At 40.6% G+C, this 288,358-nt stretch overlaps 1 protein-coding gene across 6 annotated transcripts; it reads right to left on the reverse strand.

Moving 5' to 3' along the window:
* Positions 1 to 19,317: 19,317 nt before the first annotated feature.
* ERCC6L2 (ERCC excision repair 6 like 2) lies at positions 19,318 to 229,373 on the reverse strand. 6 transcript variants are annotated; one of them, XM_036904383.2, is made up of 19 exons: positions 201,258 to 201,637; positions 198,153 to 198,577; positions 179,397 to 179,516; positions 158,144 to 158,337; positions 155,192 to 155,353; positions 154,588 to 154,795; positions 137,771 to 137,911; positions 136,622 to 136,735; positions 135,609 to 135,728; positions 131,666 to 131,737; positions 130,942 to 131,087; positions 123,644 to 123,739; positions 111,497 to 111,596; positions 104,043 to 104,195; positions 99,883 to 99,963; positions 97,305 to 98,460; positions 92,655 to 92,809; positions 64,743 to 64,924; positions 19,318 to 21,080 (listed from the first exon to the last, which is right to left on the reverse strand). In XM_036904383.2, exons 1-19 carry the CDS (start codon positions 201,301 to 201,303, stop codon positions 20,984 to 20,986), a joined length of 3,768 nt encoding a protein of 1,255 aa, XP_036760278.2. In that variant the 5' UTR covers positions 201,304 to 201,637; the 3' UTR covers positions 19,318 to 20,983. The 6 variants fall into 6 exon arrangements, with proteins under 6 accessions (XP_036760278.2, XP_036760280.2, XP_036760275.2 ...); XM_036904385.2 differs by having other exon boundaries at positions 19,318 to 21,117; XM_036904380.2 differs by lacking the exons at positions 19,318 to 21,080; positions 201,258 to 201,637 and adding exons at positions 58,523 to 60,005; positions 229,304 to 229,373.
* Between the last annotated feature and the right edge of the window lie 58,985 nt (positions 229,374 to 288,358).

Below are 288,358 nucleotides of genomic sequence, written 5' to 3' on the forward strand. Positions count from 1 at the left end.
CATTGGTTGTAACAGTGTTTATAGGATGAAAAGAGTGGCACGTGTTTCCATCATGAGCTTTGTTCCACAGGGGGAGACATTCCCATGCCTTGATCCTGAAGGCAGAATTAGGATAAAGGTGAAACCCAGTAATGAACCTAAACAGATGTCATCAAAACAAAGGTGCCTTGGAGCAAGGGATTTTAGTTTCTATGCCGAACAATGCCTTGGATAGAGTTAGCACAAAAGGCGTGGGCATAGGGGGCTCCCCAGGCAGCATCCTGTAAGCTAAGATGTTTTGCTAATAACCTGTGGCAACTTGAGCTTCAGTGGAGGCAGCTTTCCTAGCCACGAGAGGAGAAATGCCATGCCTTAGAAACCTAAGGGACCATTGAAACGCTGCTAGAGGCAAGATTCGATCTTTGGCAACACTGGCTGGATGCAGAGGTTTGTAAAACCCCAAGCACCAGAGGTAGCTTTACCTTCATGCATCATGAACGTGCTGGAGAGTGGACCAAGAGCAATTTAGAGGTAGGAGAGAGAGGAGGACAGAAAAGTCTTCAGAACATTCCCCTTTTGAGAAAATGCATGTTCACCTGGTGCCCAAAGCTTGGCTTCTAAATACCATTCCCTGCCGAGGGAAGCCCAGAAATGGCGGATTCCAGGACTGAGGTAGGAAAGGTAGGAGACAAGTCTGCAGTAGATTTCTGTGCTAATGAGTGATGATGGGAACATGTAAAAAAAAAACCTTGCTAAGAGTAGGGAGCAGAAAGACAGAAAAGAAAAAAAAAAGAGACAGAGAAGTCTGCTTAGAAGGGCCCCCATGGGCCAATACAAGTATGCTATGAACACCAAAATAAGCAGTGATTGTAACTGATTCTAACTTCTTAAATAAAATGTAAACTTTGAATCCATATTGGTATGAATAAACAAATGTGGAGAAGGGAATGTGCCTTCCTACAGTCTGATGCCAACTAATAAATGTATAATTAGTTAGACATAGAATCTATAATCAGTTAGATGTAGAAAAAAACCCTTTGCAACCATCGATGAAATAATTAATTTAGGCAAGAATCATCATTAGATGCCGAAATTAGTGGGAGAAAGTGTGATGGCAAGTGAAATTTCTAGAGTCTTGAAGTATCTCCTTGCATGTGGCTTGTTCATCTCAAAAGGAAAATGAGTAACTTGATAGTGGAGAACTTGGGGACCATCTCTCTAACTAAGGACTCATGTTAACAAAATGACAAATGGGACAGGGTGATGCCACGCGCCTCCTGATATAATGTGGAAGGACACACCCGCATTCTTGTTACTCCTGCTGTATTAGTTTCCTGTGGTAGCTGTAAAAGGTTACTACAAACCTGGTAAAACAGAAATGTATCCTCTCACAGTTCTGGAGGCCAGCAGCATAAAATCGGTGTCAGTGAGCCAAGATTAACCGATCAGCAGGCCCTGCCCGCTCCAGAGGCGCTAGGGCACACCCTGATCCCTGCCTCCCCTGTATCTGGTAGCCGCCAGCGTTCCTTGGCTTATGGCCACATCACTCAATTTCTGTCCCTGTCATCACATCGCCTCCTCTCCTGGCATGTGAATTCTCCCTCCGACTTCCTCTTAGGAGGATTCGCGTGGCTGCACTGGGGTCCAGCTAGACAGTCCAGGTAATCACCCATCTACGATGCTTAACATCATCACATCTGCAAAGATTCCTTTGCCTTTAAAGGGAACATTTTCGGGTCCCAGGGATTAAGGCCTGATGTCTTTGGGGGTCATCACTCAACACCTGCTGAAAATACAAGCCATGTCTCTTCACCAGGACACATCTGACCAACACTGAAGGCATTCTACGGAATGGCCTGCGCTCTTCAGGAAGGTGGGTGTTAGGAAAGACAGAGTGAAGACCAGTGGGAGACTGAAAGTGACTAAGGAGGCGTGGCAGATGGAAGCCCTGTGAGAGCCTGGTCAGGGCCTGAAGGGCGTGGTGGGGGCGTCACCGAGGATATTCTCTGAGCAGCTGGTGAAACCTGATGCTATATTAAATAATGGTAATGTATCAGGGCTAAATTCCTGGATTTTATGGTATATAAGAGAATGTTCCTGTTCTCAGGAAATGCATGATACGGCATTTAAGGGTACAGACACTTCATCACTTAAGGTTAAAAGGGTATCTCCAGTCAGTTCTGGAAAAATTGATTATCTATCATCTATCTATCTATCTATCTATCTATCCTCTATCTGTCTATCTATCTATCTATCTATCTATCTATCTATCTATCTATCTATCTATCTATCTATCATCTATATCTATATCTATCTATCCATCCATCCGTCTACCTACTTACCTACCTATAGATAGAGAGGAAAAATGTGGCAAAATGCTGACAATTGGTGAATCTGATGGTTATATGGGAGTTATTGTTCTATTCCTGCAAATTTTCTCTAGGTTTCCTGTATGGCTTAATTTAAGAAGAGTGTATGTGCTCTATTATTGTTCATCAACCTGGGTGCAATGCTCATGTCATTGGAAAATTCGGACCTAGCAAATTAGCTCAGCTGGGGTGCAGGAGCGTAGCTTCACAAACAGCAGGGCCTATTTAAAATTTTTTTTGTAATGTGTTGCTGTGAAAGGGCCAGTCTGCTCAAGGCAGCCTGTAGGTGGAGGCTTTTTTTTTTTTTTAATTTTAATCTTTAAAAATTTTTGGAACCCTTTACTGAGGTACATTCACATATTCACAATTCACGCAATTCAAATGTACAATCGAATGGTTTTTTAGCAGAGCTGCACAGCCATCACCACAATTAATTTTGGTGACATTACTGCTTTCATTACCAGAAAAGAAAGCCCTTACATCTCATCCATCACCTTCCCATTCTGCCCCGCCTCCAGTCCACATTGCGTCTCTCCAGATAGGCCAGTTCTGTGCCCACGGGGCCTTTCGTGCTGGCTTCTTTCACTCGGCATGCTGTTGGCAGGGCTCATCCACACTGCAGCATGTCAGTACGTCCCTCCTATTATACAAATGGCCAAATGGCCAGGTTATTTCTTCACAGCAGGCTTAGGGCCCCTTAGCTCAAAAGCCTGCTGGTGCCTCACTCAAAATTTTACACATTCAGTTGCTTTAAAAATAGCCCAAACAAGAAGATTTCTAGCCAATTAGGACCTGAGTGTTTTGCATACCCTGGGAGTACACCTAGCACCTGCTGGCCATTGATAAGATAAGGGTTAAGGCTGCAATGTGCTGTGACCCTTCAGAGCTCTCTGACCTGAAGATGCTGCACTGAGCTGCGCAGGACCACCACCAAGACACATTCACCCCTTCCCGGGCCTCCTCCCCTGTGATCTGCCTCTGCCCTCCTTCCTCTCAGTAAGGTGGCCCCCTCGCCAGAGCCTCTGCATGACCTCCTGCTGTGAGGGCTTCCCCTGGCACACAGTGTCCCAGGGGCCCAGGAAAGCCTCTCATGCCCATCTCTTCTCCCTGGGTCACTCCCTGAATCTCTCATAACCCCCAGAATTCCTTTTATTGCTGAGTAACCAGACACACCACATTTTGTTTATCCATTCATCCCCTGATAGTCATTTGACTTATCTTGGCTATTATTTTTGCTGCAAGTTTTGTTTGAACATTTGTTCCATCTCTCTTGGGTACACCCCAAGGTGTACAAGGGCTGGCCATATGGCAACTCTATGTTTAACCCCTTGAGGAGCTGCCAGACTGTTTTCCACAGTGGCTGCACCAGTTTACATTCCCATCAGCAGTGTAGGAGGGTTTCCATTTCTCCACATCCTCACCAGCAGTTGTTATGATCTGACCTTCTGGTTCTAGGCATCCTGATGGGTATGAAGTGCTGTTTCTTTGTGGTTTTGATTTTGAGCATCTTTCACATGCTGCTGGCCATCTGTGTGTTCTCCTTGGAGGACTGCCTCTGCAGACCCTTGGCTCACTGGGTTATTTGGAGATTATTGAGTTGTAAGAGATCTTTACACATTCTAGATGAGTTCCTTATCAGATACACGATTTTCAAAAATCTTTTCCCATTCTGTGCGTTGTCCTTTTACTTTCTTAATGGTGTCTTTGGAAGCACAAACGTTTATAATTTTGATGATGTCCAGTTTATGTGTTTTTTCTTTTGTTGCTTATACTTTTGGTGTTATATCTAAGATAGAATCATTGTCAAGCCCAATATCATGAAGATTTACTCCTGTGTTTTCTTCTAGGAGTTTTAAAGTTTTGGCTCTTACATTAAAGTCTTTGATCCATTTTGAGTTTTTTTTTTTAATATATAGTGCAGATTCCTTTGCATGTGGCTATTCACTTGCCTCAGCACCATTTGTTAAAAAGCCAGTTTCCCCATTGAATTGTTTTGGCACCTTGTCCAAATCAACTGGGCACAGACACACATGGGTTTGTTTCTGGACTCTGCAATTCTGTTCCATTGACCTATAAGTTTATCCTTATGGGAGGACCACAGTGTCTTGATGCTTGGGAGTGGGGCCCAATAATGACATGCTCAGGTCCTGTCTCCTGCTCCTGAGGGTGTGGCACCTTTGAAGGGTGCTGCTGCCCTGGGCATTAGGACCCAGCTGTGTCTCTGTTCATATCCTTTGTTTCTCCTCCTTTGTAGCCTTCCTGTGGTCTATCTTGGCCATTCTACCACTCAGGAGTACTCGTCTTAGACCAGGGGCCGTGGCTCATGGTGACTTGAGGCAATAAGAGACCTGGTTGGGGGCAATGATCCGACTCAGTCTCTAGGAGAGGGCTTCCTCCATGCTCCCTGACCCCCACTGACACACGTCTTTGGGAGTCAACCATACTTCACTTTTCTAGTTTGGTTTGAGACTACAAATGTTGAACCCAAGATATGAAACAGCTAATGAGGCATGGAAAAGATTTTCCAGAAGTAGGGAAATAATCCCTGGAAGGAGAGGAACATGGGCCCAATTCCTTGATATCTGGGCCTTTAGCTATCAAATGTCCTCCAGCCTTCCATCTCCCTGAGTCAAAAAAAGATGCTGAGATGTGAATCCATTCCTCACCAGCAGTACCATGGCTTTAAAAACCCTCCTCAACCTGAAACATTTCCAAAAAGGGAGATTTTATAGACTTGCTAGGAACATAATAGGATGTGGAACTGGAGAGGCAGCTGGAAAGAGGCAGAGATCATTGTTTTAGGAAAGAAACATGGAGTAGAAGGGACCTCCCAAATGACTGTGTTTCATGCAGAAGGGGGACTAGTGGAGAGCTCAGATCAGACAGACCAGGGGGTCCCTTCAGGTGCTTTGCTGAGAACTGAGGTCTTATCCTATCTGGGCATGTCCTCAGCAGGAGCATCACCAGCAATGTGTGAGACAGACAAGTGTCAGTTAATGTTTGTCCCCTGGAGCCCACTGGCCTGGAAAGGGTTGCATGGACACCTAGGAGGGCCTCTTGGTTTCCTGGAAGAGAAAACAGCCTCACCATTTTGTGCACAGGAAGTGAAACATAAAGAAGGCAGAGAACACAGCCAGATTTAGGTTGTACAATCAGAACTCCAGAGTCTATGCCTACTGATAGCCGCCGGTCCGTGGAACCCAAGGATGTGGGAGGAGAGATGTAGAAGTCGTGGAGGGCAGGCTTGCCTTAGGACAGCTGGCTGTTGCCTATCTGGGGAGCTCACCTTGGGTCCCTGAGTCTTCTCTGTTCCAATGTGTGGGTGGGTCTTTTCTTCTTGCCTATTATAATGCAGATTTTTAATAAACAGCAGATAGCCAAGGGTGGACTAAGGGCTCTAAGAGGCACCCTGTTGTGCAAGGTGAAGAGAACATAGTATGACGATGCCCTAGAGCTGCCCTGTGGGAGCTCTGGGGCTGTGGTCTGTTTCCAAGGTGTTATAAGCAGAGGTTATTTTTCATACCTTAACAAACTTTCTTACACGATAAGTACATATTTAAAAAATGCAAATAGCAAAAGGATATTAATAATTGCCTGGAACACCACCTGATAAGAACTGGTAATATTTTCACTTCTACTCTTCATGACTTAAAAACACTCTGAGATCCATACACATATATTTGATCTCTTCCAAAATCGAGTCTCTCTGTACAATGGTCATAGGAGGAATATCTTCCCATTAAAGGTCTTTCACAACCACATTTTGTGACTGCTCAGTATTCCATCCCACGGTGCACAGTATGTTAGCATGACAATCACAATCAGAGCGACACATTTTCCGCCTCTCTTGAGCACAGCCAGCGTGGGGCTCTGTGATGGGCATTCCTTCCACATCATCTAACCTGTCCTACGGGAACAGGGGCCTATAAAACGGAGGACCAGGAAAACCAGTTGACCCTGTGCCAGGCAAACAGAATTCTATTTACCAATTCCTTCTGTCTGATGGTGCCTTTATGCTTCAGTGAAATTGACAGCTTCCCTGAAGGAGACACTACATTCCCTAAGTGACTAATGCAGTTAAGGTGGTCTGTAAGACAGACAATCTGTGTAATTGTCATAATAACAAGTCTTATTATAAATAAAGTTCTAGACTTTGGGTCTGCAGTGGGACCCTATAGAAGTTTTAGGATTACACAAAGCAATAGCTTGGCTCACTTTAGCCATGAATTTTAATTAATCAAATCAAACATTCCCACAGAAATTTGGAAACATCTCTGTCTTGATGCCACCCACACGGCAGCCCGGCTCAAAGGCGTGTGAGTGGCAACGTGGGGCTGCTTCTAACCAGTGGAAACAAAGGTGATGAGACGCTATCTCCACGATTGCATCCCATGTGATTCTGCCTTCCATGCTAACAGCCCCTCCCCGGCAGGCCTTGGTGGTGCACAGCCCATGCTGTGGGTGATCGTTTAAGAGGTCCATGAACCAAGGGGCTGTGCTGGTCCTTGGCCGGCGGTCAGCAGAGAGCTGAGGCTCTAACCCCAACAGTACTCAGGCATGGCCGCCCACCAGCACCCCTATGGGCTTGGGAGTCTCCCCCAGCAGTCCCTGGAGGAAACCCTGGCCCTGGCTGGCACCTCAACTGCAATCTCATAAGACCCTGCACAGATGGCTCAGCTGAGCTCTGCCTGGCTCCTGAGATAATAAACGTGCTATGTTTTAAGTTATTAAGTTTGTGGTAATTTGTTAAGCAAAAAAATATATTTAATATACTTACTAATATAGCTACTATGTAATGAAGTCACTAAACCAATTCATGTGTTGGTTTCCTATTTCTAAAACTGGAATTGAGGTAATAATCCCACACTTCTTCTTTGCAGGGCTAAAAGGAGAATAAAATGCACTCACTGTGATATGCTCGAAGGGCAACTGGTCACACATAAACGCTGGCTAGTATTTGAGAGTTGACTCTGTAGCCCCTCCAGGGATACACTTCCCTCCCTGCCCATAAGATGTGGTTGGCCCCCCTTCCTCTCTTCCTGAGCCCTGGGGCACCCCAACTTTTGCTCCTCATTTGTCTCTTTGGCAAGTCTGGGATTCAAAAACAGGCTGAATTGAATCAAGCCCCTTCTACCCCCTGTCATCCTCTTCCCTATGGCCACCTCTGAATTCCTTAAAAATCAGCTGGATACACAGCTTGGCTAAGGAGCAGAGCAGAGGTCTGAGTGTCTGGTGGTATTTATTATAACACATCCCTCTAGAGGCCAGCAGAGCATCAGAGAAAACTGCAGCGTGCATAAAGCTGGAGAGGAGCATTTTCGCCTGTATCTCTCAAAACATAAGATTTTGGCTTGTGAAGCTCCACTTATTGGTTTTGCCCAGGTATGGGGTCCTTCTGTCTTCCTAGGGTCTGACACACTTTAGATTTCAAGGGTCCTTTCCTGTCAATCGTCATGTCCCATGCCTTCTCCTCCACAAACTACAAACTTTCAGAGCAATCCTTCTGTCGAGGCCTCTGAGTTCTTTTCTCATCTTGTACTGACCCACGTTCCTTTTTACCCACAGCATCTGACACACAAAATGATGTCTCCTTTCCCACCCAGCAAGCCCTTTCCCCTCCAATTCGCTTCTACCCCTGTGTTCCTACCTACCTTGGATTGGTGGCATGGCTTTTCCCATTGTCCCAAAGTCAACCCCATAAAACAGGCACATGTCGGTTGGCCTATGTACATATGCCAGGTAGAGGCTTACTGGGCGAGTCATTACATGCACAGTCTTTTCTCCCAGTATAACCTGCCCCACACGCTGTGGGTGAGAGAGCAGACCAAGTGAGGAGAGCCGTTCGCCGTGGGTTGGCCTCCAGCTAGGCGTTGCCCAGGAGTGGAAGCCAGGCGTCCTGACCCGGAGCAGATCCTGAGACCACAGGACTGGGTCCAGCTGCTCTTATCATTTAAACGAAAGACACATGTACATAGACTTAAAAAAAGTAAAGTCCAGAGAAATGTACCGTGAAATTCCTGGTGCCCCTCCCTAAAAGAGGCCATTAACGTCTGGGCATGTGCAGTAAAATGTAAACTCCTAAACTAGGAAAGGTTATGTGCTTTGTATTCACAAAAGGGGATCTCTCTATACTCCCAGCAGTGGCCCTTGCTGATTTCACTCCCTCAGGCGAGACATCATTAAACTAGCGCATGACCTTGCCAGTTCAGGCTTCCATGCGCTGGGCGGCGGTCCACCCTGAGTTTATAGTTCATGTGTTCAGTCAGCCGCCTATGGATGGGTGTGTCAAGGGTCTGCAGTTTCTCACAGGGCAGCTTCGGGGGCAGAAGCCTTCTGACAGCACTGTGGGGCTCCGATTCTGAGCTGGGCACTTTGCACATTTCCCTATCACAGGGCCAGGTATTAGCAGCTTGGGGGATGGAAGCTCCAGGGCTAAGGTGCCCGCCTGTGCCAGGACTATCTCATCCTAGGGGCAGAGCTGGGGCTGCTGATCAGGTAACTCATAGGCTGGAACTCCTCCCAGCAACTCTGGTAATTTTTTCCAGCTCTCCTTTCAGCATAAACTGCCTGAGGTCAACAAGTATTTATTAAGCACCTGCTCTTTCCAGAACACACCTTTTTGCTGTATCTTGTAGGTTTCCAAAGGGGAGGCACAGTTGTCTTAAGTGGTTGTCAGGGTCTCAAATCACCCCCCTGGAGCCACAGAATCAAACAGCCCGCCTTGTTGTGCCCTCCTGGGAAGGTGGTCACAGGACATCCCCCTGACATACAGGACAACTGGCTTGAGGAGAGGGCTGGTAGTGAAGCAGGTCCTTCCTGCCTTCCCCCAGCTCCTGCCAAGGCTACCAGTGTGGGGGCTCCCCAGGCTGCACTCTAAGCCCCTGATCTGACTGTGTTGAAGCCTGGGATGCCCTGGGGTTCAGGGCCACATGGGGCTTGGAGGGGTGGGGCCTTAGAGGTCCCTGAGGGGCAGGGTGAGGACAGATAGCAGCTTCTCCAGGGCTGGGGATGGAGGAAGGAGGTGAATGCAGCAGGAAGGTGTCAGACCCCTGCACCCTGTCCTGATGGCCCACCCCACCAGTCCCACGAGAAATGGGCTCTGTGAGGTGGACTGAGAGCAAATAGCACATGCTCATGTCTCCTGCTACCATCCAGCCCCTGGGCAGCTGGCATGGCCTGGAACCTCCCTGCACATTCCCCGGGAGGCACTAAGTCCAGGCTCTCTCTAAGCCGGCCCTCCTCTAAACCCCAGGACAGCCTGCAAGTCACCTAGAAGTACTGCATTGTACAGATAGGATGATGGAAGCAAAGGTAGGCAACTATGTGCCAGAACACAGAGCACTTAAAAACTGGGCAAACCGTGTGAGCCTGATGTGGGGAGGAAACCTGGGTGGCAGCGGGGGGGTGGATGGGAGGTGGCTCTGGCTGGAGCATGGGGAAGTAGTTGCATTTAAAAGCCCTTTGGGCCTTGTCTTCCTTGAATGGGGCTATTTATCGGTGAATCCATAATGTTGGAACAGACTGGGCCCCTTGGCAAGTCCCTTGGCAGGCGTTCCCTAATGGAACATCCAGAGAGAAAAAGTCCCCTGTCCTCCCCCGCGTCCCCCGTAACCTCCGGCCCCACCCGCGGGGATCTTGTTTGCTCTGGCAGACAGGGAACCCATTCAGAGACCCTGGGTGGTACAGGCTGAGTCTGGCCCAGGAGCCTGGCTGGCCGTGTCTGGCTGGGGGGCCTGGGGGGCCCCTGGAAGCTGCCTTTGAGGGGTTGGGGGCAGGGCGCTGACTTTACTCTGGCCGCTGAGAATGACTGACTTCACAGTGCCGACTTGCTCCATAAACCAGAAAGCCACTTCCAGCCGGTGGTCTGAGGCCTGGAGGGCGGGGGTCTGGTGCCATCCTGCCGCGGGCGGACCAGCCACAGAGAAGGCAACTGGACGCCTCAGCAGCCTGGGCGGGTGCCGGCCCTGTGCACAGGCGGAGTGTTTGCGGTACCTGCTCCCGGCCCAGGACACCCACTGCTCCCAGCTTAGCACCTTAGTCTGCCATCAGAGGCTTCGTTTTATACAGGGAGGCTGCCTAGATCTCTTCATATTTTCCAAGGATGGGAAGCACATCCTTACCTGGGGCCCAGACCACATCTGCTCGGGACCTGGCTGTGAGTGGGCTCCACAGCAGGCTGCCTCCCAAGGTGCCTCCGGGGCCCCAGGCCTGGAGGTCAGACTGGCCCTCATTTCCAGCTCCTGTGGGGCAGCCACGAGAGGGCAGGGAACCGAGCTGCCCAGGGCGGCCCCTCAGAGGAAAAGCAGGCCCAGCCTCTCCCTGGGGCCCCCTGCCCCTGCGGGACAGCTGCTCACAACTAGCTGAGGGTTATTATGTTGAGATATTAAAACCTGCCGAGACTCTGGCTTGCCTGCTGTTGCCGATAGCAACGGTCTACCCGCGGGGCCCTTCCAGCCTCTGCGGTGCTGGAAAGCGGATAAGGGACTCGCTTGGTGACGTGCAGGTTGACCAGAGCCAGGAATGAAGCATGGGTTTCATGAAATGAGGAATAGCCTCAGACCACACACAGAGACATCTCTGAGCTCAGCGCTGCCTGCCTGCCCGCCCGCCTCCCTCCCTCCCACACACACACACACACACACACACACACACACACACACACACGCCAGATCTGACAGGAAAGCCCATTAGGGGCGCCCACAGCCAAAGGCCCTCCGCAGCTTCCAGGGCTTAGGTGGCCTTTTGTTAGCAACAAGCTGACAAAATGGGTTCCTGCAGAGCGTGCACCCCACCCAAAGAGAGCTCACCCAAACGCAGGGCACATAAACACAGCTGTTGGAGAAGAATGCGCAGCCGGGTGGAATTGTTGAAACCACCTTTGTGTGGGGAGGCAAGAAACACACACGGGTTTTCCCAAGAACAGGCCAGTTCTGCAGCAACGTGCCCGGACACAGTGAGTCCAGGACGCCCGTGGGCCCCTCTCCCCGGAGTGGTCACAGGGACCAGGCGCCTCACTGCAGGCGGGTGTCCTAACCGCATAAGTCATCTTTGGACATGGGAGCAGGCTGCACAGAGATGGGAGGGGTCAGGGACGCTTCGTGTAGGAGCTGTCGGGGCAAAATCATTTATCTACTCCTTGACTGCAGACTGCAGACAGAGTGAACTGACCCTGACCAGGGGCCCTGTTTGAAGTTCGGAAGAGCTTAGGTTTTGTTTCTCCCTTTTGAACTTTCAAGCATAGGCTCCAGTGTACCCAGAGCAAAGGAGGAAGTTTATTCAAGAAGTATTTATGGGGTGTCCCAGGTACAGTGATGCAGAGTGTGTATGGGGTGGGATGGGCTGAAGGGGCCTGGCTCCCGGTCCCCAGGCTCCTGTCTTGGTGGGATGCTGGAGGGCAGCTCTTCACCACTGGGATGTGCACCCCAAAGCCCTGCCCCGGGCAGGCATTGACATCACATCTCACATGGTAAGGTTTGCAACGATTTTTCATGGTTCTTGTTTTCCGTCACTCACACTCCTGTGCTGTGGAGTGCCTGTCCTTTGCTGTCACCCTCCAAGGCCATCCCCACTTGCCTATCACCAGGGTGCTTCGAGGACAGCAACCCGGAAAGAAGACTCGTGTGGCTTTCTTATACTCATGCTGCTCGAAATGAGAAGGCTTTGCCAAGAAGACATACAAGACTGGGAGCCAGGGGTGCTGGTTTGGTGAGGAACCCATACCACTCCAGGATGCCTCAATGGGGCACCCATGTTCTTAACCTCAAGCAGTGCAGGTAGTCAGGAGGATGAGTTCTCGCTCCTGAGCTTCCTCGGGGTTTTTCTGAACCTTCCTTGCAGTCTATGACTGTGCTGGGGAGGCTGTTGGCCCTGGCTTCCCCAAGCCAGAGCAGGAACCACGAACACGGAGCGGGCCAGCTCTGAGGTTCCTGGAGAAGCGGCGCCCACGCATCCAGGAAGGTGTCCTGCCTCCATTCCCTTCCTGGTCAATGGAGCCAGCTGCCACCTCTGCTGACGGGCTCACCTCCATGATAAACTCACTCTTATTCTCACCCAAGTGCTGCTGTTTAATTCCTTGGCCCTCTCCTTGGGAATTCATGTCCTCACTCCCTTGCAAAACCCATGTCCAACCCTCCACCTCCCTGGTGTCTCTGCTTCTGCAGTTTTCCGCCTCCTCCTGCCGCCACCTCAACGTACCAGGTGAACAAAATCCTGGGCCAAAGCATCCGCACCTAGATAAACCTTCCTCCACAGGCCTCCTAGGAGAGGCAGAAAGACACAGCTTCTCCAAGCAGTGAAACAGCATGACTTGGATCTTGTAGGATAGATCTCACTGATCTAAGGATACAGTGAGACCCCCCTTTTCTCTAAGTCAACAAATATTTATCAATGTCTATTATGTTCCAGGCCCAGAAAAGCTGCCAGTTCCCTGGTATTTGGTAAATATTCTGGAACACAGTAACAGAAAAATGAGTAGCTTTTTTGGACATCATAAACAGGTGTGACACAGACTATAGTGCTCAAGGACACCTGATAGCTGTGCTCCCCTCTTCCTCCTGTGCACACCCCTGGGACCCATCCCCAGTCCCCCCAGCAGTCAGATGGAACCTTTTCCCCCCATCTGTTGGATGGTTGGAGATACTCCAGGAACCAAGAGGAAAGCGAGTCAGAAGAGGGAAGAAGTCTGGGTCTCTGAGGAGCTGTGTGGAATAAAGTTACCCCTTCCCTCTCCTACACTGGACTGAGATGTAATCAACAGAGAACTTCCCTTGTGCTATCGCTGATACCTGGGGACTGTTACTGCAGTCACTTTACCCTGACTAATGGCACGCTGGAGGATCTGGGATTTTAACACCAATTCAGGCCCCAAGGGGAACTGACAAGGTGTGCTGGTTTCTCTACGAAGCTGTTTTCAGTCTCTAGTTGAAAGAAATTACTTCACCTTCCTGTCTGTGTGCAAACCTGGGATCAGCTCCCGCCTTCAGCATGTGCTGGCTCTTCAAATTTCAGTAGTGACCGGACTTCTATAAGCCTCCTTCTCTTAGCCTGGACTTCTCTGAGCCCCTTTTGGAGACTGGAGACTTGGGAGTTCAGGAGGTACACATACATGAGATTTCTGTGCTCTGTGTGCATGCCGAGATTTGGGGGCTGTGTGTCCAGCTGCCTCCTTATTGTTTCCTTTGTGATCCCACTCTTCTGGCCTTCAAATTACTCTGTCTTAGCCCCAAAGTGATCTCCTTTAAAAACGGACCTGATCAGTTGCCTTGGTTAAAAAACAGTAACAAGGACAGCATGGTAGTCATGCTATTACTAATAATGACAGCTGTCACTTACCAAGCACCTGCTGTGTTCCTAGTGACAGCTATGAGCAACTTCAGTCCTTACCCCTGGGCCTGTGCTGGCACCTCCAAGCCCAGCACCTTCTGACCTAGTCTCCCTGACCCTTCCGGTGGGTCATGCTCTGCCAGGTTTTCTCCATCTGGGCCCTGCACAACTCACTCTCAGGGCAGTGTGCCCCTCATTTCAGGCTATGAGCTCAGAAAGGAGGTATAGGTGGGGCCAGGGCTTCACCAGCTCCCAAATGGCTTTGCAGGACAGGTGCTCGGCAGAGCACTTTGGATACACCTCCTGCTTAGTTGTATAAAATCTCCTTTTGCAGAAGGGAAATCCTGACCGGCTCTTAGGATGGCTTCTTAGGGGGCCCCAGACCTCTGCACGCCATCATGAGTTTCACTGCTTGTGTTCATTTTCTATGGCTGCTGTAACAAATACCCACAAACTAGGTGGCTGGAAACAACACAAACATGCTTACAGTTCTGTAGGTTCAGATTCTCACGGGACTCAAGTCAAGCTACCGACAGGGCTGCATTTCTTTCTGGAGGCTCCAGGGGAGAGAATCCATTCCCTCGCCTCCCCAGCTTCTAGAGGCTGACCTCGTTCCCTGGCTCAAGGCCCTTCCTCTGTCTTTGCAGCTGCAACCGTGGAGCAAGTCCCTCTCGCATCACATCACCCCAACTTCCTCTTTGGCCTCCTTCTTCCATGTGTGATGACGTTGGACTTGTGATTACATGGGACCCACCTGGATAGCCCAAGATTATCTCCCCATTTTAAGCCCTGTGTGTGAGCGACCTTAATTCTGTCTGCTACCTGAATTCCCTTTGCCATGCAAAGTTCTAGGAGTTAGGAGGTGGCCATCACACTTAACACACTGGTTTGCAGCAAAATTAGAAAAATGACAGTGTAATGATTTTCCCACGAAACTGTTTTGTTTTAAAATTATAATTCTGAATGGCTTATTCTGTAAATAAACCTTTCCACATGGGGGGTGTGGTGGGGGAGTGTTAAATAGTATGAAATTTCCTTTTGAGAAAAAAATGAGAAGTTGACAAACTGAAATTTGACGTTGCAACCTGTGGGAAACAAGGCTTTGGGCCAAATATTCCAATGGGCACTCTCTCCCCAGAGCGCCACCTGCAGGGCAGCCAGAGGCTGACAGCCTCAGGGTGCTTCAGAGGGACTGAGGGGTCCTGAGGGGCTGTAGCCCTCTGAGAATCATGGAGATGACAGGTGCTTATCATCCCGTTCAGATCGGTTCCCTGATCAGTACCCACGCTAGGGTGAGGTGACCCATGCTGTGAGTGACCAGTGAATAGCTATGGGAGGCAAACTGATGTGACATGTGCCACCATCCTTAGCTGACAGGTGGGCAAAGGGGATGTGTATATACATGCTCTCATCTGAGACTGATGGAGTCCCATGGATGGAAATAGAGGCCTGTGTGGTCTTTGACAAGTCACTCAACCTCTCTAAGCCTGTTTCCCCAGCAAAAGAAAGAGCACACTTTCCTCCAGGGCTTTGTGAGGCTACATGAGATCCTACTTGAGAAAAACTTTGTGCAGTCCACACATACACCATATTTTAAATAAACAAATGCCAGTTTTTACTTTACCTTATGGGGAGTACTCATCACACTTTTGAGGGATAAAAACTATTGTAAAACCTTTAATTCAATCTGCTCCATGGGTTTTGCTTTTGGTGTTGTTTTTAGAGAAACAAGTTAAACCAGAAGCAACTTTAAAATAGCTTCTAAGCCTGCATTTTAATTTTGAGACATTGATAGACAAATTCACTCAAGAGATGGAATAAAATCCAGCCACTGACAAGCAGATGAATTTAGTTCAAATGCTGTGTGTTTGTAACACTGTGGAAATGGTCTACTAGTTCCACAGGTAAGGATTTACCTAATGGGAGGGACTTTTAACATATTAACAATTAATTTAAGAGATTAGGAAGAGAGAAAGAAAGAAAAGAGAGAGAAAAGAAAGTTTTGGTTTTGGTTGATTGGCTTTTTTATATATATAGTAAAATTAATAGCGAGCTATTAATGGATATATAAAGAACATATAAAGGAGAAAATAACACTCTTCTTCCTACTACCCAGAAATAAACACTGCTAATAGTTGTTGTATTTCCTTCCATTATTTCATTTCTAACTTTATTCTAGCAAGAATAAAGCAACTTTCATGCTGTACTGTCAGCTCACAGAATCTTACCAGTGTGGACAACTGACTTCAGCTGAACAAATGAAGACCTTTTAGGGTTTCCTAATCATTAATATATATATATATTTACCCTCCAATATTTTTAGATGTCCAGTGATATCTGCTTTGATTCCACCCATATTTTCCATTTTATCTTTTCCCTAGAAATTCCTGGAATCTTCTGGTTCTCTCTGCAGCACTGGTCCAGAGGAACACAGCTTTCAGAACCACACTGGGATTCATCCGTGGCCACAGATGTGGAGGAGCCCAAGGATGATGAAGGCAGGGAGAGAAGGGGACACATGAGGCCTGCTCCACTTCTCCCTGTGCCTAGGTGTTTATTTTATGCATAGTGGCTGGGTCATGGCCCTCCGTCCTTCCATTCAGCCTCCTGATCTTCTGGGGCTGGCACACTGAGTGACTTCACCAAACTCCTGAGCTTTCGCACAGGAGTTCCAGTTAGCCATGGGGAAACATCTGTGACAGGCTTGGGAGATGAGAGTGAGGAAGGTCAGCGTCTATGGGTTCTGGGCAAGTCTGTGGATAGCAGGGGGTCCTCGGAGGGATGGTGGTGAGCAGGTGTGACTTCTGGAGCCCGCAGCTGTGATAGCTGGTTCCTGATCACAAAGAGGCAGCAGCCCCTTGGTGGCCTGGTTCTACAGGGTGACTTTGGGAATCATCCCTGAAGGCTCAGCTGGAGGTGGTTTTCTTCAGCACCCCCCAAATTCTATAAGCCATTCTGCTTAATTAAGCCCAACTCACTGACACTAGCTGCAGTGATTCTATGCTCTGCACTGAGCCCCACTCATACTGCTATTCTGTGAGTCCACCCAAAAACAGAGGGATGTTACGTTAATCCTCTCAACAGCCGTATGAGCTAAAGTACTATTGTCACTCTTAGCATACAAAAGAGGAAACTGAGTCACAGTGGGTTCAATAGTTTTCCTGAGGTCTCTCAGACAGACAGAGGCAAAACCAAGCTTCTTCCCTGTGCCGTCAGGCCCGCCGTCGTCATGCCCCCATGCTCCCCTGCTCATGGTGCCTGTAGTCCAAGTGGAGTCCCAGTTTCATTTCTTTTGCATGGAATAAAACCCAAAACCATAAAGTACAAAGTTACAAGGTGGGCTGTTTATTGACTCTTTGGTTTCATTCATCTTAATTTGAGGGTTTATAAAGCAGACCTGAGAGATTTTCAGACTAGAGCTCCAACACAGGACCAGAGATCTCACTCGTATTATGTGTTTGCACGTGGAGTGCTCACTCCCTCTCCCGCCCCCGACACCATCCCTCAGCAGAACGGTGTTCCACAAGAAGTCTGCGGAGCTCTTAGAAACTGAATTCTTATGTCCCGCATTTGAAGCCAGGAATATTATCCACACAGTGTGACCGCAAAAGGCGTTTCCAATGTGCTCCTAAAGAGGGCGGGAGCGTGAATCACCTGCTATACAGGCCTTGCTTTCTTGGTAGAGGAAATCAGTGCAGAAAACTGCCTTTCTCCTCCCTCTTTGCCAGGGACAGTCTTTCAGTGTTTGAAGAGTTGCTTGGTTTGGAATTGCAGCAGACACTCAGAAGTCTGCAAAATTTCATTTCTTTTCTGCATGGAATACAACTCAGTGCGCGGATGCCTTCCACAGAGCAGTCACAGCCCTGTTAATAACTCAATCCTCAGAGCCCACTTACAGGAGAGCCTTGGACTGGCAGGATCCGGACCTCAAGTTCATGACTCCACTTTATGTATCTGAGGTCTTTCCCTGACCCCTGTCCTGCTCCATCCAGGCCAAAAAGAGCCACCACCAACTAGAAGGTATTTAAAAAGGCCAAAACCACACACAAAAGAGTGCGGCCCTGGTGTAGCACACTCATCTGCTAAGCATGAAATCTTTCCTGAGTGAGTCCTTCACAAATGAGGTCAGAGCTGAAAGCTGACACTACCTGAGCCAGGAAGGGGCTGGTGGCACCATTAAAATACTCCTGCCAGCGGTTACCTCAGACAATGTAAATACAAAACTGGTGCTTGTGTTTATTTAAAGTTATTGGCATTGGGCTCATTCCTGGTAGACAAAGATTATCTTGTTTACAGCAGCATCCAGATGATGGACAAGACTCAGTGTAATGTAAATCGAACTATGCAGAGGGGGCACCCGTTCGTGTAAACAACTTCCTTCAAGCAAAACAAATCTGCCAAGACTCAAGCTGGAACTCATTTATTACACAGCTTCAAGTTGAGTGGCTGCAACATTAAACAACTGCAAAAGCAGGGGGATCCGAGCAGACATCCAAGGCCGGCAGGAGCCTATCCTTCCCTCATGTTTTTGGTGAGATGTGTCTCTAGCTTTGTCAAGTGTGCAGGGTTCTGCAAACGCTGTCACCTGTGTCGCTTTTGAGACGGTGCGGCTGGAGGCCAGGCATGCATCTCCAGTGCAGGGAGGAGCAAGGCGGCCCTGCACAGTTGCCCTTGTACCCTCATGCATTTGGCCTGTCAGATAAACCCAGCCTTGGGGACCTGAATTTAACGATACAGGCACAGATGTTAGGACTCTAGGCTAAATGCACAGAGTGTGAGTGGGGGCCAAACTTAGCTGTAGAAGGCAGACTTGCGTGGGATTGTGGGCCTGGCCTCGCTGACCTTACTCACAGGAGGAACTGCAGGGCTTCCTGGGAGAGAGGCACCGATGTGAAGAGATCCAGCCAATAAGCCAGCCCCAGAGGAGAGCAACCCCAGGGGACTCCAGGTTCTGCCTGGGGACGTAGTGACCCCAGGGGGTGTGAAGACTTGGGAAGGAAGAAGAGAATGGCGGAGGTCACACCCAGGAGCCACTGAGGAGAAAGAAGCCACTGGCTGGGGGTAGGGCGCCAGGTTCTGCCCCAGAGGCGTGAGCAGCAGCCGCAGGCTGGGAAGGAGTCCAGGGCCCCGCACAGAGAGGGCCACCCAGAGCCTGGTTCCCTCTCTGGGCTCCCCTCCCTTCGCTGCGTGCCTCTCCTCTAGATTAGGCCCTCGTCTGTGGCTCAGTGAGAGGGTAGGAGTGGGCACCAAGCCTCCTGGCTGCCCTCCTCACAGCCCACGTGGGAGTGGCCTTTGGCCTGCTCTCTAAGACTATGCACAGGCTGTTCTGCCTCCATCCTAGGGAAGAGCCTCCCTGAAACCTTGAGTCACCCAGAGACACCCCATCTGCCCTGGCGTCTGCCGGCTGGAGCCAGCACCACACATGGGTTGGGGCCCCTGGCGTCTGACAGCAGGTCTTCCTTGCAGCCCAAGCCCCACCTCTGTCCTGGCCGTGTTGCTGTCCACAAGCCTCGTGCAGGGACCGGCCTCCCCTTGACCCGGTACTCCCATACCGACCCTCAAACAAGACGCACTCTCTGCCCTGCCCCCCTGGCCTCACCCCCCAGTCCCTCTGAGCTCTCTGGTCTCAGGGAGACCTCCTGGCTACAGCTTCTCCATTTCCTTCTCATCGGTCTCATGGCCCCACTTCGGTCTCTTCACGTGTCACCCACCCTCCCCACTGCCTGCCCTCCTGACCTCTGACAGGGCCTACCTGACAAACCTTGACTCGGGGTGGGGCCCACTGTCCACCTTCTCAGCTCTCACATTAGGGCAGGATATTTGTTTCCTGTTGCTCATAACAAATTACCACAGCTTAAAACAACTAACACTTACTACCTCACAGTTTCTATGGGCTGACCTGGGGGCTGTGGCTCAGGGCCTCTCATGAAGGGCCACGACAGTGCTGGCTAAGATGGCGTCATCTGAAGGCCTGACTGGGGCAGAGTGTCTGCTCCCAGGATGGCCCATGCCCAGCTGCTGGCAGGGAGCCTTGGCTGCTTGAGCATCCTGATGGCGTGGTAGCTGGATTCCCCCACAACAAGTGACCCAGAGGGAGCCACATGGTCTTCTGGGACTGTCACACAGTTAGGGGAATTAAACCCCCACCTTTGGAAGTGAAGAGTGCCAAAGAATCTGTGGGCTTATTTAAAACTTAAAAAAAACAGTTCACCTCCTTCCTTACCTCTCAGGACAGCAATCGCTCTCCTTTCCGGCCTCCCAGAGGGTAGCTCGGGAAGGGTGGCTCTGACCGTCAGCCTCTCCACCTGGGCAGCCTGGCCCAGGCAGGGCTCCTTGAGGCCTGGTCCCCAGACAGGCCGGTGTGGGAAGTGTTGGGTTGGTCAGCCACGAGGTAAGTGCAGACATTGAGAGCGAGTATCCTAAAGCATTATTTAGTGACACTTTGATGAAGTGATTTAAGCTGTTATGGGGCCCAGTAGATAATTTTATACATACTGAACCTAATAATAAAGCAGGTGGGCTTCACCTCACACCTGTTAGGATGGCTACTACCAAAAAAACCAGAAGATCACAAGTGCTGACTAGGATGTGGAGACACCGGACTAAGGGAGCCTCCCACACTGTCGGTGGGAAGCTGGATGGTTCAGCCTGTGGAAAACCGTATTTTGGCTCCTCAAAAAATTAGAAATAAAATTACCATGTGATCTAGCGATTCTAGTTCCAGGGATATCCTTCAAAGAATTGAACCTGGGGACTTGAAGAGGTTATTTGTACACCGTATTCATAGCAGCATTTTTCACAATAGACAAAAGGTGGAAGCAGCCCAAGCGTTCCTTGTAGGATGAAAGGATAAACAAATGTGGAATATTATTCAGCCCTAAAGAGGAATCTCTGACATGTGAGAGCATGGATGACATCTGAGGACATTATGCGAAGTGAAACAAGCCAGACACAAAAGGACAAATCCTGTATCATGCCACTTACACATGGTTCTTGAGTCAAGCTTGTGGGGGCAGGAAGGAGCATGGTGGGCACAGAGTACGGAGCCGTTGTTTGATGGGTGGTTTCCATTTTACAGGATGGGAGATGGATGCACAGCCATGTGACTACTTAGCGCTACTGAACCATATACTTGAAAATTTACCATCTCAGATTTGTAAATTTTATACATTTTTTTTAATCTAAAAAAATTAAGGCTTACATTTTGTGTATCTTTTTAAAGTATCATTTTTCTGGTAATATGTTTTATAAAAATACCTGTACAAGAAGGGCTGGAAACGAACTGGGTCCTTGACTGCACACTACAGATGCTTCTAGCGGCCGAGCCCCAGGTCAGGTGTGCCCGCTCCCATGCGTCTGCCGGGGTCACTCTCCTCCTGTCCGGGCCGCCTCTCAACCTTGGCCCCAGAGCTTTCGAAAGAGCACGTCTGAAGTCATGTCTGATGTCCTGGGCAAAGTTGTTCAGTGGTTTTTTCATTTGTTTCAAGAAAGACCAGAAACTTCTTGGCTGGGCACACAGGGCCCCCTGGGCTCCCAGACCCTGCCCAGCCTCATCCTGCAGATGGCCCTGCCCCTCTGAGCATCCCAGAGCCTCTGTCACAGGCAGTCCTTCAGATGGTAACACCTTTGCCCAAGTCCCATCCCCCTAACTCTTGCTCGTCTGTCAAAGTCTGCCTTTTTCAGGAAGCCTCCTCTGAAGGTCTAGGCACACTGTTCCCACACTGTATGTGAACCATGGGAAAATGAGCCTCCTTGGCAGTGATGGAAATTTAAGATGTTGTGAAATAAGAGTCAGGTGCTTTGAAGGACCATGGGAGGGAAGCTTGAGGCAAGTGGGCTACTTGGCTCTCTCCAAACAAGCCTGGAAGGTTCTCTGGCCACCTGCCATATGTTTTTGTGTCTCCCGCCATCTCCTCCAGACACTTCAGCTAGAGCACCCAAGGGTCTTTCCAAGCCTGCAGGCACCAGGCAGCTGGGTGGTATCAACAACAGGCCCGAGGCAGTGAAACCAGTATGAAGGGGTCTGAAAATATGCTTCCCGCTTGGCTATGTGGATAACCTGCCCTTCGGCAGCTGCTTCCCCGGCCCATCCTGCCCAGGCCTTGGCCTCCCTGCCCCATCCTGAAGGGAAATGCACGTTTCCTGCCTTGCTGGCCGAGATCCTGCTCTGGGTGGCTGGATTTGAACTGCATGCCCAAGTCCTCGGGTACATTTTTGTAATCTGCCCAAATGATAATTCCAGCAGGAAGGGGCAGCTTTTATTCTGTGCTGTCTACAAGAAGGGCCAGTGTCGTTCTGAGGCCAGCCTTCCTTCCCAGCTTCCTGGTGTGTTGTTTCCAATAGCAAAAAACCTTTGTTACACATAGACCCAGACCCAGTGTAGGAATTAGGGATTATTTATGGTTTCCTGCAATCCTCCTAAGTATAATAAATTACATTCAAACTGGAAACTGCATCTGGGACCAAATTCTCCTTGAAATAGTTTCTTGTGGTTCATATTAATGACTGGTGACTGATGGGTTTACACAAACAAAATGAATATGATAATTTGGGGGATAGCAAATTAATTACTTTTATAGGATTTAGATGCTTTCCAAGCAAGCTTTGATTTGCATACAGGTTACTAAATGTGTGAACCTTGAGGCCTGGTTCTTAGATTAAACAGGAGGCTGGACCTTTTCCTCTGCAGGCTTCCTGCTTAAACTGGGAAATATAAAATGTTTGATAAGTAGAGAGATTCTTTGTTGACATTCTTAAGCCAGCTGGCAGCCTTGAGAATTTGAGATTTGACCAACATACAAGGGAATGGCCCTTTCACAGGCTGTCAAGTGCCTGGTGGAGTTTGTGGAGGACAATGGCACTGTAGAGGTGCCCAGTGATGGATCTTGGCTACACAGAAGCTCTCTCCTACTCTGCCAGCCCCAGGCCCTTGGTGAGATCTCTGCTGGTTTTAAATTGCTGCAAGGAATGAGAGGGCCCTGGAGCCTGCATAGTGCTAGAGCATGACATTGCTGACAGATAAAAAGGCCCCCAACCCCAGAATCGCTATCAAAGCTGAAGGGTTGCATTTGTATAAATATCCAAACAAACCCACCAGGGAGATACATGGTGAGAAGCGAACTCTAGGGATCCGAGGCAAAGATAAGTAAGTCACATCCCGGCCGGGGTTCACAGGAGCTGTCACCTGCGCAGACCCTGTGAGGAGAGAGAAGCCTGCAGAAAGGAGCCTGAGCAGGGTGCTAAGTGCAGCTTCCACTGTAGCAAAGCAGCCCTGCTGGCCCTGGAGATGCACCTGCTGTCCCCTAAAGGTTCCAGTGGGAGACATGGGACTTCTTGGATCTGAGGTCCCTGGTCCTTCCTTGAGGAGGTACTTGTAGTGCTGGCCCGGGGCTTGGGGCGTGTGTGGAAGGTTCCCAGTGCAGGACACGCAGGCCCAGGCTGGGAGCTTTGGGGAAGGTGAACGGGAGGCTGCCACCCCCTGCCTGCCCCCAAGTATAGATGTGGCTCAGCTGCAGGCCTCCAGATGGACTTGGGCCTCCTTGGTTACCCGTGGCACTCCCCTGACACATTGGGGGCCTGTGATTTAGTTTTTCTATCCTTATTTGAATCCAGTCTTGTGCCCCTTCTGGGGTGGCCTGGATGATGGGCTCCCAGACACGGGCTGCCATGACCAAGAAAGGTTTGTGTTGTTGCTAAACTAACCTGGGCAGTGGTTCCCCAGGGACGGGAAACACAGAGGCCTGGGGATCTGCTCGCTTACTTTTTATTTGCAAACAGTTCCGTAAACACAGATGCAAGCTGGTTGCTGCCCTGAGGGCTCTAGCACGTGGTCAGCCCAACCCTGGGTCCTGGTGCTGTGGCACCTCAGCGTTACAGCCTTTGGAAGACAACCTGATTGGAACAGGCTGTGGACTCTGCTGACGCTGGGGAATTCTTTCCTCTTGGGTTCTAACCCTCCTTTGCTTGTTGAGAAAGGGAGAGAACTGGTTCTGGATGGGCCTCTGCTGGAGATGCATCACTGCAGGTACTTGGATGCTCCAGGCCCCCGCACAGACCCTGGAGCCCTCTGTGCACAGTAGCAGGCCGCACCTCTGCTCAGGTGTCACCTCTTCAGGGTGACCCTCCCTGACCATCTTCCTAAGCCCCTTCCTCAAACAGACAGCAGAACAGCATGAACCAGGCTGTCCCGGCCTGTCTCGCTCTCACCACTTCACTGTCTGGAAACACTCATTTCTTGCTCATCTCTGCCCACCCGACACGCACTCCATGAGAGCAGGGACCTTGTCGGCACGGTCCCTGCTCTACCCTTGCCATCTAAAACTGCCTGAAATATGAGGGTGCTTTAAAAAACTGGGGAAGGAATGGATGTGCTTTAACATATACCTGGGATTTATTTTTATTCAGTTGGTAAGATACACAGAAATGACTGTCATGAAGGCAGACTGTGTCTCGAGTCCCCAGAAACAGGAAGCCTGGCAGCCCCCGGCACAGGGCTACAGGGAAGCCCCGGGGTTTGCTGGGGGCAGGTGGAGGCACCAGCAGGAGCCTCTGCTGCGGTTTCCATGGGCATGCGCAGGGCAGGGTGAGCTGCTGCGCAGGCTGCGGGCGGGCTGGAGTGAATGCTTTCTTCAGCTTGGGGGCCATAGGAGTGGGTGGTCCCTACTGGCCAGTACCGTTGACTAGGCAGAGGGACTCTGCCTCTTGGGACACACAGGCCAGAGAGAGGCTTTGCGGGTGGGCTCCGGGTGGGCTGGTTTGCGTATGAAGGGTGCCCAGCAAGCCGTTGGCTCTCTGTAGGAATTAGCTAACTCCGGGAGGGGCGGTGCCTCCCTGGGTCCCCCAGGCCCCTGGATATCAAGGTCCCATAAAATATAGGCATAGAAAACTGAAGACAGGATGAATACAGAATGACTCTGACACCCATAGGGGGTAAGAGCTGGGGGTGCTTAGACAAACGTGAGAACCAACTGTGCCTGGACTGAGCCAAGGCAAGTTGGGGCTTCATTCCATTTCTGTTTGTCCTGAAGTCAACACACTCCCTGTGGGTGATTTTGCCAAAGGAACCCTCAGTGGAGTGTGATCTTTTCTAACAACAACCTCCCAAACTTCTTATTGGAGTATAACATACACACAGAGCATTAATCTATCATCTTGGTACAGAAACTGAACAGATCCAGGAAACCAGCGCCCAGATCAAGAAAACGGCATGACCAGGAGGCCACGGCGCTCCGACGTCCCTTCCGTGTCCATGGGAACCACCGTCCTGATGTCTAACAGCATTAATTTGCTGTTTTATACCTTCATATAAATGCATTCATATTGTGTCTAGCCGTTTTTTTCTAATTCTATTCATGCAATCCATCCATATTACTACATATGGCTGGAGACAGCTGATTCTCACTGCGGTCCAGGATCCCAGTGTGCAGATACACCACAGTTTACTTACCCGTTCAAACGGTAAGGAGCCCTGGGAGATGTCCGGTTCAGGACTATGACCTGCCACGGACATTTTGCCCACTGGTGTGGAGTCAGTCTTGTAGTTGCAAGGAACAGAACTTACCTAGGCCAACCTGATTCGAAGGGTGGGTTTACTGGAACCATTCTGAGTAGCTCACAAAACCGAAAAGGGCAAGAGCCTGACTTTGGAAAGGACGTGAACGAGAGCTCCCCCTACCGGGGTTCCTGGTGACAGATTTGCTGGCTGATCTCATTAGCTGGCCTGCAGCAAGGCATCCTATCTGTGTTGTGTGGAACACCAGCGGCCCACAGGAATTTTATAGTGTGGCACGGAAGAAAGAGACCCCGTGGCTAACTCAGCTGGGAAAGCTGGTTCAAAACACTTAGACATCTCGGGACCTTTAACATGAGAGCATATTTTAACCTTCTGAGAGGGCAGTATTTCCCAAACTTGACTTTTCATGGAGCGCTGACTTCTATCTTAAGGGGCACTAATGTTCCAAGGAACACAGCTTTGGGAAATGCTGATCCAGAACAGAGCACGAATGAAGGGGAGTAGCAGAAAATACACTCTGGGCTGTTTTTAATGTAAAGATAGGGATTTGGGATGTTTTTTCTAGAAAATCAGGAACCATGAAAATAGGTGGTCAGCAAATAACAATCTGGCAAGCGTTACAAAAATAACATACTTTTAGAAAAAATAATAACATACTTTTGTGTGAGCTTACAGACTCTTTCTTCTCTTCAGGTAGGAGTCAGCCCAGCTTACAGAGCTCATCACTGATGCAGTGTTCTCTGACAATGCTGAGGTGCCGAGGGGCAGAGGAAGACTCTGATACAGGCTGGTGTGCAAAACTGAATCAAGCTGCCCACTAACTCTGCAAAGCTCCCAATTTAAGACTTGGTGCTAGATTGCCATTCTAACTAAAGTCATGGCTGTGAGTGAGAGAATGCAGAGTACAGGCTAAGGAATAGGCTTGGACAATACCAACATACAAAGTTCCACAGAGATGAAGGTAAATGTGCAAAGGAGTCTCAGAAGGAACAGCCATTGATGTTTGAGAAAAACCGGAAAAAACTGAGAAACAGAAGCCCAGGGAGGATGGTGTCTCAGAGTAAGGGGCGGGGCAATGGGTTTTGATGCTTCAGAGAAGTCAGGGGACCAGGGCTGGAAGACACCACTAGATCTGCTGCCAGGTGGCCAAGGCAGCATGGAGCACAGGGCTCAGATCTCCCTGCTAGACAGAACGTGCCCCCAGGAGTTACTGATAGCCCTGAGCTGGGGTGCAGTGGGGGGGGTGAGGGGTGCCTTCAGGGTCCACTCTGCCTTTGAGCAAGGCCACTTCCTCCAGGCCACTCTCAGCAAGTGAGGAGCAGAGTGGTAGCTAAGGGCTCAGGTTCCTGGCAGACGTGGGTAACCTGCTTGGCAGCTCCATACAGACTGCCCCAGATGGCTTGGGGCCTCTCTCCTTCCCAGGTCAGGAAAGCTCCCTCTGCCCTCCCCTCCTTTCCATTTCCCCTCTCATGGGGGTTAACCCCGAATGAAGCTCTGGTGCCTCTAACTCCACCTGAGAGCCTGCATCCAGAAGGACCCATACTTAGACGGTGGCCATGGCGATTTCAGTGAGACGTGGGCCTTAGGTGCATGCAGAGAGAGTAGGAATGGATAAAACGGAGCTAGAGCGTATGAACAGCTCCTTTGAGAAGGCTCAGATGGCCTCAGTGCTCTGGCCATTCGAGGACAGAGACTTCCTGTACGCGTCCTGCAGTGCTCAGAAACAGGTGCGCACCATAGGAAAGAAAATCAAAGTAATAATGGCCCTTCATTTTCTCTGGCCGTTCCATCTTTTTTCAAGACTTCTTTGTTTTTTTCAATGTCTTCACGCCCAGGAACACCCAGAGGAGAACTGGGTGACAGGCACTGCCTCCTCCTGGGTCAGCCTTCAGTCCCCCACTTTCTTAATCATGTTTACCAGGTAACACAAAAGCTGTCTGAAAGCCCTTGAGGATATGAAAGAGTTCCTGAACCAGCACCTTGCAGAAAAGGATCAACTTCGAATGCTTTCTCTGACAAACATTAATTAAAGGAAATTCTGGGATGCACTTCAGATAGTAGGAAAAAGGTCCCTGATGGACAGTCTGAGCAGCAGTAAGAATGGATGAACAAAGTGAAAATATGGACATAAATGTAAACAGAATTATTTGTATAAAACAACAATAATGTCCTGTGGGTTTTTTAAAAGAGATAAAATGTAACAAAAAGAGCACATAAGTTGGGGGAGAAGCTTGGAGTTCAAATGTTCTAAGGATGGTTCTTGGCTTGGTTAGGAGGGAGAAAAATACTGATTGTGCCGAGGTTAGATCTGTTCAGTATGCACGCTAAGATGCTAGGGAAACAGACAAGGGAAGTAGATTTTCAGCTTTTACGCAAGGAGAAAGAAAGAAATGATGAAAAATGCTCCACTGTTTCTGAGACTTAGGGAGGTATCTTTTCTGGATGTGCCCCTGGCCTAGAGATCCTGGGCCTGAGGTGTGGCCAAGGGGCAGGTACTGGAGGGGTTGTGGAGTTATATGGACAGAGCTGGGATGTCCATGCCAGGGCAAATGAGGCCCCTCCTAGGAGGACGGAGCCACCGGCAGGGGGAGGAGGGCAGGCTGTCAGGCCTCCATACATACACAATCTCACTCGGGGTCCCACTACAGGGAAAGAAGGTGATGGGAAGGAAGGAAGGAAGTGGGGAGGGAGGGCAGGCAGGCAGGCCCCCTCTAGAAGTGCCAGCCCTGAACAGCCCTGGCCACCCACCCTGCCGTGGAACAGGACTGCAGGGCCCGCCATTGGTTAAGAGCCGGGAAGGCAGGAGGAGGGTGTAGGTGTGTGGCATCTGGGAACTCCCAGGCAGGCCTGCCTCTGCCTCCCAGGTGTCGGGGCATGAAATCCAGGCTCCTCGGCTTCAGGTTAGACTGACTCCGGGCACAACTTGCCCTTCAGGGCCCAGTGGGATCAGGCTGAACCTGTCTACCGGATGCAGCCTGAAGCCTCGCCCTTGCTTGGGTCCCCTCTTCCTTCTCAGTTCCCCTCCTCCCGCACCCTCTGCCCTGGTGACGCTTGTTTAGCAATCACAGGCAGAGGGTTCCTTGGCCCCCAACTGCTTGCAGGGTGCTGGACCACTCATGAGCAGAAGTGTGGTGTGAGGGGGAGTGTGAGTGTGTTTACGTGGGGTATGTGTGTGTGGTTTCTGTGGTGTGGGGGTGTAGGAGGATGTGTGGCGTGACCCCCAGCAGAGGCTGTACTAAGTCTGGGGTGTGAAGCAGGAAAGCCAAGTGAGGGGCAACGTCAGCAGGTCCCACAGCCTCCTGCCTTCACCCCGTGGGTCCCGCTCGACCCTCTCTTCCCCCTGCCCTGAGCCTGCTGCGGAGCCCCCAGCCCAGCCTCCTGACTCTGCTGTGGTCACTGTGGGATGCAGCCCCTGTCCCACCTGGCGCTGCCAGCAGGGGGCGCCCCGGAGCACCCACTCCCTTCTGGTCCCTCAGCTTTGCCCACATCCCCGGGGGCCCCAAGAGCAGCGTTCTGGTCTGCTCCCTGACTCCTGGGGCCAGCCTCACACCTCTCTCAGGGAGGTCAGCACCAGCTGGGGGCCCACCTCAGAGACATGAGTCCGGCCCTGGGGTGCCCACCTCCAAGCTTCTGAGACCTGGGTGTTTGAAATCCTGCTGCCTTCCCTTTGTTCCTTGGGAATGATAGCTGATTGCTTCAGTTAATGTACCGGCGTCCCTTTCCGCTTTTCAGCCCTCCAACACCCGTCCAGCCCAGTTTAGTTCTCTGTTAAAATAAGGGGTGTGTATGCCCCCCTGGCTGAACTATCAGAACTCGTCCTCTCTCCCCAGTTCTCTCAGCACCGACTCACAGCCTTGTTCACACTTCCCATGAAAATTAAGAGATAAATCCAAGTGGTCAGTTTTAAAAGTCAACTCAGTCAAGATTACTGGTGAAATGTCAATGCCAACAAGATGAGAAAGGTCAATAATGAGGAAAGTTGTGTATAGACAGAAGTCAAATCATCTTGAGAAGATTTTGATTGGCAAATTTTGACTTGGGGAATTGTGGAAATCTAGGCAGAGGAGTAACAGGGCCAGATGGATGGTGGCTTCTGATGCATCTGGCTGCTCAGTGTCCATTCATGCTACTCCTGGCCAGGGCCTTGCACCTACCCCTATACCAATTTCAGTGCAAGAGACCTGGTGGGGTGGGGCTCCTCTTCCCAGATGGGGAAGGGGGAGGTAAGGTGTGCCTCGTCTGGATCATTCCTACAGGACCCGGAGTTGAGAGTCATGAGCTGGAGTTCCTGCTGCCCTTGTACCACTGTGTGCAGCTGAAGAGCGAAGCTGGAAGAGGGCATCTCAGTGGCATGACAGAGACCCGGGGCCTGGGGGATGTCCACTGAGCTCCTCCACCAAGTCACCCCTGAAACCAGCCTTACACCAATCATTTTCCTTTTTCCTCGAGCTAGCTTGTGTCATTGGCATCAGGAGTTCTACCAAATACAACATATTCCTCTAGGAGACTTGGGAAGTAAAAGACTTGGAGCTACTGCAATGGTTGAGGCATTAGGACGGTGGTACAGAATTGGAAGGGACGAGGTGGAGTCAAGAAATATTTCAGAGGTAGAAACTGGAAGACCTGGTTACTGTGTAAAAGTGAGAAAAGAAATGGAAGCATCCAATGGAAAAGATGGTGCTCACAGCAAAGGAAGCCATCAAGAAAACGGAAAGGCAACCCTCCTGAATGGGAGAATAACTTTACAAGTGATATATATGATAAGGGCTAATATCCAAAGTATACAAAGAGGTCATACAACTCAACACCAACAAACAATCCAATTAAAAAATGGGCAGAGGACCTGAATAGAAATTTTTTTTCCAAAGAAACATATAGGTGCCAATAGGCACATGAAAAGATGCTCCACATCACTAATCATCAGGGAAATGCACATCAAAACCACAATGAGTTATCACTTCGCACCAGTCAGAGTGCCCACTATCCAAAAGACAAGGACTAACAAGTGTTGGTGAGGATATGGAGAGAAGGGAACCGCGTGCACTGTCAGTGGGAATGTCAACTGGTGCAGCCACTGTGGAAAGCAGTATGAAGGTTCCTTAAAAAACTAAAAATAGAAATACCATTCCACTTAGTAATTCTACTTCTGGGTATTTACCTGAAGAAAACAAAATCACTAACTTGAAGTGTTTATGTCTACTGCAGCATTACTTACAATAGCCAAAATATGGAAGCAACCTAAGTGTCCATTGATAGATGACTGGATAAAGATGTGGTGCATATACACTATGGAAGATTACTCAGCCATAAAAAAGAAGGAAATCCTGCCATTTGTGACACATGGATGGCCCTACAAGATATATTCAGACCGAGAAAGACAAATACCATGATTTCACTTATATGTGGAATCTAAAAAAAATAAGAGAACAAACAAAACAAAAATAGACTCATAAACACAAACAACAAACTGGTAGTTGCCACAGGGAGGAAGGTGGGGGATGGGGGAAACCAGTGAGGGGATAAAGAGTTACAAACTTCCAATCATAAAATAAGTAAGTCATGGGGATGAAAAGTACAACAGTAAAAAACACTGTAATAACTTGCAGTGATGACAGATGGTCACTTTGCATTTATGTGGTGAGCATCTCATAGTGTATATAATTGTCAAATCACTATGTTGTACAACTGAAACCAATGTATCATTGTGCAGGAATTATAGTTCAGTAAAAAATAAAAACAATTAAAAAAAAGAAGAAGATGGTGCTCAGATTTGGCTAGAAAGGTCAATGACTGATATTAAGAGTTAAATCCAGGAGGAGGATGAGTGGAGACCAGAAGCGGAGAATTCCATCTAGGACATGAGTGTGAGGTGCCCAGAGATCCCCCAAGGCAGCATGGCCACAGCAAAGCCATTGGGTGCGAGCCTGAAGCTCAGAGGAGAGGCCAGAGGTGGCACTGAAGGTTTGCAAACCGTCTCCCTGCCCCCCAGAAGATTAGCTAGAAGCATGAAAATGAATGGGGATTGTGTGGGACTAACCCTAGGAGGCACAGAACAAGCTGAGTTGTGGGAGCCCGCCAAGGAGGCCAAGAGGAGACTGACCAAGAGGGACAAGGGCAGCCAGGAGCCCGGCTTTCAAGTAAGGGAGCAGGACATTCAGGAGGGAGGTAGTGACTTGCCGCATGGTGGCATTGACCAGCTGTCTCATCTAGGAAAGCAAAACGAATTCTTTCCTGAATATGCTAGGACTGATCAGGACGATTTAAAAAAATCTATGTCCCTGACTTCCCTTCATCCACTCTGCTTAGAGGTTCTCCTCTTCCTGGTCACCAGCACCTCCACAAAGGATGGGAGTAAAAATACCAAGGCCCAGACTCTGACCAGGGAAAGGAAAGCTTTGGGGTTTGCATGTTGTACGTGGCTCTGCCTCTGCCTATGATGGGACTAGATGGTGCCAGGCACAGGAGCTGAATCCCTGTGACTGGAGCAAGAGTTAGTGGCCCTTATAGGTGGTTGCTTTAGCTTACTTCTGGAAAGCAACTAGTGTTTGAGAAAACAGATGTAAAGTTACTAAGGACACCTGAGATTTAGACTGTTTCTGAAGAAAACAATGATAGTGAACCACCCCTTACCAGAAAAGTAGAAAAATTCATCCCAAGAAAGCCACCCTTGCTTGGCTATGCCCTCTGTTGCTCCTCCATCTGACTGGCATCCTGTGCTGTGAGCAGGCAAGCCTGCTGCAGCCATGGGTTCCAGTGCCCCTGCAAACCCCCCATCTGGACTGCTTTGTCTTACAAATCTCATATATTTCATACACTCCTGTATTTCTTGTTCTGCACCTAGAGGAGACTGGGAGAAGCTTCTAGTCCCTCTCTAAGGTGGATGTCACCTCATTCTGCACCAGACCCATTTGAGTATAGAGCAAGTGCCGTGGACATGACACAAGCTCCCTGTTGAGATTCTCAGCTACAAATTCTGGAACTGTGCTGATTTTTTTCAAGGCATTAGTTAGCATACGTTTTAGGCGTCAACATAGAACACATTAAAAACACAGTTAAAAGAAAGGAAGCACATGAGAGGATTAAAGATGGTGGTGTGAGAGGAGAGACATTCAGAGTTGCCGGGGACAAATGCTACCCCATTGCCCCCACGCTGTCAGAGAATTGAATTTATGAACAATGCATGGCCAGAGTGAGATGCCAAGCAGCCCAAGACCCCTGAGTAGATTTTAGTTGGGATTTCTGAGGTCAGAGAAAGGCCAAGAATGCCATTCCTACTTTAGGAAAAAGCCCATAAGCCAAGGGATGTGGCCTCGTGTTTGTGACGAGCAAAACGTGTGCAGAACAAAAGACAGCTGCAATCAAGGTTAGCTTGGGGTTTTTCCCTATAAAAACAGATCTAAAGAGAAGATTAAAGATGGTGGCATGAGAGGAGAGACAGGCGCTTCCTCCTAAAACTGGATACAATTAGAAAATATAGTTGGTGCAACTAATCCTGAGAGAGCAACAGGAAAGAGGATGGCGTCAGACTGCACACACCTGGAGAAAAGAGCAGACCTCAGCGAACGGGGTCACATACCAGAGCTGTGGCTCCATGGGACCCGAGCCCCTGCCCCACCCCAGCTCACCGGCGGAAGGAAGAGAAACGGAGCAGGGAGGGAGTGGAAGGCCTGGGACTGCTGAATACCTACCTCCGGAGATCTGCTCTGGGAGCACAAACCTATATTTCATGGTGCTTTCATCATACTCTTGTGATTACGGGGTTGGAAAGCTGGGACAGGCAGAGTTCCTGTGGAGACTGGGATTCCGGTCGCTTGTAGAAAGCAGGGATCCACATCCGGTTGCTCTGGGACAAAAGCTTATACCTGTGTGCTCGGCCCACTGGTTCAGGCAGTGGGGACAGGCACAGCAGCCGGGAAGCGGGGAACAGCTCTTTCCTCCCCCCAGGCACCAGTACCATAGCCCTGCGTCCCGACATTGCTTCAGGGGCTGAGCAGCTCCAGTGTAGAGCTTCTGGACACTAGAAGGCGCCATATACAAATATGAAATGCCAAAAAAACAACCTGGTCCAGAGTAAAATTAATATAACTCCGGAGAAAGATTTAAATGACATAGACCTTGTGACTCTTCCTGAATGGGAGTTCAAAATAAAAAATCTAATGGAGGTAGGGAAAGATATCTAAGAACTCAGGAATTAATTCAGGTAGGAGATCCAATCATTGTAGAGCACGATGGAGGGTATTAAAAGCAGGTTGGATACAGTGAAGGAGATGATCAATGAAATAGAAACTAGAGAAGAGGAATACAAAGAAGCTGAGGCACAGAGAGAAAAAAGGATCTCTAAGAAGGAAAGATTACTGACAGAACTGTGTGACCAATCCAAACGGAACAATATTCGCATTATAGGGATACCAGAAGAAGAAGACGAGAGAGAAAGGGATAGAAAGTGTCTTTGAGGAGGTAGTTGCTGAAAACTTTCCCAATCTGGGGAAGGAGATAGTCTCTCAGGCCATGGAGATCCACAGATCTCCCAACACAAGGGACCCAAGGAAGACAACACCAAGACACATAGTAATTAAAATGGAAAAGATCAAGGATAAGGACAGACTGTTAAAAGCAGCCAGAGACAGAAATAAGATCACATACAAAGGAAAGCCCATCAGGCTAACATCAGACTTCTCAGCAGAAACCTTACAGGCCAGAAGGGAGTGGCATGATGTATTTAATGCCATGAAGCAGAAGGGCCTGGAACCACAACTACTTTATCCGGCAAGATTATCATTTAAATTTGAAGGAGGGATTAAACAATTTCCAGATAAGCAAAAGCTGAGAGAATTTACCTCCCACAAACCATTTCTACAGTCTATTTTGGAGGGACTGCTATAGATGGAAGTGTTCCTAAGGTTTAATAGCTGTCACCAGAGGTAATAAAACCACAGTAAAGAAAGTAGAACAGCTAATTACTAAGCAAATGAAAAATTAAATTAACTATCCCCAAAGTCAATCAAGGGATAGACAAAGAATACAGAATATGATACCTAATATACAAAGAATAGAGGAGGAAGAAAAAGGAGGAGAAAAAGAAAAGAACCTTTAGAGTGTGTTTGTAACAGCATATTAAGTGAGTTAAATTAGACTCTTAGATAGTAAGGAAATTAACCATGAACCTTTGGTAACCACGAATCTAAAGCCTGCAATGTCAATAAGAACATACCTACTGATAATCACCCTAAATGTAAATGGACTGAATACACCAATCAAGACATAGAGTCACTGAATGGATTAAAAAACGAGACCCACCTATATGCTGCCTGTAAGAGACTCACTTTAAACCCAAAGACATACACAGACGAAAAGTGAAGGGATGGACAAAGATATTTCATGCAACTAACAGAGAGAAAAAAGCAGGGGTTGCAGTACTTGTATCAGACAAAATAGACTTCAAAACACAGAAAGTAACAAGAGACAATGAAGGACCTTACATAATGATAAAGGGGTCAATCCAACAAGAAGATATAACCATTGTAAATATCTATGCTCCCAAGACAGGGGCACCCACATATGTGAAACAAACACTAACAGAATTAAAAGGGGAACTAGAAAGCAATGCATTCATTCTAGGAGACTTCAACACTCCACTCACTCTGAAGGACAGATCAACCAGACAGAAGATAAGTAAGGAGACAGAGGCACTGAACAACACAATAGAACAGATGGACCTAACAGACATCTGCAGAACTCTACATGCAAAGCAACAGAACGCACATTCTTCTCAAGTGCTTATGGAACATTTTCAAGAAAAGATCATATATTAGGCCACAAAAAGAGCCTCAGTAAATTAAAAAAGATTGAAATTGTACCAACCAGGTTCTCAGATGACAAACATATGAAACTAGAAATAAATTATGCAAAGGAAATGAAAAATCCCACAAACACATGGAGGCTTCACAACATGCTCCTAAATAACCAATGGATCAATGAATAAATAAAAACAGAGATCAAGCAATATATAGAGACAAATGACAACAATAATTCAACAATGCAAAATCTGTGGGACGCAGCCAAGGCTGTGCTAAGAGGAAAATATATTGCAATACAGGCCTACCTCAAGAAAGAAGAACAATCCCATAAAAGCAGTCTAAACTCACAATTAATGAAACTAGAAAAAGAAGAACTAATAAGACCCAAAGTCAGTAGAAGGAGGGACATAATAAAGATTAGAGCAGAAATAAATAAAATTGAGAAGAAAAAAACAATAGAAAGAAGCAATGAAAGCAAGAGCTGGTTCTTCGAGAAAATAAACAAAATAGATAAACCCCTAGCCAGACTTATCAAGAAAAAAAAGAGTCTATACACATAAACAGAATCAGAAATGAGAAAGGAAAAATCACTACAGACACCACAGAAATACAATTATTAGAGAATACTATGAAAAATTATATGCTAAAAAACTGGATAACCTAGAAGAAATGGACAAGTTTCTAGAAAAATACAACCTTCCAAGGCTGACCAAGGAATAACAGAAAATGTGAACAGACCAATTACCAGCAACGAAATTGAACCGGTAATCAAAAACCTACCTAAGAATAAAACCTCCTGGACCAGATGGCTTCACCGCTGAATTTTATCAAACATTTAGTGAAGACCTAATACCCATTCTCCTTAAAGTTTTCCAAAAAACAGAAGAGGAGGGAATACTTCCAAACTCATTCTATGAGGCTAGCATCACTCTAATACCAAAACCAGGCAAAGACACCACAAAAAAAGAAAATTACAGACAGATATCCCTAATGAACATAGATGCAAAAATACTCAACAAAATATTAGCAAACCAGATTCAAAAATACATCAAAAAGATCATCCATGATGATCAAGTAGGATTTATGCCAGGGATGCAAGGATGGTACGTTTGAAAATCCATCAACATCACCCACCACATCAACAAAAAGGACAAAAATCACATAATCATCTCCATAGATGCTGAAAGAGCATTTGATAAAATTCAACATCCGTTCATGATAAAAACTCTCAACAAAATGGATATAGAGGGCAAGTACCTTAACATAATAAAGGCCATATTTGACAAACGCACAGCCAACATTATACTTAATGGTGAGAAGCTGAAAGCTTTTCCTTTAAGATCAGGAGCAAGACAAGGATGCCCACTCTCCCCACTTCTATTCAAAATAGTACTGGAGGTCCTAGCCATGGCAATCAGACAACCCAAAGAAATAATAGGCATCCAGATTGGCAAGAAAGAAGTTAAACTGTCCTTGTTTGCAGAGGACATGATATTGTACATAAAAAATCCTAAAGAATCCACTCCAAAACTACTAGATCTAATATCTGAATTCAGGAAAGTTGCAGAATACAAAATTAATACACATAAATCTGTGGCATTCCTATACACTAACAATGAACTAGCAGAGAAAGAAATCAGGAAAACAATTCCATTCACAATTACTTCAAAAAGAATAAAATACCTAGAAATAAACCTAACCAAGGAAGTGAAAGACCTATACTCTGAAAACTACAAGAAACTCATAAGAGAAATTACAGAAGATATCAATAAATGGAAACATCCCGTGCTCATGGATAGGAATAATTAATATTGTCAAAATGGCCATCCTGCCTAAAGCAATCTATAGATTCAATGCAATGCTTATCAAAATACCAACAGCATTCTTCAACAAACTAGAGAAAATCGTCCTAAAATTCATATGGAACCACAAAAGACCTTGAATAGCCAAAGCAATCCTGAGAAGGAAGAATAAAGCAGGGGGAATTACACTCCCCAACTTCAAGCTCTACTACAAAGCCACAGTAATCAAGACAATTTGGTACTGGCACAAGAACAGACCCATGGAACAGACTAGACAGCCCTGATATAAACCCAACCATATATGGTCAATTAATATGTGATAAAGGAGCCATGGACATACAATGGGGAAACGACAGCCTCTTCAACAGCTGGTGTTGGCAAAACTGGACAGCTACATGCAAGAGAATGAAACTGGATTATTGTTTAACCCCATGAACAAAAGTAAACTCGAGGAAGGGGCGGAAGATGGCAGCGTGAGTAGAGCAGCGGAACTCTCCTCCCAAAACCACATATATGTACGAAAATATAACAAAGACAACCCTTCCTAGAATAAAGACAAGAGGACACAGGACAATATCCAGACCACATCTGCACCTGAGAGAACCCAGCGCCTCATGAAGGGGGTAAGATACAAGCCCCGGCCCGGCGGGAGCCGAGCGCCCATCCCCCCAACTCCCAGCGGGAGAAGAATAGGCAGAGCGGGAGGGAGACGGAGCCCAGGACTGCCGAACACCCAGCCCTAGCCATCCGGGCCAGAGTGCACACACAGTACGTGCCCAGGGGGTCCTGGATACTAGGAAAACAGGGCAGCAAGAACACTGAGCGGGCACTGGAGGCCGGCGCCGGAGGACATAAGAAAAGCGCACGATGAATTTTTTTTTTTTTTTGCTGTTTTGTTTTGGCGGGCGCTTTTTGGAAGTCTTAAAGGGATAGGGACCCCAATACTAGAAAAACAGGGCAGCAAGACTGGTGAGCAGATGCCTGAGGCTGGCGCCGGAGAATAAAGAAAAATGAGCGGCCACTTTTTTTTTTTTTTAATTAAAAAAATTTTTTTTTAATTAAAAAAATTTTTTTTTTTTTTTGGTGGTCGTTGTTTTGTTTTGGCGGGTGCTTTTTGGAAGTCTTAAAGGGGCAGGGCGGGACACTTAATCCAGAGGTAGGGAATCCGGGGCTCTCTGGGCACACTAACCGCTGGGCTGCAGGGAGCAGGGAGGCCCCTTATGGAGATAAATAGCCTCCCAGCCGCTCCCGCTCCAACGCGACTCCACCACTTTGGAGTAGCTGCCTGAGCCAGGCCACGCCCACAGCAACAGCGGAGATAAATTCCATAGCAGCCGGGCAGGAAGCAGAAACCCTGTCTGCGCGCAGCTGCCCAGCACAAGCCACTAGAGGTCGCTGTTCTCCCAGGAGAGGAGGGCCACAAACCAACAAGAAGGGAAGTTCTTCCAGCCGTCACTTGTCCCAGCTCTGCAAACTATTCCTATCACCATGAAAAGGCAAAGCTACAGGCAGACAAAGATCACAGAGACAAGACCAGAGAAGGAGACAGACCTAACCAGTCTTCCTGAAAAAGAATTCAAAATAAGAATCATAAACATGCTGACAGAGATGCAGAGAAATATGCAAGAGAAATGGGATGAAGTCCAGAGGAAGATCACAGATGAAAGAAAGGAGATCACAGAAATGAAACAAACTCTGGAAGGGTTTATAAGCAGAATGGATAGGATGCAAGAGGCCATTGATGGAATTGAAACCAGAGAAGAGGAACGCATAGAAGCTGACATAGAGAGAGATCAAAGGATCTCCAGGAATGAAACAATATTAAGAGAACTGTGTGACCAATCCAAAAGGAACAATATCTGTATTATAGGGGTTCCAGAAGAAGAAGAGAGAGGAAAAGAGATGGAAAGTATCTCAGAAGAAATAATTGCTGAAAACTTCCCCAAACTGGGGGAGGAAATAATCGAACAGACCACGGAAATACACAGAACCCCCAACAGAAGGGATCCAAGGAGGACAACACCAAGACACATAATAATTAAAATGGCAAAGATCACGGACAAGGAAAGAGTGTTAAAGGCAGCTAGAGAGAAAAAGGTCACCTATAAAGGAAAACCCATCAGGCTAACATCAGATTTCTCGACAGAAACCCTACAGGCCAGAAGAGAATGGCATGATATATTTAATACAATGAAACAGAAGGGCCTTGAACCAAGGATACCGTATCCAGCACGACTATCATTCAAATATGACGGTGGGATTAAACAATTCCCAGACAAACAAAAGCTGAGGGAATTTGCTTTCCACAAACCACCTCTACAGAACATCTTACAGGGACTGCTCTAGATGGGAGCACTCCTAGAAAGAGCACAGCACAAAACACACAACATATGAAGAATTGAGGAGGAGGAATAAGAAGGGAGAGAAGAAAAGAATCTCCAGACAGTGTATATAACAGCTCAATAAGCAAGCTAAGTTAGGCAGTAAGATACTAAAGAGGCTAACCTTGAACCTTTCGTAACCACGAATTTAAAGCCTGCAATGGCAATAATTACATATCTTTCAAAAGTTACCCTAAATGTTAATGGGCTGAATGCACCAATCAAAAGACACAGAGTAATAGAATGGATAAAAAAGCAAGACCCATCTATATGCTGCTTACAAGAAACTCACCTCAAACCCAAAGACATGTACAGACTAAAAGTCAAGGGATGGAAAAACATATTTCAAGCAAACAACAGCGAGAAGAAAGCAGGGGTTGCAGTACTAATATCAGACAAAATAGACTTCAAAACAAAGAAAGTAACAAGAGATAAAGAAGGACACTACATAATGATAAAGGGCTCAGTCCAACAACAGGATATAAACATTCTAAATATATACACACCCAACACAGGAGCACCAGCATATGTGAAACAAATACTAACAGAACTAAAGGGGGGAAATAGACTGCAATGCATTCACTCTAGGAGACTTCAACACACCACTCACCCCAAAGGATAGATCCACTGGGCAGAAAATAAGTAAGGACACGGAAGCACTGAACAACACAGTAGAGCAGATGGACCTAATAGACATCTATAGAACACTACATCCAAAAGTAACAGGATATACATTCTTCTCAAGTGCACATGGAATATTCTGCAGAATAGACCATATACTAGGCCACAAAAAGAGCCATAGAAAATACCAAAAGATTGAAATCCTACCAACCAACTTTTCAGACCACAAAGGCATAAAACTAGAAATAAACTGTACAAAGAAAGCAAAGAGGCTCACAAACACATGGAGGCTTAACAACACGCTCCTAAATAATCAATGGATCAATGACCAAATCAAAACGGAGATCCAGTAATATATGGAAACAAATGACAACCACAACACTAAGCCCCAACTTCTGTGGGACGCAGCAAAAGCAGTCTTAAGAGGAAAGTATATAGCCATCCAAGCATATTTAAAAAAGGAAGAGCAATCCCAAATGAATGGTCTAATGTCACAATTATCGAAATTGGAAAAAGAAGAACAGATGAGGCCTAAGGTCAGCAGAAGGAGGGACATAATAAAGATCAGAGAAGAAATAAATAAAATTGAGAAGAATGAAACAATAGCAAAAATCAATGAAACCAAGAGCTAGTTCTTTGAGAAAATAAACAAAATAGATAAGCCTCTAGTCAGACTTATTAAGAAGAAAAGAGAGTCAACACAAATCAACAGTATCAGAAACGAGAAAGGAAAAATCACGACGGACCCCACGGAAATGCAAAGAATTACTGGAGAATACTATGAAAACCTATATGCTAACAAGCTGGGAAACCTAGGAGAAATGGACAACTTCCTAGAAAAATACAACCTTCCAAGACTGACCCAGAAAGAAACAGAAAATCTAAACAGACCAATTACCAGCAACAAAATTGAAGTGGTAATCAAAAAACTACCAAAGAACAAAACCCCCAGGCCAGATGGATTTACCTCGGAATTTTATCAGACATACAGGGAAGACATAATACCCATTCTCCTTAAAGTTTTCCAAAAATAGAGGAGGAGGGGATACTCCCAAACTCATTCTATGAAGCTAACATCACCCTAATACCAAAACCAGGCAAAGACCCCACCAAAAAAGAAAACTACAGACCAATATCCCTGATGAACGTAGATGCAAAAATACTCAACAAAATATTAGCAAACCGAATTCAAAAATACATCAAAAGGATCATACACCATGACCAAGTGGGATTCATCCCAGGGATGCAAGGATGGTACAACATTCGAAAGTCCATCGACATCATCCACCACATCAACAAAAAGAAAGACAAAAACCACATGATCATCTTCATAGATGCTGAAAAAGCATTTGACAAAGTTCAACATCCATTCATGATAAAAACTCTCAGCAAAATGGGAATAGAGGACAACATAATAAAGGCCATCTATGATAAACCCACAGTCAACATTATATTGAACAGCGAGAAGCTGAAAGCATTTCCTCTGAGATCGGGAACTAGACAGGGATGCCCACTCTCTCCACTGTTATTTAACATAGTACTGGAGGTCCTAGCCACGGCAATCAGACAAGACAAAGAAATACAAGGAATCCAGATTGGTAAAGAAGAAGTTAAACTGTCACTATTTGCAGATGACATGATACTGTACATAAAAAACCCTAAAGACTCCACCCCAAAACTACTAGAACTGATATCGGAATACAGCAAAGCTGCAGGATACAAAATCAACACACAGAAATCTGTGGCTTTCCTATACACTAACAATGAACCAACAGAAAGAGAAATCAGGAAAACAACTCCATTCACAATTGCATAAAAAAAAAAATACCTAGGAATAAACCTAACCAAAGAAGTGAAAGACTTATACTCTGAAAACTACAAGTCATTCTTAAGAGAAATTAAAGGGGACACTAACAGATGGAAACTCATCCCATGCTCGTGGCTAGGAAGAATTAATATCATCAAAATGGCCATCCTGCCCAAAGCAATATACAGATTTGATGCAATCCCTATGAAACTACCAGCAACATTCTTCAATGAACTGGAACAAATAATTCAAAAATTCATATGGAAACACCAAAACCCCGAATAGCCAAAGCAATCCTGAGAAAGAAGAATAAAGTAGGGGGGATCTCACTCCCCAACTTCAAGCTCTACTATAAAGCCATAGTAATCAAGACAATTTCGTACTGGCACAAGAGCAGAGCCACAGACCAATGGAACAGACTAGACAATCCAGACATTAACCCAGACATATATGGTCAATTAATATTTGATAAAGGAGCCATGGACATACAATGGCGAAATGACTGTCTCTTCAACAGATGGTGCTGGCAAAACTGGACAGCTACATGTAGGAGAATGAAACTGGACCATTGTCTAACCCCATATACAAAAGTAAACTCAAAATGGCTCAAAGACCTGAATGTAAGTCATGAAACCATTAAACTCTTGGAAGAAAACATAGGCACAAACCTCTTAGACATAAACATGAGTGACCTCTTCTTGAACATATCTCCCCGGGCAAGGAAAACAACAGCAAAAATGAGTAAGTGGGACTATATTAAGCTGAAAAGCTTCTGTACGGCAAAAGACACCATCAATAGAACAAAAAGGAACCCTACAGTATGGGAGAATATATTTGAAAATGACACATCCGATAAAGGCTCGACGTCCAGAATATATAAAGAGCTCACACACCTCAACAAACAAAAAACAAATAACCCAATTAAAAAATGGGCAGAGGAACTGAACAGACAGTTCTCCAAAAAAGAAATACAGATGGCCAACAGACACATGAAAAGATGCTCCACATTGCTAATTATCAGAGAAATGCAAATTAAAACTACAATGAGGTATCACCTCACACCAGTAAGGAGGGCTGCCATCCAAAAGACAAACAACAACAAATGTTGGTGAGGCTGTGGAGAAAGGGGAACCCTCCTACACTGCTGGTGGGAATGTAAGTTAGTTCAACCATTGTGGAAAGCAGTATGGAGGTACATCAAAATGCTCAAAACAGACCTACCATTTGACCCAGGAATTGCACTCCTAGGAATTTACCCTAAGAATGCAGCAATCAAGTATGAGAAAGATCAGTGCACCCCTATGTTTATCGCAGCACTATTTACAATAGCCAAGAATTGGAAGCGACCTAAATGTCCATCAATAGATGAATGGATAAAGAAGATGTGGTACATATACACAATGGAATACTACTCAGCCATAAGAAAAGGGCAAATCCAACCATTTGGAGCAACATGGATGGAGCTGGAGGGTATTATGCTCAGTGAAACAAGCCAAGTGGAGAAAGAGAATACCAAATGATTTCACTTATCTGTGGAATATAAGAACAAAGGAAAAACTGAAGGAAAAAAACAGCAGCAGAACCACAGAACTCAAGAATGGACTAACAGGTACCAAAGGGAAAGGGACTGGGGAGGATGGGTGGGTAGGGAGGGATAAGGGGGGGGAGAAGTAGGGGGGTATTAAGATTAGCATGCACGGGGGTGTAGGAGAAAAGAGAGGGCTGTACATCACAGAAAAGGTAAGTAGTGATTCTACAACATTTTGCTATGATGATGGACAGTGACTGTAAAGGGGTTTATAGGGGAGACATGGTATAGGGGAGAGCCTAGTAACCATAATATTTATCATGTAAGTGTAGATTAGTGATACCAGAAACAAAGAAAAACAAAAACAAACAAAAAAAGGGCAGTTCCTGTGTGGTAAGCTTCAATGAGTTCTACACAAGGGTATAAAGGGCATATAAAAGTGTAGGCAAAGGGTCTGTTTGTGTTTATACAGAGGATCAAAGCCTAATTGGGCTACCCTGAAAATGAACTAAGATACGATATGAAAAAGAACTTCCAACATCAGCACTCTCTGGAAGACTCATGCCAGAAGATGATCATCAAAAAACCCCAACAAAGATCCACGCACTGCTACAGCTATAGATGCACTCATCCCACCAGCTCCTGGACTTGCCACGGGAATGAAGGAGATATCTAAGCTGGCCTGTGCATACAGTAAAACAACAAATTTGACTGGATCTATACTGTTGGAACTCAACCAAGAATTAGGAGAAGTGCAAATTGTAGCACTCCAAAATCTTACAACTACAGACTATTTACTGTTAAAAGAACATAAGGGATGTGAACATTCCCCAGGAATGGGTTATTTTAATTTGTCTGATTTCTCTCAGACTGTTCAAGTTCAGTTGGACAATATCCACCATATGATAGATAAGTTTTCACAAATGCCTAAGGTGCCTAACTGGTTTTCTTGGTTTCACTGGAGATGGCTGGTAATTACATACTGGTAACTGTATGTAACTATACTCCTATTATGTTAATGTGTGTGCACAATTTAAGTAGTAGCTTAAAACCTATACATGCTGAAGTTACTCTACAAGAAGATATGTCAAAGAAATAATCAATCTTCCCATGTTTTCTTCCGCCTGCTACTTCTATAGCTTTTCTTCTTCCTTCCTAATTACAACCCTTAAATAGAATTCGTGCCTCATATCAAATTTACCGAGTATCATAATTCTTCCAAGTGGTAAAGATACCTCCAGACAAATGCTGGGCATAGAAGCTACAGGGAATAAATATGCAAAGAAATAAAAAGCTAACCATTTCAAACAATAAGGCTTCTCTCTCACTTACCAATTTTACATTTCCCTGTATGGCCCCGGAAGATGACTGGTTAGCCAGAGTCGGGTAAGATTCCTCAAGGGAGGAACAACCTAAGACAGGCACAGTCGCAGGGGGGTCATCAGGTGAGAAATTGGGGATCAACAGAGGTGAGGCTTAGAACCTCACCCCCCCTGTTCTGAGAGAAATCTTCTGCATACGTGGATGTTTTATTGCCCTTGTCTAGCTTGGATTAACACATAGTCTACAGGCACACACCTGATTATCTACATTTGCTCCCTTACAACACTAAACTATGTTTTCTACCTTTATCTTGTATCTATCTACCACTTCAGCATTTTATTAAAAATAATAATAATAAAGAGAGAAATGTGGTATCCACATATAAATCAAGTATAAAAATCAAATGAGTATTCATATTTGAACTGACTGGTTATAGTTCATAATGCATGAGCAAAACTGAAAGTTTCTGTGATGACTGCCCTTGTACTGTTCACTATGTAACTTATTCACTATGTAAGAATTTGTTCTCCATGTAAGAACTTGTTCGTTATGCTTCAGAAGATTGGAGACTGATGAAAATTAGGCTTGGGGTGTATTAATGATTGTGCATTGAGCATTGACTCCCCTATACAGAATTTTATTGTTGTTAACAACCATTTGATCAATAAATATGAGAGATGCCCTCACAAAAAAAAAAAAGTACACACTTCCAATGGTAAAATAAATAAGTAACCGGGATGTAATGTATAGCATAAGGAATATAGTCAAGATATTGTAACAGCTTGGTATGGTGATAGCTGGTACCTAGAATTATCATGTATATAAATGTTGAATCACTATGTTGTACACCTGAAACTAATGTAATGTAATACTGCGTGTCAACTACCGTTCAATAAAAAATAATTATCTACAAAAAAAAAAAAAAAGTAAACTCGAAATGGAGAAATGGATTAAGGACTTGAATGTAAGTCATGAAACCATAAAACTCCTAGAAAATAACATAGGCAAACATCTGAATATAAGCATGAGCAACTTCTTCCTGAACCCATCCCTTCAAGAAAGGGAAACAAAAGCAAAAATGAACTCATGGGACTACATCAAACTAAAAAGTTTTTGTATGGCAAAGGACATCATCAAGAAAACAAAAAGGCATCCTACAGTATGGGAGAATATATTTGTAAATGATATATCTGACAAGGGGTTAACATCCAAAATATATAAAGAACTTACACACCTCAACACCCAAAAAGCAAATAACCCGATTAACAAATGGGCAGAGGATATGAAGAGACAGTTCTCCAACGAAGAAATTCAGATGGCCAACAGACACATGAAAAGATGCTCCATATCACTAATCATCAGGGAAATGCAAATTAAAACCACAATGAGATATCAACTCACACAAGTGAAGATGGCCAGTATCGAAAAGACTAAGAACAACAAATGCTGGTGAGCATTCAGAGAAAGGGGAACCCTCCTACACTGCTGGTGGGAATGTAAGCTAGTGCAACCATTGTGGAAAGCAATATGGAGGTTCCTCAAAAAACTGAAAATAGAAATACCATTTGACCCAGGAATCCCACTTTTTGGAATATACCCAAAGAATACAACTTCTCAGATTCAAAAAGACATATGCACCCCTATGTTTATCGCAGCACTTTTTACAATAGCCAAGATATGGAAACAACCTAAGTGTCCATCAGTAGATGAATGGATAAAGATGTGGTACGTATATACAGTGGAATACTATTCAGCTGTAAGAAAGAAACAAATCCTACCATTTGCAACAACATGGATGGAGCTGGAGGACATTATGCTCAGTGAAATAAGCCAGGCGGAGAAAGACAAATGCCAAATGATTTCCCTCATTTGTGGAGTATAACAATAAAGCAAAACTGAAGGAACAACATGGTAGCCGACTCAGAGACTCCAAGAATGAACTAGTGATTACCAAAGGGGAGGGGAGTGGGAGGGCGGGTGGGGAGGGAGGGAGAAGGGGACTGAGGGGTATTATGTTTAGGACACATGGTGTAGGGGGTCACGGGGAGAACAGTGTAGCACAGAGAAGGCACATAGTGGATCTCTGGCAACTTGCTGCACTGATGGACAGTGACTGCACTGGGGTATGGGGTGGGGACTAGATAATATGGGTAAATGTAGTAACCACATTGCTTTTTCATGTGAAACCTTCATTAAGAGTGTATATCAATCATACCTTAATAAAAATTTTTTTTTAAAAAGTAAGGAAGCATATATATAAATGTGCGGACTATTTCAGAAAAAGACCTAGGAAGCTGTTAACAGTGATGGCAAAGCTTGCTCCCTGTGTGAAGAGACTGTGTCCTTTTGTACTCTCGAATTTATATTATAGATCCATGCAGAAAAATTAGAGTTGTATAAAAAAAGCAATATCTATTTATTCCAGGAATAAATAAGAACCTCGTATTATATAATGGGTAAGTTCACAGAAATAAAAAACAGGACTCATTAGAGCAAAGGCTAATCAAATGGCCCCCGTTTACCGTTTCTGGGGAATCTCTGGTGTCTTATCTAGGTCGTTGGGGGAGGGTGGGGAGGAAACACCCTAATTCCTAGGCAGGAAATGGGGGCCCGGAACCCTTGTGACGTCATTTGTAGGTCAGGGAAATGGGACCACCTCTGACTCATGATTTCTGAGCCACTATTTAATGACAGAAATCCCACTGCCCCCCAGGACAGAGGCAGCCCAGACTTGGCCTCATTCACACTCAGAAGAAGTGGCCAGTGGCCAGAGGCCAGTGCCTGACAGGAGCTGGGGATGGGAGGGCACTGGGGGGTGTGGATGGCTTAAAGGGAGCCTGCTTTCGTTCGATGGAGAGTAAGGACAATGTCACAATTCTGCCTTGTGGCAGGAGACCTGTGTTATCTCCAGCATGCTGCCCAGCAAGAAGAGCACTAGGAGGAGCGGAGTGGAGGCTGTCCAAGCCCAGAAAGGCAGGCTTCTAATCCATTAAGGCCGGCACGTCAACGGCCTCTGGGACGCTCCAGGTCAAACCCCCCGACATCCACCTGCCCCATCCACTTAGTACTGCTGTTAGCAGATGCTGGCTGCCTCGGCTCCCAGGACACAGCCGGTGCTCTGGGTCATTCCATCCCCCTTAGGAAGGTCAAGGCTTTCGGAGAAGTGGGCTAAAATGACTAACAGACCCTGGGACAGATTGCCGGGCTCCAGACTGCCTCTGCGCTCGCAAGCTGTGTGACCCTCTGTGTGTCATTTCTTCTGTAAAACACAGATAACAGTAATAATACCTACCTATAAGGGTTGTTGGGCAGTTAAATGAGAAAATCCACTCGAAGTATTTAACAATGGCACACTAAGTGCTCAATGCATGTGAAGCCTCAGAGCCTTTTTTCCCGCAGCCCAATCCCCCTCAGCCTGCTTAACAGGGGAAATGGAAGTTCACGGCCAGCGAGGACCCCGTGTGCTTCACCAGGCTCCTGCGGCTTCGGTGTGGGAAGCCGCGGGAGAGAGCAGCGGAAGACTCGGATGCAGGGTGCAGTCTGCAGGCGTCCAGGCGGGCCCGGGGCGGTGGGGTTCGGGAAGTACAGGCGAGGGCGCGCCCCCGGCTCCGGCTTTGGGCCCGAGTTAGGTGGACGGTGAGCAGGCGGCTGCCGGGTCGCCCCGGGCGGGGTCGGGGTCGGGGTCGGGGCGGGACCCGGGGGCCGGGCCTGGGTAGAAGCGGCGGGCGCGCGGCGGGGGCCTGTTCCCGGCGCGCCGGGCCGGAGTGCAGGTGCCGCCCGGAGGTGCCCAGCCGGGCCGCCGCGGCCTCGGGCGCGCGGAGCCCCGTCCAAGCTCCCCTTCCGCCAGCCGCCTTCTTGCTTCCCAGGACCTCGGGAGACGCCCGGGAGCAAGTTGAAGCTGGTGTTCCAGCCGGCCGCCTGCCAGACCGCAGAAACCGCCGCCGTTCACACCCGGCGGCCGCGCGCCATCCGCGGCCAGGACCCCGGGCCTCGCCCTTCGCGGCCCGTGAACTCTGACCCCACGGGTCCGACGCCGGCTGTGCGGCGCCCGCGGGGGAAGTCGCGTCCCGCCGGCCCTGGGTCCCCTCAGGTGCCGGCCACCGCCCTCCCAGCCTCCCCCGGATTGTTCCCCGCGAGCTTCCTAATCCCGTCTGGGCCCTAGACCGCGGGGTCGGGGGCCATCACGCGCTGCGCGGCTCTAGGGAGGCAGGACCGCACCAACGGCTGTCCCTGCGCCCTTCGTCCTCGCGCGGGGGGTCTCGGCCCCGGCCGGCGGATAGGCTGCCGACCCGCCTGGCTCCCTGCGCACGGAGGGCCTTGGGGCTTCCCTGCGGTTTGGGCCAATGGCACCAGACGCACCCTGGGGACGCAGGGCCCTGGAATTGGCGTTCCTGTTTCCCATCAGTACGGACGGAGCTTAACTTAGCTAGCTTTCTAACCCTTCTCTCCAAAGGGAAATAAAGACCTGACTCAGGGATTTTCCCCCCTGCTCGGGTCTTGGGGCGTCGCGCCGGGCTTTCGAGCGTCGAGCCTCAGCGGCGGCGGGTGACCTTCGGAAAACCCCAAACGAGCTTTTATTTAAGTGACGATCTGTGCACACAGGTGCTAACACCGGCGGGGCGGCCCGGGATGGCGGGTGCAGGGCCGAGCAGCGCAGCGCACGTCCCGGAGGCTGACACCATCGCACAGTCACAGGCGCGGGAGGTGAGCCCGGGCACGCAAGGCCCCTGGTAGGTACCCCACGGGCCTCTCTCTCCCTCTGACCCGCTGTCTCCCGTCCCCTTTGTATATTTTGGAGGCTAGGTTGTCAGAAACATTTTTAATTAGGCCAAAACAAAACGCGAATTTTTGTGCTAGGCCCACACGCCTGCTCATCCAGGACTCGTCAGGCCAACGGAGACTGCAGGAAGCGAGGTTCCAGCCTTCCCACTCTTTCAGGCCACCAACCCATCCCTGGAACTGGGGGCTGGCCTTTGTGGATGGCTCCAGCCCAAGCGTGTTCCTGCTTTTTGAAAGGAAGGGAGCGACACACAGCAGCAATTCACCGGAGAATTCCGCTTTATTAGGGAAAGGTGCTGGGTTATATAGGAAGGGGCATGAGCTGATTGAGGTGTCACTTCTACGGGGCTGGTGGCTATTGGCTAGGTGCTAGGATTAGGGGGGCGAGGGGTGATTGGGCTTCATGTGGCGCCAGCGGGAACCGAGGACCCAGAAGAGAAGCAGGAAGTTCGCCATCTTATGGGTGGGGGCCCTTCATTCCCCCCTTTCTCCTCTATGGGGTTGTGGACGTTGCTTTCTCTCTGACTGCTTCCTGCTGAACGGGGGCGGAGAAGGGAGTGAGGGCTTGAGGACTGGGAGGAAAGGGTTGATAGGACTCCCCACAGTAAGGACGAGTAGATGTGGACTTCTTCAGGTTGGAAATCAATGAAGGTTCCCTGTAACCATAGGTCGAGGACTTGATGATTCTAGTGGTGCCAAGAGGATAGGGGTGCCAGAAGCCAGGCGTCTGCGGCCATTGTTTCCAGGAACAGTTTCCAGCAGAGAGAGGGGTCCATCTCAGCGTGTGGTGAGGAGGTTATGTGAGGGTGAGGGATCTTCTGTGGCTAAAAGCTGGTAGTTCCTGAGTAAAAGCTGGTTGAAAGTTTGATTAGAGATTTTACTGACTTGGGATTTGACAAACTTTACAAGGTAAGAAGAGACAGGCGAGGAGAATGATTATTATAGGGCCTGCAATGGGCCAAAGCCAAGTAAGGAAGGGGTTTGTTAGTATTGAAGAGAATGGGTTGGAGGAGTAATACTGTGGGTACCGGGAGTTACCCATGTAGTGAATGGCGCAAGACCAGTAGGGACATCCCCGTAGGTGTCTGGCCATCGCCTGCAACAGGCTTGTTTTCGGTCATAGAGGAAGCAGAGGTAGGGAGAATAAAGGTAGCTGCTAGTGAACACTTCGGTGGAGGGAGGAAAGTGGCGGTATAAAGGCTCGGAGCAGCCTTTCAGAGGGCAGTCTGATGTGGCAATGAGGGCAGTAATTTTTGTTTGATGCTGTGTGTAAGTCTGTCTGACTTTGAATCGCCATACAAAGGAGGCTGGGGTGGTGGGAAAGACAATAGGAATGAGGAAAAAAAGCAAGAGAGCGAGGGAGCAGTAAAGGAGGAAAAAGTCATGATTCGGGTATGGATGGCAAAGGGGGTGAATGGGATTTTGGAGGAGAGAGGACAGTAAGGTCAGGAGTCTGGAGGGAGAGTCTGTAAACTTTTGTAGGTTAAGAGATCCTTTAGGTGATGTGGGGACAGAATGGTAAGGGGCGCCCCGAATGTCAGTTTATGAGCTTCCTTCTGCAAGAGCTGTCCAGCGGCTAATGCCCATAGGCAGGGGGCCCATCCCCAAACTGTGGAGTCTAATTGCTTGGAAAGATAAGCTACTGGGGCAAAGGATGGGCCATAATGTTGGCCTAGGACTCCTAGAGCTTGACTGGACCTCTCATGAATGTATAATGAGAAGGGCTTCGACAAATCAGGAAGATGGAGAGCTGGGGCTTCCACAAGGGCTCGACGGAGCTTAATGAAGGAGTGTTGGGGTGAGGAGGATAATGGTTCTTCAGGGGGGCCCTTGCTGAGGTCATATAGGGGTCTTGCCAACAGGGAGAAGTTAGGGATCCACGCTCTAAAATACCCAGCCAGGCCTAGAAAGGAAAGGATTTCTGTCTTGGTTTTGGGAACGGGCAGGTCAGAGAGGAGCCGTTTTCTGTAAAAAATCTTGGGAGGAGGGGTCCAGAGGGATAGAAAAAAAAAATGCGTCCTTGAGATCTAGGACTGAGAAGTGGGAGGCCGAGGCAGGGATCCGCGATAAAAGGGTGTATGGATTTGGGACTAAGGGATGAATAGGGACGATGGGCATGTTGACGAGGCGAAGGTCTTGGACAAGGCGGAAAGATCCGATGGTTTTTTTTCACAGCTAATATGGGGGTATTAAACGGGGAGTGAGTGGGTCCGAGGTAATTTTTGTTTAAAAGATCTTGAATGATGGGTTGGAGGCCTATGAGGGCTGAAGTGGTTAGGGGGTATTGGGCCTGACAGATATACTGAGAGGGGTCACATAATTTGATAGAGGCAGGAGGACATAGAGCCACGGAGGGGCTTGTAATGTCCCAAACTTTGGGATTTACAGGGTGTATGAGGGCGGAACTGGAGCTTTCATTGGGTAGAGGGGGGTCGTCGGCTATGAGAGCCATCAGAAAGGGAGTACTGGGGGCTGTGGGAGTGGATATAGTTATGGAAACATGGAGGAGAGAAAGGATGTCCCGTCCTAGTAAGGGGATGGGACACTGGGGCATAACCAGGAAGGAGTGGGAGAAAGGTATGGGATTGTCTTGGATTGTGCATAAAAGGGGGGGGTTTAATGGGAAAATCTGTTTACCTCCTACCCCGACTATAGGAGTAATGGCAGGCATGGTAGGGCCCCGGTATTCTCGCAAGACTGAGAAGGTGGCTCCTGTATCTAGGAGGAAGGAGATGGGGCGACCGTCTACTATTAAAGTAACCCTGGGCTCCTGTTTGGTGATGGAAATGGTCGGGCGAGAAGCCCCCGGGCCCCGTCAATCCTCTTCTGCCAGCCCCACTATGGCGGGCTTAGGATGGGGGTTGTTCGTCCAGCCTCCCCTTCAGGTGGCTGGGCAATCAGACCCCCAGTGGCCCTTTTTGTGGCATCTGGGGCATGGGGTGGTAGGAGATCTGGGGGAGGGGCACGTCCTTGACCAATGTCCCTCTTTTCCACACTTGAAACAAGCTCCTGGTGGGGGGGCTTGTTTGTAGAGAGGCGCCTAGGTTGTGGTTTTATCAGCTGGGCCAACATTTGGAAATTGGCCTGATCAGCCTTTTGTTTATGGCGTTCTTTCTCCTCCTCCCGGTTATGGAAGACTTTAAAGGCCACTGTTAGGATCTCAGTCTGTGGGGTAGCGGGGCCCTGTTCTAACTTTTTGAATTTAGCTTTAATGTCGGGGTAGCTTTGAGCCAGGAAGTATGTCATAAGGACATGTCTTCCGTCAGGCGTTTCTGGGTCCAGGCTGGTATACTGTAATAGGGCTTGAGTGAGTCTGGCTAAGAACTCAGAGGGAGTTTCCTCACTCCTTTGAATTATGTCTTGGAGCTTTTGAAAATTGACTACTTTACGAGCTGCCTTTTTCAGACCTGCTATTAAGCAGCAGGCGAAGATATCTGGAGAGCGGAGACGCACGGCGGTGGGGGACTGAAGGGTTCTGGCTCAGTCTGTGGGGGAGAAACAGGTGATGGGGGCAAAGACAGAGGAGGCTCCTGGGACTTAGAGGGGGGCTGAAAGGCTCAGGCTTGATCTGCAGGGGGGTGAGGTGGGGGAGGAGATGGTGGTGGAAGGGGGAGGGGCTGTTGTAGGAGAGGAGGGGGAAGGGAGTGAACGGGAGGCTTCTGCGGGGGAGACGACTTGCAGGCTAGGAGAACTTGGGGGTAGGCGGGGGGAGGAGGAGGCAGAAAGCTTCGGTATAGGGAATCTCCTTCCATTTTTTCAGGCACTGGCAGTAGTTAAAGAGATCGCGAGTGATGTTAGGATCAAGAGATCCCCCTGCGGGCCATTGGTTGTTATTGTCTAGGGGGTGTGTCGGCCAATCTTGGGAGCAGTATTTACGGAGAAGTTTTGGTTTTATATCAGGCGTCAGGGAGAGGGTGGCTAGATGCTTGAGCAGGCATTCAAGAGGTGAGCTTCCAGGGAGGGATGAGGAGGCTCCCATGGCTAAAGGACAGAGAAGGAGACAAACAGGGGAAGACGAACGGAGACCCTCGGACTGGGAGCAGACCGCAAGGAGACAAAGGGCGTCCCCGATGGTCCTTGGTGGTCTGCGGAAACTCGTATACGAGTCGGTTTCTTAGGAAGTGTGGGTCGTCACCCAGACTTCTCTAAGAAGGCAGAGTGCCGGAGTCACGAGGAACCTAGTACTAGGAATTTTTGGCGGAAGGAACAGAAGGAGGAGGAGGGGGAAGGGAGCGTTCTCATCCGCAAAGGAGTCACCTCGTTTATGGCTGTTGGAGGAGGGGCCTGAGGGTCCGCCGCAGCTGTGAAGGCCTGAGGCGGGGAGAGTTCCCTCCTCGTCCCCGAGCGTCAGGGCCTTGCCGGACGATCACGGTCAATGGCGCTGCGATAGCTCAGGGACGAGTGGTCCATCCTGGGGAAACTTACCCAAAGGCCAAAGAGGAGTGGTGAGTGTGAGGAGCCAGCGCCGGAAAAAGAGGACGAAGGCAAGCTGCTGCTGGTGTGGGGGGAAGACGGGGCCCAGTTGGGGTGTCCCGTCTCCCAGGTTTTGGCACCAATGAAAGGAAGGGAGCGACACACAGCAGCAATTCACCGGAGAATTCCGCTTTATTGGGGAAAGGTGCTGGGTTATATAGGAAGGGGCATGAGCTGATTGTGGTGTTACTTCTACGGGGCTGGTGGCTATTGGCTAGGTGCTGGGATTAGGGGGGCGAGGGGTGATTGGGCTTCAGGTGGCGCCGGCGGGAACCAAGGACCCAGAAGAGAAGCAGGAAGTTCGCCATCTTATGGGTGGGGGCCCTTCACTTTTGCTCTCCAGAAGCCCTTTGTTTCCACTGCTGAGCACCCACCCTTCGCCCCGGGTTCCTTGGTGGGTCCTGCCCCTACTCATACGCGCCCCTAGGGGACCGTCTAGGCTTCACAAGCCCAATCCCCTGGCCCTGCTGTGGCTGAAGGCACCTTAGGGCAGCGGGAGCTGTTGTGCCTCAGAGCAACTCGGCAGCTCTGGCCACTTCAGGATATAAAGGGCGTCTCTGTAAGGGCTCCTGCCTGGCTGCGGTGGCCTCTTGCGCAGCTCGTGAATTGCTCTCTGGCTTCTGGGGTGTCCCAGGCATGACATGCAGAGGCCTCCCACCTTGCTCAGCTTGCTAACGTTGCTGAGGGTATTTCCCCCCATGGTAGGAGCAGGGTGAGGTATCAAATGTAACAAGGTAACTGGTGGAGCTGAGGGGTGGAGGTAGGACGGGGTGCCTGGGGAGAGCGGTAAAGCTATCAGGTCACAGCGCAGGGCTCCCTGAGAAGGGGCAGCAGGAGGCTTGGGCTGGGGTGACTCGGGCAGGCACTGACCAGGTGGCACTCGCGGCTTTGCCAGGCAGGCAGCGCTGAAGGGAAGCCAACTGAGGGCACTAGCAATGGGGGAGATGCCAGTGAGTACTTGTGGGTAAGGGGACAGACAGAGCCAACTGGAAGCACAGTGAGGGTGCTGGGTGTGGGGAAGGGGAGGGGAGTTAAGTGGGCGGACTGGTCACGTGAGATCCAAGTTCTCACGGAGCCCAGGCTGACATTTATGCTGTGAAAAGTTGAAGGTTTTTTGTTCCTATGAAGGCTTTTAAAATAGTTTTAGGAAACAAAACATGTATGAATTAACTATTATGAGCTTTCTTTTGATGTCTATTTTCAGTCCAGAAGCATGTCTCACTTTACAAAAAGTAAAATCCCAAGTTAGAAGGCATAGGGGGTGGTGGGGTACAACACTAATTCATGTTAGTTTGACAAGATGACTCACTGGAGTTTCCTTAGAGACAGGAGACATTCAGAGGTGCATAGTTCAGATAAACTAAAACAATATAGAGCAAGTTTCAGTTACCTCTTTCAGTGAGACAGAGGGGATCCACTTAGCTAACTAAAAGGACATCTGTAGAAAGATGCATTCCTGATTTTTAACTATGAGGGAGAGTAGTATAAAAACGAGAATGTCAACTTGGCATTTTCCAAGTCAGTGGCAAAAAGACATCACACGTATGATTAAGACTGGAAATTAGGGGATCATTTAGGGGACAAATACAACCACAATTTGTTGACCTGCAGTAAATGAAGTACCTATTGACTGAATGTAATCAGAGAAACAATACTGCATGTGGGTGTTTTTATGGGAGCATTATAACTTGGGGGCCTACAAAATGGCAGAGTGGCTCGAGTTTGGGCTTGGCCACATGTCCACTGGCTCTACATGGGTGGGGGGGGTCTATGGAAACAGAACCACAGGCAGCTGAGTCCTGCCCAGCAAGAAAGTTTCAGACAGCATTAGCGCATCAGAATTACAGTGAAACGAAAAATAAAAATTTGCTAACCTCAGGTCCCCTGAACATGAATCCCCTAGGGAGGGACCTGGGCACGTGTGTGTCCAAAAGCCTCTGCAGGTGGTTGTGATTGGCCATGGGGGGCTGGGCCCCACAAAGCTTGGGCTCCAAAGGGAGGGTCCATCTGCGTCTCACCCTGGCATCAAGAGCGGAGAGTAAACACTGAAAGGGCTGTTTTTATACGTAAAAACTCTGCAAAACCTCACGAGGCAAGACAGCCTTCCCATGGTTACCCTTTACCAGAGAGAAAGTGCAGGTTCTCCCACCTGCCCCTGAGGTCAGTGCACAGGGCTGTCACCCAGAGCAAAGGCAGTCGCTGGTCCCAAGGTGTGTTCCTGAGCTCACGAGCCTTCTCCTTAGGGCCTCCCAGAAGCACTGGGTGGAGGATGCTCTGCAAAAGCAGGTGGGGACTGAACTGGGAGATGAGAGCACGTCAGTGATGATTAATGGGAACTAGGAGAGCTGCCTAAACGGCTCTGCACTCTGGGCTCTGTGGAGGTGAAGACACCTTACTGGATCTTAAAGCTTCTCTGACCCACTGTTAACTGGATTTAAGACATAGCAACCATGAAGCTCTACTTCCTCGGATGTAAAAAATGATCTTTGAGGCAGGCTGTGGACCCACTTTTTTTGGATTTTACAGACCAGTAAATGTCAAATAAAACTTTTGGGAGTTGACATATGATTATCAACTTTTATATCAAGGACAATGAAAAGGATTAAAACTATGATATACTATCATCATCATAAAAAAGAGGACTATTTTAATACCACAAAGGGAGGATAACTTCAGAATTTAAAAAACACATATTCAACTTTAAAAAACATCCCTAAACTGTCCTTGGCTTTCTCATTTTCTGTGGACTGATGAAAAGTTTATCACTAACTCATCTGTGCAAACTAAGGCTCCTTTGCTTTGAACACTTAGGGGCAGCCACCTACTTAGATACTGTTAATTTACTTGAGGAAGTGGCTTTAAGAGGACCCTGAGGATCTCAAGTGCCCATCTCTCAGGATCTTGCCTCAGTTTCCAGTTTCAATAACTGTCTTGAGTGTGAACAACCAGAAACTCCATTGCTTTAAAGAGAAGTAAAAAAGACAGATTGTGGTAAATAGTATCAGGGAAACTTGAAGCTGGAAGCTTTCTTAGTAATGATCTCATCCCTGTGGTTTTCAAGCTAGAGCTCCATAGAGCCACAGCGGTGGTGTGTGAATCAACAGATCTCCGTTTCAGTTGTTGAAAATAATTGTGTTTCCAATTAAGACAGTTCAATTGCTTAAAAAAAGGGTGAACACCACTGATACAGCTCATCACAAATTTAAAGGGGAAACTGAGGCTGAGAAAAGCCCCCTGGGACTTGCTGGGGTCCCTATTTAATGGGCAGAATGCGGCACACCCCCAGGGGGGTGGAGTAGGGTTATTACTGTCACTCCTTCATTGTGTCTGTCCCCAGATTCATCAAGGTTGAACCAAACATTCCCACTGCTCCACTGCAGGGAAGCGAACACTTTCTCTTTAGGAATGTTCTGACTGGCTCCTTTCCATCTTAGACCCTGTCCTCTACTTGGCACACTACTTCTGCATGATATTAATGACAAATGTTGCACTGACAATGGTTCAAAACTAATTTTTAAACTTCAGATCCATATTTTTAATCCTATTTTGACTATCTCTGTTTAAAATCTCCTTAATAGTATTTGAGGAGTATAGAACTAATATTTGTATGAATATCATTTTATGATTCTACAGTCATGTCTATGTAAAAATGTAGAAAGGTATTTTATTTAATGAAAGATACACTTTTACTAAAATGACTGAACTCTACTGTCTGGTCTATAAACTGCGATGAAGAGGCATCTACTTGCTATCCGAGCTCCTTGCACAGCTGACCACACAGCAGGCTACCAACGTGTGTATGTATGTCAAGCCTGCGCAGACTGCATCACACGGTGACTGTAGCGAAGATCTCAGTGGTGAAACACAGCATTTTCTAGGTCTGGACACAACTCAGCTCCAAGTAGCAAAAAAAAAAAGAATAACTATGAAAATTGTGATTTTCAAACTGTGGTTTCTAATCATTAATGGGTCATGAAATCAATTTAGTGGGTTATGAGAGCATGAAAACACACACACAAAAGCCGAAAGAGTAACAGAAGATGAAATGTCAAGGCATGTTGCATGCTGTATGGGTACTGTTTCATAAACATGTTATTTCAATCATATGTATGTATTAACACCTATGCGCTGGGCCATGATACCAAATGTACCTCACAGGCCTCAACATCGCTCTAGAGAGAAACGTACTTGGCCCTCCAGCCCCGGAGGAGAGCCCTGGGGGCAGGCTGCCACGGCTGCGTGCTCTCAAGGCCCTCTCCCCCGGGCACCGTTCCCTGGCTTACTGCTCTTTTCTGGACACACCTTCAGCTGTAGTGAGCTCAACTGAGGGAAGCTGCCATGGTGCCTCTGACTGTGGGGTGCATACAGGCCTCAGGTCCCTGCCCCCATGCTAGGCATGATACCAGGGGCTTTCAGATGCGATTCTTACCAGCTACGGCTTCCTGACTCTTCCTGGTGGTCATGCTCACCTGCACATCCCGAGCTCCTGGCACAGAACACACAGGGGCTGAGGGGATGCTTCCAAAGGAATGAATTCAACAGTGAACACACTCCATTGGTTATAAACCATATACATTAAATCCAATAAAATGTAACAGTTCCAAATAAAATGTCTACTCATTTCTTCACAGTACAAAATTACTATACAAAGCTTTATTTATATTGATTAAATTGTAATAGTTGTATAAAAAATTGAGGCATTGGTGTCCTGTGGTTAATGATAGTAACTATATTCCTTCAACATCCTATCATATAAAGTCATACAACACTGACCTTTTGATTCTGAGCAGTATGAACTTACTATTTTAACAAACACATACATTTAGTGCTAGTTATTATTTCCACTTAAAATAATTTAATAGTGCATGATACTGAGGGAAGAAGAAAATAGTTAACAATTTTCCAAGTGCTAGTAAGAAACATATCAATGTGCCCCTGATCTGGGGGCAAGGTTAATGTGCCTGTGTAATGGGATCTGGGGGACTGAACCCCAGAATTAACTGAATTCATTTATTTTGAATTGAAAAGACACTCATCATCTTCCATATTAGAATACAGCTGCATGCCAGGGCACAAGACTTACCTAAGGCCACACAAAGACATAGTAAGAGAGAAGCCCCGGTCTCCAACAAACCTATAATCTTTTCTACTTCCTAACAGGTTTATACTATAATAAATCACATCTTTTAAAAGATCAAATCAGTTATCAATGAAAACAAATACATGATAATGTTTTAGACATTAAAAAAAACCCCTAGGGTAAGAGTTTAATAAAAATGTATATTGACAACTGTTCAAAGAAATCTAAGTAGTGTGGAAATCACCAACTTGTTATTTATGTTTTACTCCTGGATATTAGTTGTGCTTTCACCTGTATTACTGGAGTTAAATTTCTTCCACAAAAATTTCTCATTTGATTTCCAAAGAGAGGTTTCTAGGTCCTCTTTCTTTTTGGATGATGCAGCAAAGGGCACTTTTTCACACAGAGTCTCGATTGCGGCCAAGTCAGTGAGCTTCCTAAGACGGTCGTCATTCTGCTCATCCAAGATGTCCCAGAAATCTCTCGGTCTCCGTTTTGCCTTTTCCACGGGTCCTGAGAAAACTTTCCTTGGCAGGAGTGCAGGACTGTTGCCCTGACTTTTAAAGAGGTCGTCGAGAATAGAGGTGTCACCAAGTAACCCTACCACAGAAGTGCTTTCTAACACCACATTTTCTATCTTTCTGTTCTCCACACTGTAAAGGGGTTCTGTTGAAACGCCCATTCCTGTGAGGTCCCGTTGGTCGGTCTCTGTATATTCTAGGCCTTCTAACACATATGACTCAGACGTACTTTTGAGGGAACAGGGTGCTACAGTCTCTCTGGCTGTTTGGCTGTTTTTCCCATTGTCATTCTCTAGGGTAGAGTTTATAGGTAATTTCTTAGTTTTGGCATCATTGGAAAGCACCTCCTCTGTACAAGAACCACGATTTTGAAACTTAATTGATTTTTCTTTATATATTTTTGGGCTGCAAATTTGAGAAATGTTTTTGGTAGAATCTTTAAATGACAAAGCTTCAGAATCTGACAGCCTTTCTTTTATAAGAGATTCTCTTTTTTTAGACTTTTTCCTGACTGTCTTTCCCTTGTCACAGGCAGATTTAATGAGTTCTGGAGCAGAATCCACAAAAAATTCTTTTACCTCTGGATACTGAGAAGCATAAAAGTCTCTTAGCATTTTCTGTCGTTCTTCTGATGCGGCATTAGCTATATGTTTAGCAAATTCCTTTATAGGAGACAACTTAAAATAAGAAGCCATTTCTTCAAATTGTTTTCTGAAGATTTAATGAACAAAACCACTGGTTATTTTTATTACATTTTATTCTTAAGAACTTGTCATCAGTGATATGAAATGCAGAGACAAAGCAATGTCATCTTTTCATTTAGTGTATATTAGCTTAGTTCTATAATGAAAATGAATTTTATGCTAGCTGAGTGTGACCTCTTTTCTTATGCTACTGAAAAAAATATTTTAGACCATGGAATTACCAGTTTTTTAGGTTATACAGATTTATACTATTGGGCATTTCCTGGCACCTGTGGGATCCCAGGATGCTCTCCACCAGTCAGCCAATTCATGACTGACATGAGAATCATGACTTACATAATCTATATTTGAAAATCTATATGGCATTCAAGTACCATGAAATAAAACTGCCCCAAAATGATCTTAATAGCAAAGAGAAAATTCTGAAAAATTAAGGAGAAACTTCCAAGGAAGTGGCTGAAGATCATGAGGAGTCCATCAGCCAACTTCAGAAATTTGAAATTTATCCTGCACCTGCCAGATAACATTTAAGGGTAAATAATGATCTATTTGTAATGACTGTAAGTAAGAGCTTTAAAGCCATGATTATTTTGCCTCCAGAGCAGGAGCAAGAAGTCAGTGTATCGCCTTTGACCTTCAGCAGTGATCCGCACAGCATGCTTATGATTCTCTGGGGCTTCAGATGGCTGCCCTGGCGTCTAGGCCCCAGCACACCGGCCCTGTAACCGTTCCAAGTCCAGATATTACCTAATGCTGATCAACAGCTCCTCTCACTGCCAGGAGAATATTTAATAACACAGATAGAAGCTTCCAAATTTCTGTCCTGAAAACAGCCAATGTTCTTGTTGGAAAGCAACAGGCATGTTCTTAAAAGGTTCCAGTTTTCACTCTACATGAAGCAATGAGGTGTTATTATTTTGTTTATTAATCATCTCCAAATCCATTTTCATGGCCTTTTCAGTAAATATTTGTGCTGTGAAGATTACATTACTGGCAAGGTTACAGGCTGCGGTCTTTTACTTATCCAGGACTAGTGGTGTCACAGCGGCTGTCCGAGTCCTGCCACCTCGGTGGTGCTGAGCTTACCCACGGCCCTGTGGCCTGTGCCCTCTGGGAGGAGCTGCTTCCAACAGACTTTATCTATGTTACACACGTTCATTCGACCGTGCGGCTGCCCTTGATGGGCTGAGTTACGATTATGATTCATTTCATTTTTTGCCTTTTATATTGCTTTAAAGGAATTTTCTTTGGACACCTAAAGAACTGCAAGGTACAACCAGTGGACAAAAACCACCTGGTGTGGAAACTAGCAAACTGGAGTAGATACTCATAACCTCTCAGAGGAGGACAAGAAAGGGAAACCGAAGTTGGGTACCACCCGGCAAGCGCGTCAGGTGTCACAGGTATAGCTCATTTCCCTGCCCTGTACCCGAGGGACTGGGGGAGAAGGGGTGGGACAGCTAAGCCGGCTTCCCCACCTATGCTTCCCGAGGTGAGGAGGCCGAGGGCTTCACTCAGGGCCTGCAGGCTGCAGCCTGGCACAGATTCCCCATCCCATAATGCAGGGCGGTTAGCAGAGACGGGGGGTCAGCAGTCCCCCACTGCTCCCTAGGTCAGATGCTGGCATTCCAGTAGCAGACCCCCTTTACCTGCTCACCTACGCAAGACATTTGTTCCCTAGGCTAGGCAGAGAAAGGAGGAAGACTGGCAAAATGAATCATTGTTTATACTTGCATTCTTATGGAAAGGGTCCAGAGGCATAAAGACACTGTGCTCCTCAAAGATGGGTAAGATGTATATGGTCAGCCTCCTGGCAAAATGACTGCCCACAGTCAGTTGCCCAATTTGCCCCAAATTGCTATGACTCTGTGAGAACATGTGTTGCCCCAGCAGTGTGGGGTGCTCACCTCTGGGCACTGGCTCACCTTTCTGAGCCACGCCTCACCTGGGCACCTGAGATGCTGAGGGACCAGCCCTGCTTGGGCAGCTAAGGGGCCAGTTGCTGGGAGCTGCCAAACTCCGGAGGGAAGAGACAGGAACGCACAGCCCCCACTTCCCAGGCTCTGTCCGCAGTGGGCGGGCGTCAGGACCCATCCAGCCCCGCCTCCCATCCCTGCTGCCCCAGGCACTAGGCCCTGGTTACCTGTATCCACCTGCCTCTCACCCCCTCCTAGTTTCTACGTCCCTGAGCTAATCTAATCCCCTGTCCTTCCGGCCCACTCCTTGGGGCTCCTGGAGCCAGGCTGTGATCTACCAGCGCCCGTGTCCCCTCTGTGCCCTCATGCTGCTGCCTCCTCCCGTGCAGACCTGGCAGGTCCCGGCTCTTCTACCTCACACCCCGAAACCTCAGGGTTCATGCTTCACACCGCTGCACCCGAACCAGTGTTCTTTTAAAAATGCCTCCCCTCTTTGAGGTCTGTGCTCGCCGGCTAAGCCACTCTCTCCCCTACACTGTTAACTGACTCTTGGTTGCTTCCCACTAGTGACAGGACACTCCCCATCCTGGGTCAATGTCGCTTCCTTTCCCACTGCCATCACTCTTGAAAACATGTGGCTGTCCCACCCAACTCCTGGCCCACCCATTTCTTCACCTCCCCTCCAAAGACTCAATTCCCAGGGCATGAACGCCGCTGTCAGTGCCTTACTAGCACAGACTCCAGATCCCTGAATTCAGTCCTTATGCTCCAGTTCAACTGCTCAGTCACTCCCATGACAGCACAGCCTAGAATATACTATTGGCTTCCCCAAGTCCGCCTGCCCTTCGGCCCTGTCTTGACTGCCAGCCTCCCCTGGGCCGGCCTTGGTTCAGCTTTACAGCCGCTCCTTCCCACATACCCTTCAGCCTCCTTGCTCCCTCCCTTCTAACCCCTGGGAGAACCCGGCCGCCTCCCTCTCCTGTGTGCACGCGGTGACGGAGGCCGAGTGGGGTCTGCAGAACCGCAGACAGTCCTGGAATCACTCTCAAACGGCGACTTATTTAGCATCACCCAGGAATGCTGGTCCCACCGAGTTTGCTTTCCGATTTATAAATGATTTATTTGAAAGCTTCTCTGTCCCCAAATTTCTCCTTCTGAACTGACTTTATTCCCAATTAACTGAGGACATATCACCATACCTGTGCCTGTCCTCATCCCTTCCTTTGAATTCCTCTCAACGGCTGGACCTTCTCAAGGTCTGGATCTCACCCTGTCCTGCCCCCAGAATGTCGTCCTTTCTGCTGTCCTCCCTCTGGAACCATCTTCTTTTCCTTCAACACACACACACACACGAAGTCTATCATCTTCGGGTGTAAGGCACCTGCCCTTGGCACACAATGCCCTCCAGCCCCTGCTGCTTCTCCTGCTGGGACCTGAGGTGCTGCCCACTCACTCCGCCCACCCGCCCTGGCGCCCCCCGTGGCTCGGACCGCCCAAGGCCAGCTCGCTGCTGGCGGCTCCACGGTTCTCGGCAGCAGCTCGTCCCCTGTGAGACTCTCACTTCTGGACTTCAGGACCTTGCGCGGTGCCGTGGACCCAGCGGGTGGGCCGCTGATGCCTCCGGGCTCAGCCCTGGGGCCTCCCCTCCCCTCGGGGCCTCCCCTCCCCTCTCTGTGCTGTGCTAGGCTGTTCATGTGCCCATGGCTCTAAACACCATTCACAGTCTCGATGCCGATGACTTCCAAATTTAGGTCTCCAGGCCCCCATCCCGGACCAGCTCGGTCTTTGCCTATTGTATATTTCTGTAGAACCTCAAATTGATATGAGCCATGGAGAACTCTTACCTTTTTTTATTCCGAACTCCTCTCTTGCTTTTTTCCATTTAGTAATTCAATCTGTTGCTCACGTCAGAAAGTTGGAAATAATCCCGTCTTCTCTCTTTCCCAACAATTAATCCAACACCAAACTGAACTCTTCCCTGTGGCTGTCTCCAGGGCAACCACTCTATTGCAAACCCTGTCACCGGGACCTTACGGTACCCCCTACCCACTGGGCCCTACTGCACACCGGAGCCGGACAGTCCTCTAGAAACATGCATAAGAGCACATCATGCTTCAGCAGCTTTCCACTGCACCTGGAACAAAATCCGAACCCTTTCCAGAACCTCAACGCTTTGCTGCAGCCCATTTCCATCCCTGCCTTCACTTCAAGCCACACTCTGCTTGGCTTTGCATGCCCTAGCGCACCAGTCTTTTCTCAGCTGCCCCAAACACTCCACACCTCTTCCTGCCTCGGGGACGTTCTTACGCCAGCCCTTTGCTTGCTTCTCCTTCAGGCCCTACTTATATGTCACCTGTGCAGCAAGGTCTTCCCCGACTGCCCAGAGAGGCAGCTGTGGCCCTCCAGGTCCCATCATTATTCAGGAAGGCCTGTCCACTTCTTTTTTATAACACATCACTTCATAATTTTTTTTTTTTAACTTATGAAAATCCCACTGCACTGTAAGCCCTATGTCTGCCTTGTTTTACTGCATATCTGGCACACAGCACAGTGCCTGGGAACATGTTAGGAGATCAATAAATATTCAGTGCATGGATGAATGTAATGCACTTAAGTATTTATCTGTATAAATGATTTCATTTTTATCAGTTTAGGAATTAGACTTCTAAAGACATCTAAAAACATTAGCAATTTGCTTTCTAAAGTATGCAACTTTAAGCTTGCTGAAATACTCAGATACCAGATACATTAAAAATACAAATCTACATTTTACTAAGTAGCTATACTTCTTTTGACATAACTATTACAGTGTTGTTACGACCACATACCTGCGGACCCCCTTTGGTGTCTCTCCAATTATGAAGGTGATCTGGCCTCTGCGGTAGACTTTTTTCTTCTTCTGGCTCACGGGGTGTGAAACATAAAGGGGAAATGAAAGGCTTCCTTCATGTGGCTGTTGGCTTTTCTCTGTTTGGGTCAATGTATCTGCCTCCATTTTTTCTTTACATATCTGAAAAAAGGGAAGGAAGTAAAAGCTAAGTCTGAAAAAATAGTCATTTTTGGTCAAATGAAGAGACAGTCTTATTTTTTCCTGATACTCTTTATGATCACATGTAGAGCATATTCTTCACTGATATTACTGTCAGAGAATGTTAACCTAGGTCTTTAAAAAGAAATGTCTTTCTGAAAAATACCAAAGCAATGGCAATACTATGTTCCCACTATATCATCTCTGGTTTAAGCTATTTGTTAAATATATATATTTCTTAAAGATACAATAAAGATAATGGCAGTAATATGATACCTCTACAGCCAAGACTGTGGGCATACTGACACACATGCTAACATCCACTATTCTAAGTAAGGATAAAAATTAATTATTATATAAAGGATGGCATAAAAATGGGATATTGAAACTTTAAATTCAGGAATTTTTCTCAACATTGTTGAGCAGATTTTCAGTTATTTAATTTTATACAAGTAGTCAAACTTCTAACAAATAATCTTTATGTGATAATTAAGAAACTGTCTTTCTAAATCCTACTTTTCGATCTCTACTCAGTTGCAAGAATAATCAGTGATTTTAAGATGTGAACTATAGTTGGTTGAAATTATAGATAAAATCCTATTTGTTTTACAGACTACGGGTTGCTTGCTTAACATAAAATGTTAAAAACAGTGAATCAAGAAAAAATAATTTTAAACTACATTGTTCCAATTTCCCTGACAGGATGGTATGGTGAATATGTGTAAAGTCCCCATCCCACTCCAAAAAGAGAAATAACTGGATACAATTTGACAGTAACAGCAAAAAAATTATATTGGAGCTTAAATGTGAGAAAGGAAAATCTCCAGGTGCCAAGAATAAAGCAGCAACATAGTGGTGAGTGGCGGCTGAAGGTCAGCAGTCCCCATGGATGCGGTCCTGAGTCACAGTCTGCAGAGCCTCACGTGTAGATGGGAGATGGAAATGGGTGCATTCCCTGCACTAAAAATAAACAAATAAGCAAACACTGTGGGGATTTAAAGCACATCTGATTTTCAAATTAAAGCTAGGAAAGCCCAAACTGGGACACAGGGTAGAAACAGGCTGTTTTCTTAGTCTAGGAAGAAAGAATTCCTGGTGAAACCATGGACTGCCCAGCCTGGGCCTTTTGTAGAATCTGATTTTGTAGCACCTGGGTGGTATGGAAAGGCTGAGCTAAAAACCAACATAAACAACGAGCCCAGAACCACTGAAAACCATAGAAGGGTGGGTACAGAAACATATCATAGGAAGACTTCCATAATCCATAGAATGCTTGTGATTCCCATGGGGGGAGAAAGGAATTTAGGCAAAATTTATAAAGAACATATAAAACCCATGAAAGTGGGCAGATGCAACAAGTGCAGGAATCCATATCTGAGGAATTATAGAAAATAAGGTAATTTGAAAGAGAGACTCTAAATCATTAGCATATCTAAGAAATGGGTATTACATAGGCAGATATGAGAAAGAACCAAATACAAACTCTGAAAAGGAAATATAGTTTTAAAATAAAGAATAGAGATAGAAACAAACTGAAAATATGGCTTAAGTAGCAGACGAAGCAGCCCTACAATGATAATTGATAAACTGGTAGAATAAAATTACCCAGAATGCAGTGCAAAGATTTTTAAAAAAGAAAGAAAATAAGAAAGAGAAATTAAGGGAAGACATACCAAAATTTCTAAAATACTAGAGAGAACAGAGGAAATGGAACAGATAATGCCAAAGAGATAACTCCAGAGAATGGAAAAAGGCATGAATCCTCAAACTAAAAAAGGGGGGAGAAACTCTAGTGGGAAAATGAAAATAAGACTGTACCTTGTTATACAGATAGACTATCTTCAAAACTACCAGAGAGAAAAGGCAAGATATCCCTCACAATAATGACAAACTAAAGGCCGACTTCTCATTAACACCACTACCACCAGAAGATAATGAGATAATAGCTTCAACATGGAGAAAAAATGACTGTCAGCTTAGAATTCTATACCCAGTTAAATTGTCATCTAAGACATTTTCAGTCATAGCAAGACTAAGTTTACCAGACACAGATTCTTGCTGATGACAGTTATTTTCTTTTAGAGGAGTTTGATGGATTGATGAATGTGGGTAGGGATGACTTTTCATTCTACAAATACTTACTAGGTGCCTATTACAGTTCTGCCACCTTACCATGCAGCTGAAAACAGAGATACCTACTGTACTAAGTGCTTCCACCCTTAGGGGGCTTAAAAATGACAGACCCATGTTTTCAAAAGATAGCACACTTAGTTTTCTTTTTAAAAATAAGCCATTTATCTCTTCAGCTTATATTCAGATTCATTTTATTGAAATAAACTTAAGACAAAACATAAGATGTAACTGTATATTCCTGAGTAGCAAGCCATTTCCAATGAAAATAAATTGACTTCTTCAAAATCTACTGAGACTCAGACAAATACAAGATGTTGACAGTACTTTGCTTAAAGACATGATTTCTTGAATCTTAAAATATTACTAATAGAGGAAAATGCTGATCTTTAAATAAATTTGAAAGGGATCTCATGTATTTATTTTACATCACAAGAAGACAAGATGAACGTTGAAACTTCCTAAGAAGAAGGCTTATCATCTTAGTTGATCCCCAAGAAATAACTACCCATTATTGTAAGAAGAGATGGGGATGTTTACATGAGAGTAAAGAGAGTAAACAGAAAGAGAAGGAACTGGGCCAACCAAGAACACTCCCTCCTCGCACACTCAGTTTCTAAAGCCAGGCAATGGCAATTTTCAATTATTTACATGATCACTCTGGGTCTTTCTGACTCAGGAAGCATTACAAAGCTCCAGCTTTTCAAACCACAGCTTATTAGACACGTGCATCTTTAACTTCTGCCAAATATTCTACATTTTAAAACCTGATTATTTTAGATAATGGTAAAGGAAAATCACTTTTTTCTCACATAAGCTCAAAGTCCTATCCTTTATTAAAAAAATCAATCAAGGTTCAGATTTTCATTTAATAGGGTATTTTAATACTTTACTGAAATAAAGAAGCTGTGAAACAAAGTTTTATTAATTTAAGAAACATTTTGGTTCTCTTGTTATTAAAGCTGGTTTCACTACTTACCAGTAAAAGAGTCCTTTTCAATAACTGATACAAGGAAAATAGTGTCATAGTGCAATTGCAATTGGCAGTTATAATTTATTATAAATCAAAGTATAAGGTCTGTGGTCAAGATGAAAAGATTCCAGATTACGTGAACTGGACTTGAGCTCATTCATTAACACATCACACCTGTGAAGTCATATGACACTGAGGTAATTCCATTTGAAGCTACAGTAATGGAGGCTAAGTAAGTAATGAAAAATTAGTAAAATGAGGTGGACTAGGAATTTAAAAGATAATACTGTCCCTTGTTAACATTAGGAGATAGGGTGAGATTGTTTGCTCAAGAAAGCAAAACAAATCTATATCTTTTTCTCCAGAAGGAATGGCCCACAACTGGAATGCTATGTGGCATTTCATAGGAAATTTTGGATCATGATATGAAGAAAGCAGAAATAGAAGTTTCTGCAAAAGCCCCTAATTGTTCTTAACTTTCTCTTAAAAAGTTTCTTCAAAATAATCCATCAAGATTTGCCTTGAGGAAGAACCTCTATGGTCTGTGTTTCCGATAAAGTTTTCCTTCATCTTAAGAGTTATGATTCCAATAGTATGGAAGGAACTGTGAAGACAAGAACTTTGTACAGTATTTACACAGTATAAATATTTATGCTATTAAGTACTTTAGGAAACTTGATACTGTTAGAATATAATTTATGACTTGTTCATGATTATTTCCATAAATTAATGGGTATTATTAGGTATTTCTACTACAGTATTTGTATGAAAAAAATCAAATTCAACTTATGGAATCTGTATTAGAAATAAAACAATAAATGTGAGGAATACAGTAATCATTTCTGCACAATGTAAACATACAGTTAAAAATCCATTGGATGATTAGATTGAATGGAAATGGGGGTTACTTAAGAAGCTGGATTTATCAGACGGTACTGAAGTAATAATTCTCATCTATGAGGAGTACTATGTCCTTCTCTTTTGGACATATGCATACTGTGTGGAGTAGTCTGTTGAGAAATGGAAAGTAAGAGAAAACTGTTCTCCTTTAGATCACAGTTAAACTGTTCTAAAAAGGTAAAAGGCAGGCTATGGCTGATTATGTTAGTCCTAATCTGATGTATATAATTAAGAATTTAAACATGATATGCTATCTTTATGAAATTCATTATTTCTTAAAAATAAAATTCAAAACATAAAAAATTGTTTAAATTCAACTTAAACATTAAATATGTATTATTTCTATAAGTGGTAATTATCTTAATATATTTTGGCCAAACCTATCCACAACTAAATGTTTAACTTGGAAATGACTCACTTAAAAAACTTCGTGAATATCAGCCTTGATTTAATTTTGATAAGGTTATAAAATCATCAGTGATTTTTGCTAATGTATCTGTAAAATGTGTTTGAAAGTATATCATAAATATTACTATTTAAATATGTATAATGTACAAATTCTACAAAATAAAAGCTCTAAAGGTATATATACATTGGGGTTATAATAAATAAGAGGGCACTTTTGCAGGGAAAAATTTCTTCTTCTAAGAGTAGTCAAAATGAATCTACACTAGACCAAATCAACTATATATATAATCCTGTACAAGTTATTTCTTTCTGTGAAGTTTTAGGTTTACATTGGTTCTACCAGGAAAGTCTCTTATCTTTAGGCCAATAGTATGAAATATTCAAATAAACTTTGATAATAGATATTCTTTCTTTTTCCTTTGAACCAAAAGAATATTGTCTGTACTTGGAGGCATTAGATTTAAACCAACTTACATTATTTTAATTGAACTAATAGTTATTTTTTGAAAGGCATTACTGAGAAAAAGAGGTAAGGTATATACAGATTTTCAATATGAAAGAGCAAGAAAAATTAAAATTGACTCTCACAAAGTTTATAGACAGCAATCTTTGATGTTAGTGTACTGAGAAAAGGACTGTGCCCCCCACCTCACAGCCATATGATTACATTAGCATTTTTCTATTTACTCTGCCACATATGAAATCTATGTTTATATTAGAAAACTTCACTGAAATAGAACAGAGCATATTTAAGGTGGAAAAACCCCTCTATTAATAGCCTCTGATGTAAAGAACAATTTCAGAGGTAAATCACTGAAGAACTGTAGAGGGCAGCTAGGCAGTTTTAGCCAAGGAGATGAGAAAAGTTGATAGGGATCAATCTTTCCCATACCCCACCTGTAACAATTGAGGCAAGAGACATTACAGTCCAGGAGAGGGAGTTTCAAAATAACCTCTAATTCCCATTTTGGGAGAGCAAATACAATCATAATCTCTGCCATCCTCCTAAACCTCCTCAGGGCTCATTCCTGGAGACACAGCGGTGGGTGGTGCAGATCACGCCGATTTCCTCTCCACTGCTCGTCTGCACCCTCTCAGCTCCACGTGCAGGAAGCCTGGAGAGGTCGCGGCACAGTGAAACGGAGCAGCCTGATTCGATGGGCAGCCGCCCCACAGCAGGCTGCCTGAGGTCACTGGAGTGTTTAGGAAACATTTTAGAATGTGCCTGTCTGCTAAGCTGGTTTTTCTAGAAAATACAGGGCAAACACCAGCACACAGAGAGTGGTATTTATGGCCACATTTACTGTTTGATTGGTCACTGAGAAAACTGGACACAAGGAGATATGCAAAGGCCCTGGCAGACCCCGATGGCTCTAACCTATTAAGAAGCCTGAATGGAAAGGTGATCAATTTGGATTCTAAGATCACTATAGCATCTGCCTGGTTCTCTTCAGTTCCACTTGCTCCTGAGAATAGCACAGAGCTTCTCAAGTCACTCCGCGTCACCACTATACACACAGGCAGCTGTGTGGCCACAGGCCCTCCCCTTGGCCTGATTGCACCAACTTTGCCATAAAGACTAGAAGATCACGTGCTCTTTCATTCTTTTTCATTAAACCTTAAATAGTGAAGTCTGAGAGGCGGCAATCCTTTTGTTTACACATCTGTTCAAACAAAAGATTAAACAAGAAATCTTTCTTTGGGGAAGGGCCAAACCCTGTAAACACACGAAAAGTCATAAAACTCTCTTGCCTTTGCAAGGCAGGCAATCAGCAATATTATATAAACATGCAGCACCTGTAAATAAACTCATTCAAATGGCATCTGAGAGTCTAAAAGGGCAAAAACTTTCAGGGATCTCTGTACAAGTGTGAGAGCCTCAAAGTAATCATCAAGATTTCTGCCTGGAAGCAAGAAATATGGTAAATGCAGTCTTCCCGCACTCAAGGAAAACCTATGGCAGCAACGAGCTGCTCCTGACTCACTCTCAGGAGAGGGCCAGCTGCCTAGAGGTCCCACCACAAATATATACTAAAGTCACATTTTCTGCATATGCTTAAAAATGACATTCAAATCTGAAGAAAAAAACACTTAGATTCAAATCCCAAACCTCTTCTGGGTGGAAAGACATTAAAGTTTGTGATTATGATTCTACTTTCCTCCTAAAAGTTACAATCCGGATACATACACACACACACACAAATGGATTATATATAAGATAAATTGCATATGTAAGTATATATATATATATATATATTTTTTTTTTTTAATAGTAGTTTGCTTTCTGAGTGAGCCACAAAAGGACAACTTTGTTCTGGCTGCCCAGAGCCTAGCTTCCTTTTTTACCCACAAAAGTCCATTTTGCACTGTCCACGACACCCATCTACCTGGTGGAGGGAACGAGGTGAAAGCCTTGGCACTGCAGGTGGACACTGGGCTGGGCGCCCACTACTGGTGGAAATAGGAACGGGCTCTGCGAACCCTTCAGCCACAACAACCAACCTGTAGTGCGGGCGGGTGAGACACTGTCGGTTACCTTCTCGAAGCCTGCAGACAGCACAGGCTGTTTTTGCTAACACCCCAGTCCAGTCCTCTAGGCGAGGGTGGGCGGGGAGCAAATGCCCCTTAACACGCCTTGGGACAGAGGCTAGAGCAGGATCTGGCTTTTTTGGGGCAGAAGTCTGAGCACTGGACTGGGCACCACAGGCCCAGGGTCTAGACATTGGCCATTTACTGTGTAAACGGGGATATTTTGTGTATTTTGAGCCATATTATCCTGGTGGATGAGGGATGTGGGGATCAAGATCTAGGGGATAGGAATTTAGAACTGGTACTCCCATCAGTCTCTTACACATTTAAAATTCACAGTTCTACCAGGCTTTACAGGATCTCTAGTAAGTAGTAATGACTAGGTCCTTAGCATCTTACAGCCCTGAGTCAAATCTTTGTACATATTATTTGTATTGTAAAATTTTCTCTAAAATCTAGTTGCAGGTCCTACACTAAATGATACCTGTCATGTGAAAGGCTAACGGAAGGTAACAGATCTTACCCTTATGTCTTCCTCGGCAGACACTGGCCCCTGCCTGTCTATCCAGGGCTGGTGCTTCACATGGAGCTCAGGCTCCTCACTCCCTCCTCCAGGCCTCCAGCTGGAGCAGGTGCAGGTTTCTGAGTGTGGGCTGATTCAGTCACAAGGCCAGCACTGTCTCTCCAGCATCCAAGGAAGGATATTTCAAGCACTGTACTACAATCAGCACTGAGAGCGCGCAACTCGTTAGGAGGCTGGATGTCGGTTATTATTATAATAAAGTACTCAGCCTTTGAATGATCCACCTTTACAGCACACTAGAGTGGATTCCCTATAACCACACCATTTTCACTCTCTCCTACTGATATGCTTTCCTGAGTCACGCAGGGCAGGAAAGCTTTCACACAGAGGAACACCCATTGGAAGTATGTCTGCTAGCACAGAATTAAATGATCACTCTCTTCATGTGGTCTACGATGGTAGTTCTGAAACTTTTTGGTCTTAGGACCACTTTGCACTAAAAATTACCAGGGACCCCAAAGAGCTTCTGGCTACGTGGGATGTATCTATTGAAAATTTAAAGTATTTATTAATTCTTTAAAAATAACAATAAGCCAATTACATGTTAGCCTACATAACATTAAACAAACAAACAAAACCCTTATTTTCCAAAGCAAACAACAAAAAAAATTAGAAGAGTGGCCATGTCCTACATTTTTTGCAAAAGTGATCTTTAATATCTGGCCTAATAAATGACAGCTGGATTCTCATATCTGCCTCTGCCTTCAATCTGTTGCAACAACATTGTTTTAGTTGGAGCACATGAAGAAAATCAGCCTCATACAGATACATAGTTAGAAAGGGAGGAGTATTTCAATAGCCCTTTCAGGTAATTATAGATATTAATTATAGATATTCTTTTTTCATACTATATCAAAACTCAAGGTTAGTTTCATGTAAAATCTGAAACTGTATCAGTGAATTTTCATATTGTTAAAATTAAAATTCAATGGCATATCTTGTTTGGCTGAGGTTTTCCCCATTCATAATTCTGTAATATTATTCACTATTTATGTGGAAAATATTGAGTTATGCAGATCTTCAAAATGTTGACACATTCAGTTTTACAACACTGGAAAATCCTATTTGTATTATTGCCACCTACTACATCAGGAAAATCTTTATGTGTTGGGAAGATGTCATAGTCATTCATGGTGGCAGATACAAGTTTTTCAATATTTTAATTTTCACTTGAAAGCCTGAATTCTATCACTGGCCACAAGTATGAGCCCTTATTTTCCTTGAAGCGACTTACTCACTAAGTTCATTTTAAGGAAGTATCTCCCAAACACACAAGTCTGAATACCCACAGTCTGCCTGCCAGTCATTCTTTAAATACAAACGATGTTCACTAAAAACAGTGGCTCACACGGATTGCAGCTCAGTTGTACCGAGTGCTGATGTATCTGCTTTATCAAACAGAATGTGAAAAAAAATGAGGACTCCGGGGTCAAGATTTAATAAAATTAGTAATTTTTATTGGTCCATCAAGGATATTAAGAGAAGCTAGTTTTCTTTTCTTGCAGGAGGCAGTGTAGAACCCAGTGCCTGCTAGGGTGGTCATGGCAGGGCAGAAGCACAGCTTCCCCTGCGGCTTCTATACCTTCTGGGCAAAAGTCAGCAAGTGAAAAGGTCACTTACTATTATTCTGAGAAGTCCTGCCCTTTCAGGCCCCTGAAAGATTCTCAGATATCCTGGGATATCCGAAACCTCAGATATCCAGAGACATCCACCTCTGGAGAACTGCTCACTCGCAGTCAGCTGGCCTGCCTGCACTCAGCACACACCTCTGCTAGCACCTCCACACTGGAGAACCTGACCAGGAGGATCGCAAGTGGGCTTTGGTTTCACCCAGCTTTAGGCCCAGGCACGTGACAAGGCTCCCTCCCTACAATGTGAAAACAGAAAATCTTTCTGTTTGGAATAATGATTTTGTCTAGCAGCTCAGGCCTGGCTCTGGCCCTTTGTCACCACGGGATGGTTAGACATTTTGCACATGTTGAAAGTCATTGTCAGAGTGAAAACTCTTAACATCTAAGTCTGTTCAGCTCTGTTTAACATTTATTGATTATTTCTCTAAATATAAGGCCTTTCTGATCTGTTCCCAACACCCTCTGCAGCTTTATTCTCCCAGTTGTCCAATATTAGGCCAGTCTTCTCACTACTGCCAAACACGTCATGGAGCCAAATTTCCTCCCTTGCCTTCTCCCCGACATAGTCCTGCCCAAGTTGGACAGTCCAGCTTCACAAGACTTTCCTTGCATACTTTTGCATTTGTTATTTGACAGCTCATCTGACAGCTCTGTTACAGAAACGGAATCTCCCTTGATTTAAGATGGTCCGCGATCCCACACAGCCCACCAGAGCAAGCAGCCCGAGGGTGGCACGGAGGCCCAAGTCCTACTCTCCCCTGTTACTCCAGCCCTCACTCTGAGGGTGCACCCAACCGAGGGGCTCTCTGAAGAGGCAGGGCCCCTGTTCTGTCAGCAGCTACTAGACTGTTAGCTCTTCCCTACTTCATGGGATCAGATACGCCTCTAACACACACAGCAGACACCTACTATTTTTTGTACTGAGTCCTGAGTCAGGTACCCCTCAGGCTCTCAAAAAATGGGTGCTGGAATAAAAATTTACACAAATATAACAAATTATAAAATTACAAATTTATAAAAATATAACAAATTTACATAAATACACAAATATAAGAAAGTGTAATTTTTGGAAGACATTTACCAAATAATTTTTATGAACAAAGTGAAAAGTTCTTTTCATTATTTCACCTGGTTATAGTCACAAGATAGCCTTAAATACTCAATAAAAGTAGGATACGGTTTTCTAATTCCATTTTGTAGCAAGTAATGCTAAGCAGTCATGAAAACTGTTTACAGACAAACTGAAATTTGATTCTGATAGTAATTTGGCTATAAGATGACTGACACCTTTAACATAAAGGATCAACTTACCAACAATCTTGTCGTAAAGGCTGGAAGAGCTGAGTCTGGTCATGTCAAAGATACAATTTTTATCAGGAAACTGGCAAAAACATCACAAATTCTCTTTTAGATCATTGACCACTGTTTAGACATACCCTGCTGGGAGCCTGGCCACCATACAGGACTCTAGTAGATAGGAGGAATTCTTCACATTTTTACCTACAGAATCTCTTTGAGAAGAGATTCTCAAATGAGGAAATGAGTTCTGGGGCGAATTGGTCATCCTGCACCATGAGGTGAAAGAAAGGCTCTGGGACTGAAGCAACCTTGCAGGGATGAGGGGCACAGGAGAGAGCCTGCACCCTTATGGAGTTACTGGGCTTTAGCCTAGACCTGGAGATGCTAGTTCAGAGGCTCACTGAGAGCTGCTTTTAGGGGACTACTCAATTCCTTGCACCTGAAAGCATCCAGGAGCCATATGACCAGTGCCATGTAACACAATGTGGTCAGTGCTGTAGCGATCATGCTCATGTGCGTGCACACAAGCAAACAGGAAGGTGAAGAAGACATTGACACTGCTCCGGAGAAGCCTCAGGGGAAAGCTGTCACTGATGAAGCAAAGGGTAGGAGTTCAACCGGCAGACCCGGTGAGTCAGGATTTTACACAGGAGCGCAGGCCTGGAGGGTAAAAGTCCATGGCATGCATGGAGGCCGGGTCCTGAGCTGGAGGCTGACAAGGAGGAGCCTGCTCACCTTTTAAGTCTCAGGGTCCAGCAGGGCGTCTGGCACGTAGTGAGGGCCGCTAAGCCTGAATGAGGGCCAGGATGAGACTGGGAATGCAGGCTAGGGTCACATGGACAGAGTCCTTGTGTGCCAGGAAAAGAACAGAGTAAGGCCTTTGACAGGACCTTGGAAGAAAATTAGTCCCCAAAGGACAGTTTGGGGTGATTATCGCTAGACGAGGGGAGCCCAGGGTCATGCCTGAGAAGGGTCACCTTCCTGATTCCACTGTCCATGTTCTCCCTTCTCGAGTGGGTTTCCCACCATCACTATGGCCAACAGATGAAAACAACGAGAAGGTAATGAAGGAAGATTGCTGCTGCTGCCAGCACATGTACCCCAACTGTGGGGCTAAGAGTCGAGGGGCCTTTACTCAGAGGCAGAATGGCTGTGCCTGCCTGCCTCATGCAGTGCTTCCATGCAGGAATTACCAATAAAGGTATTTGCTGAACTTCCACTGTGCTGCTGCTCATGGGAGTTTATGGAAGTGTATGCCATGGTCCTCATCCTTAAACAGTTGGGAACGTCCCTGAGGAGAGTACAGATAGTCAGGAACACTAACACGTTGTCTGCCATGCTACAAGGACTTGCACAAAGAGTGGGTGAGCCAGGAGCCTGGAACAGGGTGACCTCTGAAGACTGAGGCAGTATGGAGGAAGTGGGACTTGAACCGGGCCCACCTGGAGTCAGCAGCAGGCGGAGGAGGATGCGGTTAGAGGTGCACACTGAGTACGCGTATCGAAGACCATGAATGCCAGGCTAACCTGAGAACAATGCTCATTTAGGTAAGAAGGGATGGTTTCCCTGTCTGATTAAACATATTCAGCAATAGCTCTGAACAATGTCAAGTCATCTCCAGAGGATTTCCAGGAAAAGTATGAAAGTTGTTCATTGAAAAGTTAATTTAAACCACTTAAAAATTCTCAGAACATAGTGATGGGGTTCATTGTGTCCTGAAAACAACTGAAAATCTGTATTTATTCAAAGAGGATCAAGACACTATTTTAGGTCTCTGGGATTATCAGAAGTGAATTAGAGATATATCCTGTTATTTGGAAGTCCAGCGTTTATTGGAAAAGCAGAGAAAGATGTGTACTTACATAACCATAATAAAAATGTGGAAGTCCTATTTTAGAGTAATGGGCCGCATACAGTACTACTGCATGAAACACCAGGAGCGAGGGGGAAGGACAGCCCACGTCCAGCTGAGGGGAGAACTCGGGCAGGCTCTGAGTAAGGGGGGATGCATCTGGGGGTAGATACTGAGGTAGATTAGAGATCTGGGGGGCTAGAAAAGTCATGCCTCCCTGGGAGGTGATTTCTGATAGAGAAAAAGCATTAAGAGAAAAAAGTAAAAATTCATGCCTTTGCCAAAATACCTTCAAGCAGACACTGCCAACAGTCTTATTGTATTTCTGGAGTCCAAACAGTCAGGAGTTTTAGTATCTAAAAAGTATATTTTTTAAAGGGAAGGATGCATTCGGTCCACCTGAAGTTTTTGTTTAATTGCTAAAGTGAAGGTGATTCTTCACAGGCAAGTTATCTTGGACAATTAGACTGATTTGTCATACTGGAAAAGTGATATGGAATTGAAAAAAAGAGTAAAATCTTCAAAACAAAATAGAAACCAAAGAATTGAGGGAAAAGCCCAAGAGAAGACAGAGGGATTGAAAGGCTACAGGGACTTAAGCTGACTGCCCCTGTTGAGCCTGAGGAAAGCCATTCACTCTCTTATTTTTAAAAATCAGTAAAATGATATGTTTGCATTAGACTCCAAGAACACTTCAGTTACTGAAATACTGACTCCTAGCCTTATAGTTTTGCTTTATTTGCCCTATAAAAATTCAGAATTCATAATAGTAGAGGTAGGATTCTCAGATGACAAGGTAGTAGGTGTTTCCATTAAGCGGCCATGTCCAATTGACACTGATGTCAGGGTTTTTGTTCACTGAGCCGGGGAATGAACTTCCCAAACACTCAATGTAGGAGAGCAGGGGAGAGGCTTTTATTTAGAAATAAAGTGAGAGGACAGAGCTCCTGGCTTACGCCAGGAGGAGACAAGAGAGTCCGTGGTTGTGCCATTGTCTAGGGGTTTTATGTGTGGTTGAGGATTTTCAGGAATGGGAGTAAAGGGCTAGGGGTGCAGACTTGTAAGACCACCTGCCCTGCCCCCAAAGGTAGGCTGGTTGTTTTCTGTTTGCTAGAGTGTATTCAGAATCTTACTTCTTGACTTCTAGGGCTTGTTTATAGCTGGGATTGCTTACCAAATTAGTCTTTTGCCTAGGTTGCAGATTTCCTGATTAGGATTAGAGAAGGGAAAACAGCACATAGTAGGTACAGTTAAAAATAAGCTGGGCCTTTTGCAGGCTAAGGCAAATTTTACAATGTCATGATCTAATTGATACAGTAAAGTGACAGGTTATGCTGAGATACCCTTCTTTATTTGCGGAACACTCAAACATTCCAGGCCAAGTTGCTGCTGGCCTTTTGAGCTTTAATTTATCTAACTAAATATGTCTATATTCCTAGTCTGGTATCTTTACCCTAGAGAATTAGTGAGACTCTGACTTTGCATAATGCTTAACACAGAGTTTAGATAGGGACTACTTTGCACATTGTTAACTTCGTTTTGAGTGTAATTATCTTGTTTTGCTTTTTTTCCCTCAGAGGCCCTCATCTCACTCTGCCTAAACCCATGGTCCCTGTCTCAATACTACGATTTTCATAGGCGGATAAAAATATAATTTGAAAAGAACTGTTACGTGCTTAATATGCTTTAAGTCATCAGGTGGAGTCAATCTGAGTTCAATGAGGCCTTATAGCTCTAAGCTTTTATATTGTTAACGAGAAGGCATTATTTGAAGAAATAGAATTTTTTTAACTATTTGTTTTCTAACTATTCTAAACAGAGAAATTATTCATAGAAGCCATATCTATATTCTGTGCAACTGGAACAATGAGCAGTTAGAAGAAGAGGTAGGATCAAACTATTTCCTAACAAGAGAAGGTTATTTTTCTCAATCCAGTCCATTATCAAATTAGTTTGTAATTCCTTTCAAAACAATTTTTTTGTATAGTATTTTTCATGACAAATCAGCCATAGTTCAAGGTGGATCCTTCATCCATAAAATTAGAGGCATAGACAGTTTCTTTTATGATACTCTAATATATTCTATTATTGGTACTATTAACAAAAATAATCATAGGTCATCACAGAGACTACACAGTAAGTCTCACTCATTACCCCTACTGATAAGCAATAATCCTAATTACAACAGCAAAAATTTACATATTTTGAGTAATTTTAATGCCTTTCTTGCAAGGAGGTGCTGCATGTGCTTTGCGCACGTCAGTCATCTGTCACATTGTTCATTAACCCTGGTAACATCACCTTGAGGAAGGATGCCGCCACTTCTCGGAGGCACCTGCTAAGGGGAACAGGCAGGAATGTTCATAGTGAACATCAGCTTCTCCTGCCTCCGATGAGCTAACAGGTATTCTTCACCACTGGCATACTCCCTTCCTGACTCAAACCTAGTTTTAAGGATAGAAACACAAAAGCCTTTCTCATGCCAACACTAGTCACATAATTTCATATATATACAATTTAAAAAATCTTGATCTCTACTAAAATTACTTGAAAGAATAACTTTCTGATACTAACACCATAAAATTAACATCAACTACTGAAAGAAAAATGATTAAGTCCATTAAAAATTCCACCCAGTAAGAGTTAATTCTGTTCCATGCTGAAACCACAAACCTTTCTTACTGGACTACTTCATAAACCAGTCATTTGTGAACAATTACTTTAAACCATCATGCTATTCATTCACTACCCTGAAAAACAGGATAATGGAATGCTGTATCTCCCCAAAGTCTGCTCTTTGTAAACAGCCCATCCCTCCTTACTGACTCCAAAAGCTGTATAAACATACTGCAGCCAAATCCACCATAGCTCATAGAAATCTTTTCTCCAAGTAATCTACAAAATGCCAATCTAATACAAATACAAGAAAGAGAAGTCCTTACTAACACAACATTTTGTATGTACAGTATTCTGTGCAATGCTTAAACCTGCACGAGTTATAGAAAAGGCACTCTCCCCACGCCACCCCACCCCCGGCTGTCAGCAGGCTCAGCTCTCATTTACACCACACTGCAGCAACATAAAGGAGGGTTTACTATTAATCCAGGTTTTACTACAAAGCCACCCGTTATTGCTCTGTCAAACACTGGCAGGAGTGCCAAGTGTCTGTCATCTAACTCAGGGGATTAAGTCTTCTTTTATAGTCTGATACTTGTACCAATTTATAAAAATACAGATATAGTTTCTTGGAACTGGTCACAGTCTATATCTTGGCCTGGATTCAGGCAGCAGAGGTCGACTATGACAGCTGGCAGGAAACAGGGGGGAGCACATCCTCCCCCTTTCAGTGACCAGTCACAGTTGCCATGGCGATTAATCCTGAATTGAATGCTGTCTTTGTACGTTTCTTTTCAGAAAACTTTAAGTAAACTTAAGTTGAAAACACGCAGTTGATTGAAGGAACGCGGTGCCACATCACAGACAGGTATAACTGAGTCTGTGTCGTTATCTCCATGTATTAAAGAACAAATTAACTCGGATAAAGGTCCTGTCGGTTCCTTCAAATGCTTAAAATGTTTCTTTTCGGTCTGAGCTTAAACCTAAATAACACAGGTTCTCCTTTTGTTATCAGAATTCTCATCTTTTAGAATAAGCTATCTTTGGAAATGGTTCTGAAATATCTAAGTACAATTTAAGGCGGAATGAGTTCTTATTTCATACGTAGTCTGTGTTACTAAATAGCAAAGGTATAATCAGAAATTTAGGAGAGATGGGTTTAATTCACGTTCCCTAAGTAGGAATAATTTACAACAGTATGAACTGTAAGAAACCAAAGGAAATGGAAAGGATACTACATTTTAGACCTTTTCTGAATATGTTTGAATTTGAAAGCAGGTTCTGAGTTTTTATCATTTCGGTTATCAATAATTACATCGAAAGGACTGAGAAACTGGGAAAGACCATAGGATTTTATCTAGGATTGTGGTCTACAGTACTTCTTCCTAAGTTTTTCTTTAGTATATTTCTGTGCCATGTAATTAAAGGCTCTCACTTGGACTTAACTTTAATATTCCTCAGAAATTGAAATACTTGTATATTGTGGCCACTATTAATCATGTGCTGCCTTCACACAATAAACAGGATTTTTTTCTTTGGATGTGAAGAAACACATCTGCATCTGGCTGTGGACACACACACATGACCACATGCATACATGTATACACACACACGCACACACACATGGTGACCACACACACATGCATACAAGTATACACACACTCACAAATGGTGACCACACACACACATGTACACACGGTGACACCACACACACATGGTGACCACATGCATGCATGTATACACACACACGCGCACGCGCGCACACACACACACACACACACACACAGTCTTTTCAAATACGAGTAAAGGTCTCAAATAAAGCTTGGGTGACAGACATGAGGCGCTCAGAAGAACTCTCAGCAATCAAAAGGATCCTGGTGTGAGCCCCAGAAAAACAGTCCTGTCCCGGAGGTGGCAGCCGGGCACTTCAGGGCCGCTTGCGGGTACTCCCCACTGCGGTGTCTCTGTGGCCTCCACCTTGCTTCACTCCTCTTCACCTCAGTTTATTCTCTTTTCTCCCCGTAAGTATTTTTATAGTTTTTTCAAAACCTGTGAATTCACAATGGCCGCCCCGTTGCAAGACCTCTCAGTGAGTGGCCTACTTCTCTCTAACCAAAGAAGATGGTGTGTTTCAGTGACTTACTCATTGAGGGTGCAGAAGTAACATGGACAAGTGAGGAAATCAGTGGTTGTGAACACTGTCTGCTCTCAGAGGTTCTGTGAATGGCTTTGAAATGTCACCAATACCTCATCTAAGTGAAATAATATTTTTTTAAAAAGTTTCTTCAGAATCCTTAAGTTTTAGTAAAGAGAAACAACACTACCATTGTTCCATCTCCCTGACATTATTGAGGTAGCAGTTAGTTTCTGTAAGAATTATAATGATGAGAACCAAGAATATTATGTATAGAGATAATGCAAAACAACCAGTCTGATAGCAGAGTGACATTCTCACTCACTAGAACGTCTGTCGGCAGAAATGGAGAGGCCTTGAATTAGAAGTAGTCACTTCAGTTGATGAACTTCAACAGAAAATAAAGCCTCAGCTTTAAAAAGAAAAGTTACTAATACCTTTAATTCTAATAAGGAATATCTAAAATAAGCTAACATAAATTGTAAAGTACTGAGTGGCTTTCTATTTTTATAAACAAAACTTAATAGTCAACGTATAAAATTTTGAAAAATATTCTACCATGTACATTCTTTTTTTTTTAAAAGGAGTTCAAAGTACCAGATCTGCTGGTATCACCCATTCTTTTATTTATAGTTAAACATGGTTGCATGCTATTTATGGATTACTTGTCCTTGTTGATCCCCATCCTTCAGGGGAGTGAGACTGACATCAATCTTATCCAATGGTAGTAATATTGATAGTTATTTATACTGAGCTTGTTTCAGAGCTGTTCAGAGCATTTCATGGGTATTACCTCACTTGGCCTTCAAGTAAGATGTGTAACTATTTGTCTTTTAAACACAAGGATGTAAGATGTGTAACTATTTGTCTTTTAAACACAAGAACACTGAGACACAGAGAAGTTGAGGAACTTTCTCATGGTCACACAGGAAGTATGAAGTAGAGCTGGAATTCAAACTCTGACACTGAGTAGGGTCTACGGCAAAGGCTAGTTACAACCATCAAAATACCTCTGCCTCAGGAAGATTACAGAGTTTAATAAATTGGAGATGAAACTCATTATATGACCTGTTTATTTCTAATTAAAGTAAAAGAAGAAAAGCATGAGGTATATCTTAGGGGTCAAAAATTCAGTAGTTTTAGTTTTTGACATTGGTGAAAAACTGAGAACACCAGAAGTATACATGGTTGCCATCTATTTGGGACTCCAATTTCCATCTGACGAGTGAGACTCTTTTTTTTAAATGGTAAGTTTATGGTACTGCCTGAGAGTAATTTCTGTGTATAGGTAACACACTATAATCGCCAAGACACTGGAGTACAACTGTATTATTTACCTGATGTATTAAATGGTATAGGTCAAAGCTAAGGGACGGGGATCCTGTTCTTTTGGATTTTACCGTACCAAATATTGCTTTAAAGAAATGAGTGTTTATACAGACAGTTCTTGGCCTGCCAACACTGGTGGCATGGGATTGGACCTCCTGCTGCGTGGTTTTAGTAATAATAATATTCCCTGAATATTTTACACCCACCCAGGATTTAGTCATTAAACAACAAGCTTCTTCATCTTCTCTGAAAAAGGCCTTCTAAGTTGGTCTGTGTGTGATGGGGGAGATGTGTGGCCTCAAAGGGCACATTAGAAACTCCAGCGGGTGCATATTCCAATTTGTTTCCTGGTAAGAAATGTCCCTCACTCTGAAAATCACTGTGAAGAGACAGGTTTCTAAAGAGATTGTCTGTTCGCCTCAGGAATGGAGGGGCTTAACAATGTTGAAAACTACTGGTATTGCTAATGTAAGGATAAAGGAATTACCTTCCCCCCACCCCCTTTGCCAATTACAGGCAAAGTATATTTCTAGCATCTTCATTTTTACAACTTTCCTTAAGGAGGTTCCAACGGGACTTTTTACTGCTTCTGTATCTAGGTTGCTTCTAAAGTCCATAAGGAATTTATATGGCTGTAAATTTCTTTGCGAAATATTTAAATAAGCAAATTACCAATATCCAGTTAACTTATTTCATAAATATCTGCTACAGGAGTTTGCCAAATTATCTCACCTTTACACATTAAAATTTGTCTGTCTGGAAAAGGGCATGGTTAAACAAAAAGGGAATGGTTAAAAAAACCCTAATAGAATGAGCGGTCTGTTTAAAAGATTCTACGATGCTCTTCATTCTAACACAGCAAATTTCTGGCAAACCCAGCTTATTTCTGCTTACCTTTTTCAGATAGCTCCTTCAAGGCAGTCAAACTATAGAAATGCTGTCTACAGTGTTAACTGAAATATGGTATGTTCTAGATCGAATGAAAATACCAAACAGCAGTGCACTTAGGTCATGAAAGGATGCCTTCGTGACTTACGTTTTGGCATTGGGCTTTTCGGTTACAGCAAAAAATAATAAAAGCACAGACTTTCAGAAGTCCCTGATTACATTTACTCTACGGATAGTCTAAGATGCCTGACTGTTCACTAGATCATTCAATTGTCCCCATTTAAAGACCCAGGGACAGATTTCCCTCATGTTAAGTGCTAGGAAAAGCTTTGCTCTCCTTAGAAGAGATGGTCTTTTTTTTTTTTTTTTCCTGAAGGACAACCATTTAGCTCAGTGTTCCTTAGCAAGGTGTCCAGGCATTTTAGGGAGAACAGTTCTTGGCATGTGGAACGTTCCCCTCAACGATAGCCACTTAGTACCCCTGGCCTCCCCACATTACTGCCAGTTAGGCACTCATTCATTCTGACCACCTTTATTGCCCACACACATTTCCAAATGTACTAATTGAGAAAATACTGTTTGCTTCTCTTGTTTTGCCCATCAGTAAACTCAAATTTATCTTTAAAAAAAAAAATCTGAGTAAGAACATTATGTCCTATATATCTGCATTCCTTCTCCCAGTCTTGAACTTCAGTTTATTTTATATTTTCCTTGGTCCTGAATTTCACTATGTATTCTGATTTTACTGTTAAGACAACACAATTCCTTTGTCCCACCAGATGAGGTAGAAATAAATGAAGGCAGCCTGACAGCTGAGGCCCTTCTCCACTGCCTTCTTAGAGGTGGTACTAACTTGAAACAAAATATCCTTGTGATACAGGGTGTGCATTTTTAACTCCTACATACAAAGTAGTAGAAAAACCATTCCTCCATACTCTCATCACTTAGCTCTTAGGAAATAGTAAAGAACAATAAGCTCAAGAGAAGAAAATATTTTAAAAAGCTTCTGATGAAAGTGACTGTGTGAATAAAACACCATACGTATATAAAGACTTAAAAGCAATTTTAAGTGAGAAGAGCCCACAGGAAATACTTATTACTTGTTTTAACATTATAAAAACCCTTTTGCTATACATATAAATTCCATATGAAGCCAGTTTCTGTGTGTGTCTTCATTTCGGATGAGAGATTTTGGAGATCTCATTGTACACAACCCTTTTTCCTCATGGGTGTTAGTGGTCGGTGGTCTGCTTTGGCCACAGGATTCTCTCAGTTCCTCGTTTTTGCGAACTTTTACTGAGAGAAACTACTAAGTGACTCAAATTATTAGGCATTCAGATGTAGATCTGTCTTTTCATATATAAGTCTTGACTGACTAGAGCGCCTTGCACGGTGGTGGTTTTATGCTTCTGTGCATGGCTCTACAGACTTAAGGAGGGTGTACGGACAGGGGAGCCTACTGCGTGACTTCCGTGACACAGGGATGGAAAGGGAGGATAACACTGCCCTACGATCCTCTTGATAAGGAGAATATTCAACACAGTGTCAAGATCAGCAGACCACTTTTTTCTCACTCCTCTGTGCTCATCTTTCACCCTGCTTGCTGCACAGGCCGAAATGCCACTTATCAAAAAAAGTATACATCGTTTCCCTTGCCTGTGCTTGGGGCTCAGACCTTGGGAGATTACTCCCCTCCGAGTCCGCAGGTGTGAAATAAAACTCAACCTTCCAAGACCTCTGAGTGCTGCTTGGTTCTTCCGTCAGTGATCCAGTCCAGGTTTTCTGTAACATTTGGTTTCCTGACTGGGAAACCCAACTGCACTGGCCCATTGTTACCACTAATTTGGGGCAATGGCGGGGCATTGATGGAAGGGAAGATCACAACACACCCTGCCTGACCTTTCGGCAGTCTCCCGCCTGGTCACCCTGGGCCGGCCCCGCTCTGCTGTTCCTGCCGGACTCAAGGAGGCTTAGCAGGTGAGGGCCTGGTTCCGATGTTGAATCCGGTAAGGCCCTGGGGCCCCTGACCCAGCCAATTTCCACCCATTGGGGAGGAAGGGGAGCCTGATCACCTCCCAGAGACTTCTTAGAAGTCTCACAGGTAGACATACCTTGCGGAGGAATGTTTAAACTCTGGTCTGAGTGTGTGAGTGAGTGTGCAGGGCAGCTGAAGCCATTCAGTCTGCACTGAATCTGTGATTCTACCGCCTGTGCTATGGAATCTGAGTGGGCCCTTCACCGTATTTGCGGTTGGCCGCCACGACATAACAGTGGCTCAGGACTTATATGGGTGGACCTTAGTCAAGGCTGACCAAATTCTCCGTGAGGAGAGTGAATGGACAGGCATCTGACTGGTCTCTTCTCTGAAGGGGGCACCCCTCCCTTGTCTGTCGTCATGGCACCATAACATGGACACGTCATGGGGTCAGGGCACAGCAAATCCACAGTTCTCGACACCATGATAAAAAATTTCAGGAAGGGATTTGCAGGAGACTACGGAGGTAAAATTAACTCCCAACAGGTTGAAGATCCTGTGTGAATCTGAATGGCCCACCTTCAGTGTAGGGTGGTCTCTAAAAGGGAACCTAGATGTCCCAACAGTCTGCTGAGTCTGGCGGGTCATCACTGGAGATCCAAGTCATCCTGATCAGTACCCACACATTGACTCCTGGTTAGGAATCACCCAGACCTCTCCCCCTTGGGTGCAATTCGCTTACAACAGGCAGGGACAAGGTAGGGTTTTGGTCACCTCAACAAAGCAGCCCACAAAGAATCAACAGAAGCCTGAGCCTCTGGGAATTTTACCAGTGATCCAGAGGAAGAGCCAATACTGTCCCCACCCTATGCGCCCTCAAGGTCGTCAGCACCCAGCCCCCTGGTCTTGGACACCCCACCATGTCAGCCTCTCTGCCACCTCCAGAACCAGCAGACCCACTCTCCCCTGGACCAGCAGCCAGACTGCACCCTCGGCTGGGAGCAGACATCCTTCAGATGCCAGTGCAGGAGATGCAGGAGCCTGAGAGGCGTGATGAGGACGGGACCATCCAGCCCGGCCAGTCCATGCTTTACTATAACCCCTTCACCATGACTGACCTCCTCCACTGGAAACACAACACCCTGTCATTCTCGGGGAAGCCACAAGCCCTGGTTAATCTCATGGAATCCCTCTTCCAAACCTACTGGCCAACCTGGGAAGACTGCCAACAGCTTCTCCACACCCTGTTCAACATGGAAGAGAGGAGGCAGATTATAAGAGGGTCTCACCAACACCCAGAAAACACGCACCAGCTGGGGTCCTTGATCGGGGTGCATGGGCTGAAATCGCTGTCCCCGAGAAGAGCCCCGAGTGGGACTTCACCACCCCTGAGGGACAGCACCATATCCGCCAATATCAAGACACCCTCCTCCAGGGGATCAAAGCCGGGTCCAAGGAGCCTATGAACGTGACCAAAGTATCTTCAGTCACTCAACAACCAGGAGAGTCTCCCAGGGACTATTATGAAAGACTGTGTGAAGCTTATTGCATCTACACCCCCTTCAGTCCTGAGTCACCAGGGAGTCAACAAATGGTCAACACTTCATTCATGGCCCAAGCCACCCCAGACATCAGACAAAAGCTCCAAAACTTAAAGGCTTTGCTGGGATGAATATCACTCAGCTGACTAAAATTGCTAAAAAGTATCTAAACAGAGAAGTTCAGGCTGACAGAAGGGCTGAAAGAAGAATGAAGAAAAAAACCAGCCTCCTGGCAGCTGCCCTAAAAGAAAGAAATGACCAAAAGGCAGAGAAAAGCCGACTGCCAGAGGGGTGAAGCCCAGGACCCCCCTAGCCAGGGACCAGGGTGCTCACTCTGAAGAGAAGGGGCACTGGAAGAATGAATGTCCTAACCAAGGTGAAGCCCTGAAGCCCAGTCGCTGCCAGGAGGAGCCCCCCAGGGACAGGCTCACTGGCCTGGCAGGGACAGACTCAGACTGACAAGGACTGGGCTCTCTCACGCTCAGCCCCCATGAGCCCATGGTCAGAATGAAAGTGGGGGCCAAAACATGACTTTTGTGGTTGACGCAGGGGCAGAAGACTCTGTGGTCACCCTCCCTGTAGCCCCCTTCAGTAAATAGACTACAACTATCCTCAGAGCCCTTGGGACAAAGGCAGTCCAGCAACACTTCTGCCAAGCCCACAAATGTGAACTTGGAGGCCACAAGGCCTGACATGAGTTTCTCTACCTGGCCGAGTGCCCCGTTCCCCTCCACAGCCAAGATGTACTCTTGAAGCTCGGAGCCCAAATAACTTTTGAACCAACTGGATGCACCAGCTTCAAACTTAACCCAGGCTAAGAAGAGCCACGGTCCCTCGTACTGGCAATAACCACACCCAGGGAAGAGGAGTGGAGGCTGTTCTGTGCCCAGACCCTCTCAAGTAGCCCACCTGAATTCAGAGCTGCCTTCCGCTTGGTATGGGCTGAAGACAACCCACCTGGACTTGCTCATAACTGAGCTCCTGTCATTGTAAAAATGGCTCCAGGAGCCCAGCCACAGAGACAGCGGCAGTACCCCCTCTCACAAGTGGCGAGAGCAGGCATTCAGGAACACCTGATTAGAGTCAGAGAGGCAGGCATTCTAACCGGGTGTCAGTCGCCCTGGAACACCCTGCTTTTACTAGTCAAAAAGCCAGGAGGAGGGTACCGGCCTGTTCAAGACCTGTAAGCCATTAACAAAGTGACTGTTTCTTCACACCCGGTGGTCCCAAACCCATACACCCTCCTCAGCCAGATCCCGGGGTCTGCCAAATGGTTCACTTGCCTAGACTTAAAGGAAGCCTTTTTCTGCCTCCAGCTGGTCCCCCAGAGCCAGCTCGTTTGCCTTTGAATGGACTGAACTGGATATGGAGCAGCAGATGCAGTTAACATGGACACGGCTTCCACAAGGGTTCAAGAACTCAACTACTCTCTTTGGAGAGGCATTAGCCACAGACCTCACAAGCTTTCCGAGGGAAGCCACGCACCCTCCTCCAGTACATATATGACCTCCTCCGTGCCAGTAACACCCGAAAGAACTGTGCAGAAGGCACAAAGGCCCTCCTGCAATTCCTGTCAGACTCAGGATACCGAGTCTCATGGAAAAAGGCACAAATCTGCCAGCAGTGAGTCTTGTACTTGGGCTTCCTCCTCACCTAGGGAAGAGGGTTCTAGGGATGGAGAAGAAAGGCATAAGAGAATTCCTGGGGGCTGCACAATTCTGCTGAATCTGGATTCCCAGATTTTCAGCAATTGCAAAACCCCTCTACAGCCTCCTAGGGGGGCCAGATTGAGACTCCTTTCTGGACAGAAAAGGCAAAAGCCACCTTCCTGAAAATAAGGCCTGCTTTAGGACAGGCCCTGCCAGATATTTAAAAAAGCCCTTCAATCTCTTCATATATAAAAAGGAAAAAGTGGCCCTCAGGGTTCTCACACAGACTGTTGGGCCCTGGCAGCAGCCAGTCACACACCTGTCAAAGAAACTGGACCTGGATGCAGCAGGATGGTGGCCCTGCCTCAGAGCGCTGGCAGCTGCAGTTCTATTCATTAAAAAAGCAAATAAACTTACCCTGGGACAAGAACTAAATGTCAAGGTCCCCTGTGCTGTTGTGTCCCTAATGAACACACAGGGACACTGCTTCCTCTACAACTCTCGGCTGGCACAATATCAAGGGCCCCTCTGTGAAAACGCGTGGGTCACGTTTAAAACAGTACGGACACTAAATCCAGCAACTTTCCTCCCCACCAAAGAGGAGAAACCAGATCATAACTGCTCCGAAGTAACTGACAAAGTCTACACAAGTCATCCGGATTTGCAGGATCAAGCAATACAAAATCCAGAACTCACACTATTCAGTGATGGCAGCAGTTACCTACAAGAAGGTATCCGGAGAGCAGGTTATGTAGTAACTACTGCCACTGAGGTCTTAAAAGCAAAAGCCCCCGCCAGCTAGATGATCAGCACAACGGGCTGAACTGCATGCCTTAATTCAAGCCCCCACCATCAGCAAAAGCAAGAGAGCCAACATCTACACCAACTCCCGATATGCCTTTGCTACTGTACACATTCATGGGGCAATCTGCAAGGAAAGAGGTCTCACTGCAGCAAGAAAAGGAGCCAAAAACAAGGAAAAAAAAATATTAAAACTCCTCAAGGCTGTCTGCCTCCCAAAAAAAGTAGCAATTCTGTATTGCAAACAACCCTATAACACAGAAATATTGGCTGGCAAATAAAGCAGCAGCCAGGAAAGAAACAGGTAAAGCTCCTTCCCTCCCCATGGCCCTAATGCCCCCAGTGGAGGCCTCTCCACCCAAGTGCACTGGAAATAAAGGACTGGGCTGTGGCTGAAGGAGCCACCCTAACCGAGAAAGGGTGGCGGATGCTGCCTGACAGATGCATCTTTGTCCCAACTGCATCCAGAAGGCATTTAGTCAGCAAATACCATCAGCTCACCCACCTTAAAAAACTGCACTGAAAGCCCTTCTCAAAAAAACAATACTACATCAGCCAGTTGCCACATTATGCCAAGCAATAAGTGAGCAGTGCATGACTTGCGTCAAAAATAACGCTCAATCTGCACCGCGACCCCTGCCAGGTGTCCAAAAGGCAGGAGCTTCCCCTTTTAAAGACCTTAAGATAAACTTCACAGATGTCCAGCCAAGCAGAGGACTCAGATACCTCCTAGTGATAGTGTGTACATACTCTGGGTGGGTCGAAGCCTTCCCAACCAGGACAAAACAAAGCTAACAGCCAAAGCCCTCCTGAGAGAAATTGTGCCTCGGTTTGGCCTACCATCTACAATTCACAGACAATGAACCTGCATTTGTAGTAGATGCAGTACAGATTTTAACTAAATCTCTCAACATTACCTGTAAACTCCACACTGCATACAGGCCACAGAGTTCAGGGAAAGTACAGTGAATGAATCACACCTCAAGGGAACCCTAGCTAAGTCCTGCCAAGAAACTGGCCTCCCGTGGCTGGACCTACTGCCCCTGGCCCTCCTGTGTGCTCGCTGCACACCCGGAACTCAAGGTTTTTCCCCTTTTAAATTAGTGTATGGACACCACTGCATCCCCTGCCCCTCATCACACACCTGGGTCTAGGAAGCCTTCCAGGGAACCTACACCAAATAGGAGATAAGGGAGTGGAGGAACAGCTCCAAGCCTTAGGAGCCACCCCAAATAAGCTACAGCAATACACCATAAAAAAAGCCCCAATCTCCTTAAGGACCTCAGTATGTTCCTTCTAGGCTGGGGACTCAGTCTGGGTCAAAGATTAGAAAAGGGACTCCCTCAAACCTCAGTGGACTGGCCCCCACATTGTTGTTCTAACCACTCCTACTGCCCTCAAAGTTGCAGGCATCACTCCATGGGTCCATCTTTCCAGAGTAAAAAAAGCCCATCATCTGGACAAAGAAACACACCAGTAGAAGGCCCAGCCAGAGCCCCAGAATCCTCTCCGCCTCCACTTCCGCCTCTGCCGATTACCCTCTGACTAATGAACACCTGTGCGCTGTGGATCCTGGTCTTCGCAGGAGTGGAATCTCTCATCCTAGGCATTAGATTCTCTGCTGCTGTCCCCTCTGACTAGACTGTTCCTCAAAAGTTGCCCTTTCTATGGTCTATTGAGTAATTGTAGGTTGTTTTGCTGTGCTTACCTGTCTCTCCGAGCTGAACTCAAGCCTCAGCCTGCAGTTCCAAAATACCTCTATCAAGTTAACTGTACAAAAGTTATAAAGTGCATAGTCATCACCCAAGAAAGCTGCCTTCAGTGGCCCTCCACCCTTACCACCTGTCCTCTCACACTCAAATAAGCCAGCCTGAGTGTAATGCTCAGCTGCATAAGAATAAATTAGGACTGAGAAAGGCTGGGTATTTTTTATTAAGTGCAGGCTTATCAAAAGTCAGAAGGACTTATTTCAACTTGTACACACAAGGCCCATACAGACAAATGCATAAAAACATCATCATCTGTGTTCTTCACAAAGTACTCAGGGCTTGGACAAAAAGTCACACACACATACAAAAAAATCCTAGCTCAAAGTGGTTAAAAGTATGAACACAAGCCACTATGACCCTATCATAAACAAAATGATGCCCCCTAGAACGAAGTGTTTAAAGGGACATCAGAGGGGGAGTGATAAGGAAAATATTCAGCACAGCTGTCAAGGTCAGCAGACCGCTTTCTTCTCACTCCCCCGGGCTCCTCTTTCACCCTGCTTGCTGTGCGTACTGAAATGCCACATATCAAAAAAATTATAAATGGCTCCCCTTGCTTGTGCTCGGGGCTCAGACCTTGGGAGATTACTCCCGTCTGAGCCCAGGGTGTGAAATAAAACTCAACTCTCCAAGACCTCCGAGTGCTGCTTGGTTCTTCTGTCAGTGATCCAGCCCAGGTTTTCAGTTTTTCCGTAACACTCTTACCTTAGAAGTGCAAACAGCAATGTTAGCAGGAAGCTGGGAAAACTGCTTCAGTTCAAATACATCATGTTCTGCCCATCGGCTCATGTGATTTTCAGCTTTGCTCGATCCAATCACATTCTGGTTTGAGTGAATGTAAGCCACCTCCTGAACGCCATCTAGGAGGTAAGTGAGGGGTCCGAGTGATTCTCATGATGAAGCAATTGGCCCATGTGTACTCTATCAGCAATGCACTAAAAAACTGGTCATGCTCATTTTATTTTTAATCAGCAAGAAAAATTTCAGTTTATATGTTCACATCCTAATGTTCTTTTAAAAAAAAACACAGAAGAGAAAACATTCAAATATGTTGGTCTAGGTTGCAAATGACTTTTCCCCCCTGTCAATACGAGCACTTCTGGGATTAGGTAACAATCCTCAGATTTAAACTGAAGGATTTGGACAAGAGAAAAGTCATAGTGGAGGGTTGCCTCTGAATTTGTTGTCTCTGTTGATTGAAAAAAAATTGTTTGCTAATTTAGCCCTCTCTGTTCCTTGAAGCCTGTGGTGATGACAGTGATGGGCGGGAGCGTGGAGGTCATGACCGGGGGGTTTTGTTTGTTGGCTTTGTTCGTTTTTACTGTTTGTATTTTGTCTTTTTTGTACATATGCCCATAGAATGTCAAGATTGGGAGCTTTTTAGAATATGAAAAAAATTAACTTACAGCTTTTATCTGAAAGAAGTTTAAAAAATGGCTATGTTTTTTATTGCTTTGCTTCTAGGCACCTATAATTTACTTTTAAATTGTGGTCATAAAAGAGAAGGCTGGAGCTGAGGTCTGAACAGTTCCCTTAAACAGCTCAGGCAGTGAACCTCAGTTAACAGCCTCCAACACTTGAGCAGTTTCAGTCCTGAACGTCTCTCAACAGAACTGCCAATCACGAGAGAGTAAGACGTTGTTAGATAAGATGACCAACAAGGCAACTAAGATAATATTCTCCTTAGACTTCAAAACACCAAGGAGGGTGTATGGCAACAGCTTAATACCTTCAGAAGATTTCTCTGGTGAAAAATTTACTTGTTTTTCTTCATTTTGATGACACATTTTATGCATTATTCAGCATAGTATTGTTACACACTAACTACTGACACCTTTTGAGGAGTAAAAAATAAAAACAAACCAACCCAAAATTTAGCTGATCTTTAAAGAACAGCTTATGCAATAGGTTCCTCATGCCTAAAACTAACTGTAGCACATGGGCCAGCATCCAGTTCTTAGTTACAAGATCACCAAAACATGCATCATCACAAACATTTTTCACTGAAGTATAGTTGATACACATAATCAGCTCTTAAAAGAGACTACTAATGGCCACAAAAGAAAGCTTGACTTTAGGTAAATTAAACACAGTGATTAAAACTTCAAAACATGCTCGCTTTTATATCAGCTTCTGTTATGTAGGTTTTTGGGAATGAGTCAGATGCTTTCAAAGAAATGCTAAGTATTAAAATCACTAAACAGATTCTTGGCAGATGGTGGTGGCACGGGAAGCAGCTTTTCGGTCTCTCTGAATGGCTACGTGGGAACAGACAGCAACTAGACAGAAAGACCAGAGCTCTGGGCAACACAACAAAACAAGATGACAAGATACCCCATGAGCTCCAGCCCCAGCCCTAGCCACTATACAGAAAAACAGACATGGATATCTGTGAAATTAGATTTCCCAAATTCTGTCTCATTTAAAATTTAAGGGAAAATAACTTCTGTAAATGAGGAGAGTCAAATCTCATAAAAATTATTGTAAGAGGAAAAAGAACAAGCAGAATAATATACCTACAATAAAAATAAAAACATGCCAGAAAGATATGCACACACAACAGGTTAAAATTGTAGCAGATTTCAAAATGAGGTTAAAAACCTTTAAGAAAATGATAAAATACAGGACAAAACAACATAAATCAGAATTACAATAACTTGGAAATGAGTGTCAGGACTCACAAAAGACTTAGAAATTAAAAAAAAATTATCTCATAAATGAGGACTAAATTAGAAAAAGTAATAAACACAATAGATAATGCCTTAAGAGAAATAGAAGGAAAAATTTTACAAGTGAAAAGAAAAAAGAAATATAAAGGGATTCGAGAGGATGTGACAAATACCAAAGACAGGCAAAAATCAAACATTTGAGTAACAGAAGTGCCTAAAGAAAGCCAAATCAAATATGAAAAATACTAGTATAGGAAAGCTTTCCTGAAATAAAAACTGTGTTGAAACTATACTACGAGAATAGTGACCAAGAATAACCAACACTGCTGTGGATTGAATGCTTGTGTCTCCCCAAAACTCATATGTGGAAGTCCCAGTGTGACGGTACGTGGAGGGTGGGGCTCTGGGAGGTAATTAGGTCAAGCGGGTGGAGCCCTAACGAATGGGATTAGTGCCCTAATCAGAGACACAAGGGAGATGATTTCTCTCTCTACCATGTGAGGACACAGCAAGACAACGACCCCCTGCAAACTGGGAAGAGTGCCTCCGTGAGAACCGACCCATGCTGGAACCTCATCTTGGACTTCTCCCCTCCAGAAGAACTGTGAGAAGTAAATTTTGTTTTAGCTACTCAGCAGCCTGATCTAAGGCAAAGGAAAAGCTAGTAAAATTACTGGAAAATGATGAAGAGAAAAAAACCTTTTGGATATTTAGAAAAACAAACAAATGCATGGCACACTTCATGCCAGAAGAAAATGAAGGCACATATTTAAAATGCTAAGAAAAAGTGTGAGCCAAGGATTTTATATCCAGCAAAAATGACCAGTAAGTATAAAGGACACAAACTATTATCAGTAAGAATCTCAGGGACTATTATTCTCAGGAGCACTTCCTGAGGGATCTACTAGAAAATAATCTTTAGACAACAAAATGACAGGAGAGACAGAGGGACTTACAGGCAACACTGAATTTATGGTTATGAAGTCTGAGAGGGGGGATATACAATGCAATGCGTATATGCTTTGACATTGTAGACACAGTACAGCCACCTTTAGAATGGGGAGAAACGGGAGAGCATATGCAACCGTACTCCAAAACCCTTAATGTTTTCAGGAATCCTAGTGTGGTAGTACTGGCATCTTTATTCCTTGACTTTTGTGTAATATGGTATAAAACAAGTGAGTAATTATGGGATATTATAATTAAATAATTTCCTATATGCTTAAGAGCCAGGATTACTAGGTGGAGGAAATGGTATACAAATGTGACAGAGAAGAGGTCAAGCAAAAGCTTGAGGATCTCAAATTAAGTATTAATGTAAGTGTGGAAGTATCAATATAAATTCATGAAATATTTTATCATCATATACAAATTGCATATATGTATATAAATGCATATACATATATATGCATGTTAAATACATACATATATACATATAATATACATATGTATATGTAAATACATGTATATACATATATACATACACATATACACATATATACACATAAATAATCTGTCCAAGGAAAAGGTCCAGAAATAAGATAGTAGCAGCAATGATCATTCTTAGCTTTGATCATTTTTAGATGAAGTTGTCTTAAAACACACTTTCATAATGAAAAGAAACCCAAGATTTCTTGGAGAGATGACAGATTCTGGGCCTGGGGCAAAAAAATGTATGAGATGACACTGGAACCTTGTAATACTAGATAGCAATCAGACGTCACGTCAAAAGGTCTCAGGAACAAAGATTTCCACTGCCTAAAGATGGGATAACTGAGCCTCAACAATATTAACTGCAATAGATTAAGACCCGTTAAATGGGTTTGAATCAATTACTTCATACTGATTTTAAAAAAAGAATGGATCATCCTCTGAGGATGATAGGGAATCTATTTACTAAAAACTGATGAAGAAAGGAATTAAGTATTTTTCCTGCCTTCTCCATATGAACTGAATCACTGGGGAAGTAATAGTAGATGAGTAGAGGTATCTCTTTATAGAAGCATTTTAACTAACAAATGGAAAAGAAAGAAGTGGAAAATATCATTTTGCTACTCTGAATGAATAAACAGGTATAGGTAGTAAGCATCAATGGCTGCCAGGATCATCTGTGCCTCCCAGAGTCTTAACAGACACTAACTTTTGTCTTGTCAGGGAAACTGAACCCAAGTTTGATACAGTCTCAGGAGCCAATTGCTCATGTCCAGAAAGCATAGAGGACAGAGGAGTATGTTCAACTGCATCAAGAGTACATGTAATCAGCAAAATGCAAATTGAGGAAAACTCAGAGATGGCCCAGGTTCTTCAACAGATAAATCATGAGAAAATGAAAGGGATGGGAGAGGAATCCTATAGATTAAAAGAGACTATACAAACATTTTCCGGAAGTGGGTAAGACTAAACTATCAGGCCTAGGGATACACATTTGTGTATTCCATAAAAATGCCAAAAATACTACAAAAGTTACAACAATTAGTATTTATGGGGCACTGCGGGGGGGAGGTCTTGGGGTAGGGGACAAAGTTATCTTGGCTGAGGAGATCCTTCCTTTATCCTGCCACCTACTTCCTCAATCTAACATCCTGATTGTAGAACTATTTTACAAGCTAATTGAAGAATCTCTTATAGAACTATTTGCACAAAACAAATCCATAAAGAAAAGTTTTCAGAATGTATCGATAGTTACCTAAGAATTTATCCATTGATTCATACATCTGTTCTTGATTGACAACTCTCTCATTTGAAAACTTCATTAGTTTTCTTGGTCTGAAAGTGCTATTTTTCTTATGGCTAGGCAATTTTGAGGAGAAACTTACTCTATCTTTTATAGTTTTTGGTCTATGGTTCTGTTTAGAGAAACTGATGTGGCTAACAGATAAATCATCATCTGAGGATGAAAAATTATCAACAGTCTGAGAGTTACAATTTTCATCTGTTGTACATAGTTGGTTTGCTTTCTTCAGTGTTTTAGGAAAAGTGGAAAGTCCCATTTTACTTTCTATTTTTCTTTTAAACCTCAAAGAACTAGTAGCCCTTTGCTTTCTTACTCTTGACTCAGAGGGAATTTCAATGTCATCAGACTCATCACTAATATCACTACTGCCATTTCTTTTCACAGATTTCAGGGCCATGTTCTCAGAATGTAATTGATTTGAAAGTAGTCCATTTCGTTGGACATCAGGCTTTCTATCATCACCAGTATTTCTTATTTTCACATAGTTTTCTGTTACAGGATCTTCAGATCTATCCATGGATGGCTTACACTGCACACCGTTCACAGAGAATCCCTGTGTTGTATACTGTGTGGGAAAGATGATATCACTGTCTTCTGATTCTGTGACATCTCCTAAACTGCAGCGGTGATCAGCTGCATTTTTAAAATTTTTCTTGCCATCAGATTCAGAAGAAATACTCTGGTCTAAAATCTCACTTTTATTAAAATCATATTTTTCACTTGGATTTAGGATGTTAGCTAATTTCTGGTATTCTTTAGTACCAAGGGAGTCGTGGCTTTTCTGACAACGAGCATCTTTGGCTTCTGTTGAAAGGCATGTGGGCTGTTCATCAGAACTTTCATCAGAGGCAGTATTTCCATCACTGGCCTCAACGGCTTCACACTTTGTCTCACACAACTTGGAGAAACCGCACTGGAGTAAGGAAAGCTGTCCAGGAGAGCCCGCTGCTCGACGTGCGCCAGGTGCTTCCTTCTTCACAGCCTTGACCCCCGAGTCGCCCAGCAGTTCCTCATCGCTGAAGTCACTGCAGGGATCACGCCTGTCTTCGGCCAGGAGCTCCGGGGGCTGCTCTGGACCTCCGTGTCCCCGACGCTCAGGTTCCCTCAGCTGTCCAGGAGCAATGACAGAAAATGTTACAACAACATCACAGTGAGATGTCAAATCATCACACTGGAAGGGAACTGAATTTGGACACAAGTGTGTCACTTGATACTTTCTGGAAGTACAGTTAATAAACAAACGTAAAAGATTTAACATTACAGCTTGGTACACTATTTGCTCTTTTCAAGTTGAATACTTTCCAAAACAAATACGTTTAAGCGAGAATACCACATGATCAAATTATTTATAAGGAAAATACAGAGCAGAGTGGTCAGCCTCTCAGATGCAGGAACCAATTCCTGGACTCAGAAGAGAAAAGTACACAACTTGCTTTCTGTAGTCCAGCAGATTCTTGAAATACGCCTTAAGAAATGTGTAGGAGTTAACAAAGAATTCACAACTTGACAATATAATTGATTAAAAATAAGATCTAATAGGATCATGACCACAATACATACAGAAAATATGGAAGATGTTTTGAAGTAAAATTTGCTACAAATATAAATTCAGTATTTATTTTCTCACATCAATCAAAGCTAAATACATCCTCCAGTTTCTTAAAACTAAGGCTTCATTAGTAAAAGATTTAGAGAATGTAATTATCCAGTAATACTTTTGTCAACATTTGATACTCATGTATTTCTACAGAGAAAAATATTCACCCCATATTTCAAATCACTGGGTACAAATTTATAGTTAAATTGCTAAAAATGAACAAGAAAAACAGGCAACAATAACAAAAAACTTTCAACACATATTCTTTACTTTTAAAAAGGCCTTAGGATGACAATACAGATTTTGTAGTATGTGACATGACAAGCTACTAAAAGGATCCCAAGATCAAGTACTCAAATAAAATTATCTGCTTGAGTCAGGGTGATTTTGATGTTTGGATTTAGTAATCATAAACACACAGATTACTATTTTTCCATTTAATTTATTGTTTAGTAAAAATTATTTATTTAGGTTGGATCGGTCCCCTATATAAGGACCAATATTTTTTTAATGCAGTAGAAATTTTTTTAATATATAGGTGTTGGGGGCAAGGTGACACTTATAAATTGGATGTCACACTCAGTGAGACACCATTTATCATGTACTTGCACTGAACATGGTATGATCTCTAGTAATTGCATGTGAGTTCACATATCAGATCCCATTTAATTTTGGATGGACAGTTTGTTATAGCCGAAATAACGTTTTGGATGTAAATGCCTGATGACTGCTCCTGAATTTGTCACGACATGAAATGTTAAATTAGCCTAAATTATTAATTTCACTGACAGTCTTCTAACTTTGTGTCCTTGGATTTTTTTAGAAGATATTTTTCTTTACTCATTGAAAAATGAGAGAGAAAGGAAAAGAAACTTAAGATGGTCATGGCACGTGTTGTCCGAGTTCCGCGCTACAGACGCAGGAGCTGCTCACCGTTCCCGGGCTGCGCACTGGAGGCTCCTCTTTCAGCCATGTTGTGGCCGTCAGGACCCCCACTTCCACTTGGCCTTCCCTCTAGAGAATGCAAGTAACAGTAAAATACCGGGTAGAAACCAGATAAACGGAAGCAGTGTAATTAAAAGCTGGGGTTGGGCAAGGAGAACTGAGTGCAGCTTGCTTAGTTCTCCTATTTTTCAATTTGCTATAAGGACTCACATGCAGTTTACAGAACATTAAAATTCTCCTAAGTCGCAGGTAGTGGAGAGGCACAGCGGGAGCAGCAGGGCCTGGTACACACACTCACTTCCTGCCTCAAAGCTGACTTTGCCGGAGTGAAGACTAGTACTACTTTGCAGCCAGTTCCACAGAAACGTCTCATGAGGCTGGGGGGAGACTGAGAAATGCCATGGATTTGCTCAATAATGATCCATAAGTACTATAGGTAAAGATACCTATAGTAACCATGTCTATGCAATATTTATAGGAAGGGACATAATATCAACATTTCAAACACCACAGATAATGTGGAGTGTTGGGAACTGCACAATCTAGTCTATATTGCTAGTGTATTTATTATTCATATTCATTTAAACACTTTCACTGATTCCTTCAGCATAGTAGGCATCAAAATGAAAAAGTCCATCTAATATGAAACTAAAAAACTCTTTAATTATATAACAGGCTTGCTACATCTTTTGGGAAACTATTCAAGTTCTTAAAACTTATGGTATACCATTTAGCAGAGGTATTAATGGCCTAGATTCTAGAATATTAAATTCTCCTTTAAAAGGAAACCAGCTTATTTCTCTTTTTAAGGCTTTCTTTGTTACCAGGACAGGCACAGTGGTACTGCCAGGCCAGTTACCAATGCCCGATTCAGGAGGACATGGACACACCAGTGGTCCCAGCCGCTTGGTATCTGGGCAACAACTGGGCGTCTCCTCCGCAGAACCAGAGAATAATTAAGAGCTCCTGAGCTGCCATGAGGTCCCTTCTCCGGGGGCCTGGGGACGACCATGGGCCGGGGTGGGCAGCCTCCTTCCCCGGTCCTGCCTGTATCTCCTCATTGGAAGCCCAGGGGCTGTGACAGATGTAACCGACAGCGCCAGCAGCCGTCAAGCTGCCAGGACCCCGCTGACGGGGGATGGCTACTCTGGTCTGAGCACCCTGGAGTCAGGCTCGTCTCAGACCCCGTACTGGACCCATCAGCAGCTGGTTGCTGCCCCTGCGTCCTCCCCCTTCTCCATTGCCACTCCGGTCCGGACCACCATACCCAGCTGGACTGCCACAGTGTCCTCCCCGGTGCCCTGCCTCTGCTCAGAACTACAGTCTAAGTCCCTGGGTTCAGTCCGGGGAACACAGAGCAGACCGCGTCTCTGTTCGCTCAGAAGCCTCTGGGCTCTAAGTTGAGAACAGCAGTAAGAGTCCGAGGCGCACGGCCAGCCTGCTTGACCCGAGCGCTCCGCGCAGAGCCCTTTTGGCGGCGGCAGCCCTCAAACCCGTGCCCGCCTCCAGGGAGAACCCCGTGTGCCAGAACGGGGGGCATTTCACAGCATGCCATACTGTAAGTTGTGTCTCAAAGTCACAGCCACAGTTCCGCATGACGGGGCTTCCTGTCATCTCTCTGTCACCACCTTTTGCTCTCTTGATCTTCACTCCAGCCATTCTGGCCTCCCTGCCATTTCAAAATTGTGCTGGGCAGACTCCTCTGTGGAAGAAAATCTCCCCCTCGTCTCTCCAAAGAACCAAGGCCACCTCACAGCGAGCGCTTCCCCGGCCACTTCACCTACGACTACAATGCTGACAGCCTCCCTACATCTCCTTTCTGCGCTGTTCTATACTGAGATATAATTCACACAAACACTGTGTACATGCAGGGTGTGCGCTGCTGATCTGACACACTTGTATACTGCAATATGTAACCACCTGAGCTTTAGGGGACACCTCTGTCACATAATAATCACTTCGTTTTTGTGGTGAGATCATGTTAGATCTACTCCCTCAGCAATTTTATATATATATATAATATAGTTTATAATATAGTACTGTCGCCTATAATCACTACACTGTGCATTAGACCTCCAGAACTTATCTTTTACCTTCTCCATTTCTATCCTTAGAACCTATCATCGTCATATACTATATGCTTCACTTATTTTTTATTACTTGTCTCCCCCAAACAGACTATAAATTTTTTGTTGGGTAGGATTTTTATTCATTTCTCTATGCCCAGCTCTGTGATGTACAGGACCTGATATTTAGCATATATTCAGAAAGTATTTGTGAAGTCAACTCTCAGTATCTATCTCTAAAGGGAAACCATGATATAGACAACAGAAAGTCAATGCAAAATACAACTAAATTGCCCCAAGTCATCAGATTAAAAGTGTTCTATAAATTCAAATTTCTACATCTTAAAACATTTTAAAAGGGGTTTTCTACAACCTTTAAAAACTAAAAATATAGCACAGGGAATAAAATACTTATTTTATAATATGTGCTTCCATTATACAGCACTTGGAACAATCATATTTTAAAACATCACCTGGCCAAAAACAGCATGCATTTAATGAGGCCTGAATAAAGTTGGATCCTCTTGGTAACAAATGAGCAATTTTAATTCAAAATTTCATCACTGAATGCTGATAGTATGCCTGGCAAGAACTTAAGCACATTTTACTGCAAACAAAATATAAGATGTGGAGGGTCCCAACACTAATAAACAACCCTGGAGGAAAAACAAGATACACTTAGGACAATGAGAGAGCAAGAGAACTTACCGTATGATTTAACATACTGCTTACTTCACACTTTAACAGCGGAATAGGTGGCTGCTCTGACAAACTAGAGCACTGAACTATTTAATATATGGCAGAAAACAGGACAAGTCATACAGTGCTAATACGTTTTGTGGATAATGATCTCAGATTAGAAACGTGAGTACAGGCTGGAGGTGGGGTGGTACTCTGAGATGGAGGCAGGATCTGAGGGGGGCCTGGAAGGCAAAAAATGCTGCTAATTACAGAAGAGGAACTGGGGGAAGGAAGTGTGTGAAAGCAGCAGCATATTCAATAGAAAAGATAGAGAAAGGGGACCTTTAAATGGGCCCCTCAATTTAGAATCAAATAGTTACTGTAACAGAGAAACTCAGCTGTGAACATAAGACATTGTATAATAGTCGTAATATTCATAGGACACAAATAATATATACCTTCTTCTTCCCCATCCAGCAGTGATCACTTTGAAGTGCCACAAATCTTGCTTAACATGCTCACTGATGGTAATGCTCATTATGTAAGTGTTCCCTTCCGCCTCCCATCACGATGGTGTAAGTTAGGACAGGGACCAATTGTTCCTTGAGCTGTTTTTAGGGTACTTACTAAATAAATGACCTACATGAAAGTTTTACTGAAAAGTCCTGGAAGTTAAGAGAAATATCCTTAAGTTTCCTAGGACTCAGTTCCCTCATTTTTATGATAAGGAGGTTAATAAGGACAACAGTCCAGGACTTCATGATGCTCATGTCAACATCAACTAGAAAATAGGTTAATAGCCTTTGTATTCTGGTGTATTAAAGAATTTAAAATATTTTTTCAAAGGATATAAATATCTTGTTTGAAGAATAAGAAACATCTGTATGCTGAGGATGAACACAAGTGGGAGAGTTTGAAATATTGGTGTGGAATTTTTATTGGGAACAGAAAACAAAAATCTCCATGAAACATGAGAGTGCATCTCAGGGAGTATTTGGTAACTTTTAATCAAAACACATTTATAATTTTTGTTTATTTAGGAAAGTCTCTTTTTAGTTCTTGATTTCAACAGCTGTTATAAAAAATAATACATTTTTCTCTGCCAGTCTGAAAATGGCCTTGGAGGTCACACTATCTAGTATATGTACATATCTAGTATATGTAGACATCTAGTGTGTGTACATTAGTTATAACTATATATGAGAAAAATCTTAGTTTAAAGGTACAATAATACAATAATGCATTTCTTATTTCTCTAAAAGTAGAAATTCTCAATACATGGCATTTTTTATAACAAAAACCAAACATTTCTCTGAAAAGGCACCAGCAATTATATTTCAAGTTTCCTAAGGGAGAAAAATGTGTTTAAAATATTGAAAAGGTCAGAGAAAAATTTCACACCTCCAGGATGTCCCTGGTAAGACAAGAGCCTTGGGACCGTAGTCTGAAGAGGTTACAGACCCCGAAGAGCTCTCCTCGATGCTGTTTTGATCCTTGAACCGCTTCAAAATATCGCTTGGCATTTTCGCTTCCAACTACCACACAGTGAAGTTGCTAAAACAGAAAAAACAAGATATTTTTGAGGTGTTTGCTCCAACAATATGTCAGAATTTCCTGGCATTCCCCATATATACACAGCTTTAGCTGGAGCAGGCAGAATCTCCTTAGGGAGGAAATTTTATTTTCATTTCCCTGGCAGATGTTGCCATTATGGTGAAACGATAATAATCTGGCCAGTGTTACTGAAGAGGAGAGCTGACATTCCCTATTTAATCTGTTTTCTACCAACTGAGTCAAGATTATATCTCCATGAAACACCCACCTGATATAATATGTCTAATAATAAAGGCATACATTTGAGTATGCTTTTCTCCTTCCTAGACTATTATTACAATAGCAACTACTAAAACTGACAAAAATAACCACCATATAACCAAAATTAGATTATGATCTAAAATAATTGTATGCTAAACTTGTGGGTGTCAAAAACTCAATCACTGTTTAGAAACATTACATCTTTGAAACAATTTTGAATGCAGAAAGAACACTGACATGGAACCTGTGAGGCCATATACCACTTTAGTATCAACATTAATGTGTTTTTATTTACTGGAAATTTTACTAAATGTTATGTAAATACAATCTGATCAACCCCATGTATACTTTAAAATTTCTTGGCAGAAACAAAACAAATGCACAGAAGGGAAAATAACTTCAGCCTAATGTTGATGGAAGGATTAGTAATAAGTAATACTCTTGTGATTATCATCAGAGTTGATTTGCACTGTAATACATCACTCGAGGCAATGAAAAGAATTCTTAATAATAGCTGCTATTTATTGAACACTTACTACATGTGTACCATTTTTACATTCTTGCATTTAATTCCTACAACCCTAAAAGATATCATCTCCCTTTTGGAAGGAACTTAAGTTTAGAGAAATTGCTCATTAGATGCCCAGCTTGGAAGTTATTTCTAGAATTATTCTTGGGTTTGGCTGAATGCAAAATTTACACTGTAACATCTCTCATGTCCAGAACATCCCTCTCAAAACAAGACCCTTGGGGCCTCAGTTTGAAGAAGTTGTGGATCAACATACTGACCTGATCAAGTCTGATAGCAGTGTCCCAAAAACATGAGCTATAGTCCTGGAAATATGGAACCACAATAGCAATTAATGTACCTGATGGCCCAGGTACCTGGTGGCTCTGCCCTTGCTGGCGCCGCCTTCAGCACTGTGCCGTCAGACCCCAGGGACTAGACAAAGCGACCAAGTGATGGGTGGGCATTCATCTGAATCTCTGTAAGTTTCCTACCACAGCTTTACCACAAAACTAAAAGGCACCTCATTTTGTATTTATAATCTTTCCCAAAATGGCTTCAGTAAAAGTGAAGGCCATATGCATCCACCTGTAAGCTAACTATAGAAAAACATTAGAATTCAAAAGGGTAGAGAAAAAAATCAGGAATTAGGAAATGCAGCTTAAGAAAAACTCATACAAGGCTACGAATGCTTGCATTTCTTCTCAACAACTTACAAGATAGGCAAGATGTAAAAAAGTAAAAAGAAAAGCAGGAATGGTCACACGTTAAGGATCTCATGAGCACTTCCTCTGCCTTCAAGGCTGGTAGTGTGGCACCTTTGTATCATTCTCCTGACCTGCTTCTGCCCTAGGAATCTCTTCCTCTTTCTCTGAGCCTCCTGCCCATCCCCTTCCTTTATAAACATCATTGTGATTACTCGGGGCCCACCCAGATAATCCAGGAGACATTGCCAGGAAAATGGGTGAAATCTGGATGGGTTCTGGGATCACAAAGTATATTAATGTTTGTTTCTTGATTTGGAGTCTGGAGGGAAAAAAGAAGTTTCAGAACAAACGTAAAATGGAGTGTTTTATAATGCATAAGACTATTTTTATGTGTACATGTAAAAAACAGTGTCCTTGTTTTGGGGAAATATACACTAGAGGACTTAGAGGTGATAAATCTGTAACTTTCTCTCAAATAGTTCAGAAAAGGAATAAATAAAGATCATGTCTGAGAGAAAGATACAGCAGATGTGGTGAAATGTGAACAGCTGGGGAATCTGGGTGAGTTAATTGGGAGTTCTTCATGCTGTTTCTTGCAACTCTTCTGTAAAACTGATTTTTAAATGAATTATATTTTTACAAATTTAATTTACATTTAAATTCTCTCTATATAATTTCACATACATATTAAAGATGAATTTCTGAATGCCAAACTTTAGATTACATGCAATGCTCCAAATATTTAAGGAGTCAGTTGCCATATAAGTCATGGTTTTATTTTTAAATAAAAAGTATAAACTATCTGAATGTACTACCACCAAATGCCAACAAAAACGTCAAAGTGAAAGTCCCTGTTGAACAGTACAGATCACCATCAGTATAACCCACACTGTAATGTTTAGGTGTATCCTTCTAGATTTTTCTCAATGTACTTAGAGCTATTTACATATACATAAATAGTTTTATATATAAATACAGTCGATATACTTGTTCTGCAAGTTTTTTGCCCCACTTAAAAATGTCTTAGAGATCTTGCCACATCAGTACATTTGCTCTATAATCTTTTTTTTTTTTTGCTGCTGCAGAGTATCCTATAATATGCATTTATCAGAATTTATGCTATCATTCCATTACTACTGGACTTTTAGGCTGTTTCTTTTTTCACTTTTTCAACAAATATGAACAGTACTGCATGTGAGTCCTTGCCATCCTTCACTATGTGTATGTGAGAGAGGAGGAAGGTGCTGTGTTTTAAAATGCTGTTAAATTAGCTCTAAAATAAGTGTACCGAGTGTATTTTGTATTCTAAAAAATAGTATATGAGTACCTCTTTACAAATATCACCCCAACAAGAAATGGCACCAATCTCCCCACCTTCCTAAAAAAAGACCCCTCAAAACAAGTCTTTTGTAGAATTTGCAGAACATGTTATTTTGTATTTCTGAAGTATGAATGTGATTATCTTTTCACATACGTGTTAACCATTTGTACTTTTTCCCTCAGTAAATGCCTAATCATAGTCTTTTTGTTGGTTTGTGGGAGTTCCTTATATACTGTACATGCTAATCCTTTATTATATTTATGGCAAATATTTCCTTCTAGTCTTCCTTTTAATTTAGCTTGTAGTTCTTTTGTCATACAGAAGTTTCATAGAAAAATATAGTCAATTATATGACATTTGCCTTAGAAGATGTATTAGTTTCTTAAATATGCTGTAATAAAGTACCACAAACTTGGTGGCTTAAAACAGAAACTTATTTTCTCACACTTCTGGAGACTAAAAATCTGAGATCAAGGTGTTAGCAGGGCCATGCTGGCTATGGTCCTGTGAAGATTTTAAGGGAAGGTCCTTTCTAGTGTCCAATGGTTGCTGGCAATCCTTGGTATTCTTTGGTTTGCAGCTGAATTCCAGTAACATGGTGATTCCCCTTTGGTCCATATCCACAGGATGTCAGGCATTGGGTCAGGGCCCACCCTCATCCAATATGACCTCACCTTGGCTACATCTGCAAAGACCCTACTTCCAAATAAGAGCCCATTCATAGGAACCAGGGACGCGGACTTCAACACATTGAAAAAAAAGTTTTCTTGGCTGGTGGGAGGAGCACAATTCAACTTTTAACAGAGGCTTTGTCAAAGATTTTACATTTATGTTCATGAGAGATTTTGATTTGTAATTTTCTGTTCTTGTAATACATTTGTTAAGTCTTGGAATCAGGACTTTCCCATCTTTCTAAAGTAAGTTGGAAGTGTTTCCTCCTCTTTTCAAAAAGATTATTAAATGTTTGACAGAATCCACTGCTGAAGTGATATAGACTAGGATTTTTGTGAGAAAGTTTTGCATTAAAAATTCACATATTTCCTTGCTAATACAATGCTATCATTTTCCCTCATTTGAATTAACTACTGCTAAGTGTCCTTCGGTAAATATACTAGTGAATATATCTTATTCACGAGTAAGAAATTAGATGTCTATCTAATTCTCATATTATGGTAGGTAATGTTTTTTTCTCTCTAGAAAACCTATCTCTAAACATTTTATGGATTTTTCACTTTATCCTTGGTGTTTCAAAACTATAGAAAGACAGTGTAAGTGTGGCTCTACTTTTATTTACCCTGTTTAACACTCAGTGGGTCCACATAATCTGGACTCTTTTTCATTTTCTTTCATGTTTATTCCTTTATTTGGGGTTTCTTCCCTTCTTTCCCTTCTGTTTCCTTTTTCAGCTACAAGGCTGATATTAGAACTTCTAGATTTAGCCTTCATTTCCCCTAACTTTTCTGACATGTGTTCTTGTTTTGTGATCTAGAAGAATTGCTTGGCTCTTTTAGATGAAAACTTAGCTCTTTGCTACTTAAATGTGAGCCACTTAGGGAAGATTCAGCTGTACAATTTGGTAGGCACAAATAAAGATAAGATGGCAAATGTTTCTATTGTTTCTAGAACCCTACAACTTCACTTACCTTTTGAAAAATATTGTTTATTTCCTTAAAAATCTCTTCTACTCTTTTCTATTCTGTTTTCTCTTGCTAATTCTGTGGTGTTTTTTTTTTTGAGAGCCTGTATTAGTTCTTATGGCTCTTGTTAACAAATTATCATAAACTTGATGCCTCAAAACAACAGGAATTTTGAAATAAGTATCCCTGTGCTGAAATCAAGGTTTGGCAGAGCAGTGCTCTCTCCAGAGGCTCAAAGGGAGAACCTAGTCCTTGCTTCTTTCCGCTGCTAGTGGCTGCTGGCATTCCATTGCTTTAACCACACCACTCTGATCTCTCTGCTTCTCTGGCTTTACTGTCTTCTTATCTGTGTCAGAGTTCCCTGCTTCTTTCTTACAAGGACACTTCTCATTTAGGGCCCACCTGGATAATCCAGATTAATTGCCCCATCTCAAAACACTTAATCTAGTATTACCCACAAAAACCCTTTTTTTCCCCCCACAAAAAGTAACATTTACAGGTTCCAGAGATTAGGACCTAATATCTTCAAGGACCATTTTCATAGTGTTTATTTTCCTAAACTGTTCAATAATTATTTTTCATTGGGTATGCATCTGTCTTCAAATACCTTACATGCTGATTTCAACATACTGCATTGATTATTCAAAGTGAGGGGGAGGTGTAATTATTTAATCTTCTGGGCAATGGGAAGGGCTTTCTTCTCAATTTTACAAAACTCTGGAGCTCTGTCTTGCTTCTTTTCTTCTAGTATTTCTACTTATTGTTTCTACTTGTGGGCAGACACTTCTGTTGGATGTAATTTGGTAGAACTGGGGTAAAACTGTAATGGTTAAACCACCTTGTTAAGATCATCAATGATGCCCTAAAGAGGGAGCACGACACTCCCCTGAGGCGCCCTTCTTTTTCAGTATCTGCTGCCTCTAAGCTGAGAATATCCAGTAGTTGTATGTACCTTTTCTATTCCTGACTGAGTTTAGCTTGGTTCCTTCAATCTGATTCCAAATGCCTTTTGTTTTTCAGGGTTCCATTCATCTTCAGGGCCACAGAGAGAACTCTTCTTGTTTTCCAACATTTTCATAGGGTTTTTTTTTTAAACATCATTTTTTGGATTTTTTTCCCTAAGAGATCTGAAGAACACTTGGGAGCTACAGTGTATATGATGAACACTCTGAACTCGGTTCAAACTACAATCACTCTCTAAATCACACTTAGTGCATTTTTCTCACATGACTGCCATCTTATCTTTATTTGTGCCTACCAAGTTGTATGGCTGAATCTTCTCTAAGTGGCTCACATTTAAAAATATTTTAATAAGAAACTAGATTGTGTAATTTTCTGAAAATTTAATTACCCTCAATTTCTGAAGCCTTTTTATTATACATTATATAACGTGCATTTTATTTCATTGAGTCAGATGAACAAAAGGGACATGTATATAGTGATGGGATTGAGAAAAATTACTGCATGATTGAGAGGAAAGACTCTTACTTATAACAAGTCTATGACAGTATTCTAAAGAACTGCTCCTAAGATGAAAAAAAAACTTCCTGCTTTTTTCCAACTTTGGTTAAATTCTGTAAAAAGTAATTTTCAAGTAGTGTGCTATATACCAAAGAATGCAAAGATGAAAGGTTTCTTACAAAGCTAAATGCTTTAAGAAAAAACAATAACTGCTGTTGCAATTCTATTTTTAGAATTAAGAAAAAAGCATAAGTTTAAGACCAGATCATTCTTAGGTTAACTACCACCACATGCGGCAGATGTTTGCTCTTAAATAGATGCCAACTAAATATATAGGGAGTAATTAAAATTTAACATTTATAATTAAACTTGAACCTTATTCCAGATCTTCTCAAGTGAGTAGTTATAAATTAAACTTGGTTTATTTAGAGGCATAAATGGACTAGCATTTGATACCCTAGGAGTATTAAAGAGTTAATGTAATGTTAGATGAACACTAAAACCACAGCACTGTAGTCAGGGCTGTTGAGTTCTATCTATAAGGTCATTACTGGAGTGTCCATGGGTCCCAGTTTCATTATGTACAACATGAAACAGGTGCACTAGATATCTCTAAGGCACTTCTATATTTTTCATGTCACAGCACATATAGAAAATGCTAACATATGAACATGTACCTGGAGACTTAAGGCTGGAAGCTGGCTTAGATAACCCTGCTGCCCAGATAGCTGTGGGATCAATGTCTCAGAGCCACTGCACCCCAACTGTGGCATACAGTAATGTCTTGGCCCACAGCTTGGGGAGCTGTAACTATGCCACTCAAATTGTGGTCTGCAGACTAGTAGTGCTGGCACTCCTGGAAGCTTGTCAAAAATGCAGAATCTTGCACTCCACCCAAACCTACTAAATCAGAATCTATATTTTAAAGATCCCTAGGTGATTCAAATGCACATTAAAGTTTAAGAAGTACTGGTCTAAGAAACTTTCAGCTCTAAAATTCAATGAACCTAAGAATTAATGTTTTATAGAAGTATATTCTAGAGTGTATTTCATAATTTTATTATATTTCATATTATAAATAGTTAGAATAAAATTAAAAATATACTTTTATACAAGTTTGTTCCTAATCCTTGAAAACAAATGTTTACTTTCTTTTAATTAAAGTATAGTTAACATACAATATTATATTCATTTCAAGTGTATGACATGGTGATTCAACATTAATAGACATTACAAGTGGTCACCACAATAAATGTAGCTATGTCGTGATCATACACAGCTGTCAAGTGTTATTAGCTGTATTTCCTATGCTGTATGTTGCATCCTTTTTTTAATAACTGAAAGTTTGTACCTTTTAATCCCCTTAAATGTTTACTTCTTCATAAAACAGAGGGAAATATATTTACCTGCTTGTACACCTGTCGTAAGTACATGATCTCCTCCACAGTTCCCAAGGATATCAGCCTAAGCACTTTGACATCCCTGCATTGCCCAATTCTATAGGCTCTGCAAAAAGACAAAAAGCAAGAGCAACAGAAATCAAGTGAAACAATTTTGGTTCAGGAGGTGGCTTCTGGACATAACAGGCTAATTTGCTTTGCTTTGTACACAGCACAGTATTATGTGTATCATAATTGGGGTGATCTTATTAACACCATGTATTATAAGCTGCATATAACTATCAAGCAAATAGTAATGGATAATTTAAATCTCTATAATTTAAATCCATATCTGACTTGCTTGAATGCCCATAGAGTCTAACAAGATGTCTTATAAACACTAAATGATCAACAAGTATTTTTTTTTATGTAACACTGAAAAGCAAATGAAATTTCTCCATTAATTAAAATATCTCCCAAAACTGGGTCTAATAACCATATGAAGTTATAGATTTCTGACTATTATTTCAGTTTCTTCTACGATTATCTGAGTATATTTTTATACTTTATCTTTAGACAATCTTAATCACTTACAATCTTCTAGAAAAAGGCCTTTTTTCATGTAGATTTCCAAATGTATTTGTATAAACCTGAACATAAAAATGTTACATATTATAATAAAAAGGTAGTGGTTATATGGCCTTTCCACTTCCTAAGCTTTTCTGTGTATCTGCCTTTTTAATTCAGATTAGACTTCTCAAAAGTCTGTCTGTTTTACTCTTTTCAATGATTTAAAATTGTTTTTGTTTTTAATAACTTACACAATTTCTTGTACTTTCCCTATATTTACTTTGTTGCTCTTTTTCTAGTTTTCTAAACGATACCCTTTTTTTCACTTACTTTCAGTCTTTCCTTTCTGAGAAATAAATGCAAAACTCTAACATCAGAACTTAAATACTGATTCACAGTGATTTCATTTTTTTAAACAGTTTTCTTTCTGTCGAATTTAATCAATTCTTCTCTCTTGACTTCCTCTTTATTGTGGTAAAATATACATAAATATAAAACTTAATCATTTTTACCATTTTTAAAGGTACAGCTCAGTAACTGTAAATACACTCACACTGTTCTAACACCATACCATTGAACCATCATGACTATCCATTTACATGCTTTCCATCTTTCCCAACTGAAACACTTAGTGTGAAACAGTAACTCCCATTCCCAGCCACAGCCCCTGGCGACCACCATCCTACTTCCTGCCTCTGAACCTGACAGGCCTAGGTACAGCATATTAGTGAGATCATATAGTATTTGTCCTTTTGTGCTGAAAACACACATCCTTTCCTTATTGCTGTTCTTAGAGGAAAAACTTCCAATTTTTTACAATTGAGTATGATGTCATCTGTGGGTTTTTCATGAACAGCCTTTACTATGTTGAGGTAGTCACCTTCTATCCATAGTTTGTTGGTTTTTTCAGGAAAGAGTGTTGAATTTTGTCAAATGCCTTTTCTGCATCAATTGAGATGTGATTCATTTTCCTTCTTTCTGTTTATGTGATGTATTACATAGACTAATTTTAGAGTGTTGAACCATCCTAACATTCCAGTAATAAATCCAAGTTGGTCATTATATATCATTCTTTTAATATGTTGCTTAGTTAAGTTTGCTCATATTTTACTGAAGATTTTTACATTGATATTCATAAGGGATATTGACCTCTAGTTTCTTTTCTTATAGGATCTTTGCCTGGTTTTGGTGTCAAAGTCAGTCTGGCCTCAGAGAATGAGTTAGGAAGCATCCCTCCTCTTCAACATTTTGGAAGAGTTTGAGAAGAACTGGTGTTAATTCTTTGCATGTATTATAGATTTCACCAGTGAAGCCATCTGGTCTTGGATTTTTATTGAGAGGTTTTCAATTACTGATTCAATTTCCTTAGTTATTGTACAGCTATTAAGACATTCTATTTCTTCATAATCCAATCTTGGTAGGTTATGTTTCCAGGTGTTCATTTTATTTAGGCTTTCAAACTTGTTGGCATACAGTTGTTCACAGTGCTCTCTTAATCCTTTACTTCTGTTTCTGCCAAAAACATCTTTGGAATTTCAATAGGGATTACACTGAATTTATAGAGAGCTTTGAACAATATCAACATTTTAACAATACTAAATTCTCTGATTCATTAACTTAGGATGTTCTTCCATTTATATGCATCTTCTTTAATTTCTTTCAGCAATATATATACATATATATTTTTTTTTTTTTGGGGGGGGTATCATTAATCCACAATTACATGAGGAATATTATGTTTACTAGACTCCCCCCATCAGCAAGTACCCCCCACAAACCCCATTTCAGTCACAGTCCATCAGCATAGTAAGATGCTGTAGAATCACTACTTGTGTTCTCTGTGTTGCACAGCCCTCCCTGTGCCCCCCCACATTATAAGTGCTAATCGTAATGCCCCCTTTCTTTTATCGCCCCACTTATCCCTCCCTTCCTACCCATTCTCCCCAGTCCCTTTCCCTTTGGTAACTGTTAGTCCATTCTTGGGTTCTGTGATTCTACTGCTGTTTTGTTCCTTCAGTTTTTTCTTTGTTCTTATACTCCACATATGAGTGAAATCATTTGGTACTTGTCTTTCGCCACCTGGCTTATTTCACTGAGCATAATACCCTCTAGCTCCATCCAAGTTGTTGCAAATGGTAGGATTTGTTTTCTTCTTATGGCTGAATAATATTCCATTCTGTATATGTACCACCTCTTCTTTATCCATTCATCTACTGATGGACACTTAGGTGGCTTCCATTTCTTGACTATTGTAAATAGTATGTGATAAACATAGTGCATATGTCTTTTTCAAACTGGGCTGCTGCATTCTTAGGGTAAATTCCTAGAAGTGGAATTCCTGGGTCAAATGGTATTTCTATTTTGAGCTTTTTGAGGAACCTCCATACTACTTTCCACTATGGTTGAACTAGTTTACATTCCTACCAGCAGTATAGGAGGGTTCCCCTTTCTCTACAACCTCGCCAACATTTGTTGTTGTTTGTCTTTTGGATGGTGGTGATCCTTACTGGTGTGAGGTGATATCTCACTGTGGTTTTAATTTGCATTTCTCTGATAACTAGCAATGTGGAGCATCTTTTCATGTGTCTGTTGGCAATCTGAATTTCTTCTTTGGAGAACTGTCTGTTCGGCTCCTCTGACCATTATTTGCTTTTTGTTTGTTGAGGTGTGTGAGCTCTTTATATATTTTGGATGTCAAGCCTTTATAGGATCTGTCATTTATAAATATATTCTCCCATACTGTAGGATGCCTTTTTGTTTTACTGATGGTGTCCTTTGCTGTACAGAAGCTTTTCAGCTTGATATAGTCCCACTTGCTCATTTTTGCTTTTGTTTCCCTTGCCCGAGGACATACGTTCATGAAGAAGTCACTCATGTTTATGTCCAAGAGATTTTTGCCTATGTTTTTTTCTAAGAGTTTTATGGTTTCATGACTTACATTCAGGTCTTTGATCCATTTTGAATTTACTTTTGTGTATGGGGTTAGACAATGATCTAGTTTCATTCTCTTACATGTAGCTGTCCAGTTTTGCCAACACCAGCTGTTGAAGAGGCTGTCATTTCCCCATTGTATGTCCATGGCTCCTTTATTGTATATTAATTGACCATATATGTTTGGGTTAATATCTGGACTCTCTATTCTGTTCCACTGTTCTGTGGGTCTGTTCTTGTGCCAGTACCAAGTATTCTTGATTACTGTGGCTTTGTAGTAGAGCTTGAAGTTGGGAAGTGAGATGCCCCCTGCTTTATTCTTCCTTCTCAGGATTGCTTTGGCTATTCGGGGTCTTTTGCGGTTCCATATGAATTTTGAAACTATTTGTTCCAGTTCATTGAAGAATGCTGTTGGTATTTTGATAGGCATTGCATTGAATCTGTAGATTGCTTTAGGCAGGATGGCCATTTTGACAATATTAATTCTTCCTAGCCAAGACATGGAATGAGTTTCCATTTGTTAGTGTCCTCTTTAATTTCTCTTACGAGTGTCTTGTAGTTTTCAGGGTATAGGTCTTAAACTTCTTTGGTTAGGTTTATTCCTAGGTATTTTATTCTTTTTGATGCAATTGTGAATGGAATTATTTTCCTGATTTCTCTTTCTGTTAGTTCATTATTAGTGTATAGGAAAGCAACCGATTTCTGTGTATTAATTTTGTATCCTGCAACTTTCTTTCAGCAATATTTTTTAGTTTGCAGTGTATAAGCTTTTTGCTTCCTTGTTTTATTCATAAGTTTTTTATGCTATTGTTAAACAGAATTATTTTTAAAATTTTCCTTTCAGACTGTTTATTGCTAGTATATGGAAATGAAATTGATTTTTGCATGTGGACTTTGTATCCTACAACTTTTCTGAATCAGTTTATTAGCTTGAACGGTTTTTATGTGTGGAATCTTTAGGGTTTTCTACATATAAGATCATGCCATCTGTGAACAAAGACAGTTTTACTTCTTCCTCTCCAATCTGGATGCCTTTTATTTCTTTTTCTTACCTAACTGTTCTGGCTAGGACTTCCAGTACTATTCTGAACACAGGTGGTGAAAGTAGGCATCTTTGTTTTGTTCCTGATCCTAAAGGAAAGCATTCAGTCTTTCAACATTGATTATGATGTTATCTGCAGGTTTTTCACAAATGCATTTTATTATGTTGAGGTACTTTCCTTCTATCCCTAGTCTGCTATCATGAAAGGGGATTGAATTTTGTCAAATGCTTTTCCTGCATCATTTGCCATCCTTGCATTCCAGGATAAATCCCACTTGTACACGGTATATAAACCATAATATGCTGTTGAATTTGGTTTGCTAATATTTTGCTGAGGATTTCTGCAAAAATATTCATTAGGAATTTTGGTTAGCAGTTCCTTTTCTTACAGTGTCTTTGCTTGGCTTTGGTATCAGGGCACTGCTGGCCTTACAGAATGAGTTAGGTAGTGCTCCTACATCTTTAATTTTTTGGATGAGTTTGAAAAGGATTGGTATTAGTTCTTCTTTAAATGTTTGGTAGAACTCACCAATGAATTCATCTGGTTCTGGTATTTTATTTGTGGCATTTTTTATTACTTCTTTCTAGTTATAGGTCTATTCATATTTTCTATTTCTTTATGAACCAGTCTTGGTAAGCTATATATTTCTCAGAATTTATGCATTTCACTTAGTTATCCAATTTGTTCATGCATACTTGTTTATAGTACTGTATTATAATCCTTTCTATTTCTGTAAAACCAGTAGTAATGTCCCTCTTTTCCTTCTAATTGTAGTTATTTCAGTCTCCTTTTTTTCTTAGTTAATCTAGCTAAAGATTTGTCAAGTTTGTTGATCTATGTGAAAAAATAACTCTTGGTTTCATTCATCTTTTTCCTGTTGTTTTTTCTTTAGCCTGTATTTCATTTATCTATGCTCTAATCTTTTATTTCCTTCCTTTTGCTAGCTTTGAGTTTAGTTCTTCTTTTTCTAGTTCCTTAAGATATAAGGTTAGATTGATTTGAGACCCTTCTTTTTTAATGTACGCATTTACAGCTATAAATTTCTCTTTTAGCACTGCTTTCACTACATTGCATAAGTTATGGTATGGTGTGTCTTCATTTTCATTTTCTCCTTGTGATTTCTTTTTTTGACCCATTGGTTGCTTAAGAGTGTGTTGTTTAATTTCAACATATCTGTGAGTTTTCCTATTTCTTCTGCTGTTGATTTCTAGTTTCTCTCTATTGTGACTGGAGAAGAAATTATACAATTTCAATCTTTTAGAATTTATTAACATGTTCTGTGGCCTAACATATGGTCTACCATGGAGAAGTTCTATGTGCACTTGAAAAAAAAATGTGTATTTTGCTGTTGCTAGAAAGGAGTTCTGTATATGACTGTTAGGTCCAATCTGTTTATAACATTGTTCAAGTCCTCTTTACTGATCTTCTGACTGGATGGTCTATCCATTATTGAACATGGGGCATTAAAGCCTCTACTACTATTGTACAGCTGTCTATTACTCTTTTCAATTATGTCAATACTCACTTTATATATTTTGGAGCTCAGAGGTTTGGTGCATTATAATTGTTAAAGCTTCTTGGCAAATTTATTTTTTTAACATTGTATAATATCCTTCTTCATCTCTTGTAACGGTTTTCAACTTAAAGTCTATTTTTTCTTAAATTAGTATAACCATTCCTGCTTTCTTTTAGTTACTATTTGTACAGAATATCTTTTTCCTTCCTTTCTCTTTTAACCTCTGCGTGTTCTCAGATTTAATGTAAGTGTTTTACAGGCAGCATATAGTTGGGATACTGTTTCTTATTTTTTAATCCATACTGCCAATCTATGTCTTTTGATTGGGGAGTTTAATCCAAATAAAATGGAATTTGCCATTTTGTTTTCTGTATGTCTCATAACTATTTTGTCCCTCATTTCCTCAATTACTGCCTCCCTTTGCATTATGTAATTTTTAAAAGACACATTTTGATTCCTTTCTCATTTCCTTTTGTATGCAGTCTATACGTATTTTCTTTGTGGTTACCATGAAGATTAAATATAATGCCCAAAAGTTATAACAATCTATCTTAAATTGATACCAACTTAATTTCAATTGCACTAAAAAAACCTACTTTACAGCTTTCCCCCACTTTCATACTACTGATGTCAGAAATTATATTATGTCATGTATCCTTTAACACAGATTTATAATTTGTCTTTTAAATCATGTAGAAAATAAAAGGTAGAATTATAAACCAAAATTACAATAATACTGGTTTTTTTGTATTTGTCCATGCACTTGCCTGTACTCAAGAAGTTTATATTTTCATATGGCTTTCAGTTACTGTTAAGAGTTCTTTCATTTGAACTTGTAAGTCTCTCTTTAGCATTTCTTGTAGGGCATGTCTACTGGTAATAACTTCTGCAGCTTGTGATTCTGGGGATGTCTTAATTCCTCTCTTATTTTTGAAGGACAGTTTTGCCTGATACAGAATTCTCATTTGATGGTTTTTTATTTTGGTGCTTTAAATATATCATCCCACTGCCTTCTGGCCTGTAAGGTTTCTGCTGAGAAACCCACTGATAATTTTACTGGAGATCCCCTATATATTACAAGTCAATTTTTTCTTGCTACTTTAAAGATTCCCTTGTCTTTGACTTTTGACAGTTTGATAATATGTCTTGGTGTGGGTCTCTTTGGGTGTATCCTATCTAGAGTTTGTTGAACTTCTTTTGTTTACCCATGTCATTCCTCAAATTTGCGATCTTATTATTTCAGTCATTACTCAAAGAACTTTCGTCCTTTTCTCTCTCCTTTTGGAATACCTATAATGCACCTATTTGTTGAGTCCTGTTGGTTTCTTAGGCTATGTTTATTTTTCTTCACCATTTTTCTTTTTGGTCTTCAGATCTGCCTTCAAGTCAGTTGGCTCTTTTCTTCTGTCTGTTCTGTTGAACACCTGTGGTGCTTTTTCAATTCAGTTATTGTATTTTTCAAGTCCAGAGTTCCTGTTTTTTTAAAATAATTTCTACCTCTTTGTTGATATTCTCATTTTGTTCTTACATTGGGTTTCTGATTTCCTTTAGTTCTTTGTTTATGTTTCATTTAGCTCTTAGAGTTAGAAGAGTTGTTTTGAAGTCTTTGTTTAGTAAGTCCTATGCCTATATTTCTTTAGGCACAGTTTCTAGAGATTTATTTTGTTCCTTGAAGTGGGCTATTTTCTTTGGATGCTTTATTTTTCTTGTTGGAAACTGGCCATTTGATAAGAGAGCCACTTCTCCCAGTCTTTGCAGACTGGTATGGAAATTATTCACTAATTAGCCAGGTGTCTCTTGAGCCTTGGGAGCAGCTTAAGCTTAAAATCTTCTTAGGTCATTTCTGGTTATGTGTCGTGTGTGTGTGTGTGTGTGTGTGTGTGTGTGTGTGTAAGATTTCCCCTGCATATACAAATACTTTAAGATGTCTTAAATTCCCAAAGAATCTTACCTCAGGTTCTCAGGGCCTTAATATTATATTGTATTCCTCTACTCATAATCTCATATCCCATGTGTCTGCAGGTGCATGGTCCCACTGTAACTTTCATGCACCATGAAGCTTTCCCACTGCCTTCCATAGCTTTTGCCAGTCTTGAGATCTGAGCTATGCCATCCTCACCTATATTGAGTCAGGTGAAACAGAAACCAGTCCCTCTGCCAGCCCACAGTTAAGAAAGGTGCAAAAGTTCTACACTGCTCCTTCCAGACTGCAGGAGGAAATGGAATTGGGTGCTTCCTCCTGGCTGTGCTGCACTAGAGGGTGAGGAAAGGATGAGTAGAAAGGCTACAAAATTTCCTGCCATTTTGAATATAGCTTCTTCTTGATTGGGAATTCACTTGGTTACTGTAGATGTGACTGGTGTACAGAACTCCTGAAAGTTATTAACCAGTCTAATTGTTCTTTTAATTCTTCTATGGGGAAACAAACCTAGGGGTTCCTAGTCCATCATCTTGCTGACCTTACTCTTTGATTTCCTTTTTAACATAAGTTAAAAATATTATATAGTGTCCATATGGCTAGGTTTTTATCAGTTACACATTTATTGCTATTTTCTAGGATTTTTTTGGATTGGAGCCATGGAATCTAGTCTTCGTGATTTCTATTAAAACATATAGTCATTTAAAAATATGGTCTACAAACATTTGAAAGATTGGGTATTCCCAGTTGTTACCTGGTTTTACATATTTATTCAATTAAGCTAGGTAACTTATTCAAATAATTTATGTACTTCCTCTTTGCCTACTTAATCTATTAATTTTTTTGAGAGAGATATAATAAGTTTTCCATCATTACTGTGGATCTGTCCACCTCCCATCATATTATAAGAGTTCTGGTTTTGTTATATAGTGACTATTACACTTTCCTCATGGCTTGTATCCCAATTTTGCTTTCCTTAATGGTTTTGCCTTGAATTATATTAATATTTTGATTGTTATTAATATTGCCACTCTTCTTTTGCTTTTTAAAATTATATATATTTATATATATATATAATAGAATAATCCTCAATCTCATTTTTCCTTTTTACCTTCTTTTTTTTAAAAGGGAATTTTAACTCACTCATATTTTTATTTTGCCTTATTTCTGACAGTTTATGTTATCTTTTGTATTTTCCATTATTCTTTCTTCCATCTCTTCCTATATACTCATATTTCCTATCATTTACTAAAATAATTATATTTTCTCAGTGCACTTTTAAAATTTCTTTTGGAAGTTCTGTTTGGATGTTTTATATCTGATTTCTCAAAGTAGACTTAAAGATCAATTTTGTCGTAATTGCCTTGGGTGGTTTTTCAAAAATTGTGGTAAAATATACATAAGAATTACCATTTAACCATTTTTAAATGTATAGTTCAGTTGCATTAAGAAACTTCACAATGTTTTGCAACCATGACCTTCATCTCTATAACTTTGTCCTCATAACAAACTAAAGCTCTGTACCCATTAAACAGTGACTCCCCATTCCCCACCTCTTCCTGGCCCCTTGTAAACCACCATTGTACTTTCTATCTCTATGAATTTGGCTATTCCAGATACCTCATATAAGTGGAATCATAAAATCTCTGTCTTTTTTAATCTTATTTCAATTAGCACAATGTCTTAAAGGTTCATCCATGATGTAGCACATATCAGAATTTCATTTCTTATTTTTTGTATCTATGAGATGATGGATGTTAACTAGACTTACTATGATGATCATTTCCTAATAGAAGTAATTCAAGTTTATACATTGCTATATGCCCATTACAGCTCAATAAAACTGAAAGAAAAAAACAATTTAATTCCTTTTTAAGGTTGAGTACTTTGAACACAGGTGTGCAAATCTCTCTGAGTTTCCGCTTTCAATTCTTTGGTGTATACCCAGAAGTGGGATTGTTGGAGGATATCGCAATTTTACGGTTAATTTTCTGAAAACCACCATATTGTTTTCCACAGCAGCTACACCATTTTATAATTTCCACCAGCAATGCACAAGAGTTCCAGTTTTTCCATATGCTCACCATGACTTCTGTTTTCTATTTTTTAATAGTAGTCACCCTAATGGGTGTGAAGTGATATTTCTTTTTAGTTTTGCTTTGCATTTCCCTAATGATTAGTCATGTTGAGCATCTTTTCAAGTGCTTAATGGCCATTTTCTATCTTTTTGGAATAAATGTCCATTCAAGTCCTTTCTCCATTTTTGAGCTGGGTTGTTATTTTTTGGTTGTTGAATTTTAGGATTTTTTTAAAAATATATTCTAGATATTAATTCCTTACCACAAATGTGATTTGCAAATATTTTCTCCTATGCTGTAGGCTGTCTTTCAACCTGCTGATATTGTCCTTTCATGTACAACCTGAGGAGTTTTTAAAATGTGGACTGTAGAACCCCACCCTGGACCTGCAGAGCTGAGATACCTGGAGGGTGGAGCTTGAGTCTCGGTGTTTTCAGAGTGAGCCAAGAATCACTATGCCCTGCTCTTTTTGTTGGTGCTCTTAAATTTTTTACTAGCATATAAACATGTTTTTGGCATACATTTTGAAAACTGAAATATTCTAATACAATTCCTCCCCACCCTTGTTGTTTTATTGAAATTACATAGTTTTAGTTTTATTATTTTCTTATATCATCTCTCATTCTTTATAACTACATTAAATCTCTCTCAAACTATCAACACTTATGTAGACTTTTTAAATAGCAGAGCTTTTTCTGATGATCACTGCTCTATGTATGTCTTCCTATGTGTAGAATATTTCATGTTGGATTATATTCTTGGGTAATGTTTTCAGACCCTGAGTAATACATTGCTCAGTTCTTAGATGACAAAAGTTGCTTTGTCTCCACATATTCATGTTTTATCCACTGATTACAGCTTCAAGTCAAAATAATTTTCTTCTAGATACAGTCATATGAATTGTCACTTTGACAACTCTATTGTCTTCTAGAATCCTATAATTCAGAAGAAAAGTCTGTTCTTCAAAGTCTGACCTGCAGAAATGAATGTGATTCTCATTTCTTTGCTGTAATCTGTTTTGCTCTTTTTGTCTTTGTTTTATAAATAATTTTCTTTCCCTCTTACTCACTCTGGCATCTTTTCACCTTTTTCTTTCTCTTTGGAACTTAGAAATATCAAATACGTATGTTTTCTCTCCCCTCAACCATTATTTCTGTCCTAAAATAGTCATTCCTTTTATTTCCATATACATTTCCACTTTTAATCCTCTCTATTTTATTATTCAGACCTACTGAATTATTTTGGTAGTAGTTTTAATTTCTAAGAATTTCTGAGTTTTCTCTGCACTTTTTTTCATGGTATCCTATCTTATTTTATTTCTTTCAGGGTCTGTTTTTCACCTTTCTTTCACACTGCTAGTTTTATTAAAATATCTCTTAATTCTTAATTTTCCATTCAAAAGAGGAACTGGGTGGATTGTATAGGAAAGCTGGCCTGGGTTTCCATGCAGGTACACAGGTCTAATAATTGTTTCCCCATTTTTGTGCTTGGGGAGACTACTTTAGATTTAGCCATACTTTATGCTCCAGTCCTAATGCCCTATAGAAACTTTTTAGCAGTCAGATTCCCCACTTATAAAATTTATGAAATGATACTTTAAGCTTTGATCAAGGAGCACCCATTAAGGGGAAATGGAAGAGGAACGTGTTTTAGTGTTAAAATATTAATTAATTTTCCAGCAGGATGCACTCTGCTTTGCTCCCACATATCCTGTGGTTGCTGACCCCATGCTTGGAGTTTTCCTTTGCTCTTCTGCTAAGTTTGGATTGTGGCTTTTCTCTGCTGGTTTCTTGATCATACAGACTCTCTTTGCCTTCTGTCTTCTAGGAGTTTCTCAAAATTTCTGATCTACTAATAATGACCTTTTCTAATTTTCAGCAGTATTATGGGTTTATTCTTTCTTCCTAAATCAATTCTGCTATAAGAATGGAATTTTGAGATGGATGGAAAATAAAGGCTATGACTGTTTTACCATTTAGATTTGTTAGTTCAAGGTTATCTTAATTAGAAGTTTTTCCCCTATTTTCTAATCACAATCATATCATAAGCAACCTAAAGTGTTCAGGAGCATTTTTAGATTAAAAGTATTTGCAGATCACTTTAAAGTTTGTATTATACCTGTCAATGGCTTGAAGATCATTGGCCGGATTCCAAGTAGGGTCAAATAATACAACAACATTGGCACCAACAAAATTGAGGCCTAGTCCACCAGCCCTAAAGGAACAGAAAAGAGCACATTAAAACAACAAACATAAATTTTGCTCTGTAACTCAATTTGACACAACTGAGCCCATAAACAAATCAATTCAACATAATATTACATTAACATCATAAAAGGTGATTAAAATAAAATATGCCACAAATGAAAGAGTTATGGAATACTGTTTTTCTATCACTCTATCCCTAAAAATATGACCATTAGAGCCCATTTAAATAGATTGTGTTGGTTTTTACATTTTTTGGATACTCAAATACTTTAAGATTTTCCTAACATAATTTTTAAAAAACTGTATATTCCAGCTAAATAAAGTAATAGACACATTTTAAAAAAATCAGTCCAGGAGTAGAAAAGCTTTTCCTTATCCCTCCAAGTGCCAATAAAACCCTGGACATCACATATAAAATAAACATAAGACTCTGAAAGGCAGAGAATGCCAATTGGCTAGGGACTACCACCTTAAGGAATGATAAGGCAGTGAGTTCTCTGGCTTTCTTTTTGCCTAATATATCCCACACTGGGTCTGGAGAAGCCAGAGAACTGGAAATGCCAACAGCCACAGGCAAAAAAGCCCCAAGAAAAGTCATCTTCCTTTAGCCAGAGAACCAGGAAAGGTTTAGCGTCTTAAACAGAAAAACGTTAGATAATAACCAACATACACTTGCAAATACCATGGAAAAAATCTGTGGCCCCATCCCTTACCTGGTCAACAAAGGCTGAATGAGGAAAATAGATTTCTGCTTTTGCCTGACTATAATGCAGTGCTTTTCAATACAACCCGGGTGGGGTCAGAGAAAACTGATTGAGGAGCTGGGACTTTCATTTCTGCCCAGCTATAACCAAGTCCCCTCTGTACAGTGTGTGGAGGCCATGCAGAAACAGTGATGAAGCACCTCATTCTCAGGTATCAACAGAGACCAAGTAAGAAATGTAGATTTCCACCTCTGCATGACTGGCACGATAAAACATATTTAAAAATACAGAGAGAATCATAATATAATATCCAAATGTCTAGCACACAGTAAAAATTACTAGTCATACCACCATCTAGAAAAATCTCAACCTGACTGAGAAAACCATGAGACAGTAACACTGCAATGAGTCAGATGCTGGAATCACCTGACAGGAATTTTAATGCAGCCATAATAAAAATGCTCCAAAAAAGCAATTACAAATACTCTTGAAACAACTAAAAAAAGAAAGTCTTAGCAAAGAGGATATAAAGAAGAACCAAATGAAATTTTTAGAACTGAAAAATAACTTGAGTTACAAAACTCGTTGGATGGACTCAGTAGTACAGTAGAGATGACAGAGGACAGAATGAGTAAACATAAGAACAGGTGGATATTTTTTAGTCTATCTAAAGAACACAAAGAGACTGTACTGAAAAAGAAATGAACAGCGTCTTAGAGACCTGAGGGACAATAACAAAAGAGCTAATACTCATATAATTATAGTCTCAGGAGAAAACAGAGGGTGAAACTGTAAAAGTATTTCAAGAAACATGGCTGAAAACTTCCCAAATCTGGGAAGACATACACTGACAGAATCAAAAAGTTGTGTGATCTCCAAAAAGGATAAACTCAAAAGAAATCCATGCCTAGGCGCATCATAAATAAACTTCTGAAAACAGAAGACAAAGTCTTGAAAGCAGGCAGACAAAAATGACATACTGCTTTTAATGGAACACCAATTTAAATGACAGTGGATTTCTCATCAGAAACCATGGAGGCCAGAAGGAAGTAGTATATTTTTAAAGTGTTGAACTGTTGATCTAGAATTCTATATCCAGCAAAAGTAGCCTTCAGGAATGAAAAGGAAATCATGACATTCTCAGATTAAGGAAAACTAAGGGAACTTGCCACTGACAGATGTAAAGGGAAAATTAACAACTAAAAAGCCAACCAATATCAAGTCTTGTCAAATTTACCTCAAAGATGTTTTTCTCATGTGACCCTCCCCCATTCCTACTTCCACTGCCCTACTCCAAGCCCTTATTATATCACTCCCATATGTGTTACTCCACTGGCTTCCTGTATCCCTTACCTCAGATCTTAAATCCATTTTCATATTATAAAAAATTATTTTAAGCACAGAATATAAAAAACTACATAATCCATTCCTCTGTTTACAATCTCACAATCCTTACCCATCAGAGACCAACCCTCCAGGCCTCAATAATGAGGCCTACCACCTCTGCAGCTATATTCTTGACCTTTATCATATAGAACTACCAATATACTTAAAGATGCCTTCATACACTGTTGGCAGTTTTCTTTGCTCACTTATTTGCCTAATTTCTACTTATCCTTTAAGCATCACTCATGAAACATGGACTAAATATCCCTCCCCTTTGCTTCCTTCTATTTTGCATTTACTATACTATTTTGAAACCATCCTTTTACATATTTTGTAACAACTCTTCCCTCCATCCTACTTTTTTAGTTATAAACTTTAAAAGCTGGGGCTTAATCTTTTACATCTTTTCTTTTCTAGGATCTATCACAGAATGTTCAATATCTCTTTAAGTTAACTAGTGATTCCTCCTAGTCATATATCCAGCTTTTCCCTCCATGTATGTTAAGTTCTAGCCATGTAAATTCTCCACTCATTTTTGTACCTATGCTGTACTCTCTCCTTAAAAACCCCTTTACATAAACTTGCTTTTCCTTTTTCTTCTTATATCCATAAAGGGTCAGTTTAAACATCACAAGCCTTCTATCTTTCTTGATATCTATTCTCTAAATGCTCATGGAACTTTAAGTATAACTGCAGTAAAGCATTTATTGTATTATAAACCCCACAATGGCAAAAAAAAAAATTCTTGTTCTTTTTATCTCACATTAAGGGTCAATGAAAACAACTGAGTTGAATAAAATAGTGTGAGATTGGTTAGACAACATAATAAAATAAATCAGTACAGGCAGATTTTAACAATAGGTATATGATTCTAATGGCTTATTTGAAGAGTGGTTTAGAATCTCTCTTGGGGCATATAACAAAAGAAATACCCTCATCTTTCTGGGTAAATTAAGACAGTTTGCTGGACTAAGGGTAAGATAAATACAAAATGGTTTTTCTTACGGGCCTTTCAGACTATGATTCATGGTACTAGAATATTTAGAGGTGCCTATATCATCTGGAAAAATTGACTTTTGAAGTACAGTACCCTAAATCCTTAGCTTAATATTATCAGAGAATAATTACAAAAACACTACAGTTCAAAAAAGGTATCCTACAGTATGGGAGAACATATTCATAAATGACAGATCCGATAAAGGATTGACATCCAAAATACATAAAGAGCTCACACGCCTCAACAAACAAAAAGCAAATAATCCAATTAAAAAATGGGCAGAGGAGCTGAACAGACAGTTCTCTAAAGAAGAAACCTAGATGACCAACAGCCACATGAAAAGATGCTCCACATCGCTAATCATCAGAGAAATGCAAATTAAACCCACAATGAGGTATCACCTCACACCAGTAAGGATCGCCATCATCGAAAAGACAGACAACAACAAATGCTGGCAAGGTTGTGGAGAAAGGGGAACCCTCCTACACTGCTGGTGGGAATGTAAACTAGTTCAGCCATTGTGGAAAGCAGTATGGAGGTTCTTCAGAATGCTCAAAATAGAAATACCATTTGAACCAGGAATTCCACTTCTAGGAATTTACCCTAAGAATGCAGCACTCCAATTTGAAAAAGACAGATGCACCCCTATGTTTATCGCTGCACTGTTTACAATAGCCAAGATATGGAAGCAACCTAAATGTCCATCAGTAGATGAATGGATAAAGAAGAGGTGGTACATATATACAATGGAATATTACGCAGCCATAAGAAAAAAATAGATCCTACCATTCGCAACAACATGGATGGAGCTAGAGGGTATTATGCTCAGTGAAATAAGCCAGGCGGAGAAGGACAAGTACCAAATGATTTCACTCATATGTGGAGTATAAGAACAAAGGAAAACTGAAGGAACAAAACAGCAGCAGAATCACAGAACCTAAGAATGGACTAATAGTTACCAAAGGGAAAGGGACTGGGGACGATGGGTGGGAAGGGAGGGATAAGGGCGGGGAAAAAGAAAGAGGGCATTATGATTAGCATGTATAGTGCGTTGGGGACACGGGGAGGGCTGTACAACACAGAGAAGACAAGTAGTGATTTTACAGCATCTTACTACGCAGATGGACAGTGACTGTGAAGGGGTATATGGGGGGGACTTGGTGAAGGGGGGAACCTAGTAAACATAATGTTCTTTCTGTAATTGTAGATTAATGATACCAAAAAGAAAAAAAGCATTACAGTTCAAGTTACACATTTTGCTTAGAAAGTTGTTTCTAAGTCAATCAGTGTGTGATTCTGAGTGTCATGAAGAATGAAGTTGTGTCTAATAATCATGCTATAGGTCATCTTTTTGCCACTTAGATAGAAAGCCAAAAGTTTTATCTTCATTTTAACTTGATCTGTGAACAGGTGAATGACCTGTGAATATTCAGTGAACAGAAGTTACCCAAAGAAATATATTTTGGGCATTTTTTTATTAACATGAAATTAGTTAATGGCTTTGTTAGATATATTTTTCTATCAACCAAACATATTAGAATACTGCTAATTCCTTTTGGAATGAAGTTATTTCTAAAGATATTTTTTCTAAAGTATTCTTTTAGCAAAACTGAATGTATATGATGTTTATCTACTGAGTTAACAATATGAAATTCCTGTATAGCTTATTATATTTTACCTCATGGTAACTGTTATTTTCCCATGTTTTGAATTTCCTATATTTAATAATTATTATATGATATAATGATTTTTGTATTTTTTAAAAGGAAGGCAAAATCAGAATCCAAGGATAAGATGATTTTGTTTTCTTCAACACATTCCAATAAAGTTCCAAAGCCTTTCTCTGAGACTTTATCTTGCCGAGTTTCCCTTTTCAAATGCCTAGACTATCACATAACTCAACTCACATTTAGATAATGCTTTACACCAGCTGCTAATCATTCAGGGAGAGAAGAAGTTAATATTCTACTGTTTCTATCAAAATAGAAATTAACATTTATTGAGCACCTACTTAAATTATTTCCATATATCCTAATCTTTCATTCCCAAGACAGCTCTATGAGCTATCACCTTCATTTTACAAATGAGGAAATTGATAATCTGAAAAAGATGATTCTCTGTTTGATGATAATGTAACTCAGAATCCTAAACATTCAAACCTGTTACCCTGTTCTCATATGGCTAAAACAAAAGCTTACAACTTAAGCAATAAAATAAAATATAGCCCTTTTCAAACTGAGGACTGGTATTTGAGACAGACCCAAAATGAGCATACAGCCTTTTCATTCCTATGTCCTCCACATTTCATTCTTGTGTCAAATAAATACAGCAAAAGTATACTTTAACCATATCTTAATGTTCCAAAAAAGATGCCTTCAAAAAACTGTTTATTGTTATGTGTTAACTGCTATAAAGAGTCAAATGAAGTATTCATTTAAAGAATGCTTCTAAGGAAACTTAATAAATGTCCATGGATAGAAAGGCTCAATATCATAAAAATTCCAACTTTTCTCAATGTCATTTATAAATTCAATGAGTTCAATAAAAATTTCAACCCAAGAAAAAATTCCAGCTAACCCTTCTTTAATTAACTGAATAAGATGATTATGGAAATCTAAACTTTAAGGTGTTAATGTGCCAGAAGAAAGATAATTCAGAGACCAAAAGAGCTTAGAAAGCAAGAATAATTTTAGACTAAAAATTATTTCAAGTAAAATAATAAGAGTGGAAAATGACATTTTTCACAAGATAGAACAAAAGGATAAAAAGGCAAAATATGAAAAAAAGTTCAGAGATTTAAAGAATCAATATAGGAACTCTAAAATCTGACAACCCAGCATGCAAGAGAGACATACTGGAGAAAATGGAAGGGAAGCCCTTGTCAAAGAAATAACCAAAGAGGATTTTATAGAGTTGAAGAAGACTGCAAGCATTGAGACTGCCCAGCACAATAAATGAATAAATATCCACATCAAGACTCAAGTATCACTGCAAAACTTCAGCATACCGCAGATGAAGAGATCCTCTTGTGAATTCCCAAAGAGGAATGAAAATCAGATAGGCATTAGACATCTATTCAGCAATATCAAATTCCAGAAAACAATGCTTTGATACCATCAAAGATATGAGGAGATTACTTCCAATCTAGAATTCTATAGTTAGCCAAAGTAGCAACTGAGTGAGAGGGCAAACAGAACACATTTTCTGATATTCAAAGAAACTTTCTGCATGTCCTGGCTTACAAAGTTACCTGAAGATATTCTCCAGTAAAACAAGAGGAAAACCAAGAAAAAAGATGACATGAAATCCGGGAAAAATGGATGTCAGAGAAGTGAAAGAAGACTTAAAGATAGCAGTTCTCTATCAGGTCTAGACAACAGCCAGTCCAGATTGAAAAGAGTACAGAAGCCTTTAGAAGGAGGTTCTTCAGGATACAGAGGGTTTAATGGAGGAGAAAGTGTAAGCATGAATTAGTAATATATTGAAAATTATTATTATAAAAGACAAAAAAAACCTGAGTAAGAAGTCATGATTGACTTAAATCTTTCTTAAAGTATGCACATGCTTTAAAAGGTTTAATGAGAGATTCATAAATAGGTGTTAGAACTGATGTAACTTTTGTAAAACCTATAAATATGGAGCTGCTCAGGTTGAGACCAGGCAGAGATGGAGGAGGTAAATGCCTGGCCCACCAGGCACAGGGGGCTCCCTAGGGCTCCTTGAGCAAAGTCTGAAAACCATTGCTACAATGATTCTCAGTTATTCAATTAATAACCTGATTATTCAATTAAGTCTAATCATTCTGACCACAAGACCTGAGTCAAAACACTACCACAGAAAATTCCTAGGAGGAAACGTCCATTTTTGGATTGTTATCTTTATAAACCCATTAATATAAGGAGAATTCAGAGATAATAGAATTAAGAGGAAAGGTTAGGTAAAACTCAAGATACTGTTATTTCAGTCATAATTAATTAATTCTTCCTGATTCTCCTTAAAGCCAAATAAAACAAAGCAATATAAGCATAACCACTGAAAATTAATCCCGTAATAGTTTAAAAATTAGCCCAAATCTTGAAAGCAGTTAGATAAAAATCAAGTTATCACATTTTATTTTCTTACATTGTGGAGACAAGGCAAATGTTAACATCTTGCGTTCTGTTGAACTCTTTCACGATCCTGAGCCTTTCCTCTGACTTTGTACTTCCATCGAGCCGCCGGTAATCAAGCCCAGATGCCATACAATACTGCTGCAACACATCGAGCACCTGGAGGAGAGGCACAGAGGGCGCAGGGGCAACGTCACTGTTCTCGTACAGATAGAGAGGCGGCATTTATTGAGTGTTAGGTACTTCTGCTCACAGCCTTTCTTTTAATTACAAGAGCAACAGGTATTTCTCTGACTTTCAACCCATTAATGTATTTCTTCCCACTATCCTGCAACTGACTTTAACATTCAGTAAACTTTGTTTTTAAAAAACTGAATTTTAGGATCCTTTATTTTTACTAAACCCGAACAAAAATTATTGGCAAATCATTCATAAATATATTTTATTATTTGTCCTGTTTTCCATATTTTAAAATCTCTTAAATGCCTAGAGAACACTTTAATTAAAAACAAACATCAACAGAGATTTAAAAATCTATTCTTTGAGTTTAATATTAACAGTTACCCTGATATAACTGAGATTTAAGCATCTGTTTTAAAAGCTGCTTACCTCACTACCATTTCCTACACAGCATGTTTAAGACAAAAAAATGTGGCTGGAGGCTGTCATGTGTCTTAGGCTTTATACCTCAGGAGTCAGGGCTGGGCCATCAAGAACACACTTCACGTGAGACTCACCTTGGTGGAAAAGGAGAAAAGAAGAACTTTATCTTTGTTTTTCCTGCAATGATTTAAAAGCTGCTGAAGGACCTGGAAATGAACCACAGAATATCAGTGAACCAGTTCCAACTAAAAGTATACTTTGTACATAATAAACATCACTGGAGAATTTCTTAAAAATTATTTTTATACAATATAACCTTAGTTGTCTATCCTAATTCCTTTCATTTTGCCAAGTTAGAGAAGTAAAGTATTAGATGTTACATGAAATGTTACTCATCATCATATTGTCAAAAATGAGGTAAAGTTCCCAAAGACTTTTATTTCATCTCATCTGGTTTTAATAAAAAGGAAGCATTTATATTATGGGATATATTTAAATAGATTAATTTAATTTCCCAAATACACTTTCTTTATACCTACAATATGTTCAGAAGCTAAATTACAGAGCACCATTCCTTTTAGGAAGTGCTTGAATTTTCTCTAGGTAAATGTAATGAAATGTGTTTTGATACATAGATGTTCTAAAAGTCTTTATATTTATCTGCTGAAGATAGTCAGACATACACTTCTCATTTTCTCTCCTCTATTCCTCGATTTACAGTAAGCCCTGACTTTCAGATTTGATTTTGACCTCAAAATGACAAAAATTTGCCTACACACACAGTACTTTTGTGGGAAACAAATAATCCAAAGCCTGAGTATAATAGTAATACTATTATTCTTAAAATAGCATTTTCATGTCTGGCAATGACAGCTCCAGAACATTGGAAAGCAATCTACAAAGGAAAGAAAGGAATTCTCTTTAGTAAGCCTGAGGTTTTTCTGAACTATGCAATAAACAAGCAATTTTATTTACTCCATGACAAGCATTAAAACTTTAAAGTTAAAAAAATTATTCTCAGTATAACACTCTTAATAGTTGAGCAAGGAAAGATATTGTACTAACTCTGACCCCTACCCACCAAACCCTCAAAAAAAGCTATGAAGCTAAAAAAAAATCTATTCAGATAACAAATCAGATGGTGACTACAAATGTCACAGATCCGGTAAACATTATTTTAATACTTGAATAACATAAACTGAGATTTGCATTAACTTACTTCTTTGTAAAATAATGGATTCTGTATAAAGTGTGTGCACTTAAATTTTACACAAGACATTAACTTTTTAAAATTTAGGTACTTTATTTTTTAGAGCAATTTTAGATTTTCAGAGGAACTGAGTAGAATATACAGGGAACTCTCTCCCTCTCTGCCCTCCCATCGTCACTCCTCCCCTGCACACAAATTTCCCTTATTATTAACATCCTGCTTTAGGGTGGTGCATTTGTAACAGCTGACAAACGAATACTTACAAATTATTATTAACAGAAGTCCACAGTTTACACAGGAGTTCACTCATTGTATTGTACAATTCTATGGGTTTTGACATATAATGACATGTATCCACCATTACAGTATTATACAGGATAGTTTCACTGCCCTAAAAATTCCTGGAGCTCCATCTATTCATCCATGCCTGCAAACCCCTGGCAACCACTGATCATTTTACTTTCTCTGTAGTTTTGTCTTCTCTATAATGTCATATAGTCAGAATCATACAATGTTTAGCCTCCTCAGACTGGCTTCTTTCACTCAGCAATATGCATTTAAGGTGCCCCCATGCCTTTTTGTAGTTTGAAAGCTCATTCTTTCTACTGTTGAATAACTTCCATTGTCTGGATACATCACAGTTTATTCACCTACCAAAGGACATCTTGGTTGCTTCCAAATTTTGGCAATTATGAATAAAATGTTATAAATATCTGTGTGCAGGTGCTTGTGTAGATGCAAGCTTTTAGCTCATTTAGGTAAACATCAATGAGAACAATTGTTGGATCCCATGGTAAGAGTGTGTTTAACTTAGACATTGCCACACATAAATGGAAAGATACTGCACACTCACAGATTGGAATAATTAATATTATTAAAATGTCTATACTGCTCCCAATCCCTACCAAAATTACAACAGCATTTGTTACAGAAAACAACAAATAATCATAAAATTTGTATGGGACCACAAAAGACTCAAAAAGCCAGAGCAATCTTGAGAAAAAAGAACAGAGCTGGGGGCATACTTACTCGTTTTGAACTGTATTACAAAGCTATGGGAATCAAAACAGTATGGCACTGGCATAAATAAAGACACAGAGATTAGTGGAACAAAAATAGAGAGCCAGAAATAAACCCACACATATATGGTCAAATAATTATAACAAAGGAACCAAGAATATATAATGGGGAAGGACAGTCTCTTCAATAAGTGATGTTAGGAAAACTGGACAATCACATGCAAAATAATGAAACCAATCTCAAAAGGATATGTGCACTTCCCATGTTCACTGCAGCTTTCTTTACGACAGCTGAGATGTGTAAACAACATGTAAGTGCCTCTCAACATGTCAACAGATAAAGAGAATGTGGTGTGAGTGTGTGTGTATACATGTGTGTATGTAAAGCTTATTATTCCTTTTTTAATTGAAAAAGAAAATCCTGTCATTTGTGACAACAGAGCTAGGTCTTAAGGATGTTACACTAAATGAAGTAAGTCAGAGAAAGACAAACACTGCATGATTGCACTTAGACGTGGAACCTAAAAAAAAAGAAACTCACAGGTACAGAGAACTGGTTGGTGGTTGCCAGAGCAAGGAGTGGGAGGCAGGCAAAAATGGGTGAAGGTAGTCAAAAGGTACAAATTTCCAGTTACTAGATAAGTAAGTCCTGGGGATGTAATGAGCAGCCTGGTGACTATAGTTAACAATATTGTATTGTATATTTTAAAGTTGTTAAGAGACTAGATCTTAAAAGTTTCTATCATAAGAAAACAATTGAACTATGTGAGGTGACAGATGCTTTCCAAACTCACTGTGGTGATCGTTTCACAGTATACACACATATCAAATCCTTATATACACATATATGAAAACCTGAAACTAATATGTTATATGTGAGCTATATCTCAATAAAAACACACACACAAGTTTTTCAGGTAATCTTCCTAGCTTTTATTTTATTTCTTTGAACTTAGAGGACAAATCAAATCAAACTATGGTGAGCTTATGTTGATTAACTGCTAAGAACATTTCCAGGTTTTTAAGAAAAAAACAAAAACAAAAACAACTGATTACTTTGAATTACTTCCTTTTTGTTTCTTTTTTTGCCAAAAGAAGTAACTTTTTTCCTTAATTAAAACATAAAGTTGGGAATTGTTCTATAAAAATCATTGAATCCATAAATAAAGATTCTTAATCACTGTTAAGGGGTTAAACGACAAATTCTGTGGCAAAGAGGCCGAAAGCTATCAGTGTTTCATCCAGGGGTCACCAAATGCCCAGAGGCCTGGGTCATGTTTGGAGCACCTAGCCTCACTTTCACAGCCCTCCTTGCCAGCACCTATAGGTCAGTTTCCCTGTCTCAGATGAGATTAAGCAATTCACAGTCCAGGTCAGCAAGTAAAAACAAGAGACAGAAAACTCAGTCTAGACATAAGAGGCACTGTCCACCTTGAACTCCTTAAGAAGTTCCTTTCTGTAATTCCAAGCTGCAGCCTGTCCTCACCCTTCTACCTGGCAGTAGCATTTATACGTCTGCTGATGATCTCCTTAAACGTTTGCAGGCAAGCTATTACATATGTGGTAACAGCATACATTTGTTATTAGGGCGTATTAAGATGGCATGTATCTAGTGCACCAATAAGGAAACGCTGAGGAACGTTTGCTTTAATGACTGCTAATTGAGAACCTGCTGTCGCAGCACACACAGTTAGCTACTAAATGCTAGTACAATTCTGCCAGCTGTTCGTGCTGCCATCTCTTCCGAATGATCAGGCATCTGTTCTGGTTAGCTGGTGCCCCATCCTACCTGATAAATATTTTGTGTATCATCCTTGTGTGTATGCAACCTGAAAGAAGAGCACTTACTTTCATTTTTCCACTGTATTTGGGGTCAGAAAGTGTTTCAAAGGTTGCATCTTTACTTTTCTGCACAAAATCTGGGAATCTGGAAAATACCTGATCACATATCCTTTTAATAATTGTTTCCTTAAGGGAAAAAGGTAGAAGAAAAGAAATTTCAACTTAACACATTTAAACATCTATGAATTGAGATTGTTTATGAAAAAATTCTTTTTAGAAGGAATGCTACTACTTTGAGGATTTTACCTCCGCTATGCCAGACTAATAATCAGATTAATAATACAGAAGACCTTAAAATGACATTCATATATGGCTTTGATGAGTTCTACAGTAATGATATGGCTACAAATTTTATCATTATGTCTTTAAAAACTTCCAAAACAAGGAAATGAATGCTTCCCAAAGAGCAAATAGTACAATTGAAGAACAATATTAAATTCTTATTAGATTTAAAAATTACATTTAAATAGTATCAGATTATTACACAAAAATATAGAATAAAAAAGCTTTAAAGACGTTCTTTTTTATGTATGTTGTGCTCCAGAATAAAACACAATTGAAATGACCAAAATAAATGATCAAGTTATGCCTCAACTTTGAAATTACAGATTTTTGTCATTTTGGGAAACACTCCTAATATTTAATATACAGATTATTATAAATCCTTATTTTAATCCAGCAGATTAGATAAATGCAATCAGACACATTAGTAGACATGAAATTGACTTGTCAAATATCTCACTTAGTAATTACATCAAAAGATGTTAGGAAAATAAATACTTGAACATTATCTGAGGCATAAAGAAGTTATTTTAATTTAAGCTTAAGTTTCTCATTTTGACTAAAAAAATTAAGTGCATATACTTCTTTGACACCTCAATTAAAAAACAAGCCAGTCAGTTTCCTCTTAAATCTCATGCAAAGATACCATAAGGATATTTGGCTAAGACATTTTATGCCAAATATAAAATACTTATACCAAATAGCACCGCAAAGCAATTCAAACAGCCAGCACAGACCTGCTGTTTGGACGAGCCGGCAGCCTGCAGCAGAGCAACGTGGTTCGCTACCTTCTGAAGGACGGCAAGGTAACTGAAATACAGGGTTTTCACTGTTTCACCATGGGAATTAGTCTGTAACCAGAAAAACACTGAAAATAAAACAAGTAAGGGACAAAAATGGCTATGTAACTACTTACATCACAAAATATATCACTGACAATAATATTTATTATCTGGTTACTATTGGCACGATACATTCTGAGAAAATGATGGTCAACTGTTACCCAAAATATCCATGAATCACTAACATGGAATTATAGTTTTGGTGAATCAAAATAGTGATGTTTTTAATAAAAGAGGGAGAAAGTCCTCATCCAGAAAGTATGTATCCTCATGATAACACAAAGACAGAAAATGCTGCTGAAAGGGATTCCTGGTAATAAAACTCTACAGTATGGTGTCATGTCATAAGGACCCCCATAACTCTCTCCTTTCATTTACATGCCGAGATTTCCCAGGAAACTGTACTATTATAAAAAAGTGAAGTAATTAAAAAACAGAAAAATAAATGAGAGCTGGAATAAATATCAACCTAGAGAAATATTTACTTAGGATCCCTCTATGAATGTAGATATGTGACTTACAACTTGATAGTAAAATAGAGAGGTAGGAGAAGGAAATATAGCTAGAAGTTAAATAAAAAGCTACAAATTAATATCTGCTTCTAGATAAAAATTAAGTACTTACTTTATTGTACTGATACACACTTTCTGTTAATACTGTCTCACATCAGAATAATATTTAAAGCCTGCTATCAAACAGTAAGTAAGTTTACCATTAGTGGAAAATTAGAAACTTCCTGAAAATGAAATGAAATTTCTAGATGAAAGTAGGATACTTCCCAGTTAAAACTGAAAGGGAGATATCAAACTGAAGCTACTTTCAAAAACTAGTTTTTTGAAAAGATATTTCAATATTATATTTTGCTGTGATTACTATCTGATAATGAAAATTATTTCTTAAAATTACTCCTTTTTATAAAAAGGCTTCCAAAGTTAAAGAACTGTTGAAGGAAAAGTTATTGCATCCAGTACTTACTCTGAAACTAGAATAGAGTACTAAGTAACCAGAGGCAGGATAGTAAAGACGTCATACTGGGAAGCTTACCTTATAACAACAATTTCTCCTTTTCTGGCCACTGCTGCATGTACAAGGCTGAGAAGACTGAAGGATTAAAGTCATGTCTTCTGTTTCTAATACTGTTTGATAGACAGCTTTTTGAAAGTCCGTCAGAGAACAATACACCATCTGCCAAGATAAAACAGGAGATAATTATCAGTATCTTTTCTATAGCAATAATAGCCACAGTGTACTTCAGATTTAACAGATTGTTAACAGTGAAAACTGCTCATAAACTAATTTATATTTTGTCTAGATACATCATTATGACAGTTTCTTCCAATTCTCCTATATTTTGTGTCACCACCCTCCCCCTAAACTATATAAACTATAATTTTATCTTCAAATAAATCTGTTTTTTAATTAAAAGGAATTAAAATAAATATGAAAAACAAGTTATGTGACTTCTTTATACATTCTTCAATATATTGCAGATCTTTCCAACATTTCATATTAGCCCATCATACAAATAAGTGATTAAAATTTAGGTCAAATAAACATCTAGATAAGGAAAAGAAAAGAGTATTTTAGAATAGTATGAGTAATATTTACTGCATTACTTGAAAACTTAGAAAATGAAAAACTTCATATTACTAAAAACAAAAAGTATTTGTATTTAATATCTTGCAATGAATTCCTAAGATTAGTAAAGATAAGAAGTACACATAAAGAAAATATAAGTTGCTGTTTGTGCCCAAATTCAAAAAAAGAAGAAAATATGATAAGATAATGTCACTAAGTTATGGAGGACACAATTTACCTTATATTTTTGGTAGCACTGGGAACTGGTAAAATTCTTCCACACAGAGCTGAATGAAATTAGGGTAATAAAGCTAAATATATCCCTACTGGGGCTTTAAGGAATGTGAATAAGAGGGAAAAGTCATGTATGTGTAAACATTTATATGCGTATATAACGACAACAGAATATTATTGCCAAAAAATGACAAACATGCCCATGTGACCCTAGGGAAGTTTATACGAAATGATCATTTTAAAACATATACACATAAAACATAAGCTATGTTTTGACTCTACCTCGAATACAAAGGTACATATAAGAATACTAAGGGAATACAGAAAATGAGGTCAATGATTAAGGTACGGAGGGAATTTTGAGTAATTATTTTTTCCACACTTTACTGAGATTTAACTAACATATAACATGTGTAAGTTTATGATGTACAACATGAAGACTTGATTTAAGTACATATTGCAAAATGATTACCAAAACAAGGTCAGTTAACACATGTATTACTTCATAATTTCATATGATTATATTTTTTGTGGTGAGAACATTAAGATCTATTACTTTGGCAATTGCCAAGTGTGCAATGCAGTATTGTTCACTATAGTCATCATGCTGTGCACTAGATCCCCAGAACTTACTCATCCTATAACTGGAAATTTGTACCAGCTGACCAACATCTCCTTGTGTCCCCACCTCTAAGACCCTGGAAACTGACATTCTACTCTCTGAGGGTAGCTTTTTGTTATACATCTATTCCACATGTAAGTTAGATCATACAGTATTTGTCCTCTGACTTCTCTTAGCATAATGCCCTCAAGGTCCATCCACACTGTCACAGATGACAGATTTCTTTCTTTTTCATGGCCAAGTGATATACCAATATAATATATCTGCCACACTGTTTTTATCCATTCATCTGTCAACAGACTTAGGTTGCTTTCATGTCTGGCTATTGTGAACAATACTGCAGTGTGCATGGGAGTACAGCTATCTCTCAGAGTAATTTCACTTCCTTTGGATGTATACCCAGAAATGGGATTCCTGGATCACATGGTAGTTCTATGGTTGATTTTCTGAGGAAACTTCATACTGTTTTCTATCATGGCTGTACCAATTTACATTCCTACTAATAGTGCATCCTGCGTCTTCTCCACATCCCCACCAACACTTGTTATTTCTTGTCTTTTTTGATAATAGCCATTTTAGCAGGTGTGAAGTGTGAGGTGGTATCTCGCTGTATTTTTTATTTACATTTCCCTGATGATCAGTAAGGTTGAGAATGTTTTCACGTGCCTGTTGGCCATCTGTATGTATTCTTTGGAAAAATGTCTATTCAGATGCTCTGCCCATTTCTTTTTTATTAAGGTATCATTGATATACACTCTTATGAAGGTTTCACATGAAAAACACTGAGGTTACTACAGTCACCTATATTATCAAGTCCCCTCCAGAATCCATTGCAGTCATTGTCCATCAGCATGGTAAGATGTCACAGAGTCACTACTTGTCTTCTCTGTGATACATTGTCTTTCCCATGAACCCAACACACCATGCGGGCCAATTATAATACCCCTCAAGCCCGTTCTCCCTTTCTCCCTACCCACCCTCCCTCAACCCTCCAATTTGGTAACCACTAGTCCCTTCTTGGAGTTGGTGAGTCTGCTGCTGTTTTGTTCCTTCAGTTTTGCTTTGTTGTTATACTCTACAAATGATTTGGTACATGTCTTTCTCTGCCTGGCTTATTTTACTGAGCATAATACCCTCTAGCTCCATCCATGTTGTTGCAAATGGTAGGATTTGTTTTCTTCTCATGGCTGAATAATATTCCATTGTGTATATGTACCACCTCTTCTTTACCCATTCATCTATTGATGGACACTTAGGTGGCTTCCATATTTTTGCTATTGTAAATAGCGCTGCAATAAACAGGGTTGTATATGTCTTTTTGAATCTGAGATCTTGCTTTCCTTGGGTAAATTCCTAGGAGTGGAATTCCCCGGTTAAATGGTATTCCTATTTTTACTTTTTTGAGGAAACTCCATATTGCTTTCCACAATGGTTGAACTAGTTTACATTCCCACCAGCAGTGTAGGAGGGTTCCTTTTTCTCTGCATCCTCGCCAGCATTTGTTGTTCCTTATCTTTTCCATGTTGGCCATCCTAACTGGTGTGAGGTGATAGCTCACCTTTTATTCTTAGGTAGTTTTTTGAATACTAATTCAATTTCATTGCTGGTAATATGTCTGTTCAGATTTTCTATTTCTTCCTGGGTCAGTCTTGGAAGGTTGTATTTTCCTAGAAAGTTGTCCATTTCTTCTAGGTTATCCAATTTGTTAGCATATAATTTTTCATAGTAATCTCTGATAATTCTTTGTATTTCTGTGGTGTCCATAGTGACTTGTCCTTTCTCATTTCTGATTCTGTTTATGTCTGTACACTCTCTTTTTTTCTTGGGAAGTCTGGCTAGGGGTTTATCTATTTTGTTTATTTTCTTGAAGAACCAGCTCCTGCTTTCATTGGTTCTTTCTATTTGATTCTTTTCAATTTTATTTATTTCTGCTCTGATCTTTATTATGTCCCTCCTTCTACTGACTTTGGGCCTCATTTCTTCTTCTTTTTCTAATTTTATTAATTGTGAGTTTAGACTATTCACTTGGGATTACTACTCTTCTTTCTTGAGGTAGGCCTGTATTGTTATATACTTTCTTCTTAGAACTGCCTTCACTGCATCAACAGATTTTGAGGTCTTGAGTTGTTTTCATTTGTCTCCATATATTGCTTGATCTCCGTTTTAATTTGGTCATTGATCCATTGATCATTTATGAGCATGTTGTTAAGCCTCCATGTGTTTGTGCGCCTTTTTGTTTTCTTTGCACAGTTTATTTCTGTTTTCATACCTTTGTGATCTGAGAAGTTGGCTGGTACAATTTCAATCTTTTTGAATTTACCGAGGCTCTTTTTGTGGCCTAGTATGTGGTCTATTCTGTAAAATGTTCCACGTGCACAAGAGAAGAATGTGTATCCTGCTGCTTTGGGGTGGAGTGTTCTGTAGATGTCTGCTAGCTCCATCTGTTCTAATCGTAGTTCAGTGTCTCTGTCTCCTTATTTTCTGTCTGGTTGATCTGTCCTTTGGAGTGAGTGGTGTGTTGAAGTCTACTAAAATGAATGCATTGCATTCTATTTCCCCCTTTAATTGTTAGTAGTTGTTTTACATATGTAGGTGTTCCTATGTTGGGTGCATATTCATAATGGTCATATCCTCTAGTTGGTCTGACCCCTTTATCATTAAGTAATGCCATTCTTTGTTTCTTGTTACTATCTTTGTTTTGAAGTCTGTTTTGTCTGATACAAGCACTGCAACTCAAGCTCTTTTCTCCATATTATTTGCATGAAATATATTTTTCCATCCCTTCACTTTTAGTTTATGTATGTCTTTGGGGCTGAAATGAGTCTCTTGTGGGCAGCATATAGATGGGTTCTGTTTTTTAATCCATTTTGCATCTCTGTGTCTTTTGATTGGTGCATTCAGTCCATTTACATTTAGGGTGATTATCAATAGATATGTACTTATTGCCATTGCAGACTTTAGATTCATGGTTACCAAAGGTTCAAGGGAAGCTTCTTTACTATCTAACAGTCTAACTTAACTTGCTTATTATGCTATTTCAAATACAATCTAAAGGTTCTTTTCTTTCCTCCCTTCTTTTTCTTCCTCCTTCACTCTTTATAGATTAGGTGTCATATTCTGTACTATTTTGTATATACCTTGACTGACTTTGGAGTAGTTGATTTAATTTTGAATTTGCTTAGTAATTAATTGGTCTTCTTCCTTTACTGTGGTTTTATTTTCTCTGGTGACAGCTATTGAGCCTTAGGAACACTTCTATCTATAGCAGTCCCTCCAAATTACACTATAGTGATGGTTTGTGGGAAGTAAATTCTCTCAGCTTTTGCTTATCTGGAAATTGTTTAATCCCTCCTTCAAATTTACATGATAATCTTGATGGTTAGAGTATTCTTAGTTCGACGCCCTTCTGTTTCATTGCATTAAATAGATCATGCCACTCCCTTCTGGCCTGTAACATTTCCATTGAGAAGTCTGATGAGAGCCTGATGGGTTTAACTTTCTATGTTATCTTTTTTCTCTCTCTGGCTGCTTTTAATACTCTGTCCTTATCCTTGATCTTTGCCATTTTTATTATTATGTGTCTTGGTGTTGTCTTCCTTGGGTCCCTTGTGTTGGGAGATCTGTGCACCTCCATGGCCTGAGAGACTGTCTCCTTCCCCAGATTGGCGAAGTTTTCAGCAATAACCTCCTCAAAGACACTTTCTATCCCTTTCTCTCTCTTCTTCTTCTGGTACCCCTATAATGCAAATATTGTTCCATTTGGAATGGTCACAACATTCTCTCAATATTCTTTCATTCCTAGAGATCCTCCTTTCTCTCTGTGCCTCAGCTTCTTTGTATTCCTCTTCTCTAATTTCTATTTCATTTACCATCTCCTCTACTTCATCTAATCTGCTTTTAAATCCCTCCATTGTGTATTTTATTTCATATACTGTATTTTTCAGTTTCTATCTCTTTCTTGAATTCCTCTCTGAGGTCTTGAATATTTTCTGTAGCTCCATGAGCTTGTTTATGATTTTTATTTTGAAATCTTTTTCAGGAAGATTGATGAGTTCAGTTTCACTTAGCACTTTTTCTGGTGTTTGTGGGATTTTGGTCTGTAGCAGGTTCTTCTGACATTGCATATTTGTAAAAACTTGGTGTAGGCAGTGCCATCTTGTGCCCTGAATCTCTATTCTGTGGAGCTGCTCAGTCCCTGGAGCGATGACGGGGGTCACAGGTGAGTGGTGCTGGTGCCTGCCAGGAGGAAAGAGCTCTTTCCTGCTTCCTGGCTGCAGTGCCTGCCTCCACTGCCAGGGCCAGTGGGCTGACCATGCAGGGAGGAGCCTCTTGAAGTTGCTGTAGGCAGAGCCACGTTCTGGCTGGCCTGGCACAATGGTGGGAGCATCAGTTTGCGAGCTGGTGCTGCCAGTAGGAAGGAGTGGCAGGCTGCGGTATCGCAGTGGGGGGGCTTTGGAGCTGCACTGACAGCCAGGGGGATGGAGTGACAAGCTCCTGAAAGTTCCCAACCTGCTGGGTTGAGTGCACTGGGACTATTTTGTCAACCTGTCCTTTCTCCTGATCAGCAAGCTCTGTGCAATCCTACCCCTTTAGCAGCCCTTTTGCTGTTGGGAGGTCTCTCAGACTGCCCACTTTTCTTTTGTCCCAGAGCAGCCAATTGTGGGTTCCTCTTCTCCACAAGCAGCTGAAATCTCAGTCTCTCCAAGTATTCTGCCTGTCTAAGCTTTCTAACCCCAATAATTGCCAGAGTACCATGTAATGTAGGGTTATGCTCCCAGAGCAGATCTCCAGGGCTGGGTGTCCATCAGTCCTGGCCTTCTACTCCCTCCCCGATCCGTTTCTCTCCCTCCCACTGATGAGCTGGGGTGGGGGATGGGCCTGGGTCCAGCCAGATCATGGCTTTGGTATTTTACCCTCTTCCGAGAGGTCTGCTCTTTTCCCCAGATGTAGGCAGTCTGTCACTGCCTTCTTTCTTGTTGTTCTTTCAGGATTAGTTGTATCTGCTATATTTTCATATTATACGTGATTTTGGGAGGAGGTTTCTGTCTCACCTCTCACACCACCATCTTTAAGCCAATCTCCCCCATTTTAAAAATCAGATTATTTGGTTTTTGTTGCTATTGAGCTGTGTGAATTCCTTAAATATTTTGAATATTAACTATTTATCAAATAGATGGTTTGCAAATATTTTCTCCCATTCTGCTGGCTGTCTCTCCATTCTGTTGATGACTGCTTTTGGTGTACTGAAGTTTTTTTGTTTAATGTAGTCCCACTTGTTTATCTGTGCTTTTGTGGCTTGTGCTTTAATTGTCATAGTCAAAATATCTTTGCCAAGATCAGTGTCGATGAGCTTTTTTTCCTGTGTCTTCTTCTAGGAGTTTTATAGTATCAGGTCTTATATTTAAGTATTTAATCCATTGTGAGTAGTATTACTTTTTGTGAGTGGTGTGAGACAGGAGTCCAGTTTCATTCTTTTGCATGTGAATATCTAATTTTACCAATACCATTAATTGAAAAGTGTATCTTTTCTCCATCAAGTGTTCTTGGCTCCTGTATCAAATGTAAGTGACTCTATAAGCATGGGTAAGTACTTCTGGTCTCTCTATTTTCTTTCATTGTCTGTGTCTGTTTTTGAGCCAGTACCATACTGTTTTGATTCCCATATCTTTGTAGTATATAGCTTGAAACCAGGAAATGTGATGCCTCCAGCTTTGTCTTTTGTTCTCAAGATTGCTTTGGCTTTTTGGTGTCTTTTGTAGTTCCATATGAATTTTAGGTAAAAAATACCATTGGAATTTTGATGGGGATTGCAATGAACCCTGAGATGGCTTTGTGTAGTGCATTCTACACCAACGCCTTTCAGGTTCCCAGACCTGATTCCAACATGATTGTGTGGGAGGGGTTTTCCCATGCATGACATTAAGCCCAGAGCCACCACTGGATTCCGCAGGTTAAAGGCTCCATCCTATAAGATGGCCCTACATCCTCCAACAACAGATGCCAGTCATAAGTCCCAGGTTGTCATCAGACCAACTGGCTACAGAGTGGGAGTTCCCATGACTTCCCATTTAGGTTTGAGCAATTTGCTACAGCGGCTCACAGAACTCAGGAAAACACATTTACTGGTTTAATAAAGGATACCAAAGGTACAAATTAACAGCCAGATGAAGAGAGACACAGGGAAGGCCCCAAAGAAGGGAGCTTCTATCCTCCTGGAACTTGGGCCTGGCTCAGTGGCGCATGGAAGCTCTCCCTAACTGAGAAGCAGGATGCAAAAAAGAAAGACAGATGCTCTTCTTATGGATTTTTGTGAGGGCTCCACTGCATAGTCATCATTGACTAAGTCATTGGCCACTGGCTGATTGGGCCTCCAGCCCCTGGCTGTGGGTGGGTTCAAAAGTCTCTCATTAACATGACAAGACACCCATTTCACCTTTAAGGCTCTGAAGTATTTTCAGGAACTATGGATGAACACATATACCTGAAAAATATGTTTTTGGTCACCTGACTGACTACACAGATGTATTTCTTATAATTCATTATATTGTAGGTAGTGTAGACATTTTAACAATATTAATTCTTCCAATCCACAAATAAGGAATATCTTTCCATTTATTTGTGTCATCTTCAATTTCTTTCATGAATGTCTTACAGTTTTCAGTGTACAGGTCTTCTACCTCCTTGGTGAAATTTATTGCTAAGTATCTTACTCTTTAAGTTGTTATTATTAAAACAGGTAATTACATTTAGTAAGCACATCTTACATTTCAGAGCAACCATGTGAAGAAGGCACTGTTATCATCATTCCCATTTAGCAGATAAAGAATCCAAGGTTTCAAAGTTTAGAAAATTGCTCAAGGTCACAAAACTGGTAAATAGGAGAAACAGGATTCAAGTCCATGGTATTTGATTTCAGACTCCAAACTCTGAAGCCCTATATGCACAATTCTTCTTCACACATTTGTAGTTTGTTCTTATTATATAGAAAACCAAACAACATACATAAAATTGCAAATTGGACAGAACATTTAAATAAGTAGGGGCCCATGAAGTATTCCAAAATAATAATATTTGCTTTAGGTAAGAAGTGAAATAAATGTTTTATCAGTTTCCCCAACTTCATTATCAGTATCCTATTTTCTTTTCAAATCTATCTCTCTGAAGTAATAAACAACAGGAATCCTATGACTATAGGATATTTGATAGGACTGTTCTTATTTGGAATCTTAATTAGATTTAGTTCATAGGAATTTGTAGACCTTTTATTTCATTGCCTGAGCTAGAAGATTAAAAACTATAAAAAAAGGGCTGCTTTCTCTCTCTCTCTATATATATGTATGTATATAAATATTTTAAATGTTCTCAAATCAATGCCTCAGATTTTCTTTAAAAAGTAACAATTTACTTGTAATTTTCCTACAAATTCTTAAAATTGGGTTAGTTATATCATTACAAAAGCATTTTACAAGAAATGAGAATATTTAAAAATGCTTTAGAGAGGACAGACTCAAGATTGCGGTGTGGGAGGTGAGACAGAGAACTCCTCTCAAAGCCACATGTAATACAAAAATATAGTTAATACAACTAATCCTAAAAAAGGCAACAGGAAAGAAGGCTGCACCAGACTGCATACACCTGGAGAACACAGCAGACCTCAGGAAACGTACCAAAGCCTTGATCCGGTGGGACCCAAGCCCTTCCACCACCCCAGCTCACCAGTGGAAGGAAGACAGATGGAGTAGGGAGGGGGTGGAAGCCTAGAGCTGCTAAACACCCAGCCCTGCAGATCTGCTTTGGGAGACAAACCTACACTGCATGGCGCTCTGGAGATTAGTGGGATTGGAAAGCTAAGACAGATGGAATACTTGGAAAGACTGAGATTCTAGCCGCTTGTGGAGGACAGGGATCCACAACCGGTTACTCTGGGACAAGGGAAAGGCAGGCGGTCTGAGAGGCTTACTAGCAGCAAGAGGGCTGCTGAAGGGGCAGGGTCTGTATGGAGCTTGATGCACAAGAGAAGGAATAGGTGGACAAGGTTGTCTCAGCATGCTCTGCCCAAGCAGGTTGGGAACTTTCAGGAACTTCATGTGATTCATCCCCCTGGCTGCCTACTCAGCTCCGAGGCTCCCCCACTGTGATAGGCAGCCAACTGTGCCTTCCTCCTGGCCTGCGAGCAATGGCTCACAAACCAGCAGTCACTGCAGTGGCATCAGGCCAGCCAGAGTGAGGCGCTGCCTACGGCAGCTACAGACGCAAAGCATAGAGACTTATACCTGTGTGCTTGGCCCACTGGTTCTGACAGTGGAGATAGGCACTGCAGCCAGGAGGCAGGAAACAGCTCTTTCCTCCCCCAGGCACCAGTGCTGCTGCCCTGCGACCCCCAACATCACTGCAGGGGCTGAGCAGCACCAGAGACTAGAGCTTCTGGGCACTAGAGGGCGCCACATACAAATATGAAACGGCAAAGGAACCTGGTTCAAAAAAAAATCTCACAAACACCAGAAAAAGGGCCAAATGAAACTGAACTCACCTATCTTCCTAAAAAGAGAGATTAAAATAAAAATCATAAACATACTCACAGAGGTACAGAAAAATATTCAAGAACTCAGGGACAAATTTAGAACGGAGATTCAATGATTAAGGAATTCCATATCTGAAATGAAACATACAATGGAGGGATTTAAAAGCAGATTAGATGAAGTCGAAGACACTATAAATGGAACAGAAATTGGAAAAGAGGAATACAAAGAAGCTGAGGCACAGAGAGAAAGAAGGATCTCTAGGAATGAAAGAATATTGAGAGAACATTGTGGCCATTAAAAACAGAACAATATTCATGTTATAGGGGTACCAGAAGAAGAAGAGAGAAAAAGCAATAGAAAGTGTCTTTGAGGAAGTTATTGCTGAAAACTTCCCCAATCTAGGGAAGGAGACAGTCTCTCAGGCCACAGAGGTGCACAGATCTCCCAACAAAAGGGACCCAAACAGACAACACAAAGACATATAATAATTAAAATGGCAAACATAAAGGATAAGCACAGACTTTTAAAAGCAGCTAGAGAGAGAAAAAAGATCACATACAAAGGAAAACCCATCAGGTTCTCATCAGACTTCTCAACAGAAACCTTACAGGCCAGAAGGGAGTGGCATGATATATTTAATGCAATGAAGCAGAAGGGCCTCAAACCAAGAACACTTTATCCAACAAGATTATCATTTAAATTTGAAACAGGGATTACAGAATTTCCAGATACCAAAAGCTGAGAGAATTTACTTCCCAAAAACCACCTCTACAGTGCATTTTGGAGGGACTGCTATAGATAGAAGTGTTCCTAGGGTAATTAGCTGTTACCAGAGGAAATACAACCACAGCAAAGAAAGTACAACAATTAATTACTAAGCAGGTGCAAAATCAAATCAACTACCCCAAAGTCACTCAAAGGACAGACAAAGAGTACAGAATTTGATACCTAATATATAAAGAATGGAAGAGGAAGAAAAAGGAGGAGAAAAAAACACCTTTAGGCTGTGTATATAATAGCATACTAAGTGAGTTATATTAGACTGTTAGATAGTAAGGGAATTATGCTTGAACCTTTGGTAACCATGAATCTAAAGCCTGCAATGGAAATAAGTACATACCTGTTGATAATCACCCTAAATGTAAATGGTCTGAATGCATCAATCAAAAGACATAGAGTCACTGAATGGATAAAAAAACAAGACCCGTCTATATGCTGCCTACAAGAGACTCACTTCAAACCCAAAGACATACAAAGACTAAAAGTGAAGAGATAGAAAAAGATATTTCATGCAACTACTAGGGAGAAAAAAGCAGGTGTTGCAGTACTTGTACCAGACAAAATAGACTTCAAAACAAAAAAGTTAACAAGAGACAGAGAAGGACCTTACATAATGAAAAAGGGATCAGTCCAATAAGAGGATACAACTATTATAAATATCTATGCACCCAACACAGGATCACCTACATAGGTGAAACAAATACTAACAGAATTAAAGGGGAAAATAGAATGCAATGCATTCATTTCAGGAGACTTCAACACACCACTCACTCCAAAGGACAGACTAACCAGACAGAAAATAAGTAAGGAGACAGAGACACTGAACAACATATTAGAACAGATGGACCTAAAGGACATCTACAGAACACTCTGCCCAAAAGCAACAGGTACACATTCTTCTCAAGTGCACATAGAACATTTTCAAGAAGAGATCATATACTAGGCCACAAAAAGAGCCTGAGTAAATTAAAAAAGATTGAAATGGCACCAACCAGATTCTCAGATCACAAAGATATGAAAATAGAAATAAATTGTACAAAGAAAATAAAAAGGCTCACAAACACATGGAGGCTTAACGTCATGCTTCTAAATAACCAATGGATCAATGAACAAATTAAAACAGAGATCAAGCAATACATGGAGACAAATGACAACAATTCAATACCGCAAAATCTGTGGGATGAAGCAAAGGCCGTGCAAGAGGGAAGTATATTGCAATACTGGCCTATCTTGGGAAAGAAGAACAATTCAAAATGAGCAGTATAAACTCACAATTAACGAAACTAGAAAAAGAAGAACAAATAGGCCCAAAGTTAGTAGAAAGAGGGACATAATAAAGATTAGAGCAGAAATAAATAAAATCGAGAAGAATAAATCAATAGAAAGAATCAATGAAAGCAGGAGCTGGATCTTTGTGAAAATAAATAAAATAGACAAACCCCTAGCCAGACTTACCAAGAAAAAAATGAGTCTACACACATAAACAGAATCAGAAATGAGAAAGGAAATATCACTATGGACACCACAGAAATACAAAGAATTATGAGAGAATATTATGAAAAATTATTATGTGTTAACAAACTGGATAACCTAGAAGAAATGGACAACTTTCTAGAAAAATACAACCTTCCAAGGTTGACCAGGAAGAAACAGAAAATCTGAACAGACCAATTACCAGCAAGGAAATTGAAATGGTAATCAAAAACTACCTAAGAACAAAACCCTGGACCAGATGGTTTCACTGCTGAATTTCATCAAACATTTTGGGAACATCTAATACTCATCCTCCTTAAAGTATTCCAAAAAGTAGAAGAGGAGGGAATACTCCCAAACTCATTCTACGAGGCCAGCATCACTCTAATACCAAAACCAGGTGAAGACACCACAAAAAAAGAAAATTACAAGACCAACATCCCAGATGAACATAGATGCAAAAATACTCAACAAAATATTAGCAAACTGAATTCAAAAATACATCAAAAAGATCATCCATTATGATCAAGTAGGATTTATTCAAGGGATGAAGGATGGTACAACATTCGAAAAGCCATCAACATCATCCACCACATCAACAAAAAGGACAAAAACCACATGATCAAGTTGTAGCGCTCCAAAATCTTAGAACTACAGACTATCTACTATTAAAAGAACATATGGGATGTGAACAGTTCCCAGGAATGGGTTGTTTTAATTTGTCTGATTTCTCTCAGACTGTTCAAGTTCAGTTGGACAATATCCATCATATCATAGATAAATTTTCACAAATGCCTAGGGTGCCTAACTGGTTTTCTTGGTTTCACTGGAGATGGCTGGTAATTATAGGTCTGCTTTGGTTATGTAACTGTATTCCTACTATGTTAATGTGTGTGAGCAATTTAATTAGTAGTTTAAAACCTATACAAGCTTAAGTTACTCTACAAGAAGATATGTCAAAGAAATAATCAATCTTCCCATGTTTTCTTCCGCCTGCTACTTCTATAGCTTTTCTTCTTCCTTCCTAATTACAACCCTTAAGTAGAATTCGTGCCTCATATCGAATTTACCGAGTATCATAATTCTTCCAAGTGGTAAAGATACCTCAAGACAAATGCTGGGCATAAAAGCCACAGGGCATAAATCTGCAAAGAAGTAAAAAGCTAACCTTTTCAAACAACATTGCTTCTCTCTCACTTACCAACTTTACATTTCCCTGTATGGCCCTGGAAGATGACTGGTTAGCCAGAGATGGGTAAGATTCCTCAAGGGAGGAACAACCTAAGACAGGCACAGTCGCAGGGGGGCCATCAGGTGAGAAATTGGGGATCAACAGAGGTGAGGCTTAGAACCTCACCCCCCCTGTTTTGAGAGAAATCTTCTGCATCTGTGGATGTTTTATTGCCCTTGTCTAGCTTGGATTAACACTTAGTGTACAGGCACACACCTGCATCTACACTTGCTCTCTTACAACACTAAACTATGTTTTCTACCTTTATCTTGCATCTACCTACCACTTCAGCATTTTATTAAAAATAATAATAATAATAATAATAAGGGAGAAATGTGGGATTCACATATAAATCAAGTATAAAAATCAAATGAATATTCATATTTGACCTGATTGTTTATAGTTCATAATGTGTGATCAAAACCGAAAGTTTCTGTGATGACTGCCTTTGTACTGTTCACCATGTAAGAACTTATTCACTAGGTAAGAATTTGTTCACCATGTAAGAACTTGTTCGTTATGCTTCAGAAGACTGGAGACTGTTGAGAACTAGGCTTGGGGTGGATTAATGATTGTGCATTGAGCATTGAGTCCCCTATACAGAATTTTATTGTTGTTAACCATTTGATCAATAAATATTAGAGATGCCCTCTCAAAAAAAAACAAAAACCACATGATCATCTCTATAGATACTGAAAAAGCATTCAACAAAATTCAACATCCATTTATGATAAAAATTCTCAACAAAATGGGTATAGAGGGCAAGTACGTCAACATAATAAAGGCCATATATGACAAACCCATAGCCAACATTATACTTAACAGCGAGAAGCTGAAAGCTTTTCCCTTAAGATGGGGAACAAGACAAAGATGCCCACTCTCCCCACTTTTATTCAACATAGTTATGGAGGTCCTAGTCATGGCAATCAAACAACACAAAGAAAAAAAAGGCATCCAGATTGGTAAGGAAGAAGTTAAACAAACTGTCTCTGTTTGCAGATGACAATGATATTGTACATAAAAAACCCTAAAGAATCCACTCCAAAACTACTAGATCTAATATCTGAATTCAGCAAAGTTGCAGGATACAAAATTAATACACAGAAATCTGTGGCATTCCTATACACTAATGATGAACTAGCAGAAAGAGAAATCAGGAAAACAATTTCATTCACAATTGCATCAAAAAGAATAAAATACCTAGGAATAAACTTAACCAAGGAAGTGAAAGACTTATACCCTGAAAACTGCAAGATACTCATGGGAGAAATGAAGGAGGACACTAATAAATGGAAATTCATCGCATGCTCTTGGCTAGGAAGAATTAATATCATCAGAATGGCAATCCTGCCTAAAGCAATATACAGATTTAATGCAATCCCTATCAAATTACCAACAACATCCTTCAAGGAACTGGAACAAATAGTTCAAAAATTCATATGGAAACACCAAAGACCCTGAGTAGCCAAAGCAATCCTGAGAAGGAAGAATAAAGTGGGGGGGGTCTTGCTCACCATCTTCAAGTTCTACTACAAAGCCGCAGTAAACAAGACAATTTGGTACTGGCACAAGAACAGACCCATAGAGCAATGGAACGGACTAGAGAATGCAGATTAAACCCATGCATATATGGTCAATTAATATATGATAAAGGAGCCATGGATATACAATGGGGAAATGACAGCCTCTTCAACAACTGGTGTTGGCAAAACTGAACAGCTACATGCATGAGAATGAAACTGGATTATTGTCTAACCCCATAGACAAAAGTAAACTCAAAATGGATCAAAGACCTAAACGTACATCATAAAACCATAAAACTCTTAGAAGAAAACATAGGCAAAAATCTCTTGAATATAAACATGAGCAACTTTTTCTTGAACACATCTCTTTGGGCAAGGGAAACAAAATAATAAATGAGCAAATGGGACTACATCATGCTTAAAAGCTTCTGCATAGCAAAGGACACCATCAGCAGAACAAAAAGGCATCCTACAGTATGGGAGAATATATTTGTAAATGACAGATCCGACAAGGGGTTAACATCCAAAATATATAAAGAACTCAGATGACTCAACACCCAAAAAGCAAATAACCCTATTAAAATGGGCAGAGGATATGAACAGATACTTCTCCAAAGAAGAAATTCAGATGGCCAACAGGCACATGAAAAGATGCTCCACATCACTAATTATCAGGGAAATGCAAATTAAAACCACAATGAGATATCATCTCACACCCGTTAGGACGGCCAATATCAAAAAGTCTAGGAACAACAAATGCTGGCGAGGATGCAGAGAAAGAGGAACCCTCCTACACTGCTGGTGGGAATGTAAAGCAATATGGCAGTTCCTCACAAAACTAAAAAACAGAAATACCATTTGATCTGGAATTCCACTCTAGGAATTTACCCAAAGAAAACAAGTTATCAGATTCAAAAAAACATATATGTACCCCAATGTTTATTGCAGCACTATTTAAAATAGCAACCTAAGTGTCCATCAGTAGATGATTGGATAAAGAAGATGTGGTACATATGTACAATGGAATATTATTCAGCTATAAGAAGAAAACAAATCATACTATTTGCAACAACATGGATGGAGCTAGAGAGTATTATGTTCAGTGAAATCAGCCAGGTGGAGAAAGACAAGTACCAATTGATTTCACTCATCTGTGGAGCATAAGAATAAAGCAAAACTGAAGGAACAAAACAGCAGCAGACTCACAGAACCCAAGAATGGACTAACAGTTGCCAAAGGGAAAGGGACTGGGCTGGGTGGGTGGGAATGCAGGGAGAAGGGGAATAAGAGACATCACGATTAGCACACATAATGTAGCGGGGGGCATGGGGAAGGCAGTAGAACACAGAGAAGACAAGTAGTACTACACTGATGGACAGTGACTATAATGGGTTATGTGGTGGGACTTAATAATGGGGGGAATCTAGTAACCACAATGTTGCTCATGTGACTGTATATTAATGATACCAAAAAAAACCACTTTAAACTATTTTGGTCCTGTAATTAGAATTAAGGTACCAAAGAATATACTATGTTACAGGTGGCAGATGACATAAGAAGGACAAAATAATCAGAAAACACATTAGGGAGAGAAGGTCTTCTTCATTGAGGAAGAATTTTATCAGAAGCCTTTTTGTTCTAAAACAAAAGAAATGATTTTAATGTTTACTAACAATAAACCTGTTCTTTAACAGGTTAGTAAAGTAAAAAGGAAAATGACTGGGCTCAATTAATGTTCCTGAAATTCTACCTTTAACAGTTTTTTTCACACTGAGTTAAAGGGAAAAAACTACTCATAAAATAAGTATCAGAAGAGATAAATTTCCTTGTAAAAATATTTTTATGAAAAAAAAAACATGACTAGAAAATTATTAATATACACAAAATGCAGTTCTCACCCGGTCTTCCTTCTTAGGCAACTGGTCCTTGATTAGAGTCTTGGTGCGCCTGAGAAGCCACCCAGACATCCTTTTTGCAAGTCTCTGCATAGCCTTTCGGCCGGTCGCAAGCTCTCTTTTGGTTGCTGTGTGTCTCTGACCATGTTCTACTGGGTCAGAAAACTGCTTCTTGAAGTAGATCCTGCTACCCAAAAGTCCTGGCACAGCCCTTCATAAAGACAGTAAGAAAAATGTAAGGGTTTTATTACATTATCTCAAGAGAAAAACACTGACTTTATTCTGCTTCTAAGACATATACTACAACACGTTTATTAGTTACAACAAAAACAAAAGGCAAGAAAACAGAATGTTCTTTCTTTGACAGTTTCAGTAAATAACTATAAGAATACGATGGAATTGTTACATTAGTTTGGATATTTACTTCAGGAATGAAGAGTAATACATAAAGATAGGTTTTCATAGGACTCTGCTCTGTATACTATGTTTGGGATCAAACATTTCTGTAAGGAGACAATTGTTTTTCAGAAACCAACCATTTGCAATCAGGTAGCACTAAGTTAAAGAAGTATTAAAACTTTCCAAAAATAAAAAGATTTTCACTCACCAGTCCATGACACACCACAGCTCTTTCATGTTGTTCTGAAGGATGGTTCCAGTGAGGCCTATGCGGATGTTACATTTTAAAGCTTTCATAACCTCTGTTACTTTCGCCTTCGGATTCTTGATTCTATGAGCTTCATCTACAATGACAGCTGACCACTCCAAACTATGAAGTGATAAAAGGAGGGGTGGAGTCAAGAAAACTTCCTTTTCTTAGTCTGTATAATTGCTAGCGAGCAGGTTTCTCTACCAGAGTTGTGGAGTTTTTCCCTCTTACTCTTTGATGAGCCCAAAGGCTTCTCACCTAGTTAGTTAAACCATCACAGATTTGGACAACCGAGTAAAACAAAATGTGTAGGGAGACAAAAGGGTATAAATGTTTAATGATGGTGGGATGAAAAAACTCATTTAAACATCACTAAAATGACAAAAAGTAATTTTTTAAAGTAATAAACCAGAGAAATAAATATATTTATATAAAGGAAGCAAAACCTGCAGTGTTAAATCTGAATGAAAAAAATACTGATCTAAACCAATGATTTCAAAAGCTGTATTACATACCTCTGCTACAAAGGTTTAGGATCAATTGTTACCCTAGCAGCAGTGAGCCCACACAGTAGCCAAGCCACTGACAGGAACCAGAGCCCCCTGGAGATCGAGTGATTTCAGGCACACAGCCGGGGAAATACTGAAGAGCCAAAAATCATCAGAACGGACAGAAAAAAAAAACAAGACCCAACTATATGCTACCATAGATACTTTAAATATAAAGAACAGATATGTTGAAATAGAAAAGGTGGAAAATAATAAACAAGCAGTAAGCATGAGAAGACTGTACTGACTGTATTAATATCAGATAAACCTCAAGCTTATTAGATATAAAAAGGAACATTTTTAAAGTTAAAAGGATCAATTCACAAAGAAAAAATAGCAATCATAGATGTGTGTATGTCTAATAATAGAGCTTCAAACTATATGAATTGAAAGCCGAAGAACTGAAAGAAAAAAATTTTTAAATCCACAGTTATGAAGGTATCAACCTTCTTCTCTCAGAAACTGTAAACCAACTAGAAAGAAATCAGTAAAGATGGAGAACACTTAGTAACACCCATCCAAAACTGGCTTCATTGACACTAAAGACACTACACCCAACAGCTGGAGAACTGACATTTCTTCACGTTCACATAGATCAGAAAAATGCAAATTATATACTGCCACAGGATATTGCTGTATACTATATACACACTGAAATAGCTAAAAACCAAAAGACTGACAATACGAAGTGCTGGTAAATATAGGAGGCAACTGAACTCTCACAGGTCACTAGCTGGCATAAAATGGTTCAACCACTTGAGAACATAGTTCGGCGATTTTTTTCTTAAGTTAAACCTACATTTACCATATTTCCTGAAATTCTACCCCTAGGTACCCAAGAGAAATGAAAATATATATTAAAAAAAGGCTTATATATAAATATTCCTTGAGTTTTATAACCGAAAACTAGAAACCCCAAATATCCTCAAAGGAATGGGTAATAAAATGCTACCTAAAATGCAGTACAATTAAGTGTTAAAAAAGAGCAATCACTGATACGTTCAATAACATGGATGACTCTCACAACACGACAATCAGCAAAAGATTCCAGACACACAGTTCCAGAGGCTAGAAATCCAAGGTCAAGATGGGGGCAGGCTTGGTCTCTTCTGAAGCTGCTCTCCTCGGCTTAAAGACAGTCACCTCCTTGCTGTGGACTTAGATGTCCTTTCCTTTGTGCACGAGTTCCTCTTGTCTCTTCTTCTAAGGACACCACTCAGATTGGACCAGGGCCCTAACTTAATGGCCTCATTCAACTTAATTATCCCTTCTGAGGTCTCATCTCCAAATAGTTACGCTTTGAAGTCCTTGGAGTTGGGACTTGAACATATGAATTGGAGGGGACATAGTTTAGCTCATAGTAAGCCTTCCAACTGGTCTTTCTCCATTCAATTTGGCTCTCCTCCGTCTGCACAGATAGCAACTGGGTTACTTATAAAATGCAAATCTGATCATTTTTGTCATACCCATAATCTGCTGAAAATCCTTCAGGGGCATTCTATTGCTCTCAGGACAAAGAACAAATTCAGTAGCAGCTTTCAATACTCTATGATTTGTCCCTTGCTTACCACACTGGCATTGTTTCGGCCACTTCCTGCAGATTCTCTAGGCTGGAGCCACCAGGTGCTGAAGACATCTAAAGCTGCCATCATTAACAAGTGCCATGACCTTTGTTGTCCGCAGGCCTCCACAAACACTGCTCGTTTCATTTACCTGGATGGATTTCTCTTCTGCTCCTCAAGTCTTATTCACCCTCACCTCAGCTGAGCAATTACCACTCAGCTCAGAGGTCACCTTCTGTGGACAGTGCCTGATAACTGTCCTCACTCCTCATGTGCCCCCATCCTCTGCTCTGTATGAGAGTACTCAGAGGGCTTTACAACTGTCTGTCTTTAATCCCCACTAAAACCTTATTAGGATGACAGTAGGCATGAGCCAGCTCATTTCTTTGGGGTACATCAGGTTCTGGAACAGTGTGTTCAACATGTATATTTATTTTTTGCCACTCTACATTCACAACAGACTCCCATAATTAAAATGATTCATGAAAATCACATAGTCTAGATGCACTATTTGCATAAAAGGTTGCACACGAGCTTTAGGACAAGTTCATTCGTTCCTTAATAGGCATTTTTGGGAGAGGTAATAGAAGAAATAAAATAAGGAACTGTGGAAAATCTGTTGTAGGTTTTTCCTTCCTAGAAAAAAGTTAATTATTATAAACTGTCTACATTGTTAATTCTGAAGTGAAATAAAATCATGCTAAAGATTATTTAGAGCTTTAAAAAAACACAACATGAAGGGGTAAATACAAATGACAGAGGCAGAATATTAATACAATCATCCCCATTATTCCCATTACCTGTTAAGTTCATCCAGACATAAACGCAGTGTTTCATAAGTTGTTAGAACAATTTCACATTTCCTCTGTTTTATGCGAATCAGTTCATTGTCTTTTTTGTTACCATGTAAAACAGTGACTCTGAAATATCCCCAAGTGTCCAATTCATCCTTCCAGTTGTAGAGGACAGACAGAGGAGCAACTATTAAGAACATCTAAAAGAAAAAGAAAAATATTTATGACATTGAAAAAAAAATTTAAAAAGAATCCCAAAGTGAAATCCAGAGTATCAATAGTTCTATTCTTTAATTTTTGACACTGCACTTGATAAGAATAGATACAAGTAACTGAGCAATTAGGTGTTACCTGGACACAGAGACCATCAACAACACTTTGTTGTTTACTTAGCTTCTTATTGGGACAAAATAGATATCTAACCTCACCCAAAGGAGTAGTTGTTTTTGATTTCCTCCCAAAAAAAGGAGGTGACAAGATAAAGATAGAAGAACCTTTCCAAGACATACAAACAGACAATAGAGATAATTAGCATCCTAATAATAACTTCAAGGGCCAAGTGAGTAGTTTACACAGAAAGGCAGTGCAGGCCAAGTCTGTTTCTTGAAATATACGGTCTTCTGAAGCTCTTTCTCTTCTGTTCCCCTAGGCCATTTCCTCTCTCCCTCTCTCAGACACTCAGTTGAAGACTTGGAAAATTCACTGAAAAATCAAAGCAATTAGAAGAAAACCTCCACCTCTCTTATCATTAAATCAATAACCTACCTATATTTATTTCTATATATTCTGCTCTCCCACATGTTACCAAGGATGAATTGTCTGTGTTTTGATCTAAAGACAAACCTTGAACTTACACAGTGGCTCCCAACCACTTCTGGCCAACCTGAAGTCAATACTGGAGAAATTGCTTTCAATCTCCCCTACATGACCAACTTTCCCTTTTTAATGGACCATATCCATCCAATGTAAACGTTCTAATATTTCCCAGGGTTAAAAAGCAGGACAATGCCAAACACCTCTTCCTTAATCCTACACTTCTTTCTAGCTATCCCGTTTACCTCCCCCTTATAGCAACCATCCTCAGGGGTTATCAAAACTTACCAAAGTTATTTCTACTTACCCCTCCTCCTGTTCTCTCTTGAATTCATGTAAACAGGACGTGTGCCCTTGCCCCTCCAACCAAAGCTGGTCCCCTTATCAAGATTCCCAACATAAGTCTGTTTAGTCTTCACAGAAATGTTTTGGAATTTCACTAACCTTTCCTGTACTAATCCCAAATCCTGCTCTCATCACCTATTTTAATTTTTTAATGTTTTTATTTCTCACTGTTACCACCACTCTAAAGCTATTGTATTTAATAGGGTTATAAGCAAGTTTCTTTTCTAAAGTTTATACTTATCCTACTTGATAAAGATGAAGCAATTAAACATACAAAAAAACAAAAACAAACCCATACTACTACCCTAAATCTTGCTTTCTCTCCTGTGAAATATTCCAGCTAGGCCATTTGTCAGCTGTAAGAAGTGAAATTTGTGACTGTTTTGGGAAGAGAGAGAAGAAAAAGAACAGAAAATTAACCTACTGAATGTGAGAGCTCCTTCCCCCTAACCCCCCATCAAGCAAATACAAGTACTATATCATCATACATGCACTATATACATCATATTCATTTCAAGTACTTTTGTCTTTTGGCTCAGAGTTTAATCCTATGTATTACATTTTCTTCCAGCTTCAAATACAAAATTTGGGCTCCAAGTACTAAGTTTAATTATAGATTCTCTTTCTTCCCCACCTCCTTTTAAAATAGATTACAAAAGACGAAAACACTGGGTCCAAATTCCATCTGTGCACTTTGAGCAGTTTTCCACTTGAGGGGGTCATTCATCAAAAATGCTAATGAATCTAAAGAGTCCTAGAATCAGCCCTAAGATACCAGAATAGGTTTAAAATTTAGACATTTCTTCGGACATCATTGGTCTTCAAAATTGTGAAAGGTAAGTCAATTGGTTCAGAAACTCATTATAATGCTAAGAATTGGTCAGAGAACTGACTTATACCATCTGTAAAGTCTGGAGAAAGTCTGCAAGAAGAGCTTGAAATGGTTATCACTGTGCTGTGAGTATTTCACCTATCAGGCCTCACTTAAGCAAAGGATCCAGAACTGTGAGACAGGAAGCAGTGCCTGACTGCAGAGACACTACACACGAGGCAACACCATTTCTCATTCTTCAGCCAAGAAACAATTTTTAAACTGGACCTAAAATGTAATAAAATTAAGTTTTGCTCACAAATATTGTTAAAAGCAACAGAGACCATGTTAAATAGTGTAACTAAAGAATACTGAATTACTTTTTTCTCTTTCAACAATTCTAGTTCAATCATTGAGGTGCATGCTTTTAAGGTTTCATTTTTCATGCACTATGGCTTTGGAAATATGGTTTAGACTGTGACAAGATACCCAAAGATGTTTCTCATATATTTCAATAAATGAAACCAGGCATATCAGTGCCAAGATAGGAATAGCACTGTATATTCCAAAGACAATGACATACCAACAGAGCCAAAACAAAGGTTTCACCTGGGAGGATGTGAGTTTCAAAGTGAAAAATAAATGTACCTTTATAAAAAGCAATTACATGCAACTGTAATTTTTGCTATATAATTCAAAGTTCTAAAGATTATCCCTTGTAATTACCTCCATAATCTTTAATTCTTTCAAATAATTTAACACTATTGTGCATAGTTGACTTTTCCTTTGGTATTATTGTAGTGATTTAATATGTGGGAATTTAGAGTTACAATCCACTCTCATCAAGAACACCTCCAAATCCTTCTTGGAAAATCAGCATAATAATAATGCCAAAACTCAACATTCTATCAAAATAGAAAATTATAGTATAATTTCACTTAGATCAATGGATAGCAAATCAATAAATATTAAATCTTATAATAAGAGAAGTAAACAAGATATGAAAATGGAAATGACAGGTAAAATTATTTGCAGAAGCAGAAGTAACTAAATGAAGAACAGTAAATCAACTATTAAAAACAATAGAAGAATTAAGAAAGTAGAATTTATAAAATACATGTGGCACCTTAAAAGACACTTTAGACCAAATGGACTTAACAGATAGATGCAGAACATTCTATCCAAAAGCAGCAGAACACACATTCTTCTCAAGTGCACATGGAACATTCTCCAAGATAAATCACATGATAGGCCACACACAAGTCTTAATAAATTTAAGGACACTGAAATCATATCAGGCATCTTTTCTGACCATAATGGTACAGAACTGGGAATCAAGTACAAGAAGAAAACTGGAAAATTCACAAATATGTAGAGATTAACAACATGCTACTGAATGACCAAAGAGGAAATCAAAGGACAAATCAAAAAACACTTTGAGACAAGTGAAAATGGAAATACAACATACATACCCAAATTTATTGGATGTAGCAAAAGGTGTTCTAAGAGGGAAGTTCATAGTGATCAATGTCTACCTCATGAAACAAGAAACATCTCAAACAACCTAACTTCACACCTCATGGAACTAGAAAAGGATCAAATGAAGCCCAAAGTTAGTAGAAGGAAGGAAAGAAAAAAGATCAGTGCAGAAAAAATGAAACAGTCTAAAAAGACAATAGAAAATATCAATGGAACTAAGAGCAGGTTCTTTGATAAGATGAATATTGACAAACCTTGAGCTATACTCGCTAAGAAAAGACAGGGGGCTCAAAATCAGAAATGAAAGTGGAGACATTACAATTGCTAACACGGATATACAAAGGGTCATAAGATAATACTATGAATAATTATAAAGCAAAAAATTAAACAAACTAGAAGACCTGTTTCTAGAAACATATTAACCTTCCAAGAATGAATCACGAAGAAAAAGAAAACTTGAATAGACCAATTACTAATAAGGAGATTGAATCAGTATTAAAAACATCCCCCCAAAACAAAAGTCCACAACCAGATGGCTTCAATGGTGAATTCTACCAAACACTCAAAGAATCAATACAAATCCTCCCAAACTCTTCCAAAAAACAGAAGAAGGAAGGCTTCCAAACTCATTTTACAAGGTCAGCATTATCCTGAAACCAAAACCAGACAAGGACACAACAACAACAAAATAAAAGGCCAATACCACTGTTGAACACAGATGTAAAACTCAACAAATTATTGCAAACTGAATCCAACAGTACATTTAAAGGATCATATACCATGATCAACTAAGATTTACTCCTGGGATGGAAGGATGATTCCACACCTGCAAATCAATCATGTCAAACACCATATAAACAAAATGAAGGATAAAAATCACATGACCACCTCAGTAGCTGCAGAAGCATTTAACAAAATTCAATATCCATTTATGATAAAAACTCTCAAGTGGGTATAGAGGAAATGTACAGTTATATCATAAAGGTCATATAAGTCCACAGTTAGCATCATAGTAAACAGTAAAACCTGAAAACTTTTCCTTTAAGATAAACAATAAGAGAGTAGATGCCCTCTCTTACCACTCTTATTCAACACAGTATTGGAATTTCTAGCTAGAGCAATTAGGTAAGAAAAGGAAATGCTGTCATCCAAATTGTACAGGAAGAAGTAAAAATGTCACTATTTGCAGATGACAGTATATGTATACAGAAAATCAGAAAGACCACCAAAAAACCTCTAGAACTAATAAACAAATCCAGTAAAGTTACAGGATACAAAATGAATATACAAAAATCTTTTGCATTTCTATACTAATGAACTACCAGAAAAAGAAATTAAGAAAACAGTATTTACAACTGCACCAAAAAGAATAAAATACCTAGAAATAAATTTAACCAAGAAGGTGAAAGACTTGTACACTGAAAACTATGACATTGATAATAGTAACTGAAGATGACACACATATATGGAACTGTATTCTCAGCTAATGGATAGGAAAAATTGATATTGTTAAAATGCCCACACTGCCCAAAGCAATATAAAGATTTAATGTGATCCCTTCCAAAATTCCAAAAGAGTTTTTCACAGAAATACAATGATCATTAAACTTGTATGGAACCCACAAAAGACCCAGAATAGCCAAAATAATCTTAAGAACAACAAAACTAGACACATCACATTCCCTGACATCAAACTGTATTACGAAGCTGTTGTAATCAAAACAGTATAGTATTGGTATTGGCATAAAACATACACATAGATCAATGGAACAGAACAGAAAGCACAGAAATAAACCCACATACACATGGTAAATTAATTTATGACAATGGAGGCAAAAAATATACAACAGGAAAATGACAGTCTCTTTAATAAACAAGGTTGAGAAAACTGGTCAGCTGTACAAAGAAATGAAATTAGACTACTATCTTATACCACATTAACTCAAAATAGATTAAATATTTGAATGTAAGTCTTGAAACCATAAACTAATAGAACTAAACACAGGTGATATGCAACTTGACAGATCTTGGAGATGATTTTTTGGATCTGATTCCAAAAGCAAAGGCAACAACAGCAAAAATAAATGGGATGACATCACACTAAAAAGTTTCTGCACAGCAAAAGAAATTATTAACAAAAAGAAAAGGCAGCCTACTGAATGAGAGAAAATATTTGCACATTATATACCTGACAAGTGGCTAATATCCAAAATATATAAAGAACTTATACAACTCACTAGCATAAAAATAATCCAATTAAAAAATGGGCAAAGTATCTGAATGGACATTTTTCCAAAGAAGATATACAGATGGGCAACAGGCACATGAAAAGATGCTCAACATGATTAATGATCTGGGAAATGCAAATTAAAAATACGAGTTATCACCTCACACCAGTCAAAATGGCTATTATCAAAAAGACAAGAGATAAGAAGTGCTGGTGATGATGTGTAGAAAAGGGAACCCTGGCACACTGGTGGCAATGTAAATTGGTACAAACATTGTAGAAAATAGTAGAGCAGTTCCTCAAAAAAATTAGAAATAGAACTACCATAAGATTCAGCAATTTCACCTCGGGGTATTTATCTAAAGAAAACAAAAACACTAATTGGAAAGGTATGTGCAACTCTGTGTTCACTGCAGCTTTATTTACAATAGCCAAGATATGGAAATAACCTCAGTGTCCATCCAGATGAATAGATAAAGATTTGATGTATAACATGTATGTATGGCTATATATGTGTAGCACATATACATATATACACATAACTGAATATTCTTCACCCATAAGAAGACTGAAATTTTACTATTTGTGACAATATGGATAGACCTTGAGGTCATTATGCTAACTGAAATAAGTCATACAGAGAAAGGCAAATACTGTATGATGATATCACTTATATGTGGAAACTCAAAAACAATACAGAGAACCAAAAATCCAAGTTTATGACATAGAGAACAAATCAGTTGTTGTCAAGGTTGGGGGGTGGGAGGTAAAGTGGGTGAAGGGGCAAAGGCACAAACTTCCAGTTATAAAATAAGTTAAGTCATGAGTTTGTACTGTAACACATGATGACTATAGTTGGTAATACTGTATTGCATATTTGAAAGTGGCTGAACATAGATCGTAAAAGTTCTTATTACAAGAAGAAAAGGAAACCAATTTTTTAACTATGTATGGTAACATGTTAACTAGACTTACTGTGGTGATCATTTCACAATATAAATTATCAAATCATCATGTTGTACACCTGAAATGAATATAATGTTATATATCAATTATACCTCAAAAAAGCCAAAAAATACATATTTGTAAATACATAAATGGCTTTAATACAAAAACACAACCATGAGAAAATAAAATTTAAGAAATTCCATTTGTAATAGCAGCCAAGAAGAATACCTAGCTAAACTTAATGAACACAAAACAAGGTCATATAAAGAAAACTAGAAACTCAAGGGCTAGAAATAAAATTTAAGCAAACAATGTAACTATTCATTGATATGCACTATGTATACTGTAAAGAAGTTCATTTTCCCTACATAAAACAATAAACTCAGTGTAACACCAACTAAAATATCAATAGGTTTTTAGGATGAAGTTGAGAAAACTTGAGAAATTAGTCCTTTAAAATATAATAATATATTGTAGGGGTATAATTAAACTGATTGACACTGTAAGAGAAATGAAATAAATCAAAAGGACAAACATGTCTAGAAATACAGCCAAAATATATATATATAAATAACTGAACTTAATTTCACCCAAAAGTGACCCTTCAAATCATTGTTAAAATGAGGCCTTATTCAATAAAGAACATTAAGATAACTCACTAATCATCTTAGGAAAAAAAATTAAGCTGGGTTACTAGATCACTCTTTAAAGCAAAATATATTCTAGCTGACACAGAGATGTAAAGGTATAAAAGAATATCATCCACATTATAAAAGAATCAAAGATTTTATTAGAGTACAGAAGACTTTTCTAGGTAGACATAAAACATCGAGGCTGAAAGAGACACATTTAACTACTTAAAACTTTAAAAAATATAATAAGCAAGTCAAAAGTTGACTCTGAGCAAGTGGGAAAGAGATATTTGCAAAATATATAATAGACAAAAGATTAATATCTAGACTATATAATTAAGGTCTGTTAATCAAGGAATATGATTGAAAACTGGAACTTGATTTAAAAATGGCAAAGTCATTAAAATTGTCTTTTAAGATTTTGAAATACACTCAACCTCACTCATAACTCAAGAAACACAAATCATACATAGCAAGACATAATTTTTCAAATCTCTCAGACTGACATAAATGTTTGTTAACCTCTGGGACAGACAAAAAGTAGGGAAACATGCATATACTACTGGTGAGAATATAAACTGACACAAACTCTTGGAAGGGTGATTTGACTCCAGCTATCAAAATGCAATATGCAAAATCCATAATTTTGATACTACATACTGCTCAGTCCTGTACCAGTTACAATGGCAAAAGCTGCCAAGATAGATCCATACAGATGCTCACAGTTGCAATATTTGCAAGATAATCCTCTCAAGAACATATTGAGAACTAAAGAAACAATGTATAGCAAATAAAATACTGGAAAAATATTTTTGTTCAACTACCATTGATATTACTTGTGATGCTGGCATTGTGATTGCTGGAAGAATTCTCATCTGCAATAATATCAACTATGATTTTTGCACAGTATCTCTAAGATTTTATCATACAAGGCAGTACTATTTTAAAAATAATTTGATTTATTTTCATAAAATCTGAATTCCAATCTTAACAGTCTAAATCTAAAGAATCATTCCAAGAATTAATATTTGAAATGCATACTTGTGCCTTTCCCTTTAGGAATTTATTTTTGGCACAAAACATCTATTTTACACATTCTTAGGTGATTTCTTCACACTTGGAAAGTCTTAAAATGTATATGAGATGTATCATTATCACATACACATACCTCAACTCCAACACCCCTTAATTTGCAACATTCAGTTCATGAAAATAATTTTTTCAAGGAGTTCCAATATTAATTTTTCAGGATTCCTTTACAATTATGGCATTAGTATAATAAATGTTAAATAATTTATTTTTTCTACTTCATAGACCATTTAAAAAATATACACAAAGATTTAAATGGACCAATATGAATTCACCTCTTAAGAATTTCATCACACAAAATCGTAACTTTTGTTTGGATTTACTTCTGGGGAATTCTGTAGGATATCACTGGTAATCCCATTTAAAAATTCCAGTTCAAATAGCTAACTAAATACTTGGGTTTATTGATGTCAGTGAAATAACTGAATATAAAAATAAATCCATCAAAGTGATAAAATGCCTGGAACAGGTTCTCCAGATCATCTGAACAGTGCAAGAGCTGGTAAGAATTGACATACTTGAAGAACTGAGGAATTGACCCCAGATTGGTATAAGAGAAAATTTCTTAAAAAAAAAAACAAAACTGAAAGTGCATTTTTCCTAGAAGAAACATAAAAATGACAACAATAAACAAAACAATAACAACACAACAAAAAAACTCAACAGAGCAGAGGCAGTTGAAAAGACTGGGTAACAAAACAGAAATGCATTTTAAATGTAAATGGATTAAATTCTCCAATCAAAAGATGTGGGTGGCTGAATGGATAATAAAACAAGACCCAATTATGTTGTTTACAAGAGATTCATATCAGCTTTAAGGTGACAGACTGAAAAGTGAAGAAATGGAAAATGAAATTCCATACAAATGGAAATCAAAAAACTATACTACAACACAATACACTTGACATTAAATACTGTAACAAGAGACAAAGATTATTAGAGCATGATAAAGGGGTCAACTCATCAAGAGGATATAACAATTATAAATATTTTATACACCCAACATCAGAACACCTAAATATATACAGCAAATATTAACAGGTCTGAAAGGAGATTACAGCAATACAATAATAAACAGGAGATTTCCATACCCTGCTTTCAACATTAGATAGATAACTCAGTCAGAAAATCAGTAAGGAATCACTGGACATAAAGTTGGACCAGCTGAACCTGACAGACATATACAGAACATTCCATCAAACAGCAGAATATATATTTTTCTCAGATGTATATGGAACATTCTACAGGATAGATAGTATGTTAGGCCACAAAAAAAGTCTCAATAATTTAAGAAGACTGAAATCCTTATCAATCATCTTTTCTGACTACAATGGTATGAAACTAGAAATCAATTGCAAGAATAAAACTGAAAAGTCCACAAATAGTGGAACTTAAACAACATACTTCTGAACAACCAATGGGTCAAAGAAGAAGAAATAAAAAAGGAAATAAAAAAAACTTTAGACAAATGAAAATTGAAACACCACATACTAAAACTCACAGGATGCAAGAGTTCTAAGAGGAAATTTGATAGTGATAAATGTCTACATTAAGAAAAAAAAAGATCTCAAATGAACAACTGAATTTTACATCTCAGGAAACAAAAAAGGAATAAATTAAGCACAAAGATAGCAGACAGAAGAAAATAACAAAGAAAGGAGAAATAAGTGAAACAGATTAACAGGATAAAAGAAAAGATGACTGAAACTAAGAGCTGGTTTTTTGAAAAGATGAACAAAATTGACAAACCTTTACCTAGACTAAGAAAAAAAGAAGGCTAAAAATAAATAAAAAAGTAGAAATGTAAGAGAAGACATTACACTTGAAATGCAAAGGGTCATAAAACATTATACAATTGTGGCAACAAATTAGATAAACCAGAAGAAATGGATAAATTCCTAGAAACAGATAACCCAACAAGACCTGAATCATGAAGAAACAGAAAGTTTGAATAGACCAATTACTAGTAAGGAGATTGAATCAGAAGCCAAAAACCTCCCAACAATGAAAGTCTGAGGACCAGATGCCTTCACTGGTGAATGCTATCAAACTTTAAAAGAAATAATGCCAATCCTTCTCAAACTCCTCTAAAAAATAGAAGAAACACTTTCAAACTCATTTTATGAGGCCACTGTTACCTTGATGCCAAAATAGACAAGGACACTTCAAGAAAAGAAAATTACAGGCCAATATCCTTGAAGAACATAGATGCAAAAATCCTCAACAAAATATTAACAAACAGAGTTCAACAATACGTTAAAAGGATCATATACCATGATCAGGTGGGATTTATTCCTGGGATGCAAGGATGTTCAACATACACAGATCAGTAAATGTGATACATCTACACTAACAAAATAAAGGATAAAAATCATATCTCAATAGATGTCCAAAAAGGCATGTGACAAAACTCAACATCCATGTATAATAGCAACTCTCAATAAATTGGGTATAAAGGATACATACCTCAACAGAATAAAGGCCATATATGACAAGTCCACAGTTAAGTCACTAAAGAGTGAAAAGTTGAAAACTTTTCATTTTAGATCAGGAACAAGGCAAAGATGTCCACTTTCACTACTAGCACTCCTACCCAGAGCAATTAGGTAAGAAAAAGAAATGAAAGGTGTCCAAATTGGAAAGGAAGAAGTAAATCATCTATTTTCAAATGACATGTTATATGTAGAGAACACTGAAGAAGGCATCAAATAACTGTTAGAACTAATAAATGCATTCAGTAAAGTTGCAAGATATAACAACAATATACAAAAATTGGTTTGTTCCTATATACTAGCAATGAATTATCAGAAAAAGAAATTAAGAAAATAAAATAAAAAGGAATGGCAGATCAATTAATTAAAAGGTAACAATCATGCCAACTATTTGTTTCAGAGAAGCTGGTTCTAGCATCAGTATTCCACTTCCCCTACATAAAGTACTGCATTTGTTTTTCTAAAGCAAAAGAACTTATTTAGAAGAATTCTAAAGTGAGTATTGTGAGGAAATTTCTGAATTTTGAGGTTAAAGAAAAAACCCTAAACAGATTACAAAGAAAAAGACAATTTCTTTTCCAAGAGAAAAAGGCAATGGATCCTCAGTGAAAGAAGACAACAGAATGATTTTGGTTGAGTTTCAAGAGAAAATTTTAACTTAGAATTCTACATTCAGATAAACTATCAATCTAGTATGGAAGCAAAATGCAAGTATACAAAATTTTTGAAATGACTGAAACTGTTAAACAAAAAACTGGTATAAACACAAGAAGAAAGGAGAAAGGTGAAAGACAGTAGGAAATTTTAATATATTTCTTATAGTATCCAACTACTCAAATAAACCAAAAAAAAGTACAACAAATTTTAACAATACAATTAATAAGATTGATTAAATAGAAATACTTATAACTATGTGGACATAATAATGAAGAATGCATAATATTAGACATTTTAAAATAATAACCAAGTCTATAAAACATCAGGGCATTAAAAACACTTGGCCATGGATTTAGCCACAAAGAAAACAGCAAGGCTGGATTATCACATGTAACAAAACTAGAAATCAACAATAAAGGCTAATCATTTCCATCATTCCCCATTCACTAATAATATCTATTTACTCAGAAATTTCAAAACATTGGTTTAAATAGTACTAGAGTAAAACAGAACAAAAACTGCAGTCGCAGATAACAAAAAAGAATAATGAGTCAAAACTATGGAATGCAAAGTAGTACTCAAGGGGAAATTTACAACTTTAATGAAATTTATTAGAAAATAAGATTGAAGAATAAACGATTTAAGAATTCAGCTGAAGGAAATAGCAAAATAGCAATGTCCATTACCACAAGGAATTTACACACATATATGTGTTTGTGTATGTATATGTATATGTGTATATATATCCACATATGCACACACATATATGTGTGTGTGTATATATATGTATATGTATATAGAGGTAGGGGAGAGAGAGAGGGAGGAAAGATAGGGAAAAGAAAAAAGGAAGGAAGGAAAGAAAGAATGTCTTTTTATAAGAATCACGTATAAGTGTGGGGCGGAAGATGGCGGCGTGAGTAGAGCAGCGGAAATCTCCTCCCAAAACAACATATATCTATGAAAATATAACAAAGACAACCCTTCCTAGAATAAAGACCAGAGGACATAGGACAATATCCAGACCACATCCACACCAGAGAGAACCCAGAGCCTCACGAAGGGGGTAATATATAAGCCACGGCCCGGCGGGACCCGAGCGCCCATCCCCCCAGCTCCCTGCGGGAGAAGAATAGGCAGAGCGGGAGGGAGACGGAGCCCAGGACTGCCGAACACCCAGCCCCAGCCATCCGGGCCAGAGCGCAGACACAGTGCGTGCCCAGGGGGCCCTGAATGCTAGGGAAACAGGGCAGCAAGAACAGTGAGCGGGCACCGGAGGCCGGGCGCCGGAGGACATAAGAAAAGCATGCAAACATATTTTTTTTTTTTTTTGCTTTTTTGCTGTTTTGTTTTGGCGAGCGCTTTTTGGAAGTCTTAAAGGGATAGGGACCCCAATACTAGGGAAACAGGGCAGCAAGAACAGTGAGTGGGCACCAGTGGCCTGGTGCAGGAGGACACCAGAAAAGCAAGCGCCCATTTTTTTTTTTTTTGGCAAGCGCTTTTTGGTAGTCTTAAAGGGATAGGGACCCCAATACTAGGGAAACAGGGCAGCAAGACCGGTGAGCAGAGGCCCGAGGCTGGCACCGGAGAATAAAGAAAAACGAGCGACCACCTCTTTTTTTAATTAAAAAAAATTATTATTATTATTTTTTTTGGTGGTCATTTTGTTTTGGCAGGTGCTTTTTGGAAGTCATAAAGGGGCAGGGCGGGACACTTAATCCAGAGGTAGGGAATCTGGGGATCTCTGGGCACCTTAACCCCTGGGCTGCAGGGAGCAGGGAGGCCCCTTACGGAGATAAATAGCCTCCCAGCCGCTCCTGCTCCAACGCGACTCCACCACTTTGGAGTAGCTGCCCGAGCCAGGCCACGCCCACAGCAACAGCGGAGATTAACTCCATAGGAGCTGGGCAGGAAGCAGAAGCCCTGTTTGCGCGCAGCTGCCCAGCACGAGCCACTAGAGGTAGCTGTTCTCCCAGGAGAGGAGGGCCACAAACCAACAAGAAAGGAAGTCCTTCCAGCCGTCACTCGTCCCAGTTCTGCAGACTATTCCTATCACCATGAAAAGGCAAAGCTACAGGCAGACAAAGATCACAGAGACAACACCAGAGAAGGAGACAGACCTAACCAGTCTTCCTGACAAAGAATTCAAAATAAGAATCATAAACATGCTGACAGAGATGCAGAGAAATACGCAAGAGAAATGGGATGAAGTCCGGAAGGAGATCACAGATGCCAGAAAGGAGATCGCAGAAATGAAACAAACTCTGGAAGGGTTTATAAGCAGAATGGATAGAATGCAAGAGGCCATTGATGGAATTGAAATCAGAGAACAGGAACGCATAGAAGCTGACATAGAGAGAGACAAAAGGATCTCCAGGAATGAAACAATGTTAAGAGAACTGTGTGACCAATCCAAAAGGAACAATATCCGTATTATAGGGGTCCCAGAAGAAGAAGAGAGAGGAAAAGAGATGGAAAGTATCTTAGAAAAAATAATTGCTGAAAACTTCCCCACACTGGGGGAGGAAGTAATCGAACAGACCACGGAAATACACAGAACCCCCAACAGAAAGGATCCAAGAAGGACAACACCAAGACACATAATAATTAAAATGGCAAAGATCAAGGACAAGGAAAGAGTGTTAAAGGCAGCTAGAGAGAAAAAGGTCACCTATAAAGGGAAACCCATCAAGCTAACGTCAGATTTCTCAACAGAAACCCTACAGGCCAGAAGAGAATGGCATGATATATTTAATACAATGAAACAGAAGGGCCTTGAACCAAGGATACTGTATCCAGCACGACTATCATTCAAATATGACGGTGGGATTAAACAATTCCCAGACAAACAAAAGCTGAGGGAATTCGCTTTCCACAAACCACCTCTACAGAATATCTTACACGGACTGCTCTAGATGGGAGCACTCCTAGAAAGAGCACAGAACAAAACATCCAACATATGAAGAATCGAGGAGGAGGAACAAGAAGGGAGAGAAGAAAAGAATCTCCAGACAGTGTACATAACAGCTCAATAAGCGAGCTAAGTTAGGCAGTAAGATACTAAAGAGGCTAACCTTGTACCTTTCGTAACCACGAATTTAAAGCCTGCAATGGCAATAAGTACATATCTTTCAATACTCACCCTAAATGTTAATGGGTTGAATGCACCAATCAAAAGAAACAGAGTAACAGAATGGATAAAAAAGCAAGACCCAACTATATGCTGCTTACAAGAAACTCACCTCAAACCCAAAGACATGTACAGACTAAAAGTCAAGGGATGGAAAAACATATTTCAAGCAAACAACAGTGAGAAGAAAGCAGGGGTTGCAGTGCTAATATGAGACAAAATAGACTTCAAAACAAAGAAAGTAACAAGAGATAGAGAAGTACACTAAATAATGATAAAGGGCTCAGTCCAACAAGAGGATATAACCATTCTAAATATATATACACCCAACACAGGAGAAACAGCATATGTGAAACAAATACTAACAGAACTAAAGGGGGATATAGACTGCAATGCATTCATTCCAGGAGACTTCAACACACCACTCACCCCAAAGGACAGATCCACTGGGCGGAAAATAAGGAAGGACACGGAAGCACTGAACAACACAGTAGAGCAGATGGACCTAATAGACATCTATAGAACTCTACATCCAAAAGCAACAGGATATACATTCTTCTCAAGTGCACATGGAACATTCTCCAGAATAGACCACATACTTGGCCACAAAAAGAGCCTCAGAAAATTCCAAAAGATTGAAATCCTACCAACCAACTTTTCAGACCACAAAGGCATAAAACTAGAAATAAACTGTACAAAGAAAGCAAAGAGGCTCACAAACACATGGAGGCTTAACAACACACTCCTAAATAATCAATGGATCAATGACCAAATCAAAATGGAGATCCAGCAATATATGGAAACAAATGACAACAACAACACAAAGCCCCAACTTCTGTGGGACACAGCAAAAGCAGTCTTAAGAGGAAAGTATACAGCAATCCAAGCATATTTACAAAAGCAAGAGCAATCCCAAATGAATGGTCTAATGTCACAATTATTGAAATTGGAAAAAGAAGAACAGATGAGGCCTAAGGTCAGCAGAAGGAGGGACATAATAAAGATCAGAGAAGAAATAAATAAAATTGAGAAGAATAAAACAATAGCAAAAATCAATGAAACCAAGAGCTGGTTCTTCGAGAAAATAAACAAAATAGATAAGCCTCTAGTCAGACTTATTAAGAAGAAAAGAGAGTCAACACAAATCAACAGTATCAGAAACGAGAAAGGAAAAATCACGACGGACCCCACAGTAATACAAAGAATTATTAGAGAATACTATGAAAACCTATATGCTAACAAGCTGGGAAACCTAGGAGAAATGGACAACTTCCTAGAAAAATACAACCTTCCAAGACTGACCCAGAAAGAAACAGAAAATCTAAACAGACCAATTAACAGCAACGAAATTGAAGCAGTAATAAAAAAACTACCAAAGAACAAAACCCCCGGGCCAGATTGATTTACCTCGGAATTTTATCAGACATACACGGAAGACATAATACCCATTCTCCTTAAAGTTTTCCAAAAAATAGAGGAGGAGGGGATACTCCCAAACTCATTCTATGAAGCTAACATCACCCTAATACCAAAACCAGGCAAAGACCCCACCAAAAAAGAAAACTACAGACCAATATCCCTGATGAACATAGATGCAAAAATACTCAACAAAATATTATCAAACCGAATTCAAAAATACATCAAAAGGATCATACACCATGACCAAGTGGGATTCATCCCAGGGATGCAAGGATGGTACAACATTCGAAAGTCCATCAACATCATCCACCACATCAACAAAAAGAAAGACAAAAACCACATGATCATCTCCATAGATGATGAAAAAGCATTTGACAAAGTTCAACATCCATTCATGATAAAAACTCTCAGCAAAATGGGAATAGAGGGCAAGTACCTCAACATAATAAAGGCCATCTATGATAAACCCACAGCCAACATTATATTGAACAGTGAGAAGCTGAAAGCATTTCCTCTGAGATTGGGAACTAGACAGGGATGCCCACTCTCTCCACTGTTATTTTAACATAGTACTGGAGGTCCTAGCCACGGCAATCAGACAAGACAAAAGAAATACAAGGAATCCAGATTGGTAAAGAAGAAGTTAAACTGTCACTATTTGCAGATGACATGATACTGTACATAAAAAACCCTAAAGACTCCACCCCAAAACTACTAGAACTGATATTGGAATACAGCAAAGTTGCAGGATACAAAATCAACACACAGAAATCTGTGGCTTTCCTATATACTAACAATGAACCAACAGAAAGAGAAATCAGGAAAACAACTCCATTCACAATTGCATCAAAAAAAATAAAATACCTAGGAATAAACCTAACCAAAGAATTGAAAGACTTATACTCTGAAAACTACAAGTCACTCTTAAGAGAAATTAAAGGGGACACTAACAGATGGAAACTCATCCCATGCTCATGGCTAGGAAGAATTAATATCGTCAAAATGGCCATCCTGCCCAAAGCAATATACAGATTTGATGCAATCCCTATGAAACTACCAGCAACATTCTTCAATGAACTGGAACAAATAATTCAAAAATTCATATGGAAACACCAAAGACCCTGAATAGCCAAAGCAATACTGAGAAAGAAGAATAAAGTAAGGGGAATCTCACTCCGCAAATTCAAGCTCTACTATAAAGCCATAGTAATCAAGACAATTTGGTACTGGCACAAGAGCAGAGCCACAGACCAATGGAACAGACTAGAGAATCCAGACATTAACCCAGACATATATGGTCAATTAATATTTGATAAAGGAGCCGTGGACATAAAATGGCAAAATGACAGTCTCTTCAACAGATGGTGTTGGCAAAACTGGACAGCTACATGTAGGAGAATGAAACTGGACCATTGTCTAACCCCATACACAAAAGTAAACTCAAAATGGATCAAAGACTTGAATGCAAGTCATGAAACCATTAAACTCTTGGAAGAAAACATGGGCAAAAACCTCTTAGACATAAACATGAGTGACCTCTTCTTGAACATATCTCCCCGGGCAAGAAAAGCAACAGCAAAAATGAGTAAGTGGGACTATATTAAGCTGAAAAGCTTCTGTACAGCAAAGGACACCATCAATAGAACAAAAAGGAGCCCTACAGTATGGGAGAATAGATTTGAAAATGACACATCCGATAACGGCTTGACGTCCAGAATATATAAAGAGCTCACAAGCCTCAACAAACAAAAAACAAATAACCCAATTAAAAAATGGGCAGAGGAACTGAACACACAGTTCTCCAAAAAAGAAATACAGATGGCCAACAGACACATGAAAAGATGCTCCACATCACTAATTATCAGAGAAATGCAAATTAAAACTACAATGAGGTATCACCTCACACCAGTAAGGATGGCTGCCATCCAAAAGACACACAACAACAAATGTTGGCGAGGCTGTGGAGAAAGGGGAACCCTCCTACACTGCTGGTGGGAATGTAAGTTAGTTCAACCATTGTGGAAAGCACTATGGAGGTACATCAAAATGCTCAAAACAGACTTACCATTTGACCCAGGAATTGCACTCCTAGGAATTTACCCTAAGAATGCAGCAATCAAGTATGAGAAAGATCAGTGCACCCCTATGTTTATCGCAGCACTATTTACAATAGCCAAGAATTGGAAGCAACCTAAATGTCCATCGATAGATGAATGGATAAAGAAGATGTGGTACATATACACAATGGAATACTACTCAGCCATAAGAAAAGGGCAAATCCAACCATTTGCAGCAACGTGGATGGAGCTGGAGGGTATTATGCTCAGTGAAACAAGCCAAGCGGAGAAAGAGAAATACCAAATGATTTCACTTATCTGTGGAATATAAGAACAAAGGAAAAACTGAAGGAACAAAACAGCACCAGAATCACAGAACTCAAGAATGGACTAACAGGTACCAAAGGGAAAGGGACTGGGGAGGATGGGTGGGTAGGGAGGGATAAGGGGGGGGAGAAGTAAGGGGGTATTAAGATTAGCATGTATGGTGGGGTAGGAGAAAAGGGAGGGCTGTACAACACAGAGAAGGCAAGTAGTGATTCTACAACATTTTGCTATGCTGATGGACAGTGACTATAAAGGGGTTTATAGGGGAGACCTGGTATAGGGGAGAGCCTAGTAAACATAATATTTGTCATCTAAGTGTAGATTAGTGATACCAAAAACAAAACAAAACAAAACAAAACAAAACAAAACAAAAAAAGGGCAGTTCCTGTGTGGTGACCTCCAATGAGTTCTACACAAGGGTATAAAGGGCATATAAAAGTGTAGGCAAAGGGTCTGTTTGCGTTTATACAGAAGACCAAAGCCTAATTGGGCTACCCCGAAAATGAACTAAGATACGATATGAAAGAGAACTTCCAACATCAGCACTCTCTGGAAGACTCATGCCAGAAGATGATCATCAAAAAACCCCAACAAAGATCCACACACTGCTACAGCTGTAGATGCACTCATCCCACCAGCTCCTGGACTTGCCATGGGAATGAAGGAGATATCTAAGCTGGCCTGTGCATACAGTAAAACAACAAATTTGACTGGATCTATACTGTTGGAACTCAACCAAGAATTAGGAGAAGTGCAAATTGTAGCGCTCCAAAATCTTACAACTACAGAGTATTTACTGTTAAAAGAACATAAGGGATGTGAACATTCCCCAGGAATGGGTTGTTTTAATTTGTCTTATTTCTCTCAGACCGTTCAAGTTCAGTTGGACAATATCCACCATATCATAGATAAGTTTTCACAAATGCCTAAGGTGCCTAACTGGTTTTCTTGGTTTCACTGGAGATGGCTGGTAATTACAGGTATGCTTTGGTTATGTAACTATACTCCTATTATGTTAATGTGTGTGTGCAATTTAAGTAGTAGCTTAAAACCTAAACATGCTGAAGTTACTCTACAAGAAGATATGTCAAAGAAATAATCAATCTTCCCATGTTTTCTGCCACCTGCTACTTCTATAGCTTTTCTTCTTCCTTCCTAATTACAACCCTTAAATAGAATTCGTGCCTCATATCAAATTTACCGAGTATCATAATTCTTCCAAGTGGTAAAGATACCGCAAGACAAATATTGGGCATAGAAGCTACAGGGCATAAATATGCAAAGAAATAAGAAGCTAACCATTTCAAACAATAAGGCTTCTCTCTCACTTACCAACTTTACATTTCCCTGTATGGCCCTGGAAGATGACTGGTTAGCCAGAGACGGGTAAGATTCCTCAAGGGAGGAACAACCTAAGACAGGCACAGTCGCAGGGGGGTCATCAGGTGAGAAATTGGGGATCAACACAGGTGAGGCTTAGAACCTCACCCCCCCTGTTCTGAGAGAAATCTTCTGCATACGTGGATGTTTTATTGCCCTTGTCTAGCTTGGATTAACACATAGTCTACAGGCACACACCTGATCACCTACATTTGCTCCCTTACAACACTAAACTATGTTTTCTACCTTTATCTTGTATCTACCTACCACTTCAGCATTTTATTAAAAATAATAATAATAATAAAGAGAGCAATGTGGTATCCACATATAAATCAAGTATAAAAACCAAATGAGTATTCATATTTGAACTGACTGTTTATAGTTCATAATGCATGAGCAAAACCGAAAGTTTCTGTGATGACTGCCCTTGTACTGTTCACTATGTAACTTATTCATTATGTAAGAATTTGTTCTCCATGTAAGAACTTGTTTGTTATGCCTCAGAAGATTGGAGACTGACGAAAATTAGGCTTGGGGTGGATTAATGATTGTGCATTGAGCATTGACTCCCCAATACAGAATTTTATTGTCGTTAACAACCATTTGATCAGTAAATATGAGAGATGCCCTCACAAAAAAAAAAAAAAAAAAAAAAAAAAAAAGGACAGACTTCCAATGGTAAAATAAATTAGTAACCGGGATGTAATGTATAGCATAAGGAATATAGTCAAGATATTGTAACAGCTTGGTAGGGTGATAGCTGGAACCTAGAATTATGTATATAAATGTTTTATCACTGTTGTACACTTGAAACTAATGTAATGTAATACTGTGCGTCAACTACCCTTCAATAAAATATAATTATCTAAAAAAAAAAAAAAAAAAAAAAAGAATCATGTATAAGATATAAGTATATATTTACAAAGGAGGAGAAAGCTTCAGTATGGACACAAATAGTATTCATACTGACATGGTTGAGAGACTTTAGTTTTTATGATTCCAACTTCAATTTCCTTACATAGGAAAAACTTGTTTCCCATTTCTGGGATACATAATTAGTCTGCTAAGCAACTTTATCAATGCCATACCTTTGTTAACAGTATCTATAACTGTCTCCTTTTCATTCTCACATAAATAAAGATAATGGACTTCAATTAACTTTACATACACAGTTATGGAAATTTATCAAATTAATAGAAGTTATGTAAATCAAGCCGAGCAAATGATTGAGTCACCCAACCCGTAAATGCAAACTAAAATTATATATTATCAGATTAATCATATTTAACTTGTGGAAGAAACTGAAAATCCTTCAAAAATCAGGTCTATAAAACAAATATTTTAATATCCTTAAATTCTTTTATTTTAAAATTGTATTATAATATGTGATGTTATATAAGTTTCTATGCACTTTTCCAATACCAGCTTTATGAGTTGTATATTTCTAGATATCTTACTTTCTTTGCAGCAGAAGGGGGTTCCTTTTTCACACTTCTTAGTAAAAACTCTGGCATGTTATTCTCAATATCCTCACGAGTTCCCTTTTTATGCAAAACTGCAGCCAAAAATGAAATAACCTGGAAAAAAAAACCAAATGTGTTCAATCACCTTATATAATGTTATCACCACGGACAAAATTTTTTGCTTATATGATTAACTACCTAATTAGTGACAATATGAGTATGTACAAATAGATTTGTTAGTGGGAAAAACGTAAAACACTTGTATTGGTTTTATGTGTATTAAGAAACATATGTGTAATATAGATTATTACCCTTGAATACAGTAAAATAAATTCTCACATTACCATCTCTTTCATGACAATTCTAACTAGTCAATGATTCTTTCTTGATCTCATCAATTGGGACTTTATCTTCTTATTTGTTTCCATCCATGGAAACTCTCTCTTTATATTGTCTACTGGAATAAACTACATATATTTTTTTCCTTGTAGAATATAAACTACTTAAGGAGATAATATTTGGCTCATAAATTTGTGTACTTCTGTTTATGTAATAAACATAGGTAAAATGAGAGAATGTTATATTAAGATATACTAAGACAATTCATTAATGTGCATAGCATTTTGAATAATAGTTATTCTCCAAATACCAAGTGGGAGAAACAAAGAGACATAGAAAAAAGGAAATATAACTTCATATAATGAAGAGCAAGAAATACTTAATCAACTGGACTTTGGCTCAAATTTCAGCCTTAGTAGCTTGGCAGTCATGTGAACTTGGACAAGTTAACCTTTTAGAGTAATTGTAAAAAATATGTCAAAATAGCAAAAACAATATTGGCAGAATTGTTTTAAAGAACAGAGGGGAGTTTGTGAAGCATACATATGGGGGAAAAGGGCTGATCATTACAACAGAAAAGTAAAGTATATGAATATTAAAACCTAAAGACAAAATATGAGAGAATTAGAAAAATTATCCAAAAATAAGTTTTTATTATGGGTGTGGACACCTATAATCTGAATCCTAAGTGACAGACAAAAGAAAAAGAATACTGAAGAAGTATTTGAAGAGACAAATACTGAAAACTTTAAAAAAACTGGTAAAAATAAAATCAAGCAGTATATCCCAGATGTATTATGAACAGCATCAAGCCAGAAAATAAAAATAAATAAATCGAAAAGTAGGTTCTTCATAGAAGAACTGCTTAAAACTGAGAGAAAAACAAAATATTAAAAGCATCCAGAGGAGAAAACAAGATGACCTAAAAAAAGCAACAATGAGACAAGGAGCTGACTTTGTAGCAAAAACAATGGAAGACACTATACAATAGAACATTTCCAAAGTGCTGAAGAAAGGAAAAACCTAGTTTTACACCAAGTGAAAATATCATTCAAGAATGAATATGAAGATGTTTTTAGACAAAAACTATGCAAATTCACCAAGAGAGCCACTAAAGAAAATAACAAAAGGATGTTTTCAGACACAAGGAAAATTATCCAATATAGATACTCAATGATGCAGTGAGAAACTAAGAGCAACAAAAATGATAAATATATATGAAATATAAATGTATATTAACATTAGGAAAAAAAGATTAAATGTCCTGTTGGAATCAAATAACAGAATTAAAAGATATGACAACAAATATATATGGGTTAGAAAAGGCAGAGCAATTACAGTATTGTGAAGTCCTTATGCTGTCCAGGGGGAAAAAAAAGTACTAATTTATATTTTGATGTCAAGGATATGTTACAATCACTAGGGTATCCACTAGAAGAAAAATACAGTAATGGGTAACTACTCACCTATCAAGAAAGGGATAATAGAATAATACAAAATAACCTATCCAAAAGAGGCAAAAAAGAGGAGGAAAATGAACATAAATGACATGCAACAAATAAAAAACAAATAGTAAAACAGTAGGCTTATATCTAAATGTATTAGAAAGCACGTTACATAGAAATGCACTAAATGCTCTAATTAAAAGAGAAATATTTCAGGAGCATAAAATATATGTCAATGAAGATGAGGGAGGTTTAAAGATGGCAGCATTAGAGGTGAGAGAGAGGTCTCCTCACAAAACCACATATAATATGAAAACATAGTTAATACAACTAATTCTGAAAGAGCAACAGGAAAGAAGGCTTCACCAGACTGCATACACCTGGAGAAAAGAACAGACCTCATGGAACACAGTAACGCACCAAGGCTGTGTTCTGGCGGGACTCAAGCCCTTCCCTCACCCCAGCTCAGTGGCAGGAGTAAGAGGAATGGAGTAGGGAGTGGGTGGAACCTAGGACTGCTGAACACCCAGCCCTGGAGATCTGCTTTGGAGATTAGTGGGGTTGGAAACCTAAGACCGGCAGAATACATGCAGAGACTGGGATTCAAGCTGCATGTGGAAAACAGGGATCCACATGGGGCTGTTCTGGGACAAAAGAAAGATGGGCAGTCTGAGAGACTGCCTAACAGCAACAGGGCTGCTAAAGGGGCAAAGACTGAACAGAGCTTGCTGCTCAGAAGAAAGGACACGTGGACAAAATTGCTCAGGCATACCCTGCCCAGCAGGTTGGGAACATTCAGGAACTTGAGGTGCTCCATCCCACTGGCTGGCTATAGAGCTCTGAGGTACCCAACCATGATACGCAGCCTGCTGCGCCTTCCTCCCTAATGGCACAGGCTTGCAAACTGGCAGCTCCTGCTCTGGCATCAGGCCAGACAGAGGGAGGCCCTGCCTATGGCAGCTACAAGCACAAAGCAGAGAGACTTATACCTGTGCGCTCAGCCCACTGGTTCTGGCAGTGGAGACAGGCACAGCAGCCAAGAAGCAGGAAACAGTTATTTCCTCTGCCCAGGCACCACACCGCTCACCTGCAACTCTCGACATCACTGCAGGGGCTAAGCAGCTCCAGAAAGTAGAGATTCAGGGCACTAGAGGCCTCTACAAACAAATATGAAATGTCAAAGGAACCTGGTCCAAACCAAAACCCCACAAACACCAGAAAGAGGGCCAAGTGAAACTGAACTCATCAATCTTCCTGAGATTTCAAAATAAAAATTATAAATATGGTCATGGAGGTACAGAAAAATATTCAAGAACTCAGGGAGGAATTCAAGAATGAGATACAACATTGAGGAATACAGTATCTAAAATGAAACATACAATGGAGAGACTTAAAAGCAGATTAGACGAAGTAGAGGAGATGGTAAATGAAATAGAAATTAGAGAAGAGGAATACAAAGAAGCTGAGGCACAGAGAGAAAGAAGGATCTCTAGAAATGAAAGAATATTGAGAAAACTGTGTGACCAACCCAAATGGGACAATATTCATGTTACAGGGGTACCAGAAGAAGAAGAGAGAAAAAGGGATAGAAGTACCTTTGAGGAGGTAATTGCTGAAAACTTCCCCAATCTGGGGAAGGATGCTGTCTCTCAGAACATGGAGGTGCAAAGATCTCCCAACACAGGGGACCAAAAGAAGACAGCACTAAGACATATAATAATTAAAATGGCATAGATCAAGGATAAGGACAAAATATTAAGAGCAGCCAGAGAGAGGAAAAAGATCACATGAGAAGGAAAACTCATCAGGCTATCATCAGACTTCTCAACAGAAACCTTACAGGCCAGGAGGGAGTGGCATGACGTAGTTAATGCAATGAAGCAGAAGGGCCTCGAACCAAGAATACTCTGCCTGGCAAGATTATCATTTAGATTTGAAGGAGGAATTTAAAAAATTTCCAGATAAGCAAAACCTGACAGAATTTACCTCCCACAAACCATCTCTACAGTGTATTTTGGAGGGACTGCTATAGATGGAAGTGTTCCTAAGGTTAAACCACAACCAGAGGAAATAAAACCACAGTAAAGAAAGTACAACAATTACTAAGCACATGCAAACCAAATCAACTACCCCCAAAGTCAGTCACGGGACAGATAAAGACTACAGAATATGATACGTAATATATAAAAAATGGAGAAGGAAGAAAGGAGGGAAAAAAAAAACCTTTAGATTGTGTTTGTAATGGCATACTAAGTGAGTTATATTAGACTGTTAGATAGTAAGGAAGTTAGCCTTGAACCTTTGGTAACCACGAATCTAAGCCTGCAGTGGCAATAAGCACACGCCTATTGACAATCACACTAAATGTAAATGGTCTGAATGCACCAATCAAAAGACATACAGTCACTGAATTGATAAAAAAACAAGACCTGTCTATATGTTGCCTACAAGAGACTCACTTCAAACCCAAAGACATACATAGACTAAAAGTGAAGGGATGGAAAAAGATATTCCATGCAACTAATAGGGAGTAAAAAGCAGGTGTTGCAGTACTTGTATCAGACAAAAAAGACTTCAAAACAAAGAAAGTAACAAGACACAAAGAAGGACATTACACAATGATAAAGGGGTCAGTTCAACAAGAGGATACAACCATTATAAATATCTATGCACCCAACACAGGATCACCAACATATGCGAAACAAATACTAACAGAATTAAAGGGGAAAATAGAATGCAATGCATTCATTTTAGGAGACTTCAACATACAACTCACTCCAAAGGACAGATCAACGAGACAGAAAATAAGTAAGAAGACAAAGGCACTGAACAACAGATTAAATAGATGGACCTAACAGACATCTACAGAGCACTCTACCCAAAAGCAGCAGGATATACATTCTTCTCTTGTGCACATGGAACATTTACAAGAAGAGATCAGATACTAGGCCACAAAAAGAGCCTCAGTAAATTAAAAAACACTGAAGTTACACCAAACAGTTTCTCAGACCACAAAGGTATGAAACTAGAAATAAATTACATAACAAAAACAAAAAGCTCACAAACACATGGAGGCTTAACAACATGTTCCTAAATAATCAATGGATCACTGACCAAATAAAAACAGAGATCAAGCAATATATGGAGACAAATGACAACAATAATTCAACACTGCAAAATCTGTGGGTCGCAGCAAAGGCTGTGCTAAGAGGTAAGTATATTGCAATAAAGGCTTACCTCAGGAAAGAACAACAATCCCATATGAACAGTCTAAACTCACAATTAACAAAACTAGAAAAAGCAGAACAAATGAGGCCCAAAGTCAGTAGAAGGAAGGACATAATAAACATTAGAGCAGAAATAAATAAAATCAAGAAAAATAAAACAGTAGAAAGAATCAATGAAAGCAGGAGCTGGATCTCTGAGAAAATTAACAAAATAGATAAACCCTTAGCCAAACTTATGAAGAGAAAAAGAGAGTCTACACACATAAACAGAATCAGAAATGAGAAAGGAAAAATCACTACGGACCCCACGGAAATAAAAAGAATTATCAGAGAATACTATGAAAAATTGTATGCTAACAATTGGACAACCTAGAGAAATGAACAACTTTCTAGAAAAAAACAACCTCCAAGACTGACGCAAGAAGAAACAGAAAATCTGAACAAATTACTAGCAATGAAATTGAACTGGTAATCAAAAAAATACCTAAGAATAAAACCCATGGACCAGATGGCTACTCCACTAAATTTTATCACATTTAGTGAAGACATAATACCCATCCTCTTTAAAGTTTTCCAAAAAGTAGAGGAGGAGGGAATACTTCTAAACACATTCTGTGAGGCCAGCATCACTCTAATACCAAAACCAGGCAAAGACACCACAAAAAAAAGAAAACTACAGACCAATATCCCTGATGAACATACATGCAAAAATACTCAACAAAATATTAGCAAAACAAATTTAAAAATACATTACAAAATCATCCATCATGATCAAGTAGGATTTATTCCAGGGATGCAAGGATGGTACAATATTCAAAAATCCATCCATAGCATCCACCACATCAATGGGAAGAAGGACAAAAATCACCTGATGATCTCCACAGATAAGCATTCAACAAAATTTGGCATCCATTCATGATAAAAACTCTCAACAAAATGGGTAGAGAGGGCAATACCTCAACATAATAAAGGCCATATATGACAATCCCACAGCCAACATTACACTTAACAGCGAGAAGCTGAAAGCTTTTCCTTTAAGATTGGGAACAAGACAAGGATGCCCACTATCCCCACTTTTATTCACCACAGTTCTGGAGGTTCTAGCCACAGCAATCAGACAACACAAATGAAAGGCATCCAGATTGGTAAGGAAAAGGTTAAATTGTCCCTGTTTGCAGATGACATGATATTGTACATAAAAAATTCAAAAAATCCACTCCAAAACTACTAGATCTAATATCTGAATTCAGCAAAGATGCAGGATACAAAATTAATACACAGAAATATGTGGCATTCCTATACACTAATGATGAACTAGTAGAAAGAGAAATTAAGAAAACAATTTCATTCACAATTGCATCAAAAAGAATAAAATACCTAGGAATAAACCTAATGAAGGAAGTGAAAGACCTATAGCCTGAAAACTACAAGATACTCATGAGAGAAATTGAAGAAGATACCAATAAATGGAAATACATCCCAGGCTCATGGATATGAAGAACTAATATTGTCAAAATGGCCATTCGGCCTAAAGCAATCTACAGATTCAATGCAATCCCTATCAAAATATCAACAGCATTTTTCAACAAACTAGAGAAAATAGTTCTAAAATTCATATGGAACCACAAAAGACCCCAAATAGCCAAAGCAATCCTGAGAAGGAAGAGTAAAGCTGGAGGGGATTACACTCCCCAACTTCAAGCTCTACTACAAAGCAACAGCAATCAAGACAATTTGGTACTGGCACAAGAACAGACCCAGAGACCAATCGAACAGAGTAGAGAGCCCAGATATAAACCCAAGCATATATGGTCAATTAATATATGATAAAGGAGAGCCATGGACATACAGTGGGGAAATGAGAGCCTCCTCAAAAACTGGTGTTGGCAGAACTGGACAGCTACATGCATGAGAATGAAACTGGATTCTTGTTTAACCCCATACACAAAAGTAGACTCGAAATGGATCAAAGACCTGAAGGTAAGTCATGAAACCATAAAACTCTTAGAAGAAAACATTGGCAAAAATCTCTTGAGTATAAACATAACCAACTTCTTCCTGAATGCATCTCTTCGGGCAAGAGAAACAAAATAAAAAATGAACAAATGGGCCTACCTCATGCTAAAAAGCTTCTATACAGCAAAGCACACCATCAGCAGAACAAAAAAGTACCTACAGTATGGGAGAATATATTTGTAAACCACATATCCGACAAGGGGCTAACATCCAAAATATATAAAGAACTCTCATGCCTCAACACACAAAAAGCAAATAATCCTATTAAGAAATGGGCGGAGGATATGAACAGACACTTCTCCAAAGAAGAAATTCAGATGGCCAACAGACACAGGAAAAGATGTCCCATATCACTAATTATCAGGGAAATGCAAATTAAAACCACAATGAGATGTCACCTCACACTAGTTAGGATGGCCAAAATCCAAAAGACTAGGAACAACAAATGCTGATGAGAATGTGGAGAAACGGGAACCCTCCTATACTACTGGTGGGAATGTAAAACTAGTTCAATCATTGTGGAAAGCAATATGGAGGTTCCTCAAAAAACTAAAAATAGAAATACCATTTGACCAGGGAATTCCACTCCTAGGAATTTACCCAAAGAAAACAACGTATCAGATTCAAAAGGACATATGGACCCCTATGTTTACTGCAGCACTATTTACAATAGCCAAGATATGGAAGCAACCTAAGTGTCCATCAGTAGATGAATGGATAAAGAAAATGTGGTACATATACAAAATGGAATACTATTCAGCCATAAGAAGAAAACAAATCCTACCATTTGCAACAACATGGATGGAGCTAGATGGTATTATGCTCAGTGAAATAAGCCAGGTGGAGAAAGACAAGTATCAAATGATTCCACTCATCTGTGGAGTATAAGAACAAAGAAAAAACTGAAGGAACAAAACAGCAGCAGACTCACAGAACCCAAGAATGGACTAACAGTTACCAAAGGGAAAGGGACTGGGGAGGATGGGAGGTATAAGGGGGAAAAGGGGCATTACGATTAGCACACATAATGTAATGGGGGGGGACATGGGAAAGGCAGTATACACAGAGAAGACAATTAATGACTCTATAGCATCTTACTACACTGATGGACAGTGACTGTAATGGGATATGTGGGGGGGACTTGATAATAGGGGGAGTCTAGTAACCATAATATTGTCCAAGTAATTGTACATTAACAATACCAAAATAAAAGAAATAAAAAAATTAAGTAAAAAAATAAAACACACATAAAATCAGAATTATAAAACATGAGAAAGCATGCAATAAAAAGGATCAACAAAGTATACAATAAAATGAATCAACAATACCAAATGATCATTCTATGAAAAGAGTTTTAAAAATGATAACCCCCTAAAATATTGATAAAGAAAAGAGAAACTAAGAGACAACACACACAAAAGCACATATAGGACATAATAAACACTGTTATGCTAATAAGTATGAAAATTAAGTTGAAATGGAAAAACAGAACTGATCAACACAAGAAGAGACAATTTACATATCCATATAACTACTAAAGAAATCTAAATACATGATTATAAACCTTCCACAAAGAAAACTAAGGGCCTAATGGCTTCATCAATAAAATCTATCCAGTGCTTAAGAAAGACAATGCCAGTCATAAACTCTTCCAGATTTTAGAGAAAGGGAGAAATATCCTCAACTAACTTTATAAGTTCAACATAACCTTGTTAAGAAACCTGATAAGAATAGTATATACAGGAAATTTATAGGCAAATTTCCCTTACTCATACAGAAGCAAACTCACTTCCTTATATAGAAGCAAAACGTCAGCAAATGGAACACAGAAATATAAAAAAGGAATTATATACCAAAACCAAGGTGGATTTATTCTGGGAGTATATTTGGTTTAACTTACAAAATTAGGATATTACCTACATATTAGGTAGGTATCTAAGATATCTTACACTTAGCTTTCCTAACTCTTAGTTTCCTTAAAATAAGAATTATATTTCATTATAAGATTTTTATATACAGTGGTACAATATTAACTTTAAGCACACTGAAAAGTAGGGAATGGGTATTTTTATCACTAGAGTAACCACCAAAATAATAACAACAACATGTTTTGTTAAAAAATCAAAAGAATTAAAATGGAATTCTAAAAAATATCCTATCAACCCAAAAAAAGCCAGGAAAAGAGGAGGAATAAAACAGAAAACAGTCTGTTCCAACAAAAAACAAACAATATAATGGTATATACAAATCCAAATGTAACAGGAATTACATTAAATGTAAATGGTCTATACATTCCAATTAAATATCAGAGATTACCAGGATGGATAAAAGAGTGCCTACAAGAGATACACATTAAAGATAAATGCACAGCTAAAGTAAAGGGTCAGAAAAAGACATACCATGTAAACAGTACATCTAAGAATACTGGAATGGCTATCTTAATATCAGCTAAAGAAGATTTCAAATAATATTACCAGAAATAGACATTTAATAATGATAAAAGCATCAAATTCATCAAGAAGACAGAATGATCATAAAGGTTTGTGACCATAATAACACAGCTTCAAAATACCTGAAGGTAAAATTGACAGAATTAAAGGGAAAAATAGATAAACCCATAATTAAGAGACTTTCTTCCCTCTCTCAGCAATTAATACTAAAACCATAGAAAAGCTGGATAGTATCAATTACCTTCACTTAACTTAATGATATTTATAGGACAGTATATCCAACTACAGAATATATGTTCTTTTCAAATGTACATAGTATGTGAAGTAAGATGAGCCATTAAAAAAGCTCTCAATAAATTTTTCAAAATACTGAAGTCTTGGAGAAGATGTTCTCTAATCACTGTGGAATTAGAAATCATTAATGATGAAGTACCTAGAAAAAAATAGGTAAATGCTGGCTAATCAAACACACACTTGTAAATAATCCAAGGACCAAAGAAAAAAAAAATCACAAGAAAATTGGAAAATATTTTAAATTATATGAAAATTAAAATATAACACACCAAAATTTGTGGAATGCAGATAAAGCAACGTTTGGACAAAAACTTAAGAGCATAAGAAGATAAGGATTAAATTAATGACCCACAGTTTCACCTTAACAAGCTAGAAAATGAAGAGTGAAATACATACAAAGTAAGCAAGAGGAAAATAATGGAGATAGTTATTCAGAAACCAATGAAATACAAACAGAGAGAAAAATTAACAAAACTAAAAGTTGGCTCTTTGAAAAGATCAAAAACTCAGTAAACCTCCAGTTAAAACAATACAAAATATCAAAAGAATGCAGACAGGTATCACTCAGATCCTAAAAATACTAAAATTTAAAAGGAGTACTGTGAAAAACTTTATGCCAATCAATTTGACAACTTAGATAAAATAGATACATTCTCTGAAAAATACAATTTATCAAAAATGACACAGTAAGAAATAGAAAGTCTGAACAGCCTCATATCTTTTAAAGTAAATAAATACATTATCAAAAACTCTTCCTTAAAGAAAACCCCAGGTCCAAGAGATTTCAGTAGTAAATTCTGTCAAATATTTAAGTATAAAACAATATGAACTTTACAAGTCTTTTAGGAAAGAGAGGAGAAATACTTCCCAACTTATTTTATGAGGCCTGTATAATGCCAATACCAAAACTAGGCAAACATATTACAAGAAAACTATAAAACAATATCCATAATAGATACAAATGCAAAAATTCTTAAAATATTAGTCAACTGAATCCAGCAATGTATAAAAATAGGTTTAACATTAAAATACCTATCAATATAAATCATATTGATTCATATAATAGTATATTAACAGAATAAAGGAGAAAAACACATGATTATCTCAATAGATGTAGAAAAAGTATTTGATAAAATTCAATCGACGTTAACTATAACAAATCTTGGAAATTAGGACTAGAAGCATCCTGATTCTGCTAAAAGATTCTATACAAATCTTACAGCTAATATACTTAATGTTAGAATATTGAAAGTTTTCTGTCTAATTTCAAGAATGAGATAAGGATGTCAATCATACTACTGGGATCTTACCTAGCCAGGGAGATAAAGCAAAGAGAAAGAAATATAAGGCATAAAAACTGAAGAAGTAAAAGTGTCTCTATTGGTGTATGACATGTTTGTTCACACAGAATATCTTAAGGCAACTACTAGGACTAATAAGTGAAGAATTCAGGAAGGTAGTGGATGTGAACTCAACATACAAAAATAAATTTGATTTTTATACTACCAGCAAAAAATTAGAAAATGAAAAAAAACCCACTGACCACAGCATCAAAAATATACTTACATATAACAAAATACGTATAAGGCCCATACCCAAATCTATAAAACACTGTTGAGAGAAATTAAAAGCCTAAATAAATGGAGCTATTATTCCATATTAATTCTCCTCAAACTGTTCTATAAATTCAATATAATTCAATACAATTGAACTCCAAAACCCTAATAAAAATCTCAACAGATTTCTTCATAGAACTTGACAAAGTTAAGTGATTAAAATTTTACCTGGAAAACAAAGGGACAGCAGAAAGTAATTAACAGAAAATTGAGTATAAAGATAGTCAAATTGAATGATGATACAGAATAAAAGGATCAGAAACAGACTCATACATATATGGACAAACAATACAGTGTAAAAATGGGCAAATGGCTTTTAACCTAGTCAGTTTGGGGTGCTTTAACAAATAACCATAGACTGGGTGGCTTAAACAACATACTTTCATCTCTCATAGTTCTGGAGTCTAGGAAGTTCAAGATCAAGGTGCTGGCAGATCTGGCGTCTGGTGAGAGCCGGATTCCTGGTTTTCAGATGGCTGCTTCTTAGAGCCTCAGATGACAGTAGAAAGAGGAACTATCTATTCTTACAAAGCCACTAATCCCATCATGAGTGCTCTACTCTCATGACCTAATTACCTCCCAAAGATTCCACCTCCAAATAACATCACACTGGGGATTATAATTTCAACACATGAATTTTGGGGGGATATAAACATTCAGTCTATAGCAACTTGAATACACATTTCTCCAAAGAAGATACAGGAATGGCCAAAAAAGCACATAAAAGTTGTTCAACATCATTATTACAGAATTGCAAATCAAAGCCACAACAACATACCATTTCACATGAACTAGGGTAGCTAAAATGGAGAAAACAGAAATAACAAGTGTTGGCAAGGATGTGGAGAAATGGGAAATGTCACACATTGCTGGTGGGAATGTAGAATGGTACAGTCACTGTGGAAAATGGTACAGCAGTTCCTTAAATAATTAAACATAGAGTTACATATGATCCAGAAATTCCACTCCCAGGTATATATACAACAGAAATGACAGCATATGCCCACACAAAAACTTGTATACAAATGTTTATAGCAGCAATATTCATAATAGCCAAAAGGTGGAAACAACCATATGCCCACCAAAGGATGAGTGGATAAACAAATTGTGGTATTTACATACAGAGAATATTATTATGCAGCCATAAAAGGAACGAGGTACTAATAGAAGCTACAACTTGGATCTGCCTGGGAAGCATCACACTAAAGTGAAAGAAGCCAGACACAAAAGGTCACTGGGATGATTGCTTTCATATGAAATATTCAGAGAAGACAAATCCATACGGATATAAGGCAGATTAGTGGCTGCCAAGGGATAGATAGCAGGAGGGGGTGATTACTTAACAGGTATAGGAGGCCGTTCCTTGGTGATGAAAATTTTGAACAGAGATGGCGGTTACACAACATTGTGAATGCACTAAATGCCACCTAATTGTATACCTTGAAATGGATAATTTTTGTTATATGAATTTCACCTCAGTAAAAAAATTTTATCTTACATTTTTATGATAATGCACTTATGTACTTGTGGTATAATTGGTATTATTTTAGTTCTTGAAAAAAGTAAAAATAATATGTAAAATATCAAGTTAGTACATATCAATGTTTCAATAGGAGCTATTTTTGTTAGTATCATTCCACTCAGAAAAGTAGACTTTATTCCCTGTATAAAATCTCATATGTCATAATAAACAAAGATTTTCAGTAAATTATGTTATCTAAATGATTATAAAATAATGACATACAAGAATGGTCAAAACTTGTGCTGAGTTTTAATATATTCTAACAAAATTTGTATTCCTAACCCACATATGTAAGGCACTATAATGCAGGAGTTATGACAAAGACTTTGGAGTTTGACCAACCAGCTTTATACTAACTATGTGACCTTTGGCAATTTACATGTTTCCATTAATTTCAATTTTTTCATCAGTAAGATAGGAACAATGATGCCTAATTAATATATATGTTTAATGGAAAATATCCTAGACCTTTATAAGTCTAGGGAGAGGAAATCCGGGGACCAAATACCTCTAAAACCGAAATCAGTCAAAGGGAAAAATAAAGTTTAAAATCCGTTTAATGCTTACAAACCAGTCCGGAGCTGTCTCTCTCTTCTACTCTGGTAGAAGCAAGCAAGGACCTCCCCCTAACCTCTCAAGTTCAGGCACGCCCTCGGTTGCCCAGGTAATTACCCACTGATAGGAGATGAACTTCTCTCCACCCCTGAGGATAAGCAAATGCACTAAAGCCAGGTGAGATATTCTGGAAATATTACAGTTTTACCCACAAGCCTGGTACATAGGGTTCATTAAATATAAGCTATAACCTCAAAAACACATGATTACTCAATTCAACTTAAATTCATTAATGTGTTCAATAAAAATACATTTATTATCTACCACATGTCAGATACTGTCCTGGGTACTGGAAAAGTCTAGATGCAAGGTGTATTTCTATCTTCCAGCAGTGTGAAATCCAGCTGATTCAGTGGGGAGCGGAGGAGTGGTGGGAAAGGAGATGAGTTGAGGAAGTACAGTTGAGAAAAAAACTACACTGATCAATATTAGATAAAGTTAAAGAACAATTCAGCAGGAGACTGATATCAGCAAAATGGAGGAGGTACTATGTAGACCTCAGATTAAAGGAGGCAGAAAAGATGTTCCACAAATGACTGAGTTTAAGCATTAGACTATTTTAATATTTTTAATATAACCTCAGCAAAAAATCTTTGATGTATGCCCACAATTTCCACTTTAAAATGAGTCAATTAAAGTTATTTATGCTTCATATTCAAAAATATGCAATCTAAGTTTAGAATTTGCTGAATTCACAGATGTAAATATTCATGACATTTTGAGTCTCACCACTTCTTGGAATATAATGTAATACTGAAAGAATCACAGATTTATAGGCAACTGGGGTATTGACTAGAAAAAGGGACATGAGGAAACTTTCTAGGATGAGGGAAATGTTTTATGTGTTGGTTAGAATATTTACACACACACACACACACACACACACACACACACACACATTCTTTTGAATTAAAGGTAATTGGTCCTCAAAGGCTACTGAAAAGGCCAAAAGATACCTATTAGATACTATATGACAATTTAAATGAAGCAATATAAGACCTAACCCATTGCTTTGTTCTTAACTCATCTATGGGTAGTTTCATTATAGGAAAACTATATGTCTAATTATGATCATTCATAATTCAATCTGTTCATTAGCCAAGATAATATACAATCTTAATTCTTACTTGTCAAATTCTATGAAACAAAGATACGTGGAATGTCTACTTTATTTATTTAAGAATCTCATCTTTGGAAAAGTTTCATAGAAGGTGACTAAATTTCTAGTTCTAATTACAGATTAGTTTTACTTAATTCACTAAATCCACTAATGATTTTAAAGAAAACCTTCAAATCTCATTTAAATAATGTATACTACTCCATACCAGATTACTTACCTAGCCCCCAAAAAGTAAGATGAAATAAAAATAAACTTGACTTTAGTTGAGAATACACATTAATTGGAAAGACTAAGTAAAATTACTGACAGGCATTTAGCTCATCATATCAAGGTGTGCTGGCAGTAATGTTATCATCATCCCAAAGGCAGACAGAGAAGGTGAGAAAATAAGGAATAGCATAGCGAATTTTATGGACAAGGATTGTAAATGGCACTCATCACTTCCACCCTCATTTCTGTGGACTGAACCTATCAAAAGCCCAAGACATGCAAGGGGAACTGGGAAATGCAGTCTCTGTTGCCTGGCCACAATTCCAAGAAGGCCAAGGTAGTCTCTTTGGTGGAGATCTAGCCATCTCTATCACACTATACTAACACAGCAGAGGTCTACCAAAATCTTAATAGAAACCCAGTGGCATATAAAAATGAAGTTTACAAAACTAATCTAAAAAAAAAAAAAGAACATGCTTTAATGTTCAATAGTTCTAAAATTGTGTTTAGAGCTGAAAAGAACAAAAGTAAGTATTTAAATCACCCACCTATAGGATAGTAAAGGGCCAAACTGCTTTTCAGAAATGAAATATCACTCTGGGAAAACTTTCTGGTTTTATAGGCATTCCTTTCTAAACTCTGCCAGGCAAACACTTTTATAGGCCATCTTTCCTCACAGTGAGCTCATGATATAGAGTAAATCAGAGGCAGGGAAATAATGCTATAAACCTTCCTTTAGACCAACAGAAAAAGGCATAGCAAAAATTGTCTCTTAGAGGATGGGAAAAAAAAAAGCCTACATTGCTCATTTTTCATTTCCCTGGGAAAAAAAAAGGTAAGAAAGGAGTTTGGAATCATACTTCAGAAAGTATGATGATTTTTGCTTGCTTTAAAAAAAAAAAGCAACAATAAAAATAAAGTGCTATTTTAAAGGGGAGCCTAGGCCTTTTATCTTTACAAAATTTTCTTCTTAAAATCTGAGCTACATGCCAAAATAGGCAGTAGGCATATGGGTGTTCATTTACAATTCTTCTCTAACTTTTCTATATGTTTGAAATGTTTCATAATAAACTCTTGGGAAAAAATTAGTTTGGAAAATAGTACTGATTCCATTTTTTGCATATTCATGTATATGTGTTCATGAACATGCATATATGAACTATATGCAAGCATATATTTGTATATGTAGTATATTCAACACTCTCAACAAGATGCTTCCAATTCACTTATAAAATACTCAAGTTCCTCCTATTCCCAAATGATACAAAACAAAAAAGAAACTCCCTCAAAATCCCACCTTCTTTCAGGTCACTTTTGTTCCCTTTGAAAGCCCCTTTTCTTACGGAGGTGAGCATACTTCCCATGTTCATGTCTTCATCTGCTCCATTATGGCTTGTGTCCCCTGAATTTCAGCAAAATGGCTCTTGCTCAAGATACCAATGATACTCATCGCTAGATTAAAGGACATTTTTGAATCCTCATCCCTTGAAGAATATAAAATATTAAATTCACTTACTTTCAAATTTGAAATGAGAGAAGAAAACTTTTAAAACAAATTTTTAAAAAGAAGAGCTCAATTTCATATGATGGCCAAGTTAGAATGTAAGATGGGGAAAACTTAAGAAGTAATAGCAGAAAAAAGGAAAACAAAATGAAGATAATACTAAAGTTCAAACAATAAATGCCAATGATCTATTTTCATAGACCATCTTCACCAAAATCTATCATTTTGAAGTTCCAGTGAACTCTTAACATTGTTCACATTTCTTCAACTGTCTTAGTCAATGTGTCTACAGCTCTATCTTAAATGGGTCTCCCAAAGGGCCTATTGACATAGAAATTATTCTCTGAGTTACAAGAACAATAACCAGAAAACTGGTCCCCAAGGATCAGACACTCCACCAAAGTATCAAAATCAGTGCAGAGACTATTTCCTAATCTTCAGAAGGTGAGCCCACAAAGACTTTCACGGCACATTCACAGCACATAGCACTACTCAAAGGCTTCCAAGATTTCAGTGTCACGTAACAGAAAATTTTGCAGTAAAATCACTTTAAAAATATAAATGTAAAATAGGAATTTCTCTGTAACATGGGGTTCAGAGATGATAGCTACTTTTGAGCCTAAAACCTGAAGAAGAATCTGAATTGTACTTAGTAGTTTTAGGGTGGGGTCGCCCAAACAGCAGGTCACTTTTTGTACACCTTCATGTCTCTAATTTCGAAGATGAACAGGCATTACTAGCTAGTCAAAGAAGTGTGGAAGAGAGCACTCTAGCATGGGCAAAAGCATTACAGTATATGTAAAGATAGTCATAGATTTATTTTCCCCTAATATTCATTGATGTATGTTGGTCACAGATGGTGGTTTCTTGAAGGCTCCCCTTTACTCTTGCCACCTATTCTCCTGAGAAAGTAAATTCACTTATTCCACAGGCAATTATTTAGCACCATCAATGTGCAAGCCTTGAACGATGTGAACTGCCTGGGCTTAGAGGAGCAGAGAGAGAGGATGGCTAATGACCATAACACTACATGAAGGACTTAAGGCAAAACTAATCTTTCTATACCAGAACTTCACAAACAGTTGCATCATTTGACCATTTTTAAATGTTAAACTTAGTTTTTCACTTACCTTTGAGTTCCACTAACAATGGAAGTGTCATGAGGAATACAATAGCTTAAATTCAATTGTAAGGAAGGAAACCCAGAAGGACTTAATCACAAACTAGAAAAACACTCTTAAAAGTCGAGAGCGACTTTTAGTGTAAGTCTAGCTTCAGAACTCTATAATATTTTTGGACCACAAACCTTTGAGTAGGCAGCTTCTGACAGGGCTCCCCACATCCCTCTTGGTGTCCACAACCTTGTGCAATCTCACCCCTTGAGGACAGGCTGAACCTAGCAACTTGCTTCTAAGGAAGTGAATCTGGCAAAAATACAGGGCTGTCTTTTCTGCTCTTAGTTTACAAAGACCACAGCTTCTGTCCTACTAGTGCTCTCTCGTGCCTGCTCACTTGCTCTCCCTGAAGCAATCGGCCATGTTTTAAGAAGCTCTATGAAGAGGCCCATGTGGCGAGGAACCGAGGGAGGCCATTACCAGAGGCTCATGGGAAAGCTAGGCCTCAGTCTAACAGCCCAAGAAGCTGCATCCTGCCAACAACCGCCGAGCTAAATGAACCCTCCCTACGCCAACCTTGAGATGACAGTGGCCTTGTGAGGCAGAGCCAGATGACCCAACTGAACCTTAACTGGATTCCTGACCCACAGAAACTGTAGGATGATAAATGTGCACTGTTTTAAGCTGCTAAATTTTGGAGCAATTTGTTATACAAGCAATAGATCCTCTCTGCAGAAAAGTATATACATGGATAAGTTATGGCACACATTTAGGAAATAGAAGACCTCTCTGAAGTCCACCAAAAGAACTCCTAGTGGCCCAGGGATCCCAGATTAAGAAACTTCTGATATGATAAATTCCAAACATGCACAAAAGGCCTGCAGGAATTCAATTTAACCATGCTACGTATCTTAACAAACATCAGAATACTTTCCTTCCATAAAGTATTACTAAGAAAATCAAACTATTTTAAATATAGCTGATATCTTACTACTAGATTACCAAAGATAAAATCAAGTCAAGTCATACCAAAACATTATTTTGAATAAGTATTTCATAGGTACTAAATAAGTACTGAGGATAAAATAATGACCAAATACCATCCTTAACTTTGAGGACTCTCCTGTCTAATGGTGAGACAGACACACACACACACACACACACACAAGCTATCGTGAGAGTTGGGAGCACCAACCGAGATTTGCATAGGGTATCCACTCATGTACATAACAGAAAGACTTCACTGAATTTTACTATAAAGCAACTAAAATAAATACCTGAACTGTTTTTCCAAGTCCCATGTCATCACCAAGAATGCACCCTCTCTCTTGGATGAAGTGTCCATAGAGAAACTGGGCTCCTTCCCTTTGGTAGTCTCTCAAATACCTATTAATAGTGTAAGGAATAGTGTCTCCATCTTCAGATAATCGAAAAGCAACAGCAGATGATGGAAATTTTTGGTCTGGGAAATAAGGTTTTTCCAAATCCTCATCATCAAATATAAAATTCCTGGAGCAATCTTTAACAGATTTTATTTCTTGAAGTCTTTTAAGAGGTACTTTCCTTTCTTGAAAATCTGAATATAAGACAATTGCAAATGGCTTCCCATTTTCATCCACTGTGACAGACTTTATGCTTGCTTCACAGAGTTTTTCATTATCTGGAGAAGGGGCGAGACATCTTTCTCCTGGATGCCAAATGTCTGTAATAACAGAGAAAAAAATAACAGAGAAAAAAATAAAATTTCCAAATCTATTACCTCACGTCAAAAAATTGATGTCACATAAATACTCTTTCCAAATAAATGAAACAAGGTAAATTATACTTACAACATGCATTTATAATTTTCCTGAAATACATTATCAGATGTTCTCTTATAACAAGCAGAATAAAGGGTACATATTTATTTCCAGTGGTTCTCACCCTGGATGTGTGTCATCATCTCCCCATACATGCTTGGATAGTACTTCTGTCAATTCAGATTCAGTGGGTATGGGCCATGGACATCTGGTTTTATTACTTTCTTTGGTGGTTATTGTTGAATTCAAAAGGTGACTGACGCACAGCCAGGGTTAAAAACCACTGATTAAAATATTCATGATGACTCATGAACAATGTTTATTATTCATGATATGGCAGAATAATAGTGACTAGGTCTTGGTAATGAGTAAGCTACCATCCTCTGGATGGCAATGCTTAGAATTTCTTATAGCAAGAATCCCAGAGGACTTGTAGGGTTACAACTGTCATAATCCTAGGAACTCTTTTTCTCAGACATTTCTCACTGAGATCAGATGACCACAGGTAGCTTCCTAGGGTCCACCGGATGATTTCGAGTTGGGGTTTTATAACATTCATAATTACAGGACTTGTATGTCTACATTTTTTAGCAAGAATAGCTCATTATGCTATTTTCATCAGTAGTTCCTTAAAAGCAAAATCATTATTCCCATTAACTTTGGTAGGATTGTTTGACCTAACAATCAGAAGTACACAGAGAAACATGTGTTGCCCCGCTCTAATCTTTGGATCTACACTCTCTGAGAACTGTTCACTATTCTAAATGACACTAAAAATTTCACAGACATCGAATCGTACTAAGTGCTCTGGAAGAGGAGAACAGAGCGCTATGGGAAAGAGGTGCTGAGGAGACATAAAGGGGAAGAGAGGATGGAATTTCTCCGTATTCAAACTCCAGAACAAGTAGCTTATGTTGGGAGGATTTCCTGTTTAACTGAACAGGGATGGGGGTAGGAGGGGTCTGACTCCTTAGGATTTGCTCCCTATCTTCCTCTTTAACTTCACTCCTACCCTCTCTCCCTCTTTAATTCCAAACTGGCCTCCTAGCTATTGCTCAGCTATGGCGAGCATGCTCCCACCTCAGGGCCCCGGAGCTTTGTTTTTTCCCCATACTTTCCCTAAATAGCGAAATGACTGATTCTTTCATTCATCCGGGTCTCAGCTCAAATGGCATCTCCTCAGAGGTGTCTTGTCTACCACTCAAGATAAAATAGCAGTTTGCAGCCACAGTCTCTTCCTTTACACTGCTTGGTTCCATTTTCAGGGAAAAATAAGAAATATCTGTAATTGTTTATCTCTTCACCTCAAATACATTTAAGTTCCCTAAAGCAGGGACTTAATTTATGTTCACTGCTACATCCTGGGCACCTAGAACAATGTTTGAAACTCAAATACTTGTAGAATTAACAAGCTGCTTGTTTATAGCTAACATTTGAAGGTATATGTGTGTCAGGCTTGTGCTTTAGATGTAGAAATTCATTTAAGCCTCACAACAACCCTTTCAGTATGTCATGCAAATAATATTACTAGTTCCATTTTACAAATGGTGAAACATAAAGGTTAACCAACTGGCTCATGACCACATAGCTAGAAAGGGGTGCAGCTCGTATATGAACCAAACTATCTGACCTTGAGGCTTCCCTGCTGTACCAGCTCACACATGAAGTAACAATTCCCTGGCTGTGAATAGCCCTTGCCCTTTTTGAGGGGTGACCATCCAGTCACTATAATCTCCATTCAGCAGTTTCATTTGCTTATCTGGATACTTACATGTGTGGCCCCTGGGCTACAGTATCACGGATTCCTAGCCTCCAGAGTTGAGGCTTGCCACTTAAACCTCTCTGAACTTTAGCACTGAAATCCTCATCTATTTAATGAGATCGGTATCTTCCTCAGAAAGCATGTAGATAAACAATCAGCATGTTGCTGGGCACAGAACAAGGACTCAATATCTGGTAGCTTTTACAGCACCACCAATAATGAAAGCTATTAACCTGGGGACAAGGCATCCCAGGACACTTGTGTCAGATAACCACAACCTCTTTAAATCTTCTAGCTGACCTATTAAAGGTGGAATATAAGGCCCTGCCTCAGTATATGATATGATTATGCTCTCTGTGTGGTAAAGTGAACTAAATACTTCGGCCTTTACTCATCTATCTATTTAACCACAAACTTCCACCTATCACTAAGAACAGGGGCATAGAAAGATAAAGAATAAAAATATCAAACATTTACTGAGTGCTTGCTATGGGCCGGACGCCGGGTCCGTAAGTGCTTTGCATACACCATGTCATCGGATAATCACCAGAACTCAGCAACGGTCTCAATTTTACAGAGGAGAAAACTGCCCCAAGATGCTCGGCCAGTAACTGTCTCAGCCAACACCTGATCCAGGGGCGGCCTGCCTCCAGAGTCCAGGTTCTCCACACCGGATCGCAAAGAATTCGGAGTCCGCAGTCTACAGATGTCACTCAGTGGAGCCACAGCGTAAATCCCTATCCCCAAGGGACCGGCGGGCACGGGTCCAGCCCACTGCAGAGAAGCAGGTGCCTGGGCAGAGGCGACCTCGGAGCGCGTACCTTTGCCGGCGGTGTCCTCGCGGGGCTTGGGGGCCGAGGGTTCCATCCGGCCAGGGGGAGGGGCCTGGCAGCCCGGCCGAGGCGACGGCGGAAAGCGAGGGGGCGGGCAGGGGGGCGGTGTCCAGTACCCCCTCCGGCAGCCCTCCGCTCATCGCCTCCTGCCGCCGACGCCGCGGGACGGGACGGAGCGAAGGTGGAGCTTGAGCGTGTCCGCGGAGAAGGGACGGCAGCGTCCGAGGCAGCTGCAGAGCCCGTGGGCGCCGCGGAGGCTGGCCAGGTGGCGCTCACCCTGCCGCCCCGGGCTCGGCCGCCGGGGAGAACAGCAGGCGGCAGGTCGACCCCTTCCGCTTCCTTTCCGTCGGGCCTCCCTCCCCCGCCCACCGTAACTCCACCAGACTCGGGAAATTCCGCGAGAACGGGCTGCCGAGCGGTCCTTGGGATCTCGCGAGAACAAAATCTTATTTTTATTTATTTATTTATTTATTTATATTTTTACGTGGGCGGAGCGATCTGCCGGCGTCCTTCCTGTAACACAGAGATCTGCGGTCGTTGCAGGTACCGCGGGGTCCCGGTAGACATCGGTGGGCTCGGACTTGCTGCGGTCCTTACAGGACGGTCGGAGGGTGGTGTCCCGGTAGGACGCCGTGGCGCCCGTGCCCTGGCCCGTGCTTGGTTCCTACTCGTGTTGTGCGCTCTGGCTGCTGGGAGGCGAGTCGGTCCCTCGGCCTGTGCGGTGCCGCGGCCCCGGACGCGCCACCCGGCCTCCCTGGCGTCCGGGACCGTGATGCACGGAGTGACAGGACTGCTGGGAGCGCAAACCCGGAGGCGCGCCTGGCGCTGGAGGCTCGGCAATGCTTTCCCTGAGCGCGCAGAGTTAGGGGGGCGCGCAGTGGGCCGTCGCTGCTCTCACAAGCGTTTGCGGGGTACCGGGCCGCTGATCTGCCACTTTTCCCAGACGGCACACATTCATTAACCCAGTGACCCCCGCCCACGTTAAAGCGTTTTCGTGTACATGGTGTGATTCGTGGAACGACATTGGCCCGAACGGACCTCTGTTACTTTCCTTGAGCCGCTGTAACAAATGACTGCAGAGTTAGTGGCTTGCACCAGCACAGAAGTTTTATCTCACATAAAGGTGTTATTAGCCTGCTGTTCCGTGAGTCAGCCCCACAACGTCTCAAGTGTCACGTGGGCTGCACGCTTTCTGAAGGCTCTGGGAGAAGCCATTTCCTTCCCTTTCCACCTTAGGCGGGCTATTATTCACTTTCCTTGGCTCACGGCTACCTTCCTCCTGACCCCAAAGCTAGATGTTGCAACTCTCTGACCCTGCCATAGTTACTCTTCCTAACTGCAGCTGGGAAAGGTTCTTTGATTTTTAAGGGCTCATTTGGTAAGATTGCACCCACCTAAATAATCAGGCAGGCGACGCTCCCCGTTTCAAAGTCTACCCTTAATCATATCAGCAAAGTCCCTTTCCCGTACAAAGTAACATACTCCTGGCTCCAAGGACTAGCATTTGAACATCTTTGGGGGAATCGTTCTGCCTACCACGTCTTAAATGAGGAAAACCATATGACTGTTTGCTCTGCAAATAGATACCTGTTCTTTGACAGATACTAAAACTTAGCAGTACATTTAGTAAAAGGCTTCATCTAGAATAGCCCTTGTTTACCAACAAGTAAAAACTTTGTATCTAAGAAAAACATCTAATTCATCCACTATGTTGAGATGTGGGCCTTCACATATGGTAAAGAGGTTCAGTCGTTTAACTTCACTGCTTCAGGGTCCTCACCTCTGACAGCAATGAACCCACCTAAAGATAGATTACTGTAAGAAATAATGTAAAGGCCTAAAAAACACCTGGTCATAGCAAGGAATACCTGTATTGCTATTACTATAGTTATCAGTGGAATGCATCCACCTGAAAGTTGCATTCTGCATAGCCATTGCTTCAGTTTAATATTTTGGTTAGTAGTTGGTCGTACATTATTACTCAGATTAGAATGTTAGATTTTAACTTAAAACACTGGGTTGTAAGGTATATTATTTAGGAATGGTTGAAGAAAAACCTCATTGTAATTGTAATTTTTTATTTTAACATGTATCCTAATACTAGAAATTTTAAAATGTGGGAAAAAAAATCTTGGCATTGATTAAATATATCTATTTTACTTAGAGTCTTCTCACATTGTCTCTATGATGGTGATTGGAAATTTCAGTCAAGCTTCCTTTTTTTTTTCTACAACTACCAAAGAAGTTTGATATTTCCCCCCACTGAAATGACTTGTGTAATATTGTCTTGCTTTTCTAGAAGTTCACTGATTTAAGATATTGATCCTTTAAGAGCTGACTTTTATATGGAAGTGACAAGACAAATTCAGGTGTAAATTTTGATTTAAACAGAAGAGATCATCTGGTTTAAGGATTACCCTTGTGACTGACAGAAGAGAAGGGGGCCTCAATTTCTGAGTACTTATTATTTAACCTCACCATCATGGTTATGATGCCTACTGAAGCAGAGCAATCATGACATAAAAATACATTTTAGTGAATTAGATGCATCCCAAACATTCCTTTGCCACCTTAGCAGACAATGCCTGCCTTGTCTAGGTGCTAACGTTGCAAACATCCAACACTACCATGCTAATCCCTACAAGGTAAAATTGAGAGTGTTGCACAATATTTGGGAATTCCTGGAGTCAGTATAAATTATGTTGGGTAATTAAATCATGTGCAAACCCATTGGCAAAGGAGGATCTACCAAAATTAAGCCTATTAAAACTACAAGAAGAGAAAAAAACACAGATGATCATAGCATAGGCATTTCAAAAGAGTATATCTTGACTATCAAAGAGGCCCTTGAGAAAGATGATTAAACATTCTAATATACTGGAAAATAGTCTCTATGTTCACATAGCCAAGTCAAATATCTATATGGGTTTTATGTATATATGAAATATATGTATAATATATATATATATGGTTTTATATAAACCTCTAAAATGGTGAGTTAATCCAGGAGAAAGACTCAAGAAAAAAATAGATATGTGTCTTAGTCCATTTGGGCTGCTATAATAAAATACCATAGATAAGGTAGCTTATAAACAACAGAAATTTATTTCTCACAGCTCTGCACATTGGGAAGTCCAGGCGAGCATGGTTGTGTTCTGGTGAGGATCTTCTTCCTGGATCATGGCTAGTGCCTGCTTGCTGTGTCCTTACAGCGGCTAGACAGCTGTGGTATCTTGTTTCTAAGAGCACTGATCCCATTCATAAGGGTTCCGTCTCATGACCTAATTACATGCCAAAGGGCCCACCTTCTAATACTGTCACACTGGGCATTAGGATTTCAACATATGAATTTTGAGGGGGCATAAACATTCAAATCATGGCAGCATGAAAACAAAAGACAACACAAGAAACTGAGTCTTAGAGTTTAGCTTAATGATTTTAGGTGTATTCCTCCCTTGATACAGTGTCAAGGGAAAGAAAGGAATAAGAAGAGATGATTGAGGGCAAGGTAGACACGGTGGAAATAGGTATGTCCTTTGCCAATAAGCAACCTAAACCTTCAAGTTGAAAAGTCAACATTTACAACAGTGAATATACTTAACATTACTGAACAGTACAATTCAAATTGGTTAAGAAGGTAAATTGTGTGTGTGTGTGTGTGTGTGTGTGTGTGTGTGTGTGTGTGTGTGATTCACTATAATTCAAAGATAAAAACACTTGGATCAACAAAAGGAAAATTAGAGGCTTCATCCATGCATAGTGAAATATATATAGTGACTGGCAAGTTAGATTTAAGAATATGATGAGTATTGTTACTTGAGCCTTCACCAATGCCATTTTTACTTCATAGACTCATTAAATATTAGACTTGAAGAAATCTCAGGGATCACTTGATCCAGTGCTCTAATTTATAAAGATAATAAAACAGGTTGGAAAATGTTAGATTATTTACCCAAGGGCATAAATAGCAAATAACAATATAAGAACTAGAACATGATTCATGATTCTCAGTCCAATATGATAAGTGTATAAAAATATTATATAACAGAAGATATTTTTAGATTTGAAAAATTGAAACTTGATTCTATTTCATGTAATATTAAATATCTTATATCAGATAATCCTAAAAATCCTGCAAATAAAACACCAAGAACTGTAAGTTGGAATACTCATAAAAATCCTAAAGGTGCATGGCTGAGCTTGGAAAAAAGTATGTAAAATACTCATAGGCCAATAAAGGAAGGAGCTAAAAACTAGCTCATTAAGCTGGCCCTATGCCACTGCCATCCTGAAGGCATTTGCCTATCTCAGTTACTAAAAGATTTGAATTTAACAGTTTTGTGGGGACAGAAGACATGGTCTTAAGCTCTTTCAAGGCTCTAAATTGGAACTGGAACTCATTTTGAAGTCAGAAACCCTGAAAGGTAACAGCCTTAGTGAAATAGTAGGCTCATAAAAGAATCTGCACAGCAGAAAACTGGGGAGGATGATGAAGAGAGACTAGTGTATCTTGGCATGGGCTCTGGATGTGTGTGTGTGTGAATTTCCTCTGACATTTTAAAACCACAGCCATGCCCTCAAATGGATTTAAGATTTGAATTCACATAATCTGCATGATCTAGGAAACCTCAAGCCGAAATAATGGCATAACATATTGCCAGGTTAATTGCATCCAGGTTGGTGGAAAGAAGCACACACGTTCTCTCTAAAGGAAAACATGTTAAAACAGATTCCTCAAAATCCCCAATTATAAAGCCTCATCAAACAATTCACAATCCCCAAACTGCAGAACACACACACAAATAAGCTACCATGAACAAGAGGCAGTAGAAAAAATATGCAACAGCAAAAGGTCCCTAGTAATTTCAGTTCATGTAAGTACCAGATATAAGTGTGTTTGTTTAAAATATGTTCTGATATTTTAAAAAATGGAACTGAAAACAATGAGGAACAGAAAAAAAGACATTGTCAAAAAGCAGCAAATCGATTTTTTAAACAACCAGAGCTTCTGGAAGTTAAAGTTCTAATTATTGAAACTAAAAACTCAATGGTAAGCAGTAGGTTAAACACACTCTAATAGAGATCATGAGCTGTAAGATCTAAAGAAATTTTTGCAGTGCAAAAAGTCAAGTAGATGGAAAATACAAAAGAAATGTTAAGAGAAGTGGACTAGAATTTGATTTCTAGAAGTATAAATAGGCTTAGAAAAGATAATATTCAAAGAAATGAAAGCTGACATCTTTAGATTCAGGAAGCATAATGAATTGGCTCATTATAAAGAAAAAAACATACTAGCAGTTATAGACACATTGAAGTAAAGTTACAGAAGAAAGTAACAAAGAATCTTGAAAGCAGCTATTATAAAAACATAACCTTTCCATACTAGAATGACAATTTAACTGATTACAACAGATTTCTCAATACTAACAAGGAAGCCAGGAGACAATGGATAGTAACTTCAAAGTGCAAAAGAGAAAACAGCTGTCAACCCAGAATTTTATAGTCAGCTAAACAACAAGGAGAGCAAAATAATATTTTCAGGCAAAACCAAAAGCATAACACTAATGGACTCTCATTAAAAAAAGTTTTTAAGGATTTAGGACTCAGAAAAAATACCTGAAATGTAAGAATGATTAGCCTAACAAATTTAACATACAACCATTGACTGTAATAATATTATAATGATGAAGATGATGGTGATGTAATTTAGATACATAAAAATAAAGGAAAATTAAAATACTGGAGAAAAATAACTTAAAATGTGAAAATAGTGAAAGAATTTAAGATGTTTAAGATATTTCTGTTTGAAAAGAGAAGAGTAGAGATACTGATAACTTTTACTAACTGAAGTATTCACATAAGATGTCAGGGTATGTATAATTTAAAGGGCATATTAAAGGAATGTATAAATTCTTAATATAAAGGGATAATAAAATTCAATCTAATACAAGGCAGGAAAGGAGAAAAATAAAGCAAACACATGATTAATAGCACAAAATAGTAAAAACTAATCCATGTATTTCAGTAAAAGCAATAAATGTATTAGATTAAATTTTCCTTATAAAAGGGACTTGGATTGGATTAAAAACTAAATCTAGCTGTATGTCACTTTAAAGACATACACATCTGGAAAAAAAAAGGCAAGGTTGAAAGTAAAGTAAAAAGATTTAATAGAGAAAGAATAAAAATCAGACAAAACAAGCTTTGATTTATAAAGCTTTAAGGATAAAGAAATTAACCTCATAAATAATAAAAGGTGGTAAAGAAGTTCTGAATTTATCACCACTTACAGTCTCAAATACATGAAAGGTATCAGAGTTCAAGGGGTAACTGCTAAGTCCACAAACATGGTAGGAATTTTTAATATCCTTCACAATTGTCAGATTAAAAGGAAAAGTAGAATTGAGCCACACAATAAATGGACTTGATCTAATGGACATCAATAGAATACTCCATTCTGTTGTTAGAGAATAAACATCTTCACAAGCACATAGAGGACATTTATAAAAATTGACCATGAACTATGTTATAAAACAAAACCTCAACACCTTTTCAGCAATCTGCTTCACAAAGATTATGTTCTTTGGTCCCATAAAATACATTAGAAATCAACATTTAAGCATTTTTTTTAAAGATGATATATTTGGAGATTTAAAAATACTTCTAAATAACTTCTGGGTCCGAGAAGAGAGCATGATGGAAATTAGAAAATAAATATGGAACAGTTTAAAAACATGTCTGAAGACTCTTTCACCTGAGTTCCTAAAATGGCAAACTTCACATTTCAATGTAAGATAATCTTCCATGTAAGATTTCCAAAGGGAGTCATCAACATAGACTTCATGACCCTAACTCCTCATCTACAATGAGGGTATAAAAGTACAGAATGGGAGGGATTAGAGGATAAGGAATGGGAGATTAGAGTAAGCAAAGATGTTTTTGATAGAACTAAGGCTAAGTCCCACGTATCAAGGCAAGCAAAAAGGGCTTCAGAGGGATTACCTGTAAGGTTTAGTAATCATCCCTGAAATTTCTAGGACATAGTGGACTATTTGATTCAAACCTCAGAAATCTGAAGGGGAAATATTGTGGCTAGCTAACCACCCTGAAGTCGAGTAAGAAAGGTTGGTACACTTGGGGCCACCTTACTCCCAGAGTTTATTGTGACAAAGAACGCACATTTCCTCTAGGCCTTAGGTGAGAAGAAAGCCAGCAGAGACTTGAAAGTGACTTCAGTAGAGGACATGGACAGCATGTTGACTTCTTCACAGTCAAAGTAGTGACTCTGAAGAAGACAGGGAAGCATCATGAAAGAAAGGGAGACCTATACAATCTCATGACAATGCTAATGAAATAAAACCATTCCTGTCTTCATCTCCTTTTCCCAAATCAACTCTGGAAAAGTAAGAAGCAGCCTGGTGAGCAGGGGAGGAAGGCAGAGTCATAAATCATATAAAAGAAGTAATTGCCTTACTTTTTCCATTGCAGACAACTGCCCTGCAGCAGGTATGAGCTCTGTGTTCCTGGAGCAGCTTGCACAGAGTTGGTGAGAGTTAGGTGGGCAAATACTGCAGATCTGTGTTCTGATAGCTGACTGCTGCTTATGATCACAGAGGTGCAGAGAGAGGCAGCAGCTACTTCTGTTGCATTTCCTTGCATTGTTACAAGCGCCTGTTGCTCTGGCAAAGGTGATGTCCAGGGTATCTAGAGGGCCAGTGCCCTTTTCTCCCTCCTTTATTTTTTGCCTTTTTTTCCCTTTCTGGAGCCAGACATTAAAGACTAGGACATTCATGAACAACTGCATAATGGGGAAAATTAGAATCACACATGCCCAGGGAAAGGCTCAGAAAAGACTTGTGAAGACATTACCTTTACACCTCACTTTGATCCTTGGCACAGAGGCAGTCTACAATAATAACAATAACAAAACAGCAAACACTGGGGAAGGGGGAATTTGACACTATTAAATTCAAATGCCCAGTTTTCAATGAAAATCACAAGGCGTACAAAGAAATAGGAAAATATGGCCTAGTCAAAACAAAAAAATTAATCAGATCCCTGAAAAAGACCTAATGATACTGGACAAAGACTTTAAAACAACTGTCTTAAAATGCTCAAAGAATTATGGGAAGACTGTGGAATCAAGAAAACAGTTGTGAACAAAATGGGTATAACAATATACAGAAAACCTAGAAAAAAAGTTTTGGATGAAAAACTCACTAAAAAATTCAAAGGCAGATTTGAGCAGGCAGAAAAATAAATGGACTTGAAGATAGGACAATGGAAATTATTGAGGCTGAAAAGTGGAAAGAAAAAAGATTGAAGAAAAGTGTACAGAGTCTAAAGAATCTGTGGGACGCCATTAAACGGAACAAGATACATATTGTGGGAATCCCAGAATGAGAAGAGAGAAGAAAATGGCAGAGAATATTTGAAAGACAATGGCTGAAACCTCCCGGTTTGATGAAAGACATGGCTGTAAACATTCAAGAAGCTAAACAAACTCCAAATAAGATGAGCTCAGTGACCCACACCAAGACACATTATGATCCAACTTTCCAAAGCCAAAGATAAAAGAGAACTTTGGAAGCCAAATCAAGTCATCACATACAAGGGATCCTCAAGATTATCTGCAGATTTCTCATCAGAAACTTTGCAGGCCAAAAGACAGTGTACCAATATTTTCAAAGTGCTAAAAGAGAAAAACTGTCAACCCAGAATCTTATCATCTGTCTTCAAAGTGGAGGAGAAATTAAGACAATTCCAGATAAACAGAAGTTGAGGGAGTTAGTGACCACTAGATCAAGAAATGCTCAAGGGAGTCCTGTAAGGTGAAATGAAAGGACACTAGAGAGTAACTCAAAACTTTATTTCTATGGAGAAATAAAGATATCTATAAAGGCAAATACATGGGAAATTACAGAAGCTAGTTATTATAAAAATAGCTTTGCAACTGTACATCTTACTTTCTATGTGACTAATAAAATTTTAAAAAAATCATTAGTGTAAAAGCTAGTATTACTGTAACTTTGGTTTATAAGTCCAAATCCTGTTTCTACAAAATTTAGGAGACAAATTCATTTAAAAGTTTTATTTATGTTTACAGGTGCACAATGTATAACTGTGTAATTTTGTGACCTCAAACTCTGAAAAGGGATAGAGCAGTGAAGGAGCAGAATTTTTGTATGTTATTGAAATTAAGCTAGTATAAATTAAAATTAAAGTATTATAGATTTAGGATATTAAATATAACTCCAACAGCCACAAAGAAAATAGCTACAGAATATACACAAAAAGATAAGATGAAATTTAAACATTTCACTACAAAAAAATCATTTATATACAAAAGAAGGAATGTAGGAAATGAAGGACAAAAAAGCTTATAGGGCATACAGGAAACAAGGCACTATGGCAGAATTAAGTCCCTCCTTGTCAGTAATTAGTTTAAATGCAAATGGATTAAACTCTCCAATCAGCAAGCAGAGATTGGCAGAGTGGAGAAAAACATATGAACCAACTCTACGCTATCTATGAGAGATACATGTGATACCAAAGACACAAACAGGTTAAAAGTGAAAGGATAGAAAGGTATTCCATGCCAATAGTAAATGAAAGAGAGCAGGGGTAGATATGTTAGTATTCTGACACACACAAAAAGCTGAAGTTAGAACTAATAAATGAATTCAGCAAAGTAGCAAGATACTAAGTCAACACACAAAAGTCAGCTGCATTTCTATAGACAGAGAACAATCTGAAGCAAAGGAAATTATAGAACATTTCCATTTACAATAGCATTGAAAAGAATAAAATACTTAGGAATTAACCAAGTTGATGAAAGATTTATACACTAAGACTATAAAACATTCCCTAAAGAAATTAAGGAAGACATAAATAAATGGAAATGCATCCTGTGTTCATGCGCTGGAAGGCTTAATATGTTAAGGCATCAGTACTACCCAAAATGATCTACAGATTCAGTGTAATCCTCATCAAAGCCCCACAACCTTTTTTTTTTCAAAAATGGAAAAACCTATCCCTAAATTTGTAGGGAATCTCAAGGTACCCAGAATGGCCAAAAACAGTCTTGTAAGAGAAGAACAGAATTAGAGGACTTCCACTTCCTAATTTCAAAATTTACTACAAGGCTACAGTAGCCAAACAGTGTGGTACTGACATAAAGACAGACATATCAATGGAAAGGAATAGAGAGCCTAGAAATAAAGCCTCACATACAGGTCAAATGGTTTTCAGCAAGGGTGCCAAGACCACTCAATGGGGAAAGGACTGCCTTTTCAACAAATGGTCTGGGTAAACTGGACAGCCACATGCAAAGAATGAACATGCTACTCAACTTTAAGTTACCATTATAGAAATGAAATAGGTTATTTAAAACTTAAATATAAGTCTATAGGCTAACATTGCTTTAAATAAATGCAGTAAAACCAAGCTCACTTGCAATGACATTTTTAAGTGCCAAACTGATTTTTAAAGCTAAATTGTAATTGAATACAATTTCAGATGAAAGATATAAAAACAATCCTTGGACTTAACCCATATCTCCCTTTCCTCATGTTTATCCAAAATTATAATAGCTTAGAAAATTAGCTGATGTTAGTATCATTGAAAGACTATTTGCCTAACTAAAAAAATACTAATGATAATGTATTTTTCTAAGGAATTAAGTAAACTCCAAAAATCTATTACATACTCATGAGAGTCTTTTCTTCCCTCAAAAAAGATTCCAGTCAGGAGAGGGGCTGGGCTGGGTGGGTGAAACAGGTGAAGGGGATAAAGAGGCACAAAATCTCAATCATTAAAAAAAAAAGACTCTAAATAAGTAACAGGAATTGCCTTTGAATAACATCTAGATAGTGCACAAACTGTACATTTGCCTTCCCTAAGCAGGGTAGAAACACTAAATATCTGTATCACATTAAAAATTGTGGGGTGGAAATATTTTTAGCTTTTACCATGGGCTCCCATAATGGTCTTCAGATTACATCTTTAGGGTCCTTTTTAAGTCTTCTAACATCCTATGTGAATTCTATTATAGATGATTTTTCCCTAAGTTATTTTAGACCACATCACCTCATCATTGGTGACTTAATACCTGAGTTTCATTGCTTAAATTCTTCAAACAAGGCAACTGTTTCAAAAGAGAAGCTATATACACATGGTTTTAAAAGTTAGAAGTTCAAATTCAAGTATGTGTATATACTTTGTAAAGATGGTTGCTAAAATTTTACTTTTTAAATATGCTTCCAAAGGGAATGATACCTTAGGAACCATTAAACAATGCTAAAAATGAATCCGGTGGTCATACAGGATGTGTAGTCTCAGGTAGGAGTTTATTCTGAAAGCAATTGTTTTATCACATTAGCCTATATTCATTATTATATAAAAATGAGATGTCATGAGCTGAGAACTGAGTAAAGTTTGGTTAATAAGAAGTTAACTTGAACTAATTAAGATGGGGAAATATGAAAAGCATGTAAAAGTTAAAGGAGTTTATTTTTAGATTGGATACTACTCTTTTCTTTTCAATATAAAGCAACTCTTTCAGGAGAACTGCTCTCCCCAGTTTATGCATAGGTATTTGACAGACTGGTGGAAATACCCCATACCACTTTTTGCACAGTAGAAATGAAATACCCAAAGAATTCATATTTTTAAGACTGTTAACACCTTCTCAAATTTTGTCAATTCATTCAATTTCTGTAGAAAAAACATGGGCTTTATTTTTCTTACGGTTAGTTATAGAATTCACTTTTACAAATATTCTCAATATCTGAACGCCTGCAAGAATTTCACCATCCAAAGCATTTTCTTAAGGTCTTTTTGCATTTACCAATGTTGTCATAATAATGCCCCTTGTGTCTGTGAATTGTCCTGAGGCTTTCTATATTCACAGCCACAGGAGGATCTATCTTTTCTTTTTCTACCAACTTTTTTGTTATTTTGCTTCAAGAAAGACTGTATCAGTTCCTAAGTCTGTGACAACTTGCAAATTTGCATGACTGTTAAAGGTAGACATTATTGCTATTACTGTAGATGGTAGTTAAGAGAAGCAGAGTATATGATGGTGGGGGCTCCCACATGGTTGGTTAGCATTAGAAAAAAGTACCACTAAGTAAAATAAACCTACAACTATAGCAAAGATTATTTAAGCAAAGAAAGTCCCTGTTCTCTCTTTCACTTTTGTTTTTTAACTTAGCATTCATTCATATAAGTGGATATTCTTTACTTACTGAGGTATAATTGACGTATCACATTGTATTAGGTCTCAGGTTTGGACCATAATGATTCGATATTTGTATATATTGCAAAATGATCACCACAGTAAGTTTAATTAACATGCATTACCACACATAGTTACAAATATTTTTTTCTTACGAGAACTTTTAACATCTGATCTCTTAACAACTTTCAAATATATAATACAGTATTATTATTAACTATAATCACCAAACTGTACATTATATCCCAAGTAGGGATATTCATGAAGGAAAAAAATAAAACTACCACTTCTTTCTACTTTTAAGTGTTTTAACTATTATTTAGTGGTACATATCACTGGTCTAAAGGGGTACAGTGCAAATGTTGCCATCTGTGTTATTCCTTCAAAAACAGGTAGTCCCTCCAAGTTTGTCACAGTATTGTAGGGATATAGACCAAAGGTCTATAGGTACAGTGTGATAAGTAATGTACAGAGGGCTGCTGTATTTTTTCCTGAGACTGGTATAGTTCAGCCTCCTGAAATATAGTATATTTCTTGAGACTAGTATACTTCACAAAAAAAGTGTATAAGCCAATGATAATTTGCATGGTTCTTTTCCTAACTATATATTTTTTTATATTTCATATAATCCATAGACCATTTAATTGAACTAAGTTCAATGTTAAATTATTGAATATTGAATCATTTCTTATTTTTCTGCTCTGAAAGTTACCTAGCTATGAAGACAAATTATAAAAGAAATATTAATAAACTTTATAAAATTTTAGAAAAGTTGGCAGTCCCCTTAGTATCTATTCATTTGGTCATTCACTTACTCAATAAATGTTTATTTAATGCCTTACCATATGCTAGGAACCCTGTTAGGCACTAAAGATACAGCCATGAACCACAAAGACATGGTCCCTACTCTCATAAAAGTCAAAATTAATAACATATATAAAATTGTTTGCTAAAATGTGTGTATTGAATAGACTCTGAAAAAGTTAAATAAGACAAATTGTTGTTGGAATAGTTAGACCCATTATAGTAAGACTAAAGAATATAAAATATAAAGAAAACCTACCAGAGAGTAACAGATCACTCACATATGAATAGGTAACATACTCATTTTAGACACTTCAAAAACTTTTGCAGGAAGATAAGAGTTATATTTTTTAGTATTGAAGGTGAGAAAAATCTCCAAAGCTAAATATTTGCATTTATCTAGATTGTCATTTAAATATGAATGCAATAAAAAATAATCTCAGCCACTTAAGTCCTCAGAAACTTGGCCACACAAATACCCTGTTTAAAAAAAGATCTTGGCTACAATAGCAGTAGAAGACTTTAATGCTCCACTTCCAATAATGAATAGGATTACTAAACTACTAGAAGAAAAGGAAAGAGTGGACTTGAATAATACAGTAAACAAATTGGACCCAACAGACATATACAGAACTCTCCTTCTGGCAACAATATAATACACATTTTTCTCAAGTGTACAAGGAACATTTTCAGGAATAAATATATGTTAGGCTACAAAACAAATCTTAACAAATTTAAAAAGACTGAAATCATACAAAGTATCTTTTCCAATCACAATGGAATGAAACTAGAAATCCACAGAAGGGGAACTAGAAAACTCATAAATAGATAGATATTAAAAAACACATTCCTAAATAACCACTAGGTCAAACAAGAATCACAAGGGAATTTTAGAATATCTTCAGAAAAGAATGAAAGTGAAAACACAACATGGTTAAATCATGGGATGCAGCAAAAATAGTGCCAAATGTGAAGTTTATAGCTGTAAGCATTTATGTTAAAGAAGAAAGGTCTCGAATCAACAAGCTAACTTTACAACTTACGGAGTTAGAAAAAGAACAAACTAACCCCAAAGCTAGAAAAAGGAAGGAAATAACAAAGATAAAAGCAGCTATAAATAGAGCTTAGAAACAATTAGAAAATGAAACAAAGATTTCTTCAAAAAGATAAACAAAATTGACATATCTTTAGCTATATTGACTAAGAAAAGGATCACTGAAATAATTAAAATCAGAAATGAAAATGTGAGCATTACAACTGATTTTATAGAAATTAAAACTATAAGACAGTACTATAAACAATTGTACACCAACAAATTGAATAACCTAGATGAAGTGGACAAATTCATAGAAACACACAACTTACCAAGCCTGAATCATGAAGAAGTAGAAAATCTGAATAGACCTATAACTAGTAAGGATATTAAATCCATAATCAAAAAAATGTCAGCAAACAGAAATCCAGGCTTCACTCAAGAATTCTAACATATATTTAAAGAACTAATACCAACCCTTTTCAAACTCTTCCAAAAATTGAAGAAGGAGCATTTTTATTTCATGAGGCCAGCATTACCTTGATACCAAATCCAGCCAAAGAAAACTACTACTGATATTCTTTATGAATATTAATGTAAAAGTCCTCAACAAAACCTGCAAGCTGATTCAACAGCACATTAAAAGGATAATACACCATGATTAAGTGGGATTTATTCCTGGAATGCAAGGATGGTTCACATATAAAAATCAGTCGATGTAATACAACATACTAACAGAGTGAGGGAAAAAAACCAGACATGTATTTAACTTAACTGATACAGAAAAGGCACTTGATAAAATTCAACACCCTTTCCTGGTAAGAACATTGAACAAACTAGGGATAGAAAGTAACTACTTCAACATAATAAAACCCATTTGTGGAAAAATCACAGCTAATATCATACCAATGATTAAAGACTGAATATTTTTCTTCTATGACCAGATACCTGCTTTCACTGTTTCTATCCAAAATAGTACTGGAAGTTTTAGCCAGAGAAGTTAGGCAAGAAAAGGCATCCAAACTGGAAAATAATAAGTTAATTTATCTCTGTAGATGACATGATCTTATATGGAGAAAATCCTAAAGATTCCACACACAAAAAAAATGTTAGAAATAAAAAATGAATTCAGAAAAGTAGCAGGATACAAAGTCAATATGCAGAAAGTCAGTTGCATTTCCATACACTAGCAATGAACAATCTAAAAACAGCCCAATTCAAAAATGTGCAAAAGACTTGAATAGACTTTTCTCCAAAGAAGAAATGCAACTAGCTAAAAAGCACAGGGAAAGATGCTCAAAGTCATTAGTCTTTGGTAAACACAAGTCAAAACCATAGTGAGATACCTCATTTTGTGCCCATTAGAATGGCTATTATAAAAAAATAAAACGGAAAACATCAGGTATTAGTGAGGATGGGGAGAAATTGGAACTCTTGTGCATTGGTGGTGAGAATGTAGTTATCAAATGGTGTGGAGTGTAAAATGGCAAAATGGCATGTCAGCTCAGAAACTTAAACACAGTATTATCATATGATTCTAGAATTCTAGATTCTAGAATTATTATAGATCCAGAAGTTCTACTTCTGTTTTTACACTCAAATAATTGAAAGCAGGGACTCAACAGGTATTTGTATACTCATGTTGATAGCAACATTATTCACAATAACCAGAGGTGGAAGCAACTCCAGTGTCCATCAGTGCATGAATGGATAAACAAAATGTGGTCGATACACACAATAGAATATTATTCACCCCTAAAAAGGAAAGTCTGATGCAGGCAGCAACATGGATGAACTTTGAAGACATTGGGTGGTGAAATAAGTCAGACACAAAAGGACAAACACTACATGATCCCACTTCTTTGACGTACCAAGTGTAGCTGAATCCATAGAGACAAAGTAGAATGATGGCAGCCAGAGGCTGGAAGGAAGAGGGAATGGGCACATTAAATTTACTGATTAATTGGCACAGACTCTCACTTTAGGAAGATAAAAAATGTTCCTGAGAAAGAGAATGGTGATGGCTGGACAAGAATGTAAATGTACTTAATATCACTGAACTTGTACACTTAAAAATGTTAAGATGGTAAATTTTATGCTTTGTGCATTTTATCACAATTTTTAAAAGTATAAAATCTTGGACTCGAAATTAGGGCGGAGCCAAGATGGCGGCGTGAGTAGAGCAGCGGAAATCTCCTCCTAAAACCACATATATTTATGAAAATATAACAAAGACAACTCTTCCTAGAATAGAGACCAGAGGCCACAGGACAACATCCAGACCACATCCACACCTGCGAGAACCCAGCACCTCGCGAAGGGGGTAAGATACAAGCCCCGGCCCCGCGGGAGCCGAGCGCCCCTCCCCCCAGCTCCCAGCGGGAGGAGAGGAGTCGGAGCGGGGAGGGAGAGGGAGCCCAAGACTGCTGAACACCCAGCCCCAGCCATCCGGACCAGAGTGCAGACACAGTGCGTGCATGGGGTCCTGGATACTAGGGAAACAGGGCGGCAAGACCGGTGAGTGGGTCCCTGAGGCCGGCGCCTGAGGACAAAGAAAAGTGAGCAGGTTTTTTTCTTAAAATTATTTATTTAATTTTGTTGTTGTTGTTTTGTTTTGGCGAGTGCTTTTTGGAAGTCTTAAAGAGACAGGGTGGGACACTTATCCAGAGGTAGGGAATCTGGGGATCTCTGGGCACTCTAACCCCCTGGGCAACAGGGAGCACGGAGGCCGCTCAAGGAGATACATAGCCTCCCGGCCGCTCCCCCTCCAACATGGCTCCACCATATCAAAATAGCAGCCCGAGCCAGGCCACGCCCACAGCAACAGCGGAGATAAACTCCATAGCAGCCAGGCAGGAAGCAGAAGCCATGTCTGCATTCAGCTGCCCAGCACAAGCCACTAGAGGTCACTGTTCTCCCAGGAGAGGAAGGCCACAGACCAATAAGAAGGGAAGTTCTTCCAGCCATCACTCGTTCCAGCTTTGCAAACTATTTCTATCACCATGAAAAGGCAAAATTCCAGGCAAACCAAGATCACAGAGACAACACCAGAGAAGGAGACAGACCTAACCAGTCTTCCTGAAAAAGAATTCAAAATAATAATCATAAACATGCTGACGGAGATGCAGAGAAATATGCAAGAGCAATGGGATGAAGTCCGGAGGGAGATCACAGATGCCAGGAAGGAGATTACAGAAGTGAAACAAACTCTGGAAGGATTTATAAGCAGAATGGATAAGATGCAAGAGGCCATTGATGGAATAGAAACCAGAGAACAGGAACGCATAGAAGCTGACATAGAGAGAGATAAAAGGATCTACAGGAATGAAACAATATTAAGAGAACTGTGTGACCAATCCAAAAGGAACAATATCCATGTTATAGGGGTACCAGAAGAAGAAGAGAGAGAAAAAGGGATAGAAAGTGTCTTTGAAGAAATAATTGCTGAAAACTTCCCCAAACTGGGGGAGGAAATAATCGAACAGACCACAGAAATACACAGAACTCCCAACAGAAAGGATCCAAGGAAGACAACACCAAGACACATAATAATTAAAATGTCAAAGACACGGACAAGGAAAGAGTTTTAAAGGCAGCTAGAGAGAAAAAGGTCACCTATAAAGGGAAACCCATCAGGCTATCATCAGACTTCTTGACAGAAACCTTACAGGCCAGAAGAGAATGGCATGATATATTTAATGCAACGAAACAGAAGGGCCTTGAACCAAGGATACTGTATCCAGCACGATTATCATTTAAATATGATGGAGAGATTAAACAATTCCCAGACAAGCAAAAGCTGAGGGAATTTGCCTCCCACAAACCACCTCTACAGGGCATCTTACAGGGACTGCTCTAGATGGGAACACTCCTAAAAAGAGCACAGAACAAAACACACAACATATGAAGAATGGAGGAGGAGGAATAAGAAGGGAGAGAAGAAAAGAATCTCCAGACAGTGTATATAACAGCTCAATAAGCGAGCTAAGTTAGGCAGTAAGATACTAAAGAGGCTAACCTTGAACCTTTGGTATCCACGAATTTAAAGCCTGCAATGGCAATAAGTACATATCTCTCAAAAGTCACCCTAAATGTAAATGGACTTAATGCACCAATCAAAAGACACAGAGTAGTAGAATGGATAAAAAAGCAAGACCCATCTATATGCTGCTTACAAGAAACTCACCTCAAACCCAAAGACATGCACAGACTAAAAGTCAAGGGATGGAAAAACATACTTCAGGCAAACAACAGCTAGAAGAAAGCAGGGGTTGCAGTACTAATATCAGACAAAATAGACTTCAAAACAAAGAAAGTAACAAGAGATAAAGAAGGACCCTATGTAATGATAAAGGGCTCAGTCCAACAAGAGGATATAACCATTCTAAATATATATGCATCCAACACAGGAGCACCAACATATGTGAAACAAATACTAACAGAACTAAAGGGGGAAATAGACTGCAATACATTCATTTTAAGAGACTTCAACACACCACTCACCCCAAAGGATAGATCCACCGGGCAGAAAATAAGTAAGGGCATGGAGGCACTGAAGAACACAGTAGAACAGATGGACCTAATAGACATCTATAGAACTCTACATCCAAAAGCAACAGGATATACATTCTTCTCAAGTGCACATAAAACATTCTCCAGAATTGACCACATACTAGCTCACAAAAAGAGCCTCAGAAAATTCCAAAATATTGAAATTCTACCAACCAATTTTTCAGACCACAAAGGTATAAAACTAGAAATAAATTCTACAAAGGAAACAAAAAGGCTCACAAAACACATGGAGGTTTAACAACATGCTCCTAAATAATCAATGGATCGACGAACAAATTAAAATAGAGATCAAGGAATATATGGAAAAAAATGACAACAACAACACAAAGCCCCAACTTCTGTGGGACGCAGCGAAAGCAGTCTTAAGAGGAAAGTATATAGCGATCCAGTCACACTTGAAGAAGCAAGAAAAATCCCAAATGAATAGTTTAACATCACAATTATCGAAACTGGAAAAAAAGAACAAATGAGGCCTAAAGTCAGCAGAAGGAGGGACATAATAAAGATCAGAGAAGAAATAAACAAAATTGAGAAGAATAAAACAATAGCAAAAATAAATGAAACCAAGAGCTGGTTCTTTGAGAAAATAAGCAAAATAGATGTCTATAGCCAAACTTATTAAGAGAAAAAGAGAATCAACACAAATCAACAGAATCAGAAATGAGAAGGGAAAAATCATGACAGACTTCACAGAAATACAAAGAATTATTAAAGACTACTATGAAAACCTATGACTACTAAAGACTTCTAAAAAACTAAAGACTACTATGCCAACAAGCTGGAAAACCTAGAAGAAATGGACAACTTCCTACAAAAATACAACCTTCCAAGACTGACCAAGGAAGAAACACAAAAGTTAAACAAAACAATTACAAGCAAAGAAATTGAAATGGTAATCAAAAACTACCCAAGAATAAAAACCCCGGCCAGACGGATTTACCTCGGAATTTTACCAGACACACAGAGAAGACATAATACCCATTCTCCTTAAAGTTTTCCAAAAAATAGAAGAGGAGGGAATACTCCCAAACTCATTCTATGAATCCAACATCACCCTAATACCAAAAACAGGCAAAGACCCCACCAAAAAAGAAAATTACAGACCAATATCCATGACGAATGTAGATGCAAAAATACTCAATAAAATATAAGAAACCGAATTCAAAAATATATCAAAAGAATCATACACCATGACCAAGTGGGATTCATCCCAGGGATGCAAGTATGGTACAACATTCAAAAATCTATCAACATCATCCACCACATCAACAAAAAGAAAGACAAAAACCACATGATCATCTCCATAGATGCTGAAAAAGCATTCAACAAAATTCAACATCCATTCATGATAAAAACTCTCAGCAAAATGGGTATAGAGGGCAAGTACCTCAACATAATAAAGGCCATATATGATAAACCCACAGCCAACATTATACTGAACAGCGAGAAGCTGAAAGCTTTTCCTCTGAGATCGGGAACAAGACAGGGATGCCCACTCTCCCCACTGTTATTTAACATAGTACTGGAGGTCCTAGCCACGGCAATCAGACAAGACAAAGAAATACAAGGAATCCAGATTGGTAAAGAAGAAGTTAAACTGTCACTATTTCCAGATGACATGATATTGTACATACAAAACCCCAAAGACTCCACTCCAAAACTACTAGAACTGATATCGGAATACAGCAAAGTTCCAAGATGAAAAATTAACACACAGAAATCTGTGGCTTTCCTATATACTAATAATGAACCAATAGAAAGAGAAACCAGGAAAACAATTCCATTCACAATTGCATCAAAAAGAATAAAATACCTGGGAATAAACCTAACCAAAGAAGTGAAAGACCTATACCCTGAAAACTACAAGTCACTCTTACGAGAAATTAAAGGGGACACTAACAAATGGAAACTCATCCCATGCTTGTGGCTAGGAAGAATTAATATCATCAAAATGGCCATCCGGCCCAAAGCAATATACAGATTTGATGCAATCCCTATCAAATTACCAGCAACATTCTTCAACGAACAGGAACAAATAATTCAAAAATTCATATGCAAACACCAAAGACCCCAAATAGCCAAAGCAATCCTGAGAAAGAAGAGTAAAGTAGGGGGGATCTCACTCCCCAACTTCAAGCTCTACTACAGAGCCATAGTAATCAAGACAATTTGGTACTGGCACAAGAACAGAGCCACAGACCAGTAGAACAGATTAGAGACTCCAGACATTAACCCAAACATATATGGTCAATTAATATTTGATAAAGGAGCCATGGACATACAATGGTGAAATGACAGTCTCTTCAACAGATGGTGCTGGCAAAACTGGACAGCTACCTGTAGGAGAATGAAACTGGACCATTGTCTAACCCCATACACAAAAGTAAATTCAAAATGGATCAGAGACCTGAATGTAAGCCATGAAACCATTAAACTCGTGGAAAAAAACATAGGCAAAAACCTCTTAGACATAAACATGAGTGACCTCTTCTTGAATATATCTCCCCGGGCAAGGAAAACAACAGCAAAAATGAACAAGTGGGACTATATTAAGCTGAAAAGCTTCTGTACAGCAAAAGACACCATCAATAGAACAAAAAGGTACCCTACAGTATGGGAGAATATATTTGTAAATGACAGATCCGATAAAGGCTTGACATCCAAAATATATAAAGAGCTCACACACCTCAACAAACAAAAAACAAATAATCCAATTAAAAAATGGGCAGAGGAACTGAACAGACAATTCTCCAAAAAAGAAATACAGATGGCCAACAGACATATGAAAAGATGCTCCACATTGCTAATTATCAGAGAAATGCAAATTAAAACCACAATGAGGTATCACCTCACACCAGTAAGGATGGCTGCCATCCAAAAGACAAACAACAACAAATGTTGGCGAGGTTGTGGAGAAAGGGGAACCCTCCTACACTGCTGGTGGGAATCTAAATTAGTTCAACCATTGTGGAAAGCAGTATGGAGGTTCCTCAAAATGCTCAAAATAGACTTACCATTTGACCCAGGAATTCCACTCCTAGGAATTTGCCCTAAGAACGCAGCACTCAAGTTTGAAAAAGACAGATGCACCCCTATGTTTATCGCAGCACTATTTACAATAACCAAGAATTGGAAGCAACCTAAGTGTCCATCAGTAGATGAATGGATAAAGAAGATGTGGTACATATACACAATGGAATATTTCTCAGCCATAAGAAGAAAACAAATACTACCATTTGCAACAACATGGATGGAGCTAGAGGGTATTATGCTCAGTGAAATAAGCCAAGCGGAGAAAGAGAAATACCAAATGATTTCACTCATCTGTGGAGTACAAGAACAAAGGAAAAACTGAAGGAACAAAACAGCAGCAGAATCACAGAACCCAAGAATGGACTAACAGGTACCAAAGGGAAAGGGACTGGGGAGGATGGGTGGGTAGGGAGGGATAAGGGGGGGGGAGAAGAAAGGGGTATTATGATTAGCATGCATAATGGCGGGGGGTGGGAGAAAGGGGAGGGCTGTATAACACAGAGAAGACAAGTAGTGATTCTACAACATTTTGCTATGCTGATGGACAGTGACTGTAAAGGGGTTTGTGGGGGGGACCTGGTATAGGGGAGAGCCTAGTAAACATAATATTCTTCATGTAATTGTAGATTAATGACAAAAAAAAAAAGGAAAGAAAAGGGGGATTACTCCCTGATAGGATAAAACTAACTGTAAATCAATGATTAAAGCATGCTTTAAATATCCTTAATTTTGATCATTTAAAGGGTGTCAGATGATCAGCTATGGAAGTACATTTTTCTGATAATATTCCTTTCTCTTAAAAAAAAAAAAAAAGCAGTTCCTGTGTGGTGATCTCCAGTAAGTTCTTCACAATGATATAAAGGGCATATCAAAGTGTGGGCAAAGGGTTTGCTTGTGTTTATACAGAGGATCAAAGCCTAATTTGGCTACCCGGAAAATGAACTAAGATACGATATGAAGAAGATATTCCAACATCAGCACTCTCTGGAAGAGTCATACCAGAAGATGATCATCAAAAAACCTCAACAAAGATCCAGGTGATCATGCAGTTGTAGCAGCATTCATCCCACTGGTTCATGGACTTGCCATTGGAATGAAGAAGGAGATATCTAAGCTGGCCTGTGCATACAGTAAAACAACAAATTTGACTGGATCTACACTGTTGGAACTCAACCAAGAATTAGGAGAAGTGCAAGTTGTAGTGCTCCAAAATCTTACAACTACAGACTATCTACTGTTAAAAGAACGTATGGAATGTGAACAGTTCCCAGGAATGGGCTGTTTTAATTTGTCTGATTTCTCTCAGACTGTTCAAGTACAGTTGGACAATATCCATCATATCATAGACAAATTTTCACAAATGCCTAGGGTGCCTAACTGGTTTTCTTGGCTTCACTGGAGATGGCTGGTAATTATAGGTCTGCTTTGGTTATGTAACTGTACTCCTATTATGTTAATGTGTGTGCGCAATTTAATTAGTAGTTTAAAACCTATACATGCTTAAGTTACTCTACAAGAAGATATGTCAAAGAAATAATCTTCCCATGTTTTCTTCCATCTGCTACCTGTATAGCTTTTCTTCTTCCTTTCTAATTACAACCCTTAAATAGAATTCGTGCCTCATATCGAATTTACCAAGTATCATAATTCCTCCAAGTGGTAAAGATACCTCAAGACAAGTGCTGGGCATAGAAGCCACAGGGCATAAATATGCAAAGAAGTAAAAAGCTAACCTTTTCAAACAATAAGGCTTCTCTCTCACTTACAACTTTACATTTCCCTGTATGGCCCCGGAAGATGACTGGTTAGCCAGAGACAGGTAAGATTCCTCAAGGGAGGAACAACCTAAGACAGGCACAGTCGCAGGGGGGCCATCAGGTGAGAAATTGGGGATCAACAGAGGTGAGGCTTAGAACCTCACCCCCTCTGTTTTGATGGAATCTTCTGCATCTGTGGATGTTTTATTGCCCTTGTCTACCTTGGATTAATACTTAGTCTATAGGCACACACCTGATCATCTACATTTGCCCTCTTACAGCACTAAACTATGTTTTCTACCTTTATCTTTCATCTACCTACCACTTCAGCATTTTATTAAAAATAATAATAATAACAATAATAATAAGGGAGAAATATGGGATCCACATATAAATCAAGTATAAAAATCAAACGAATATTCATATTTGACCTGATTGTCTATAGTTCATAATGCGTGATCAAAACCGAAAGTTTCTGTGATGACTGCCCTTGTACTGTTCACCATGTAAGAACTTATTCACTATGTAAGAATTTGTTCACCATGTAAGAACTTGTTCATTATGCTTCAGAAGATTGGAGACTGACGAGAATTAGGCTTGGGGTGGATTAATGATTGTACATTGAGCATTGACTCCTCTATACAGAATTCTGTTCTTGTTAACAACCATTTGATCAATAAATATGAGAGATGCCCTCTCAAAACAAAACAAAACAAAAAAAAAAAACTTCAACAAAGATCCTGGCACTGTTGCAGTTGTAGCTGCATTCATCCCACCAGTTCCTGGACTTGCCATTGGAATGAAGAAGGAGATACCTAAGCTGACCTGTGCATACAGTAAAACAACAAATTTGACTGGATCTGTACTGTTGGAACTCAACCAAGAATTAGGAGAAGTGCAAGTTGCAGCGCTCCAAAATCTTGCAACTACAGGCTATCTACTGTTAAAAGAACATATGGGATGTGAACAGTTCCCAGGAATGTGTTGTTTTAATTTGTCTGATTTTTCTCAAACTAATCAAATTCAGTTAGACAATATCCATCATGTCATTGATAAGTTTTCACAAATGCCTAGGATGCCTAACTGGTTTTCTTGGTTTCACTGGAGATGGCTGGTAATTGTAGGTCTGCTTTGGTTATGTAGCTGTATTCCTATTATGTTAATGTGTGTGCGCAATTTAATTAGTAGTTTAAAACCTATACATGCTTATGTTACTCTACAAGAAGATATGTCAAAGAAATAATCAATCTTCCCATGTTTTCTTCCATCTGCTACTTCTATAGCTTTTCTTCTTCCTTCCTAATTACAACCCTTAAGTAGAATTTATGCCTCATAACGAAATTACCGAGTATCGTAATTCTTCCAAGTGGTAAAGATACCTCAAGACAAGTGCTGGGCATAAAAGCCACAGGGCATAAATATGCAAAGAAGTAAAAAGCTAACCTTTTCAAACAATATGGCTTCTCTCTCACTTACCAACTTTACATTTCCCTGTATGGCCCCGGAAGATGACTGGTTAGCCAGAGACAGGTAAGATTCCTCAAGGGAGGAACAACCTAAGACAGGCACAGTCGCAGGGGGGCCATCAGGTGAGAAATTGGGGATCAACAGAGGTGAGGCTTAGAACCTCACCCCCCCTGTTTTGATGGAATCTTCTGCATCCGTGGATGTTTTATTGCCCTTGTCTAGCTTGGATTAATACTTAGTCTATAGGCACACACCTGATCATCTACATTTGCCCTCTTACAGCACTAAACTATGTTTTCTACCTTTATCTTTCATCTACCTACCACTTCAGCATTTTATTAAAAATAATAATAATAACAATAATAATAAGGGAGAAGTGTGGGATTCACATATAAATCAAGTATAAAAATCAAACGAATATTCATATTTGACCGGATTGTTTATAGTTCATAATGCGTGATCAAAACCGAAAGTTTCTGTGATATGACTGCCCTTGTACTGTTCACCATGTAAGAACTTATTCACTATGTAAGAATTTGTTCACCATGTAAGAACTTGTTCGTTATGCTTCAGAAGATTGGAGACTGTTGAGAACTAGGCTTGGGGTTGATTAATGATTGTGCATTGAGTACCGTATACAGAATTTTATTGTTGTTAACAACCATTTGATCAATAAATATGAGAGATGCCTTCTAAAAAAAAAAAAAAAGGATAAAATCTTGGAAGAAGAATCCCAAGAAGAAGAGAAACAAATTTAGTGTGATATTATAGAAATATGGGAAGAAAGAATGGGCAAGTAAGCTTTTAAAAAATTTATTATTGTCAAAAAATGTAAGGACAAAAAGAACAAAAGGGGATTTAAAAATAGAGAAAAACACAAAACAATCCAAACCTGAAATTGTAGATGATATGAATCAAAACATTTCAGGGAGGAACTGAAAAGAGATGAACACTAAATTATTTTATTGTTTGAGGGACGATACAGGGATTGATAAACTTGGGAAATAGAAAAATAAAAAATGTAACAATAAGACTTAAGAAGCTTGGGATAAATCATTAGAAGAATAAAATTAAAATATAAATCTCAAACCAGAAGAAGAAATATTTATGTATTTGGGAAAGGAAAGAATAGGAAAAAAAAGAAGCAGCATAGTAAAGGGAAATATGAAATGCAGAAATAAATCCTGATATAATAGTAATTACTGTAAATGTAAATGGTACTCATACTGGATTACAAAAGAAAATAATGTAAAAATAAGAGACATTTAAAGCAAAATGACACAGAAAGGTGAAAATTAAAAGCTTTGAAAAAAATATACTAAGGACATACAAACTACAGTAGAAAGGGTGAGAGTACCAGTCTTAATATCCATTTATTTCTCTTTTAAGAGAAACTAGGGCAAAATATTATAAAAGACCAAGAGCAACATTATATATGGATATCGTAACAAGTCAGGAAGAAAACATCAGGAAATTCAGCAAAGATGCTGGGTACAAGATCAGTTTTTTAGAATCAATAACATTTGTCTGTACCAGCAATGACCATCTAAAAAACACAGTAGAAATAGGCCACTTGTATGAGCAGTAGAACTATGAAGTGCTTAGTAACAAACTTTTTAAATAATATGCAAGCTCTATGGAGAAAGTTGTAAAATCCAATTATATCGAATTAAAGGTCTAAATAAATGGAGAAATGACTTATCCTCACGAATAAGATAATTTAACTTTCTAAAATACATTGAACATAGATAATAGTAAGGAAAAAAAAGAGGGCACCCTGATAGGAAAAGAATGATTTTTAGTGTAGTATACAACATTGTATATGAAAATGTTTGGATGACTTAAAAGAAAGCAAAGAGCTTGAATATGAACGGCATGATTCAATTGGTAAATGTGTGGTACACATTCTACTGAGAAATCATAAAACAGGAAAGAGGTCTCAGTGGCACTTATATTTTATGAAATCAGAAAGATTACTGGATAAGGTCAAGTCTTACATACATGCAACTGTAAAAAAGCCAACATTAGTGGCTGTAATGCAGATCAAAAGCTTAAGATCAGTCTAAGGGACTCAACTTACAGCTCACAAGAAATACACAGGAAAGATGAACAACTTAAATAACATTATGAAGAAATAGATTTGGAATGTAAACAAAACAACTAACCTTGACATTGTGAAAGTTCAATGCAGAAGAAAAGAAAATGTGTGTGTGCTGAGGGGTGGAAACTGCTGGGAAAAACATTTTTAATTTTAAAGAGACGCCAAAACCCCAGCCATACAATATGTTATATAAAATATATTTGGGGAACAAATGAAACAAATTATATTTTGTCTGAGTATTAGATAATACAGAGTTCTGCATGGTTGATATTCTTGGGTGTGTTAATGATGTGATGATATAGCAGAATGCCCTGTTTTTAGGAGATGCACTGAAATATTTAAGAAGGGCATCAAAGTCTGCAACTTACTTTGAAACGGATTCAGCAAACGTACATGCACACACACATCCTCACTAGCCTATATGGCACGATATTAACAATTATTGAATCTAGATGGTAGATATATGAGTGATATGAGTGTTGTGTCTTTCTTCCAAATTTTCTATATGTTTGAAAATGTTCATAATAAATAGTTAGAAAAAGCAAAACTTATTTATTTAAGCATCTATAATAGAAGACAGGTCCTTTTAGCATTTTTCTTTAAAGGATTTAAAGGAATTCTCTATTAAAGATTCAGAGCTAAGCTCAAGAATGAACCAGAACTCTTTACAAAGAATACCATTAGTCTATTACTAAATAAAATGCCAAGAAAATGATGGTAGTCATCCTTAAGACATATGCAGTTGGCCTTACAATACCATTTATCTGTGTTTCTAACTATTACGTGTGCTCTCAGGATAAATAAGGATGCTAATTGCTTAGCACACTACACAACTTTAAGCTCATAACTTTAAGCTCATAGAGGTCAGCACATTTTTAATTTTCTCGTTATCCAAGACATCCAACCTCCAAATACATTTCAGAGTCACCTGAAATTCTTAGTATAAAATTGAACAATCTTTGTAAGCAGAATGAGGAAAAATTTCACTGTTCAGCTAACATAGTATGTGAATTCATTAATTAGATTTACCTGAGTAAGTATGGCTCTCAGTGAGAGTATGTCTCGGCATCTCTGTCGTTAGTGCATAAGCGCCAAGTGTTTGCCAGAGGATGCCGCTGTCTTCACAGCCCAGGATGGAGGAACAAACTTAGAGCAGCCTGCCGGTTAAACAGAAAAGGGCCACGTTGAGTTGAAGCACTGCCTGTCAGTGTTGTGCAATGGGCACAAAAATTGCTCCCTTAGTATCTGGCATTGACATTTATTGCTACAATAGTAAGCAATGTGATCAGGAGTTAAGTTACTTATTCAGGGGCTTTTGACAAAATGTAATGATGATTATATAATTTAAAATAAGGTTTATGCATCGACTTTGTCATATGCCGTGACCTAAATTAGCATGAAAGACTTAAAATGAAATAATTGATGTTAAATAATTTTAATCATCCTTACTAGTCACTCTACGATTAATACTCCATTACTCTTTTAAAAAAATTTATCACGCTTTTATTCAACCACCTGGTTTATCTTTCTTCCCTTTGTTTTTTCCTTCACTTTAAATATGTGTTCTGAATATCTGTCATGATATCCTGTGGTTTCTAAGAAACCCTGGTAACATTGACAAGTCCTGCGTCTCTCCATCATATTCTCAAACCCAGCTCATCACTGTGGCTTCGTGATCCAGGTCTGCTTCAAACGGGGTTCTTCAGGACAGCTAGGAAGAGAGGACCTGGATCTTACCACAAACCTGATATTAAATATTAGCTTTCTAGTTACCATAAACTGAATGTTGATTTCACCTTGCATGCAGATCTCCGCCCTTCAATCAGCTGCTTCCAGAGGTCTTAGGCTGAGGACAACCTTTCAGGAGGAATGCTTTTATTTCCCGAAAATCTTAAACACAAAAGAAAGGTAAAGAACTTTTCTTGAGTGCCAAGAAAAAAACGCTGAAAAAATCCATGCATTGACAAAAAGTCACTGTCTTCTGCTGCTGTGAGAGGTGGACCTCGGCAGCATTAAGCACTTTGTGTTACTATAACACATTCATCTCTTGAAAAGAAAGTTTCCCATTATAGAATTAGTTACTGTTAAAATTAAGGTAAAGGCCCACTGAAGGGAAAATTCTGCCCAGCAACTCATTTATTCTACTGGGAGATGCCTAAAGTAGAAGCAGGCTAGTCAGAGTGAGATTGTTTATTGCCAGAGAGCATGTGGACTGAGTCATAAAAGGAACATCTCAAATGGACTTGTGAGAAGTTGAACAGTTTGCTTCTCTTGATCAGTAGTGCAGGGAGGGCAGAAATGCACATTGCAAGTGGGTAAATACCCTTTCCCAGGGACTCAGGACAGCTGAAGAAGCCCATGAATGAATAAAGCAGTAGAAAAAAGAATGATGCCAATATGTAAAAGGATCATTTCTTTTCTTCCTGTGTCTACCAAGAAAGTCTTTTTGTCTGCCTATCTTTACTACAGCAGCAATCCAGAGAACAGAGGAAGTTATGCCATGAATTAAAGCAAAACTTGAAGAACACACTTGAGTATCCAGTTGTGGTTTTATAAATTCTCCATCTTGATTTCTGAAAAGTGTAGACCCAGATCCTATTCAAAATTGTGAAACAGGGGCAATTTGTAGCCACCTTCCCCCTTCCTTCCTGTGGCTGCTCTTGTGGTCCCTGTCCCTTCTCACTGGTGTCCCTTCTGGCCACTCTCCCTCTGTGTCCGTCAGGCTCCTCTGATTCCTTAACCAGAACATCTCTGCTCTCTCAAGGATGTGCTAAGTGACTGGCTTGCTCATCTGCCCAGCAGAGGTTTTGAAGCCCTCCATTTGTATTTCCTAACATGGTTGCTTAGAGACTGTTGGAATTTTGGGTTAAAAAACAAAAACAGAAACAAAAAAGCACATCTTTCAGGTGAAGTCTATTTTGTGATATGTTTGTTGACTTTTGCTATAAAATCAGAGATATATTATCCTGGAAGTAATTTTAGTGTCTGGATGCAGCAGCTATTAACGTCACATATTTAAATGAATTATTATAGGTAAAAATATGAATGATTCTCAAAAATATTAATAATTTCTAAAACATTAAGAAAATACCACACAGTAATCACTGAAGATAAAATGCCCAAGCTCAATTTTTGTAAAGTATCTAAAATTGGTACTCTCCACACATGGTTCACATGGCTGTGGCAATTCTCTATCTTGGCCTTTAAAATTCATAGGATTTACTTCACTGTCTTCCAGTGTGACCTTAAACTTTCAAGCTTGTTTTTTTTGTATTAAAAGCTTGAATCTTTTTGAACACACTGAGATCTTACCCTGCTTTATAGCTGGAGTCCTACCCCCCAGAAGATCTGAGCAGCATCCTGGTCCTATTTTAGAGAAGAGAAAGTGGGTTTGAACTCTTCATGGGGGATCTGGCTTTCCATGAGGATGATTCTCTTCCTTCAGGCTCCCCTCATAGGAAGAAGGAGAACCCTTTTTCTAGTCATTTTGGGGCAACAGGCATCTGGAGTTGTGACAATTACATTCCTATTCAAGTTTGTGGCTGCCTTTGTTTCTTCCTCTCATGAATAGACAGAAAATATCATCTTTCTCCTGTTGCCTCTTGATACCTTCTCAGGCCCCTGACATGAGAGGGTGACCACCAGATGCCAGCCCAAAACATCCTAAATTCAGGGTGTGCCATCTTTTTGCAACGGAAGTCCCAGACCGCACCATCATCTGACTAAAAATAGACGATAGTGATGATGACAACCTGTCTGTTCTGTGGAAGCTCGAGATTCCTGCATTCCTGCCAGATATTTGGGGCAGTGGTAGGAAGGCACTCATTCCCCACTCCTGAGGTTTCCAGGCAGGCGGCATCTGTTCACATGGCACAGTGTGAGCACTCCTCAGGAAGGTGGTGACTTACCTGAGTCAGGACTTGGTACATGAACCGGGCACTTAGACCTTAGCCCCTCCCTCTTTATTACTGGGGTCTGCTTGCTTGCAGAAGGCATGCTTTTTAGGCTGCTTGGAATGGTGAAGAAAATGATAAAGGCTTTGTCACTGCAGGAGAGTAGGGGCTGTGGTTTCCCAGCACTGCCTGTAATTGATTAATAAAGCTTTCTAATCCTGAGGTAATCATTGGAAATCTCGTTCTTCTCATATTTCTTTATCCCACGACTCTCTCAACAACTAGGCTGACACTTTGCTCTCTGTTTCCACTTTCTATCTCAATGATCCAGAGCTTCAGTGGCAAACAAGGGTATAAATGCACTGACTTTGAGCATCAGCAGTGTCCAGGAGTGGGCTCCCTGAACTGTCTCAGCCCCCACGAGGGAACCTCCGTCTTTCTCCTTCTTCTTCAGGGCTGGAATCTCCCGTCCCTGCAAATATCACACACAGCTGTGACACCCCCAGTGCCATGGCAGCTCGAACTGGACATGCTGATGTGGGAACAGAGCTGTAAATGCCTAAAGGTGAGGACGCCACTGTCTGTGCAGGGGGCCCTCTCTGTTGCTGCTGGTGGGGCTCCGTCCTGTCATCACCAAAGCTGCAGGCACCTTGGGCTCTCAGCCTCCTGTAGGATTTCAGCTGGCAGGCTCCATACCATTCACCCTGGGGCTCAGGCATGAGGGAATGGAGACCAGGCTGGAGGGCAGCGTGAGGGAAACACGCTATGCTGTTAGCATTTCTCATAGTGGAGTGCTGAAGTCTCCAAATGTAATACAGACTCATTTGTTTCTCCTTGCAGTTCTACCAATTTTTACCCCATGTATTTTGAAGCTCTGTTTTTAGGTGCATACACGTTAAGGATCATTATGTCTTCTTGGAGAATTGATTCCTTTGTCATTATGGAATGCCCCTCTTCATTCCTGATAAATTTTCTTGCTCTGTAATCTGCTCTGTCTGAAATTAATATAGCTACTACTGCTTTCTTTTGATTATGTTAGCATGGAGTACCTTTCTCTATCCATTTACTTTTTATCTGTACATGCCTTCATATTTAAGGTGGTTTTCTTACAGACAATATGTAGTTGAATTTTATTTTTTGATTCACTTTTAATAATATGCTTAGACCACTGATGTTTAAAGTGATTAGTGATATGGTTGGGTTAATATCTGCTATGTTTGTAATTATTTTAAATTTGGTGCCTTTTTTCTTTGTTAACTATTTTTTTAAATTGAGGCATAATTGATACATAACATTGCCTTAGTTTCCAGGTGTACAACATAATGTTTCAATATTTGTATGTATTGTGAAATGATCACCAGAATAAGTCTAGTTAACACCCATCCCTATACATTATTACAAAATATTTTTCTTCTTGTGATGAGGACTTTTGTTATAAATATTTTTCTTCTAGGAATGAGGACTTTTACAATCTACTCTCAGAACTTTCACTTTGATCTTCTCTTTAAATTCCACTCTTTTTCTGCCTTTTGTTGTCTTGAGCATTCAATGTTTCCATTTTCCTTCCTTTCTTAGCATCCGACTGTACTTCTTTTTTCACTTTTTTGATTGACTACCCTAAAGGTTGCAATATATATTCACATGAATTCAAGTCCACTTCCGAATAATACTATACCACTCCAGGAGTGCTTCAAATACCTGATAATAACAGAATAGTCCCAATTCCTCCCTCCAGTTTCTTGTATCATTGCTGTCATTCAAATTGTACATAAGCATTTATATACATATGTGTACGTAAGCATACATTATTGCTATTATTTTAAACAAACTGTTATCTGTTAGATCAATTAAGAATAAGAAAATAAAAAATGTTTATTTTAGCTTCACTTATTCCTTCTCCTTGCCTTAGGTAGACCCCAGGTTGTGACCTACATCACTTTCCTTCTCTTGGAAGAACTCGTTTTAACATTTCTTGCAAGGTAGCTCTATTGGTGATAAAGTCCTTCTATTTTTGTTTCTTGGAGAAAGTATTTTTCCTTTACTTCTTAAGGATAATTTCAAAGGATAGAGAATTCCAAGTTGGTGGGTTTTTGTTCTCAACACATCAAATATTTCACTCCATTTTCTTCTTGCTTGCATAGTTTCTGATAAGAATCTGATGTAATTGTTCCTTTACAGGCAAGATGTATTTTTCCTCTGGCTTCTTTCAGAGTGTTTTCTTTATCCCTGATTTTATGAAGCTTTGATATGTTATGCCTGTGTATAGTTTTTATTTACTTGTTTGGCACTTACTCTGCTTGGAGTTTTCTGAGCTTCCTTTATCTGTGGTTTGGTGTGACATCACTTTGGGGAAATTCTCTTCATTATTGCTTCCAATATTGCTTCTGCTCCATTCTTGCTTCTCCTTCTTGTATTCCTGTTGTGCATACATTATGCCTTTTATTTTTGTCCCACAATTCTTGGATATTCTTTTCACTTTTTGCTTCTCAGTTTTGGAAGTTTCTATCAACATGTCTTCAAGCTCAGAGAGTCTTTCCTCAATTCTTTCCTAGTCTACTGGTGAGCCCATCAAAGGCACCCTTCATTTCTGTTAGAGTATTTTCCTTTTTATCTTTAGCATTGCTTTTTGGTTCTTAGACTTTTCATTTGTCTGCTCACATTACCCATCTAGTCTTCCATGTTGTCCACTTTTCCAATACACCCTGTGACATTGTGATACAGTAAGAAATACATGTTTTGTCTCCATCTCTGGTTCTTGGTACAGAACTTCCAGAACTCTTGTAAATTCCTGAATGATAGGGGTGATAGGAGTGTCTTTTGTTATTCTTAATAAGCCTCTTCAACCACACAGTTTTTGCTAGTAAGGCGACTCTTGGAGGATGGGAGCTGCCTGCCAGAGGAGCCAATCATGTCTTTAGAGGGTTGAAGCTTTCATCCCCACCCTCTGAACTCCAGGGAGGGGAGAGGGCTGCAGATTGAATTACTCACCAATGGCCAATGATGTGATCAATCATATCTACCTAGTGGAATCTCCATAAAGACCCTAAGTGATGGGGTTCTGTAATTCCCACTCAGGTGACACCAAATGAAATAGTGTATTTTTTTCCTACATATATGTATAACAGTAACAATATTATACCCAGCAGTAATAGTATAACTCCCCTCAGGTTCCCAGACCTGATTCCAGTGCTTATAAATATGTGGGAGGGGATCTTCCCACACATATTTACACCAAGCAATTCTTGAACACCAGCAGGGTGTCCAGGAACTCAACTCAATTCAGATGCTATCTGCCTAGAGAGAGCACCCAACTCCCAGGTTAAGAGCTCTGTCCTATAAGACTGCCCTCCACCCTCCACTCCAGATGCCAGTTGCAAGTCCCAGGCAGTTCCTGTGCTTCTGACCTACTGGCTATAGGTTGAAGGTCCCACAACCTCCCCCTTAGATTCAATTAATTTGCTAGAGCAGCTCACAGAACTCAGGAAAACACGTTTACCAGTTTAATGAAGGACACTATTAAGGATACAAGTTAATAGCCAGATGAAGAGAGACACAGGGCAATGTCCCAAATAAAGGAGCTGCTACCCTCGTGGAGCTCAGGGCCCAGCTCGGTGGCCTGTGGAGGCCTTCTGGTTCCTCAGGCATGGAAGGTCTCCCCGACCAAGAAGCAGGATCCAACGAGCAGAGCAGAGAGAGAACAAGCTCTTCTCAGGGGTTTTGTGAGGGCTCCATTGCATAGTCATGACTGACTAAATCATTGGCCATTGGCTGATTCAGCCTCCAGCCCCTGCCCTTGGGTGCGGGTCCAAAGTCTCTCATCAACATGACAAGACACCCATATTACCTTTAAGACTCTGCAGTGTTTCCAGGAACTGTGGATGAAAACCAGATACACCTGGGGAATATGTATTTCTTATAACTAATTTCATCACAGGTTCAAAGAACTTCCAGGTTGGTGAAGACAACCATGTACCGGGGTGTACTACACTCCAAACTTTATGGGGACAAAAGCTCCTATGCACTTCTTCATCTGGCTGTTAATTTGTATTCTTTAAAATAAACTGGTAAATGTAAGTAAAGTGTTTCTCTGCACTCATGAGTCATTATAGCAAGTTACCAAACTAGAGGAGATGGTCGTGGGAACTCCTAATTTGTAGCCAAGTCAGAAAGCCTCACTACCTGTAGTTGGCATCTGATGTTGGGGACAGTCTTGTGGGACTGAACCCTTAACCTCTGGAGTCTGTGCTAACTCTGGGTGGTACTGTTAGAATTGAACTAAATTGTAGGACACCCAGTTGGTGTCCACAGAGAACTGAAGAATTCCCCAGAGTGAAAAACTCACACATTTGGCATCACAAGTATCATAGGCAGATAAACAATTTTCTCTTAAACCTTTAGCATATTCATCAGAGTTGTTTGAAATTCATGATCTGATAATTCCAACATCCCTGTCATAGCTGAATCTGGTTTTGATGTTTATTTGGTCTCTTCAAAGCATGTTTTTTACCTTTTGGTGTGCCCTGTAATTTTTTCCTGATAGTTGGACATGATGTACTGGGTGAAAAGACCTCCAGCAGACAGGCCTTTAGTGGTGTGGTGTCAGAAGAGGGGAAGCATCCTATAGTTCTTCAGTTAGGTCTCAATCTTAGTAAGCCTGTGCTCCTGGGCTGTGAACTTCACAAGTGCATCTCTGTTTCTTCTCGTCCTTAGGTGGGAGCTGGGTATCTCCCTTACCCCAAGTCAGTTAGGCTCCAATAAAGCCCAATAGGTTGGGCTCTGGTAAAGCAGATTCTCTTGAGGACAGGCCTTGTTAGGAAGAACAGAAAGCTGCCACTTATTTAAAAATGTTTTTCCCCTTCTCTTTTGCCAGAAGCATAAGGGGATTTTTCTGATATTCACTGTGATAAGCAGCTCATAGAGCTAAAATGCACACAAATGTGCCCACTCTCAGGGGGTTCTCCCTAGAGCTTCTGGGCCTTGGACTTGTGCACGTTGAGCCTCCAGCAGTTTTTCAGGTTTCCTGCCTCAGGACTGGGTCCCGCAGAGGTCCGTGCCCGTGAGTTTCAGCTGGAGTAGAAGCTGTGATTCTCTGCATCTGCCTGTTTATCTCTCCAGCCTGGGGGACAGCACTTTGCCCTGCGACTTCTCTTTTCTGACAGATCTGAAAAGAGTTATTGATTTTTGTTTGTTTAGCTTTTTGCTTGTTAAGATATATAATTTCCTTGCATTGCAGACCAGAAACTGAGATATGCACTTATTTTTGTTACCCAGGAATGGAATTTCTGGGTCATGGGCTATGTGTATGTTAATACTGCCAGAGAGTTTTCCAAAATACCCGACTTTTCAGCAATGTATAAGAATTTTAGTTGCTCCACACGTCCCCACTAGCTCTCGGATCTGCTAATCTTTTCATGTTAGCCATTCTACTCAGTGTAGTATCTTATTGTGTATGATGGCCAATGATGTTGAGCACATTTTCATTCCATGCTGTATTTAACTCCTATTTAAGTTCCTTCACTTTGGATTTATTTATTTAAAACTCTTCTTACTTTCTGAGAGGGGCTCTGAGCTACTTGGATTTTAATTCCCCTTTATCTTTTGTTTTTATTATCAAGGCATCATTGATATACAATCTCAAGAATATTTCACATGAGCAACACCGTGGTCACTACACGTACCCTTATTTTTAAGTCCCTCCCACCTACCCCATTACAGTCACTGTCCATCAGCATAGTAAAATGCTAGAGAGTCACTACTTGTCCTCTCTGTGCTATACTTCCCTCCCTGTGCCCCTCCTATATTATGTGCATAATACTCCTTATTCCCCTTATCCCTCCCTCCCCACCCACCCTCTCCAACCCTTTTACCTTTGGTAACCACTAGTCCATTCTTGGGTTCTGTGATTCTGCTGTTGTTTTGTTCCTTCAATTTTTCTTTGTTCTTATACTCCACAGATGAGTGAAATCATTTGGTACTTATCTTTCTCCACCTGGCTTTTTTCACTGAGAATAATACCCTCTAGCTCCATCCATGTTGTTGCAAATGGTAGGATTTGTTTTCTTCTTATGGCTGAATAATATTCCATTGTGTATATGTGCCACATCTTCTTTATCCATTCATCTACTGATGGACACTTTAATTCCTCTTTATCTTATGCCTGCTACCATTTGGCTTCTCTATCCAGTAAATCCTGCCCTAGTTTCTAGGGTACTCAAGCCTACCTCTTTGTACTCTAACTGCCTGTGAGTGTCATTAAGAAAAAATGAAATGCCAAAACTTTCTTCCTACAATAACCTTCATGCTCCAACCTCCCACCGAAGCTCCTTGAACACCCCTGGGAATAGACTCCTAGTTGCACACAAGATCTCTTGACATGACTGGTTATGCCTGAGTCTCATGGGGAGTATGGCGCCATCTCAAGTGGAGACTCTGCTACACTTAATTAAATTAGAGGCACAGTGAAAGAATCTGAAAATTTGATTCTGTAGATTTTTATTGAACAGAAAATACCAGAGCTAGAAATGAACTCTCTTAGATAAGGCTATGGGTTTCTTTAAAGAGCCAGTTAGAATTCGACATCCACAGAGAGTCCCCAAACCAGAATCTGACTGTTGAATGACTGACATCTATTTCTTGCCTTGGTATGAATTAATGGTTAATATGAAGCCATAGGCTTGATAATGGCCTTTTGATAATAAAGTTGTCTTGTACCTTTGTACTAACAAAAATATATCTATGCCTGGGGATGATTTTAGTTTTAGAAAGATAATAAAAGCAAGTAATAGAGAAACTGGCTTAATTTGGGATTAAGTTGTCTCCATTTGCAGCACTCATGGCTGCTGTGGGTCACTGTATTGAGTTGAGATTCCCATTCTTTGAGCAAACTAAAAGGTGCACATTACCCACAGGTAATTATGATAGAAACCATAAATATTACCAAGAACATGCAGAGTATATGAAACATAAGCTGAAAGGAATAGAGAATATGGTGCATTTTGAACTTAAGTTAGCAAAATCCTTTTAAAAACTTTATTCTTGATTTGAAGACTGTTTTCAACAGTAAATTGTTCCAATTTCTTCTGTGTAGCACTGAGGTAGTTCCTAGATAAAAATTAAAGATTTGGTTTCAAACCCATAATAGTGAATCTTCTGTCTTTTAATAAATCTGGGACAAACCATGAAAATCAATCCTTATGCCTCTTTGCAATAGAGAAAACTATTGCTTGGCAAGTCTAAATTATTGTTTCGGTAGGTCTTTTTCGGCATGGAAATTGTAGCACTGGTGCCCGAGAATGAGTTCTAAAACAGGTTCTCAAACAATAACATGCACCTGGGCATCTTATTAAAATGAATGTTCTGATTCATTAGTTCTGGGGTGGGGACTGAGAGTCTGCCTTTTAACCAGCTCTCAAGAATGCCAATAGTGCGGGTCTGCAGATCACACTTTGAGCAGAAAGGGTCGGTGATGAGCCCTCATTATTTAGAAAAACACAGCCCCTGGGAATGGCCAGAAAGCTAATGTGTCACAATGGGAAGAACAATGGCCGAGCATCAAATGACATTAGTTCAAGGTTAAGTCCTGCTGCTTGCTAGCTCTGCATCCTTCAACAGATTCATGCAGTGATTCTGAGCTTCAGTTTCATTACCTAGTATATGTGCACAGTACTTGCCTTATCTAACTCACAGTGAAGTTTCCTCTAACTTGAAGTTCTAAGTAAATGTGTGAGGCAGAAAAGTATGTATGTATGTGTGTATCTATGTATTTATGTACCTAGTACATAGGATATGTATATGATGTATATGCACATGCTTGGAAGGACCTTTAAGTTTTCCATGAAATACATCGTTTCAATAAATCCAATACAGGTAAGTAGAGGCATTGTGTACTCATCTAGACAGTGGTCTCTTTGGGGACAGCTGGTGTCATGGTTTGTTGTGACATCTTTCAGTTCCAGTGAATGTAAGATTACTTCTATTACCAAGAAAGGATGGATGAGTACAGTAACAGTACAAGTCCCCTAAGAATGGCCCCCTGATCCTCAAAGACCCAAGAGTAAGTTCACATTAACTTTTCAATATATTTGTGTAAACTGTTGTATCCTTTTTCAGAAAGAATAATCCACAGCATTCACTTATAAACAGAAACTTAAATTGCAACAGATGTTTCTCTTTTTGAAAAGGTTCTTGAATTCATTGGCAGACCTTTGGCTAAACTGATGAATTAATTTGTTTGGGCCAGATTTCATAAATCCACTAATAACTCTTCCCTTTACACATATTGACTTGATTTTTGAGATCTACAGCATGTGGTTTAAACATTTTAACCTTTACTACTTTAATCAACTAACATTTATTTCAGGGTTGGATGAAGACTGACCACTGAAAGATACAGTTTACTAAGATATAAAGTCCAATATGTCAGTTAAATAAACCTGAATATCTAGATAATAAGTAGAAATCAATCTATGTCACTGCATTTTGAAATGTTGGAAGCTGTGATGTAACTCTTTCTCTCCCGGGGCTGTGTGAAAGAAATGTCTCCAAAGCTTGGACATGCATATCATTGCCACATCTAGATGTATACAGGCTGTACAGGCCAGCTTTTAACTTTACAAGGTGATTTATCTATAATGTGTTAGAGTGTTTTATCATTAATACACGAAAGCTAAGTACCAACTTAGCGTGGTTCAAGTGGGACTTTAAGACCCAGTTCAGCAGCACTTTTAACGTTTCAGTCTGGTTAACTCATTACACTAAACTTGAGATGAACATTGCTCACCATAAACAAGTTTAAGGGCAAGTTTGGTAACAATTTTTCCAAGAGTGTATATAAACCTTTTTAAGAGTATCTGTTAGAAAATTTTATTTCCAGAGCCCAATTGGCCAAGTGGCATGGGTCTTTTCTCACAGTTAATTCTAACAAGTCAGTGAGGGAAATTCAGTGGGTCATTTACTGGTTATAACAAGTATGTATTTAAGTTGGTAGATAACATTTTCATTTTTGATATGAACTTTCTTATTGTCTAGGATTCCCATTAGATTATTGTGGTTAGACTGGTCATAATTTCAAGATGAAATGCCTTCTATGTATTGGAAAGGCCATTTGGTTATATTCACCCAAACTTGGACTGATTAAGTATCAGATAAAGGATAAAACACACTTAGAACAGTGGTTTTCAAACTTGAGTGTACGTTAGAGTTACATGCAAGCCTAGTGAAAACACAGATTGCTCAATGGGGAAGGGCTTCTCCAGGTGCCAAGATCATTCCATGGGGAAAGGTTTTTCAACAAATGGTGAGAAAACTGGATATCCACATGCAAAAGAATAAAGCAGGACCCTTAACTTGCACCATGTACAAAAAATAACTAAAAATGGACCAGGTACCTAAACAAAAGAGCTAAACTGTAAAACTCTTAGAAGAAAACATAAGCTAAAAGTTTCATGACATAGTATTTGGCAATTATTTATTGGCCATGACACTCAAAGTGCAGGAAACAAAAGAAAAAATAGGTAAATTGAACTTCATGGAAATGTAAAACTTTTTGTGCATCAGAGAACACTATGAAGAGAGTGAAGAGATAACCCATAGACTGGGAGAAAATACCTGCAAGTCACATATCTGATAGACTAATATCCAGAATATTTAGAGAACTCCTTAAACTCAACAACAAAAAATTAACAACCCAATTCAAAAATGGACAAAAGACTTGAATAGACATTTCTCTAAAGAAGATTCACAAATGGCCAGTAAGCACATGAAAAGATGCTTACCATCACTAGCTGCTAGGAAAATACTGATCAAAATCACAATGAGATAGCAGGTCACACCCATCTGGATGGTCATTATCTTAAAAAACTATAAAAAGCAAGAGTGAGCAAGGATGTAGAACTGCTGGCATGGATATAAAATGGTGCAGTGCCTGTGGAAAACAGTTTGGTGGTTCTTCAGAGTTCATCGATCCAGCAATTATATGATCCAGAAATTCTGTTACCCATAAGAATTGAAAACAGGGACTCACACATACACCATACACCACTATTCATAGCAGCATTATCCACAATATCCATCAACAGATGGTGGAAACTACCCATTTTTCCATCAACAGATCAATGGCTAAGCAAAATGTGGTCAATACATGCAATGAAATATTATTCGGCTGTAAAAACAATGAAGTTCAGATACATGCTACACATAGATGAGCTTTGAATACACTAGGCAAAGTGAAATAAGAAGCCAGAAACAGAAAGAAAAATATTGTGTAATTCCATTTATGTAAGGTATCTGGAAGAGGCAAGTTTGTACAGATAGAGCATAGAATGCAAGTCCCCCAGGACCAGGAAGAGGGAGGGTGCAGACGGGGAGCCACCGCGTAATGGGCACAGGGTTTCTGTTGAGGATGATGGGAAAGTTCTGGAAACCGACCTGATGATGGCTTCACAATGTCAATGCACTTAACACTACTGGATTATATACTAAACAAATGGCCAAAAGAGTATATTTATATCATGTATATTTTGCCACAGTGAAAAAAACAGAACAGATTCCTGTGCTCTGTCCCCAGAGTTTCTGACTCCAGAGGTCTGGTTTGGAGCCAGAGAATTTACATTTCTAACATGTTCCCAGGTGACGCTCATGCTGCTGGCCTGGAAACTACACTTAAAAATCACCTCTCCTTTAAAGACTAGTTCTTCCAGCCCATCAAGAGAAGTCATTCCAAAAAGGATTAATTAAAAAAAAGATTCCAAATTGTGGGCCAAATCTGGCTGAAGGTAGTAGATACCTGAAACTCAGTGTTGAGAAGGGTTCTTGAGCTGTGTGCAGACTCCGCGGGCAAATCGTGCAGAGAGAGCAGCAGAGCACACCACAGCTACAGGACGGGCAGTGCCCCGTATCTATCACCCATAAGGTCAACTGGCTTTAATCTTGTTCTTGTTTTAGTCATTTGATAGTACTCTTAAACTCAAGTTTAATTCATACCACAGAATTATATGTCTCTGGTGCAAGGCTTCAGTGTGACCTAAGTCGGTGTGGCCCAGCACAGTGGTGGGTTTTCCTTTGGTGGGGAGGGGATGGCAGAGGAGAGGACAGGACTGGAATGGAGAAAAGGCACAAAGCATTCTGTGAAAGCTGACAGAATCAAGTTGGAGAAAAACGTGCAATAGGGAAGTGTGTGCAGAGACTGCTTGTGAATCCCCAAGTACTTGATTGAAAGCAGGCCAAGCTTGAGAACTGGGTTGAAGGCTAAGGACTGTGAGGGAGGTAAGGGATAAGGGTGGGCGACGTAGTTTTCAGGGACCATCCCCATCACATCAGAATCTCTCAGTCATGGCTTTTCTTAGGCAAATTGTACCGGAAGCCTTGGGTTACAACTGGAATTCAACAACTCTCTGAGTTTTGAATATGGCCTTGAGAACACATGTGGGCCACAGGCTGCATTTTTGCCACCCACAACTTTGGGCCACATTTATAGGAGCCGGTGAAAGAATTAATCTGCTGAGTCAGAATAAAATCTAACATTTTGAAAAGCTTATCTAAGTAGGCATTCATACATGTTACCATATTAAGCACTCAAGTGGTCCCCTTAATAATAAACTCTTTAGACACAAAAACATTTATGTCACTAATTCTTTTACAAGTTATAAACAGAGGATAAAGCAGCTGAGAACGTGAAGTCGGGAGTCCTAAGTTCTGCTTCTAGCTCAAGCCACAGGCCTAAAAAATACACAAAAAACAAAACTCATCCACATCAACTTAGTTTAACAATTTTTCTGGAGTATATAAAGACCAACTGTCTGTCTTGAGAGTGCTTAAAATTGAAAGAGATTAGACAAGTAAACAATCAATAAATGCAATATATGTTATGAGAGAGATACAAGCAAAACATTGAGCAAGGTAAGAAAACAAAAACAGCGAGTAAGATGTTAGCTTCTCTGTGTTTCATTAGAATACTTTCTGCACGTCTAGTTTCCAACAAAGTAGGCGTTTGATAAATGGCATTATGAGTGAATTAAATGATCATATTTCTTCCCGGGCCTAAACAATCTGCTAATAACCTAATCTATAATTTATTCACCCTTAATTTGCATGATTAGACCCAGTATCTACTTCTGTGCTACAAATCATGCAGAGAGACACACATTAATGATCATGAAATGTTTTCTAGTCCTGTGCTCCTCAGATAGAACATGAGCAACTTGGATACAATCTACTAAATAGAAAATAATTCAAAGAGGGATCTCAATAGAAAAGGATGTGGAGGGAGCCATAAATACAAATAAAATAAAGGAGATGTGAAGCTCTCTATGTAGGGTCAGTGGAGTTGTTTTCCTGAAATTCACATTTGTTTGTACTATAGGAGCATGAAATAATTGAGAGAAGGCTGTTAAAAGTAGCAAAAACCATTTATGAATCAGTTATCCAAGATCCTCTGATCATCCAGTTCATGTCACATACCATTTTTGGCACACTGGCCCCTTTTTGCAGGAGGCCAAGATGGAATGTTCCTGATAATTGGAATCCTTTCATTTTGCACACTGGTGGCTAATTCCTGCAGACTAGGCTTCATGTGCTTGGGAATATAGAACCCTTGTTGCAAAGGAAGGAAAAAGCAAAGGGAACTGAGCTGCTTGGAATGTCTTGGCAGTGGGAAAAATTTTTTGAAAGAGAAGTGACTTTAAGTCAGTGTTCTCAAAAGTTATGAGGTTCTACATGTGTCTGAGCAACTTTTTTGTTGTTAAGGAAATGCCCAAGACTGATTAATTTATTTCTGTTCTACTGAAGAACATAATAAAGATACTGTGGTTCTTAATCTTAATTTGCAAAATTAATCTTCTTAATTACATGACCAAACACAAATTCGGGCTGGTGAAACTGACACAGTAATGAAGAATGAATGAGAGAAACTGGGTCTTCTGGCAGAATATCATGATATAATGTGGCAATACAGGATTTTATCATCTGAGTCACAGTTTCCACAGCAATAAAATTATAATTCCTCTCATTCTGTATAAAATACTAGTGGATTATTATTTGGCACATCAGTGACAGTCCAGGTAACTCTCACAGTAACATCACATCTTACCATATAATCTATCACACTGACCAAGTGTCCACACCTGAGGCATTTTCCTAGTGTCTCAGAACCTTGTCTTCTGTCTCACTTTGTGTCCCGCAGAAGCAGACCCTGACACAAGGGCTTGAGCTCCAGCAGCTGTTTAGGGGGCAGGGTGAGTGTTGAGCAGGGCAGCTCAGTGGGCCTGTGGAGCTGACCGTGCATCTCTTCTCAGTTCCATGCTCACTGGTGTGACACTGAGCTTGAAAGAGGCTGTGGAGGGAGTATTTACACCAGGGAAATCAGCACAGGCTGTGTAAGAGGGCTATTTTTGTTTTGAACACTGCCTTACTATCACACCATTGCTTCTTTGTGTTTTGGGCACTGCCTTACAATCACATTATTGGTACGATAAACAAAGTATCAGAGTGGAGCAGTTAAAGAAGACAGGGAAGAGACACATTACTAAGGGCACATCATTGAGCCTGTTCCCCCTGGAACTGAGCTGGAGCTTAATTCTGTGGAATGTGTGGGATGGTACAGGTTGCACTGCAACAGTGTAACACACTGCAAAAAAAACAAAACCCAAAAAGCAAAATAAACATTACTGAGGGTAGGGGGAGTTGGGTATTTATACACTGATTGCAATCATCATTCATAAGGCTGTGGAGGCAGGGATGGCTGATTCCCCTTGGCACTTCTGCCTCCAGGGAGGGTAAGAGTGGCCATGCCCATCCTCAGCAAAGAGATGCAGCTCCCAGCAGCTGAAAAGTGAAACTGATGCCATAGGACCCAGGAATACGGGTAGGGCACCAAGAGCATCTGTTCTGCTGTCTTTGCCTATAAAATAAAAATAAAAGCACCTACCACCCACCTTGTCTTACATTAACTTAATGAAAATATTCTCAAGTCAATATAGCTATTTTCTTTTTTTGAAAGTTCTGGGTATTCCTAAGAGAAAGGCAAGATGTTCATTGAATGTATTATTGTTATCATCATAAAAATGATAATAACCCATCAATCTAGAAAAGAAAAGAATTCCTTAGCAGAAAACATGGTTTATTTTTTCATAAATAGAATGTCACATCTGGAGGCCAGCAGTCTATGAAGCTGAAATTGATAGGCACACAGTATATGATTGGGGGCAGAGGTAAAGATCTCTACTAAGAATTACATTCTCCTCCTCTGGACTATTCTGATCCCTAACCTTTCTCCCCTTGGCTCCTTCTCTGAGATTGCACATAAGAGGCCCTGGTGATGATTAAGTAGGTCATTTAAAAATAATGCACAAACCCACAAGCTCACTGATATCCTTGCAACAATGATTTATAAGAATGCTGGATGCTAAAACAATGGACAGTAACAGGAGGTTTTACAGTAGAGGAAGGTTGGGAAAAACGCAGAGCCTGGAATACTGAGTGAGGCCAAGGCAAGTGTGGAGTGGAGAAATCAGAAAACAACGTCCTTCGTTCACAGATTTGCCCAGAGCTGTCCCTGTCTCCACTTGCCCCTCCATCAATTGCATACTGCTGCCAGGGACTGGCCTTAAGATTTTAAGTAGGTGTGTAGCGACTGACCCTGTAATACCCTGAAAGACCTCCCTTATGCTCTTTGTGATGCATGAAATTCTACTGTCAGAACTTCATTTCTTGGGCTTAAAGTAGAAATTGCCTGGAGGCGGTAAGCAACTGAGTCTTAAGAGTAAGTCCACGGTTTGCTCTTGGGTGTGTGGGTGATATGGGAAGGGAAAGGAGAGGAGAGGCCGGAGAGGTGGGAGACAGCAGGGTTCCCGGAAGGTCTGTGTGGTTTAAAGGAGACATGCAGAGAGGATAAAAAAATACTAGGGAAGAAGAAACACCACGAACCCAAAGGCCCTAAGTTGGCTTGGCCACATGCAGCTCTTAACTTCTCTAGGGTCTTAACGTTGCAGAGGCTGAGGAAGAAATTTTATGGAGCAAGGGTTAGCAACTCCCCCACAAACTCACTATCAGGTTGTAATCAAAGCAAGTCTCACCAAATTCTGCTACCTTGCAAACATTTATAAGGCACACATTCAGGTAAGCAGGCCCGAAACACTTTTTTACTGTTTTTATAAACGCCACAAAGCCCCAGCTTCCTCTCCTTTTAGGTGCTCTGAAAGCCATCCCGTGCATGGCTCACCTGGGAAAAGTACAACAATATTCCAGAAGCAGGACTCTGTCAACCCTATTTGCTTGTCAGAACCTTAAACCAATGGGTAGACAAAGGACCTTAGAGATCGAGCATGGGCCCTAATGCAAAGGCCACAGGCTATCGACTCATTAAATTCTTGCATCTCTTACATTCAAGGGAGGAGTTTGAAAAGATGCAAGTTTAGTTATTCGGTGCATCTTGAATACCTTTAAATAGAACACATGTACAGCATTTATCTTGACAGTCAGAAGGCTGCTATTTTCATCAGTAAAACCCCATTTTCAACATTCATTATGCTGCCGGGAAAAGCCTCAGGTGCTGGTCGAAGCATGGCCACTGAGTGTGGGCCTTCTGGTCGCCTGAAGGCTCACCATCTGAGATTGTGGGTTCCTGATTAAAGCAACCAGGTATTTTCTGGTCACTTGTGGGGAGGGGAGTGAGGGTGCATCAAACACAAAATCCACAATCTTTACAATTTTGAGGAAGACTAATCTGCCAATTGAAGTTTACCAGCCATGTATTTTTCTATTATTTTATTAAACACATCCTATCAATTTGATGTCTCAGGCCTTGGGTCTTCTAGGAAAATAAAACTGTTGGCTCCTCTCCAACAAAAAATGTTTCCTTGCTCCTCTCACCACCGGAAACAGGCGATTTTCTTACCACACTCCTCCAAGGAAGCCTAACAGATAAAAACTTGAAATGATAACAGACTTCAAGGAATGCATTTTAATCTGACCTCCTGCCTGGATAGGAACTGCAGGTTATCTAGCTGATTTTTATAAAATTGTCACATATATTTCAATAACAATTTACAATTAGTGACTATTTTTCATTGCTGTGCGTTTTTGGAGTTAAGGGTACAGGAATCGTAATGAAACATGCTAGGTGGAGGCATTCTGAACAATCTTTTAAACCTAATTTGCACTTTGCTAGTGTTCTACCCATAAATAATCTAAACTGAAAAACTAGGTCAGTCATCAAGAGTCAGAGAAGAAAATGCTTGTCCAAGTTCATGTGTAATCACAAAGTAATACTGTTCATTGTCAGAGAAGTCCAAAGAGCTTTTACTGTCATCTCTCATCAAGAGATCAGATTTAGGGATTATTTATAGTTAGCCAATAAACTGGGCTGAAAAATCATCAATTTCTGCTTAAAATATCCCTGAACATTCAGGTTTCTAAATATAATTAATCATTTATGTAGATTAAATACAAGGGCTAATTAACTGAACCGAAGTGAGGGTGTCATCAAGTTCATTGAACTTACTTGGTGGAGCAGAGAATTCACGAGCCTCGGCTCAGCTGTTTTGTGCGAGCAGCTTCCTTGCAAGTCACATTAACGGACAGTTTAATAGACAGTTAAAAACAAGCTGTGGCCACCCCATGCCTGGCAACCCATCCCTGATTTAATAGACACTGTTGGAACAAATAGTTTGGCTGAGAAAAAAGTTGGCGTCTTAATTAAAACTCTCAAAATAAATGGAAATCCACTTAATTCTGAAAATAAACTGGTCTTTAAAAAATTAGAAGTAAATTAAATCTCAGCAGGAGACAGCCACATAGGCCACCATGAATGAAGACTGGAGGACACAGTGGGGCATGATAGGAATCCAGTGTGCGATTCAGTGTTTCATGGCTTCCTAGGTGTGGATAAAGTGAAGGTTCCTGTGGCCAGTATTCTCACCTGGCCCTGGTTGGCTAGCTCACCACATGTGGGCAGTGCCTCATTATTGACTCAATATAAAGAGCCCTGCCCAGTGCTCTGGACACAGTGGCACGGCTGCAAGTCTGCAGGAGAGCAGAGCAGAGGCTGGAGTGGCAGCGCTGAGGACAGAGACTGTGACAGCTGTGTGGGCAGAGAGGCCCAGAGGCGGAGACTGGCTTGCTGCATGCAGACTTGCTCTGAATGGATGGGATTCTAGTGATCAAACTGCCACCGTGGAAATAAAGTTGGGTATAAATGCTTTCACCCCAAGAACGTTCTACTGTCATTTCTTTGGTCACATTGAATCCATAGTGTACTTGCACAGGGCTGAAACCCATTGGCAAGACTGGGTAACATTGCCCTTTATCCATCCTCAGTCCAATACAAACGGTTATTGGTAATAATTCAGAAAATGGTGTTCAGTTTAGACCTTTATGCCTCCAGACTATTTAAATTTGCTATGGATCTGGATCTCTGATAACTATTTACATAATGAAAGAGCCAGTATCAGTCCTTCAAGATGGACTCACACTGTCCCCACCATATTTTCCAAAGGGCTCCACTTCCCTCAGTCACATGATCCAGCATCTCCACATCCCCAGGGCACATGGTTCATCTCATATTTTGTATGAGGCTCATGGGCTTCATTTAATAACAATCAGTTTCCTACAGACCTTTTCTAAACTCAGTCTTTTTCTTAGAAGGTGGTTGAAATGCTCCTCAGTATTTATTAATCTGATGCCATCGGCTAAGCCATATAATCTCAGAAGATTCCAGAATACATATATTCTGTCAAAACTTGTGTGGTTAAACCACAGGTAAAAGCATGCAGATCGGAATAATAAAAATCAGATTCTAATCTTAAGTGATATAGGATACTGTCCTCACTTTCCTGTCTGCTAAGCTTAAGTCTGTACGATAGAACATGCCAGTGTCATGGTTTTTAATAATATAATCCCATAGTCATGATGAGAAATAACAAATCTGCTGGATAAGTGTTATTGGGAAAAATGTTCAATATAATAAACAAATTACTGTGAATAGAGAGGCTCTAGATTCAGATGGAACATGTAAATAATTCCAACAAGCAGGCCAATTTTATTTATTTTGCAGGGGAAGAGTTTAATTCCAACAGACTGTTATTTTTCTTTAAAACTTAGTATATAGCAAAAAATATAGTTTTGTTTGAATGGCCAAGGTGAGCACCTCTGTTTGCTAGACCTGCATAACAACACACCCCAGACCAGGGGGCTTAAACAACGACATTGATGTTCACTGTTCTGGAGGCAGCATGTCAGCAGGGCTGGTCTCTTCCAAGGCCTGTTGCTGGAAGAGTAGACCGCTGTTGTCTGCCTGTGCTGTCTTCCCTCTGTGCGAGAGTCTGTGTCTGTGTCCTAATTTCTTCTTTGTAAGAGGAATCTGACACTTGTGGGGTTGGACTGGGGCCCATCCTGATGACTTCATTTTCATTTAATAACCTTTTTAAAAACCTTATCTCCAAATACAGTCACATTTTGAGGTGCAGGGAGTTAGGACTTCAACATATGAATTTCAGGCAGGGACACGATTCAGCTCCTAACGGTGAGCAGTTAAAACCGTCCTGCAGATCCTAGGCAGTTACCTCTTCCACAGTCTGCAGAATGGAACTCTGAGGTGCCTGAACGAGTGCAAAGCCGCTTTTTAAGGAAACACAGACCAGCTCCTTATTGCCCACTGGACATCTCCACGGACAAGCCTAATTCCCAGGTTGAAAACAGAACCTTGTCCTGCCACCTCAAGCCATTCTCCCTCCCTAGCCCCTGGCCCCCTAGTCTTCCCATTCAGCAAATATCAGCACTTTCACCCAACAACTTTGCAAAAATCTAGGCATCGTTCTTGATAGTCCTCTTCCTTTAATACCCCATATTCTACCCTAGACCAAATCCTGTCTGCCTCCTTCCACAGTGTGGTCTGAAACCTCCCTTTCGCACTGCCTTCACTGCTCGAACCCTGGCCTTTTGCTCGAACCCTGCAATTCTCTCATTGGTCTTCCGTTTCCTTCCTGACCCTATCCATCTATTTTCTCTGTAATGGCCAGAGTGATCCTTTCATAGTGTAAGTCAGATCATAGCACATCACTCCTAGGAAACAGGATTTAAATTCTTGCAATGGCCGATAGAGCCATCATCTGGCCCCAGGCTTACCCTCTGACCTTTTCTCTGCCACTTTTCCCTTCCCTTGATGTGTTACGGTTCTTTTTTCTCATAGAGTAGTTGATCAATAATATCAATTGTTTGAATGAGTGAATGAATGGGTGAATGGATGGATGTTGACAAGCCCATTGCTAGGAGGAAGCTGGGTGGCCCTCCATCCATGGGGTAAAAAGGTAAGTCAGGTTGTTTAAATTTTGTAACAAAATGTCAGCCTGACAGTCCACATATGCAATGTCTAAGGCCTAGGAATCTTCCTGCCCAGGTGACCACACAGATCCTCACTCTCTGGTAACTTGGCATTGAGCTGCACTGAAAATGGGCAGCCCGGCTGCCCTGCCTAAATCTGTCTGTGTTGGCAAAAGTGCATCTCTGAGACATGCTCACCGGCCCTACCTACATACCCAGCGAGAACTTGGTGATTTCTGTTTCAAGACAACCCAACCTCACAGAAATGTTCTGCATTGTTCCATGGCTTCCTGTGGGATTGCTCAGGGCACAGGGGCAGAGTGTACACTTCTAAAAAATCTCCATTAACTATGTTTCTGATTTTTTTTGCATTACTATTAAAGAAATCTGTGATGTTGCAAAAACTACCCTTTGTATCTGCATCTTTGTGCAAATTCGGCTTTGAGATATAGTCCTGGGAAAGCGTTTTCTCTACCAATGAACTAGAACTCCTCCTTATCAGAAATGAGGACAGTGCTATGTGCATTTTCCTTTTTAACTTGGCCACCACATTCCTCTGTTCTAGCCAACACACAGCCACAAACCCATGAAGGCGCAGACAGCCATGTCTCTGTCCTCAGCTGAGCACAAAGTTGATTGAATATTCAGCAGTTATCTAGTTAAAACTATCCACTTTAAAAATCTAGACATTACAAGTTTAACTTGTAATAAGTCCAAATATCTAAGGTGATTGGGTGTGTAGACAACCTAATAAATCATTAGTTGGCACAACAAACATAATAATTTTATGTAAGAATGACAGCTGGTCTTAAATCAGAATTAGTATCAAGCTTTTGATTTGAAAAGTAAAATTGTAATTTGCGTCTGAAAGTGGAGCTTATATTTGATTTTTGTTTTACATTGGTTCTTTTGTACATGGGTTAACACCTCATAATATTATTTGTTATTATTAATGAATTCTTTGCATGGGTTGCTCCTTTGCAATATTATTTTTAATACTGATAAATTTAATATTTGATCTTAATTTAATCTTAAATAACATTCTCTTCTTTTCAGCCACAAACATTTCTACTTGCCCTGGGAAATAGGAAACTAGTATTTCTTCAGTGTCATATCCATATCAACATTTCCTTGCCACCTTCTACATTTTAACACCATGCATTAAACCTCTGCGCAGGCTGGGTGTACATACATTCTGGACGACCTAGATCCTTTCTCCCCATTCCAATCATAAAACGCAGTTTAAGGAAAACCCTTGAATGCTGTAACATTAGGCAATCTAGTTGTTGAAACTGCATGAGAAACAAGGTACTAGGTTAACATCATAACGTCCCTGAGGGTCTGGCTGTTGAAACGATGCTCTCTCATCTGTGGAATGTTGGACTTTGGGCTGCTCATCAGCCTGACTGCTTTTAGTTCCATCCCCTGCTCTCTCCCTCCTTTATTCTGTTTCACTGAAGGCTGATCCAATACACTTCATTTCCCAAATGCTCCCTTACCAAATAGTTTCTGTTGGGTTTGGGCAACGACAGACACTGGCTAGTGATGGGAGGGCAGGAAGAAGGGAAAGCCCAGACTGACCTCCCTTCTTCCTCCCTGGGCGGCACTTCCTTGGCTCCCACTAACAGCCTGGCTCCTGGCTCTGCTATGGGCTGAGGCTCCCAGCTCCAGCCTTTGAGGCAATGGCACCTTGCTGCTGTTGACAGCATCTGGTTTCCTTTCTGTCTTCTGCGCCCCCTTAATTCTTCCAACACCTTGTGATGACCACTGTCTTATCTCTGTTGACCTCCTGGTTACCTACAACACTGGAATGAATGCTGGGGCATGGCTTCTGATTTTCCCGATTATGTTCTGATTTATATGGTTCCTACCTACCGCCTAAGGTAGGCTAAACTGGGTTTGCATTAGAACTCACCCACATCTGTCTAGGGAGCCAGTCCTGTGAAGACTCAAGATGTCTCTAGGAAAGTCCTTAGCCTCAGAAATGAAGAACGCATGTTGGATCAGGGTCAGAGAGGAAGGGTTTTAGCCAGGGTGCTCCCAAAACTGAGCTTTATTGGAAGGTACAATAAATATTCTTTCAAGCAGCAAGACCACAGGAAAAAAGGAAAGAAAAGATGCTGACTACACCTGCAGAAGGTACACAGATGTCTTCCAGACAGGGATCAGTGGGGTGGGGTGGGCTGGACATGGCACTGATTTAAGGGAGGAATTTATCTGCTGGCTCCTTCCCATCTCTCCCCTTCTTTAAAAAATTAATTAATTAATTTCAAAATTGAGGTATAATTGACATATAACATAGTAGTTTTAGGGGTATAATGATTTAGTATTTTATATATTAAAAATAATCACCATAATCAGTCTAGTTAACTTCCATCACACACATAAGCAAACATTTTTTTCTTGTGATGAGAACTTTTAAGATCTACTTTCTTAGCGGCTTTCAAATATGCGATACAGTAGCCACGGCAGTCACCATGGTGTACATCACATCCCCATGACTTATTTTTATAACTGGAAGTTTGTACTTTTTAACCCTCTTCATTCATTTCGCTCTGGCAACCACCAGTCTGTTCTCTATATCTATGAGCTTGACTTGTTATTATTATTTTTAGATTCCACATGTAACTGAGATCAAACGGTACTTGTCTTTCTCTGTCTGACTTATTTCACTTAGCATAATGCCCTCAGGGCTCACCCATGTTGTTGCAAATAGCAGGATTCCCCTCTCCTTTATGGCTGAAAAGTATTCCATTGTGTGTGTATATATATATGTGCCACATTTTCTTTATCCACTCATCCATCAATGGACCCTAGACTGTCATATCTTGGTTATTGTAAATAATGCTGCAATGAATATGGGGGTGCAACTATCTTTTCAAGTTACCAATTTTGTTTTCTTCAGATAAATACCCACAAGTGGAATTGCTGGATCAGAAGGTAGTTTCTACTTTTAATTTTCTGAGGAACCTTCTAACTGTTTTCCACAGTGGTTGCACCAATTTACATTCCCAGTGACAGTGCACATCACCACCTTTTCCCCACATCACCGACATTTCTTATCTCTTGTCTCTCTGATAACAGCCATTCTGACAGGTGTGTGGTGATGTCTCATTGCAGTTTTTATTTGCATTTCCCTGATGGTTAGTGATGCTGAGCATCTTTTCACGTTGTGGGCCACCTGTATGTCTTCTTTGGAAAAATGTGCATTCAGATCCTCTGCCCCTTTTTTAAATGGGATTGTTTGATTTTTTGCTATTGAGTTGTATAAGTTCTTCATATTTTGGATATTAGTCGCTTATCAGATATATGATTTGCAAATATTTTCTTCCATTCAGTAGGTCATCTTTTCATTTTGTTGATGGTGTCCCTTGCTGTGCGGAAGCTTTTTAGTGTGATGTTTTCCCACTGGTTTATTATTCTTCTGTTGCCTTTGCTTTTGGGGTCAAATCCAAAAAATCATCTCCAAGACTGATTTCAAGGAGCTCACTGCCTGTGTTTTCTCCTAGCAGCTTTATGGCTTCAGGTCTTATGGTAAAGGCTTTAATTCATTGTGAGTAAATTTTTGTGCTGTAAGATAGTGATGTGATTTCATTCTTCTGTATGTGCTGTGCAATTTTCCCAACGCCATTTATCTTTTCCCTACTGTGTATTCATGGCTCCTTTGTTGTAAATTAATTGACCATATATGCGTGGGTTTATTTCTGGGCTTTCTCTTCTGTTCCATTGATCTATATGTTGCTTTTTATGCCCAAACATACTCTTTTGGTCATCTAGCCTTGTAATATAGTTCGAAGTCAGGGACTGTAATGCCTCCAGCTTTGTTCTTTCTCATGGTGTCTTTAGCTCCTCAGGGCCTTTTGTGGTTCCATATGAATTTGAGGATTTTTCACTGTGTTTCCATGGAAAATTCCACTGGGATTTTGATAGGGACCACACAGCAGGTGGCTGTGGGTTGTATGGACATATTAACACCTTCCTTCCATTTGTTTGTGCTTTCTCCCATTTCTTGCACTAATGTCGTAGTTTTCAGTGTCAGGTTTTTCACTGCCTTGGTTGAACTTTCTCCAACATATTCCATCTTTCCCCTTTTTGTCTCATTGCTCACAGTTCGCCAGGCAGCTGGTTGTGGGTGTCAGAGAAGTGAGGATGCTGGGGGCTCTCCTTCTAGAAAGCAGCTGAGAAAGGGAGCAGCTGGCACTGAGTGGTGCTGGGGGAGCTGGGCTCAGCAGCAGCAGTGATCTCAGGCACAGTGTGGTTTCTGTCTCATGGATTTTCCTCCAGCCAGTTCCGGTGGGCTCAGGCCTGAGTTCTATCTAACAACAAGGTGCTTCACCAAAAGAGGGTCTGAAAGCAAAAAGCTGTCCCACTACAGCCTTCGTGGGCATCAACCACTTTGGCTCCACGGCATGGCAGCATCAAGAGGTGGGCCTGCTGACCTGGCAGACACCAGGCTGCTGGCTTCTGTAGCCAAGCGAGACAGTCACATGAGTTTGAGCAGCAGCCAATGTTCCCCTGGTGTTGACCATGGCAACAGGACCAACCCCTCTGCCAGCAGCTGTGTGTCTGCAGTGGCTTTGGAGATATGGCTGTAGGTGTGGGCCCAGTGGCAGGAGGAGGAGACGCAGCCACGGTGAGCCCGGGCAGGCGGCTGGGTGGTGGTGATGCTGGGGACCCCAGTGCACAGAGCACTCAGCTGGGTGGCTGGCATCACAGCCGTGCTTCACCCCAGGCAGGCAGTTACAGCTGGTGCAAGAAACATTCTGCTTTTAAGGAATGGATCTTCTAGGAGAAATCAGTTGAAGACCTCTTCAGCCATCAATGCAGGTACGTTCTTCCTACTGGAAACCAGATTTTTACTGATGAGTAAATTGTATAAGAGCCACATCTCCAGCATCAACAACCAGCAGAAACAGAAATTGAAATTTCAACATGGAAAATCCATGTTCCTCCTTTCTGATCCTCTTGTACTGTGGTTTCTGCCTGGTTGGGCCTTATTGTTAATGTTATTGGTCAAAGACACTGAAGGAATAAGGCCATTTCATTATATTTTCAGATAATTCTCAGCTTTTTGAAAGAAGGTGGAGAAGCAAATTTTTTAGCAATTTCATCACCATGAAGGAGAGGGACACTTGGGATACTGATCGAATTTATTCAAAACAACATTCAAGACAGGCAAGCACGTTTTCAGGATGGAGGCGGACTGTCCTGTGGCGTTCCATCTACCTGCTCCATATCCATGGAAGGGTGGGGCAGTGGAGCAGGTGTACAGGGCAAAGGGTGCTGAAATGCCCCTGGAAATGGCCCGGGATGTGGACCACTGTACATGCCAGAACTCCTCAAGGAGAATGTGATGTGTGGTGGGAGGTGGGGTGACAGGTTGGACAGTCCAAGATTAGTTCAAGGAGAGAGATGGTCTATAATTCACCTCTAAAAGGCAGAGCCTTCACCTGAAGAACTGGCTGTGCCACCACACAACTCTGGGTCTCCCTGGCACAGCACCTTGATTCTGCTTTAGGTTCATGTCGAGCAGCAGCTGTTTAAAGTACCAATGTGTGGGCCCAACAAGAGCTGTGCCTGCCCCTGCTCTCCCGGCTCTGACCTCAGCCCTGCACCGCCAGGCCCTACGGCCTCTCCCAGGCTCTTGCTGTGGTTTGCAGCCTGTCTTCTCTGATTCTGCTCAAGCAGTGTTTCAAGATGGCATTTCCTGAGGCTCTGGTCATCTCGCTGCCATGTTCCAAAGCCCCCATGGTTTCATCTGCACCTTGGTGGGGGCCGGCACCTTAGTGGGGGTTCTGGCGTGGCTGGAGCCCAGCCCCATCATCACTTTGCCTCTGTTTTCTGCCACTCCCCTTCTGTGTCCCTACTCCGCTCAAACCGAAGCAACACCATTGCTTTGTTTCACACCATGTACATCCATCGGCTTTTGTGTCTCTGCTCCTGAAAGTCCCTCGGGTAACACGGCTCTCAGCTCCTCTCCCCCCTCCCTCCCCTCACATGCAAATCCATCCCGGCATCCAAGGCCCAACATGGCACATCTCCTCCATGGAGTCTTCAAGTCTAATCACTGGACTTCAGGGGCAAATCATTTATGCCCCGCCTGCGGGATAGAGTGTTTGTGTGGCTCATGTCATAATTAATTGTCACAGCATTAAAAAGGTTTGAGCCTGTCAATTCTTGCAGATCCCTCAGGGGTCATGTCTGACTTCTCGGTACCTATGTAGTCCAGGACACCTATTGGAAGAACATTGACATTTGAAAAAGGTTTTAAAGGAAATGGCTACTTCCCCTCTCTTACCACCAAAATGTTTATCATGATGAATAGCACTGTAACCTGCCTTATTAATATATGAGCATCATTTAAAAAGCAAATATAATCATAGGCACAATCATGGGACACAGAATGTTTGAGAGATCAAGCAGGAAAGGACCTTCCTATATTCCGGATTCATCCTTCTTGCTCAAGTCTAAACTATATGCACAGAAGGAGCGGGGAAAAGTTAAATGTGGTAAAGAGAGAGTTACCTACTTGATTGGCATATTAACGTTAAAAAACCACCAAATGCCTATGTCAAAAGGAATGTTTTCCATCCTGTATTGGGACAATCGACAGTGTGATTCTGATCTGTAGGTATGGGTATGACTACTAAGTAAAGCCGAGTAACAAGCCCCCAGTGAATAGATTCCAGTCATGCTGCCCTCTGCCCCATGTAGGACTTTGGTAGATTTCTACTGCCTATTCCTGTCCACCCGTTCATTATACACAACTTACTGAGCTCCTATGGTCAGTCACTTCTCTAAGCACAACAGAGCAAAGATCCCTGCCTTCACTGTGCTTTCATTTGCAGAAGAGAAAAAAAGCAAAAATAGGCAGAGAGAACTGCAGGGTTGCTCAACCTTGGCAATGCTGACATTTTGGACCAGATAATTCTTTCTCTGGAGCAGTTGTCCTGTACATAGGATGCTTGTTTAGGAGCATCCCTGGGTGCTACCCACTAAATAGAGCAGCAGCTCTTTCACTCTGACCCCAGCTGTGGCAACCAAAATTCCTGCAGACTCTGCTAGACGCCCCCTGGGGGACAAAACTGTGTCTGAAACCAGTGAGGCCCAGTGAAGTCTCACTGTCCCAGTGAAGTCTGAGGTGTGCCATGAGCCCAAGCAAGGCAACGTCAGGAGTTTTTAACACTTCTCCTTGCATGCAACAAAATCATTTTCTACAATAATCCTGTAGCAATCCATAATAATTTCTTGCGTTCATTCTTAAGTTATAAAGTAACTAGCAATTGAAAAAGAAGAAATTTTGATTTTGCAGTTTGAGTACAAATAAAAACTTCAAGTAGCCAAATAGAAAACAGAATTGACGCATGTCAGTTCCTCTTTCTCATCTTTACAAGCATTTATTTGTAATTGGGTTGGCTACACACTGTGTCCAAAGGGAGCTTGAATGATGCTGTTACAAATTCTCTCTTGGAACCAGCGCATGTGTTCTGAGCTGAGTCGACCCTGACCCCCTGACCGTTGTACTTGGGAGAACTCCAAATTAACTTCCAAGTAAAAGGCAATGTTTATTAAAGGAAAAATAATAAAAACGTGCTCACTTAAAGCTTACCAATGTATTATTAAAACTCTACATTGCTTTCAGCAATTGTTCAGAACCTAGACCAACAAATGTTTTCTGTCAAGGAAAAAGTATTTTATCACTGCCACCATTTGGGGTTTGCTGGTTCAGGGCGATAATGAAAAGCAGATGAAGTGAGTTTTCCCATGGGTTTTTAATTTTCTGTGGCTAATGCATCTTCGTATTGCCCTCACCCAGAGCTGACCACTCCCAGCACCCCGCCCTTGACAGGTCAGTGACGGCAGGAGGTCAGCCCACAGAGCAGTGGGATCAGGGCAAGCACAAGCCTTGGAGCTACTGGTAAGGACTAGGGATTTTATTCTACTGGAATGTTAAGTGCAGAAGAAAGCCAGTGGACAGCATGGAGCAGGAGAGTGACTTAACCTGAACTGTGCTTTTTAATATAGTCGTTCTGTCAGGAGTGGAAGCTGGGGGACGGGTGGGAGTTTGATGCAGCAGCTCAGCTTAGCCCTTGCAGTGGCCGAGAGGAGGCAGGGGTGTCTGGCAGAACGAGGTGAGTGGAGTTGGGTATGTTTAGAGGTAAAATCCTCAGGAGAGGAGTGAACAGTCTGGAGCCCAGGCGGGAGGTTGGCGCTGGGGAGGGTCTTCATTTGGGAGCTGTTGGCATGCACATTGCATTTAACACCTCGGGCATCCAGGGAGAGAATGCAGCTACAGGATGGCAGCCTCCACTCCGCAGGGGCTGCAGGGGAGGTGGGAGGAAGCAGCAACTGACTGACGGGGTGAGGTCCCCATGTTGAAGAAGGACAGAGTGATCCTAGGTCAGCTGGAGATATGCAAAGAGCAATGGGACAGACTTTCAACCTGGCTTTGCACGCTGGTGGTCATTGGAGGTCATTGGTGGCATTGGAGAGGCCCATCTGTGGGTGAAGAAACACAAGCCCACCTGGTAGAGGTAAGAGGCAGGGGTGGTGGCAATTCTGTTGGGACATTTTGCTGAAGAGGAACAAGAAGTAGGACAGAAAGGGGAGGGAGACATGGGACATTTATTTTTCTTTCTTCTAGCAGCACCACGAATTTCTTTCAAGGAACCCCTCCTGTCCCACACACAGCATGTGTACCTCAAGAGAGGCTTAAGCCCTGCTCCAGGGGCAGAGCGTGTGACCCAGCTTGGCCAGCTGGAGCATCAGATTCCACAGCCACAGTGACTAGGTCAGGGCACACGGCCTCAGGTGGGATAACCAGAACTCTGGCCGAGCGATACATTCTGACCATTATTCATTCTTACAATCACCTTTCACTTGAGGCCCGTTGTGATCCTTCTTTTGCACCAACACCATCCGGGAGGAGGCATTCACTCCTCCATGTGGGGGTCCTTGGTAGACAGTCACTGCAAACGCATCTGAGCACCCTGACACGCTGGTGCCTCCCCAGGGAAAGCGTGCGTGTCAGGGGAGCACATCCCAGGCTTGGAGGTGGTGACCAGACATGGCTGGGCTGTGGCCCCAGCCTTTCCAGAGTTCAGGGCCCCCCAGGAGATCTGGTGGGTGTTAGTCTGAACCACAACATTTCAAGCCATCAAAAAAAGGAATTAACATCTGTGCCAATCAGGCCATTAGAATCCTACAGAACTGGGAGCCAAAAGAACCTGTATTTCCACAGTGTGGAACCCAAGCAGAGACTGAGCTGGTGAGACATTCTTAGAGCTTTTTCCTCTCTTTTTAGAGTCTGTACTCTCATGATCACAGAATACCTATTTCGCATATCAAAAATTAAACTCCAGTCAGTTTCGAAATTTAAGAATGCCCATACCAATAATCAAAGCTTACATACAATTACTGAAGTTATAGGAGAGGGAAGATTCCTAAAACATTGCTGATTTTTAAAAGTAACCTGTTTTCTGACTATTTTATGTGTCATGGGCCCAGAAGCTGAGAGAATTCTGGAAAAGGCCAAGAAAAGCCGACAATAAATCTTAAGGAACAGAATCAAAGTCCATATCCTTGAGGGGTGGTTTGCTTGGAAATTTTGACTCGGAGCTGGAGGGGAAGGAGTCTGACTGTGTGTATTGTGGTCTCTGACTCTCCTAGGATGGGGTAAAGGGGAAAATTAGGAAGCCGATAATATTTATAAAAACATTGAGCTCCAGGAGATACTGAATCAATGAAAATTCATTGTATTTAGCATCGTTTTTCAGGAGGCTCCCTGATGGTTCATGTCTCCCTCCCTCCTTCTCTGTCTTTGTTCTTTGGTCCCAGGAGGTCCACCCATTACAGACTATAACTTTTGTTGCTTTGTGTCTCTAGAACTTAGCATGATGCTTGAATTGTAGAGGGTCCACGATAGATATTTGTTGAATAGGCAGTGAATGAATGAAAACCTAGCTATGCAATATAGAGGGGATCCCATTTTTTCTTTCTGATTTCCTTGTACCATAGGAGAAAGGGCTGTTGTGATGGAAAGTAATATTAATACCTGAAAATGTAAGGAGCATCGTTTTCTGGCTAATTAGGACATAGCCAACCTTCTCAGTCCAGGCTTGTAGAGAAGTCAACTTCCAGGCTGAGACGAGCAATATGGAAGGTATTTGGAACCATTGATTCATGATAGGAACCGAGACGCTTGCTCACATATCCATGCGGCAGCTGGTGATAAATGAGCTCACAAATCCTTTTCCAAATCTTAATCCCACCCAAATTATATTCACAGAAGAGAATCTTTATTGGTCTTATTTCCAGTTGGGACAATCTATGGGCCTCGACCCGCGACAGCTCCCTGGCTAGTCTGCCTCCCTTGCTGTCCTGCTTCCCCCCCTCCTGCTGGGGCTCGAGAGCACCTCCTTAGCAAATCCCTCCCACACTAGTCCTCATCTCAGAGGGTGGCTTCTGGAGAGCCTGACCTTACACGAGCACTTACCGTGTGAGGGATGTGAGCAGGTGTAAAATGTAGTCATAGCCCTCAAAGTGTTTTCAACTAAATTAGACTTGATCTGAAGCTGTATATGTGTTTCTCATTGGAAAGGAGGCTTCCAATAGGTCTAGAAACAGCTTGATTACATAGGCGTTTTAGGAATCTTGAAGACAATCCTGTTTTTATAAAAAGCTGCCTGCCTTTGCATGACAGTAGGTTTGACTATTTGGACTCACTCACTAAATTAAACAAAAACAAGCATTATCAAATGTTTAGATTTACTGGGGCCTCTGACTTCCAGTAGTTTGATGAGTCATTCCTGACCACCTCACAAGCAGACCTCGGCGGTGTTAAGGTGGTGAGGTGGGTTCCCTTGTTCCATTTTCAATCTAACAACACAAGCAACTGTAGCCACACCAGTTAAATCCAGTAAAGGGTTAACCGCCAAAATGACCACAATCCAGATGGCAGCATGGAAGTCATCAGAGCCATTTAATCTTGCAGAAGATTTATCATACAGCAACCCAAGCCTCTCATGTGGGTTTTGGCCACAGTCCTCCCACACACACAGAGGAGTCTGGGGTTCACGGGTATGACGCAGCACCCTGAACGCGGGTTTGTGCAATAAATGGCAGGCAGTCAGGCTGCCAGGAAAACCCCACGGTCTTTGCCATCAGGATTTGTGAAGACGGTCACGTCAGTGATGAGAACATTAGGGGTGCTCCGTGTTACTCCACATCACGCACAGCTTTGGTCTCACTCTTTCCTCCTCTCCTGTCCTCATTCTCAGATCTGCCGAATGCCTCTTTTTCTCTGTTTTGTATTCTTCTCCCCGTTCTGCCCCAGACATTCTCCCACACTCTATTCAAGAAGCCTCAGTATTCCCCTCAAAAGTTGCTTCTCCAGAATTATTTCCACCCAGAAATCCCAAGCTGTCTTGTCCCACATCAGAGTCCTGGAATCCTGGAGTCCTGGAAAGAAGGACCTAATGTGTGTCCTGGCTCCCTAGCATGAGGGCAGCCCCCTCACATTTCACAGCCAGGTGTCCTTTCTGATACCCTGAAATCAAGTTTAAGAGCTCATTCTCCATGGTCATGAATTTTACAAAAGCTGCAGAGCATTGAAATAAATGAGGCAACCACTTGGGCTTCAGTGCAATGTATTTTTAGCTGAAGGGGGTTTTCAAAGGAAAACCATATCTTTTATAGGGTATCATGCTTGTCAAAAGTAATTAAGTAGTACACAGAGCCCTCAAAGAAATGCTCAAGTATAATCTGGATATGGTTTGGATATCTGAATAAATATAAATGTGGCCGAGGCGCTTGTGTATGAAATATAGCTTAAAACATATTACTTTAAAAAAAATTGAAGTTATTCAAATGCTTTGATTTAAAATTGCTCCCACCACCCATTGATTTAGAAATGTCATTTGCCATGTAATTCCACGTGACTTTACAGACTTAAGTCAGAAAGACTTTACTTAAACTTTTAGATAGAGAGATCTATCAATTGCTTGCCTAAGAACCTCTTGTTTCAGACACCTGTCATTTAAATGACAAGATTTAAGACAATACATGACATTTCTAGAAAACTAAGATCAGGGTTGGTAGCGAATGAGGATTAATTTGTTGTTTCTGCAATCAGTCTGTCTCAAAACTATGGCACAAATTTTCCATGTCTATCAGACCTGTGATCTAAGATCCATTTGTATGATCATGTCAGCTCAAGGCAAAATGTTGAGTCTTGTTTATCACTGCATAACCAGCTATCCCAAACTTGGTGGCATAAAACAATAGCCATTAGATTGTGTCATGGATTCTGTGGGTCAAAATTTTGGAAAGGGCACAGGAGAGACGGCTTGTCTCTGCTCTGTAATGTCTGTGGTCTCAGGTGGGAAGAACAGCGGGGCGGAGGATCCACTCCAAGAGGGCACTGTCACCCACGTGCCTGGCTCCTGGGCCGCTGAGCAGGGCACCCTCACAGCACAGGGACTCTCCTCATGCCTTGCGCTTCCCACAGTGCAGCTGGTGGGATCCAAGAAGGGACATTCCAAGAACGAGGATTCCAAGAGAGCCAGATGGAAGCTGTCTGGCCTTTTCTGACCTAGTCCTGGAAGTTAGATAGCATCTCTTCTGCCATACTCATTGTTTAAAACACTCATAAGCCCACACAGATTCAAGGGGAGGAGTCACTGAGAGGAAGGTCCAAGGACACAAGGCCATTTTCTAAAACCACCATTATTATTGTTTTGGCAAGATGGAAAAAATATGAGCTTGGCTTTGAATCCTGACAGCTTCATTTCTAAATGGGTGACCTTAGGCGAGTTCTTGACCCCTTCCAACCCTGTACAAACATAGTGATCAGTCACAAGGTTGCTACAAATAGGCACACATCCATGTTAGAGTGCATTACGAATCCATATTTGTAAGCAGTTAGTTGGCTAATTCTGATCCTCTCCTTGTTTTCTTCTTAACCTTCTTTGTCAACTGGGAGCAGCCTCAGTCTCCTCCCTGCAATTCCATCGAAGTCTGCTCTCAAGGCCACAGTTCAGAGTCTCCCAGGCACCCTCAGTGTCTGGGGAAGGAAATGGTGGAGAGTCATTGAAGTAGCACCTTGCAGAGGCCACCTATCCACCAAGCCTGAATTACAAATCTGTAGGAGCCATTGACAGACATTCTTTAAGCTCTCAGAATTTCTTTTTCCTTTAAAGAAAGTGAAAAGAAATTTCAGATCAGGGCCCCACAGGATGGAGTTTTTCTGCAGTGTGTGTTTCTCTTCCATTTCCCATCCCTGCCGGGTGTCACATCAGTTGAGATAAAGGCATCCTGAGAAGGTCAAGGGCCCTTTCAGCCTGGCTTCTCTTCCTGCCTAAGCTCTTTAAGCACATTGCACAGGTCTGCTCCAGGCCCCAGAGCATTTTCAGTCATCACTGGAGCCAGAGAATTCATGGAATATTCCGTGTGGGGGGCGCTGAGGACAATGTGGTGTCCGGCTATGACAAAGTGCACCAAACGGAGTTATTTCTTTATTTATTGTCGCTGTTACAATTCGTTACCACTAACTGGCCTTCCTACTGCCACTCCTGGTGCCCTAGGCTCATCTCCACACACGAGTCAAAGATCCTCCTGAGCATGCCAGGACGTGCCACTCCCCACTAAGAACCCGAAATGGCTTCCTGCTGCACTCAGGGGTAGGACCTTAGGCCCCTGCTATGGCTACAAGGCCATCCGCGACCAGTCCCCATGTCCCACCGTAGAGTGAGCCAGCCAGGCCAGCTGGGATGCATGCAGGTCCCCAGGCCCTGAGCCGAGAAGGGCCTTACGAAGCCCAGTGCTCTGGTGGTGCTGGTTTGAAGGTCTTAGTACTTTTTGAAGGAGGGGCCCAGCCTTTTCATCCTGCGCTGGGCCCTGAAAACCCCATGGCCAGCTCCTACGCCAGCCCCACGGCCTCCTGCAGCCTCACATGCTCAGGCACACTGGCCGCTCCTGCTCAGGTGAGGCTTGGTCACTGCTCCCTCCTTCCTCCAGGAAAGCTCCCCCAGAGTGTCTCCTGGGCTGCTTCTCTCTCTCACTCAGGTCTTGGGTCACACGGCTCCACCAGAGAAGACTTCTGTGACCACCACATTCCCAGTGTCACCCTCTCCCCACACCCTGAAAATTTCCATCTTCAGTCTTGTGTGCCTGCCTGACGTTGCAGTCTGTTTACTTAGATTCAGTTCCTCCAGGCAGGGACATTCCTGGCTCTGTCATTTATTAGTCCCTGGAGTCTAACCTGCTTCCTGGTACACAGATATTTCTCAATACCTTTTTGCTGCTTTAACTTATTCCCCAGTAAGCCCATGAATGTTGCCCATGTCACCAGGAGCATGTGAATTCCGTGAACCTGGTGGTGAGTGAGAAAGTTCGGAGGATGCATTTGGAGATACATTGTTTTACTTTCCTTGTGGTCACCTGGTTTTTCTGGAGCTGCTAAAAGTCCCATTCATCTGAATCTCCCTGCCTTCTTTCTCTTTCTCTGGCTTTCCATGACTCTAGCTCTGTGTTTCTGACACTTGAGGTAGGGAAAACTTGAGATTACTTTCTAACTTCCAAGAGAAATAAGTCAGAGGAGGATCATAACAGCCCCCTGTTCACACTTAACTGGACAGTCCCACCTGGAGGAAATGGCAGCTTCCTTCACGCCCTGACTGCTGACCCCAGTGCTCTGCCACGGCCCACGGGTCTGCATGCACCTCACAGCTAGAGGTGCTCTGGAGACCCACGAGCCCAAACTCATAACTTACTGTGTTCTTCCAGGGTGGAAAGGATGTTTTGTTTTAAAAACAGAGAGAGGAGGGGAGGAGCAGAGAGGGAAGGGACAATAGCAGGTGTGCTTGAATTATTCTGGCTCCTGAGAAGGAAATTAATTTCTTGAGATTACAGAACTGTTTATTGTAGGCAGGTATAAAAATTCCCCTTTTCCAACCTTCTCTTTTATATTAAATGTCCTCTAATTGAAGAGATGATGGTTTGACACTTAATTTCCAATATAGTCTGGTATCATTTCCACACACTTGGTGTTCATTTTCAATGAATTTTTCTACCATGGTTCATTTTACAGTCTTTCAGTCAAGGACTATGCTCTCTCTGCTGCAGGTATTAGTGGCCCTGCATGCCCACAGGCAGCAGGTGGCAGGGGACAGGTCATCAGGCTGCACCTTAGGTGGACAGAATGGATTAGTATAATTTCAGATCCTTGTCATATTCTCATCACTGGTCCATGCATGCCTCTCATCAGTGTATGTGTAGATTTGTTTGATTTTAGTAATTTTAAGAACACTCTTGGAATGACTCCCCAACTCAGAAATGAGGACACTGACACTGTAGCAGCCACCTGGACGGTCCAGCCATCCTGGCCCCTGGCCCCCCAGACCCAAAGCAGGGGTAACACCCATTCTAAGTCTTGTGTTGCTCATTCCCTTTGCCTTTAAACAAACAGCTTCTTTGAAATACATGAGTTCCCTATATGCATTCTTAAAAAACCGTATTTAGTTTGGGTGGCGCTTAGGTGTATATACAAGTATCAAGTTGCAGATGATTTTTCAGGACATGCTCAGAACGGGGAATTAAATTTGAAGAGAGAAGGGCCAGATCCTTCTGCATGAGGTGGGGTAGAGAGAACCCCCAGCCATTAGCTGGGTCTGACTCTGGAAGGACCCACCGACGTGGAGAGGCCTGCTGGCCACGTTGCGCCGCGGAGGCTTGCTGACAGCATCAGAACACACAAGCCTCTTCCTGGCTTTGCTTTTCCTCTGACAGCCCACCTGTGCTCCTTGCAGGGCTTCCAACCACCCACTTTGCGAGGCTGCTCGATCCCCCACCTGTACAAACACAGGGCTTCCTGTCACCACGTGGCCAGAGCAGGGCAAGGCTATGGACTCAGGGCTTGGTGTTTTTAATTTCCTAATGAGAACGACTGTAGACCTGGAAAACAGCTGTTGTCCCAGGGGCCACGGCACAACGTAATTCAATTGCACCTTTATGATTGCTGTCTTGTCCTTTGCTATTTCCCACAAACCTGAAATAGGTTTGGCTACGCAGTCTGTTTCACAGCGATCACATGGCAGCCCTCAGGGAGACCCTTACAGCATGGAATGGTTTTCACTTTGCAGATCCAAGATGGAAATAAGAGGATATTGTGTTACAAAATCATGGCTCAGCCTAAGGACAGTGAGGTGACAAGAATGACACGATCCTACATATGGTCCCCTTCCATGTCCTCTGTTATTGCGATGATCAGCCATTATTAAAAACAAGAGGCTGATGTGTCAAAGCAGAAGGAACATGACCTCTGACATCAGAAAAAATTAAATTCAGATCCCACATGTGTGTCATTTGCTTGTTGTGTGACCTTGGACTTCTCAGAGTTTGTTTCCTGATCTGTGAGATGGGGAATACCAGATACCTACTATTCCACAGGACATAGTGAAAGTCACATAACATAAGATGTATGGGGTGGCACTCACACCACTTGTAATGTAGGTTACAGAGCCGGTGCTTATAATTGGTAGCCTTAGGTCAAGCTCTCATTTTCTCACCCTGATCCTGCTGCATCCCTCACACCCAGGCCTCCCTCCCTCTCCATTCTGACCCATCACATGTCATGGTTGGATAATCATCCTCAAGCAGCATTTGTATATATCACACTTCCTCCACTCCTTAACGAAATTCACCCCTAAAACTACCTTCCACAGTTTCCCAATGCCTTAAAAATGTCCAATTCCTTAAATTGGCATTTCAGCTCAACCACTATTTAGAATCAAAGACCATTTCACAGTGGTTTTTTTTTATTTCCCCTATGCCTGAAACTTGTGTTGTAGGCAAACTTAACTTATTGAACATCCCAGATACATGTTAGGCCCATCTCTACTTCTGTCTCCCACATTTATACTGTTCCCTTTGCACAGGCTACATGCTTCCTTCTTTTTATTGGGATGTTGGGATGTATTCTATGTTTTCTTGGAGATGTGAATAAAGTCCCTACCTCTCTACATCTCCTCACTTCCCTTCCTGTTGGCTATAATATATCTTGCTTTGTGTTGTCATTAGTCATTTGTGTATGTGGCAGCTGGCATCTGGCCCAGGTTCTATAGAAAATATTCAGAAATGTGGGGTGATGATTACAAACACAAAAGCACAAATCTCAAAGACATTCCCACTTAGAAATGCAAATTGTAAAGTGATCTAAAATTCAACTTAGATAGCACTTCCTTCTGCAAGTTTCTCAAAAAAGTTTTATCAATAGCTAGATTGGAATGATCAAGCATTGAGTTTTTGTATTGCTTTTAGGGTGTATGTGTGTGTGAGTGTGTACATGTGTGTGCATGTGCATGTGCACATGTATATGCATGTACATGCATGTGTACATGTGTGTTTGTGTGCATGTGTGCAAGCACGTTCATTTTACAGAGCTGCATTGAGTGGTTTAGCTTCACTTCAGCCTCTAGTGGGACATAGTCATCCCCTCTTCTTGGCTACTCTCAGCTGATAAGCTTTCATCAAACCATAATGGTTGAAGCATCCAAAATTTTTCTGGAATTTAGGAAAGATAACCAAAGTGAGAACGAGTTTGACCATTGTTGGCCAGTGTCTGCCTTCTAAGTTTTCTCCCAGGCTCCCTGCACAGTTTAATCTTGGAATAAACTATAACAATATGGGAGACCCGAAACAAGATGGCATGAGAAATGAGGCAGAAACCTCCTCCCAAAACCATATATAACATGAAAATACAGCTAGTCCTGAAAGAGCAACCAGAAAGAAGACTGCAACACAAACACACAGCCTTCATCTGTGGAAAAGAGAAGACCACATGGAAAAGGGTAAAGTAGCAAAGGCACCATCCAGTGGGACCCAAGGCCTCCCCACACCCAGCTCAGTGATGGGAGGAAGAGAAACAGAGCAGGAAGGGAGTAGGAGCCCAGGACTGCTAAACATCCACCCCTGGAGATCTACTCCAGGAGCAGGAACCCACATTACATGGTGATCTGGAGATTTGAGGGGTTGGTGGAATACTCAGAGAAACAGAGATTCCAGCCACTTGTGGAGAACAGACACCCACAACTGGCTGCTCCAAGACAAAAGAAAGGTGGGCACTTTGAAAGACTTCCCAACAGCAGGAGGGCTGCTAAAGGGGCAAGGATTACACAGAGTTTACTGCTCAGAAGAAAGGACAGGTGGATAAAATAGTTCTTGGCACACAACCCAGAAGGTTGGAAAATTTCAGGAGCTTCAAGTGCTCCATCCCCATCTGGCAATGCACTACCAAGGCCACCCACTGCAATACACAGCCTGCTGCTCCTTCCTTCTGACCAGCACTGGTTCACAAACCTGCTGCACCTGCCATCGCACCAGGCAAGCCAAAGGGCAACCCCAACTACAGCAGCTACAGGGGCATAGCATAAAGGCTTCTCCCTGTGTGCTTGGCCCACTGGCCCTGGCAGTGGAGGCAGGCAGGGTGGCTGGGAAGCAGAAAAGAGCTCTTTCCTCCTGGAAGGCACTGTGCCAAGCACCTGCAATCCTCACCATCGCTCCAGGGGCAGGGCAGCTCCAGAGAGGAGAGCTTCTGGGCACTAGAGTGTGCTGCCTACATAAAGTTTTTATTCCATAACGGTCATTAGTAATGTGAAATCACAAAAGAACCTGGTACAACCCAAAATCCCACAAACATGAGGAAGAGGGCTAAGTGAAACTGAAATCACAAATCATCCTGAAAAAGATTTCAAAATAAAAATCATAAACAAGTTCACAGAGCTACAGAAAAATATTTAAGACCTCAGGGAGGACTTCAAGAAAGAGATAGAAACCTTGAAAAACACAGTATCTGAAATGAAACATACAATGGAGGAATTTAAGAGCAGATTAGATGAGGCAGAGGAGACACTAAATGAAATAGAAATTAGAGAAGAGGAATACAAAGAAGCTGAGGCACAGAGAGAAAAAAGGATCTCTAGGAATAAAAGAATATTGAGAGAACTGTGTGACCAATCCAAATGGAACAATATTTCCATTATAGGTGTACCAGAAGAAGAAGAGAGAAAAAGGGATAGATAGTCTCTTTGAGGAAATAATTGCAGAAAACTTACCCAAACTGGGGAATGAAATAGTCTCTCAGGCCATGGAGGTGCACAGATCTCCCAGCACAAGGGACCCAAGGAGGACAACACCAAGACATACAAATTAAAATGGCAACGATCAAGGACAAGGAAAGAGTATTAAAAACAGCCAGAGAGAGAAAAAAGATCACCTACAAAAGAAAACCCATTAGAATATCATCAGACTTCTCAGCAGAAGCATTGCAGGCCAGATGGAGAGGCATAATATATTAAATGCAATGAAACAGAAGGGCCTCAGACCAAGAATACTCTAACAAGCAAGATTATCATTTAAATTTGAAGCAGGGATTAAACAATTTCTGATAAGCAAAACTTGAATGAATTTACATCCCACAAACAATGTCCACAGTGTATTTTGGAGGGACTGCTCTAGATGGAAGTGCTCCTAAGGCTCAGTAGCTGTCACCAGAGAAAATGAAACCACAGTAAAGGAACTAGACCAATTAAGTACTAATAACATGCCCAATTAAATCAACTATCCCCAAAGTCAGTCAAGGTATATACAAAGAGTACAGAATATGATACCTAATATATAAAGAGTGGAGGAGGAAGAAAAAGAAGGGAGAAATAAAAAGAACCTTTAGATTGTGTTTGAAATAGCATAATAAGCAAGTTCAGTTAGACAGTTAGGTAGTAAAGAAGTGATCCTTGAACATTTGGTAACCACTAATCTAAAGGATGTAATGGCAATAACTACATATCTATTGATAATCACCCTAAATGTAAATGGACTGAATGCACCAATCAAAAGACACAGAGATGCAGAATGGATAAAAAACAGGACCCATCTATATGCTGCTGACGGGAGACTCATTTCAGCCTCAAAGACATACACAGACAAAATATGAAGGGATGGAAAAAGATATTTCATGCATTGAGAGAAAAAAGCAGGAGTTGCACTACTTGTATCAGACAAAATAGATTTCAAAACAAAGAAAGTGACAAGAGACAGAGAAGGACATTACATAATGATAAAGGGGTCAGACCAACACAAGGACATAACCATTATAAATATCTATGCACCCAACATAGGAGCACCTAAATATGTGAAACAAATACTAACAGCATTAAAGGGGGAAATAGAATGCAGTGCATTCATTTTAGGAGACTTCACCACACCACTCACTCCAAAGGACAGATCAACCAGACAGAAAATAAGTAAGGAGACAGAGGCACTGAACAACATATCAGAACAGATGGAATTAACAGACATCTACAGAACTCTACACCCAAAAGCAACAGGATACACATTCTTCTCAAGTGGACATGGAACGTTTTCCAGAATAGATCACATACTAGGCCACAAAAGAGCCTCCGTAATTTCAGATGGATTGAAATTGTACCATCCAGCTTCTCAGACCACACACGTTTAAAACTCATAATAAATTATGCAAAGAAAACAAAAAAGCCCATAAACACATGGAGGTTTAACAACATGCTCCTAAATAATCAATGGGTCAATGACCAAATTAAAACAGAGGTCAAGCAATATATGGAGACAAATGAAAACAACAACTCAACACCCCAAAATCTTTGGGATGCAGTGAAGGCAGTTCTAACAGGAAAGTGTATAACAATACAGGCTTACCTCAAGAAAGAAGAGCAATCCCAAATGAACAGTCTAAACTCACAATTAATGAAACTAGATAAAGAAGAACAAATGAGGTCTAAAGTTAGCAGAAGGAAGGACATAATAAAGATCAGAGAAGAAATAAAATTGAGAAGAATTAAACAACAGAAAGAATCAATGAAAGCAGGAGCTGGTTCTTGGAGAAAATTAACAAAATAGATAAACCCCTAGCTGGGCTTATCAAGAAAAAAAGAGAGTCTACACACATAAACAGAATCAGAAATTAGAAAGAAAAATCACTATGGACACCACAGATATACAAAGAATTATTAGAGAATACTATGAAAAATTATATGCTGCCAAATTGGATAACCTAGAAGAAATGGACAACTTTCTAGAAAAATACAACCTTCCAAGACTGTCCCAGGAAGAAACAAAAAATCTGAACAGACCGATTAACAGCAATGAAATTGAACTGGTAATCAAAAAACTATGTAAGAACAAAACTGCTAGACCAGATGGCTTCACTGATGAATTTTATCAAGCATTTAATGAAGACCTAATACCTAAGATTATATATCAATGATACCTTAATAAAAAAATATGCCAAGGTGAATTCTCCTTCCAGAATCCCATGGCAGTTGCAGGGAGTGGAGGGGTAGTGGGTGTCTGGCCATGTTGGCAGTAAAGGGACTTTGATGAGGGGGTTCTGTTTAAGCTGTAAACTTGGCCTTTTAGAATCTAGGCATTCTCAGTCAGAATTATACCTAAACCTGAATTTGGATAAAAGCCCAAAAGTTATGTATTAGTACCACAGCTAAAGTATTTGGGATTCTGTCAAATTGAAGGTTGGTCTATACCCGTGGGCAATGGTATAACCTGAAGAATATAGAATTTGAAGTAACTGAATAGTAATACTTTGTGTTCAAGGTTTTTTTTAAGGGGGTTATTAACTGGTGTCCATTTTTCTGCCTAATGCAGGAAGTTTTAAGTCTAAACTCCAAGAAGGAAGGCATTGATCCTGGTTGGAGATTTCCATCTCTTTATTGTGAGGAAAGTCACTGACATTCTCAGCAGAAAGTCTCACCTGCGGAGCCCGCTCAGGTCAGACTCAAGAAGATGCACCGTGTCACGTGGCCACGGCAGCCCCTGCAGCCCACTGCAGCAATTAGTCCAAAGCCAGAAAACTGGCAAAGGCAGCGGGTCCAGCACTCATCAGGCTTCATGAACAACTGGTCCAGATGGAGTGGGTCGGGAAGCTCTGCCAATACTTCTCCATACAGATGAAACTGGTGGCATCCCAGGTATGTTTGAACATGTTGAGAGGAGATCATACAACCAGGGGAGGGCTTAGGTTTGTATTAATGATAAGGCAGTGGGACACTAAGAAAATGGGGGAAAAAAAAGACTCAGTATCATCTCCAGGCACAGACAGACTGCTAGTCAAGAAAGGAGGAGCATCCAGAATGTGCCTCAGAGGTGAGTTTATGGGCCATCAGCACTATCATAATTATACAACACTGAATAGCTGTCTATCCAAAACCTCAACATAACTGTTTTTGGAGGAAAATAGCTAAATATGAAACATCAGATAGAAGTATGTTACTTAAACATTGTGGTGCTTCTGGGAAAAAGAAAAAGGACTGGGAGAATTGTCTTTATCTAACAATAAAAGCTATTGGATGCAAGTACAGGCTAATCTTCTTTAACAAAAAGCCTCAGAATACAGAGGCTGAAACAAGGTAGGTATGTAGCTCTTGTTTGATATGGTCCAGAGAGAACAATCTGGGTTGGACGCTTGGCTTTATGACCTCCGAAACGTGACTTCCATCTCTGGGACCGAGGCAGCCATCTAGTTCTTGTCATTCCACCAGTGGGAAAGAACACAGAGTCAGGGAGCACACGTGCTTACCTACAGGGACACACCCGGAGGGGCGCACACTCATCAGCCAGATCATGGGCACATCGCCTGACCAAGCTGCAAGGGTACCTGGGAAATTCAGTGATGAGCTGTTGGCCATGTGCTCAGCTCAAATGTGTAAGTCCTGTTATTAAAGAAGGTGAGAACTGATGTCAGAGCTCAACGAGCCGCCTGTCAGATAAGCTTTGTAGAATTATTTGACTCTTTCAAACTAGGTCTATGCATTTGTATTTCAATACAATTTAAAACTAAATTTCAGACTCAGTACTTAAAGATCATCTTTTGAACAACTGAGTAAGTAGTCAAAACCTAGAAACAAAGGACATGAAGCAGAATGCAGGCACCCCCAGAAGAGAGAGACAAGAGGGCATGGCACCTAAAGGATCCAGACTGCTTGGTGCTCTGCTCCTGATCTCTCCATTTCATGATAATCATGACACCTTTTCTGGTGTGGGTGAGCTACACATGCTGCAAGGATACATGGGAACTGCTGCAAACCTATGACTTTGGAACAAATTATTTCTAAAGAAAAATGCTCTGAGATGGAGATTAGTGTCAAGGAGGTTAATTGGGGAGCACCCCTGAATCCACATGTGTGGGCACAGGGAAGGGGGCAGGATTGATCAGGGGTAGAAGCTGATTCGGGGCTGGAAAGGACCTTCAGAGGACTTGTGGCAAGGGGGCCAGAACTTTCTATCACATCGGTCAGTCTCTGGATGCAAACTGTCCCAGGAACTTGCAACCTCAGGAGTAGTCTTGGATGAAGTAGCTGTTTTCAGCCTGGGCAATTCCCAGTGAAGTGATATGTGAGACCTGCCTCCTACAGGACTTGCAGCAACTCAGGGAGCAAGGCCTTTGCTCCTGGGGAGCATCTGAGCAGTGTGCTTGCTGTTCATGCATCCAGCCAGCTTCTCTGGGGCTCTGTGAACCCATAGGTTGAATTTGGATTCTAGCAGTGGGGGCTCTTATATTTCTCTAAAGCAGAAATTCAGGGATGGCAATGTCATCAGGACACTAGAGACAATGGCATCAGGACAGCATACCACTAGAGAGGTTGGGGGCTCCTAGAGGTTTGTACAGAAGTTGCGTGGATGTAGCGAGCATGCCCTTTGACTTGGGCGATATTTTTACTGGAGGTGGCTTTAGGGCAGTGTTGAGGATTAAAGGGAAGGGACCTAAAATACAGGCAAACCAGATGACACCTATGTCCATACTTCCATCAATGCCTTAGAGTGATTAGGCAGCAATTGTTGGTTAACATATAAAGAACTCTTAACAGGAATTTAGCCTCCAGAAGGGAAGGGGGAGGATTTCAAATAATCCCATCTCCATCTGCCTCAGAGGGTCTCATAGCGATCGATCGTAGCACTTGTTTTCACTGGAGAAATGAGTGGCATTAGGGTGCACGGTTGGCTGAGAAGATCCCCACTGCCACCTCCTCTTTTGATTTGGCAGTCCCAGCACCTTTCATGAGGCTGTAGGTTTAGAATTCTGTCCTGTGGCTCCGCCCATGGAGGGCGGCCTCTGCCACTTCTCTCACCTGATCCTGCTGTCAAAATTTTGTCACGCACACGTCAAACCGAGTATTTCCAGCAAGGGGCTTGTCAGCATACCAAAAAGACAAGAGAACGGGGAAAGAGTTTGAAAGACTCTTTTTGTGTTTACCTGGGAATACATGTTTGTGTGTATGTTGGCAGAATTTGATCTGAGGCTTGCTTTTACTTACACATATGTCCAGGTGGGGAGGTTGTACATGGAAAGGTGTACAGACTAACTGTTAGGTGCTGCCAATATTTTTCAAAAGAATCACATAACTGTTCATAGTCAAATTAGCCTAGCCTCTAAGAAAGTTGATGTTTTGACAATTAACCTGCAAAGTAATTATAGCTGAAATAAATGTGATTATCAACACACTGGCTTAGTGCAATGATTGATCATAAAAATAAATGATCCTGCCTTAGACATTCAGTGCATGACATATGGTAATGAAACCAAAGTAAATCTCACGTGACTGTTCTGGACATTCACTTGACACTTACATGCTCTCTGCTCCTGGCCTTGGCCCTGGGCAGCCTCAGCCTGTGGCTCTTTCATGTGCCTGATGCTGTGGAAGACCCCTGGTTTTAACTGTTAGGTGTGGAAATCTAGGAGACGCTAAGGGAAGACATCACAGAAAAGCACATCTAAAGTCTTGCTCTGGCTGATGTGGTCTGGCGGAGGGGCAGCTTGGGCAATTCAGATGGACAAAATCAGACTAAATATTGGACATAAGAGCATTAAAAGGAGACGTAGAATGGAAAAGCCCTGTCAGCATGATAGGAATCTGCTACCCCTGGAGTTAGACACGTCCCTGCCCCTTGACACAATCCTGGCTTGGGCAGGCTCCTTTCCTGCTGCCCTCAAGAGCTTGCCCACATGTTCAGTCTCGGGTCATGGGTTTTTGGTTGCCCCTCTCTATTCACAAACCCTCCCCACCCTTCAACAATCCCTTCCTTACATCCAGAGACATCTCCCTACCTTTGCTGGCCAGCATTGATCCCTGTGTCCAAACTCCCTAGCTTTGCCACTTAACATATTTCATGAGATCCAAAGCTCCAGGAACATTTACTAGGGAGGAGCTGCAGCCTTTGCATGGTCTGTCCAAGGTGTCTCTGCAGTGCCCAGCCCATGGCTGAGAACTCCGCAGGTCCTCCGTGCTCACTGAGTCTATGAGGGTGTAAACTCAGATGGCCTGGGGGACTGGGAACAGAGCAGCCGGGCTAAGGCAACTAGAGGAGGCATTTGAATTCAAATGATTTTTTTTAAAACTGTGCTAGCAAAACAGGCCTGGAGTTGATTTCTATGTGTCCTGGTCTCAACATGATCAGCAAGCAATTTCTGGTCCCCTAGGCTGGGAAAATAAATTTATAAACAGAACAGCAGAGACACATTCTTTGCTTCATTCTGGACTCCTTCCCTCAGCTCAGGTTTGTAGACAAAGGGGCCACCCCAGGAAGGGGTGTGCGAGGGCTTCTCCTCTGAAGGGGCCATCATGCTCAGGGAAGCAGCCTCCTCTGGGTCTCACTCTGACCCTGAGCTCGGCTCTCTTCCCTTCTGGAGTCACTGCCAGGGCTCTGCTCTGACATGTTCTGTCATGCAGCTATTTGGGGTGGGTGTTGGAGGGGGCGGGTGGGCAAATGTGGAAATCAGTGGACCTTCTCCCTCCATACAGGGCTGTTTGGAGGCAGAAACCAGCTTCTGTTCTTATCCTAAGGATTTGGGATGGGATGTTGGCCTTTGGCAGATTGAAGTCAAAGCCTTTGGGGCAAGAAGGTAGAAATATCGTCCTTCTGCAAGAAGGCTGACTATGGAGACACATGCCTAAAGATGTGGGGAAATATGGGGCTTTATACTTGGTGAGAATGAGGGATGAAAGATAATTGAAAGATGGGTGCAAATTCTCTTTCAGTTTGCTCCTCTGGAGAGGCTCACCTAAAAATAAGATCATTTGGAGAAAAAAATGACATGTCTGACTGCTATAAACAACAGCCCTTCTGGGGTTGGGAGATGCACACAATTCAGAAAGAGATGTCTCTCTGAACCATGGCTCTGCCCGCCAGGCCACTGGGAGCTGGAGTTTGGTGCTGCAAAACTGTTTACAGACAGGGACACACAGGGACAAAGGGTCATGGGAGGTAAACAAGCCCAGAGGGCTCAAAGTCAAAAGACAATAAACCCACCAACTTTTAGGGCTTTTAAAGAAGCACAATTGGGCCAAACAAATTCGAAGTTTGGATGGAGATTTACAACATCTTGTGGCAGATGGAAACAGGAGTGGATTCAAAATGAAGTAATATTATCATGAGCAAACCAGGCAACAGAGGGTTAAGGCCTGGAACGCAACTTCAAACGGTCTGAGCTAAAATGAACACTGAACTGGCATTGAGGACACGGACCAAAATCCAAGGCAAGCACCCAAGGAGATCCATAAGCACCCAGAGAGAGGAAAACCTTTTTCAGAAAATTTATGAAACAAAAGAGTCGCCACTCTGACGTAATGCATTAGAGGTGCTCGTCAGTGATGGGCCTGTAGTAGATCTGAGGGGCCATGTACTCTCAGCTATGACCTGACTGGTATTTCAAATATTTGGGTATATTTAATTGAAATGCATTTGTAGCAAGTAAAAAAAATTATGTTAATATATTCTCTCTGTAAATAGTGGAGCTTTGTCCTAGATTTGGCTACTCACATGGAGCAGTCTGAGTAAGTATGGGGGACCAGGACAGCCTTCTGAGACACCATATGCTAAGGAGAGAATGTTTTTAAGTCTCCTCGAGCTCTGAGAAAGGGCTCAGAACCCTCATGGAAGCCCCGTGTCCCTGCCCCAAGCCTGTCCTACCTCCTTCTTTTCTGTCTCCATCAGGCGCTAAAGTTCTTTGTAAGTCACAACTGTAAATCGGACTCCCTTCTATTTTACTGAGCAGTCACAGTGACTTGCCTTTGAGATTCAACTTCAAGGTAACAGAAAAGTATACTTTTTACCAGAGAAAAACCTCAAGCTGAATGAAAATTACTTCCCAGGTCTTGTTGAATGTAGACTGGAACCACTTTTGAGGTGATCATTAATTTTATGGACATGATGTACACCAGAATCAATTTCCATCCTGCTTTATCATCCATCAGTCAATCAGCACACCCGAGGGGAGTGTGAGTGCTCCACATACTCCGCAGGCGGCCTGAGGTCACAGGAGAACAGTCACTGCGTGGTAACTGAATGCACAGGCCTAATTCCAAGTGATTTCAACCCCAGAACTGAACCTGGCAGGCAGAGAGAAGGCAATGCAGAATGGCCTGAGCAACTCCTTCACGGAAAGAAAATATCCAGTACCTGTTTCTCTGTCCTTTACCGGTGGTATTTCTTAAGAAACGTGGGAAATTTTGCCATTTTTGACAAAGATCAAAGTTTATACACATTCATCCTATGTATTTTTTCTAAATCATCATGCATTCAAGTTTTTCAAAATTTTCACTCTAATATTCTTTTTAAAAGCTCTAATTCTAGTGTATCACATTTTGAAACAGCTTCCTCTACCCACACTCAGCTAGATTCCAGAACCTATTTCACGTATCAGATCAAAAGTTTTCTTGGATAAGCATCTTTTCTGTTAGACTTGAAGAGCTTAGATCTATAATTTACTAGTGATTTTAAAGAAACAATTAAACTTTGACATTTAACCAGCGTAGTTGTTATTGTCAGAACTATATTCACATGACAGCAACTGTTCAAACTAACACTGTTTTTTAAGAATTAACTCATGTACATAATGAAAAATTCAAGCTGTACAGAAAGATGTACACTAAAAGATAACATTCCCCTTCCCCATCTGGTCATTCTCATCCTGGTTATTAGCAATTTCTTATAGTTCCTTTAGAAAACATTTTTGTTTGTGTATCAAAATATGCATGGCAAGCATACACACACACACATATTTTTAAATATTTCATAGAAGGTCTCAATCCCCAGAGTGCCTCATCTAGCCTCTTTCTGCCTAATAAGAGGTCTTGAAGAGCTTCCCATGTTAGCAAAAATAGATGAATCTCATTCCTTTTAACAGCTGTACAGCGTCCAATTCCTTTGGCTACTATAAATACCCAATATATCCCATGATATATTTCAGCAACTCCTTGTTAATTAGCATTAGTAGTTTCCAGGGGCATTTTTTTAATTAAAAAAATGCTGACAGAGGATCCTTTTATAGCTTGCTTTAAAAAAAAAATTGTATTAGTCAATTAAGTTCCCAAGTGGAATTTTTTTAAAATGAAGCTTTCTTTTTCAATCTATTCTAACATTTTATGTTGCCTACAATTTAGAAGGGGGAAAAGCTTTTTAATTTTGCTTAGGTTAGGAAGAAATAAAAAGTGGAAAACACCAGTGAACCCAAGGTAATGGCCCAGCTACCTTGATTTATTCCAGATTCCAGAGTGGAGGTGCTTATCTTGAAGAGATGCTTAGAAGGTGGTCCACAGCAACATTCTCCAGAGTGATACACAACGAATTATTAAGTGAGTAGCACCTCCTGTTTAAGGCTGTTGAAGAAGAGAGTTCATTAAGAAATATGACCATCTAAAAATAACTGATACTTGATCAAATTTTTGTGACCTAGTCACACTGAAGGAAATAGCTACCTCTGGTCTATCTCAAATAAGAGTCACGTGAAGATGTTAGACTGTAACTCACTGGAAGCACTGAAGATTTCTTTGGCTGAAATAACTACCCCTATACATCGTCTGCGTGGTCCCCAAGCCACATGTAAGTTTACAAGACCTAGATGTTGCAGAATAGAAGCCAAGTTTTAGAATCCTGCTTTTATTAAATGCAGAGTGCTCACCCAATGGGAAAACGTAGCTTCCTTTGCCAGTGTTAGCAGCCAGGGCAAACCTCCTGCATATCAGATGCAAACTGTGCCCATGTCACTGGGGCAGCAGAGCTTGATGGGGACTGTGTCTTTAAAAAGAACAAACTGCTGATGTACATCTCAATATAGAAGCTTCATTTTAGGAAAAGAGAAATTTTTCTGGATGAGCTTGATTTGTTCCATAAATCAACCCAGACAAATTTTCACCAGGCTTGGGTGTTCCCAAGAGGAGCAGACCACCGATGTCTCCAACCCAGTCCCAGCCTGTTTGGGAGCACAGGTGATTGTCTTGAGGACATTTCTGGGAGTTTGCAAAAACAAACTCTCCATGAGTTCCTTTAATGTAATCATGAATAGGAGGAGCCACTCTTCCACAGGCTTTGGGACTTTTTGTGAATGAATAGTCAGGATTTGGGTGGATAAAAAAGCAGGCAAAAGGAAGAGGGGCGGAAGATGGCGGCGTGAGTAGAGCAGCGGAAATCTCCTCCCAAAACAACATATATCTATGAAAATATAACAAAGACAACCCTTCCTAGAATAAAGACCAGAGGACACAGGACAATATCCAGACCACATCCGCACCTGAGAGAACCCAGCGCCTCGCGAAGGGGCTCCTGCTCCAACGCGACTCCACCATTTTGGAGTAGCTGCCCGAGCCAGGCAACGCCCACGGCAACAGCGGAGATTAACTCCATAGCAGCCGGGCAGGAAGCAGAAACCCTGTCTGCGCGCAGCTGCGCAGCACAAGCCACTAGAGGTCGCTGTTTTCCCAGGAGAGGAGGGCCACAAACCAACAAGAAAGGAAGTCCTTCCAGCCGTCACTCGTCCCAGTTCTGCAGACTATTCCTATCACCATGAAAAGGCAAAGCTACAGGCAGACAAAGATCACAGAGACAACACCAGAGAAGGAGACAGACCTAACCAGTCTTCCTGACAAAGAATTCAAAATAAGAATCATAAACATGCTGACAGAGATGCAGAGAAATACGCAAGAGAAATGGGATGAAGTCCGGAAGGAGATCACAGATGCCAGAAAGGAGATCGCAGAAATGAAACAAACTCTGGAAGGGTTTATAAGCAGAATGGATAGAATGCAAGAGGCCATTGATGGAATTGAAATCAGAGAACAGGAACGCATAGAAGCTGACATAGAGAGAGACAAAAGGATCTCCAGGAATGAAACAATGTTAAGAGAACTGTGTGACCAATCCAAAAGGAACAATATCCGTATTATAGGGGTCCCAGAAGAAGAAGAGAGAGGAAAAGAGATGGAAAGTATCTTAGAAGAAATAATTGCTGAAAACTTCCCCACACTGGGGGAGGAAGTAATCGAACAGACCACGGAAATACACAGAACCCCCAACAGAAAGGATCCAAGAAGGACAACACCAAGACACATAATAATTAAAATGGCAAAGATCAAGGACAAGGAAAGAGTGTTAAAGGCAGCTAGAGAGAAAAAGGTCACCTATAAAGGGAAACCCATCAAGCTAACGTCAGATTTCTCAACAGAAACCCTACAGGCCAGAAGAGAATGGCATGATATATTTAATACAATGAAACAGAAGGGCCTTGAACCAAGGATACTGTATCCAGCACGACTATCATTCAAATATGACGGTGGGATTAAACAATTCCCAGGCAAACAAAAGCTGAGGGAATTTGCTTTCCACAAACCACCACTACAGAACATCTTACAGGGACTGCTCTAGATGGGAGCACTCCTAGAAAGAGCACAGCACAAAACACCCAACATATGAAGAATCGAGGAGGAGGAACAAGAAGGGAGAGAAGAAAAGAATCTCCAGACAGTGTATATAACAGCTCAATAAGCGAGCTAAGTTAGGCAGTAAGATACTAAAGAGGCTAACCTTGAACCTTTGGTAACCACGAATTTAAAGCCTGCAATGGCAATAAGTACATATCTTTCAATAGTCACCCTAAATGTTAATGGGTTGAATGCACCAATCAAAAGACACAGAGTAATAGAATGGATAAAAAAGCAAGACCCATCTATATGCTGCTTACAAGAAACTCACCTCAAACCCAAAGACATGTACAGACTAAAAGTCAAGGGATGGAAAAACATATTTCAAGCAAACAACAGTGAGAAGAAAGCAGGGGTTGCAGTACTAATATCAGACAAAATAGACTTCAAAACAAAGAAAGTAACAAGAGATAAAGAAGGACACTACATAATGATAAAGGGCTCAGTCAAACAAGAGGATATAACCATTCTAAATATATATGCACCCAACACAGGAGCACCAGCATATGTGAAACAAATACTAACAGAACTAAAGGGGGATATAGACTGCAATGCATTCATTCTAGGAGACTTCAACACACCACTCACCCCAAAGGATAGATCCACTGGGCAGAAAATAAGTAAGGACACGGAAGCACTGAATAACACAGTAGAGCAGATGGACCTAATAGACATCTATAGAACTCTACATCCAAAAGCAGCGGGATATACATTCTTCTCAAGTGCACATGGAACATTCTCCAGAATAGACCACATACTAGGCCACAAAAAGAGCCTCAGAAAATTCCAAAAGATTGAAATCCTACCAACCAACTTTTCAGACCACAAAGGCATAAAACTAGAAATAAACTGTACAAAGAAAGCAAAGAGGCTCACAAACACATGGAGGCTTAACAACACGTTCCTAAATAATCAATGGATCAATGACCAAATCAAAATGGAGATCCAGCAATATATGGAAACAAATGACAACAACAACACTAAGCCCCAACTTCTGTGGGACACAGCAAAAGCAGTCTTAAGAGGAAAGTATATAGCAATCCAAGCATATTTAAAAAAGGAAGAGCAATCCCAAATGAAGGGTCTAATGTCACAATTATTGAAATTGGAAAAAGAAGAACAGATGAGGCCTAAGGTCAGCAGAAGGAGGGACATAATAAAGATCAGAGAAGAAATAAATAAAATTGAGAAGAATAAAACAATAGCAAAAATCAATGAAACCAAGAGCTGGTTCTTTGAGAAAATAAACAAAATAGATAAGCCTCTAGCCAGACTTATTAAGAAGAAAAGAGAGTCAACACAAATCAACAGTATCAGAAATGAGAAAGGAAAAATCACGACGGACCCCACAGAAATGCAAAGAATTATTGGAGAATACTATGAAAACCTATATGCTAACAAGCTGGGAAACCTAGGAGAAATGGACAACTTCCTAGAAAAATATAACCTTCCAAGATTGACCCAGGAAGAAACAGAAAATCTAAACAGACCAATTAACAGCAACGAAATTGAAGCGGTAATCAAAAAACTACCAAAGAACAAAACTCCCTGGCCAGATGGATTTACCTCAGAATTTTATCAGACATACAGGGAAGACATAATACCCATTCTCCTTAGAGTTTTCCAAAAAATAGAGGAGGAGGGGATACTCCCAAACTCATTCTATGAAGCTAACATCACCCTAATACCAAAACCAGGCAAAGACCCCACCAAAAAAGAAAACTACAGACCAATATCCCTGATGAACGTAGATGCAAAAATACTCAAAAAAATATTAGCAAACCGAATTCAAAAATACATCAAAAGGATCATACACCATGACCAAATGGGATTCATCCCAGGGATGCAAGGATGGTACAACATTCGAAAGTCCATCAACATCATCCACCACATCAACAAAAAGAAAGACAAAAACCACATGATCATCTCCATAGATGCTGAAAAAGCATTCGACAAAGTTCAACATCCATTCATGTTAAAAACTCTCAGCAAAATGGGAATAGAGGGCAAGTACCTCAACATAATAAAGGCCATCTATGATAAACCCACAGCCAACATTATATTGAACAGCGAGAAGCTGAAAGCATTTCCGCTGAGATCAGGAACTAGACATTGATGCCCACTCTCTCCACTGTTATTTAACATAGTACTGGAGGTCCTAGCCACGGCAATCAGACAAAATAAAGAAATACAAGGAATCCAGATTGGTAAAGAAGAAGTTAAACTGTCACTATTTGCAGATGACATGATACTGTACATAAAAAACCCTAAAGACTCCACCCCAAAACTACTAGAACTGATATCGGAATACAGCAAAGTTGCAGGATACAAAATCAACACACAGAAATCTGTGGCTTTCCTGTGTACTAACAATGAACCAACAGAAAGAGAAATCAGGAAAACAACTCCATTCACAATTGCATCAAAAAAAATAAAATACCTAGGAATAAACCTAACCAAAGAAGTGAAAGACTTATACTCTGAAAACTACAAGTCACTCTTAAGAGAAATTAAAGGGGACACTAACAGATGGAAACTCATCCCATGCTCGTGGCTAGGAAGAATTAATATCGTCAAAATGGCCATCCTGCCCAAAGCAATATACAGATTTGATGCAATCCCTATGAAACTACCAGCAACATTCTTCAATGAACTGGAACAAATAATTCAAAAATTCATATGGAAACACAAAAGACCCCGAATAGCCAAAGCAATCCTGAGAAAGAAGAATAAAGTAGGGGGGATCTCACTCCCCAACTTCAAGCTCTACTATAAAGCCATAGTAATCAAGACAATTTGGTACTGGCACAAGAGCAGAGCCACAGACCAATGGAACAGACTAGAGAATCCAGACATTAACCCAGACATATATGGTCAATTAATATTTGATAAAGGAGCCATGGACATACAATGGCGAAATGACAGTCTCTTCAACAGGTGGTGCTGGCAAAACTGGACAGCTACATGTAGGAGAATGAAACTGGACCATTGTCTAACCCCATATACAAAAGTAAACTCAAAATGGATCAAAGACCTGAATGTAAGCCATGAAACCATTAAACTCTTGGAAGAAAACATAGGCAAAAACCTCTTAGACATAAACATGAGTGACCTCTTCTTGAACATATCTCCCCGGGCAAGGAAAACAACAGCAAAAATGAGTAAGTGGGACTATATTAAGCCGAAAAGCTTCTGTACAGCAAAAGACACCATCAATAGAACAAGAAGGATCCCTACAGTATGGAGAATATATTTGAAAATGACACATCCGATAAAGGCTTGACGTCCAGAATATATAAGGAGCTCACACGCCTCAACAAACAAAAAACAAATAACCCAATTAAAAAATGGGCAGAGGAACTGAACACACAGTTCTCCAAAAAAGAAATACAGATGGCCAACAGACACATGAAAAGATGCTCCACATCGCTAATTATCAGAGAAATGCAAATTAAAACTACAATGAGGTATCACCTCACACCAGTAAGGATGGCTGCCATCCAAAAGACAAACAACAACAAATGTTGGTGAGGCTGTGGAGAAAGGGGAACCCTCCTACACTGCTGGTGGGAATGTAAGTTAGTTCAACCATTGTGGAAAGCAGTATGGAGGTACATCAAAATGCTCAAAACAGACTTACCATTTGACCCAGGAATTGCACTCCTAGGAATTTACCCTAAGAACGCAGCAATCAAGTTTGAGAAAGACAGATGCACCCCTATGTTTATTGCAGCACTATTTACAATAGCCAAGAATTGGAAACAACCTAAATGTCCATCAATAGATGAATAGATAAAGAAGATGTGGTACATATACACAATGGAATACTACTCAGCCATAAGAAAAGGGCAAATCCAATCATTTGCAGCAACATGGATGGAGCTGGAGGGTATTATGCTCAGTGAAACAAGCCAAGCGGAGAAAGAGAAATACCAAATGATTTCACTTATCTGTGGAATATAAGAACAAAGGAAAAACTGAAGGAACAAAACAGCAGCAGAATCACAGAACTCAAGAATGGACTAACAGGTACCAAAGGGAAAGGGACTGGGGAGGATGGGTGGGTAGGGAGGGATAAGGGGGGGAGAAGTAGGGGGGTATTAAGATTAACATGCAAGGGGGGGTAGGAGAAAAGGGAGGGCTGTACAACACAGAGAAGGCAAGTAGTGATTCTACAACATTTTGCTATGCTGATGGACAATGACTGTAAAGGGGTTTATAGGGGAGACCTGGTATAGGGGAGAGCCTAGTAAGCATAATATTCGTCATGTAAGTGTAGATTAGTGATACCAAAAACAAAGAAAAAAAAAAAAAGGGCAGTTCCTGTGTGGTACCCTCCAACGAGTTCTACACAAGGGTATAAAGGGCATATAAAAGTGTAGGCAAAGGGTCTGTTTGTGTTTATACAGAGGATCAAAGCCTAATTGGGCTACCCCAAAAATGAACTAAGAGACGATATGGAAAAGAACTTCCAACATCAGCACTCTCTGGAAGACTCATGCCAGAAGATGATCATCAAAAAACCCCAACAAAGATCCACGCACTGCTACAGCTGTAGATGCACTCATCCCACCCGTTCCTGGACTTGCCATGGGAATGAGGAAGGAGATATCTAAACTGGCCTGTGCATACAGTAAAACAACAAATTTGACTGGATCTATAGTGTTGGAACTCAATCAAGAATTTGGAGAAGTGCAAATTGTAGCGCTCCAAAGTCTTACAACTACAGACTATTTACTGTTAAAAGAACATATGGCATGTGAACAGTCCCCAGGAATGGGTTGTTTTAATTTGTCTGATTTCTCTCAGACTGTTTAAGTTCAGTTGGACAATATCCACCATGTCATAGATAAGTTTTCACAAATGCCTAAGGTGCCTAACTGGTTTTCTTGGTTTCACTGGAGATGGCTGGTAATTACAGATATGCTTTGGTTATGTAACTATACTCCTATTATGTTAATGTGTGTGCGCAATTTAAGTAGTAGCTTAAAACCTATTCATGCTGAAGTTACTCTACAAGAAGATATGTCAAAGAAATAATCAATCTTCCCATGTTTTCTTCCGCCTGCTACTTCTACAGCTTTTCTTCTTCCTTCCTGATTACAACCCTTAAATAGAATTCGTGCCTCATATCAAATTTATCGAGTATCATAATTCTTCCAAGTGGTAAAGATACCTCAAGACAAATGCTGGGCATAGAAGCCACAGGGCATAAATATGCAAAGAAGTAAAAAGCTAACCTTTTCAAACAATAAGGCTTCTCTCTCACTTACCAACTTCACATTTCCCTGTATGGCCCCGGAAGATGACTGGTTAGCCAGAGACGGGTAAGATTCCTCAAGGGAGGAACAACCTAAGACAGGCACAGTCGCAGGGGGGCCATCAGGTGAGAAATTGGGGATCAACAGAGGTGAGGCTTAGAACCTCACCCCCCCTGTTCTGAGATAAATCTTCTGCATACGTGGATGTTTTATTGCCCTGGTCTAGCTTGGATTAACACATAGTCTACAGGCACACACCTGATCATCTACATTTGCTCTCTTACAACACTAAACTATGTTTTCTACCTTTATCTTGTATCTACCTACCACTTCAGCATTTTATTAAAAATAATAATAATAAAGAGAGAAATGTAGTATCCACACATAAATCAAGTATAAAAACCAAATGAGTATTCATATTTGAACTGACTGTTTAGAGTTCATAATGCATGAGCAAAACTGAAAGTTTCTGTGATGACTGCCCTTGTACTATTCACTATGTAACTTATTCATTATGTAAGAATTTGTTCTCCATGTAAGAACTTGTTTGTTATGCCTCAGAAGATTGGAGACTGACGAAAATTAGGCTTGGGGTGGATTAATGATTGTGCATTGAGCATTGACTCCCCTATACAGAATTTTATTGTCGTTAACAATCATTTGATCAATAAATATGAGAGATGCCCTCACAAAAAAAAAAAAAAAAAAAAAAAAAGCAGGCAAAAATATGATCAATGATATATTTATGTCCCTGAGAGATTCCCACTGAAAATTAGATATAGGTCTCAAATAGCTAATAAAAATGAAGCAAATGGCAAGTTGCAG

The sequence above is a fragment of the Manis pentadactyla genome, chromosome 3 (assembly GCF_030020395.1).
Source record: "Manis pentadactyla isolate mManPen7 chromosome 3, mManPen7.hap1, whole genome shotgun sequence".
NCBI lineage: Eukaryota > Metazoa > Chordata > Mammalia > Pholidota > Manidae > Manis > Manis pentadactyla.

Coding starts and splice junctions, on each gene's coding strand:
- ERCC6L2 (XM_036904379.2), bottom strand. CDS start 201,303: ATGGAACCCTCGGCCCCCAAGCCCCGCGAGGACACCGCCGGCAAAG. Junction 136,736..137,770: donor GGAGAAATTGTTGTTATAAG/GTAAGCTTCCCA, acceptor TTCTGGTTACAG/ACTAATTCCCATGGTGAAAC. Junction 60,006..64,742: donor ACACCAAAGGGGGTCCGCAG/GTATGTGGTCGT, acceptor TTAAATCTTCAG/AAAACAATTTGAAGAAATGG.